The sequence below is a fragment of the Phyllostomus hastatus genome, unplaced genomic scaffold (genome assembly GCF_019186645.2).
Source record: "Phyllostomus hastatus isolate PE091 unplaced genomic scaffold, TTU_PhHast_1.1 phas_contig_137, whole genome shotgun sequence".
NCBI classification, from domain to species: domain Eukaryota; kingdom Metazoa; phylum Chordata; class Mammalia; order Chiroptera; family Phyllostomidae; genus Phyllostomus; species Phyllostomus hastatus.
Window position 1 is genome coordinate 17,303,234 of NW_025333583.1, and position 288,358 is coordinate 17,591,591.

The following is a 288,358-nucleotide window of genomic DNA, read 5'->3' on the forward strand; positions in this document are numbered from 1 at the left end:
CCTCACTCAAGGAGAACCAATCAGATTTTCTCTTGCTCTCTTAAAAAAACTGAGAAAAATGGGTAAGCTGGAGTGTGAGTGATGGTGATGTGAACTGGAGAAGGCCAGCGTTTGGCCTGTGCGGCCCTCGGAGCTGGTCCGGTTCACCACCTCCGTAAGGGCCCGGGGGGCATCGTCTTCCCTTGGGTTTGCCTGGTTTAGTTATCTTTACAATAAGTCACAGTTTCACTTTAGCTTAGGCTGAGTAGGTTTCTGTTTCGTGTCACCAGATGTGGCCTGAATTTTAAAAGAAAAGCCTACTATTTTTACCATACCATTACATGGTTTAAGGGAAAAGTACAGTCTTTTATTAAAGCAGGAGTAGTCAACCCAATATGTTCAATATTTTCAAGCTAATGGGACACTTTACAAATGCCAATTAGGAACTTTTGAAAGCCCTGGAGTTACGTGAAAAACTGCTGATATCTGTGCTTTCCCCGTAGTTTTAAATAGCTCTTAAGACACAACTTACTTTCTGAAAATTCAGTGAAATTTCAAACGCTGCTACATTGCTTCTGACTACCATGACTCAAAACCATGACTAACTTTTGCTTCTTTTCATTTGATGTTATTGTGAAGAAATCTACATGACTGTCTGTGTTGAGAGCTTTGGGTGAGGTTTTAGGCCCTAATCCTACTATTTCCCCTGCCTCGCCCTGCGGGGACCTCAACCAAAGGAGTGTGACCACAAGGACAGGGCAGAAAGACACCTGGTGCTCTGCGCGCAGCTGGGCATGTGGTGGTTGCCCCTCAATCGGCAGGGCTTCTTGGGGGTGTTGTGACATTGAGCTAGACGGGAAAACGTGACTCGGACGGAGAAATCGCAGCAGAGCCCCCTGTTCCGTTCCCCGTGAATCAGGTGTGCCAATCACTTGTCAGCAGGACCCAGGTGGGAAAGCTGGGACAGAGAACACAGCCTGAACTCACATCACCTTTCCAGGCAGTGACTCCCTGCTTAGAGATACTCTTCGCACAGATGTCAAACTCTGACCAATCAGGTCAGCAGCTGCTTCTGTAATAGGCGAACATCCAGGAAGAGAGACACGGGCAGAGTTTCTCCTCTGCAGGGACTGTAGGGGACGTTGAGCCCATCTCCAGCGGGCTGTGCTTTCCTGGATGCACATAAACTGCTGTGTCTTTGAACCTCTATTGGATGATCAGGTTGCTGTAGCAGACACTCCCCGTTGGAGAACAGCGCAAACTGATTTAATCACTATACCTACTAGCACACATTTGTTCCAGGTTAGTATAAAACACAGAATCACACCCGGGGGTGGGGGACAGGGCAGTCGTCCCCCTCATCCGCAGTTTCGTTTCCCAAAGGTTCAGCCACCCGTAGTCCACGCAGTCTGAAAATGTTAAAGGAAAAAACTCCAGAAATACACCATCCCTGAGTTTTAAATTGCATGCTGTTCTGAGAAGTGTGATGAAATCTCAAACCGCCCTGCTCTGTCCCCTGAGGACATGAATTATTCGGTTTTCCATGGTCTTCACCCTGTATGCACGCCGTCCCCCTCCCCCACCCGCCCTTGGTCACTTAGCAGATTCTTGTTTATCAGATCAACTGTGGGGGTGTCACAGTGCTTGTGTTTAAGTAACCCTCATTTTACTTACCAATGGCCCGAATTATTGCAGGAGTAGTGATGCGGATGGGCCACAGAGAAGCTGTACAGTACTTCCTTTAAGTAAAAAAATGAGTAAAGAGTACAGTACAATAAGGTTTTTGGCGGGGGGGACAGAGAGAGAGAGAAAGAGACCACATGCACACAACTATTATTAGAATTGTTCTATTATTTTTAGTATCGAGATTCTTTTTTTTTTTAATTTTTTTAAGATTTTATTTATTTCTAGGGAGGGAAGGGAGGGGGAGAGAGAGAGAGAGAGAGAGAGAGAGAGAGAGAGAGAGAAACATCAATGTGCGGTTGCTGGGGGTTATGGCCTGCAACCCAGGAATGTACCCTGGCTGGGAATGGAACCTGGGACACTTTGGCTCCCAGCCCACGCTCAATCCACTGAGCTACGCCAGCCAGGGCAGTATCGAGATTCTTGATCCAAATCATTAACCAATGCCTGAAATACACTCACCTCTGCACACGGCAGCATTCAGGACAACATTCTGACCGCCCTCTGTTGCCAGTGCCTCCGCTCCGTCTGATGCGGATGTGACGGAACATAGAACTTCTAAACACGGTTTCAATTTTGAGCTGCAGCACTGGGGCGTACATCTCATGTGAGATAGTCTTGCTCTCTTCCTACATGGCCTTATCCGCTCCCAGAAAATCAATAGATTTATAGAGAGAAAAACAATTGATTGTTTTGCCCCGTCCACTTAACCCCATTTTTGCCCCATTACTAATCAATTTTTATTTTTTCTAAAGTCCCAAGTTTCAGTTTCTAAGACACCAATACTGTGATCCTCATACTCTTTAAAAACGAGGAACAAATGGCCCGTGCTTGGATATCGTACTCACTCTTCAAAGCAGGTTTCTGTTACAGGACGTTCTGGAGTGGACCAGTGACCATTCGCAACGACTGTGTTCCTGCCTCCACTGGGACCACAGCCTCCCAGACATCCCAGCTGTCCGGGCACTGCTCACTGAGACACACACCTGGGCTTTGGGCTCTAACTTCTAGCAAAATCTATTCCCTACCTCCTTGGCAGCCTAAACACATTATTGTTAGAGTTCTGATACAGTTGGTTCATGTGACAAGTTTTTATATTTTAACCCTATTAGGATTAGAATGTGTTTATTTTTTAATCCAAGTTTCTTTAAAACATATTATCAAATGATACTTAAAATTTAAGAGGAAGTGTGCCTTTGTAGAAAATTATTATTATCCTCTTGAAGGATAATAATTTTGCATTAGATTTGGTGCTTTTAAAACTATGTGGCCGTACCTCTGTATTTGCAAAAGAATTAATCAAATAAATTCGACGCCAGTCCTAGGGCACTCTTACCTGGGGTGGTCAGGAAGGCGGCTGCTACTGGCATGCAGTGCCCCTCTTACTGTTCGCTCACCTCTGTGCTCACTGCTGCTCTCCAGAGTTCCCAGGAGACCTTCTACTCGCCTCTCCTACGGGTGAAATTAATACGGAAATAGCCCCTTGCAACAGAGAGGTTGGAGTGGCCATAAATTATTCAAGATCTTTGTTACTAATGAATGCACTCTGTGAGCCCTTAAAAGCAGTGCGGCTTCGCATGCAGTTGCTGGGCAGTCAGACAAGATACCCACGCTCCTTAGGAATGCCACATCTGGAAATCTGTTGCTTCTCAGCTCTTCCCTCTTCCCAAACTGCTGCGTCACTTATGCAGGAGGTTTGACTAAATGCTTCTCCAAGGAAACCAAGAAAGGTAAGGCCCCAGGCGGAGGCCGCGGTTCTGTCTCCCGCTGTACTGCTGATGGGGCAAGAGGCTGGACCCTCTGCACTTGCCCAGGGACTTCGGGAGGAGCTGGGGGAGCGGTTCTAGGCCAACAGGAGTTCTCACCTGATTTCACTTAATATGACTTTCGAAGCAAATCTTCAGTTTATTTGAAACCTTCCTAGTGCTGACAGATCTGCAGCCATTATTACTAGCGTAATTTTAAAGAACTAATGTAACCAGTTTCAGCATTAGTTTCCCTTTTTGTAAAATATTACTTATCTGCCCAATAATTTGTCCTTAATTTATTTATTAGAAGAGGGGAGAGTACTATTTAAATTTAATTATCATGTTACTTTTTAAAAACAGTTTTCAACTGCATATGTTAACAAATGTGTTTTTCTAAGAACTATGTCATGTTTTCTTATGGCATAACCCAGTTTTTGTTAAAAACAAACATATATATGTATATATATATTGAATTTGAACAATAGTTGCAATGTGAAACAACAGGTAGCTAATCTACTACTCTTTTAAAAATAAATATTAACTGAATTCTATGCATGGAATTGTGTGTGATGAGGTGTTTAAACGGATAGTATTTGTCAGAAATTTAATACGTAGAATTGTTTAGCATAGTGGTATTAGAAATTTATGCTTTGAAAAAAATTAAAGCATTGAGAGATTCAAATTTTGTCTTTCAAAAGTCAAGCAAAATTACATTTTCTTGAAATGAGAATCCAGTTCACTCTTAAAATTATAATGCCTCAAAAGTTCCAAGCAGTTGCGGTTTTAGTTTCAGGAGATGTTCTCTGTTTCGGAGATACGGATCTAAAGTCCCAGAAGTGTAAAAAGCTTCTACCCCCACACCCTTTCATTTTACCCTCCCGAGAGACTGCAGGGTCTCCCCAAACACCTCTTGTTCTCGCCCCATGGGTGGAATGACACTTAGTTGCCTTTTGGTTCCTTGCCCCCCATCCTTCTACTGCAAAACTTTCTGCCTAAGAGATCGGTTCATTTTCTGCCAGGAGGACCGTCTTGCCACCTACCCTTCCAAGAAATTCCTGAAATGGACCCAGACAAACAAGGTGGGTATTTTCATCAGGTTTCTGAGCACAGTTTGTAAACAAAAACTTCGGCATATATGTTGTATTTTCAGACTTCTGAATTGAAGCAGAGTGGACATTTGGCAAATTTTTGGCTGGAAGAAAAAAAACTACTGGGTGATTTAAAAGAATTTTTCTTATAAACAGAAATTTATGTAAGAGTATTTGGTCCATTATCTCCAAAGCACCAAAATAATTTAGCAAAAGCCTTGGTCTCAATATTAATTACATTTTAATTATAAGAAGGGGCTTACTTTTAAATTATTCTCATAATTTACTGTTAAAATGACATCACTGTGGATAGCTGAATGTCAGGGGTTAAGTTCACAGTAAACGTGGGCCCAAAGTTGGGCGAGAGGTCTCACAGCTGTTGTTCTATGAGTATTTGGTAGACGGGTATGAGGGGGCCCATTTCCCTTTCCTCTGACACATCTGAGTACCAGCTCAGGCCCAGAACCGGTCTGTGACATTTTGATTGCTGGATCTAGTTGCAGCCTTATTCCCCTAGCTAAAATCTAGATGGTTAACTTTACTTGTTCTATATAAAACTTGGTAACAACTCAAGTTATTGATCTAAAACATTATGAGTAATTCATATTACCTTCGGGTTTCCCAAATTTGGACCCTCCTATTAATAACCTTAGCACAAGCCACTAAATAACACAGTCAAAGCCCAATTTTCTCTCCCTGAGGGTATGGTTTTCAAATTTACTGTGAGTCAGAACCGCCTGCAGGCTTTGCTGAAGTGCCAGGCTTCCCCTCCAGAGTTTGTGGCTCTGCTGGCCTAGGTTGGGGCCCAAGAATGTGCATTTCTACCAAGTTCACAACCAACACCGACGCTCTTCCCTTCGGACCACACTCTGACGACCACTGGCTAAAACATCTATTTCTGGGTCATCACCCTAGATGGTGGACAGTTGAAAGACATTTTATTACATTCTTCGTATCTGTAGAAAATGACGCATATGGATTTGGCTGAAACAAAATTAAGAGTCATTTAAAGAGAAACACGTTTCCCAGTCGAAATGCTTCCAGGAGCAAGACCAGATGTCGCATGTGTTATTATTTCTTTACACATCTAAAGCTACTTTGTTCGTAGCTTCGGGCCTGTTGTATCCAGCGATTTCTTCCTTTCTTGCGTTATCTCCCACCAGCAGGAAAAATAAGAAAGGACCTTGAGGAAGTAGGGTTGGGGGTGAATCGCCTGGGGTGCACATTCATTTTGCACGCTGCCCCGCATCACAGCTTGCCGTGTGCTGCCACATAACTGCCTCGGATAACGCCGCAAACACAATCTGACAGGAGGGGAACTGGCCAGATGGTCGAGCGGCATCTGGGAACCTGCTGAATCCCTAGTTTGCTGATTCTCTGTGTTCATTTGGTACATCTGAGAGGAACCAGGGCACAAAAATGGGCTGATTTCCAGAAGAAAAAAAAAAGGTTGGGCATTATACTTTGATAAGTTATTTCCAGACCAGTATCCTTATTCTCAATTTGTTTTGCTCAGGACACAGGGCAGAGGTGTCAATGGCTTCTCCCATATTTTAACTTTGAACTCTTATCTGAAAAGGAAATCTTTTTTTTTTACAAATAAGGAAATAGTCAATCACAAAATATTTAAGACAAATTGTAAGTTTTTGGTATAGGTGTACTTGTTCAAAGAAGAAAAACATGGAGGTTTTAAACAAGGTTGCTTGTTTTGGTGGCATTTGTATGCACAGCCCAGATTCACTTGAGGTGGGGGCTTCGCCTTATAATCACATATTGGTCGTGGAATTGACACTTGTTCAGGGAGAGGCTTCTGCTGGGGTCCGACCCCTCCAGGAGGGGCCCAGCTGGGTTCAGCGCTGCAGTCCGACCTGCGGTTAGCATAGCGCCTGGCACTCAGTACTCATGTGTGCAGTGGTTAGGACTTGACCCCACAACATTCAAGGCCAAGAAACATCCCTTTCCAAACCAAAAATACACATAACGTCACTGCTGGTATGAAATTTACAACTCCAGTCTGTGAAGAAGCCATCCCTTTGAGACAGACAGGAACAAGCTCTACGGGTTTTATCCTGAACATCTGGCCTAAAATGTCATCGTGACCACCACTTGCCAGGCTCTGTATCTTTGGCTGTGGGGGCCACTTGAAGACATGGGACTCCCGGTCAAGCCTGGACATGGAAATCCTTGCCAAGCCTAGTGTCTGGTCTCCAAGGTTACAACGTGCAGTCATTCCCTCCACTCAGGAAACTGCCAGGAAGGGCAGCCCTGGAAACAGCCCAACACCCCAACACCCCAACTCCAGACAGGCCTCTCCTAACTTCCTGTCCTGGTATCAGCCTCTCTCCGCCTCCAGGAAACAGGCAGATCCATAGCTGGAACAACACTGAAATCAAGACAGTTTTCAAAGGCAAGAGAGAGTCCAGCATGTACACACGGGCCAGGAACGAGGAGCCAGGAGATTCGATGAGGCGGAGGACTCAGGAAGTGGGGGATCCAGGTGGTACCTGAGGTGCCACAGACCCTCTCAGCGGGAAGCTGTTCCTCTGGCCTCCCAGCACGACTCACCTTCCTTCTGATGAATCAGTCTCCCTATTTTGCTTCAGAAGAGCAACTTCCCCCTCAATTTAGTCCATGAAATTCTAGCAGTGTTGATTCCAACCTTCCTATTTCCACGGGTGGCATTAATTAGTTGCTGGGCCTTTTATATGGAGGCCTGAGTAGGGTTGGTGACAGGTGGCCCCTCAAACACAAAGAAGCTGCTAAATATCTGTAGGGAGTAAAAGGAGCGTAGACCTTGGAACACACATAGGAATGGGCATCAAAACACTGCCTTTCCATTCTTTCAATTCTCCCACTGCCGCGAGAACAAGGACGTGAGTAACGTGCCATAAATTATCCCACTGCGTATGTTTAAACCAATGAAATCCACAGGGTAGTCCGTTGTTCATTTTTCTCAGGGCCTGCTTAGCAAAGGCTAAAGAGCTGACTGTGTTTCTCGTCACAAACACTTCTTGAGCACACATGCTACTCACTCCCGATGTTTTGAGTTTTATGGCTAATCAGCTGACATTAAACTTGAAAGTAGTTTTATTTCCTCCAAGACATCTTTCCTGCAGCATAACAAATACAAGTTTAAGTCCTGGGCTTAAAACTTGCTCACATGTAAAACCTTGCCTCCTAGTGAGCGTCAGGCGAATACACTCTAATTGAGATTCGCTATCACAAGATATACTGGAGATGCAAAGTTACTGGGCAGCCCTTTCAGAACTTTGTGACTGGTATCCTCTCTCACCTCCTATTGTAGCAATTCCAGATCTTCATCGTTGCTTGAGTATTCTACTCTGCCACCTTCTCACTACTCGCGCCGTGTGAACTTGCCCCCGGCTTCGTGGAGAAAACAGAAGGCCTCAGACAGGCCCTCTTCCCCACACCCAGTATCCCACCCTTTTGTTCTCTCAGGCAGTGAGGGATGGGCCGCTTGCCAAAGCTAATTCCCTCACCGGCGCATCTTCCCCATCCATCGTCTCTACCTCAGGGATTGCATCAGTTAGCAGTTCTTCAGTTGCTTGTGATAGAAAAACCAACTCAAAGGGCCTTTATTATCTCCTATCATTAATTACCCGAGGGAAGGCTAGCTTGCCCTGGGACCAAATCATGTAACTGAGGTGTGGTTTCTTTACATCTCCAAGTTTATCTCTGCTCCCCTTTGCATGCTGCTTTCATTCTTAAGCTACACACCCTGGCTAGACAGTAATTGCTGCTCCCATCTACAGTTCCAAGTTTAAGTCAACAGGAAAAAAAAATAAGTTTTCTCCCCTGATAACTGAACAAAGAGTCTCTGATTCAAGTTTCATCGATGTATTCTTTGCCTGACCTTGGTTCTGTGCCCATGACTAGGGAGGGCGATAATGCTCTCATTGATTGGCTAGGCCTGGGCCACACATCCCCCATGGAAATTGGAGAGATGGAGTTAACACTACTAGAAGTCCACAGACTAAGGTCAGGGAGAGGTGGTTCACCAGAAGAAAGGTTGAGTGGATGCTGGGTGGCTAAGGCAACAGGTTCCCAATGAAAAGGACTTCATTATATCAAATACTACCTTGATCTCCACTTCTTGAATCCTCGGCCTCATTCTTTCTCCTGGCTCTTCCTCCTGGCTCTTCCTCCCTGACCCATACATACATTCTGGAATCTCTCTTTCTTTGAAAAAGAATTTTGATTTTATGTGCTGTTCTATTTACGGCTCTCTTGTCTGCCCTTCAGATTAAAGATCTTGAGTCTCCTCTTCAATGTTTTTCCTTCACCTTACATTTATTGGTTGATCCTGTGTAGTTTGGTTTTGACCTTCATGACCACACTAAAATTGCTTTTGCGAAGCCTTCAATAAACAAGTTAATCATAAAAAAGTAGAGACTATATTTAGCCCATAGTTGATTTCCTTGTGGCTTTCAGATACTGAAGTATTGGCTTGTCTCGACCTTCCTTGGCCTTTTTACCATTTTTATATCTCATTTCTTTCGCTTTCTATTCTTCTTTCTCTTAAGTTTCTCTTTCTCCTCTGTTACTTAAATATTGCGTTCTTTAAGAGTTCTGCTACTTAGCCCAATTTTCTCTTCACTTGCAGCATTCTACTTAGACAATCTAATAGGTGGATATTGTTTGGCCCAAATCCAACACTAATGACCAAATCTCTATCCCAACCCCAGGAGTGACCCTTACCTCCAGATGCATAATCAAAAGTTGGGGCAAGTTGCTTTGTGAACTCAGATCAACTTACCTTCCGTCCTCTCTCCCCAGAGTCTCCTACACCTTCCAGCATACTGACCTCTGTAACCCTCGTACCCTTGTGCCTTTGCACACGCTCTTCCCTGCACGTGTGACCTCCTTTCCCCAAACCTTTTGTTCCACTCAATCCCTGGAAAGTTTCCTGCTTCTCCTTGAAGAGCCAGCACCTACTTCACCTCCCCTGGGAAATCTTCAGCATGCAACCCTCAATGTTTAGCCCAGGGAGCTTGTCTCTCCCTTGACACTGAAAACTCCTAACTTACCTTCATGTCCTTAGGACCCAGCATAGTGCCTGGAACCTAATGTGTGTTCAAGTCTTAGGTGGAGTGTATGCATATGTAATTACTCAATAAATTAAGACATATGAAAAACTATTTTATGATGACTTAACTACAAACCTCTCTAGAAGCAAGGCCTGGCATTGTAGAAACTCAAGAGATATTTCCAAAACCTACAGTTTTGAGAATTTTAAGTCTAGATAATGAAAGTCACGTGAGATCCGTGGTCAATGGCATTCTTTTGAGTTTTACTTTTTCTAGATATGAAGACTAATCATTTCCATCTTAGGCAATAGAAAACTCTTTTGTGAGATTGTTATAAGTCTCTTAAACTAAATTAAAATCAAATTTGGAGGATCAATGAAATAAATTTAAACTGTGGGAAATTCAGGGAAGAGAAATAATTTAGTAAGTATATTGTCTACATTTTCTTTTTTAAATCATGAAAATACCCTTGAAGAATGTATTATAACCCCTATTTATCTGAAGAAGAGACTGAAGATCAAAAAGTAAATTAAGCCCTGGCTGGGTAGCTCCATTGGTTAGAGCATTATCCTGATACACCAAGGTTGTAGGTTCAATCCCCAGCCAGAGCACATGCAAGAATCAACCAATGAGTGCATAAATAAGTGGAGCAACAAATCAACGTTCCTCTCTCTCTCCCTCTGAAACCCATAAAAAGTAAACTAATCTTCCCAAAAGAAAAATGAACGGGGTGTGGCTCCAGAGCTTTCTCTTTTCCTCATGCTGTGAAATGGGCACGTAAACATTCGGTGCCTGGTGCATGCTTGGAAATGTTAGCCATTGTTGCAGTAATGTTGATAGTAGAAGTCCTCAAAAGGAGATCTATTAATAATTCTTTCTGGATTATAAAAATAACATATGCTCTTTGCTGAATATTTAGGTAATATAAACAAGCAGAAAAAATCACTATGAACACTGAGAATGTAAGCACTCGGAACACCCACTCCTACCAGCTCGGCAGACGCCACCAGAAGTCGGGTGTCCCGTGGCAGGGATCTCTGTCTGTTCTGTTAACTGCTGTGTTTCAGGGGCCAGGGAGCATGCCAGGGCCATATTGTGAAAGCTCAGTAAATATCTGCTAAATGAGTGAATAGATGGATAGCTCTTGAGTTGTTTTTTATATACACATAAATATATGTGTTAATATGTGACTAGCATATATTAACAAAATTGAGTTTATATTCTGAGCTTTTTATTTTGTTTTTTCAATAAGGCTGCTTTATTTTTATATAAAAAGTGGACAGATTTGTGGGCAAATCCTCACTTTTTGGTGGGCTCCTTAGTTTGGTGGACCCCGAGGGTGTGTCTAGTGTCCCCTGCAACCTAAGATTCTGCCCGGGGTGTCCCACCTTTTGGCACCTCTAGGCCACACTGGAGGAAGAAGGGTTGTCTTGGGCCACACATTAAAAACGTTGTGACTCGTAATCACAAAAAAAACTCGTAATATTTTAAGTAAATTTCCGATTTTGTGTTGGGCCGCATTCACAGCCACCCTGGGCGGCATGCCGCCTACAGGCCGAAGGTCAGACACCCTTGATTCAGACCATTACTATTTGTTCCCAGGAAGAAAAGAGAGCTCTGTCCAGACACTCATTCCCACACTGCAAAATCAAGTGCAGCTACGCGATCTCCAGGACTCCCTTGCAGTACGCGGGATTTATCCAAGGAGACGGTCATTTATCCCTTACTCCATGTGTTCTTTGCAGATGCTCTCAACAGTACCGAGAATTCCGTTTATAGAACAGCCTTCAAGTTACGGTCTGTGCAAACCATGTGTCAATGTAAGTAGAACTCTCGGAAACCCTTGAAATAGTCTGATCCTGAGTGCTATGGAAAAGCACAAAGAAAACAAAAACTCACGTGAGTGAGTGAGTGTGGGACTCCAGAGCTGGATTTGTGCATTTCCTCCATTTGTAACAGAAGACAGGCGTGGGGTGGAGTGGGGGCAGATGCCATGTGCAGTCAACCTAAGGGGAGCTTCATTGACTGAAATAGGGAATAATTTTTGGATGAAGATTTTTAAAAGGCTTTTCCTATCTGGTTTCTGCAAAAAAAAGTTTCCTTTTCAGGATACAAAGCAAAATAAAATTACAAAATAAGTGAGTTTAGAAGCTGTACTTGCAGATTTCAGTTTAAAGGTTTTAAATTTCCTCTACCAGACAAGATTTTCATTTTTAAGTTGTACTTCTTATCTCTCTGAACATGCAGAAGCAGGTTCAGTTGAATAATCCGTGGGCCATAAATTTTAAAACTATGTTGAGAATTCTCTGCAAACTGCTCTTTTGTGTTAAATTTATATCTAATTGAAAGCTATGGTTTTCTTTTCCTATACTGTTATCTAAGCAAAATAAAGCAAACACCGTAAAAACATTTCCCCTGTAAAAATTTTCCAGCATGAAATAAATTGGGGCCTGGCTGCAGAAAACAACAGGCATTCTGCATATCTACAGTTATTGATTTCTACTAAGTCTGTACTACACTGTTAAAAATCACCTTATGTGACATGATTTATAACATTATCATATCAGACATGAAAAAAAAACCTGTGTTATATACACATGACATTTTTCTTCCAGTTGAATTCTTTTACATTTTGCTTTCTGCCTAGTCAATGAGATAGACCAAGGAATTTCAAACTGTGCATCACGACGTGTATGTGGGTGTGACATGGGGCACAAAACGTGGCAGAGGCAGAAGAGCCACGCCCAGAGACCTCAAAAACCCTCTCCTCAACCAGAACAGCTCCGTGTTTCTCCCTTTTCCACGCTGCCTTGTCTTCTGAAGCAGGGATTCTTGACTTAAAAAAAAACTTCAAAAGACTACTGATATAGACAAATAAACTCACTTGTAACTATTACTGTAACTCACTTGTAACTGTTATTCCAGGGATGAACAAAAGGCCAAGTGGGCGCACTAACCTACATACCCTCGGTTATGCTCTTTTCCTGGAGAATTCCTCCCACTGAAGCGAGCAGCAAATGTTTATAGAAGCCTCTGTCTACAGCCTGGGTACAAACAGTGCCACCTGAGGATGAACCTTTTTGTATTTTTTATTATCCCTGGCAGCAGAAAGCGTGACTATAAATAATATTCATGGGAAACACGAATAAGACATAAAACTAGTAGTTGAAAAGTTCTACCTAGAAAAGGTATCCACATAAAAATTCGAAACCAAGAAATTCCCATACGCAGAGGTAAAGCATACTGTGAGGCCCGGGCTGCGGGAGCTGGTGAGCATCGCTGCAGAAATCTTGTGGCGAGATGAATGGGTACCAGCGTTATCTGTGTTGCTGTAATACAGAACTCTCAGCAGAAGTCACGAGTGCCCTGTGTGCGGCGTGCCAGGCTGAGGTGATAGATTTTGCGGTTGAGGGGCGATAAAAAGCCTGGCAGCCTCCGCCACCTGCAGCCAGGTTTTCATTAAAGTCACATCCCGGAACCTACCCCTCCCTTCTTTAGACCCTCCCCTTAAAAGCAGTATCAGAGAACAAATAAAAAATTTTATTATACTTGCTAGATTTCTTATCTGCGAGATTGATTTACGAAGTAGAGGAAAGCGCAGGGTTTCATCGTCGCCCAGGCTGAAGCGTTTTAAATGCCAGCAGCTCCGGGTGCCGCTGACATCCCATCGTTCACACGATACAATTGGGTGTTTATTAATTTTGTCTGTCATCCTCCGCCTGGAAGAAGCCATAGGGTTAGCTCTATTTCATTCTTCCTTATATTCCTTGCCTTGTAAAATGTTTAGGAGGTGGTAAAAAATATATAGGGAATAAGCCGTTATTTTTTGTAAGCAACTTTGATTTTATTTAGTACCTTCCTCAGATAATAATACTAATGGAACCAAGATCAAAGAAAGAAATATTGCCGAGGCAAGGGTGGGGCCTAAGGAGCCTGATATTAAATTCTGTAACTGCTCTTGTAGAGAGATCACTGGGATTTTTAACTAAGACCGTTGCATTTTGACACACAGTATTGCTTCTGTAGCCAGGCTGCAGACAGGAAAAGCAATATTTGAACATGAACAGTAAATTTGCTCAATCGACTTAAAGAATATAAAAATGTTTTCCCCAACCTTTCACCAGAGTGCCTTAAATTCCTTGCAAGGCTACTTTTCAAGTTTTTCACTTTTTCTCCTTTCAACTTCATTCTATAAAACAACATACTAGAGGTTACACTGAAAATAATGTTACAATTCTGCTTTACTAACAAATGCACTTCTCCAGAATCAAATTGGCTGTCAGAATAGTAGCATCTGAATTATGCACAAGAGATATGTATCCAAACAGAGGTCATATCTAATTTTCTTTAAAGGAAATGGATGCCATGAAAAAAGTCTCATTAAACACGAGGTGACATTTGTTTTATTTGAAGCTTTTTGTTCCCAGCAGAAAACCAGACTCAACTCTTCACTTGCTTTCTACAGTGGACTTGATTGACAGCTCTCAGGTTCAGCACGTCCTGCTACGTCAGAGCCTCTGGGAAGCAAGGGAGAGCCCCCTCTCCGTCAAGCATCTTTTCCAGGCCGTCCAGGAGCTGTTTCAGGGAGTCAGGGTGGAAGAGCCAGGACAGGTGCACCCCAGAGCCTCGGAACTCACTCTGAGCCTTCTCACGACAATGTACGACAGGTGAGGGCGTAGAGGTGACGCTACGACCCCAGGGGCAGTGTTTCGTTGCCACTGGTCATTGACCATTTGGTGTTGTGTAACGACTGCTGATGGTTTGATATCCAAGGTGGCTTCTTTGTTTTCCACAAATGCATTATTCATTCAGGAGGGGAATGAAGAAGGCATGTTTAGTAGCTTCACTAATATAAAGGACCCATGGTTTACAAAAGGGGAAGAAAGTTTCACATTGCTCTTTTCTGCACAAACTCATTTCCACTGTAGAGACCACATACACCCTTAGCTATGGCAATTCTACATCTACGCTGAGAAAATGTATACTTCTCTCTCCAGTCCCTAGCAGCTTATTTCCTTGCTTATTTCTTTGTAACCAGTTATTAGCTTTTGTTTTGTTTTGTTTCATATGTGAAGTTTGAATAACCTGTGTGTGGATGGCTAACCTGTTGTCTTAGTTTGTTTGAGGTATTACAACACAAATACTGTAGACTAGGTGGCTTAAACAACAAACATCTATTTCTCACAGTTTTCGAGGCTGGGAAGTCCAAGGCCAAGGTGCTGGCCAGTGCCTGGTGAGGACCTGCTTCCTGTTTCACAGAGGACCTAATTCTGTGTCCTCAAATGGCAAAAGGGGCTCTGAGGTTTCTTTGATAAGATCCCTCATCTAACTCATGAGGACGCAGTCCTTGCGATCTAATCATTGCCCAATGTCCCTCCTCCAAATTCCATCACATTGGGGGTTAGGATTGCAACATAAGAATTGGAGGGTGGGAAACATTCAGTTCATCACACCTACAAATCAGTTTCAACCATGTCAAAGGCTTGATTGTGTGTGCCCTGGAGTCAGTGGTGTGTGTGTGTGTGTGTGTGTGTGTGTGTGTGCGTGCACATGCCTGCATGTGTGTTTCTCCGTGTCTTGCAGGCTCTGGGACTTACCATTCTTCTGTCTCCTTTCATTCTGTTTACCTCACGTGGCTTCACCCCGCCAGCCTCATCCTTTAGAACGAACTTTTAAAAATTCACAGTGAATATAATACATTGGAAAAGTACAGGAAAGAGTACAGAAGGAATGTTATCCAAAAGCCTGTCTCACAGAGGCAAGCACAGTTTAACTATCTGACAAATTCCTTAGTGTTTCCTTTTCTAGTTTATTGTTGTTTTTTTAATTGCACAAATAACATTTGAACATGTGCCCACATTATCTTGTGATGACGTTAGCCTCCTTAAACATCAAGCTTTTGACGGTCATGCCTGATATCAGTGCCTGCCCCTCTGAAATGCCCTCGCTTGTAGTACATTGTTTTGTAGGCATGACACCTGCACAGCCAGTGTGCAGAGTTTTTTTATATATAAGCATTTGCTCCTTCTGCATGGCATTTGGTCCTTGTCTCTGTTGTTTGGTTTTCAGGCGTGTGAGTCCTAAGGAAGCAAGACCACCTGCTCTGTGAAGCCCGGGTGGACCCCTCTGTCCCCAGTGCCCAGCACAGTGCTTAGCAGAGAGGAGGTGCCCAATAAATATGAGCTGAGCACATACATGAGTGGTGAAATATTTTAATGCAGTTATTAGTCCTGTCAAATTCTAGATGGAGGAAAACAGACCACAAAAAGCTTGAACTTGTAACACCATGTCAGAAACGTCCATCAACAGTTATGTTTTTTATAAGCCATTTCACCAAGAATAACCCTGCCTTTCCCATTCCTGTTTCTGTGCCTGGTTGCCATGCAGCACGGGAACGGGTTTTCTCAAGCTCACACCTGCGGCCGCTGCCCTGATTGCTCTCTCAGGGGACAGCCCTCTTACAAAATACAGAGGTAAGAGATGCAGGAGTTTTGAGTGTCTGAAATGCAATGGCTTCTAAATCTCTACTGCATTATCTTCTTCACTCAGTCCTATATCCTGGCCATGTAGCTCTTATTCAGCATGTACTCAGCACAACTTGGAGTTTTTCAAGATGTTGAGCTATGCTTTCTTCTTATTCACAGTGTGTTTATCCCTGATAGTCACTGATGCAAGGACTGTTCAGACACCAGTGGTGATTATTCCTCTGCAGGCTGGGCCTCTCCTTACATTGCTGTTTACCAACCTCCTGGTCTTCATTATCGGTGTGCTGAATTATCAAGGGATTGAAATGGGAATTAGGTCTTCAGTAGTTATCAAATTATCTATTTTGGAAAGCCTTCACAATAGAAAGCAAAGACTCAAGCGAAGAACTTTCTGTTTTCTTCCCTTCATACCCACAAATACACTGTTTAGAATTCAAAGCATATACTCTTCAAAGGTACATTGCGAGAATTTAATTTAAGGATTTCTTTTCTCCCTTATGTGTCCAGCTCTTTTTCAGCTCTATGCGGAAAATAACAGGGGTGGTTATGATTCTGGGGCACGCATGACTCGAAGGGTTTTGAGAAACCTACTGACAGATCTACAGCAGGTAAATCTCTAATACTTAAGAGTTCTTAATTTGTTCCAGCTATTAGCCACATTTGTTAATAAAGACTCTCATTTTCACAGTGTCAATTATACCTTAATATGATTCTTCATGCAACTCCTCTGCTCCATAGCCACTGCTATTATCTGAATATTGGTCTGATCTATTGCAATCACTTCCTAATTGGTTTTCTCAACTCAAGGCTCTTCCCTCTCCAGCTCTACCTCCACACTGCAGCCAGTGACTCTTCCAAAACACACATGTCACCCTCCTGCCTACAATTCTGCACTGGTCATTCACGTGTGTAGAATAAAGCCTAGATCCTTAGCATCACAAGCAAACTTGCATGATTTGAACCAATCCTTCCCTTTTCACAAAGAGGTAAAATCATGATTCTCATACAAATATCAAATGAACATGTGTCCAAAAATTTAGTTAATTTATTAATTAAGAGGAGGCACTGGTAAAAAATATTATAGCTAGTTGAAAGAAATAACCAAAAAACAGCCACACTGAGGGATTATGAACATTAAAATTAATTTGGAGGCAATAAAAGACAGGCTTTGGGGAGGGGGGAGGTTTGTTTTCACCTATGACAGACTGTATTTGCATGTTTATAGATAGGAATCCTTTGCATTTAGATCCGTTTTCTACAAGTTAACTTGAATCTCTACAGAGTTGTAGAATAGCCTAGACAAACGACGATGATACATAGGTCTGTAAATTCAGACGATCCCCATGAAAAAAATTGCTAGTGGCTTCTTGTGCCTCTGCCAGTGTTTCATTTCTCCTCACACTCCTACCACCCTTCCCATTTCTGCATTTCAAAATCCCCGCTGTGCCGCCACACTCCGCGTTCTCCAGGGCTGACTTCAGGCAGTTCTGTCGATCTGCAACGCCACTGCCTGTTCTTTCACTTGACACATACCGCTCGTCTTTCAAGATCATTAAAGTACGAGTCATCTCCTCACTAAAAGCTTCTTTAACTCCCTGTGTATAGCTTTGTTACGGTCCTTGTCAAATTTTGTTGTGATTTTTACCTAGACATATCCTTTCCACATTAGACTGCTTCTCAAGGGCAAGGATTATAGCTCACTCACATTCATTTAGCCACTGGTTAGAAATGTGCTGGTGCTAAGGCCTTCAACAAATGCTTGATGAAAGCATAAATAAAATGCAATGCAAAATACTCAAATAGCTAAGATTTCCATGATTTCCTTTGCTTTAAGATGTGCAATTTTAATATAGTTGTCTTTGTTAGGCAAGGGAATGTAACCTCCTTAAAGCAAATATGGTACTTAAATGTTAAAATTATGTACAATATTGTAGCCAAACATGCATTTTTGCAAATAGGTTAAGCAGGCTCTGGATTGCCTTGTGTGTAAGTGGGGGCCATCCCACTCTACCCTTTACCCATTCAGAGGATGTCTCTGTTCTTTGTGCAGTTCCTGTAACATCCCCACATGACACTTTCTGCACAGGTGAAGCCATACTAACTTTCTGTCATTTTTCTGCTGGGTGTAGGCTATAGGAGAGGAAAAAATAATCTTTTCTCCTCTATCCATCTTAGGTTATCTGGCTTGCACCCTGTAAGTCAGACTGACAAAAGACAGATTAACAAGAGAAAAACAAACAAGTTTATTCACATGCACATGGTGCCTCACACAGGAGCATCCAGCAATGAGTAACTCAAAGAGCTGGTTAGAATTCTGGCTGTCACACCATCCTATGCTAAACAAAAGAAAGGAGGTTCTGAGCCTCCGCGTGGGGGAGGCAAGTTATGAGAAGGCGACCAGGAAAAGTATGATGAACAAGGGTTGTTTAGTAAGGTTTGTTATTCTGGTTTAAACCTATTTCTTATCCAATAATAAGCATTGTTAAGAGTTCATCTCTTCCTAGTAAGGAGAGGGACATACCTTTGGCACATGGAAATTTCCTTTAAAAATTACACTTTCTTTACAAAAGAAAAACTTGTGCCTTATTTTTAGAGTTTTTCCTGCATCTACTGGTCCTCAAAGGTCTTTAGCTCAAGTAATTCTTATGCCAAAGCGGCACATTTCAGGGTGATATATTCTGGTACCCTGCAGGACCAGGGATCTGAGCTGGGATAGTGGTGATGGGGTTAGGGAGTGAGTGTTGAGGAAGGTTTTCAGAACTCTAGGACAGAGTGCGTGGTTTGGCAAACCTATGCAAAATTACCTCTGCTTTGCCTTGGTCTTAATATAAAATGTTATGTTCTTATTGATCACAGGAATTAATGTTTAATTTATTCTGAAGATTCCAAACAACGTTTAAGATATTCATGCTTCTTAAAAGTGTAATAACTTTTTGTAAATCAATACAGTTAAAACATCAAGTGCCGTTATTTCAGAGCTGCTCTGGTGGTTGTGGAAGCACATGGATCTTACCATCAGTTTTCTGCTGACTCCCAGGCACATCTCAAGGAGCTTCTGCAGCAGAGGCACCACTCCAACAGTCCCACATCTCAGGGGAGGGCCAGAGTGGGAGAACCTGTCCATTCATTCACACACTCAGGCTTGTAAGACATGCATGTGTAGATGCACGTGATGAAAGAAGATGGGCTGAGGGGCATTTTCCTTCTGCAGAAATCCTGTTCTTGCCTCCTGACTGCTGGCCTCAGGCTAACACCCCACCCCGCAGGCCCGAAAAATCTGCCCTTGTTCCAGGCTCAGCTGAGGTCAACGAGCTGCTGAAGTGGCAGCTCCCGCAGAGCACTGCCTTCCCCCAGCACATTATTATGCTCCTGAGAAAGCTGTTAGGAAGGCAGAAATTTGCATAGCAAATTATGATCCCATTGACTTCCATTAAGAACTTAGAGATGGAGTCCTACATAAAATTCCAGGTCTCACTCTGTGATTCAAACCCCTCCCCCAAGAATTCTAATTATCGTTTCAAGTGGCATTCTGACTGTGCCCATGTGTCATCTAGTCATGTTTAATTCTTCCCCAGAACACCTGAAAGAAATTAGTCAAATGGGCAATTAATCCACAAAATCTTTGTGCTCCCACTTAGAGCCAAAAATATAGGTTAAAACCCACTACGGAAGTGGATTTTCTTTTGACTGGGGTCAGAATCACAGAGCTGGCAGGTCCATCCCATCTGGGACACATTCCTTATTTCACAAATTAGGTTAAACCCCTTTCCCAGGGCTCAAGGACAATGTCTAAATAGGTGGTCCAGTTAGTTCACCAGCATTGGGTAATGAGCTATTTTTTCCAGACAAAGGCTAAATAACATACGGAGTCGTTACTCACGTTCAGCTGGTGATGGGGTGATTATCAATTTAAAGTACAAGCCATCTTGTCACTATTACGCAAATGTTTGTTGACTTCTGCCTGGCTAATTGTCAGCAAAGTGGTTCTAAGTGCCACTTTCCTGATTAGACGAATGTTTATTCGAGTTGATGGACTCAGCAGGAGGGTCTTGAAATTACTCCTGAGTTTACAGGCAGTGCCTGCTGACAGCCTGTGCTGTGGAAGACGTCAGACACAAGATTAGGACCTGCAACGGAATGGGCATAAATGGAGGTGACAGGTAAATGTAAATGGGCACATAGATAATGTCAGGTCCAAGCTCCTGGCCACCTTGGCAATCACAAGGGGCTCTTAGTCCCTTGGCTAACTTCCTTATGGGGAATGTGATTGAAAGGGGGAACCCACGAGCGGGTGTACACTGAGCCATCTGAGTACACATAAGGTTGGAGTGTGACAAAGCTTTGTGAGAACCCCTCACCAGAGTGAGGAGTCTTGGAGAGAGATCTCAATTCCGTGACTCTGACTCTCTGTTTAACCTTGAGCAGAACATCAAATCTCAATTACCCCTTGTTGTAAACAAGGACAATGATCCCTGCCCTATCCCAGAAATTGGCACTTGTTAATATGAGACAATGTGAAAAGTGTTTGAAAAGGTTTATCTTAAAGCTACTCCGAACTTTCACACAGTATCGTTATATGTAATGCATAGACAAACAAGAGCAAATAAGAATTAAATAATTTGACTGAGATCATAAGCAACAATGAAAGCTGTCCCTGTCTTCTTCTCACCCTCTTTTCTCCTTCCAGCTCCACATCTTCCTACTACTCATCTATTGGTTCTATTCATACATTGCACAAAACCTACACATTCTCGTTTGCTTGCACTAAGGCAGCACAGCCCATCCCAGGCACCCAATTCTTGTGGCCTCGTGGCTGTGCGCACCACCGATCAGGCATGCTGGCATCAGTGTCCACACATTTCTCCACTTTCTAACGGCTGACGTGGGATTTCTTGCCTCTTGTAGATCCCGGCTGTCGTGGGTGAGAGTCGTGCTCTGGGCTCCGTGGAAAGTGCTATCCGCAGTTGCTTCCAAGGGGTGAGTGCCACGCAAATATCCCTGGGAGGTAGAAGCTGACATATTTGCGGACCAGTTTAATTTACAGACCTAGTACTCCACGCAACATCCCAGGCAACCTGCTTGAAAAGCTAGTCGTGCCTCTGACTTTTCATGACATGGACTTTTTCATCAGAGCTCACAGAAACAGAGCCAGAAGAGGAAAATATATTTCCCACCTATCCCAAAGACCACAGTCATTCCTCGAAACACATCCAAGTGTGCCATTGTGTTTCAGGTGCTGAGCCCAGCAATCAAAGAAGAGAAATTCCTATCTTGGTTACAGTCTGAGCCTCCCATCCTCCTGTGGCTCCCGACCTGCCACCAACTGTCAGCCACTGAAATGGCCACTCATCCTGCCCGGTGTAGAATATGCAGGAACTTCCCCATCACGGGACAGAGGTACAGTCGCTCACCAGTATCACAGGGACAGTCATTCCCAAATGGGTCTAGAGCTGTAGCTGCGTCTCTCCAGATTCTTCCTGTGGTCCTTCTCACACATCTGAAATTCAGTAAATGTGGGGGGCAAATTATTGGGTCACTAATTTCCTCCATGAAGGATCCCAGTTAATAGTAACTGTTTCATCTCTATAATTAATGGAATATTAAGTTCTTCCATTGACTTATCCTCTAACCAGTAGACACTTTTATTCTTCTAAGGGAAAAAATATTTTCTTTCATCACACACACACACACACACACAAAATCCTTTTAAATACCTTGGAGCCATCCATAATATAAACACTACTAATAGTTTGCCTTTATTAAGTGTTGAGTAACTGTTAGGTTGTATGGTTCACATGGATTATTTAATTTACTCTTATTCTAACTCTCTGTAAAAGGTAGTATTGTTATCCCTGACTTCAAAGAAACTAAATAACTTGCTTAGGTTCACAGGGTTAGCCAGCAGCAGAGGCAGGCAGTCTGAATCCGGGATCCTTGCTTTGCAACCACGATGCTCTGCTGCCCCCCTGTGGAGGCAACTGAGGATGTTCCTTGGCCCCAAAGGAATGACCAAGTTTTGTGGGAGCAGCTCACGCCACATCTCTTCTCTGCCTAGAGAGAGGGCATATTTGAAAGCTAGGTTTGGAGGTAGGAGAGTCAGATCTTTGAGAACGACAGCCAAATATCCCATCTTAGAGAAAGGATGTTTTAGGTCTCCTATAAACAAAACAATAAGGAAGTGCAATTAGAGTTATTAATAAGAAAGAAACCAACAGACCCAGGCCAGGCGCGAGGGACGCCATCGTCCTCGTGAGTGAACACAGGTACAGGGGTGGGAGGTGTGGAAGGACAGAAGAGCTGGGGCCACCAGGTAGCTCTGGGAGCAGAAAAAATGATGTTTCTTCTACTTTTCTAAGTTTTCCTGGCTGGGCTAATCCTCAAATTAACACGAGACAGATTAACAGGAGAAAACAACCAAATGTATTACAGAGGCACCTGTGGGGATTCCGTAAGAAAACGAGACCCAAAGACATTGGGCAGTTGCGGCCTACGTGCCGTTCCATTCGGGACCAGGGGGAGGGAGGCAGGGGTCTGAGGTGTCAAGGGGAGAGCGGGCGATTCACAGGCGGATGAGAAAGAACAAACACGTGGAAAGCAAATGCCTGGCCACCCAGAAACAGTGGGACATACGGGGAATCTAACACACGGGCTCGCGGGAGTCCTCCCGGTCTCAACCCACGCACGCGGAGGCGACAATGCTCAGGCTCCCTTCTCGAGGGAGGTTTTTCTATCTGGAATCCTTTAGGCAGGTAACAGGAAAGAAAAAACAAAAACCCTTCTTAAGCTTTCACTTTTTTTTTAGCTCAAAATAGTCTGCATGCCAGATCGGCACATTCTAGGGAGACTTATTCAGGGCCCCGCACAGCCAGGAACAAGTCGAGGAGGGTTCCCTCTGTTTCTCTTCTTCTCGGCCCTTTCAGATTTTCACTAGCCCCAAATCTTAAATGTGCTGGGCCCACGAAGAAACTGGGAATCAGGTTTCAATTTCGCTGAGAAAATAAATTGGGTTTGAAAAGAATTCTGGCGCAGTGAAACTTCACTCATGAACAGCTCTGTGCCCATAACTGAACTGAAAACAATAACACATATAAATGAACACGGCTGTTGAAAAGCAAGCCAGCCAAACCAAAGAAATCTCCACATTACAATGAAAAATAATCTCTTTTTATATAGGATAGTGGAGGGACGTGCATATTATTAACTATGTTCTATGTATATTATAATCATTTAACCAATGAACAAGTATTAATTAAGCAGTTCCTGTGTGTCTCACACTGGACCAGATACAGAATTCACTTTGCAATTATGTAAAGCACAGCTTTTACATTGAATTTTTTTCAAAATCAGTATGTGTAATGTATAGCAGATATAATCATTCCTATATTATGAAAGAGTTTCAAAGAGTTTGAATGATTTGCTCCAGTCACTTAAAACCCAGCAGAGGGAGAGGGCAAGCAGTGCCACATGTTACGTTCTAGATGACGTCCTATCTGTTCAGAACAGAAGGGCTTCCGTGGAAGCCATCTTTCCTCCTGGACACCCAAGGCCATGTTCAGTTCTCATACGTGAGACAGCTGGGTGAGCTGGGCAAGGCCTGCAACCCCTCCGGGCCTCAGTTTCTGTGTAAGTAAAAGAAGGAGGGGTGGGTCAAATGATGTCACCGGCCGCCTGTGGCTGTAGCCTGCATCCGTCAGAATCTGCTTGAATGCATTACTATCCTGACCTTGCTCCTGTGTTTTTGGCTCTGCTGAACTCCAGCAATAGCCTCCAGGCTTTTTGTTTCAGTGAGCTTAACAAAGCCATTTCAGAGAAGTGTTATAGGAGCTGGAGGTAGCAGGAAGAGGGTGCTAGCCTTCTAAAGTAAGAGAAAGTACAAAAATTAAGGATCGTTCCTAAGCCAGCTGTTAAATTTTCACAGTACATGTCACATTTATGCTCTGTAATAGCCATTGAAGGTTGAGATGAGTTTGGGGAAAAAATTTGGTTCTCTGCTGGTAAAGGTATCAATGACAAACTAATCTCATTATGCGCACTACACCCCCTCTCATAAATCTGCAGGTTGTTCCATAGAGGAACTAATGCAAGGTCAGGGTCAACATACTGTCCTAGGTGAGTTGACTGCAACCATACATAATGCTGGATAAAGCAGCCAGTATGGGTGGCTTACCAAATAATCCTTATAAAAATACTTTATTATGTTATACATTTCATGTAAAAAGTGAAAGACTCCCCATTTATGCATGTCAAATGATTTTCAAATCTTTGTCAACACCTTGCAAGGCTGAGAAGGCAGGATTTACCAGCTCCACTTTTCTGGTGAAGAAACTGTCATTCATTTGACTTCATTCAACTAATGGTTATTGAAAACCTCACAGGGACCAGGTAGCCTCCAAAACAGTGAGTTTGCATTTCCACCTCAAGGTCATTGGTACTGGTGGTCTGGAGGGTCTGTTGTCAAGTTTGTAGCACACATTACCCTGCAGTTGTAAATATTTGGGGCAGAGGGATGAATGAAACATCTGTACTATTGTTTGTTGGGTAAAACTATATGACTATAATGCCATATTTTTAAAATACCATCCAAAGCTTTCCTCGATTAGATAAACACATCAGAGCCATTCAGAATCTATCCCTGCAAAATATGGGAGAAACGTCCCACTCCCCTGGCAGCTCAGACATCTCCTGTGTGTTTCTGCTCATTTTCCACCTGACTGTCATTTTCTTTGTTCGCCTACTAGTAGTAATGTCAGCCGCACTTCCATTTGCATCTGCAGATACCGCTGTCTCAAGTGCCTCAACTTTGACATCTGCCAGCTGTGCTTCTTATCTGGTCTGCACAGCAAGTCCCACCAGGAGCCTCATCCTGTGAGTGAGCACCGTGTCCAGGTAACACCTCCCTTCATGCCGCAAACTGTTCTCGAGTCGCATTAGTACCAGCTGTAGCAGTTTCAAACCTTTCCCTCCAGCAAAACCACACATTCTGTTGCTTTCATGCTTGATACATATCTAAGACGAAGGATGCGGCTAGGAAACCTTAGATCTCTCTCGGTATAATTTTTTTTACATTGTAAATTTTAGTTAAACATTTGGGAGACAGGAGAAGGCTGACAGGAGTGGAGTGGGAAGCCGTCGGTCTCGGGCTGTGTGGTGGAAGATGTCTGAGGGGTACGGGGGTGGGGCAGTGGCAGTGGGTGCGGATTTAGGAGGAAAGGCTCTGGCTGGGGAAGGTGAGGCAACCAGGCTTCCATCTGCTAGTGCCGTGGGGCGTTTTCCTTTGTAACAGGACTTTCCTGAGCCCGAGGCATCAAATATTTTTTTTCTGCAGGAAAAATCAGAGAGAAAGATAACTATCACTATCTTGAGTGGAACAGTACAAAACTAAAACTTTTCAAAGGATATTTTTAATATTCAACAAGAGAATTCAGGTCTTTCTAAGAAGAAAGAGAAATGGGATAGTGAATATTAAACAAAGAGTATTTAAGTTTTTTCAGAAAGGACACTTTCTTCACATCACATAGTTTCTGTGGATCAGTCTCTCTGTACAGATGACATCACCCTCAAGGACCACAACAGTGAATGGGGTGTCTTGATGAACTAGCCTTTCAGAGAACAGTTTTCTTTCATTCTCCCCTTTAACAAGAATGGTCCGCAAAAGTCAAGTGCCTACATCTTGCAAGTAATTCCCAGTGGTCATTGCTTTTCTAAACTGTATTTATTAACTGAAATCCTCAGGTTCATTGGCATGTGATCTTCCCGTTTCTAAAAGCCTGGGGAGAAATAGGGCTTGCCGATGTTAGACTGACACCGTGTGGCCACTTGTTGTTACACTTTAGATTTCAAGTGCTGAAAATCTGTACCAACTCATTGTATTCCTGCTTTGATTTTTTGGCGGGGGATGAGGGGCAAAGGTTCTTAATGTGGGGTTGATGGATGGACTTTAGGTGGTCTGGGAATCCACTGAGATTTTATAAAGAATTAAATATATGAGCATTTTCCTGGAGATAAACCCACAGATGATCACTGCATTCTCAAAGGAACCCACAACCCAATTGTTAACAACCATGGACTTTGCCCTCCTTCCTTCCCCTGTTCTAGCTTTGAAATTCCACATTGCTAGGTTGCTCTAAGGAAGAAATGTTATTGTAGAAGTTGAGGGGTGTGTCATTTGGAAATGTATGCTGTGTGGACACCTAGGCAGAGAGGACGTGAAGAAATCCAGGCAGTGAGAAAGTAAAGTGATTTTTCTGAGGACATAAACGTCAGGGAAGGAACTGCGGAACCTTTCGTGGCAGCCAGTCTGCCCGAGTGAGGGAAGAAGAGCACGCCGAGGCTGCTCAGACACCCTTTGCAATGTCGGCCATTGCAGGAGATGTCAGCAAAGGAGAACACGAAGCTCCTCCTCAGGGCCGTCAGAAACAACCTGCTCCAGGCGGGCTTTTGGAGGAAGGAAGCTGAGAGAAGGCAGTGGCTGCTGGATAGGGCGAATCCAAAGGACAAGAGGGACCACGCACAGGCCAGGTGAGTGCTTGGAGCAACAGACAGTCCTGTATAGAGTGGCCGCCTGGGGCCTGGGCACAGAGCAGCTGCTCCCATAATGCTAATGAGCCCGAGGAAGGCAGGAGGCCAGAGAGAAGGAGACCTGCTTTTCCCTTCTAGAAATGAGTTTTCATTTAAAGTAGAACCAGAGGGTAACAGTATGGAACTTCCTCAGAAAACTAAAAATGGATCTGCCTTTTGACCCAGCAATTCCACTGCTGGGACTTATCCTAAGAACACTAAAACACCAATCCAAAAGAACCTATGCATCCCAATGTTCATAGCAGCACAATTTACAATAGCTAGATGCTGGAAGCAACCAAGCTGCCCATCAGTAAATGAATGGATCAAAAAACTATGGTACATTTACAGAATAGAATTCTATGCAGCAGAAAGAAAGAAGGAGCTCCTACCTTTTGCAACAGCATGGATGGAGCTGGAAAGCATCATGCTAAGTGAAATAAGCCAGGCAGTGAAAGACAAATACCATATGATCTCACCTTTAACAGGAACCTAAACAACAAAACAAAGAAACAAGCAAAATATAACCAAAGACACTGAAATAGAGGACAGACTGGCAGTGACCAGAGGGGAGAGAAGAGGGAATTTCAGGGGAAAAGGGGAAGGGTTTACAGGAACAAATTTAAAGGACACCTGGACAAAAACTAGGGAGAGGGTGGTAATGGGAGGGAAGAGGGGAGGATTGGGTGGGTGGGCTGGATTGGGAGTAAAAGGGAGAAAACGGTACTTGAACAGTGATTAAAATAAAATTTAAAAAAAGAACCAGAGGCAAAATCCCTTCAAGGGGTCCATCCAAATATTGAGAGTTATTGCAACTAAAGGCATCAGACACAGAAGATTTTTAATATTAGAGTATTGAATAACTTTGTTTTCTATCCCTACCTTTTTAGTTGGTTTGGTTTCAAAGCTTAATTCAGAATTAATGTAAAAAAGGAAAAGACACTCAGTATCCCACCACTCACAGATGAATGCTACTCACATTTTAGTAGTCCAAAAAGGACTTATCATCTGGATATAATTTTTTTATTCTTCTTTTCACTTACATTTAAATGAAGAGCATTTCCCATGGCATTAGCTTCCAAAATGTCACTTTTAATGGCCTCACTCTCATCCTGATAAGGAGGTGCCATAATTCACAAGCAATCCCTTATCTCATTGAAAATTCTAGTTATTTTCAAGTTTTGTTCCCCCCAAAATTCTGTTTTCAATATCCCTACACGTGTACCTTCCCATATTTTTAACATGTTATTAAGATAAATTTACTCAGGTAAAATCTTGGGTCAAAAGTTGTGAATTTTGTTAACCCTCAAAATTCAGAATGCCACCCTGTGCTCCAGAAGGTGGACCCAAAGCCCACGGCACCTGTGGTGCGTGAGACCCCGTCACACACCTGAGCACCAGTCTGAAGACGACTTCCAAAAAGTCTCTGTGACCTTAACTTTTGAAGTAACCCTTTCTATATAATCTAAAATTTTAGAAGGTAAAGAGAAGAGATAGCATTTCCTACCTCTTATGATCATTAAACTTTTGGGTGGAAAAAAACCAGAATTATTTATTTACTCCCATTGTAAAAGATCAGTTTAAGTTGTATTCATTTCTTCTGGAATTCTCTAATCTTTTCTCAGACATCCCACCGGTATATTTCTAGCTCAATCCCAGGCCTCATTTCAGTGGTAATTTTGTCACTTTATTATCTGGTATAATTTAAAGATATTTTTATAGCTCTTTAAATGAAAAAGTGCATATTGGCTTCACAATTTGACAGCATTCATTATGTCTGTGTCACATTTGCTAGCCTGTTGACATCAATATATCCTTATACAATTTGTGGGTCACTCAGGTGTTTGATACAAAAGCAAAACTATCAGGTTCTAATTTATCCGTCTTCTTCAATCCATTTACTGCACCTTTCCCTAGCAGAATAATAACAACATATGTCAATTAGCTATCAGATTTATTGAATATTTGATATCTTGTCTGAATTCCTACATTCTCAAGGTTAGAACACAAAGACCCATGTTCTGCTTTCCATTTCTTTTGACCACTGAAGCCTGACTCAGGTTTTAGAAACACAAATGTGACTACATTCCTCACGTGCTCATCTCCCCCAAACTCCCACGCCTGAAATTCCTCTGGTGCCTTTCCACTGTTTTTAAGCTAAAGAGTAAAAATCAGAGCACGACTCAGAAACGCCCTGCATATGTGAGCCCCCTGATAACCTGTTCCACCCTGTGCCCCAGCCCCCACCTATATCCCCCCTGCCCCAGCCCTGACTGCTCCTTCTTCCCCCGAGGTTAGCCTGCTCTTAACACTTAAACATGTTCTTTAAAGAATTGATACCCATAAGGCACCTCTCTGAATGGTTTGACGCCTCACTTCCTAAAGACCCACAAAAGATCTTGGCTCAAATGTTACCTTATCCTTAAGGCCTTTCCTGATCACCCACTTAACATTTCAGCCCGTCCCCACTCGGGCACTCTCAATCCTCCTGCTTTGCTTTATTATTATTTTGTAAAGCATTTCACCAGTATCTGACGTCTTATATAATATAGGGTTATCAAACTCATTTTCACCGGGGGCCACATCAGCCTTGCAGTTGCCTTCAAAGGGCTGAATATAACTTTAGGACTGTATAAATGTAACTACTCCTTAACAGTTAAGCGAGAGCTTGGCGCTGTCACCAGGTAGAAACAAGGTGCCAAGCCAGATAAAACAAGGTGGAGGGCTGGATTCGGCCCACAGGCCTTGTGTTTGCCACCTGTGTTATATATGTTACTTTTTTTTTGCTATAATGAAAGCTCCATGTAGGGCAAACTCTTTTATTGTTTTCAGTTGTGTTTCCAGAATCTATAACAATGTCTGAATATGTTGAATGAGCAATGAATATTTGTTGAATGACTGGCTGGCTGACTGAATAATGAAATGAATGGATTCATGATGAACGAATGGAATTATCTGCCTGCGTGGAGTTTTCATTCTAGTGGAGAAACCAGACAATAAAAAATAGTCATATAAATGAATCGCTTACTATATGGGAAGCTATAAGTACTAAAGTAAAAGCAAAAAAGAAGAGCCAGGTGATAGAGAGCAAGACTGAGAAGGAAATGGGCAGCAAATTTAAATAGGGTGGTTATAGTGGGCCCCGGTGGGTGGTGGTACGTCAGCAAAGCCTGGGGGGAGCTGAGGGACCGAGCCACACTGCTCTCTGGGAAAACCGCTCTGCGAGGGGAGGAGACGGCAGCTGGAAGCAGGAGTGAGCTTGGCAGGTGCCAGGAATGGTGAGGAGGCCAGTTCCCCTGAAGGGAATGAAGGAAGAGTTGTTGGAAATAGACTAAAGGGAGCAAAAGTAGATGCAAGGTTATGTAAATATTTTCCCAAGTTTTCCTCTAAAGCTTCTATTTTTAATTTGAATTTTCAGTCCATTTGAAATGTAGTTTTAGCAAGGATCTAGCTTTGCTTTCTTTCAGATAGTCAGTCAATTATGCTATCTTTTCCCACTTAGTTAAAATACCAACTTTGTCACATATTAGGTTTTTTCACACACTTGGATCAGTTAATAGAATTTCTATTCTCATCCTCAGATCCATGGGTCACTTTTTGTATCTATGCTGAACTACGGTCACGGTGATGCTATAGGAAGTAGAAGTACAAAGTCGCTACCATCTGAAATGGGGGAGACTGTAGAGCAGCAGGAGAGTACAGTGTGGGGTGGGAGATGTTTAGATTGTGATGTCTCTTAGACATCCATATGGAGATGTTGAGTAGGCAATTGACTGTTCATGTCTGGAATTTGGGAGAAAGTCTATTGGAGATGCAAAATTGGTTGTTGTTGGCATATGGCTTTGTAAGGTATGAGATCAAATTAGATCACCGAAGAGAGAGTGTAGGTGAAAAGAGGAGAGTTGAGGACTGAGCCCTGTGATAATTCACATTATGGAGTTGGTGAGAAGAAAAGCCAGCAAGGGGTACTGAGAAAGAGTGATGAATGAGGCAGGCAGAAAACCAGGAAAATGAGGAATCCTTGAAGACAAGTGGAGAAAGTGTCCCAAGGAGGAGGGCGTGCGTGGTCTACTGCGTCAAGTGCTGCTGCTGGGTCAAGTGAAAATTGACCTTTGGGTTGAGCAATAAGAAAATGATTGATGACCTCAAAAAGAGCATTGCAGGGCAATGGTAGTACAGAAAAATCAGACTAGAGGCAGTGTAAGAGAGAATGGGAGATCAGGAATTAAAGATACTGCACGATAAACTTTTTTGGAAATTTTTATTGTACAAGAAGCAGAGAGATAATCTAGGTGGTGGAGTGACTCAAGAGAATGTTTTGTTGTGATGGAAAAAGCAAAGCACATTAGTGCACTGAAGGGAATGAGTTTTTGGAGAGAAAACGATGATTTGCTGCAAAAGGGGAGAATTGTTGGAGCAAAGCCCCTCAGCAGCCAGGAGGGAGAGAATCTAGCACTCATATGGAAAGATTGACTGTAGAAGAGTGGTATCTACTCAATAAAAATATACACAAGTTTTAGCCCTTAATCTACTTTTTGAACTCTGTCTTAGAGGAATAAAAGCCACTCTATATAGTAAATAAAGATAAATATTATAACATTTGAGGGCAGGATAACACACCAGAGACAACCTCCTGGTCCACTGGTAGAAAAATAATGGAACACATATGATACGGACATACAACAGAACATAATGAATCTACTTAAGAACAACTTTTAGCACCTACTTATTATACTACAGGGCATTCACCATTATACATTAAGAGAAAAAACACAAGTGGCCAAATATTGTATAAAAACAATACCATTTTTGTTTCAAAAACAAATTCAATAGGTATTTTGATATTTGTGTATATTTGTATGAGTACAGAAAGTGGTGTTGAATAGCTTCCAGATACTAAAATGATCTCAGATGGGGTCATTCATAAGATGTGTGACAAAGAAGTTACAGGTTGTCCTGCTTTTCTACCCCAAAACGTCCGCTCCTTAGCAAAATAATTGAAAGTACTATAGAATAATCGCATCCGTTCCTATATGCTCCTTGCATTCTGCAGAAAGAATCGAATTATATCAAAAGATCATGATTCTATATTTGTCTGGTTATTAGATGTGAAGTCTCTGTGAACAGGGAGTTCCCTGCTTTCTTTAACAATCTTTTTTTTTATCTGCAATAACTCAAGATGGTACGAGACTTTAAATAGTTTTTGAATAACGGAATGAAACTAGATGGAATTACATAAAATGGAACATACCTGACCTTAAACTGGTCTGCTCTATTCTGTGGTCTTTCCAATATGGCACAGTCAACCCACAGCTGCGCTGAGAACCCCTAGTCTCCGGCCAGGACGTGGTGACCTGGGGGTTTCCTGTAGTCATCCCTGACTTCCTTTGTATTCTCATTTTTAGATTGTCCAGAAAGGGGGGATGGAATTTTCATGCCTATTATTGGCCAATTAATATCAGCTGAGTAGTTGGAAAAGCGCCCAGAGAAAAAAAGTTGGCCTATCCTATTGCTATTGTTTGGATATTAATTTTAATAACAGATTTAACATTTTCTAAGACTCCACTCAATGTCTTACCTCATGATGGGAAATTATTACAATCTCTAATAAAACTCTCCATCCAATATGATAGCTCTAAAGTGCCAATGTATGTAAGTCCAGTTGGTCCAGGGGAAGCGGCAGCCATGCAGGCCTCCAAACGAAGACGGCAAATGACACCTCAGGCTCTACCTACCCGCGACAGCAGCCCGCGTCCGCAGGTGAGTCCAAAAGAGAAAGGAACCATTGTTGTCACAACCTGGGCCATTTTGTCATGGTGCAGTCGGAGTTGGTGACTCATTCCTTAGTTTGCAGGATGTTGTCAAGATGTTAATGTGATCAAGGAAAAATCTAGGGACATGTTTTTAAAGCAACTTTTTAACTTCAGTCATAAACTGCTATGTGTTTATTTTAGAAAACTTGGAAAAGTCAGAAAGGAGCAAAGACCAAAATTAAAGGTATAATCAATCCATAATATAACCATTGTTAATATTTTATATACTTTCTTCCTTGTTAATATTTCTAAATATATATAGTTTATATCATCCTGCAAAAGGTATTGATTATATAGTTCTTTATCAATGTAAGTTACATTGTATTTCCATTGCCATTACAATTCTTCAAAAACATCTTAATGGTTGTACAAATTTTATTTAAGTGGACTTAACATTACTGAACCCCTTCTCTATTATTAAATATTTGGATTATTTCTGATTTTTGCTGTTATTTTAAATTTACTGTTGAAATTCCTGTACATTATTCATTGTATGCAGTTGCCGAATTATTTCATTAGAATGTTTCTTAAAGTGAAATCATTAAATAAGAGGAGTGACATTTTTAAAACTATCCTTACTTACTACAAAATTAATGTTTGGAAAAGATATACCAAATTAGACTCCCAGATAACTTAAGCAACTATCTCTTTGATCCTTGCTAATATTGACTATTATTACCATATTTTTAATTTTGTTAATTTTATGAGCAGAATATATTGTATTTGCCTCAATTTCCATCTCTCTGATTAAGAGTGAGATGAAACTTCTTTTCCTCACATAGTTTAGAGGCAGTTGCTTTTTGTCTTCTGTCATTGTCCTCTGCCAATTCTCACTGATGCATCTGTTTGATTTATTAGTATATTTGAACTTCAAAAACTTTAAGGTTAACTATGGGAAGCCTGTCTTCATAATTTTTTCTTTTAGTCTTATTTATGACGTGACTTTCTATCTAGACATTTTCAATTCTTATGAAAATACTATCAGTCTTTTCCTCTCGTCTTGTATAGTTTTACACTTGGAAAAATGTTTGCCATTAAGAAATTAAATGACTCTTTAGCTGTATTTGCTTTCACGTGGTTTAACTGTTTCCAACATCCACCTTTTGTTTTGATGCCTGATAGGAAGTCAGGGTGTTCCCCCTACTTCTACTTTTTACTTAAATAGCCTATTTTCTCTAAGCTTAAGTAAATCAGTTTCTTTTTAAAGTTCTGTGTAGTGGGTCCTTTGGTATATGCTAAAATGTTCATTGTTTTAGAATGTCTTTTACTGCACTGGTCGCTCACCATTTTGGTACCAGGGACCAGGGTTTGGGGAACCCTGTTTTACAGCTATCTATTCGGTTGCTTTTGCTTTTATTCTTACATATGAATATTAGTTTAATTATTCTAGCTTCATGATACCATTAACTTGTTACAGAACAAGTTTTCTCTTTTCTATTTTTCTATTCAAAGTGCATTTCTATGTGATCTTTTATACCACCAAGTAGCTCATAAGGGACTATTTACAAAGTAACACAATGTTGATAGTCTCCTTTATTGTTTGTTTATTTTCTGAGACAGAATTGACATATCACATTATATTAGTTTTGGGTATGAAACATGATTTGATATTTGTATATATTATAAAATGTTCACCATAATATCTCTAGTTAATATCCATTACTGCCCATAGTTTCATTTTTTAAGATTTGCCCTAATAGCAACTTTCAAATACACAGTACAGTATCACGAACAATAGTCACCATCCCCAGGACCCAATTATTTTTTAAACGGAAGTTTGTACCTTTTCACTACCTTCCCCAGTTTCACCTCAAACACCCGCCTCACATCTCTGGCAACCACTGATATGCTCTTTGTTATCTGAGAGCTCGTTTTTTTTTGTTTTATTTGGTTTTGCTCTTTATTCCACATAATGAGATCGTACAGTGTTTGTCTTTCTCTATTTTAAATATTTCATTCAGCAAATGCCCTCAGAGTCCACCCACGTTGTTGCAGATGGTAAGCGTTCCTTCCTTTCCATGGCTGGATAATAGTCCACTGCAAATATGCTTCTACATCTCGGCTATTGTAACAATGCTACAATGAACATAGGGGTGAATATATATTTTTCAAGTTACTGTTTTTGCTTCCTTTGGATAAATGCCCAGAAGTGGGACTGCTGAATCATATGGTAGTTTGATTTTTGATTTTTTGAAGAAACTCCACACTGCCACAGTGGCTGCACCAATTTACATTCCCACCAACAGTGCACAAGGGTTCCCTTTCCTCTACACCCTCACCAGCACTCGTTACTTCCTGCCCTTTTGATCGCGGCCATTCTAGCAAGTGTGAGGTAGTAACTCACTGTGGTTTTGATTGCCTTTCCCTGATGATTAGGGATGTTGAGCATCTTTTCGTGTACCTATTGGCCATTTGGATAAACTGTCTATTCAGACTTTCTGCTTATTTTTAAGACAGATTATTTAGGGATTTTTGCCATTGAGTTGTGGTGTGTGTGGGTGTGTATGTGGGTGTGTGTGTGTTTTCCTGAATGAATTCTCAATCTTCGTGCTAGTTCCAACTGCTGTCTTTGTTCTCAGTGGCCCCCTGGCATCACGAGTGTGGTGGGTCCTTTCAGCATTCCATGATTAGCTCACTCCCTATCATTCTACGTTTCTCACTAGAGCTCCCTGGGCATCTCATGTTTGTTGTTGCTATTGTGAATAAAGGCCTTCTCATTTTTGGCTTTTTCTTAATTATTGTGATGGCATATCAAAAAGTTATAGATCATTGTAGGTTATCTTTTACAGAGAAACCTTTCAGAACTCTCTCAATCATTTTAAATATTGGTTTAGTTTGAATCTCTTGTTTCTAGGTAGACAAATAAGTGGTCTTGGGAAAAAAGGTATTTATGTGTCTTTCTTTACAATACTTAAATCTCTCATTTCTGTTTCACGTCTTCATTCCTGTAAGACTCCAGATTTTTCAGAAACTTCTGAATAGAACTTCCAGGTAAATAATGCAGGAGATGATGGGGCATCTTATTTTATCTTAAATAGGATTATATTTCATGGGGGTATTTCCTTGGTGTTTCTCCATTAAAAGTTATGGTGTTAGTTGTTGGTTTGGGATCTTTTCAATGAGGAAGAAGTCATTTTCTTTTCCTATTTTTAAGTGTTTTGGTATTCAATCAGAAGTCATTGAAGTTATTTATCTTAAATCCCTTTTTTAGCATCAGTTGAAATTATCCCATGTTTTCCTGTGTCGGAAGCATTGCATTAATGAATAGAGTCCCTGATAATAAACTTCCTTGGCATTGCTGGGATTAAAAGCTGTGCTTGTTTGTAGTAGATTATGCTTTAAGTCCACTTTCAATTTGATTTGCTCATTTTTTTGTTTAGGTTTGCATCATGTAGGTCAGAATTGTCTTGTTCTCTCTCTTAACACTATCTTTGTCGGTTTTGAGCACTTGAGTTTTGGTGGTTACATTAAAGCAACTCGTTGTTTTTCATCTTTCTTGTCCTTAAAACAATTTATCTTACACAAGTACTATTTATTTAACAATTTCCAGAATTCAAGAGTAAAATCCTAGGACACTGGACCCTTTATAATATTTAAATAATTTTTTCTATTTTTCAAGCTTAATAATCTCTTCATACTTTCTCCTGTTGACTTGGATAATTTCATTTCCTTGAGAAAATTATCTACTTTAAGATTTTTTTTAATTAGTTAAACCCTGGCTGGCATAGCTCAGTGGATTGAGCTTGGGCTGCAAACCAAAGCATCGCAGGTTCGATTCCCAGTCAGGGGCACATGCCTGGGTTGCAGGCCATGGCCCCCAGCAACTGCACATTGATGTTTCTCTCTCTCTTTCTCCTTCCCTTCCTTCTCTAAAAATAAATAAATAAAATGTAAAAAAAGTTAAAAAGTAAAAATTATTTTATTCATTTAAAAAAAATTTTAGAGCTTCAAATTTCTACTTAATTCAACTCAAATATGGTCACCTTTTATTCCAAAAGAATAAAGTAACATTTGTATCAAAAGAATCAAACCAAATATCTGTTAAGAAAACCTATAATATTCTCAAAATATGTAACTACCTGTCAATTTTGGGCCAACTTTGTATAATCAATTGCATAGTGTTTTCTAAAGAGTAAGGTGGATCAGGTTTACCTGCTGTTTGCAAGGGTGAAGTTTGCTGGAAGTCTTCTGTTCAGCCAAGAACTATGAATTAATGGCAACAGTAATACACATAATTAATTATAATATAATTTGTACTGTTCATTTGAGGCATGTTTTAGAAAACTCAGTAGTGACTTCCTTAAGGAGACACCTAACTTGGCCTCATTTACATGTAACTGAACAACATAAATTTTCTCTTACATGTTGCCCCCAATGAGTGGGCAATTCGAACCCCAACAACATATGCTACCTGTGATCTGCATCCATGAACTATATTGTTCACTGCCTTAGTGGTCGAAGTTGAGCTTTGAGGGGATGGTTCCCAGGTCTATCTCCAAGAGGTAAATTGCACGCAGCTTTGATATTTTCACATCATTCCAGGGTCCATAGACCCTGATATGAAGGATCTACCCAAAACTTCTGAATAGAACTTTCAGGTAAAACACTCTTCTGTCCATGGGGTCTTAAGTTGACAACTGAGTGTCATAGCATCAAGATTTGATGTTACTAAAAAGTAAGGGAAAGGACAAAAATTGGTTTATCTATATATAAGAAAAATGTTGAAGAATTTTAGAAGGGAAGAGATGAGAGAGGAAGGTGAAAGAAAAATAAGAAAGTAAACAAAAAATCCCAAAGAAATGTTTTCATGGAAGGGATGGGAAATGCTTCTTGGTCGTTGGTTTCTTTTTTGTCAGTGTACATTCTACAAATACTTTGTCGTGTTTTCAACCCGTTGTTTTATTGTCCTCCTGTGTACACCTGCCTTTCCCTCTATCACTGTGATAATCCATGCAATCCGATCCTCGGGCAGGTCTTTAAAATGGGGTCGTCCGTAATGCTTTCCAATTATGCCAGAGAAACTTGCGTTGCCACATTGCAGTTGTTCTGGGCAGACGTGGGCGTGGAGAGGAAGTCCTGTGGACCACCCGGTAACCTGCAGCCTGGACCGCAGCCCTGGGGTGTTTCTTCCCATCTGTGCACGTCTGTGCACGCCTCCATCGTCAGCTCCTGTAACTGGAGCCGCTCGGACACCCCTCCTTGCACAGCTACCTCGGCCTCTTAGTGAGGCGCTCGGCAGAAAGGTGCAATTACGTGGGAGGACAGCTGAAAAGCTGCTCTATTCCCTGCCTCAAGGAAAGCCGTTTTCACAATACAGAGTGTTTTCTCCCTTCAACGTGTGTTTGTTCTGAGGGAAGGAATTCAAAAGAGGTTTTGCTGTTTTGGCGTTCTTCCTTTATTTTACTTTCCTTTTACTCCCTCACATCTCTTTTTCATTTTTAAAGTTGCTGCAGACTATCCCGTGTAGGTGGTACATTTCTTTCTTTGATTTAAAAACACACGTCAATAATAATATAAATAAGACCTGCATATATGACAAAGTATTTGTAGGATATACAGTTTAAATAAGCCAAGAAGCATTTCTAATCCCTTTACTGAAAAAAATTTCATTGGGAGAAGGCCAGGGAGTATAGCCACAGTTGCTTAGATGCCTAGAGTAATGAAATGCAATCTCCCATCCAGACGTGTGGAAGCCCAAGGCTGGTACCTGGTGCCCCAGGAGCCGGAGCCAGGCTGGGTCAGTGCAGGATTTGTGCCTGGGTTGCAGAGTGTGCTGTGAGAGACAAGATTTGGTGGGGAAATCCTGAATGAGAGCTGAGAGGACCGTTATTAGTTCAAAGAGACTTGGTGAATGAGTTCAAAGAGACTTTATGACTCTAAGTACACATTTAAGTAAGCATCACTGGAAAAACAAAAAAGTTGAAGAAGATGGAAGGTAGCAGTGAAAGGTATTTTGGGCCAAGAGAAAGAACGTGACCCAGTGCTTTTATAGATGACTGTGGGGAGGGAGATGTTCTGGGCAGCAACTTAACTTGAACAACAGACTACTATAACTTAATTTTAGAATCTAAAGCTCTTTTTTATGTTTAAACATCTCTAAAAAAAACTGTTACATAAAAATAAGATGATGCGACTCTACTTGGAGCATACGAATGAACATTTAGATGCATCGTGCATATGTGGACACAGACCCAAATATTAGTCGCTTTTTTAAACAGGCTGTATCTTTTTAAATATCATAATCATATTCTGATGATGAATTTTTTAAGTGTGGATTAAATTCAAACCCAAACTCATTTTCTCTCTTTCTTGCTTCTTTAGATCATTGGCAGCAGCCTTAGGAGCGAGCTGTGGAGGACCCATGAATGCATTAACGCCCTCCAGAGGGAGAGAAGGTGGGAGCCCTGTGTGTTCCCAACTGCGACAGAAACCAAGCAGTGGCATTTCTTTCTGCTTTTATGGAAAAAATGTCTACAAAGATTTTACCATGTTTTTTTTAATTTAGAAGACATTTTTTAAACTGAGAAATCTTATAATTCCAGTATGCAGGTACTGTCTCTATTTGAAGAGTAAAGCAAAAGAAAAATCATCTGGCTAATTAAATTAAGCTCTGAGTTTTGATTGCATTCCTTGAAAATCAGTTAAACATTTTCAGTGAAGTCTGATCCTGTGTGTGTCTTGTATGTGCGTTCTCCCTACTTCTAAAGAAACCAGTGTACTTTCTCCAAAAGCATCCAACTTCCTACCAGATTTATTAGGTTTGTCGGAACTGCCTACCACCCTAACGTGTCTCAAGGGACTAACTACTCCTTCAGGTCCTGTCTCCTGTGGTCATTCCTTTAAGAAGGCAGAATTTGCCCTGGCTGGCGTAGCTCAGTGGATTTAGCGTGGGCTGCGAACCAAAGCATCGTGGGTTTGATTCCCAGTCAGGGCACATGCCTGGGTTGCAGGCCACGGCCCCCAGCAACCGCACATTGATGTTTCTCTCTCTCTCTCTCTTTCTCCCTCCCTTCCCTCTCTAAAAATAAATAAATAAAATCTTAAAAAAAAAGAAGGCAGAATTTCTAATCCTCAATAAGAAGATCCCCCTGAGGGAATCTTCTTTTTAGGCACAATGCTTGGTCTTTAGTAGATGCCCAATAAATTACTTATTATGTGTATATATACATGATGAGATGTGCTTCATAATATAAATGTAAAAAACATTTTAAAAAATCTGTGATAATTCATGAAAATAAGGTTAACATTTTCAACATAGTTTAACATAGCCTCTGAGGGGAGAACATGCCTAGTGTGGTCAAAGAGTGGCCGAGATCTCTGTGCGGCTGAAGGGCAGTGGGTGAGCTGGAGGAAGCAGAGAGGAGGTCAAAGAGGGAAAGTGGGTCTTGACCAGCTTGTCTGCCTCTGTAAGGTCTGTGGCTTATTCTAAATAAGTAAGGGAACCACTGGAGGGTTTTGAGCAGAGGAGTGACATGGTCTGCCTTACGCATTGCCCTGACTACTCAGTTCCTTCTTAAGCCAACGAACAACTAGACTTGGGAAGAGGAGCCGAAACAGACCCACAGTTCGTGAATTGCATCATTGCTTCTTCCCTGAGGTCTTGGTCAGCTGGTGCGTGTTTGGACATGACATGTATACCGACCCTCTACATGGAGTGTTCCTACACAAAAGGATAATGAATCAAGGCAATAGTCAAATTTGAGTATATGGTGAAGGTATGCATGATGTGTTCTCTAAAACTTCTGAAAGCCAGTGCAATTCTTCGTGGAATCCTGTATGTAATAGACACAAAGGGCAGCTGTGCGTGGTGAACAAAGAGGTTAAAGTAGCAGGATTGGTCCATGTTTGATAACAGTGGATCTTCTATGCACGCATCTTAGTCTGCTCACCTCTGCTCTTGTCTGCTGGCTTCTTGTCTGTTCAACTCACTCAGACCCGTCCTCTTTCCAGGCTCCTTAAAAAACAACTAAACCGACACAAAGACAAGTTGCAAGCTATATATGCCTTCCAAGAAGAAAAAAGTTGCAGGCTTGAAACAAAGATTCACGAACTCACAGCCCACCAGCACAGTCTGTGGACCAAGCTACAGCAAATGGGGCAGAATTTACAGGTATTAAATGTGGGAGACCCTGATCCTTGGGACCCTCTGGAAGCCTGACCTCGAATCCTCTGGCCAAGGGAGGGCTGCAGCCTGAAACTTCGCATCTCACCTTGACCAGCCTGTTCCCTTTCCCTCTCCTCTTCGTGTACCCCAGTCAACTCCCACTTTTATTCTCCACGCACTACGTCCTCCCACTTTGTGAAGGTAGTGCCATTGGGAGAAAATGGTATTGGTACCATTTAGAAACAGTAGACCTGGGGCAAAGGGGTTCTTCACAACTTTCATTCTTAAAACTTTAGGTCCCAGTATCCCTTTTACATTATTTAAAAAATTTGAGAATCCCATGGAGCTTTTGTGGGTTATAACTCTTGCTATTCACTATAATCAAAATTAAAATTGAGGCATGGTTTTAAAATAAATGGGTTAACTAATTTAAAAATAAAAATAATAATCTATTATATATGTAACATTTTTAAACAGTGACTACATTTTTTTTTAACTTAGAAGAGTATCATTTCACAAATTTTAGGAATCTGTTTAAGATTTGCCTTAAGAGCTGAATTTTCATGACTGCTTCAGCATTCAATCTGTTGCAAGATGTTTTGGTTGAAATATAAGAAGAAATCAACCTCACGCTGATTTGCAGTTGAAAAGAGAGTACTTTGATAGATTTTCAGATAACTGGAGATCTTCTCTGATACTACACCAAAGCCTGATAAAGGATTGTTTCTTAAATGATAGTTGCAATATTGAATTTGAAACCATATGTCTATTTTACACTCTGTTTTATTAAAAACACAATGTTCTGTTCCCTTTGAATGAATCTTCTGCCCATGCCAGATTCTGCAACGTTAGGCATTGGTCATTTGGAAGTTCACGGAGCTATGTTGAACTTCCTAATGTTTACCTATTTCATTAGACAAAACAAACAAACAAAAAGCCTCATTCATTAATATCACCACTAATTTCATCAGAAATGTCTCTAATAGCCCTGGCTGGCATAGCTCAGTGGATTGAGCGTGGGCTGTGAATCAAAGTGTTGCAGGTTTGATTCCCAGTCAGGGTACATGCCTGGGTTGCAGGCCATGACCCTCAGCAACCGCACATTGATGTTTCTCTCTCTCTCTCTTTCCCTTCCTTCCATCTCTAAAAAATAAATAAATAAAGTCTTTAAAAATAATAATAATCAATAAATATGTTTAAAAAATGTCTCTAAGAATTGGAAAGTCTGCAAGCTTATGGTGGTGAATGCAAGTTTTCCAAAATTCTAATTTTGCTAAAATCTCAATAGCTAAAATTGACAACACATATTATTAACTGTTTTTCTTACTGTGACAGTCACATTCCATTTATTTTTGAGTTGTTTGCCAAATACCCAAGTCTGAATAACACAGCATGTAAGTAATTCTTCTGCACAGAGCCAGTTTTTGTGTTTCAGTAAGCATCAGAAGTGTTTTACACATACTTCCCATTTCATCACAGACAATATTAAAAAGACATGTTTTATTATAAAGAAAATTCAAAATTTTTTCCTACACTATCGAGGATATTCTTAAGTGGAACTTGCTGGGGGTTTTTTTAAGGGCAAGTGCATGATGACAGATACCATGATGACTAGCACTGTTCATCGATGCTGCCTGGATTTCTGTCAAGGCACCCACAGCTTTAGCTTCACTTACTCTTGATTTTGCACCTTCAATGCAAATATCTACACAATGATCAGACAAGTAACATCTAGGTATCACTGTGAAAGTAAGTTCAATCTCATGGAACTCTTAAAGGGTCTCAGGATCCTCCAGGAATCTGTGGACCACACTCTGTAGGGAGCACACCCCCATATTTTATACCCGTGGATTATCGTGAAACCACAATATACCTACCTAGCATATCATTATGAACATGTTTTTAACAAGACTTTTTGATCTATTAATTCAGTATAGGCTGATGTTTTCGGACATTCCTTATGATGTTTTTAGAACCTGAGCTTCTAGAACCTAGAATTTTTCAAACTTCTTGTAATTAATCCCTGTGATATTTTAATATCACAGCTGTTTTAACTTTTGTAGACAGTTTTAGGTTAACATTGAATTAACAGCATAAAATAAAATTGTGATGAATTTAGAGAGCAGGAAAAAAATCTTGCATTAAAATGTCTTATTGGAACACTAAAATTTAATGCATTTATGAAAAATAGGGTAAATGTTAATTTGTCCATAAATAAAACTTTCTTTCTCCAGGCAATGTTACAGCCAGTCCATTCATCTCCTTCTTGTCAAAATATGGTTTCCAAGGGTGACCATGGAATGGGTGAGCAGTTTGGGAAGAAAGAAGATTCTTCCCGGATCAAGAATGGCATTGAGGATGGTTTGGAATGGGAACCTCTTCCCAACCCCACTGTGGCTGACAGAAGTGAACAAAGTGAAACAAAAGTAGAGGATGCTTTACCGAAGTCAGAACCACCACAGGCCATTTTGCAGCCCTCTTCAATGCAAAGCACCAGGGCACAAAGCCCAACACAAGAGACCACCAGGGAAATCTTTAGCCCCTCCCCCAGTTCCCAGGAGAGACCACTGCAGGACACCCTCCAGATTGATTCTGCTGAAATAAACAGTCCTACTCTGGCACCCATGGAAAGGAGAGAGATGGTTAACATCCAGGAGGAAAAGGATGAGCTGGAGGAGGAGGAGCTGCAAGAATTGTTATCAAAACTTATGGATGCCTTCACTCTAGAAATGCCATCAGGTAAGATTTACACAATCAATGGAAATAGTGATGGCCTTTTATGCTGCCTTTTAAAACACTTGATTTTATAACATTAGCTCAGCAGCTACAATTCATCTAGTAAGTACAATTCATCAACAGAGTCGTGAATCTTTTGGATACCAGTAGCATCTCTGAACTTGATTTCCAGTATTGCCTAATTCATAGGATTGTTGTGGGTGTAAAATCCATGAGATTTTAGTATAGCACTGGCACTCACCACGAATTTAGTAAGTGCTCATTATCTTCTTCATAAGCTATGACTCAGTGCTAAATTCTGAAGCATCTCTATCTAATCCTTTTAGTTATAGTTATTTCTGTTTTGTCATAACATTGTCTTACTTATAGAGTGTTTTGTTATCTTAATATATTGATATTTATATCTACCCCTATTTCTGTTTGAGAAAGGCTCAGATCTTTTATGTTGGCGTAATCATCTAGAGACTGGTAATAAAACAGAGGATAACGTCCTTGTGTGTTCCTGAACCAAAAGAGGCCTCAAAATATTTCTGACTTCATATATTTGTTTGCTAGGGCTGCCATAACAAAGTACCACAGACTGTGTGGCCTGTATTATACACATAAATAAATTTTTTTCTAAGAGTCCTGAAGCCTAAAGTCTGAGATCAAGGTGTCAGCAATGTTGGTGTTTTCTGAGGTCTCTCTCTAGCTTGTAGATGGCTGTCCTCTCCTTGTGTTTTCATGCCATTTTCCCTTGGTGCTTGTCCCTACTCAAATTTCCTTTTCTCATAAGAACACTACACATATTGGGTTAGGACCTGCCCATATAACTTCATTTTACTTTAATGAACTCTTTAAAAACTCGATCTCCAAATAGAACCACATTCTGAGGTACTGTGGTTTAGGACTTCAGTATATGAATTTGGAGAGGGAGACACAATACAGACCATACAGTTGGTAAACTGTAAAATGCGTGCATAATGTCAATTGAACATTGAACTTGGTAGAGCCAAGTCAATGAATTCAGTATTTGGTGACTCTAAAAATCTCTACTGTGAAGGGAGTTGGAGTTAAAATCCTTGTATTAGAGAAAACAAGATCACAAAGATCCCAGAAGCATGCTCAGACTGCCTGAGGCCAAGATGGGATGGGAACTCCTTGTGCCTGATTCTTAGGCTCACACAAGATTCCGCCCACTGTATTTCCATCTAAATAAACATCAGCGGGATCATGATAAGCATTCACAGCAAAGTCAATATCCACTTGACCTTTTAATAAAACCTCACATAAAAATTTGGCTTTATTCTAGAAATATATTTAGTATTTTATATCTTTATCTCATTTTTATTTTTTGTTTTTGTTTCTCCAATTGAGCTTATGAAAGCTGCTGATTTCCAAACTGTTGTGTTGGGTTACCCATCAGAAATGTGGTTGGCTATCTTGCACAGTTCAGATTCTTAATAGACGAGGTTTCCTACACATATTTGAAAGACAATATTCCAACACTGTGTGCAGTTTGACACCTAAAGATGAAAGACTTATGCATATGTTAAGTGATTTTATCAAGGTTTACTATTAGAGGAAAATCATGAAAAAGTAAAGTTTGTTTCCCAATCAGATAATGTAATAATGTATAAAGATTCAATTAGCATTATTCAATATTATAGAAAATATAAAAATATGTCTGAAAAAATTTCAGGGTAAAAATTATGCATACCAAACTTTTGGTTAGTAACTGCCAAATTGTAGATCTTTCTATAGCACAATCCTTACAACAAATTATAAAGGGCCACTCAAACTATGAATTAATAATTATAGAGCCAGGGTTCTCAAAGTGCGGTCCCTAGACCAGCAGGATAACCTGGGAACTTACTAGAAATGCAATTTTTTGTGCTCCATTCTTGATATACTATAGGATATAATAGATAGATTGTTAGATAGATGTATAGATGGATGGATGGATAGATATAGTTTTTGTTTCTTCAGTTGAGCTTAAGAAAGCTGCTGGTTTCTAAAATGTATTGTATCAGCATATATATATATGTATACCTACACACACACACACATATAGAGAGAGAGAAAGAGAGAAAGATATTTATTTTAAAGAAGTGGCTCACATGATTATGGAGGCTGACAAGTCTCAACACCTGCCGCAGCAAGCTAGAGACCCAGAAGAGCCTTTGCCCTGAGTAGTTTCAGGGCAAAGCTGGCAGACTCAAGACTTAGGAGAAGCTGGTGCTTCATTTTGAGTTTGAAGGCAGATGAAAACCGATGTCACAGCTGGAAGACAGTCACACAGAAAAAACTCTCTCACTCAGACTTTGTTCTATTCAGGCCTTCAGCTGACTGGATGAGATCCATCCACATTAGGGAGGGCAATCTGCTTCATTCAGTCTACTCATTCATTGTTAACCTCATTCAGAAACACCTGCACAGACACACCTGGAGTAACATTTGATCAAATATCTGGGCACCTTAGTGCCATCAAGCTGACACATTAAATTGACCATCATGTATACCAGGGGTGTCCAATCTTTTGGTGTCTCTGGGCCACACTGGAAGGAAAAGAGTTGTTTTGGCCCATACATTAAATACATTGAGACATGTAATCACTAAAAAATCTCATAATGTTTTAAGTAAATTTACAATTTTGTGTTGGGCCACATTTATAGCCATCCTGGGCCACATGTATACATTGTATATTGAATCAGAACTCTCAGTGGGAACTAGCAGTCTTTTTTTAACACTGCCCAGGTGATACTCATGTACACCAGGGTTTGGAAAGCACTGCTCTAGAGTGAATGGGCTTTCTGACTTCTGAGATTTCTGCTTGGAGTCATGGGAAAATGCCTTTTAAGAACTCATGATCTGGTTGGATCCTAGTAAACAAAAGCCATCTCATTTGCTAGCTGGTTTAGAGAAAGGGCATTGTCATCTGGAACTGAGGACAGGTGGATTCTGTTCTCCCCTGCCCTAGAGCTTTATCATGATCAGCTTAAGAACCTACAGGTACCTACCTTCTCTGAAGGACTCTCCCGTTTGTCGATTTCAGACCCACAGTCTTCAGTAAACATGGACCTGTATTGTGGAGCCGAGCGAGTAGGCAGGGCCTTCTCCGCCCTCATTGATCGAATCACCTTGGCGAACTTTAAGTGAAAAGGAGTCCAGTCGCAGCCCCTTGGGGTGATGACAACACGTATTTTCAAAATCTGTACTGAAAGAACTAAGCCTTCTACCCTCTGTCTCAATAGTCTGGTGTGAAGCTGAAGAAAAGTTTAATTTTCAATCTCCTTACTCATGTGTCTCAGTTCTTCAGAGGAAAGCCTTTGGGAGTGAAGGGTGGTTGAGGGAAATGGAAAGAAGAAGCCAGATCAAATCCAGATGTGCTGAGTTTTCAGTAGAGAGCCATTCTTACTTTGGAAACCATGGAGGTAATACTCAATTGTGTGATCTATATGAATTTGTGCGACTACCTTCTTCAGTATTATTTAAATGACTTAATTAATGACCTAATTTTCTATCTGGTTGGTCTTGCTAGAGAATAAACTTACAAATACACACACATACACACACACACACACACGATAGAGTGCATGCAGAACTCATGAACTCTGAATAAACTGTGGATTGTACCAATTTTCTCATTGTTTATTATACTGTAGCTCTGCAAGAGGTTGTCATTGACGGAGACTGATTGCAGTATAGGATGTTTCTGTGTTGTTCCTCACAAGTGTCTACAAATCCACAATTATCTCAAATTTATTTTTAAAAACATGAGTGTTTCTCATTAAGACCCCACATCCAATGAGTTTGGTCAAGGAACCTGTGTGCTTCCTTTCTCTCTATGTATATAATTAGGGTGGGTAATTAGGGTCTCTCTATATATGTAATTAGTTGCTTGACTTTACAATGTGCACAGTAATAGCTAATATTTCTGATGGTTAGAGCACTTTGTTTCTAAGCACCTTGTATGTAATAACTCATTTAATCCTCACAACAAATCTAACAGGTAGATATTTTATAAGACAACTGAAGCACAAAGAGGCTCAGCAACTTGTCTAAAGTCATTTGGTTGGCACTTAAAGAAGTCGAGATTCAAACCCAGCTCCCTTGCCTGTGCCCTAAGCACTGCTCTGCACTTTCAGTAAATACTGTTATGATTCCATTGTCTTACCTATTATCTTAATGTGCAGTCCATGTTATATTTAGAGAGGCTTTAGATTTTATTTATATGATATACTGTTTCTAGTACTATTTCCAAAGTGAAATGATGTCCACTTGGGTAATATTAGGACTAGGTTTTCTTTGTTCAGTCTCATCCTAATAATTTTGAACTTGCTTTCCAATTTATCACAGATTTTTTATTTTGATTTTGCTGCTCAGTGCATTCCCTCTCCTTATGTCATCCTAGTTTGTTCCTTACAAGTTTGATAAGCATGCCCCAGAGCACCGGTCAGCAAGCTGCAGCCCACGGGCTACATCTTGCCCACTGCTGGTTATATATAAGCTATGAGCTAAGAGTGGTTATTATATATCTAATAATCAAAAAAATTTCAAAGAATAATTATTTTGTGGCACTTGACAATGATATGAATTCAAATTTCAGGGTCTGTAAACAAAGTTTTATCTGAATACAGTCACGCTCATATGTTTATGTAGTGTCTACATCATCTTTCATTCTACAAAGGCAGAATTACTGGATGGCCCACAAGCATAGAATATTTACTATCTGACCCTTTGCAGAAAAAATTGGGCAGCCTTTTTGTCATGTGGACCAAGGTGAGACAGGAGCAAGGGGCCGGCATTGTGCAAGCATTGTAGAAAAGAGTAGCATCTTTTTTGATGATTTATAAGAGATAATGAGTTTGTGTGATTTTTTAAAAGAATATCATAAAAGACACCAGAACAAGCAGCTTGAAAGCAAAAGCACAAGCCCACGTAGAAACAGTAGCTGAAGAGTGGCAGCCTCTGAGGTGTTCATTCTCCTAACCAAGGGAAGCTGAGGCTGGGCCCCTCCCCAGTTCCTCCCCCAGACTTGCTTCCTTTATTGTACGGCTTGACCAATCTTCAGAAGCAGCTGAGTCTTCTAATAATAACCCTTTAGATAATAATTTTAGTTTATGGAGGGCCCTAAACCTTCAGTGAAAACATTTACCTAGGCTTCCTTTGGACCTGGAAAAAGAGACTGAATTGCTACCACATCTGAAATTCAAACTGGTGGTCAATCATTGATTCTATTGGAATGATTGGACAGATGAGAGTAACTATATAAGATAAAAAGAGCAATACGCCTGGAACCCGAATACATTTGCTAACTGGACTTCTCTGCTATGAACCTCATTCAGGCCTGGCCATCTTAAGGGAAAAAAATTTATGGGTAATTTTCTTATAAAGCTGTTCATTTGACTTTTGGCTTGCTTTTCAATGCAAAGTGTAACCAATTACAGAGTTTTAATAGTTAATCAGACAGAAAATATGCTAATTTGGAAGGAACACACAATGCTATTTTATTCAAGTTTTGATTATCATTAATGGTAACATTAAATATTGAAATAAAGAAACTTTAATAATATTACCTCGGGTCCAGAGCTTTTTATTCATTTTGTTTCCATTAGAACTCTTTATTTGTCAATGTTTTTTTATTTTTCGCTTCATTCAGTTCAAAATATTCAAAAATATTCTTTCAAACAAGATCTGGGTATCACAGGTCATCAGTAACTTGTAATTAATATAGTCGCTTATATGCCCGTGCATAAGCTGTCTAGCGGGTAATGGCCTGGAAGGCATGCAGTGTCTTCACGTTGAATGTATGACGCTCTAGTTCAGCAACAACGTCACATGCATCTCAGAGCACATGGTCAAAATGAATGCAAAGCAGCTGAGCATCCCCCAACCGCCACTGGTCTTTGAGAGCTCTCTGAACTTTTTCAGGCTGTGGGAGGATCTGGCGGTAACGCCACTTGTGAAGGAGCGTGCTCGCAGCCTCAGAGAATGAACCTAAGCACTCTGAATGCGGCTTAACATTTATCTCTGGACATTCCCACCAAGTAAATGAATGATCAATAGTCAAGACAAAATAGACACTTTTTAAATTCCAAGATTTGAGTTAACTCTGAAGTTATTTTCTCTTTATTTCTGGGCCTCTGCTTGCTTTTCCAGCGAGCGTAGCCCCACTGCTGCGCATGCGCACACTTAGCAAATCTTCAATCACCTTTTTCTTCTTCAGGGAAAGGATTCTGAGTTGCTGAGAATATGCACCTAGTAGAAAAAAGGAACAAATCATTAAGTCACTAAATTTGTTTCAGGTTAATGAATATCAATGTGTTGGTTTTAAAAGGAAGACCTGCAATAACTGCCCTTCTACTATTAAAATTCTGTATAAATTTATTGAGAGATGTGTATGTAAGTTTGTGTTGATGAAAAGTTTTGTATCCTATGATGTTTAGCTATATAATATAAATTAAGTAAATTGAAATAAATACATTTCTTATTAACACATATTAAGATACCTTTCTAATTAAAAAATAGAAATGGTCATTATATAATTTTTAATATAAAAATATAAAGAAAAAACTTGAAACTACCCTAAATAGAATCTTCCAGAAACAACCATAGTTATATGCATACACACTTTATACCATAATGTAGTTTACCATTACTCTGTTATGGACATTTAAACTATTTTCAAATTTTCTGTTACTATAAATACTACTGTGGTGAATAGCCTCATACCTCATCACTAGTTACATCTCTGAATGTCTCCTGAGAATAGATTTCTAAATGAGTAATTTCTGAATGGGTTTCTTAGGAAATTTCTTGAAGTAGAAAATCAATAATTTATGCATCTTAATTATTTATATCTCTGAAGCATTGTTTTGTCTTCTGTTTAGTGTTTTAAAAATTTGCCAGCTAGTCAGACACCAACTGCAAATATCATCCAATTACAAGTCTAAATTTTAATTTTTTTGCCATGGAGGAAAGCAAAGACTCACAATTTTTAAAAAACATACAAACTCCCCAGGCAGGCAGGTTTTTCTGTCCTTCTTAGTGGCAGAGCAAGATTTTTTCAAGGAAAATGCTGTCATTTTTGACACAAATGAGGATATAGTTTAAAAGTCCCTTCAGTTGCATTGAAGTGTTTACTAATTCATAAATTAACCTCAACTCTGTTATTTTCTACTGGGGAGTTATCATCAGGATATTCTTTTCCTAAATCAATTCATTGAATTTCTGTCTCTGTTTCTCTCTCCCCGCCACGCCCTGCCCCGGCCCCCACCTCCCTCTCCTTTCCTGCCTTCATGTAACCCATTATAATTTAGTGGTTAGGCCTTGGTACACCATCCTCACACCTTCCAGATATTTCAACATTCAATTATTAGCTCATATCATTCCAGACTAAATAACAATGATCACTGGAGTTGTGTTTTTTTCTCAAGTGATATCCCCAGCCCTCAGGTTTTTGAGAATTCTCCTTTCATTTTTGAGCCTCCTCTATTCCTGCTTATTGTTGTCATAAACAACCATGGTGTCCAGGTCATCCATCCCCCAGGTTGGGAAGGTGTCCTTGGGGTAAAGCTCTTCAAGATTCTCTTCAGAGTTAAATACATGCCTTTTGTACATTTATTTTTATAGACTCAGAACATTAGAACAGAGAACCTGCAGAGACTTCATGGGTCATCTAATTCTTTCCATACACCTCTTTCTCAGATGAAGAAACTGAGGGATAAATAAATTAATAGACTTGCCCAGGTACATAGCTATTTGATAGTTACTATTTTTATATTTGTTGAGCTATATTAACAAGTGTGATATATTAACATATAAAATTACATGGGAGCTTTATGTTTTTAAAAAAACATGATTTATAGCAACATTTCTCAACTGTATTTGAACTATTTCATTCAAAGCCATCACAGTAAGAAGAACTTTTGCACATTATGCAAGCACTTAATTTACCGTGTTTTTCAGACCATAAGATGCACTTAATTTACTGTATTTTTGAGGTAAATTAGGTTTCAGAGGAGGAAAATAGGGAAAAATTTTTGAAGCAAAAATGTGGTAAAATATTTAATAACATAATATTTCACCAATGTAAATATAAACAGAACTCAACAGCAGCATTAACAGCCATTATTCCTCCCAAATTTGGTGGGGGGGAGGGTGTGTCTTATAGTCCAAAAAATATAGTAGTTCTTTCCTTCCATTCTGATTATGTGATTTCTCTGAGAACAATAGAGGCTAACACTTCTTCACCTTTACCCAATCCCAACCTGGTGGCATGTTAATCCTCCAAAGACAAAAGAAAAATTTGTGCAGAATTTGTGCAAGTACACCCAGGACCAGTTGAGCCACTAGAGATTTAATCAAGCCTCTTGAGATGAAATCTCAGTGTTCCTGCCATGATTGAACTTTCAGACACAGTGTCTTCTTGACCCAAGACCCTCTTTGACTATAATTATACCAACCAAATGGAAATTCTTGTTTCTCGGTCTGCAAATGATTGTTTATGTCAAATGTTAAAATAATTTCAGTAAAGTGAAATATTTGCTCTTGCCACTCGCATAGCTAAAGTTTGCAGAACAGCTGGGTCAATAGCGACTCTGTACAAGGTGAGGGAAGTGGCTTCCACAGCTGAAATTAAATGAAGATAGAAATGCCAAGTTGAAGTATGCTCCGAAAAATACTCTCTCTGTTGCAAGCAAGCAGGCAAACTGAAAGCTGTTTCAGATAAAGAATACTTCAGCTGAACACAAATATTATTTTCATTTATTTTGTAGAAACTTGAATAATTCAAAGTGAATGCAAAATAAAAAAAATGAGTATAACAGCTAAATGTGGTAAGAATGGAAGAAAGGGCTCTACAGTGCAGAGGAAGAAAATATCCAGTCCTTAATGATGCTGATGTCTTGTCAGCCTCTGCTTACAGTATTGTGTACATTTTGGTTACCAACATTTAAAGACACTCAATTTGTGTTTCTACTTTAGTAGCTTAACTGACGAAAGAACATTTCTTCTAAAAAAGAAACTTGGTTTAAGTGACAATAACACTTGCTAAAATAATAAATTTATCTATAAACAATATTAGTGGATTATCTGGTGTTATGGATCAGGAAACCATGAGGATTTGTAGTTACTAAGGTTAAAACAAATTAGGTACATAAAGGCTCTACAATATCTTGGGAAAGGGTTGGTCTAACACTAGTATTGTTAATTGCTATTTTAATAGATTATGGAAATATATAAGGATGCTCACAATAAAACATGCATGTGCAAGAATTAATTATGCTTTAGTTTTCCACATAAATAATTCTCAGAGTCACCACCACTGAAACAGCCCTTGCTGCAAGCATTGGAAACTTATTAGTTGAAATGCCACCAGAAAAAGAACAAAAGCAATATGTATAGAGCTAAGGGATCTCTCAACTTATGGGCTAATTCTCCCACATACTAATTCTGTAAAGGATATTTCTTCTAGTGTCCCTAGAGAAGACTTTATTTTAATATAATCTTTACTTAAGTAAAAACCTCTAAATTTGTAGGAAATTCCAAATTATTACATTTTAATTATTCAGCTTGCTGGAAGTTAATTCCTTAAGATTTATTTAAAAAACAATGATGAGTCAACTTGCAAGCCAGACAATTGTTCTGCCCTTTACTTCATCAATTAAGTACATCTCAAGGAGCCCTTTCATTAATATGAAAGCAATGTACTTGGTTTTTTTTAATTTAAAAAGAGCAAGAGTTTATGCATGGTGAATGTTCCCCAGGTTTATGTTCGAATCTTCCCAATGCCATAGTAGCAAGTAAACACAGACTATGCCCTAATATTCAGGCTAATGGTAAAAAAAAATAGTGTTAATTTTGGGGCATCCCTTTATAACTTCATGTTGTATTTTGGGACTCATGCTTTTCCCCTTCCTTTTCTTCTTGACTTTTCCTGGCTGCTGTTCACATGAAGTACAAGAATGAGAACAATATATTAACATAAAAAGCTACTATGAAATACAACAGGAAGTACTATCTATCTTCCTATCAGTGTGTGCTTTTGGGGTTCACCCCTGGGAGGCATATATGTGGCAGTGGATTTTTCTAAAGACATTTCCCTCTTCCACACAATTCAGCACATTCATATTTGATTGACCCTTCCAAGATTTGGGACCTGGGGTTGACCACCTTGTTTTTCCCTCATGTGCTGTGGATGCCCTGCTGAGATCTTCTCTTCTTCTCCAGCCAATTGCCTCCTTCCTAAGCCATGGTTCCTGGATAGCACACAGTCCACATAGATGTCCCAGAAGAGTTGGGCCAGATCCCAAAACAGTGCCCCATGCTTCAAGTTCCCAGATGACTTCAGGTAGATCATGAAATCCCAGAAACCTGACACAGTGTTGGAAATTCGAGGCTTCCGCATTTCCAGGAGGATAATTGAGGAAGACTCCCAGCACTGAGGATCAGCTTGGTTAAGAGCCAGCAGGTCTATCTGGCTGTGGCAGGAGAAAGGAGACACACAGCACATTCCAACAATGAGCAGGGAGCAGGTGAGGCTCAAGGGGCGGTAGATCCCTCCTCTGTTTCCAGGATCAGCCATGGCCCTGAAAATGCACATGATGGAAATATCTCATATGAATCCCTGCTTGTGCTACACTCAGGAAAGAAAATAATTATGCCTTTAAGAACCTTGGTGACCCCACTGTCTCTAGGAAAAGTCTTATCCTTCCTCTCATATTACAAGCCCAATTCTATCTTAAATGATTTGTTGTCCAGTTACATAGTATAAAACCAAGATATATAGCCTATGAAATATGTATTCCTAAGAAGTGTTCCTTCTGAGATGAATGAGTGAATGTGTTTTTCCTTAGCACAGAAGAATGTGGTTTAAGAGTATAAAGCGAAAATTTAAGATCTTGTTGCACAGTTTTCATCATTCTACAATACTGTAATTTAGCTTATCTATCTTAATCAAGGACTTCCATGCAATTAAGAATTTTAATATAATCTTACCTTTGGATCTTTTCCTATTCAAGGTGATTTTAATTTTTTTAAAAAAGAGCATAATATTTGCACACTGTTCTAAATAAAAAACAAACACAAGATAGGGTGATAAAAAACATGTGAACCAAAGGGCACATATTTACCCAATTAGAGTAGACTCAATAGACCTTTTATCAGCACCAGAAATGTTCTCCAATTCTAATCTAAATTTCATAAAGATGATATTTTCTCATTTCTATGTTCTTGTTATAAGTGTCAAGAATTTCAATAAAAATAATTTGCCTCTCATTTAACTTTTCTGGCTATCAAAGCCTGTTGCAATAATATCAAGGCATATATATTGCACCTTGAAATTGTTACACTTCAGACAAGTGCAATGAGAAATGACATCCTTAAAATGGTAATAACCTAAGTTTCTCTCTAAGAAAAAAATTTATTATCTGGCTCTTCATAGACTATATGAAATTTATATCATTCTATAACTCTAATGGAAAGGAAAAAGCAAGAGGACTTATACAGCTCACTTTCAGCTTTATCTTACATTTCCAAATGTTTCAGATGCTAGTATGAAGGCAACTGGGCTCAGCTCATGGGAATATATCTACTTTGAAATATTTAATAATAATACTACGATGTGGAATCTTTTTCTTCTGGACAGCACAAGAACATACTGAGACACTCTGAAACTGATATTTCATAAACCATCTTAGAACATGTCTGTTCCTCTTTTGAAGATGTATGTTGAGATACAAGATTATTCAAAAATACTCACTCTGTGTTTCAGATTACTGACACAAGTCTCTACCTGAACAAAATTATACTCAATATGTCCTCTTCTGAACTAAACTATCAGAGTCAAGGGGCCCAAAGGGGTCCTTTTTCTTAAGGGACAAGCCCAAGATAGTGTTAAGTTTAAGAGGTTGAGCGGGACGCTGTCCAGCGTGCTGAAGTTGGCGTTGTCCGGGTCTCCCTGCCTGCTTGCGCCACCGCGGCGCACTAGGGCTCCTTCAGGTTCCATGAGGAGGATCCTCCTCGAGCTTGGAAGTTCCTCAGCCCTGGGGTCCTCCGTACATCCCGCTACGAGTCCTGCGCTGGGTTCGGCGAGTCTGTTCCATGGCACCTGTTCCATGGCCTCACCCACCTCCGAGAAAATCTGCCAGGGACCCTCTGTATGTCCTTTGTGCCCCACTCGCCTCCTTACTCCACACCTTCCCTCCCAGGTGGCAGAAGGGCACCCTCTGCGCTTACCTGCTCAGTTCTGCCTGGGTTCCCGCAAGTGTGTGGAGAGAAAACGCTCAGGTTGCTCCCGGATCCAGTGAAGGTCCCCAGCTTCAGCGTCCTGAAGTCTAAGGTGCTTGTTCTTAAGTAGTGGGAGTGTTCCGCGCCTCTTCAAGTCTACGTCAAAGCGCCGGGAAACTGCCACCACCTCTAGCCCCCACGTCCATCTCCCACACCCTCTTCCCTCCCTCCCTTGAAAACCTCACTTCAGGAAATAAGCAGGCTTAGCCATACACACCCTCATTGACCGTAACCTGCATCACCCCCACCCCAGCTCAACAGAAATGAGCCTTTGTGTGGTTTGGCTTTTCTGTCCTAACTCGGGAGTTGTGGCGCTGCAGGCAGGACCTGGAAAGTTGGCACCCAGCTCCGCGCCAAGGGGGATTCTCCAGACTCACAGTCTCCAGGCGTGTCTTGCTTGAGAATAAAGAGAGGCGAGAGAACACCCGTGATTAAAGTAGGGCAAGGCACGTGGGCTCCCGCTCCACCGTCAGTAAGGTGCTTCCCGGATTCACCCTTGGTGTGAATTTCTCCTGCTTGCCTGCGGTCTTGGGCTGGAAGGAGAAAAAACACCCCTGGGGCAAGGATGCGTGCTGGTAGGAAGCTCCCCCCGACTGAGGACAGGAGATGCCTTTATCTCCAGGACCTGTGGCCTGGATAACCTCAGGAGCTCGGGTTGTTGCTGGCGTCATTTGAGTCAGCCCACCACTCCAAATTCACAGCGGGGTCCCTGTTTTCCAAGAAGAGGAACCGGTTGGGATTGCCTGTGATTCTGAACTCACAGCTAGTGAACATCCTAGCTCCTGGCTAGAGTCCTGTCACCCCTTCAAGGTTCTGCTGACTATTAGCGTTCACCCTACCTGAAATTTTCCCAGACCAGACACCTGTGGCAAAAGTCATACCTTTGCAAATGTTTCCAGGTTTTGCCCCTTGCCTCAAAATCTTCTAAGCATCCTGAAAACCACTTGCAGTATCCATTTAACTAAAGGCTTTTATGCCAGCTCTATTGTATCCATGGTTACCTTCCAGAGGGGGCACAGGGAGGAATCAGACTTTTAACAGTGTTTACCAAAGCATGGAGACCCCCACCCCTACTCAAGTAATAGGAAGACAGCTCTGGAGATAATTCCTTAAGGTTCTGGGCTTATTCTCCTGCCTTGAAACTAAAACAGGATGAAATGTACTTCTGTTTCTCCATCTGTGATTTGGGCATACTAAGTCCTGCATTTGATTACATACCAAGGGTGTGGGAAAAGGTCATAGGGTGAGGTTTTGGACTTGCTTCCTAAACTTCAAGAAGGTCATTAGAGAAACACAGTGCATGTGCACAGGGACAGAGTTTGGCATGGGGGAACCCCAAGAAAGAGAGAGGGAAAGGAGGGGACAATGAAACAATCCTTGAGAATGTGACTGTCACAGCAAACCTCTTGAAGAAGGAGTTGCACAAGTCTCCCAAGGCCAAAAGGGAGGAGATGGTGTCCTCCAGACAGAGAATTCAGTATGGGGAAAGGCACGGAGGGAGCACTCAAAAGAAAGGAGTGTAGAGAGAGAAGGGAGGATGGAGGTAAGGATGTGGGGATTTAATTCTGGTTTGGGGCATGTCAATGGTTAACATTGTCCTTGAAAACATGGGTATACAAATATGCAGTGCTTACTTTATTTTTAAGTGCCTCTGTGCCAGCCACTATTCTAGATGTTGTGTATACAGAAGGAATGAAACTAAGTACCTGTACTCATGGAGCTTATATTCTACTGGGGGGTGGAGAAATAAAATTTACATTTTAATGTTAAAATTATACATGTATAATGATTTGTGTCTCTAGTTTCTATGTTGAATAGTGAGTTTACACCTATGCATCAAAAATGAACACATAACTAACTAATTATATAAGTAAATAGTGACCTACATGAGTCAATAATGAAAGTATATGTGTCATTCTGAAACTCGAAGAAAAATGTATGTGTAATGTGGCAGGTATAATAAGAAAAAGCACAGGGTCATCAACAAAAAGTAAAGCAGGTTTAGAAAAGGATGATGGAGAAGAGTTATTTTATATGGAATAATGAGAAGCCTTTCCTGATGAGGCAATATTTGAGTAAAGACCTATTAAAGTGGAAGAGTCATACATATACATGTGAAAAATGCTCCAGATAGGGCTGAGGGAAGCATGCAGCAAGCATTTCATAATGGTAAGAGGTGAGGTCAGAAAGGTGGTAAAAAAAATCCATCCTGGCTGCTCAGTCGAGAACAGACTGGGGAGCAAGGGCAGAGGTGGGGAGTCTGGTTAGGAGCTGGTACAACAATCTCGATAAGATATGATGGTAAATTAGATAAAGGTGTTAGCTGTGGAGTCAGGGAAAGTGATCAGATTCTGGGTATATTTTTATGGTAGGAAGGACAGGATTTATGGATGGGCTGGATGTAAGGTTCAAGAAAAAGAGAAATTGGAGATGACTCCATGTTTGGGAGGCTAAGCAACTGGAAGTTTGGAATTACCACCAGCTAAGAGAGGAAACATGTTTTGAGGAAGGGTTTTGGGAGAGGCAAATCAACAGGTTTTTTTGAAAGATGTTAATTAAGTTTGAGATGACTGACATCCTCATGGAAACGTTGTATAGGCAGAGAAAAAAAATGGGAACTAAAGATAAACTCTTGGGATACAGTGCACAGGAATGAAGTCTAGATTTGGGGGTTAGATTTCCCTGTAGGCAATAGTTCAAACCATCATGGAAAGCATGTAGAGTGGGTACAACAGTAGCCCAAGGGTAGAAACTGAGAAATGTCAACATTTACACAATCAAGAAACAGAGCGTTAAACGGAATCAGGAGAGCTTGGTGCCTTGGAAACCAATAAGATAGTTTCACAAAGAGGCAAGATATTAACCATACTACATAGATTCAGGAAAGGAGGTCAATAAAATAAAGACAAAATTTTCCCATTGTTTCTTAAAAATAGAAGTAAGCCAAATTGCTTATTAAGATCAATTTCAACTGAGCGTTAGGGGAGATATGGTGGACTGAGGCAGAAATGGAAAGTGAGAAAATTCACACAGCCACTGTAAAGCACTTTCTATGGAGTTTAGAACAGGTTAGTGGTTGGGTCTTTGTCACATTTACAGGCTGAGGGAAAGAAACCCTTAGAGAGAGATGAGTTGAAATTCAGGAAAGAAGGACAACTAATAATCTCAGATGAAACCAGAAGTAATAGGGATAAGAGAATAAGGACAGGTCAGCATTTAGCAGAAGGGGACTCACTTTCTCTCTGAACAAGAAAGAAAGGAGGCAGTCACTGGATATTGATATGTCAGCAAGCAGTATGGTGGGTTGGGGAGCAGGAATTCAGGGAGATGGTGACCAATGGTCTCAATTTTCTTAAGGAACAAAGATGCATAGCCATCCACAAAAAGCAAATGAGGCAGAGGTGTTAAGTAAGGAACTTAAGAATAGTGAAAACGTTTTGGAAAAATTATTAAAGAAAACAAGCAAGAAAAAAGGAGATAAGAGAGGAGAGAGAGGCTAAAGAAAGTCTTAAAAGCCCACTCGAAGTTTGAGACCATAACTTGGTAACAAACCATTCACATGCTTCTGTGGTTTTTACGAGGCAGAATAGCATAATGATGAAGACTGCTTGGGTTTGTACCATCTCTCTGTCACTTGTCATATATCACTTTGTTTTCACATCTGATGTCACTAAAATCAGAATGTATCTATCAACTGATGGCACCTTACAATTAGAATTGCAGCATTTTCTTTTACTTTGTTAAAATAATGGGATGTCTACAATCAGCTTTGTCTTTGATTTAATATAATGCTTTGGGCAGGTTACTCAACCTCACAAAACAGTTTTCTTGTCCATAAATGGCAGAAACCTTCCTTAGGGCTAGTGAGGATAAAATGAGATCATATACATGGAAAACACTTAGAATGGTGGTGCATTTCACAGGTACTTGATAAATGCTTGCTGTTATTTTTCTCAGAATTGCTCATCTGCCTAAGTGTAAGAGAAAAGAATGGCCATTATTACATTGATTCAGTATGATCAGAGCTTTGTTGGGTGAATGTTGATGAAGAAGGATGCAAGGAATCAAGGGTATGTGCAGGTTAGACAAAGAGAGAAGAGGGGGAGGTGGTAGAGAGATGAAAGACTGGGAAGAAATGGAGGAAACTGGAGGTCTCATTAAAGGAAAAAAAGCTCCTTGGCTGGTGTAGCTCAGTGGCTGAGTGCCAGCCTGTAAATCAAAGGGTCACTGATTTGACTCCCAGTCTAGGGCACATGCCTGGGTTGCAAGCCGGGTCCCCAGGGAGGAGCATGAGAGGCAACAATGCATTGATGTTTCTCTCCTCTTTCTCCCTTCCTCCCCCTCCCTAAAAGATAAATAAATAAAGTCTTTTTAAAAAAGGGGGGAGGTATTTAAGAGTAAAGAAAGAAGGTATCACAGGCAGAGAGGTTCAAGTCAGGGAGACAGATGTTTAAGTTTCAGATTTCAGAGCTGGAAAAGCTCTGAATTCTGAGCACTGCTGATGTAGAGAGGAGGTAAAGGCCATGGCAGTTGTGCCCTATATTTCCCCTGAGTCTGAAGACAATGAATTGAGTTTGCCCTGCTTTATAGAAGCTGAAGGTGTGTGATGCTGCTCTCCCAACCAGATGGCCTAGAACAACTTTTGCCAATGGCAGTAAAGGCTTTACATTTTTTTCAGTGTAATTCCTTGGGACTAGAAGTTTTGACCTTCAGTAAAACTTCTGTAGTGCCACCCGGGAAAACAATGCCCTCAGTAGACATTTGATGTAAGTACAGTTTACCAACTTGCACATGAAAATTAAGCTATCGTCTTATTGAATATCTTTATTTGGAAGATCCTAGTGACTACATACTCTATTATAACATATATTTAGGATTCCTTGGTTATTAAGACAATTTGAGAGTTTCTTGGGAAGAATTGTGTGTGTTTTATCTGGACATTACTATCAGTTTGGTAATCGCAAGAAGAAAGTGACGTGCTAATTCTTGCATTTAGATAAAAAGGAAGCTACTATAAAATTATTTGAATGTAATATTTTACATACTACTGAATATATAAGAATCCTTAGTTTGATAGCCTATCCTGTGGTTTTATTTCCACAGACTAGACTCTCTGTAATGGTGATAAACATTTGGCCAGCACCTACATTTTACAAAACATCATTTTCATATACATGGTCTCATGTGATCCTAAGGAAATGCATTTTATCCTCCCTTTTCCTCCATTTTGCTCTTAAGGGATTTCACTTAGCTGGTAAGAATTAGAACATGGTTCTGTTTCCAGAACTTATTTTCACTTCATGTCACATATCTGTTCTAAATAGTGTGCTTACACAAACACACTACTCTCTTCACTATGTAATCTATCCTTATACCCCCACCTGGCTCCTCCCAACATCTCAGAGGGAGCATATGTCAGGTTCAACTTACAGAGAGAATAGTTTTACCACGTTACATCTGGAATCAGTCTATCATATTATTCTGATTTGTTAAAAAATATTCAGGACACCAATGGGTCATTTAAAGTTACAGGATACTAAGTAACTGGTTTGACTGGCATTCGTCATCCAAAGAGTTGTTTCAGTTTTATGCAGTTGCAGCCTATGGCGAAAGAATGACTAGTTGAGAAGGAAATTGCAATTAGCTGAATGTGCCCCATGAATAGCTTTTCTGATTTTTACCACTTGAAGCAATTCTCAAAGACATTAAAAAAGGACTTCCGATTAATTTTAATGAAATTTAAGAGCAGTTATATAGATAGTTTGCATCTTTAGCAGTGCATTAATTTGCAAATGGTTGGGACAGTCTTTAAGAATAGGGTGCTTCTTTAACATTTAGGATCAGATAGCCAAAATAATTACTTTCTCTCATTCTATTATGCTTTTCCATCATTTGAAGATGGCAATAAACAAGGGCAATTTCCTGGAATGCTCATTGGGGTAAGTGGATGAGTCATTAAATGTGATTAAATTCATAAGGACAAGTTGTAGTGAAGTAGTCAGATGATATTAGGCATTGACTCCAAAATGTTCAAAAAAGGAAAGTTACTCAGGGATACAAGAATAGTTCATTCATATTTTTCCTGCTTGTACAACTGAAGATACTGTAGGTGGTGGTTCCTTTCCAGGGTACTTCTCAAGATACATCCATCCTTGGCCATTCTTTCCAGTAGGTAGCAAAATCCCTACAAGTTTTTATGGTTTTGTCGGGAGTTGAGTTTATCTCTTGCAATAACCCCAACATTTCAGAAGTGACCATTATAACTGTTGGGTTCCAGAATTGTCCTGTTTGGGGGTGGCTACTAATTTCCAAAGGATATACAGTGTAGTGATGTGTTTTCAATTTGGTCTACAAACCAAAGCAACAATGACAAAAGTCTAAGGTTTCAGCAGCAGTAAATTTCTTTTCCTAAGCCTTCAATGATGATGGAGTAGCAAAAAAACAACATAAAATCTCTACTTTGACCCACATGAAAAGAGTAGAGGAATTCACAGCTCAGAAAATCAGAGGTCCAGTGACAACCATGGACTTTTGCCAAAAAGAAAACACCTGTGAAAGAACAAATAAGGACATAGGCTTCTGTGTTAAAGGCACGAAATACCTTATAGTATAAGCACAGCTCCTGGGAAGAGAGTTTTCCTTGACTTACATATGACTAAAGGACTTAGCTCTGCTTTTCTCTAGATTCCTATATAACTTTGTTTGTTCTCTTATCATGCACTTACTGTATTCTAATTGCTGTCTTGCTAATCCATCTCTCCCCACCTTCCCACTCCCACCACATTCACATCCAGCTCCTTCAGAGTAGGTATCATGTCTGACTACCACTACCTCTGACTTTAAAGCCCAACACATATATAATGAATTCTTAATCAATGTTGTTTGGATTTATGCATGAGAATAGTCTCATTTCAAACCTGAAATGGAGTAGTGAGTGCATTAATCAACTTTGTATTAATAAAATTTCTTGTCATGTCTGGACAAAAAAAATTAAAATGTAGGTGAGACAATTTAGGTTTTTATTTTTCATCATCCAGTGCCCAAACTTTTTGTCATACTGTTACTGAATGGACTTGTGTGCAGGGAACAATATACTATTACCAAATGGACCCCTCTTCTTCTGGGTTCCCCTTGTACTAGGTTCACCTTGCCTGCCACCAGGGAATTATAGCTCTCAATGTCAGAGATTGGTGAAAAGGAAAGAGATTATTTATTCAAAAACTTGTACAGACTTAGAGTAATGACTTAATGTCTTCATGAAAATTCTAAAGTCCTTTAAAACACCCACAAATGCACCAGTTCTTCCTTCCCCCCTTTACCCAGTCTGGGGTACCATATCTCAGGAAAAGAAATAGAAGCCCATGGCTCAGGTAGCCCCTGATTCTCTGATTCTTCCCAGTAATCTGCACTCGGCTGGCAGGCCTCCAGTGGTTCCCAGCAGTATCAGCTATGTCACTGAGATCTCTAGTCCTTAATCCAAAACCACGTGGCACCTTCTCATAGACCACCAGCAAGAGTCCTTTCACCCCTTTTCTTCCCAAAGCATCTCCCCTGCATTCTTCCAAATTGTTGAGAGAGAGCACTGCCTTTCTGCTACATCTTGCTTTCTGGCTTCCTAAGCTGTGTGGCAAAGGGAGCCCCAAAGCTGCGTGGTACCCTCCTTCTCACCAAAGCTGCATGGGTCCCCCTTCACATGGCTACTGCAGTACCTGGGTTTAAATCCCAGTGCCAATCTTCCTCTGCAGCCCCATTTCCAACTCCTCCCACAATTGGCTATACCTGCCAGCCTTCCCATATTTTTTCCAGCTTTTCTGGGCTGACACAGTAGCTCTGGGACATGGAGCAAATCATCTCCAAGCTCTCACGCAGGCACTGTAACCAGGGGGAGTTGCTCCCCAGTTACATCCTGGGTCAAAGTCACTCAAATACCCCTGACTCAAAGCATAGCCACGGCCATCTAACATATCTATGATATCAGTTAAAAGTTACAGATATGTTAAATGACCATTCCTGAAGTTATTTGCAAAACTGTTGCTGTGCAAAATAACTCAATGTCCCTGCTCCATGTGGGCCATCCCCCAAGTCAGACTTGTTGGGGTGAGGACATTCTATATTTTTAATACTTCCTGGACACCCTGAGTTATGGGCCCCATTATAAATCTTTCTTTGGGGGTCCCCTGGCTGCACCCTGTTACAATGCTTTTGCTAAATGGAGATACTACTTTAATGTGAGCATGAGCACATCATCTGAAATGGAGTTTTGGTTAAAAGACTATAATCTAAAAGTAAATGCTAAGCATAAAAGTATAAAATTATTTTTCTCTGAGGAAAAAAGTATTCCCCTTCCATGACACAATTCTAATTTTCAGTCATTGGAGAAAAAAATTCTAAATCTAGTTTGAGATCATTTTTGTAAATGATATACTAGTTAGGAATGCAGTGAGGTGCAAGTAACAGGAAACCTGACCTGTTAAAAATCAAAAGGAGTTTACTTTTCTAACCTACTAAGAGGTCTGGAGACAAGTGACTGCTGATGTTAGTTCAGTGGCCCAATGATATCAAGCCCTATGTTTCTATGATTCCCTTAACCTTGCCTTAGGCTCACAGGGTAGCTGCCACAGTTCCAAACATCACATCTACATTCAACACTGGAAATAGATGGGAGGATTGTTCCAGCCCAGACATATCTGTTACTTTTTAATCAAGAAAGTAAAATCATTTCTATAAGACTCACTAGTGGATTTAGGCATAAATGCAAGGTCAACAAGTAGATCACATGGTCATTTATAGATGAAAGTAAGTCTGGGAAACAAGAGTTTAAGTGAGAGGCAGTAAAGTACTTTGTCCAGGAATTGGGAATGGTTTTTAGGGAAACAATAAAAAAAGTCAACCCCACAGGGCGATGTGAACTGACAGAAAAAAAATATGCACTGAATAAATTCAACTTTAACCCTAAATTGGGATAACTGCCTTGCTGCTAGTTGTTTGTTTGTTTGTTTGTTTGTTTGTTTCACTTTTCTTAGGTGTCAATGTCTTTATCTTAACAATGGAAGTTTTATTGCCGTTCACCAAACACTGCATGTTTGAGAAACAGAAGATATTACTTGGGGATGCATCTGAAAACCCCTTGTTTCTAGGACTTCAAGCAAATAATTTTATTTCTCCTGTGCACCAATGTTCTCTGCAAATTAAATGGGTTCAACTAGATCATCTCACAATTCTTTTCTGCTTTACAATTTATTATTCTGTGATTTGTGGCAATAATCCATTAACTAAATGAATGTCTAGAAATCCTGGAGTTAAGCAAACTATGGAAATAAAGAATTACAAGTGGTTGAATCACTGTAGAAAAGACTTAAACATTGGTCTGCCCATGAGTAAACAATTGCACTCCTCTGTATAAACACCAAAGAAATTCTTGCATTTGTACACTAATAAATATGGGAAAGAATGCTTACAGAGACACTGTACATATAACAAATACCCAGAAACAACTCAAATGCACAGAGTAGGACATAAGTAAGTAAACTGTGGTAAAGTTTACTTATAAAACACAACATAGACTATTTCACAGCAGTCAAAATTTTGGGATGCCATGGATGGGTTTATGAATATAACATTGAGAAAGAAAACATGAGTCCCAAAAGTTATATACAAAATGTCAATGCCATTTTTATAAGGTTAAAACAACTAAAACCAAATCATGCATTTATTAGAAATATATAAAAAATAACTATGTATGTTTCCAAATGGCAATGAAGTGATTATTATAACAATCCAGGTAGTAATTACATTAGGAGGGGGGATCCCAGGAGACAACACGTGGAGGGGTTTCACATAGACAATGTCAGTTGCTGTCAATGTTCTAATCATCACAGTGCTACAAAATTTATACATATTATAGGATTTTAAATAAGTAGGTAAGTAAATAAACACATACATGCATACAAAAGGCCAATGGTCTGATAATACAGTAATACCAAGAATGATGGATTATGATTAATCCCATTCTGTTTACTTAAACTGTAAGTGAAAAATGTAAAAGTCCAACAGCATAGGGAATCTAGTTAAAAATATTACAATAGCTATGGTGCCGGGTGGGTACTGGAAACATCAGGGAGAGCACTTTGTGGAGCTTGTATGATTGTCTAATCACAATGCTGTACACCTGAAACCATACAAAATAATACTTAAAGTAAACTGTAATTGAAAAATTAAAAATAAAATGTTGAAAGTTCATATATGATCTATCGAAGAAGGTGTTTAAAAATAAAGATCTTAAGCTAATGTTCTTCATTCTTCATGTTAAACAAATAATGCAAAACTTCATTCACTTAACATAGTAGCACTTCTTGGTTATTTGGGATGTCTTCTATAAGAGCACCTAGTCATTTAACTAGTGCCAATAAAACAAGGCAGTGGACCAGAAATGTATCACATCCTGCCCTGAACTTCAGTCCCTCTTGGGATGACAGTCACTATCGACTCTCCTTGACCACCAGTCTCATCCCTGTGCTCCCTTTCTGGAGCGGGGTCAGGACAGTGAAGCAAAGGGAGTGGGGTCAGGACAGTGAGGCGTGAGGGCCCACCCACAGCATCTTCCTGAGCAGAAAGGAGATTGTTCAGATGACCGAATACTTGCTTTGCAAAACAGGTCCTCTACTGGGTGCAGTGAGAGATCATGCAGATGTCTTTTAAACCACAGATGAATCTACAAGCTAATGGGGAACACAGTAGATGGAGACAAGCAAAGATAAGTTATTGAAATATAATGACACATATACCCAAATTGAAGCAACTTATTTGTTCATTATTATGCACACACACAAACACTCACTGTTACCATCATGGGGGATGGATATATATATATATGGGAATATATATAAATGAACAAAATAAGCAGTCTTTGCTCTTATGGAATTTACATTCAACTAAAGAAGACTAGCGATATTTAAGGAAACAAAAAAATAAATAATTTAAAAATGCAAAAGTGAAATAAAGAAAATAAATATCATGTATTATAATGGAGATTGCGAAGAGAAACATTGCTGTAAAGCCAAATGACTTTAGTCCTCTCTTTAAGACCTTCAAACCCGGCAAGCTTTGCAATTGCATCAGCGCTCATTAGAACAAGCTCACAGCCGCTTATGCTTATCAGGTTGACCCGTACCAGACAATTTCAAGTGTCATTAGGCTTACACATCTGAGACTACTGAAACCTGACCAGTGTGTGGAGCGCTCATGCCTCTTCACCATTCAGCTGCTCTGTAACCAGGTTCCTTTTTAACCCTTCCCCCACTTCCTCCTTGGAACCCTTCAGAAAGATAGGGGAGTCACCCCCCCACCCCGACTTATAATGACCAGCAACTCCTGAAGAAGAGTACATTTCCTTTAACAGGCTCCATGCTTCTGACCTGTCTGAGGGTTGTGTCTTAAGGGAATTTATTTATTTATTTTTCATATCTAATTTTTATTCTGAAAGGTAAAGCTCTTCTGAATTAAAGTACAGTTGACATACAATATTATATTAGTTTCAAGTAAGAACATAGTGAGAGTTCGCATTTTTATACCTTACAAAGTGATCAGCACAAAAAGTCCACTATTCCTGTGACTGCGCAAAGTTATTGGGATATTAGTAAAATTCCCTACATTGTACTTTATATCCCTGTGGCTCCTAAATTTGACCTCTTAATCCCTTTAACTTTTTTACCTATACCCCCACCACCCAACTCTCTGGCAATTGTCGGTTTTTCTGTATCCACGGGTCAGTTTGTTTTGTTTGTTCATTTTTAGTTTTTCAGAATCCACACCTAAGTGAAATGATATACTATTTGTCTTTCTCTGACTTAATTTCACCTAGCAAAGACCCTGTAGATCTATATATAATTTGCATAAGGACATATTTGGAAGAGCATGTTACATATTCAAATATATGTTTGTATGTTTGTGTGTATATGTATGTGTATGTGTATGTGTATATCCATCCCGTTTGGGACCCCATATTCAGATAAGGTTTCATACCTAACACACTTCTTAGGGGCACCCATTCATACATGGCTTTGAATTAATAACCATGCAGAAAACTTCTAAACTCTGACAAAGTTGTAACATTAGCCAGTGCACTGATTAAATCTTAGTGCAAAATTTACAAATTTCTATATATAACTCTGTGATTTTTTTCAACTTGTACATGTGATCTAGAGTTACTGTTGGAAAGCTGACCACCTCTAACCTGCAACATGACATCTGCCAATCTCCCACATAGTTTGTCGTCCCTAGCTGTGAAAGAAGTTTTATTTTGGAATAAATTTCTTGAGTTTCCTGTTCAACACCTCTTTCTTACTAGGCAACAGGGATAAGTGAGAGAATTGTCCAGGAGATCTATCATACAAACATTGTATGGGTCTATTTCAAGACCGAAAGGTGTCGGGGAAGAACCTGCCCACCAGAAGCACTTATGTTAAACCTTTCATCCCACGCCTGGCAGCTTATAAGACACTGGTGAGCCGCTGGGTGTACAGACTGTCAAACCCCTTCCTCAGCTTCCCCAGGCACAAGTGTTCCAGACAGAACACTGTAGAATAGGGGAGAAATCAAGACAACAAACACAATAAAGTTAAAGCCATGCTCATTTGCTGATAGACCCAAGCCCTGTCTTCCTCACCATTTATAAAAAGCTGGATTTACAATTATGACACACATCATTTCTAAGTCACTGCAGTTTCGCCACACTCTGCCCAGAACCATGATCCCGGTAGCTCTGTGACATCACACTCCTCCCTTTCTCTAAAGTGGTTCCCACAACACAGTCTACAGAAGGGCTTCTCCCACACTGGACAGGAAGGTGGAGGCACCCTCCAGCCCTCGTAAAATGCATGTGTGTTGGGGGCTACGATGAGGGGCTGGAGTTATGCTGTTGGGGATGCTTCCAGGGTTAATTTTTCTTTTTTATTTATCTTTTTAAACTATTTTTTAATTGGTGTTCAAATACAGTTGTCTCCATTTCTCTCCCAACCCAGCCAAATCAAGATGCTAGCATAATTTTTGGCTGTCAATCGCTTATGCAAGGAGTTCAATTTTAGATCACAACCATTGTTTGTGTGAGGAATTCAAAATTTATCTTTCACTCTAATAAAAGTAAATATATACAAAGCTTTCCAAACCAAACTAATTGCAAATCTATGTAGCTACCTGTCAAGATATTGCAGGAAAGTCAGACTTAGAGGTGATCTCTAAGATATTTTTAATAGCACGCTAATATCAGTGACGTGTGATTTGTTGCTTTACGAATTGTTTGCTTTTCCGGGTAACTAACTGGGAATTTGTACAAATTTTTACAGCCAGAGGACTTTTTCTGAGACATTAATCTGTAATTCATTCATCTGTAAAAAGCCAAAGGCCTTTTATTTCATATGTACAGCTATTTCCTTGGGGTATATCCTGAGAACAAAGCAAAAGCTGACTGCATTGACTGTATTTTCTGCCTTTCATCTGAGTGTTTGGTCTCATAAGTATTTGAGTACAAACATTTTCAGAGTTTTTTAACTTTAATAAAGAAAAATGCATTTCTCCATTTTGAACCATAGCTAATGAAATGTGGCTCTGGGCCAAGAAAGGAGTGGTTAACAATTTCCTGAGAACTTAATGAAACACGAAGTCATTTGTACGAACTACAGAGTCACCTATAAACATGACTTTCTACTTAGATTGGTTCCTTTTATTTCTACGTTAAACTTGTATTTCTTAAGATGTTTTACATTTCTTACCCCTTCTTTGTGTGGCATTGAGAATGTAATTTTGAAACCCAAGAGTCATCACCAAATTTCTTGTGTTCTACCTTACACCAGTCATCTACACTGATAGCATAGTGGTCCGGGAATAATATTTTTCCATGGAAAATCTATCCATGGAAAGCTAACGGCTATCATGATGCTATTAATAAACAACGACTCTGCTGATAAATCAACATGTGGCTTCTAATAAGTGTGGGAGCGTCGCCCTCATCGCTTGTTCCTGGAATGCCAAATGCTTGTAATTTCAGGTTCAGACTAAAGAAAGTGCCATTATCGTTATAGTAATGGAAATGCAAAGTTAAAAAAAATTGTTTTTTCTTGTTCTGCTACACAGAAATATTGTGAAGAGTTTCAGGTGTGGAAAACCCCGTTTCTCTGAAAAAATTCTTCAGCTTTCCTAGTGAAGATCCTGGGTTTTTGGTCATTGAGTTGTATGTTGCCTCTTATGGAAAGCTGTTATTGATTCCGTATCAGTTGGAATCTTGGCTACAGCAGGAAGATCAGATTCCCCCTTCCTTGCTAAATTCTGTTCTTGGGACCAACAGAATTCATTCCTGCTGTTGGTAACCTTTCAAATATAGTCCCAGTTTCATGGAGGTAATCTTTATCCATTGCATTCATTCCACAGTTTCTCTCAATACTTTCAGCCCTTTCTCTCCCTCCTTGTTTTCTTCTGATTCCTCGAGAAATTGCCTCTAATTTTACGTCTTAAATTATTACACCTATAAATGGTTCTCAAGTAGATATTTCTATCTCTAAGGAGTCTTACATCTTCATTTCAATAGCCTGCTGGACGTTTTTAAGCTAGATTTTCTCTAAGCCCCTCAAATCCAATAGATCCAAAATGCAATACATCTGTGCCCTCAAAATCAGGGTCTCTTCCAGACTGCCCCCATTGTCCCAGTCACTGCATATCAAACCTGGCCTTTATCTTTTACCCTCCCTTCTTTCTGGATTTCCTCAACCAGCTGCCCAGTTCTGTTGATTCTGCCTGTGTGATCTGTGCCTTCCACTCCCTTGTTCACGGCCAGGGCCTGTTTAAGTTCTTCATTTTCCCGGATCCGAGCTATGGCGCTGTATCCTAAATGGTTTGCCTTCCTCCTGCCTCTTTTACCTACAACCATCGTATACTCCTCTGCCAGACAGCTTCTGAGGATCCTTCCTCTGAGTCTCAGGATCCAGCTCACAACCGCCTGCAGAAGCAAGACCGCCCACGACAGTTCAGGGTCCCTACAACTTGACCCGGGGCTTTACAGGTCGTTCCTCAGTTCCCTCCTCTCCTCCGTGTACACTCGAAGCTCTGACAAAACAAGCTGCTCGACAGTGGCTCCAGTTGGGGTTTCTGGGGAAGCAAGCTGCGAGCCAGAGGTGCATGGGCAGGATGGGTATTAGGGAGCGCTTTCCTCCAGCTGTGGAACGGATGGGACCGAGGCAGGACAGGGCGGGCTCCAAGAGGTGAGTTTCAGAGCTTGGAGCTGGTCTGGTCCAGAGAGTGGTGGTGAGTCGGGTGGGGCGGGGAAGAGGGCTGGGCCTCTCTAACCTGCATGGACCCGTCTCAGGGTGTAGGCTACTCTAAGCAGGGCAGTCCTGTTCCCTGGAGGCACTCCCCCGCCCCCCCCCACCCCCACCGCCACAGGGCCCACAGCTGACGCTCCTCCTCTGACTGTACTCACACAGAGAGAAATAAACCCTTTATAATTCCTGTGTTCCTCCAAGTGTCTCTGGGCAGTACGTCCTGCCCTCTCCCACCCTCACAATCCCCTATGGGCACTTTATACAAGGTCAGTGGCAGATCGCTGTCTCTAAATACCCCATCTAACTTTTCTCTTTAGTAATTACATGCCCCTCCAGGCCCCTTTGCAAACAGGTGTGGCTATATTCTAATGAATACCTGTGGCAAGTGATATGTGCAATTTCTAGACTGGTATCCAAAGGAACTGGTAGACCCTCCACGTCTCCTCCTTTACCCCTGCTTCCTAAAAGCTGGCGCCGAGAATTCGTCCCATGAGACAGGAGTTGTGTGCTAAGGTTGGCACAGCAAAAGGCAATAGGAGAAGCCACCATACTGGATCGGAGGGCTCATGCAGGAGGGGAAAAACTTTGACTTTGTTGAAGCCCCTGGAATTTTGGTCTGTTATTTCAGTTCAAGCTGCAGTACTTCTGTTCCCATTCCCATATGTCCATAGTTCACCAGTTCCAATGCTCCTCATCCAGAGAATTTTGTTGATCTCCTTCCTACACCCCAAATGCAGGGAAGAGTGTTTTCCTCTGCTGCTCTTCCATAGTAGTTTATCTGTATTTTTTTTTACCTAATATGACACTCTCATCTTTTTAAAATTTATTTTTATTTTTAAATTTATTTTAATTGTTGCACAATTTTCTTTTACTCCCATCCTAACCTAACCACCCACCCCTTCCCTCCTCCCTCCCATTTCCACCCACCCTTAGTTTTTATCCATGCATCCTTTATACTTATTCTTGTAAACCCTTCCCCTTTTTCCCTGAAATTCCCCTGAAATTCCCTCACCCCTCTGAACTGTCATATGACACTTTCATCTTAAATGGCCGTGCTTTCTCTATTTCTCAGTCTCTCAACTGAACTCTAAACACCCCACAGAGCAGCATCCAGGCACCATATTTTATCACCCACCATGTCTAAATAAAAGACCTTTATTTAGTAGATGTTCGTATTACTCGTTGACTCAGTCAAGTTCTTTGTAATACGGGATTGAAAATGGCATTTCTATATTTTTCGCTCATCAGTTTTGTAAGACGAAACTGTTTCACTCATCAAAGCAACCAGAAAAATCCCATTTTTTCTCTCACTTAATGTCTTGCAGATATTTCCAATCCGTTAACATACTCTTAACATACTTTCTCACAGGAGGGGTGCTGTAGGAATAAGTTTTCAGCCTTTTCCTTCAGTTTTGCTGTCCTCTCTCTAGCTAGTTCTAATAAAAGCTTAGGAAGTACACTCAGGGAGTAAAGTTTTCATAATGCAGGCCCTCTAAACCTGGACACCTCCCCACCCCGGTCTCCGTGTGCTGCTGGCCAAGGCCTAGCAGGAGCAGCCCACAAAGAGAAGCAAGTGGTTCTCCACGAGGAGCTACAGCTTTCACCCTCCTGCTCATCTTTGCGTGTCAAATATCCTGTTTCATGTTCTCCTGGCTTCAGAAAAGGATCCTGAATTGCCCTAGCTGGGTCCTGAATCTGGCCCTGGCACTTACCAGAAAGGTGATCTCAAGGAAGGTGTCAGACCTCTTCAAATTTGATTGTTCTCAACTGTAAAGTGGGACCAGAAGCGGGGCGATCAAGTGCCGTGGTTATTACAGCCTGGACTCTGGAGCCCCAAACACCTGGCGTTTCACCCCAGCACCACCACTGATGGAGCTCCCACTCTCCCTGTACCCACCTAGAAAGCTGTGGAAGGATCAGGACTCTGTGAAGGAGGTAACATCTGAGGTGACATTTAGGGATGCATAGGAATTCGGGGCTCTGGGAGAGAGAAGACGTCTTCCCAGCAGAGGGAACAGGCTGAGCCAGGACTGAGAGGCTAGACAGTATTTGTTTGCCTTAAGGATTTGAGTGTGCCCCCCATTTCCACATTCCTGGAGCCAGGAGAACATAGAGCCTGGTGCACAGGAGACGCACACATGGAAATAAGCAGGGAGATGAAAACAGATCCCCGGGAAACCCGCTCGCTGCCTGCCTTTGTGGGCTGATTCGGTGGTGGCGGGAAGAAACAAAATAAAGGTTCAAGAAATGAAAAAAGTATTAATGAAAGTTCTATCTTGATGATTGGATTATAGTCATTTTATTGTTTAGTTTTTGTTTGTTTTCCAAATTCTCTGCAATAAACATGTAGATTTTCATGATTAATCAGAAAAAAACAAAAATTAAAATTTAACTTTTCTTCTTGCTTGACTTTTCAGCTTCTGCATTCCTTTGCTTCAGGATCTCTTCCATTTTTCTCTGGATCCAGAACATTACATAGGGACCTCTGGATTGGCCAGATTGGCTGGTTCATCCCTACATCCAACTGGCGAGAATCAAAGACTAAAAGAACGACCATGTTAAGATTTGTGTGGATCTAGTCAGATACCGTGGTTGCTAGGTAGCAGACATCCATAATCAATCTCAGCATCCTTTCTAACCAATGGCATGTATGGCTTGGGGTCCAGGCAGCCACTAAACTGCCTTAGTGAGCACTGCGACAAAGCCTCAGTGAGCATTGAGGAATGTGCATGGAGACAAAGCCTACTTGCCAATACAGGCTTTGTTCTCCCACAGTGCAGCACATCTGAATAAGCTTAGCACACAAAACACCACTGAAAGGAAAAATCTTCACACAGGCGGCCTTCAATACTGTGGCTTTCAGTGCCCGCTCCACATCCAAGCAAAATAACAGCAAGTCAACACTGTAAGTGGCAACTCACAAGAAGGCCCTTTTCCACTGCAGCTGGACTGGAGCAGGGCTATGTCCCTGTACTCACTGGAGCTATCGGACAATTCCAGGGGCCACACATGAAGGTGTCTCAGTAATGTATGCAGGAATTACATATCAGGGGCCAACAGGCTTAATCCTACGCTAAGACAGGTTCTGTCTGCGCCTCCTTGATCCACAGTGTCCTCAAAATGTGAATTGGCTGCATAATTTAAAAAAATGGAAAACATATATACAAATATGGATTTCTGGCTTCTCTAGAAAAATAAAGGGAAGGGGCAACGAAGGACCCAGTTCTCCACATGGAGACAGTTGGCCAGAGATGAGTGGAGACGGCACATGCTCTCCAGCTCAGCTCCGTCTCCCTTACCCGTCTTGTCCCCTATACCGGGTTCTTCTGCTCATTTTGGTAATTGGCTTCTGCAGACCTTAGGGTTTGTCATTGAGCTTTATAGCTATTTTGCCTACACAAAAAAAAGCAGGTTAAACCTCCTGCCTACAATCCATTCACTATTTCTACAGGAGTTACAATGACTCTGCAAAGCTGTATCTGTTGCTGCAGGACAAAGGGCCCCTGATGTCATTTACCATCCAAGTTACCTTTTTCTGTCTTCACCCTGAGACCTGACACAGCCAGGAACTCTGCTGCAAGCTCATTTACCCCCTGAGGCTGGAAGCTATTTCGAGCTCCAAAGAGATCTGAAGAACTCTTGATACACTCCTTGATACACTACATTCAGGAGGAAGACTTTCTTGTTGTGCTTTGTTTTGCCTTGTTTTTTGCAGGCCCAATCGATTCACTTGGCTTATTTGGCTTTCATCACATCAAATCAATGTTCTCACAGGGTGGACTCTGTGGGGTCCCAAGTGCAACCTTTGCAGCCACACCACGATGAGTGCAGCACACACAGGCAATCAGCTGGCAAAGGAGCATCACTGGTTCCCAGCAGGACCACTATTTTCAGGTAATGAGGAACCATGGCATTTCCCTTCTCTCTGGAGGTTATATATGCAGCTTAGAATTTGTAGTCAAAGGGCTGGACCTGTTGATAGGTTTCTGAAAAGACTGAGGAAAGGTAGGTAAACTTCTCTCCAAGTCCTTAGACAGAGAAACATTAACTTTAGTGGACTAGAAGTGAAGCTACACTTGGAAAAATGATTTTGACCCTTCATTAATTGAAGGACTTATTAAATGATGCTTTAAAAGCATTTATGGCTCTTCTCCACCCCCCTCACTCCAGATTGAAATTAGCCAGGGGTCTTTGTGTTAAGAAAATATCACAGTTCACAGGTCAGGTCAAAAGGCCCTCTTTGTCATCACTGACAGCACCAGACATTTAAGACTGATCCATGAGGAGTGCACAATATCTAGAAATATAAGCCTCTGATGGACAACCTGGTAATCATCTTCACACAAGCGAAAGGAATCCAGATATCTGAAGTAGAAAGTTAGACTGAACATCACAGGTTGTTCTTCCCCCAAGGCACCTACGGACTTCCACCAACCTTCCAGCCCAGGTGACACATAACAATGAGTGATCATGGTATTGGGTCCAATTGCACAGCTTTCTGCTCACATTCCCCGTCCTCTGCCAAACCCTCCTTGAGCTCAAGGGCAGGGTTAGAGTCTCCCTCCTCTCTCCTCCTGAAGCACCTAATACTTCTTGTGTGGGCACTTATCACATTGTATTGACATGCTGCATATTGCTTACAAGATTTGAGAGCTCATCACTGTGTCCTTGAGACCCAGCAGAGCAGTGAAGGAGTTTTAAAGACTGAGTGTTTGTGAAAGGCAGGGAGGAAAGAAAGGAGGGAGTGTAGGAAGGAGGGTGGAAGGAAACACAGGCCAGATGGATGAGCTGCACAGCCTTACTTACCCCAAGGGTCTGAGCTCCTCCTCCTGGCTGTTGACACATGTTGCTTTCTGAGCCTTGGGTGTGTTTCCCGCTTTGTTAGACTGGTGATCTCTTGTCATCCTTCAAGACATTTCAAAACTCACTTCTTTCAGGAAGCCTTTCTGCATCCTTCCCCACTTGCACCTCGGAAGTTTTTACTCTCGATCACAATTTAATTTGTCAGGTGTTATCTCCCAGCTAAATGGTCAGCACCTTGGGCCAAGAACTGGTTTTTGTCCCTTTAATTCCTAGGAGGAGTTCCTGGCATACAGGTTTAATAAATATTGGTTGAATTAATAAATCATTGAGTAGCCGTCCCTAATCCCTGCACAGTAACCTAACGGATGCCTATCTTAAATTTTAGGTTACCTAGGAATTCCACGGTGAGCATATGGATTTTCTACTTAATTATTTGCATCAAAGACTTAACTCTAGGGCTCTTGTTCTATTCTCTAGGGAGTTCTGGTTTCTGGGTCCCTTTTCTCAGTCAGTCACCAAGGGGTCATGGAGTAGAACTCATTTCAGTGTCAACCTCCAAAACAGAATGACTGGAAGGAAAACCTATCAAAAACCAGGTAATTCTTCTTTAAAATCAAACATACACGACACTCTAATATACTTTTCTTATTTAAAGTATAATATTCATGTTTTTTTAAGTATTTCTATATTTTTATTACATGAACTGACAAATGGACTGTGGTGAGTGGACATAAAATTTACGTACGATTATTCAGCCCTGGGTGGAAGAGGCTCTTCAAGGGGATCTTTAAGTAGGGTGCCTATTGGAGAATAAGAGCCAATGAAGGCTAAATAAAGAAGGCCGACATCCCAAAAAGCAGGCAGAAGTTTGTCCCATTGTTAGGTTTGGACTTGGGAGGCCCCTACAAACGTTCCTCAGAGGAGCAGTGTGGTCAGATTAGCCTCTGTCTGTGCCAGGGCAGGAGATCCACAAGGCACCGGGGCTCCTGGTGCCAAACCAAGGGATGGCGGTGGAGGTGGCGAGGAGGCAGGCAAAAAGACATTCATGAATACTGTCTGATGAACAACTGCACGGGAGGAAACACCCTCCTTCCAATGTTTCCGGGAATGCAGTTTGTATAACCGACACTTCTAATTTCTTCACAGCTTGACTGTCAATTTGGTATCAGGTCAAAAGTGTGGACGTCATTAACAGCCACCCTCTTTAAACTCAGAAGAGAGGCACTAAACAAATAAAAATTGGTCATGATGATTCTATAGTGGTTTTTTTCCTCTGATTGATGAGAAGCAAAGCATTTCCATTAAACCCAATGAAACTGAGTCCTAAACAGGAAGAATATATTTATCATTAATCAGAGATTTTATTTTGCTCCATTGACTGCTTAAATTTTCAGGGAGTCTTCGATTAAGAGACCTGTGCTAAAACTCTTGATGGTATCAGGCACATGGCTGTTTATTCAACAATACAAGAAAACACAGAAAAGGGGGTATGAAAAATGACCAAAGTATAAAGCTACAGCATTTACATTAACCAAGGTTTTAATACAGACTTGACTGAAAGATGCATACAGTGAGTACTGAATCTCCATTCAAGGGCAGCCAACAAGATTATGAATGAATTTATTCAAACAAAACTTCAGGTGATGCACTTAAAAAATTACAAACCGTGTAAAAAATGAAAATCAACCATGGAAGCCACAGCTACCAAATAGGATGGGATGACTTGAAAGAAAGGGTTCAAGTATTGTTTGTAAAGTTCTCCAGACACTAGTCTTTGAAAAGTTGTGCATTTCCCATCTTTGCATAGTAAAACAAAAAACAAAAACCAAAACCACACATACCACTTGGTAGAACTCCACGGCTCTATGTGATTCGTGTTTCAGAACATGCACCTATGTGTACTGCTCACTTATCTAATAGGAGTAGCTCTAGGTCAGGGGGCTCATGCAGTGTCCCAGGTGAGCGATGAAGTCAGCGTGCATCTCCTCGTCCGTGTGTCGTTGGTTAATGCAGCAGGAGTGTAGTGGGTGAAATGGGAACTTGTCATTACTGAACACTAACTCTCGTTGGGTAACATTAAACAGTGATATGCTTGTGCTTTGAGCTCAAATTAATAAGCAATTATTCACACCACAAAAATCAGCAAATGAATGGCATGGGCAAGAGAAAACACAGCAGAGTTTGAAACTACATAACCTAATACCACCAAAAATAATTATAATCCATTGTTCACGATTGGTATGGTTGCATACTCTTTCATATTCATACACACACAGCTTAAAGCTTGTGCATTTTACATATACACACAAACAATTGGACATTGGAGCATAGGTTTGGTTACCTATGAAACTGCCGGTGTAACGAAAAGTTACACTGACATTTGCCATATGTACATAATATTTGGGGACCACTGTGGTCTGATTTAAAACATAACATCGCACATTTACAATGTTGTTTGTGAAATGCTCAAAAGTTGATAATAAAGATTGAACTGGTTTTGTAACCACCATGGTTTTGTTTCTATTAAGTCACCTGGTGCATCTGGAAGAGCAGTGAAATGTACATGGTGCGCTCAGCAGTGGTTTCGCATCCACTAGTGAGCAGGATCCAGCAACAGAGAGACACACACGATGCAGTGATGGGAAGAGATGCTGAGTAATCTGAGTTTCCTCGGAGGTGAAAGAGCCACTGCCACTAGGGAGGGGGGACATACAACCTGTGTCTGGTGAAGCCAAGAGTAAGGCTGGTACACCTTGCAGAGAACCCTGTTATTGCAATATAAACATGTAGCTATTTCTAGAGAAAGGCTGCATACTGGTGTAGCACCTAGTACTCAGGAAGCAACAACAGGATTAAGATGTTAGCTTATGGTCTATTGTAGCATACAGAAATCAAGGTTTCTTGCTCTATAACTGTGATACTTCCACAATTGAAAATACATGGGGGAAAAAAACCCACACTGTTTCAAGCAGTACATTTTTAGGCCATAATCCTTTCCGAAGTCAAAGCCAAAGTGGTGAGACTAGTGTCATGAATCCTGCTGAAAAGGGATTGAAAGCTATCTGACTTGGCTGTCACGAAGTGAACAGTATAATTGATGTCCTGTTCTTAAAAAGAGGACATTAGAGAACTATGGGTGCTTGGGGGTCTTTCAGGAGAGCTCATGTCTAGAAGGACACTCACTGAAGGGATCAGAGACAAGTTTTACATTTAAAACAAAGCCGGGGCCAAATTTCTTTACTAACTTGACTAGAAGCGATGATGACCCTATTTATGGAAGAAGAAACCTCAGTGAAAGTGACCTAAACTCAGAGGGACTCAGGAACCCAGATTACACCTGCAAATCTGCCTGGAAGGAAGAGGGGAAGGTGTGTGTGGTCGAACCCCGCTGTAACCCGGCGCAGCGATGCACAGATCAGCAGCGCCCCGTGGGCGTTCCAACGGCACTCACCAGAAGGTCAGTGCTGTCTGCCTCCATGTCCGGTTTGACAGTGGGCTTCTACCATATGTATTTCAAGGCAGTATGATGAAGCATGAAAGAAATATTGACAGTAATAGAGATGAATAAGATGGAAAGCTTAACTTTTTCCCAAGCTTTCAACATTGAATTTTTTTTAAATTTAAGGCTTTAAGTTTATCCTCCTTTCACATTAAAGACAGGGGGAAAAATTGTCAGAACCAAAAACTAAAATTGTGAGCTTGGCACTTTTGTGATTAATTTGAGAGGGTGTCTACTTTCTTACATTATATACATAGGTTTATAATGACATCAAAAACTTTTAGAGACTTATCCGTACATATACTTCCACTTACATAATTTTTGTGTTTTTAATATGGGTTGTTTGTTTTGTGTCCCCCCACCTTCTGTTTATTTTTGGTTTCAAAGCATTTCATGCCATTCGAGCATTTCATTCCTAAATCGCACCCGGTTTGTGCCCAAACTCCCTGCATCGGTGACTACACCTGTCTTTTTTAAGAGAGCCCAACAGTCACTGTACAACATGTTACAAGAGAGAAGGACAGAGACGTCTATACAGAGAAAAGGAACCAAAAAGATGGGGAGCAAACAACAGACTCAAATTTACAGAGAACCTTTACAAGGAAAATATTTCAATACAGACAAGTGAACGTTGATATGTCAAAATCTTTTTCCATATTTACATTTATAAAAGAACTATACAATAGCATCAACGCTCAAACTCCGACTCCCACTTCCAAAGGCTGCTCAGCCCAGGAGAAAAGACAATGGGAAGGTGAATCACAAGAGCAGGGGTCTCTGGAGTTCACGGTCTGGTTTAGACTAGGGGGAGGGGGCCAGGCCACTTCCTCATGTTCCTCTGTCATCTCCACCTTAGGAATTCAGGTGCAAGTTTTGCTGCGGATTGGCTTGCTAGCTGCTTGTTGTAGATATGCCATGCAGATTTTACCCTTTCCAGAATGAGATCTTCATGCCACTGGAGTGTGTCATTGGTAGGAAAAGAAAAAATCATGCCAGATCATTTATAAGATACTAAGTGCCGGCAGGCTGAGGAAGGAAAAAAAAATCATTTGTTATTTTTAATGGTTCTTTTTATTGCACTTAATTTTTGTTGTTCCTTCTTCAGACCTTTAGTTGGGAAAAGAAATCCTCAAATAGTTCTTTTTATAACATTGTCTTTTGTCTCCCTTTTATTGACAGGTGGTGGGAGGAGTTCTTTGAAATGATTTCCAAAAAAGGACAGTTTTCTTTTACCTCATCCTTGTCACCCCAACTTGAGTTCTGTAGTCATGACCACCCAATGTTCTTGTTTACAGGCTTAAGAGTTCTGGCAATGTCATTGAAAGTATGTCATACCCAGAATCCAACAGTGCGAGGCACTGTTGTTCACCCAGCACAGCTGATTCAGATGGGGCCTTGCTGAGTAGGATCGAACCTCCTCTTCTTGACATTTCTTCCCGAATGCGCCAGAGATGCAAGCAGAGGGGGGAAAAATCCACAATATTAATCAGATCATGATGAGGGAAGGGTGGTGATAATGACAATGCTAGTTCCAGAGCAAAGTAATCAGCCCAAACCAAGGCAGATTTTCCGAAACGAGCTTGCAATGGAAACACAGAATACCTCACACTTTTGAATGTCTTCACATCCCCACTAGAATATACCCATTTGTGAAGACCAAAAGAAGCTTCAAGTTGTTCCTTTTAAATCATTGGAAGTCTCAGCAGCCCAATGTGTCTCTTATTTCAGAAGTAATTGGCATGACTAATTGTGACTAGATGAAAACGATGATATGGAGGGCTCTTTCACTTAGGAGACTTGAGAACTAAGATAAACTCTGAAGGTCTTGCAGCTGATCCCCTCCAGGACCTGAGAGTTCAGGATCAGTGCATCAGCCTTTGCCAAGAGGGCAAAAAGCCTCATTCTACTTAGTTATCTTGCTGCCTTGGCTGAGTGAGCAATTACCACGCCATGGAACAAGCACGTCTAGAAAGTCGAAAACCAGAGTGCACAGGAAGACAGTACACTCAGAGGAGAATGGACACAGGCTCAGGTTAGTTAAGCAAATGCAGCAGATTAGCTTAGTTGGAGGAAGCAAGTTAAAATTAGCTTAGTTGAAGGAAGCAAGGTAAAGCCTTGCTCACAGTGTCCAGTCTCCTGACAAGTGGTTCCTATGTTTAAAAAGAGAAGAGAACCAGCAAGACACTTGTACAAGGCAACAACAAAAGTTGGCTGCAACCTCCCCTTGGTCTGGTTTCATGTGGGGCATCAAGCAAGGGGGCTCATGCATTTAATCTGCGCACTGGGCGGGTGCAACACCGCTGCCACCAAGGCATCATGCAAAACTGGAGACCTAGGAGTCCCCAGGAGCCCTCACTCCCCTGCCCACTCTCTCGGGGCCAGCTGGATGCCCTTCCAGCCCTACATACCGAAAAGATTATAGTATATTCCTCCTCCCCACTAGGTAATTCAAACTAAAAACAATAGCAAAGCTCAAAATAGGTATAAAGGCGTCCTGTAAAGTTCTTAGATTTTCCCCAAAATGACCACTTTGATGCTTCTCTTTTGAGATATCAAATATAAAAGTCTTTAAAGAAAATCTCCTTTTTCTTTTTGAAAGTTTTTATTAAAACATCTTCATTAATGGCCCAAGCACATGGTTCATTGATCTAGCAGGTAATTCACTGCAGTGAACACTATTAAAACAGTGCACTTCCTTTTCTTTCCCACCCCCCACCACTCCCAACCCTCTTTTGAGTCAATATTTGTGAAAGGAGGCATTGCTGATACTGCTAAGAGATAGAGCTGAAACCAAAGGGAAGTCTCCCATAATGCATCTGTCACTAAGTGCTTTAGAGCACAGGTGAGCGTCTTCTATCCGTGCTCACAGCCCGTGAAGGTTGATATATAATGAACTACACTTCCAGAGAGTCAGGTGGGGAAAAACAGGGACTGCTAGACCTTGTAAAATAACCCTGCACTACTACTAGTTAGCTATGCATTACTGGAACTAAAGAGAAATGTTAAACTAATGTTTCAATTAAAATGAATGTAGAGGAGACATGAAGCCAGCCAGTGCTATGCATATAAGTGACTGTATTGCTCACATCTAAGTTCCTTTATTCAAATGCAGGGAGTGCCAGGTAAATAGCCATGTCCAAGGTCATAACTGCAATCCAGTTCATTTTTAAATGGAGATATGAAATCCTATTTCAGCCTGGCATCGAGGCAACTCCAGTGTCCACAAGTTTGTGCTCCTTCTGAGAGCCAGTTTTGGAAGCTTAGACTGCACTTAAAAAAATAAATAGAAACAATGTTCAACAGGGTGGCTGGGTTCCGAGGGTTAACCAAGAGCCCAAACCATGCTTTAGAACCACGTATTTCTGAGACGATGGAATCTGAATGCCAATGGGGGATTCCAGGATGGAATCCTGGAATACATTTCCTTCCCAGATGAGGACAAGGGGGACACTCGTAAGGCAGACTCACTGTGAGGGTCCCTCACGTATAAACTGTGACCCCTGTGGGCCACTGTATGTTGACAACCGCCTGCCCTGAATTGTCTATATGAACAAAATCTTTTTGTTCAATTGTAATGTGAAAGCACAACTACTATGGGTATGTGCTTACTGTCTGCCTTCCACAGTTTCGTCTGAATACTCTGCTCACTAGGGTAGTGACCGCAATTTACTTCCTCATCATAACCTGTATGGTAGTTCTGCATCATTATAAAATAGTATCATAACAAATAAACCTTGCATTGAGCCAGTTAACTTTTACTACTTCTGAAAAACCTGGACTTTCTTCCACAATATATATTATACACACATATGTCTATACAAAATTAAAACAAATCTTTTCAGGTAACAACAACCATCTCAGATTGTAAAGCCTTTAGGTCTTTCAAAGGTACATTTACCCACCACTATCACCTTCTCATCTCTCCACAGTGAGTCCTTGCTGGCCACCAGTAACGCCTCACCCAACCCTTTCTAGGCGACCTTAGACTGAGCTCCGTCCCTGGGAAGTTGAGCCAGGGGGCTGAACTGGGTCTTCCTGGCCAACCGGCCCCCCCACCACCTGCTAGATCTGAGTGAGCAAGTGCCTGACCCAGGAGTGGCAGGCGCCAGGGGAATGATGCACTGGGATATGGTCGTGGAGTTCTGATAAGCAGCAGTCTGGTTATCCTCCCTTGTGGAAAGACTAGGTAACACTGATCCAATTTCCTAACTCTCTAAAATCCAAAATTTAAAAAAAGATATTGATTCTTTCCAGAAAATATCCTTACCCATATTAACTTCCTTTGAAATTTCATCCAACTTTGACATCCCAACAATTCAGTTAACTCTCCTTGTGAGAACGCAGCTAGGGTCTTTTACATCTTCAGGAGGTGAGTGCCTAACCAGTCTTTTCTGTAGCGTGGCCAGCGAACAGAACACGGGCCAAACAGAACTGCTCACAAACTCAGGCTCAGTAAGAATCTGTAACCCAAGAAACTTCTCACAGAGGAGAAACTACATATGGTAATGCCACTCTTATTGCACTGACTCTTCTAATGTCAGGAGCAGCTCTGCCAGGCCACTACGGCCACCACGGCCATGAACCCCATGGGGAGAGCAAGCCGTGGGAGAGGGGACAGGGTGCTGGGGTTCCACCGGCCGAGATGCTACAATACAGTTGGGAGAGTGCAATACTCATCTTAAAACCTTGTGGTTTGAATTGCCCACAGCCTATGTCACTGCTGCCTTCAAGTAATTTTCCTACCGTCACCTAGAATTTCCCTTTCGTATTACCATGAACTAGGATGATGTTCATATACTTTATGCGCATGTGAACGACCAGATCACTCACGTCAACTTTCTTGTATTCGAATTTAGAGAATGTCAAATGAAAAGCCACCGCCAAGGTCATGACATTCTGTTCACTTAAATTGAGGTTATGAAATTCTCTTTTCACTTTTTGGTCCTGTTTTCTCAGTTTTAGAGAAGATACTACTAGAATGGCCCCTCATCTACATGATTTTCTCCAAAGTCGAGTACAAGCAACTCTAACGATCTAACCGTGTAGGTTATTTTTCAATATCAGATAGAGGCTATGAGTCCCCACGAGTCCCCCAGGATGGAGGGCTGCACCCCTCTGCGCCACAGCTCTAGTCTGTTGGTGACAGACAGGAAGAGAGCACGAGGTGAGGGTGAATGAATGTGGATACGGGGGCATGCTGGACACTGTGACGCGCCAAGACCCTATGTGCCTTTTTCACAGGATTTCTCAGAGAAAAAATCTGAGACCCTAAAGGCTGGGAATCCACAGACTAAATCATCCCTTAGAAACGTCGTACTTTTGGAGTACGAAATTAACTCAAGTTACTAAGGTGTATCTACCACATTACTCAATACATCAGAATATGTTAAATACAATAACCTACCAAATAAAGCATTTTTTCCTGTAGGATTTCCTCAGGAATTCTAAAGCCTTGCTTGTGGGAGTCTTGTTTTCATTAAGCAAAGACTCTACTATTCTGCCAAGAAGGAACCTAAATTTATATTATTTTTTATCACAATAATCTGGACAAACCATCATTATCACCTTGTACACCCACGCTACATTCATTCACACACACTTGCACACTCACATACACTCTTGCTTTTTACCACCTATTTCACAGGAAATATGATTGAAGAGGAAAAACTATGAAGAGTGGCAGATAGTGTCAGGGTTGAAGCACAGCTGTACTTCTCATTTATACTCGGACAGGTCAGGTATGGCGTGACCCTGCTTCCACATCTCCCCTGCTCACAGTGGCACACCTGAGGAAACACACCTGAGGAAAAAGCAACACCCACCCCCTCAGCCTCACCCCGAGTGCTTCTACATCGCCCTTTAACCTGAAAATTTACGTGCCCAAAAACCCCTCAAGTTTCTTTGTTAATGTCTCTCCTAGTCATAAAAACCTGAAGGCAAGAGGGATTTCTCACAAAGGTATTTAGAGCAATCTTCAAAACTAGTTTTGAACTTTGGATTCTGAAGGGAACTCTTCTGTATCCACATTGAGCTCAATGAAAAACTCAAAGGCTTTCCGTTCTGCTAGCAAATATACATCCAAAGCATATTGAAACTAATCATCTCCCTGACTGCCCAAGGGGTGAGGAAACCTAAACTTTATCATTCGTCACCCAAAGTCCTTTATTGCAAAGTTGAAGTAGTTCTTTAATGCTGAGCATAAACCACGTAGCTGCTATGAAAGTTGAAAGCAAATTCAGAGCCTCATTGTTGCAACCCATAGCACAAAAAGCAGCAGTTCCTCCACATTTAAACTCCTGAAGTTATTTCACTTCTTCATTTTCTTTCAGAGCACAAAAATTTTTACTTCACACTGTTCTGGCCCTTTCTGCAATTTTTTTTCTTTATTAGGGTCATAGGGTGTGGGAAGGGGCACTGACCTAGCCCGCCAGTATGCGCCTGCACAGCATTCCCATGCCTCGCTGAGGGTCCCTCCCCACCACCCTTTTGCTGCTCATCTGATGGCTGAGACACCTCTTCCTGATATAAACAATCTGGACAGGGCTTAATCCACTTATATACACAGTGATAAAAGGCTTTTCTAGTTTTCCCCAAAGAAACATGCAATTCAAGCTGTGAGCTAGGCCAGGCCGCTGTTTTGAGGTCCTGCTACAGAAGAGAGGTTTTATCTCCAAATGCTGAAATGGGAAATTTGGTGTTGCCTAGGGCTGGATGACAGAGATACACAAAGATGCACAGCAGCACGTTTTCCAGGCCTTTGAAACTGAGATTTCCCAGTGCCTGAGCATAAGCCAAATTTATCTTTCTTGGAGCATATTTATGAAAAACTTCAAGGGGGCATTATAAAATAACAGATCATGGAAAAACTGGAATGTACAGTGACCTGTTTACAGCAGGAAGACACGAAGAACATTTTTGCCTGAATTAGGCCAGTTCAAATAAAAATATGTTGTTTTATTATGTGCCACATGAGTGATTCAATATCTGGGCAATGTCTTGTTAATACAATGATGAGACATTCCAACATGAGTTGCCCATTTGGAGTGCGCTTTTGAAAAAATGTGGATGCCCAAACTACTGTTCCATCAAACAAGTTCAAGTTTATAAATATCTCTGTAGAAAAGAGGTACTATTTGATAATAGCTCTCAAGTTGAAATCACTCAAAGACTTGTAGGTTTGAATTTATTTAAATCATCTTTTGGTTTGTGTTTTTTTTCATAATCATTTTCTAATAATAACACTTTAGCTGCTGTAAATATACTGAATTCAGAATTCCAAATACAAAACGAACTAAACTTCCTAATTAAGGCAATTGTTCAGACAGTTCAGGTCAGAAACTTCCTCTATTGAGTAACCAGACGAAGGCAAAGTGAGTTTTGAATTTGGGTAACGGTCTTATTTCCTACTTAAATTTGTTTCTATAGATCTGGTTGAAATTTAATTTATCACAAGGAACATTTGGCACAGAAGGTCTTATGTACAAATCGTAAGTCATTGAAGCATGAAAAGCTAAAAAAAAGAAAGAAAGAAAAAGCAATTACCCAATGAATCTGCAGTATGGAAACATCCAAGCTCAATAAAGGTTTGAAAATTTTAATCGTACTTGAGGGTTATTTGTGATTACCTGGCATGTCTGTTGAAACGAACTTAGCTCAGGGATCAATGTACAATCCAAACTAAGGGGTACTATGAAAACACCCCAGGCCCACCAGTCATGCCGATATTAGCAGCTAATTAGAAACTTAAGTATGACACACCCACAGATTTTAAATTCCACCGTGAAGCTAATTCAGTTGGTTAGGGAATTAAGGAAAATCTGTTTGAAAATCTGTTTTATAAAATACTGAAGCTTTTCAAATCATAAAGCTACATATGTTACAGGTAAAAAATAATGAACAAATGGTTACTTAGGTTGTGAAAATTTCAAAACGTCAATGGACTCTAAACCAGTTTTAAACAGACACAAGAGGTTTCTATCCACCATTTCCAACTACATCGTCTCCTCGATTAACTGTGTATAAGCAAATGTGTCTCAGAATGTTGCTCCAAAAGGCTGGCACGTCTTCTGTTAAAGAGCTTCCACTTCCTTCTCCTTAATCCAGTGCATGGGAATTCCTTCTACATTTCCTGTTTTCCTACTTGCCAGATGATGAAATTTGAGTTTTCAAGTTTCTTCTTTTCTGACTCATTTGGGAATAAAGAAAATACTTCTTTTAATCAGTTTTACTGTTAAGACTTGTAGCAGGAACTCAAAACGTGGTTATGTAAGCAGAAAAGAGAAGTGCCAGAGCCACTGAGAAGAAGGCATGCGGCGTTGCTTACTTAAATCCCCATCCTGTGCCCCCAAGGACAATAGCTGCTACCAGGATGGCACCAGCGATGGAGCCTATTATGAGATTGGTGGCACTAGGACCTGTGACAAAGGATCATGGGAAGAAAGTCATATGAGCCAACCACTTTCATGACCACAAGGGAAAGGCAGTTGAGCGGTTTCAGGAAGTCAACACCCTGCATAAAAGACTGCTGGACACACAAACCACCTTTATTTACTCAGCTTCATTTCACTCGATGCTGTGGAGAGCTACCGCTTGGATTCGAATGCCTGTCGTCTAAGGTTTCTGCACCACCAACAATTAAATCCCATTGAAGTCACCTTTCACAGAATTTGAAGCAAATATGCCCCAGTCACTGTCATTGCACGTCTCTCTCCTCCTCCCCTTCCCCCGTGTCATGAATCAAACAAGTAAAAGAACCCATCAAGATCCCGACTGGGTTAGAATCAGCTCAACCTGCTGGCAAATGAGTGCATGAAAAGAAGGAAAAATATTCTACTGAAATGTTCTTTCAAGCAGCACATAGAGTCATCTGAGTGCTAAATTTCTTATCCCCCACTGGGAGACAGTTAAAATTCAGAAGTCAGAAGGAGGTTACCAACAAAGGTCTGACTCTGAAGCCTTGTTCTCAAAGATACACTTCTTCATGGCACAGACTCGGGCAGTGTTTAAACAGTAACATGGGGATCCAAAGGCAAGAGGAAGGAAGCATAAAACTCAGGTAATTTGAATGAAATAAAAAAAAGAAAGTGGAATTCCTATCAACTGTTTGAGGAGGAGATGATATATATATTCCAGTACACCCTCTCCACTCACATGGAAAACACCTTGGCTCATGTTTCTTAAATGTAAGCAACATTAACTCTAGTCAAAGAATTATTTGAAATAGCCCAGGTTACAGGACGCTGATATGCAGGCACAGTGCACCTTAACAGCAAAATACTTTCTTTCCTCACCGTAGGTCCCTGTTCCCAAAGTCACAAGGCCAATTTTGGTAGTTCCCCTAAAATCCTTGGGTTCGTGTACACATCCGCTGCTGTGTAAAAAATTCTCTTTTCTGCTCACATCAGTGCCGTCGACTGTGTACATAAATGGATGCCACTTTCAGCAGCACTAAAACTGTGTGCGGTGTTATGCTTGTACTCAGAGACTACCCCGTGCTTGTGGGCGCGACGGGAAGGTGGAGGAGGATGCTTAAAATGGGAGTCTCAGGGATGCAGTCCCTTCAGGCTCCTGAGTTTGGACACACTCGTAAGACTAAGCACTGAGGTCCTGCAGAACATAGGTCTCAGTGGCCTTTAGAGATACCAGTGATAATAAACAATAACGAGAGCAGTAAAAGCAGGTAACTACTATACACTGTATCTTTACTAAGTGAGAGCACTTCTAAGGACTTGACATTATCTCATTTGATCTCACGATACCAGAAGAGACAGGGACTATGCCTCTCCCTGATTCATAGAGGGAAAAATAGAGGCTTCTAGAAGTCAATGCATGATGGAGGCAAGATCTGAACCCTGATTTGTATAGCTCCGAAGCTTACAGTATACCTCAAGGGTCAGCAAATTACACCCCACGGACCAACTGTGGCCCTCCTATTTTTTCAAAGAGACTTTACTGGCACACAGCCACACTCACTCACGGGGCTTACAGCTGCATTTATGCTAAGACAGCAGAGCTGCACGGTTGTGAGAGACACCCTGTCACCTGGAAAGCCACCACTATTTGCCACCAGGCCTTTCACAGAAATGTCACTAACCCCTGCGTTAATGAAAGATTATTCCATTTTCCTGTGCAAAGTTTAACAGGGAATCGCATTTTCAAACAAACATTTATAATAACTATTTATATTATCATGTTTTAGACATGATTTGCACATTACTAGCTCAGAAAACAGGCTGGAATTAGAATCAGTACATAGCCCATGAGAAACAATTCCTGATTTACAATTATAAACACAGGGGTAGAAATAAAGCAAGACAAAACAAAACCCCTGTCCATGGAATCCTTAGTGACTAAATACACATCACACTACCCGTTAAATTAGTCAGTGTTAAAACTACACTGCACTATGTGGATTTTATTTTTTTATACTGTATTTACTTTTTCAGAAATTATGGCAAAATTTAGAATTTGAAGGAAAAAATCAGTAAACTAATACCTAAAACACTGTATAAGCCAAGAACAATATCTATTTTTAGAAAAAATATATACACGTACACAGACTTACCTGTCGCGACCAGGAAGAGTCACAAACCAGCAACACTGGGAGGGGAGGGTGACAAGGACTACGCTTTGCAACAAAGGTCCAGCTCTACGACCCAAAGGGAGAATTACTAAAATTCATCCCTTCCATTAGTAAAGCCAATAAATTACATAAAAATGGAGTTGGAGAAGATTTTTTTAAAAACCACCTTTCTTTTAAGGAGGATTTTCACATAAATGTATGTGGAGAATTTTTTCCCTGGAAGAGGAATGTTACTTCTGTATGTAATCCAGTCAACAGACCCAAGGTGAAATTTTATAGGACAAAGTTTGTTTTGTCTACATATTTTACTTCATATATACTTTATTTTTTAACAGGTATGGAGACACCAAATCTCTTTTCCAGTATTTCTAGCTTCCCTGGGGTTAACTAGCCTCACAGTCCACACTGATGGGATGTGACTTAGAAAATCCAGGTCTAATCAAAGCCCTTCCTTGACCCAGGAGAGAAGGCTTGGGTAGACCACACAACATGGAGCCCGTGGAGCTGCTCCCTCGTACTGCTGTTCAGGTCCCTGGGTCTCCCAGACCCAGCTCGGCAGGAGAGCATCTGTGTGCTGCAGATCAGCGACACTAAGGAGGACCACGTGTGATGCTCTCAACATGCCTATGGTCTGGGCTGGCTGATTGGAGGACATCTGGTGATTCCTTGAGAGACTAGTAATTTTGTCCCTGGGCCGCTGTCAAGTGTTATCACCACCACAGTGAGTAGAAAAGACGGCATGGGAAGGACTATTTTTCTTTCTTGTAAATGATATCCCTGAAATTAGAAATAATCGTGATCATCTGTTAGTCTACAGAGCAGCCATCTCACGACAGCGCTGTGCCCCCGGGAACTGATGGCTCTTCGGAGGATACAGCTCAAGGACAGAGCAGCCGCAGTAAAGGCACCGGGAGAGCTGTACTTCCGTGAGGGCTCGACGGGCACGTGGCGTGCAGGACACTGATGCAGACACTGGCTACTTGTAAGACAAACCCACCAGGTAGTTCCAACTTTAGATTTTGCTGGTGTGGATTAAGTATCTTTTCATTCTTAAAATGCCTGCTCCCAAATATATATGTAAACTTCAAATTTCAATTATTAACCCTTTTTATAATAAAATGGGCAATATCCTGAAAATCTTCTTTTCAAAAACAAATTAAGATAAAGACTGCTATATCACTCTCAATCAATGGAGAAAATATTAGAGTCTGTCATTCAGATCGTCTTTAAAAAGAGCTACAATTGTTGATAATTCCTCATTGTTTTTGTGAACCTATTTGACTGGTGATGATTCAATTTGTTATAAGAATCCTAATAAAACACTCATACGAAAGCATTTTTGCCAATAAATAGTAAGGGGAAAAAAGTCTGTATTTTAAAATGGCTTTTACAAGTGGAGGAGCAATGGAAGCTTTGGGACCATCGCTTCAATTAGGAAAACACCCTAAGCACCCCGATATTTTTTTGTGCCCCACATTGTCCCAGACAGGAGAAGGTTCTCCACTGCACGAGGAGACAGCACGACACGAACACATCCAAGTCACACCACAAGTGGCACGACCACGGGAAACACATCAACGAGACGACACAGGGGTCAGCTCACACACCGGGAACCACACGGAAACACTCGGAAACGCATAAAGATGCTTACTCTATTCCCCACCCTGTGCCTCCAAAAATCACCCCCAGGGCCAGAATGGTGCCGGCCACGGCACCTATTAGCCTGCTTGTGGCCATGTTCACTGTGTGGAGGGAAAAACGGAGATGTTTTTTAACAGAGGAAATTAATTACACACTGATTTCACTCACATACCGAATAACTTCTTCAGGAAATGCTTGTTATATATTAAAATCAGTTATATATTAAAATCTTTGCTTGGTGACTTGACATTAAACTGCATACACACTGAAAATATTCAAGGATAATTTTGAATTTATCTTCACACACCAAAAACCCTAATTAAAAACATAATCTCTTATATTCTTGGACACATAAATAATCCAACTGGAGTTATAGTTCCTATAAGGAGTGAGGTGAAATTAAAATGTAATTTAAACTGTGTAACAGCAAATCTATATTTTAGTCAGAAAAGTCATAAGCCATTAGTATATTTTTAAACAAATTCTTGAACTATAAAATATGTCTAAGAAGCTAAATCTTTTGAAAATCCAGAACTTACTCAATTCCGTGAAAATCTTACAAATTTAAAAAAGAGTATCTTTAAAATTAAATGAATCGTTAACTGGGAAAACTGTTTTACCGGGAAAAGGATATTTCAAATAACCCTGCAACGTTTGTGTTTCTGCCACAGCATTCGACGTTTCGTTTTTTGTTTAGAGTCTTCAGTGTGTGGACTTTGCCCTGAGAAAAGGAAGGGTCTCTGGGAAACTGTATTAATTGCTTTGGACCAGCGAGTGGCAGGTTACTGAGGAAATAATACCTGTGCACCACGGCTTCTGCCTACCGCTTTCGGTGCAAATGGGACCGGAATGAGCCCGGTCTCCAAGGCAAGATGCACCGGCAAGATGAAGTTTAGGGTTAAAGTAGGAAGGCAGAATATTTATGGTTGAGTGTGTCTGTGTATCCACATGTGTGCGTGCAAACGTGTGGACATATAAGCACTCTGTCCCATATTTCAAGTGAATCGAAAGTACTGGCTCCCTGTCCCTTTCCCAATGAAAGCGGAAGTCAGCTGTCACAAGGCTGCAGTCACACAGACTGCGCCGTGAGACACAGTGAAACAAAACACAGAGCCACAACGGGAAGCTGCAATGTCTTAAGGCTTAATATGGGGATCATTAACCCCTTTAGCTAAATATTCTCCTAAAGGAGAGTGAACCTTAGATCTCTGACCCAGGTGAGCAAGTGTACAATTACTTTATTTTACCGCAGGGCAAATCATAGGAGTGAGATTCTAGTTTCATTATTAACTAAGCACGGCCTGAGTTGTTCCTAAAAACAAAAAAAAAGATGGCACACGACAGAAAACAGAGCAGCTCCCGGGAGTGCTGAAGGGAAAGGAAAAAAGAGCAACATAGAAGGTGTTGGTAATGTTTTCCAAATACGACAATACCTGATAATACTAAACCTAGACGATAGCTCAGATTTCCGAACTGTAGAGGCAAATACTGGGATGAAAGCTATGCTAGATATAATGCCTCATATTTTTTAGACCTTAGGAAATCCTTGCTTTCAGAATACTAAATTTACTGGGATACATCATGTTAAATATATATATATATATTTTTTTTTTGCCTAAGTTTTAGGCATTGGCTCTTAGAGCCAAAGTACACACGAGTCCTAGTACCTCTTCAATTTTTATATAAGCCACATATGCTAAATTACAGGAAATACCCTCCTGTAAAATGTGATGCTGAATGAAAATGTGTTCACATGTTAAAAATTATAGTGACTGTATGAATGATGAATAAAAATAACTGTTTAACAAGGCTTTTGTAGTTGCCGAGGATGTCATTTATTACTGCAGAATCAAGAGGATTAGGCAATCTGCAGTGTAGATGTTAGAAGCACAACCGGAGGGAACAAGACATTTCTACAGATGCTTCAAATTCAAGAAAAACAGGTATAGTCTATAATCTCTGCTGATAAGTAGGCACTCTTAACAGCAAAGCGAGATAAAAGTGGGAAGATAGCTTTTTCAAAAGTATCCTCTCTCATCCTCGTCCTTCCCTCCTTCCTCCCTGCGGTAACTTTAAATTCTGGCATACTGAAAATATGTGTAAAATCCATTTGATTCTTTATCAGGATGCTTAGCAGGCTTATCTCTTTCAGTTCGTAGTTTCTCAATCTGTTTTCAGATGGAAGTGAATTAACAGGCGGGTGGATTTGGACAGGGGCCGTACTTGGAAACGGAGATCTCAGCTGTTCTTCACGGCTACAAAAAATGTATCATCTCAGTAAAAAGACATTCCTTGGACCTTTGGGGGCCTATGCTCTGGTTGTACTTCTGTGCTAATTTATTTATTATATAACTGTGTTTGTTCACTCACTCACTCATTATCTACTAAATGCCTTTTTCTTCCAGGAACTATGCTGAGCATGTGATGGGATATCTTTTTTTCTTTTTTCACCCCACCAAACCTGAAGATGAAGTTCTTAAAGATTCTAGCTAATAACACAATCACTGTATTGTGAACTTAACTTTGCTCCCTAACTCTTTGGCATGCCTATCTTTCATTGTAACTTGATTTAATTTAATTGTGGAAATTATTTATTGCCTGGCAGCATGTTTTGATTTTTGTTTCCTTATTTCTGTTGTTTGTTGGTATACTAGTATTACTTTTAGTCTTAGCCTCTGCTATCCAGTTCATATGTGCTAAAAGGTAGAATTTTTTTAAAGTATATAATATCAAGAGGAAAACTATGAATTTTCTCCTTTTCTAAAGAATTTCTACTTAATATGTAGAATTCTTTTACAGACATCATACTTCAGACATTTTGAAATTGCATTTCAGAAACTAAGTGGTTGGTTTTTTCCCTTTTCTTTTCCTTCTGACTCTCAGAGAGTTTCTGAAACACTAAGGTGCACGATTCAGCCCATGTAATTACAATGAACCAAAACGGGCTGTGGGGCCATGCCCCTCAGTACCCACACTTCAAACACAGGAGGCCCCGAAGCTGTCCCTTGTACTCTGTGACCCAAAGTTCTTTCTGTGGGGATTTATTATTTTTGCTAAAATTTCAGATTAGGATAAATACTAGATATCCTCCTTATGCTTTAGATTACCCCACTGGCATGACAGATGTTCTGTGTAGCTCCATACTTCATGTCAGAAACACACTCAGATCTCCTCCTTCTTTTCCATGAAATAATAATTTTTAAAAAGTTCACTTGGGGATACAGAGGGACAACTATCTAAAGAAATGAAAAACACATATTTTACACGAGAATATTAACTCAGCCAGTTTAGCAGTCAATAAAAATGTCATGGCATTTTTCTGAACCCAAACAAAAGAAACACACAGTTGTTGAAAAACTTTCAAATTTGGTAAATCCTTACATTACTGATGAGGCTATGATCAGTGAGAAAGGTAACAGAGATGCAAGCATATGTGAGCATGACCATATCTGACCTACCCACCGCAGGTGTGTGCACTCACACAGGGGGCCATCTTTTACAAAGATACATGCGAAAGGTAAATGCTAACACTCCTCAAGGTGTTAAGACTTAGAAATTACTGTTTTCAAAATACTAAATGCTAAAAATAGAATACTCCCTTCGATAAGCAATGGATCAGCTAAGCTTAATCATTACCTAACTATTGTTTCACCTTTTCTAACTTAATGCATACTCAGCTTTAAATGAGGTAGTGTGCAATGTCAGAAAAAGCCCTGGGCTCCAGATCAGGTAATCTATGTTTTATTCTTGGCTCTGTCCCTAACTATCCGTTAACCCTGTTGATTAAATTGGTTTTTGCATTTGTAAAATGCAAATTGCCACTAAGGCCTTTCTGTCTGGTTTGATGACTACGGTCAGGATGAAACGGTGTGAGCAGAGCTTTCTGGAGACGTTCTATGTCCTTCCATACCAATGAAAACATTTGTTAGGGTCCAGTATCTTCTCTCCTCTCTTATAACGGTGATGTAAACCACCCAATGAGAGAAGTTCCACTTTTGTACTCCACAATAAGCACCACAATGCAAAGATGCCTACAAGTTGATAAAAATTATGGGTACTTGACATGATTCTACCCACAGTAGGGGGGGGTGGATCCTAGGTCCTTTAAAAAAAAGTTCAATGTACTCTATTCTTACAAAACAAACTAAAGTAATTTCTTCCAATGAGTTCAGTGAAAATGAGTTGGGAGAAGAGAGATCACAAGAGTCTTTGGAGATAAAATAAATGACAATGAGAAAAAATAAAGCATATGTAATGGAAAATGTTTTTTTCAAAACCTTACATTGCTTTTGCTTCAAGATCCTATTGCTTGCTTTTTAATACTTTTGATTTGAGAAACTGGAACTAATAATCTAGCGTGGTGCAAGCAGTGGACAAAGGTGGACAACTTCAGCTAGTGCAGCGGCTACAACGGCAATTCTTTCACGCACATTTTCAGTCCCCACCCAGATGAAGAGGTGAGACTTTTAATTCGTCCAGAAGTTTATAATTAAAATGAGGGAAATACCCAAAATACATCAGTTCATTTCTGACATCCTCGACTCAATGGAAACAGAGTCACGGGATTCACCTTTACTTTTACTAACTTGGTCTCAACCCGAAGGGCTGTAGTGGAGTATGATCTATCTTTTATGCCATGCGGTTCATGATTTTAAAAAAGAAGCAATAGTTTCATTGTGCTTCTTGAATTTTTTCTCTATAACAAGGAAATATAATAAAATTAAATAAAACTAAGTATTTTTAATACCTTCTCATTGTATGTATACAGAAAAACCTTCATCGAATGGACATGACAGGCCCAATGACTGTGGGCGCTGCTCACTACGTGAGGCGAGCACCTGCAGAGGGCCCAGACACCGGGTTCCGGAAGGCCAGTGCCAGTCAAATCAGCTCCACCACGAGAAAGGATACACAGCATTCAGCTATGGAGAAAACCATAGCTCCTCACACAGCTGCTGAACCCACTGATCGGGGGGATCATTGGAGAACTTGTTCCCTGGCATATGTCGTCAGTTTGGCTAAAATAAATTCTTATAAAATTTTTTTTAAAAAAGAAAGTACTGCTTGTTGAAATATCCTGAGTTTATTACCTATTATGCTTCCTGAAGGCAATACAAATGGATAATGCTAAAAAGAAAATCAGCACACTAATATGCAGCATTTCTTCTCCTTTACATATTCCCAAAGGGAAGGGATATAATATTTATTGAGTGCCTACCATGTGCTAAGGATGTGCTGTCTTTTAAATAGTAGACAGTCAATAAATATTTACTATCTGGATAAAAATAGAAATATATAGTTTCTCTCTCATCTTCTCTTAACCAGTATATCAAAAATAAAATCATAAAATCTACAACAAAGTATTGTAGTTTTGATCTCTGTTATTCCGTTTTTACTAGCATATTAACCGATTTTTCTACAGAAGCTAAAAAAGATATAAATAAAGGTAAAAACTATTATTTAGTTGAACTATAACTACTTGATTTTTCTGGAAATCTAATAATTTATAATAATAACTATTCTTCATGTATATTAATTAATAGCTTTTTTCAGTTTAACCAAGATTATTAGAAATTAAGAGGACTTCAACAATTTGAGAACCAATGGTTACATTACTCTTACCCCAATGGCTCCTCTGTTTCATTAAGAGACAATGGAAAAAAATACAACAGGAACAAAATATACCGAATACTTATATTGACCACTTCTGAGTTGTGGAATAAAAGGGTGGTTTTTCTTTTCTTTTTATTTTATTTTTTCACATTTTATTTGAATGTCCAACATGGGGCATATATTATTAATTCAACAGGAAAAAACATTATCAAAATGAATTTTGATACCAAAGAGACAAAATTTAGATTTGAATGTGATTTTCTTTTTAATCTTTCCTGTATTTTCAAAATTTCCTCTAATAAACATGTGTTATTTGAAAGACCAAAAAGGTTATCTTTACAGGTAATGTGGAATAGCACCATATTAAATAGCAAGAAAACAAAACAAACCATAAAAAGACTGCTGTGAATATAGCCTTCTCTAGAATGTAGCTGTTTGCATTATGCCTCCAATTAAGTTTTCTAGGCCTGGGTGGGTGCAGGAATAAGGAACAGACAGAGCCAGGCAATTAATAACCCCCTACCTAAGGAAAAAAGGCAGAGTCTAAGCCACCTGAACTCTGTTCATTTATTCAGGTATCCGTATACATTCCTGGAGGAAACAGCTTTTAGGTCTTTAAGAGAATCACAGACGTGCTATGCAAAGAAAATTTGGAAACAATGAACCTCTGTATGTCCTGTCAGAGTCTAGATACTCTCTAATTCTAACTTCTGTGGTGAAATCCACAAATTTTTTATTCTAGTTTTAAAGTAACAAAGGGCTACATGTACAAGTGGAATTGGTTCCTTTTTAGTAATAGAAGAACAGAAACAGACTGTGAGGGTGTGATTGTGATTCTTATAGAATTTTAATATAACAGGCACGTTAAGCAAATGTATGAAAAGTGTTTCAACACACCCACTATTACTGAACATTACTCACGTACCTGAATAGCCTAAATCTCTTCCGGAATTAAGGGCTTTAGACTTTCATATGCTTTTGAAATCATATTTTCCCACATGAAATAACACTGAACTTCAGAGAGTTTAAATAAGCTTTTATCCAAAACTAGGCAGATCAAAATGACACTATTTCTATACATGTTTTTCCTAACTGCAGGGAAAAAACATGGCGATTATTTATAAGATACTGTCAGCAGTACCGAGAGAGAGAACCTGATGGACAATGTCACTGGGACACACCATTCATTCCAGTAACTCCTTGGTTTCTCAGGTCTGTGCAGTGCAGCTGACAACTTTTCTTGATCTTTGAAAACCACATGATGGGTTGCCATGAGGGAGAATGATGACAAAGTGAATACCCTATTCAGGATGACACACGCTACAATACAGCAATATGTTAACAGAGGAGAACGGGCCTGACATTGGGCACTTGGGGCCTCGTCCCAGCCCTGCCTCGGGCTACCTGGATGAGCTCAGCAAGTCACCTGACCTCAGGGCCTGGGGGTTCTCATCTCTAGAATGAGGACGGTGTAGTTAGCTAGCCACTGAGACTCCTTTTAATTTTAAAATTCTAATTTCTCTCCTTTTAATGGTTGATTAAAACAAGTTTCAGATCTTTCATGTTGTCTTTGAAGAATTCAAGTCCCATGAAAAATTCCAACTGCTTCTTAAATCAAAAGTGTCTTTAACACAGAGCATAAAAGATGACAACCTCCATGTTCACCTTTCAAGTATTGAAGAATGTTATCCACAAAGATTCCCAGCTATGAGAAAACTGACATAGCTTAGACAAACTATGAAATGATTGACATCTGTGGTTATGAAAAAAGAATGAAGTTGAAAGAAAAGAAAGTGGAAGAAAAGAAACTGTATATTTACTTCTTCCTAATCTCAGTTCTAGAAGAAGGGATAATGCAAATATTTTTTCAATACTAGAATCCTTAATTCTGCAGTAGCATGAACTATACACTTTAATGGCTAAAGAGATATTCTTATGTGCCTCCTTTCAAATCTATTAAGTTGTTCTATTGGCACCATCAGAAGAGTACCAATGAATTTATTAGCATGCTGGGAAATGAAACTGAAATCACACAAACCCTTGGGTCCTTCATCCTTGGAGGGGTGAAGGTTCCTGACTGGATCCCGGATACTGCAGTCCGTTCCTGCCCAGGTGAAATCACAGATGCAAGTGGCTTCGTTACTACACACCTGCAAAAAGGAAAGACCAGAGATGGAACATTTTCCTGTCCTTGACAGAATGCTGATGATAAACATAAAAGAGACATGGGACCAGGCAGACACTTTAGAAACCATTTCGAATTTTTTAAAGTCTGCCACAGTGTTAGATATCAGACAAGGGGAAACCATGAGTGGGTCAGAGAGTTGAATGGTGGTTTTTCAGTTAACTAACAACAACCCAAAAGATGAAAAGGAAGGCATTTTATATTAAATGTTAATCATTCACGTTGATATTATCTAAGTACACATATGTCTGACAATGTATTGATAGTTTTTTCATAAGTAGTTGCTAGAAACATATTTTAGAAACTATATTTTAGAAACATATACACTTAATTCAAGGAATTAATAGAGACTGGTCTCAAGAGGCACGGCCAGAGATAAAGACCAGGAGACATAAATCACCAATGCATTGTATTACCTCACCACATTCAACACCAAATTTCATTGGGTGGCCCTGTCCAGCCAAACGACCACCCCTCCCACCTTCCCTGCCTGCCCAGAGTAGCTCTTCTCTCAGTCGTCCGGGCCAAGGCCCTCCTAAAGTAGTGTTTGCCTCCTCTCCAGTCCTCTGGGGACCAAGCAGCAGCTGGAAGGGACTTGGAATTTAGATGAAACATATAGCCATCTGCAAACTACAGACAGAGGAGGTTAAACCCTTATCTGCCTGGGAAAAACATTCAGAAACAGACTATCAGAGCTGACATAATCAACCTTAAGCCTATTGGTATAAGAAGTGTTTTAATCTGAAATGTTATAACACTGTGATTATGATTAACGAGATCAAATTTGACCTTTTTTTTTAACAAGATGAAAAAGTGGGAAGTATAGTTGAGAGTCAAAGGCTCTTTTAATGTATTAAGTTTTATAATGCTTACAAAGCAATGACTTGAGTAATGAAAGGTTCTGCCCACTGCTTTTATTTTAATGCAGCAAGTATTGAGAATTTACTATGTGTCAGGTACCTACGCTAAGTGATTTATGCACAGCACCTCATTTATCCTCACACTAGCACCCTGATGAATGAGAGAGCTTAAGTGACTTGCCCAAGGTCATTGGGATAGCAAGAAGCAGAGTCAGGATTCAAACTCAGGATTCTTTCTAGCCCTTGATCCATGCTCTTGATCACTAGGCTACACAGCTTCCCTTGTGAGCCTCTGAGCCAACCAAACCTGAAACTATAGTTGCTGGGCATATGCTTTTTAGGTCTTTCCACCTTGTTTATCCAATAGCACTTGCTTAGCTCTCTATATTTTGGGTCCTTTTTACCTTCATCCCAGCATCTTCCTTTTCTGTTAAAGTTCTCAGTTTCTTCATGTTCCTTTTATCCATTTCTGAGGTCTGTATAAATTTTGAAACATCTTTCTTTCACTAAGCCAAGTTTAAATAATTATTAAGATTTGTTTTTAGACATTAAGCCTAGGTATGCCAGGTGTGTCTGCCCAAACACTTTGTTCACAGAATCAAGGATGTGCGCGGGTAGAGGGAGCATCTCTTTGACTGGCAATGATACAGATATAGTCACAGGACCTTAAACGTGTGAATTATATCAGCGAGCCAACCTTCAGTGTGGTGTGACCTTGTACACATAGATACCCCACATGCATGCTGAGTAGCCAAAAGGGAATCACTGAGAGGGTTCAGTTTATTTCAAATGGTATAAGTAATCCCATTGGGTTTTCACAGTTCCTTTAAAAATCATATCAATTTTCTTCCAACTCTTTAGATGTCAAGCTGTATGTAGAAAATGTGGTGAATACAAATAGCCAGTGACAAAAGAGAACATGAAAATACAGCATCTCAATACATATGTGTGTTACCGTTAGCAGATAAGGGTACTAAGAAAAGAAAATCATAGTCAATGCACAGACACTGGCAACAGCCACAGAAGGAGAGCTGCTGAACTGGAAGTCCAAGCACCGTGAACTCTGAGGATGCCAGATAATAAAGGTCTGAACTGGAACGCTGATGCCTACTTACCCCATGGCCTGAACAGACTTTACCCTTGGAATCGAGTGGGCAGCTACTCATATTTAGGGCCTGAATCTGTAGGCACTTCCGATCTAAACACATCATGGACGGGCCGCACGGCGTTCCGTCTTCCACATAGCCCACGTCTGTATCATCATCTAAAACCACGTGAGCACCACTAAAAGGAGAAAGATATTCACACAGTCATTAGCGCTGCACTTACAAATGCAATGTCAACATGACTGAGCCTTGCTGTTAGGACACTGAAGAGGCTGCCATTGGACATGGACTTCTCCTAGCATTTCTCGACTCTTCCCTTTCCCTTTCCCCACCGCCTCTTAATAAAAGGGCATGATAAAAGAAACTACCTATCTTTAGCATTACTATAGCACCTGTCTTCAGGAAAAAAACGTCACTTGTACCAAGTGTATTCTAAATCTTCACTTGCAAGACCAACATTAAGACGATAAAGGAACCAATCTTATCATTTGCTCTCCATGGCTTTCCGATGTGTCATGGCACAAAAAGGCAGATGTTGAGCAAAAAGAGCAAATAAAAATATGTTGAAAATTATCATTAGATGATTCGATTATTCATGATAGAAAAAATAAAGTGGTTCTTCTCTACTGATACTGACTCCTACAATGTCAAAGTTCGAAACAACTTAAATTTGAATAATAGTCAATATCCTACAATTACTGACAGAGTACCTTGCTGACCAGTTTACGAATACACCAGTTCAGAATACAACAACATGATTTAATAAGGCCAGCGTGTCTAGAGACATGTGAAAACCTGCATATTCACAGGAAGCTTACGCGCTTCAAACTGCACTTGAAGACAACAGCGTTTTCCAGGGAGGATCTCCCTGTCGGAGACGCTGTGAGAACCGCCTTCGGGCCATGTGAAACACGGAAAAACAGCAATCATTTGACCAAGACAGCATTATCCAGTCTGGTTGGCCAGTCAACTCACTAAATTTTGGTCAAAATTACTTTTGGATGGCTCCAGATCTTACATTCACTCCCATAAGATGAAGGCTTGCTACTCTGAGGAGACGGGATGAGAGTCTGCAGATGCAGAAGGCAATTCTGTAGGGGGATGCCAAAAGCGTTTGGATCGACAGTACCATTTGACTGAAAGCACAGCGTCTTAGAATTATGACTACTTGGAATATAAGATGAGTCCCTGGCTTAAAAAATAAGCCTCATATTTTCTGTGCCTTGTACCCATAGGTAATTGGGTATCAAATGTTTGCCTACAGCTATAAGTAGTATTTTAGTAAATCGTTTCTATATGTGATGAAGTATTTATTAAACCACCTTCTAAACCAGACACATCTCCATGAAACAAAGCTTAAACTCTTTTTTTTTGGTAATAAATAATAAAACACAGTGTTCAAACAATGACATATTCCAATGCTTAAAGCTTTAATCATGGGTCTAAAGAGATAGCATAATTGTACTTTTAAGATTGTATAATTACAAAGAATGCCTCATTACTAATAACTGGCACAATTTTTGAACAAATGTAATTTGCAAGTCTAGACACGACTTTGTCTTGCAGATGACGCTTAGCATGAAAAGTGATGATAAAGCCTCAGTCAACATTCCTCTCCTGAGAAGTAGGAAATTTCCTTTGATTTTTCTAACTCTGTGATTCTCATGATTCATTCATTAGGTTCCCCAATATTTAACGTTACCTGCAGTCAATGACCCGGCCCTGATGATAGAAGGAAGTGGGGATGATCTCTCCCTGAAGTTGGCCAATACGTGGAGCTCGTGTGAGATTGGTGCAGAGTAAAAATCCACAGAACACATCACTAAACATGTTTTAAAAAGAAGAGTAAGACAGGAGGAATTATGCTAAAAAAATCAAAGCTATTCAGTCCATAAAATTCAAAATGTGAAAACATTTTCTTTCTTTCCAAACAAAAACATCAGGTCAGATACTGCTGGTTGGCTATGCCCCCCCTGCTCCCTGGCGGACAGGGTCACACTGTTGTTTGGAGGTAGCAAAGGGCTCAGCCCTGAGAGACACCAGGACTGGTGCCTGAGCTAGTCACGCCCTTCCATTCCCATATCCTCTTTCGCAGCCATCCTTCCTTCTTATCCATCTAGAGCTACAAGTGGCTTGTGGGTGTTGAGAAACGAGAAGAAGCTGGCTAAGAAGTTGCTTGGGAGAATTTTGCTTTCTAGATAGAAGCTCAGAGCCTGACAGGAAGATCTTTGGTTCCTGCCTTGGCTTCCTGCCTTTGAACGTGAATTCTTTCCATCTAACCTGTAATCGTTAAGTTCATAAGCATGAAGATACAAACTCTGTATGCAACAACATGCAGAGTGAAGGGGCAAAAATGATCTGGGTGCTAAGAGAGGAAAGAAGGGGAAGGGCCTGGTTACAGAAAAAGTGTGAATGACCCACGGGCATGGACAACAGGGTGGGGAGTGACTGTGGAAGCCGGGGCAGGAGGTGGGCAGGGAGAGCAACAAGGGGAAAAATGGGACACCTGCAATAGAACAACAACAAAAAAAATGGTAAAAAAAATAAGATGTCCTTAACATTTTTAAATGTACTAAAATTTCCACAAAAAGGCAAAAAAGAAAAGTAGAAGAAATCACCTGGGTGTTTAGTGACATTATTCAATGACTCATCCACCACGAGGGCTCCTACCTCCAGCCCATTTAAGTAAACCATGACTTTCTTTTAAAAAATGGGCAAAGGATTAAAGTCGTACATCACACACACAAAAGGAAATCCACTGTCCAAAAATGCATGAAAATGTACTACATTCCAACTGTAATTAGGGAAGTGAAAATTAAAACCACAATCACATAGCAGTTCACACTCACCGGAACAGAGAAAAGTAAAAAGTCGGGTAATACCAAGCACTGGTGAGAATGCAGCCCCAAACTCTCATACACATATTACTGCCAGTAGGGTTTACTGCAGTACACCCGTTTTAACAAGAAAACAGTACGGCATTACTTTGGTGGCACTGAAAACATACATCCCTATTTTATGGATAATCACAGTTATTTTTCTTGTGGGCACAGGCCTTAGAAAAATGTGTCCGTATGTGCACTAAGCTGTGTGTAAAGAACACTCACAGCAGCATGGCTCCTAATACCCCAAACACAGAAACAATCGAAATGTCTACCAATGCAGAATGGGGAAATAAATTGTGGTGTATGGCAACAAATGTGAATGAAGGTGAAACAAGTGGACAAAAAAAATGAACATTTAAAACACTGAACTTGAGAAGCAAAATACAAAATAATACAGAAAGTATGATTCCTTTTATATAAAGTTATCAAAACTTTTAGCAAAACACTTAGCCAAATGTTCATGAAATGAACAAAAATGGTATTTTACTTTGAGTGCCCCCCAAATGTACACAGTCTACATGTGTTGCTTTGGAGCTCTGCATATACTAGACCATGCATAGGACCTATCTTGTAGCAACAGTGTCCAATTAAAACCTAATATTAATTTGTAATACTGTGGCAAAGCATCTCTTCAAAACAAGCATCAGGTAAAACACAGCATGTGAGAAATTTCCTGAGTTTTACAGAAATGGTGAGTCCATGCCATAGAAACAGTGTAGTCTGTGGCCATATCCCCACATATTTTTTAAATGTATACTTTAAAATTTAAAATACTTGACACTGACTTACAAATCAGTCACATTTACTCTGGGTCCAGTTCACACTGGGAGCGGGGCTTCCCCGCCCACTGCTCGGGCCCCAAGGCCGGTCACTCACTGTTTGCTGCACTGGATCCATCGGTCTCCGTCCTTCCCACAGTTCCCCTTCTCCGTGCCTTCTGTGTTCAGCTTCTCGTAACAGAACTTGTCAGACCCTGAAGCCTCTTTTGGAGATGAGCGAGAGAAGGAAATTTACTTTAGCTATCTTCATTATTGATAAACAAACAAATAAATAAAGAGAACTATATTATAGTTCTCTAAATAAAGTAGTTCTCTTTATTACACCAGTGGCACGCCAGTAAATGTTTGACAACTGATTCTCCAGAAAAACAAATCTTAATTTGTAGCACTGACCAATTTTTCCATGGTATAAATACCATTACGTAACGTTCCATGGTGCAATACATGGTGAATTTCAAAGTATCAGTGTGATGTTGACTGGCTTCTAAAATTCCTGAAATTTTAACAGATGGCTCTCCCAAGCGAATACAAGATCGCTTCAACACACCACTGCTTTTAACTTGAGAGACAATGCACTCCCAATGCTTGCTGGTGAGTTGAGGGTAGGAAGTAGCAATGATCATCAGCAGAAATTAGTAAAGTGACACATAGAAGACTACTAAACATTCTTATTGTTGTTTTATATTAATATTAGGAGATACCATAAAGTCTTAGCCAATTGACATTTTACGTTGGCACCTGGGTGTCTATATTTAAACCTTTTGAAAGAAGTATGTCTCTACTGTCTTTTGTCTGTCAAAACTGAAGCACCAAGAGTAAATCTTTTAGTTAAATGGCACTGGCCAAGCACTTATGCATGGGCTCCATTCTCCTTTTGTGTACTTTCTGTTTCTTTGGAGGTGACCCAGCCTCAACCACATAGCACGCCCATTTCTCTTTCTTCTGGTCTGGCCCTCGTGAACTGGAGTTCACTGGAGAGGCACTGCCAATGTCAGGAAGATGGTGCGCGTTAACATTCCTAGAACGTCCTGAGAATCATGGCACGCACCCAAATCTCTGTCTGCCTGCACTTGAGGCAGCACCTGCATTTCTTCACTTGACACTGAGGCTAACAGATTGCAGAATTTAAAAAATAAGGGCTAGAACTTTCCTGGGGTAAAATAACAGAAAACTACCTTTTGGAGGTAACTGTTAAATCCAGGATACAAAATAAATTATGCAAAGGGCTGGGTAATGAATGTGACCATTGCACTCAACCTAGTCTTTCCAAGTGGATGTACTATCCCTTCTCTGACAGACACAAGCACTGACCGACACTGTTCAGTTCTGATGACCAGTCACCAACTTCAGCAATTGTTATTGGTGGTTCTGTGACTAAGATTCACAGTTCTCTTTATTTCATCCTTTTGCAGATTTTTAAAAAGAACACATCACTCCAAACTACACATCTCTTTCAGCAAGACTGGTGGAGAAGAACAATATGAAGAGAAGATTGTGTGTGACCGTCAACAGGAAAACGCAACCTACTCGTTCCCCAGATGTACTGACACTGGTTGTCCCGGGTCTTGCACTCCCCACTGTAGCAGCGGCCCTGGGGACAGGGACACATGCATTAGCAGGCACAAGGAGCCAGTTCTGTTTCCTCCCCCCACAATTTTCACAGTGAAAATGAGAATCACAAACATCTTAGGACAAGCGCAAGCCTAACAGGCCATTAAAATCTAAAACTCCGAATGGACCTCATAGTACAGCTCTTTAAATCTAACCTGATCACCTAAAATTTTAAATTTTATGGTAAACAAAAATTGGTATACTTCTTTGGATAAGACCAAAATGATGCTGAGCTTCTTCTGTTTGTGAATAGTTAGGTTATCACATGGCTTTAGGGAGAAAAAACACATTATAACAGATTGTCATATTTTTTCATAATAAACAGACTGGAGTTACTGAAAGATAGTCACAACTCAATAAATTAGATTCCTAATTTTTGCCCTTAATCTGGACAATTTATCATCAGAGTTAAATATAATACAATTAGTATTTGGTATGATACAAAGCAACTCTGTATTAGAAGACCACTCGAATAATTTACTATTGTTTGAGTTATAATTTCCTTTTAAAAATTACATTTATTTAAAAAAACCCTTGTAAGCAAATTCATTTAAAATTATTTTTAAAATGAACATGCCAGCATACCTGATTTTGATTGCATGCGTATCCATCTTGCTTATGAAGGTTTGGTGGGCACTGAAAAATACAATCTTTTTAGTTAATGTTCATCATGTTAAATACCTTCAGGTTACATGCACAATATATAAAATAAGCAAAGAAATTCAAGCATTGTGAATATATAATTAGAAGTGTTTAGGAAAAATGTGAGTAATTCCTTAAGTAGATTATACAAATTAATTCTCCCATTATAGGTAAAAATTAATAAATTAGGTCCACACAGTTGGTGTTTTTTTATGTTTCTCTGTTTTCCATGACGTAGACTGGAATAATAACTTATATTTACTTGCCTACAGAGTTAAAAGCAGAGGGATTAAAATGGACAATGAAGAGATATGAATCAGCTTGTTATGCAGGAGCAGACACATTCAGGAACTAATTTATAGACTCGCTCAGCTCTGTGAAAGATGTCAAATCTATATTTGACACCCACAACGTGTGCGTATAGGCAATATTATTGAAAGAGAGAGAGAGAGAGAGAAAGAGAAGGAAGGAAGGAAGGAAGGAAGGAAGGAAGGGAGAGAGAGAGAGAGAGAGAGAGAGAGAGAGAGAGAGAGAGAAAGAAAGAAAGAAAGAAAGAAAGAAAGAAAGAAAGAAAGAGAGAAGGAAAGAAAGGAGGGAGGGAGGGAGGGGGAGGAAGAAGGGAAGAAAGAAAAAAAGAGAGAAAGAAAAGAAGGAAGGAAGAAAGATCCTCCCTTCAAGTCCATGTAAGTGCTGTATCTCCATTACATTTCTGACCTCTCAAACCACAGACCTGTTACTAGAACAATCCTGATGTGATGGATATTTCTTTTGCCAGGTCTATTTATCAAATAATTATTTAAAAGTACACTTCATTTTCGCCCCAAATGATCCTGAATACATTAAGTTAAAGTGTTTATTCTCTGTGCATTTCATTTACCACATTTAAGTCAGCTAAAAAAAAAGTTCAATCCAAAGTCTCTGGTACAGTGTTCAAAGCAAATGTGAAAAGGGAAACACACACACACACACACACACACACATGTGGCAAGTAAGAAACACAGCAATATGCACTGAGGTCCTGCCTTAGTTTTCTGTCACCTCCTCAGGAAAGGACAGTTGCACTCTTTCAATTATCCAGGCCCCAAATAATTGGAACCATCTTCTATTTCTCTCTTTCTAGACATCACAGAAAGCTAACACTTTACTAAGGAACACTTTGGGATAAAGTGCTTGGGTTCTACCTCTTTCTACAGAATATCTGACTCTATTATAAGCCGTCATTCACTACAGCTTTTCATTCAACCTGATGGTGACTATTCAAAGGATATAATTATCAGCACTAAACCCTGGCATACCGAGCCAACTACACAAAAACAGAGATCCCTGTGGTCTCTTTCATCCATCCAAATCCACTCAAAACACAGTCATTATCTTATTAATCACTAACATTAATTATTCACCGACTCCAAGACAAATACAACCGCATGGAACAAAAGTGAACAAGAAATGCTGCTACCACAATAGGCACGTCAGGGTCTAAAATTAATTTGTCGTATTTGCTCTTTTGTGATGGTTCAGTAAGAAAGAACTCATAGAATTCCTTACCAATGAAAAACTTCTTCACCTTATTACAAGCTGTCACAGCTACATGCAAGATTTCTCATCAATTGAGTTTTAGTTTAGGCTAATAAAAGCCAGTGGCTTATCGCTGGAACGTTTAACAAGGGAAATTATGGAATGTTTTATGGTCCTGGGAGACACTGAAAACAGGAGAACCATCAATCTGTGCACTTCCTTCTGCCTGCGTGGTAACAGGCCTGTGAGCACAGCTCAGGACACCGTCTCCAAACGCTACCCCAGCCCCACTTCCGCGCTGTGCACGAGGGTTCCCATGAGGGAGGCTTCAGTGCGGTAGCAGTTAAATGGGCTTGATTTTAAGTCATGTCCTACTACCCATTGAGAGGACATATTTCACAGCACCAACAAAAAAAACATTTCCCACATCTTTCTAAAATATCTTTACTGTGTCACCCAGTGTTGTGTGACAAGGAGTTCTCTCGGTTGCACAAGTATAGCTGATTCCATTGTAAACTGGGAAGTTTCAAAGAACCTCAAAGCCATTAGTTGATGCTAACACCAAAATTAAGCAAAAACATACCATGAGATAAAAGAGATAAAGTCATGATGTCGCCAGTCATACTGATTCTCAGCAATGCAGAAATTCTCAAAGATCACATTTTCTTCATCATTATTAGTATGGATTAAGTTCAAAGTTCACTGCCCCTCACAAAGCCAAAGACCTGGAAGGTGCCTCAATCCCTCTCTGCCAATTACCTGTTTCAGGCTCCGTCTTGTCGTTTAAGGAAATCACTAAGAGAACATGCTATCCTAATAGGCCTCTGAGAAATTAATAATATGGTTTTTACTTTAGACATATGAGATAAAAAGAACATTTTTAAAAATTTAGACAATAGAATATTTGATTGAACACAGAGCTCTCATAATAAAAGTCCTGTTTCCAGGAAATGCTATGGCAACTCAGGAGTTAAAGGTGGAAATGGAAATATTATACTTCTAAAAGAGCTGAATAGACAGAACCAAAACAATGTATGATGGGTACAAAAATAGTATTATTCTGTAAAACTAAAAATATAACTCAGGGACATGTGTATCAGGAATGTCAGAATACTTGACATAAAACACAAAATCCACATGATTCTTACACTTTGCCACTATGTTGTAACACATTTTACAAAGAAACCTATTTACATATTTAAATATAAGAAATAGATACACATAAAAATCACAAAAGAACAGCCTGAACACATTTCAACTGTACCATATCCTCACAAGGGCCTGTGAGGACTGAGTCCCAGATGATATCTATCGAGAACTTTCAAAAAGGTCACCTGGAACCTTTCTTTCCCTCTGCTCTTGTCCTTCCAGGGAAGGAAGCTCAGTGTAACTCCAGCTCCTCTCAGGTCCCTCACTCACTCCTTCCCCAGGCAGATAGAGCAGCTGACTGGTTGATAAACTTGGGAAGAAGAACGGCATTCCGGCTCTGGTCCACTACTCCTCTCTTGCTTAGTCCCACAAATCATTCTCTCTAGCTCCTCCATGACATACAAGTGAAGGGCCAGGTGTTGCAGAAAGAAGTCAGCCCAGACCACTTCTGTCAATAACCTGTTGCTATAGCCTGAATCTGGGATCTAGAAAGAGGGCCATTTAGCCCTCACACTAAGCCATGGCTTTTAACTTGGACATTTTCAAGAATAAAAATGATATGCTGGCCTCCATCTCTACTCTATTTATTGGTAGCTCCCTGGAAACAATACACTCTGGCCATAGGTAACTCCACTCCTAGGAACCTATCCTAATTAGCTAACCTTAAACAAGAAACACTCTTAAAAAGCCATAAAGGTGTCTCTGCCATATTAATTATAATAAAAAAAAGTTGCCAACAATCTAAATATCCATCACTGGATACAGAAGTCAACTAATACATATGAGAAATTCATGCAATCATAAAAATGATATTTTTATGTAATAAATGGTAATAGTATAGGAAATACTTTTTAAGTAACATCAGAATGAATAGGAAGGTAGAATAAAATCCAGAATTCTTGCCAAGTTCCGACCTATCCTGATTCCTGACTTCCCCCTGAACTGCTCTTGCTATTCTACAGCTAGCTCTGCTTTCATTCCATTTCTGGAAGAAGTCAAGCTTCCGTACCTGCTCTTTTCTGCCAAGGTCCTTCTCATCTGTGTTTCTACTTAAATGCCAGCTCCTCCAAAACGATATACCTGACCACCCCACCAAAAGCTCCTGCTCCACCATTGTTTTCATATCACCTCATTCTATGCTTAGCTTTTAGCCCCATCTGATATCGTGTTCATTTTTTTTCCTCCACCCAGCAGAATGGAAGAGCCAGAAAAGCAAGGATTTGTCCATTTTGATCCCTACCACATCCCAATATTTACAGCAGTGCGTGACATACAGTAGGTGCTCAAGCAATGTTCATCTGAATGACAAATGAAGACTTTAAATAACATGACATTAACTTTTAAAGCCATAAAAAGCACATAAATAAGGAAGGTTAGAAGTCGACATGAATTATAACGTTACAATAACTTTGACGTGAGGAAGACCACACCACAGCCTGTGAACCGCGAAGCTGGGCTTCGTAAGCAGGAGCTGAGGAAGGAGGCTCCGCTCCCAGCCCCGCTCCACCCAGAGCAGCGCGGCTTGTCTCCTGCCTTCTGCACTGGGCTTCCATCCAAACTCTTGTTTTTAAAAAGGGTTTTGTGGCTTAAGAATGTTTGGAAACAGTACATTAGTGCTTCATTAGTGTTTTAGATGTGGGGATCAGGAAAGAAAAATCAATTAGTTGGGTATAAACCATATAAAGGGAACTAATTATGAAAAGGAAACTTGGAAGAAAAAGAGATTTAGATCCAAAAATCACAACAAATGTTCTTAAAATAAAGGCAGGGTGGAGAACTAGAAATTACTAGAAAACAAAGCAAAACAAAGCAAACAGCCAAAGCATATTCGCACATGTAATCCACATGGAAAGCTCTAAGATGTGCATTTACACATAACATGTGGTACCGAGAACTCAGACCGCCGTACCTGGCCGGAGTCCCCAGTACAGTACTCGGTGATGTCACACCCATTCACAGCATCCCGACATTCATATCCTCTTGGCTGAAACTGCAAATCAAAATTCAGCGTTAGGAACTAGTACTCATTACTATTTCATAGAGTTAGCATTCTGAGGTTCACCTATAATTTTGATATTCTCTCACAACTATCACCAAACTCTTAGCATGAATTAGCGAGATGGTTGCAGCACAGAGGCAAGGCCCAGTTACCACTCACTGTAGGAAATACGAATCATTAGCCAAGGCAGTGAATGTTCGGATTTCACAACCCACTGTCTCGGAGTATCAGTTGTAAAACACAATGTGATGGCAATTATGCAAAGATGCAACACTGGTGTGCCGTAAGACAGAACAATACTAAGATATAAACATTTAGGATTTTTCTGAAGATTTGTGTACATGCCCAATGTCCACTAACAAACAATAATCTTGGATATTAATCTTGCTTTAGCTAAATATAACACAATCAAATTTCAGTGGTTTCCTTTGGTAACACCAGTGAATGCCTTCTGTATACAAGGGACTTTGTTTGTCTGAGAGGGAGTAAGTAAAAGATGCAGGAAAAAGCCCATGACCTTCAAGCAACTTATAATCTGGACATAAGGTGAGTATAAACTAAGCTGGAATCTTCTGGAATACCGTAATGTTTAATACCCATTAATACTGAATAAAATAATCAACACTGTGTACTTTTATGGGTAAAAGTAATATTAGAGGTTTTTACAGATGAGAAATGGGAAGATTTTAAAAAATGACTTTTCAAAATTAACTGACCTCCATGCATGGAAGGAACTATGTGCCCATACACACATAAACACACATTCATACAGTGCTTCCTTATGCAGCTTTTTTGCCTTTATAGGGGATTTAAAGAGTTAAATGTATGAAATGTGAGCACTAGCTTTTATGCTCAGGGTCTAAAATGAAAAGACCACAGGAACTGTCCCTCTTCTATTCAACCACTTAACCTGCTTTTCACCTGTGTTAATAGGGCAACACTCAATGTCTATTTTGGAAGAAGTATGGATATAATTTTGAAGGAGACATTGGAGGATAGGATGGTTGACAGTGAATCACAGTAAGGGTAAATGTTGTTGCCCACAGAATTTGGGTAGATTTATTGATTTTACAAAATTGCCACGCACCCTGTCAACCAACCAATTTGCGACAAACCATACACATGCTCAATGTGTATACTGGGATATTCGGCTAATGTGCCAATGAAAAGAAAGGTGAAACTGTCCGGAAACTCACCAGACATGAGGTGTTGTTGCAGCAGGGACCGTCGCTGCAGTGGGCCCCATTGGAGAGAGAGCATTTCTTACAGCACACTCCATAGCATTCCTAGAAAAAATACTTCACGTAAGTAAGGGAGGAAGCTTACCCACTGGTCACTCAGCAGTCTCTCCACATTTGACTCATGCATAATTCAGACAAGGAGATTATACTACAGTAAAAAAAGTACTTTAGGAAAGAAATAATCACTTAAACAATGATAGATTTCCTTCCTGCCATATTCTCAACAAAGCATGATCTTCTGGGAAAGGGCTTCTCTACCAAAAAGGCAGCTTATTTCATAGTAGGTACCCCACCTTTGCACAGCTCTATTACATTCTTAGTGCTCAATCTAGTGTTATAAAGAAAAAAACACACAACACAGAAATAGAAGTGTGAGCTATGAATTTTTAAGAGGTAGGGAATTTGATTAGAAGGCTCTATTAGGTTTTTTTCTGATAGGGCCATAAGGACATGATTAACTCTAAAGCGCCCGAACTGGGATGGAGCACTGAGGAGCAAGATCAGAAAGAAAGGCAACAAGACCACAGTGGACGACAGTGCGGGCTTCTCACTAATGTTACCCATCTTTGCTCTGGGTGGGAGCTGCGCTGCAGGTAGAAACGAACCCTGATACCTACCACATGGAAACCACAGTCACACTCCTCCCCAGCTTCTACATATCCATTGCCACACTCTGTGGGCTCAAATAGCTGGAAGACATTAGGGAGAGAAAAGGAAAACATTTTAATTTATCACAGAAAATCAGCACACCAATAGGGCCCTTCAATCAGCTGTCACGTGATATTCTGTGATCTGTTGTAACGGCATCTTATAAATGTGTCTGTGTGGGAAGTGCTGTTCACTTATTAATAACATTCTAAAAACCATGTTTTAAATGGGGTAATATCTCTTGGAGACTCTCTGGTGGTGGGCTCCTGAGATGACCTCCACCATTACTGCTACTTTTATGAAAATAAGCTGTCAAGAAGAATGGATCACTTCTCATATTTGCTAATGGAGCTAAGATGCATTGCTAATAAGACTCACATATCTAATTTGCTGACTTATCTCAAGGCTGCTGAGAAGTCATCAAAATTGTCAAAAAGATAAAAATGCTTCAGGTACAGCCAAATGTAATATATACTATCAAGTAAATGCAAATAAGCTTAGAAAAAGGTGTGGCTGGAAATCCACATCCATCATTGTCATTGAAAATGAATCCATAGTACCTGAAGCATATTAAATATACATGCAGACATATGCATGAATGTATAGAAATCTCTCAGTCATTCCTGGAACAATGGAAGAGTCTAATGTCTAGAATAATTCACCCCCGGGTCCTATGAATTTGCTTGCCAGATAAAGTTTATTTCAACCAAATGTGGAAGCAGCTGATTGTTTATGGGAAACATTCGTATTTCCCTTAACCTGGGGCATGATATCTCTGAGCATGTCCACCACACACCTTGGTGAAGACTGGAATAGCACATCCCAACCCAAAGTCTTAGAGGCATGAGTATGAGAGGGAGCAAGAGACTCCTTCCCCAGCAACATCGCACACCCAAGGAAGAGGTGAGTTCCACTGAGGACCTGAGAAAGATCTGACCCTCCTTCCACTTCCAGGAAGGAGACCTATTATAAGAAACAAGGGAAAATAGAGGCATAGGTAAACACAGCTCACCTTCTTGCACAACCACAGCAAAGATTACAATTAAACAACAAATCAACTATCACCCAGAATCATCAGAAAATCGAGCTGTATGGCAGTCCAACAACCAAGACATTAAAGAAGTCACATTCATGCCGATGAGCAGGGAGTTAGGCGGGGTGGAGATTCATAGAAACACATGAAGACATAGAGATGTGGAGATGCAGAACAGGAGGTCCCACACCCATGTGTGATGGATAAAAATCAGGAGGGATACCTCGGGAGGGAGGGATCCAAGCCCCACATCAGACCACCCAACCTACGGTTCCAGTGCCAGAAAGATAAGTTCCCACAACTTCTGGCAGTAAAAACCACTGGGGCTTGGGGTGGTGGAGAAAACTGAAGGATTCTCAGGCATCTACTCTTAAATGGCCTGCAGCAGACTTAGGACTTAGGCAGACTCACTCCCTCTGGACTCCAGCATCAGGGCAACACCTGGAAGAGCACCAGTGGCATACAGGGAGAAACTGAAGTGTCTGGCATCAGGGCAAGTGCTGGGAGACAGCTTCCTATTGGACAAAACTCCAGAAACCAGGCAGAGGCTTTGTCTCCATTCCGAGCTCTTCCCCACACAGAGCCCCAGCGGGGCGACACCATATCGGAGATTCCACCAACCTGGTTCACAGGGGTTGCCTCGCCATGGCGATTACCTAAGGGTCTACCCCATCCACAGTACTGATGTGCTTTTCTACAACAGGCCACACCACTAAGACAAGGAGTCAAAGCAGCTCTACCTAATACATGGAAACAAAAACAGGGAGGCTGCCAAAATGAAGTGACAAAGAAATAGGATCCAAGTGAAAAGAACAGAACAAAACTCCAGAAAAGGAACTAAACAAAATAGAGATAAGCAACCTATCAGATGCAAAGTTCAAAACACTGGTTATCAGGATGCTCAAGGAATTCATTAGGTACTTCAACAGCATAAAAAAAAAACCCCAGGTAGAAATGAAAGTTACACTAAGTGAAATAAAGAAACATTTACAGAGAACCAACAGTGGAAGGGATGAAGCTGAGAATCAAATCAATGATTTGGAACATAAAGAAGCAGAAAACACTCAATCAGAACAGAGAGAAGAAAAAAGGATCCAGAAAAACAAAGATAGAGGAGCTGCTGGGACAACTTCAAAAGTGCCAACATTCGAATCATAGGGATGCCAGAAGGAGAAGAGAAAGAGCAAAAATTGAAAACTTAGTTGAAAAAATAATAAGAAAACTTCCTTAATTTGGTAAAAGAAATAGACATATAAGTCCAGAAAGCACAGAGAATCCCAAACAAGATGGATGCAAAGAGGACCACACCAAGACACATCATGATTAAAATGCCAAAGGTTAAAGATAAAGAGAGAATCTTAAAAGCAGCAAGAGAAAAGCAGAGAGTTACCTACAAAGGAGTTCCCATAAAGCTATTAGCTGGTTTTTCAAAAGAAATTTTGAGGCTACAAGGGACTGGCAAAAAGTATTCAAAGTGATGAAAAGCAAGGACCTACAGCCTAGATGACTCCAGTAAAGCTATCATTTAGAATGGAAGGGCAGATAAAGTGCATCCCAGACAAGGTAGAACTAAAGCAGTTCATCATTACCAAGCCATTAGTATATGAAATGTTAAAGGGACTTATTTAAGAAAAAGAAGGTCAAAACTATGAACATTAAAATGACAATAAATTCACAACTATCAATAACTGAATCCAAAAAACAAACTAAGCAAAAAAAGCAGAACAGAAACAGAATCATAGATATGGAGATCATTTGGAGGGTTATCAGTTGGGAGGGGGAGGAGGGAGAATGGGGGGAAAGGTGCAGGGATTAAGAAGTACAGATTGCTAGGGACAGAATAGGCAGGGGGATGCTAAGAACAGAGTTGGAAACGAGTAGCTAAAGAACCTATATGCACCACCCATGGACATGAACTAAGGGTGGAGGGGATTGCCAGAGGGAAAAGAGGGTCCTGGGTGGAGGGAGGCAAAAAGGGAAAAACTGGGACAAATGTAATAGCATAATCAATAAAATATATTTAAAAAAAGAAACAAAGAAGGTTTCCAGGAAAGTTGGGTGGGACTCCCCTGTGGGAAAGTCCAACAGTCCTGTATCCCGTGTTTTGATCGGCGGGCAGGAGAAAATGGAAAAGGGAAGGGCAAACCAGAACAGGACCGGGGCTTTATGTCAGGCAACCCACATGGAAAACATGGTCGTTGGGAAGGTTCCCACTGCACAGAAAAGATGCACGTAAGTAATGTAAAAACACATAAAACACGCATACCTGCAACCTAACTAACAACACTCGAAAAAAATCTGTTCTTCATTACACACACATAAATTCTTTCACTGGAATCCAAAGGGGCTTTTTAAAAAGCATTCTAATATGCAGTTTTATATTTACTAACTTTTAAAAGTGAAGGGGTATAGTTATTTTCATTAGTTTCTGAGTTACTGGAATCATTTTCTTTCCACACACAGGCAATGTCAGGAACCTAATCATGAACCCTTATTCACACACCCAAAATCTTAACCTTTGCAAACAACTCAGTGTTGTTTCCTTACATGTGATGCTTATAATTAGTTGGTAAGCTCCAAGGCAGATACAATTAGCCATGTACACTGCAACTCAAAAGTACCAGTCGCTGACATTAATTCATCATTATTCATTTCATCCACTTTGAATACTCCGGAGTTTTCAGATTTCTGTCATATTGAAATGAATGCCATAAAAGGCAGGCAGCCAAGTTTAATGATGCAAGTTCACTTTCAAATTCCTGTTTGTTTTTCTGCAGCCCCACTGAGAATTTATACGAATGTCAGGCATCAAACTACCATCCCCCGACTACAGTAGAATCACTCAGTTATGGGATGGGAACAAATTATTCCGTCAGTTATCCCCATCAGTCACTGATTTTTTAAAAAGGCTAACATGATTGCACTGCTCTCTCAAGTTGCAGAGTATTAAAACATATTGTATAGCGACAACTATTTTTGACTTATGAGGTAGTATTTTGAAAGGAAACATGAAATGTGCAATGCTAGAATCTCAATACCATCTGCTAACTAGCATCGACCCTGCCTGTTTGCCTGTTGGGCGATGTCCTCCAAACATCTCACTATAGGCCCACAGGCCCTTATCCAAAGCTGTACAGCAGGAGAATTTCAGAATTCTGGCTTATCTGAATTTTAGAGAAGTATGATGCATTTACCGCGTTCCATGTTATAGCCCCAAGTGGACTGGCGCATGCCCTACAATCAAACATATTAACACATTTCCAATGTGTCTTCTATAAACTCATAAAAAACACTTCTAACTTTCAGAGCTTTTTGAATGAAAGGATTCTTGGATAAGGCACTGTGTGACATTGTGCATGTGAACTCTAATGAAATGTCAACTGACAACGTGGACCTTCCCAAGTAGAAACTGTGTAGTATAAATATATACATGTACTTATGGGATCCGAAAACACTTCAGGCCATTTTCTGGCTCACTGATATTAGAAATGCTTTCTTTCTGGGAGAATAGACCACTGAAAAAGGAAGAAGAAGGGAGGAAGGAAGGGGAAAGGAAGGGAGGGGAGGGGAGGGGAAGGAGGGGAGGGGAGGGGAGGGTTGGGGAGGAAGGAAGGTAGATAGATAGATACATGCAGGCTAACACCTTAGTTATACTCCTAGAGAGAATGGTAAGGGCAAATGGAATTTCTGTCAGATAAGTAAGTTGAAGTAATCTATCTTAACCCAACCCACTATTTCTTAGCAGCAGCATGAAAACCCTAACATGAAAATTTCAAAGATATTTTAGAAGATTATTTATTTTGGTCGGGGGAGGGTTCGGTGGAGGTGTAGCTGGCACCGAAAAACCAGCGATGCAGAGCCGTGAAGCTATAGTTTTGTCACTTATTTCAACAGGTCTCAGTCTTCAACATGATAAAGCCTTTGGTAACTAAATATTGATCTGCCTGACCACAAACCTGCTTTCCAAGACAGGTATCTGATATTTGGCACTCTTCTGTTGTAAAAAAAAAAATAGAGAAGTAATTAGACATTCTAAGTTACTAACCTTTGTTGGCCTATTGAAAAGACAGGCTCCACCCCCTCTCTGTAAGAAGTCTCTATACTCCAAAATGCTGCACTTGGAGAACTTTCGGGAATGGGAAACCCTGAGGAAATAAAGGATCAATTATGTAAAAAAAAAAAACTTCCCCAAAACAGTCACTAAAGAAGAAAACTAAAACCCTAAAATTAGAACAAAATATTCACTTTGGACCCAGATGATTTTACACAAACTCTGACAAGGCACTTTACATTCAAACAGCCAAATAATAAGTGTGATAAGAGTTTATAAAAACAGAAATTCAAAGAAAATCGCAGATTTGGGAGCAAGGTTCCAACCTGCTCAGCATTCAAGCCCTTTGTTGCCTGGGCTTGAAAGAGTTTTTGAAAAGCTCATCACATAACCTGTTCGTCTAGGCGGTATTTTGAGATGAGGTCATTTTCATTTGCTCTGTCTCAGTAAAGGCAAGTACTTTTTTGCCTCCATCCTGAGTAAAAAGAGCTTGGGAACCCACTAGATTTTATTTTGAGGAGGGAGTTGAAATGGTCAATTTATTAAAGATTATATAATACAAGCTTCAGGAAAACAATTTGGGTTAATGAGGAAACCCTAAAAAGATGTTAGAACACACACATGTATGTTTTTAGTGTGTATACACGCAACAGAATTAGGGCAAACTCCTATGAATAACAGCTTCTTATTCTCAACCACAAATACTACTATGGAGTGGCATTCACGATTTAGTAGGACTGCAACATGAACCTCTCTAAGATTTAAGTAATCAAATTACTATCTCTATGTCAGTCAGTGCCTGCGGGAATGTTATACGCGTAGTCAAGGTTAAATGAAATCATAGAACTTGATTCCTTGAGCATATTTGCAATCGTACTTAATCCGAGATTTGCAAGGCCACTTACGCTAGGATATGGTCTAATATTTACGTATCCTGGTATGTGAGGGCGGTGTATGGAAGGAGGCAAAATCTGCCACTGCTGGCAGTGATCTGTCTCTCAGGAGAACTACACAGAAACATATACTTGAGAAAATACATATTAACTTGAAGTCATTTTATCATACCCTGATTTTAGTCAGCCCAAAAACTCATTGAAAGGGGGTCAAATATACGGTGAGGGAAAATCATTTGACTTTAGATGGTGGGCGTACAATGCAATATGAAGGTCATGTGTAATAAAAATTTACACTTGAACCCTATATAATCTTATCAACCAATATCACCCCAATACATTTAATAAAAATTTCACTTAGAAATTAGGAGTTTAGAAGACATCCCTCTATGGAACCAATGTTGAAAATGGCATTACCTTCCTATAACAGCTCTCACAAAAGCCTTTGTAAGCCATCGTGTTACTGAACTATGGTGCAAACGCAAGGGGGCCATGGAATCTAACAGTTTCAAATTTAAACCACATTTCTAAAATGGTGTGTTCTCAAGTAGCAGGCCACATGGTCGACTCTCTGCAAACCCTCATGCTCACACTCCCGATGTCCTGTGAGCTGGCCTCCTGGTGGAAGAATAAGGGAGGGACTCTGTACAGCAGGTTAGGGTTTCTGGCCCCCCGGGCTCTAGCACTAGCAAAGGCTGATGGGTTGAGCAGATGTGAGGCATGGGCAAAGGAATTAGGAGAGGCACAAGGGTAAGAAACTTCTCCCACCTACGAGGAGAGGGCTCTGGCTTAGGCAGCCTTGGGGCAGTGGTTCCCCAGGGCAAAGAGGATGGTGTTTCCAGGCCTTGGTTCATAGAAGCGATGGCAGCTCCAGGGCAGCCTCTCTAGTGCCCAAAGTATCCGCAAGAGGAGAGAGGGGAGAGGTGAGGAAATGTTCAATGTCTATCAGTAGAAGACTCCCTAACTTAGACACAATAAATCTGTCTTAAAAAAGTGTATTGATTATATAAGCAGTATAGTACAATTTTTATTACAGCAACATGTCTATTTGTGAGTTCCTTAAAAAAATAAATTGACGACAAAATTGATTTTCACTGACTGCTTTAGGTAGACAACCAGCTTTCACTCTAAGTGTACTAAAAAATTAATGCCTCTAATAAACTTAGAAGCATTTAATACTGTGCTGTCTTTAAGGGTTCATAGAAGTAGAAGCGGTTACTATATTTTACACATACCATCGACTTTAAATAAAAAATTAAAATATAAAGTAAATTAGTCCTTTCGTTTTTAAAATATCAGATAATTAATTATTGAATTTATACTAAGTGCTCAACCTAAAAAACCAGTACCTGAGAGGTGGTGTAGCTAATTACATGCAGCACTTTCAGTGGAAGACATTTATCAAACGCATGTATAACGAAAACTTACCCTGTTTCTTCCATTATGCAGCCACCCCAGGACTCTGTGCAGTCACATTCTAGTCCAAGGACACCATTAAAGCAACAGAAGAAAAGAGAAACAACGGAAGTCACATCTTTCATTTTCATTACAGCTCTTAAATAATTTCTTATTACTAATTCCACGTCATAGCTACAGAGGGTGAAGTCTCACTGGACAAAATCGACTTCCTTTAAATCAATATTTCTTTATTCTTTGCAGAAGTGTAGGTTGCTTCCTTAGACAACAGCTGGCAAGAAATACTATTGTGCCTCTCCTCATTTCTGTAAGTCAGAGCTCAATCAAGAACAGGGTCGGAGACTGCCTGTCCAGGAGGCTTCTTCTCTGTGCTTCTAGCAGGACTAGCAGACGAGTTTAATGGAGGTAGGGAGGTGGGTAAGTTGTGTTTGATGTCCTCTTTGACTCTAGATCTAAGCTCCCTCCTCATACAATTGCACTCTCATTAAACTTGCGGAAGAGCCTCGCCGGCATCGTGTGTCCACACTCGGGTGATTGGAACCCAGACTGTGAGTGCTCCCACCCCACCACTGTGCAGTATGAGAAGGCTGGTCACACTCTGAGAAAGTATGACGTCAGGGATTTTGAAAAAAGGAACAACCCAAACATACTAAGAGTTACCTTAAGTTGCTCATCTTAGAATTTTTTTAGAGGAAAGAGAGATACTGCAATTAAACTACAATGACTTAGAAATGAAAAACTATGTTTTAGTATTTATTTTTAATTTTTTATTGTTGTTCAAGTACAGTCATCTCCATTTTCCCGCCACCACTTTCCCCTGCCCCTCCTATGTGTTCACTGGCTGGACATGCATCACACAGACAGAATGGCATGTGAAAGTGAGTAAGAAGGTCAGTGTACATACTTGGCTTTCTGCTAGAAGGTTCCCATTGGATTCCAAGGTTTTGAGCCAGGCTCTGCGATAATACTTGTGCCACTGCCATTGGAAGACCATACTGTTTTTCAGAGTTGAAAGTGTGTGGGAAACATTTGAGAGAGTGCACAAAGCTAGTTATTATTTCTTAATCATTACCTCCTCACATCTCAGTTCCCTCAGTAGAGCCTCATAGCATCAAAACGCAGTACATGCTCCTTCCTCATTTCTTCCTTACAACGGGGCCCAAGAAGCAGAAAGCCTCTGTTACCGTATGGCATCTTTCAGAACTGATGCTCTCACATGGAATCATAATACACAAGTCCTAAAAGGCTGTGCCCCCAACACAACTCATAGCAAACCAGGAACACATTCAACTTACTACGAGTATGGCAAGAGAGGTCTCCACTGAAGGATGGCTATAGGGATAACCTGGTGCATTCTGGTAGTGACCAGGGTTTGCAAATAGTTGGGTTTGGCTTTTTGAGTGTTGTTGCCAACTGTTCTAAGAATTTTCTTTATATAAACAAAGGTATTGAAATCTAAACAATGAGATTAAGGAAATAATTGTTCAATTAATTCTACAGTTAGGTAAGTAGAAGGCATAAAGGTAAAAAAATTTACATAGGGAGAAAACACAGATACTGACTAGATACTATCACAAACTCTTTGATAGAAATGAGTTAAACCTAATGTGGGCAAAGGAGCATTATAACTTTCAAAAAATGTGATAAGGGAAAGATTAATAAGCTTGTACAAATTTATCCATAGACGCCAAAGAATTCTCTTTGGCTTCCATTTGCCCGATACATATGAAAACTATTCTTATGAAATGAAACAATACCTCTTTTCTAACAACAGAGACCAGTTTGGGTTCTATTTACCATTTATTATAAAGCACTCATATTATATTCTTGATGTCATTATCACTCTAAACAAGTCTGAGAAAGGATGTAAGCTGGACCACGGAGGGGGTGGGGGGAGGGATCAGATCAGGTGCAAAGACGAAGCTCTACTTTAAGAAAATGAACAAAATTTACCTCATTCACACCAACTCCCCTTGTGCGAGAGCAGACACCTCCAAAGTAACTCAGACTGCTTCTCTTATAGTGGAATGTCACGCGCCTTAAGGAAAAAAAATCAGCATTAGGAAACCAATGTAGCGACCATCACATACGGTCTCCTAAGACATGTCCAATCCCTTACACTGAATACCCAAAACCATTCCCCTTCAAAAAAATCAAAAATTGCATTTCAAATACATTTAAATTTATGTTGTCCTAAAAACCTTTACATTTGCATTATGTTAATAATCTCAGCTGGGTGAATATTAATTGAGCCCCTACAAAGCATCACGTATTGGCTCAGGAATTGAGGACACAACTTGTGACTTTTTTCTACTAGAGAAGATCTGGTAGTTATACAAAATATTGCTGATTATTATACAATGTTGACTGAAGACTGAAAGTAAAGAAAGGAAATAGTACAGGTGAGAGGAAAGGGAGGAACCTTTGACTGGTTTGAGTCCAGCAAGAACCTTAGAGAACTATCTGAAAACAGCTTCACTGTCAGTGGGGAAGGGAACACGTATTACACACAAGAAAACATGGTACCTCTTTTCCTTAGTGATAGAAGTTCAATTTTAGTCAGTAAATCACCTCAAAGGTCTATATTTCCTAGCCTCTCTCGCAGCTCAATGTGGCCACATGAGTAAGATTTAGCAAATGATTTCTTCGTGAAATTGATGTGTGCAAGCTTTCGGGCTCTAACTCGGCTGGAAGGCATGCCCCCTTGCCGTCCTCCTGGACTGTCATTCCTGCTTCCTGTAATGAAGGCTGGAGCACCAGCAGCCACCCTGAATCCCGAGCTGACCTTGTGGATGGAAGGTCTGAAGGTAGGAGGTTTTCTAAAAGTGGGTCTAACCACGGCAGAACCACCCTCCCAGCACCACACAGCCAACCTCCATGCTTCTCACATCACAGAGGAATCAACATTACCCTTGCTCAAAACCGATGCATTGACCCAGAACTTCACTGATAAAGTAAAGGGATACAGATAAATGTGAAGCCAAAGACTACAGGTACATACGAGATGAGATGCACAGCATCAGCATGTTGCTTGATACGCTGCCGGTATTTGGAGAATTCATGAAGCATCTGCACAGGGTTGGTGGTGATGTCGATGTGATCCTTCTCAGTCCAGGTCTCTACAGCCACCAGGACAACCCTGGTATTGAGCTGTTCCTTGTAAATCTGGGGGTGTAAAACAGGACAGGTGCAGGAGGAAAACGCTGGGTCAAACATGCACAGTCAGTGATTCAGAGTCAGCGGAGAGACGGGAGGGGAGGTGAGAGGGGAACACGAAGTCATCATTAGCTCATCAGAGAGAATCTTCTTTTCCTTTCTCACTTCCAAGAGTGAAAATAAAGACAGAATGAACAATCCCACAATCAGCCTCTCCTACAAGGTTATGTCAATCTCAAATTAGCACATGTGATGGCCAGGCATCTCACTTCAGGAGAGAACGTAGGGACGTCAGGATTCTAAAGTCTGGACATAAACTGAAAACAGACTTTAGAAAGGACACCCTCTCCAACCTCAGAGGAGGTAACAAGTTGAAGCCAAATATACCAGCTCTGGGTGGTGCATTATGGCCAGTAACTCCTGCAGGATTGGAACGGATCACTAAGTCCTTGGACAAACACCAACACCGTGGCTGGCTTGCCCTTGGAAGCTTTGTTACACAGAAAGTAAAATAACACCAGGAGAGAACCACAGGTCTGAAGCCAAAAGAGAAAAGAACAGATTTGTATCACCAGTTCACCTTCACCACAGGGTGGCATCACTCACAGCATTTCAATTGTGTCTTTCCGCTCTCTTCCTCTACTTTTGGCCCGGTAGCTAAATAATTCACATAATTAAGCAATTTCAATGAATGTTGTCATTTTGTCCTCTTTTCAAGCTAATTAAGAAAATAATGGATGACCTTTGAACACGCTGAAGAAAGGGAATATCAGCATGCCTAAATCAATGAAGCGAAAATGATTTTTACAAGAAGCAAGTTAAATGTAATGTCTTTTAAAAATCAATTGTTCAGCTTCAGAACCTTGTATGGTAACGCAAAATAAAAATTACACTTTTCAAGATGTAATTCTGTTCAATCATGCTGAAATGACTAACACAGGGATGCTGCCAAGTAAACAGCTTTGGCAGGGGGAAAGGTGTGTTTAATATTCTCATTTCCATATTCACTTATAATTTTCCTCTCAGAAGACTGACAGGAGCTAAAATTAAAGAAAACCAGGTATAAATTGGCTTTCAGAATTTCAATCCTAACTCCATACGACACTCTATGCCCATCCAGCTGTGCCTACCAAGCATTGTATGAGTCTTTATATGATTGGAGGTTTTGAACTGCTCGAAAGGCAGAAAAGAAGGCAGTTCTTTGGAGAAAATAAGTATCATTTAAGTATTTAGCAATTTATAAAAGGTTTTTATTCACTAGTTAAGAAGAAACATACAATAAATATCAGATAAAAATATATTTAGCTGAACAAAATAGCACTTTATGTTAGAATAGACAAGGTACAATGCTATATTTAATTTATGACTAGCCTAATGAACAAGTTATTGGCACATAATGAATAATATTCACATCTATGGATTTCCTCCCTAAAACAGGAAAAATCAAGAAAATCTTAACCATCATTCCCTGTAAATCACAAAATAAGGCAAAAATTATCAGTAGAAAGGATTTTTAGAGTTAGAGGTCTTTGTAAGGAGATAAGCATTTTGCTGCTTTGAATTAGTTTTATTTGGGGACTCACTTAATTCTGTCACCTGGAAATGAAGTCTGAAGCATTCTTCCAAGAAGAACAGTAAGAAGATAAATTTGGGGTTAAATTTTTTTTGTATTTCCTATACCCTTCAAACATAATCTACCTCAATGTATTAGTTCTTCTGCCATATATTTAAGCCAATAAGTTCAACTGATTTAACAAAGTCTCCTTTGTCCAATTTAATTTACACTCTTCTTGGTAGCTAATTTTCTCCAGTGTTTTTGCCCTCCTTGGGCGCTGGAGGGTCAGACATCCCTCAGAAGCAACTCGAATGTGTTTTTGGAGTTCTGTGAATAACTGGACAGTCCCCCGACACTCTGGTGACACTACTCTTTGTGACACAGGCCACTGCATAATCCCTTAGCCAGATGAGTTTAAAGGTGGCATTTTTACTTTTTCCCAGGAAAGAACTAAAGTAAGCACATAGAAATATAAACCGTTCCATCTTGAGAAAATAGATTTGAGAAACCTGGATACTTACAGAGTCCACGAGGTTGACCACAGATTTTGCAAAGTTGTTGGTATGTGCGTGAGAAGAGCGATACTTCTTGTACTGGGGAGGAAAAAAGAGGTATCAGCCACTGCCAAATCATAATGGTAAATCTCAAAATTCGGCAAAAGCAGAAACCCCATAGCAACAGTAGAAATTGGGGATTAAATATACAGGACTTAGTGTACGCCATGTTGGATACGGTGGTGTTCTCATATTATTTCTGTGTTGGGCAGCAAAATGCTGACAATCTAAAACACCCACAACATTCCAGGTAACAGAGAGGGCCTACAGAAATCCGTAATGAGGAGCCTCACTCCACAGAAGTAAGTTTATTTCTGTCTCCAGGTCTATAAATGCAATCCTTTTACTGTCAATGAAACAAACTTCCCAGCTTATAAGGGCCGACACCAGGACGTTTAGTTCCCACTGGACACCTTCCTCACTTTAAACTCAAGGCCACACACACATCAAGAAAATCGCTTAGGCAGCACGTTAAATACGGTCCATGACATGGAATGTATTTGCCATACATTCCAGTACATTCTTTCAGAAGAATGCCTCCTCCAAAGGAAGACTTTTGCTTTTGACTGTTCAAAGTTAGAAGAAAGAAGAGACATAAAGTAAAAGTGAAATGTGCCCATAGTTCATGATTATTTAAGAAAATAAGGAAAAATAAATCAATGGAATAGTTAGGAAGCAACAGCGGAAGGGCTACCGTTTTAGCTAGGCGCGCGGTGCTGACTCTATCTTTGAGAGGACATTTGACAACCGAAGTCTACCACAGGGCTTGTGCCCGCTACTGAGTAAAAAGTAAAACATTCCCAAACTGCCAAATCGGACTTGCACCTTACATTTTTACAATGTGTCTTCAATTATGACTATTAAAACAATGCATCTTTCATAAAGATTCAAAATATCTCTACATTAAAAATCATGATATTCTTTGTTTCTCCCTTTCCACTTTCACACTATAAATTTATCACACTCTCCCCATTTCATTCTCTCTCTAACCCCCTGACTATGTTTTTTAAACAAAGACTATATCTTAATGCTTACTTATCTGATATTTATTTTTGATAATACTGAGCACACTTTCTCAGCCCATGATAAATGTCCAACAAATGAATAGTGTTATTAGTAGCACTCACTAATTATAACTAGTTATACTTATAGCATTTGCTATGGTACAAACGTTTGTATCTGCCCCCAAATTCATGTGTTGAAATCCTAACCCTCTAAATGTTCGTATCAGGAGGTGAGGCCTTTGTGGGGTGCTTAGGCAAGGAGGGTGGAACCCTCGTGAATTACTGTTCATATAAAAGAGGCTGCACAGAGATCCCTAGCCTCTTCCACCATGGGAGGACACAGAAGGACATTTTAACTGTCTTTTTTTAACTGAGAATAAAGAAGTTGCTATAAATAGTGCAGCATTTTATGTTGCCTATCTTTAAAAGTAAATGTGAAAGTCTCTCTGGGGTGATGAAAATGTTTTGGAACTAGGGAGAGACAATAGTTTACCACATAGTAAAGGTACCAAATACCACTGACTTATACACTTAAAAAAAGTCTTGACATTAAGAAGCACACATCACAAATAGTGTGTAAACAGATAGGAAGGGTACCAGTTGACACTTTCTTTGTGCAGTGGTGTTATACATCTATTAAAATAAATTGATTTTCCTTCTGAATATTAATTGGCCTTTTTTGGAAACCTCTTTCTATAGTATAATGGGCAGGAAAAATATGACATGCAAGTTTCAAAAACTGAGGTCTTTTGAAAGCCTATCAAAATGTGATGAGATTTTCACTTATTCATGTTTGTAATTTCCAAGTCTCTGATCTTCTTTAAGGAAGATTCCTCTGCCCGTTGTGAGGTGAGTGAATTAGAGAGATTCAGAAATGGAAACAGAGACCTGTTGGGGAATTACTACAGTAGTCCAGGTAAAAAATAACAAAGGTTGGACATCTGTATGGGCTGTGGAAGGTGAGAAAAGAGAAGAATGAAAGAAGTCTCCCAGGCTTTGAGCTTGAATCGCTGGAGGAGTGGTGGTGCCATCTAAAATACAATCATGAGAAGGACTAGGGGGGAAGAAGTTTAGGGCCCAGGAACCAAGAGTTCTGATTTGGAAATGTCCAGTGGGAGATGCCTATTTAATATGCAAGTATGCATGTCAAATAAGCGGTTGAATATGGAACTATGGAACTCAGGGGGCTAGAAGCAGGCAGAGTGATGAATCTGAAGCCATGTTATTACTTGAAGGCTTCAGCCTGGAAGGGATCACTCTGGAGGTGAGTGACAGAAAGAAAAGAAAGCCCCAAGCCAGGCTTCAGGGCACTCCTGAAATTCTGGAATTCAGATGTGAAAGACTAAGAAATGGCCAGTGAGGTGGGAGAGCTATTGTGTCACAGAAGCTGAGGGACGAAAAAAATGTTTCAAACAGGAGAGAATAATCAACTGTGTCCAATGTGGCCGAATGAGTAGGCGAGTAAGATAAGGATGAACAGAGACCCCTAGCTTTGTTCACTTGAACTTCCATTTAATTGAGCACCTAGGATTCACTAGGATCTACGGTAAGTCCCCTACAAGAAATACTTGTTCCATACAACTCTATGAGGTAGGTTTTATTATCCCCATTTTATAAATGTGGAAAGTGAGGCTCAGAGAAGACAAATAAAAATAGTTGGAATTCAATGTCCACTCTGAGTTGAGATAGGAGATAAACTCATTCAGTTAACAATTCTTATAAAAGAGCTTATGTATATTCCTACTCATGATTATTAATGAGAGAGAACTCAATCTGGTAGGTACCTATAAATTAGGGGTTTTTAGTATGCTGAACATCTGAAACTAATAGAGAATAATATTGAATGTAAACTATAATTGAAAAATAAAAATAAATAACAGTGGTTTTAAAATAAGAAAAACCAAATGAGGTTTAAATTGAAAAATATTTGAGCTACTACATTTTCATTTGCTGACTTACACATAAGAATTCAGCAAAAATGTAAGCAAAACATTTGTATTTCATGCACTTTAAAACATTTCCATCATTTCTCTATTAGAATAAGGTTTTTAATATTTATATTTAGATTAATGGCTCAAAGAAATATTTGCAGACCCTTTTCAAGGCTATAATTGGCTCACAAATTAGGCTCCACCAGCCAGCTACTAAAATGCTTTCTACAAAATTAAGGGATTGTGTGTGTGTGTGCCTAATGAAATCCACTGATGATATGATGCTTGTTCAAAATAAGGTATCTGCATTTTCTCCAGAAGGCCAATATGAGGTTACTCTGAATTAAAGAGGTAAGCTTGAATGTAAATGCAGGGAAACATTTCTATTTCCTGCCTGAATGAGAACTAATTGTGTATACAAAGAAAAATGTCCAATCTCCATTTATGATAAAACTTACTTTCACATGTTCTGAATACTGAAAATAATTTACATTTAAAGTGCCAAATTTGCCTTTTCTTCCTAAACAAATACAATCTTTAAGAAATTTGTTTTCTGAAAAAAATAAGATAAAATTAGAGCTTGATTTTCAATCCAAGGATAACAGTTATCAAAATAACTATGCTGCCTCATCTAGCACAAAGATTGTAAGATGAATACTCTAAGTAGGATGATTATTTTAAAACCCAACGGCAAATCTCTTGATACTGAAAAACAGATGTAAATTATTCTAGTTTAGTTTTTTAAATCAAGACTTTTTTTCCCCCAAAGCGCCAGGAGTTAAACATTTCCCAGCATGCCAAAAGTATTGAATATACTAACAAATAACCTACCAACCAAAACTCTTTAGAATGCTCTAGGCTTCAGTCAAGATATTTTATAAGAGAAATGGTTAAGTGGAACATAGTTAAGAAGGTTTCTTACTTTATCTTAAGGAGAAGCCAATGGAGGGGGCAATAACTATTTTTCATACATTGTTTAAGTGTTACTGAAATGACACATTGAATCACATTTTACTCTGACAAAAGTAACAAAAGAGTATTCATCTTTCCAATATTTTAATCGTCAGTTAAAGATGGTCTCTTTGGCCATACCTTTACTAAAATACATATGCTTATTTCCTATAATTATATCTGCCACAAATCATAATAATTAGTAAGGAAAATAACATGCTAGCAAAGGAAAGACATGAAATGAAATTAGAAAGCAGTGACCAAATACACAGGTGGAGGAAAGCAGAGAGTAGGAATTTTACACGAAGACAAGTGAAAGTGACCACACAAAGTTAACGTGAAAGGGGGTGGGCAGGGCAGGGGAGAGTGCGGGGTGGGGGGAAATGGGGACAACTGTAATTGAACAACAATAAAAATATATTTTTAAAGATTTTATGTATTTATTTTTAGAGAGGGAAGGGAGGGAGAAAGAGAGAGAGAGAAACATCAATATGTCGTTGCTGGGGGCTGTGGCCTGCAGCCCAGGCATGTGTCCTGACTGGGAATCAAACCTGTGATGCTTTGGTTCACAGCCCGCACTCAATCCACTGAGCTGTGCCAGCCAGGGCACAATAAAAATATTTTTAAAAATAAATAACAATTTCATTTAAAAAACAATGTTAAATCCACCAATTACAATCATTATTAAATAGAGGGAAAGTTTAGAGTCCTGAAATTTCTATACAATTCAGTGTTCCAAGACACCATAAAATAAATGAAGTCATTTAATACTACCAAAAAATAAAGTATCTAAGTTTCTTGGCTTTAATAAGTAATAAATGATAACCAAATAAAAAATGAAGTGTATTCTTTCTCAAGTAAGCTGTTGGGTCCACAACACATTGATTCTATACTCTTACCATTTTGTGATCATTAACAATCATAAGTTCCAAATATTTCATTTCTTCAAACACACCACGAGATGGCTGTAGAAAATAAAAATACATGGTCAGAGGGAATGGCACCATCTCTGATGAGGACTGGTCAATTATAGATGGACTTTGAATTTCAGAAGAACTCTTTGCTGCCTGTTTAATAAACACCCTGGAAGAAACCTGCTCGGAGAAATAGAAAAAAGAGACCATAATGTGTGAACAAACATTCAAGTATTCAGAAAAGAACTATATTTAAGTGTTATTAAAGTACTCATCAAGATAGAGAACCACCTATGTTGATTTTATATGATTTTTACATATAAAAATATTCCAGTGAAAAAGGTACAGCATAATTCTGTTAAAACAAATAATCTCATTTTCTTTGGCTCTGAGATGTGATAAAATATTCATCTCTATTTAAAACTTCAAGGAAAACCTATGTAAAACACATTTAACAGGAATAGCAGAGTACATCTAAAAAAGTACCAACTGTAGTAAAATAGAAATTTTAACTCAATGGAGTGAAATCTTAATAATAGTATACTAATTCTTCAACACATGACTTCTCCCGGGAATAAACATTAACAATGACAATATTCTAAGTTCTTCCAAGTTTATATTATTATTAGATAATCTGTAAGAGCAAGGGCTAAGTATCTTAGCCATTATTTGGACTTCTATTTCTTTTTCGTAATTAGAAGACTGCAAGATCAGTTTATATTTCATAGGGGTGGGCTTTAGTAAAATGTCATTAGCTTAGATACAACTTATTACCAACTACAGAACTAAAGAGTAACTAAAGATATCTCTTTCAAGAGGAACTAAAAAGAGATCTCTAATTTAAAAAAGAACAAGAAAAAGAAACGTGTATCAATTATCACCGTCATACAAAGACAGGGTCATAAAAGCAGGAAGATTTGACCTGCAACTAAGTTTTTCATGACTAGAGGTCTAATTTTTTCAGAAAAATACATTCACCAAAACATTATCTAAAATGTGCAATTTCCAGTATAATTACTCATTAAGTTATCTAGCAAATTACCATGTAATCTATATGCTATGGAATTAATTCTCAGTTACATAGTATTCACCATGTAATTATTAGACAGTCCCTGTCATCACGGCTTTCTAATCTATTATGAAAAAGACTAGCAACATAATTTCAGTTACAAAGCCCCTATACTTTTATCAATATATGGGAGCCAAAAGACAATTGCTGATTACATAATTATATGATTCTTATTTAGTAACTATTATGATACTAACGGTCAAATAGATTCATTCTGTTCAGAAAAATACATGCAGCTTCAAAGTTTGGTATAACAGAGGTTTTCATTAAAAAGAAATAAAAAAGTGTGATTAGTCAATGTCTAAAAACCTAATTCTCCTATTTCTCTTGTTAACAGAAATGTTTTATATGATGTTCTATAAGACATATTTTTACTTTTATAACTTTTTCTGGTATAGAGTCTAGATAGAGAGGAAGGAAGGGAGAAAGGGAGAGAGAGAAACATCTGTGTGAGAAAGGGACACTCATCAGTTGCCCCGTGCACACACTAAGAACAGCAGACCAAACCCACACCCCAGGCGTGTATCCCAACTGGTGATCGAACTGGCACCCTTTCAGGTGGTGGGAGAACCCAGCCCACTGAGCCACACCAGCCAGGGCAAGCCATATTTTTCAAAATTCTGCTATATTTTCCATAGAAAAAAATGTACTGCAATTTTCATAAAAAAACACTTTGAAAATAGAGCTAAACCAATACATTCCTTCTACGACATCAGGGTTCAGAGAACACCTTAATCCGTTTCTCATAGGGAAAGTTGAGCAAAAACTAATATGCCTATGAGACTCAAATTTTAGGGGTTTCTGGTTTGTTGTTCTTGTGTGTAAGAAGAAGTTGCCCACATTTTAATAATTTTAGGTGCACTTAGGCACTGTGTGATGACCAGCAACAACTTAACGGCGGAGTGAAATGGCCCCACCTGTGGCTCAAGTTCACACTCACATTCACTGCTCTCTTCCTTCTCCTTTTCAACCACTGTAACTCAGATAGGAAGGGCCACTCGTGACTGCTTTCCGTACCTGAGGAGAGGAAGAAGGCATACCAAAATGTATGTTCGGCTGCATTTCAATGGGAGTATGTTTTTCAAATATTACATGAAGGAATATTACATTTCTGGGTAAAGAAATATTTTATCTTCTGGATAAAATATTTCATCTCAAGTCAAAATTAAGGTGAAAAATGAACACTGATCATTAAACATTTCACATTCTCATAGTCACACATATAATTCAATTTGTAATTCATAAATTATAATGTAATTCAAATATAATCTTCTTCCAAACATCATCAAAAACATGAGTCATTCAAGACTCATCAGAATATGTATATTTCACCTACAATCACCTGACCTTCAATATCTGAAAATTCAAGAGAATTCTACTATGCTTACTTCATTTTAGAATTAAAAATAACGTATGCCATAAGCTTTTACATATATTATTAAAGACTTTTTTTGCATCGATATACAAAAGCAGTAACAGCACATATAGCAATATCCAAAGGAAAGCTTCTGCCAGTCAGCATGCTTGAGATGTCTCAGGACCAGAGCATATGAGAGAGAGTACAAGGTGGCTGCAGAGCAGTAAATCTGCCCACACTCTGGTTCCTCACGCACCTTTTTATTCCTGACTGCACATTTCAGTCTCTCCATCCGAAACAACTATCCATACCTCATCACACGCGAAAGCTGCCGTTCACGCCACCGCCCATCCACACTGTTCACTCCAGATCTCAAGTCAATTCTGCTTCCCACAAGCCTGCATGTCTACCAAGTTCCACCAAATCATAGCTCCTATTACATAAAATAGAATGGCTATTTGAATTAAAACTTACTGAGATTCTTCATTTGTTTAGAATATTGTCCTGCCAAGGCTTTCTGGATTATATGTGGTCGACCTGTGCTTTTCTGAAACAAAAAACAATTGTAGACAATTGAAAAGCAAGATGTAATTATGCCTCTATGGAACAGTGTTAGAACTTTCTCTAATATCTTTCCTAAAATGGGAACATTTATATGCTAATGTTTTAGCTATCAAAAATGAAAAGTGCATGTTTTATTGAAATTTCAACTTTAAATAAATAGAGCATCATCCAATTGTTTCAATTTAGATAAAAGCAACAGTCTTATTAGCTACTCTTAAGCCTTAGCTTTCTCCAAAGCCACAAATAGGGAATTCACAGGAAAAAAACACAAATGGTCGATACATATTTAAAAAATGATGAATACTTTAATATTCTTTCAAAGTAAAAAGTGGAAATATACGAATTTGTGCCTTCAAGTTGGCAAAGGTTTAAAAATTGATAACCAAAGTTAATTAAAAAGAGGTGAAAAGTACTCTTATACACTGCCGGCAGGAGAAAATTGGTAGCATAGTTCAAAGAGAAATTTAGCAGTTCTATTAACAGCCCTGAAAACATCAATACCCTTTGCCCTAGAAATTACACTTCTAGAAATGTCTGATTTCCATTACTATTATTACTATTAGCTCCCATTACTGACTGCATCGTATGTGCCAGGCACTCTTAATGAACACATTATGCAACTTAATCCTCACAAGAACTCCATACGGTGCATATTTCATCCCCATTTTACAAATAAAAATATAGGAGCTCAGAGAGATACATTACTGAAATTACATTACAAACTAATGATCCAATTTATTTTTAAATATATAGGAACATATCATCAGAAAACTGGAAGAACGCACACTGAAAATTGAAGAGAAGTTATTTCTGGGGGATGGGATGATGTGTAACTACTCTTTAGTTAAGTTTATGTTTATTTTGCTTTTCCAAATTTCTTAGAATATATCAGTTTTATAATCAGAAAAACAGTTTTAAGAAGAAGTGTTCTTAATAGATTACGTAGCCCTGGCCCCCTAGCTCAGTTGGTCAGAGCATCATCCGGATGTACCAAGGTGAGGGTTTGATCGCTGGTCAGAGCACATACCAGAATCAACCAATGAATGCATAAATAAGTGGAACAACAAATTGATGTTCCTCTCCCTCTCTTTCTTTTTCCTTACCTCTTGCTCTCTAAGATCAATAAATAAAAATTTTAAAAATAGGTTACATAAAAGACTTACAATAATTAAGAATTTTACTATTCATGTACTACTTAAGAGTAATGAATTCTCATTAGAAACTTCTCATCCTTATTACCTGACTTACTGTAAAGCACACTAAAAACAATAATAATAATAAACAAAATATCAAAAAAAATCTAAGTTCAAGTGCATTAAACTCTTAATTCTGTTAACAGGTGAAAGGTATCTAGAGTTATGAGACTCACAATTTTAAACTCGGACTAATTTAACATTTCAAGTCCTGTTCCTTTCCCTCTACTGGCAGTAAAGATGAGGACAAATTGTTCAATGAAGTGAAATAAACCAGACAGAGAAAGACAAATACCACATGATTTCACTTAGATGTGGAAAGTAAAAAAAAAAAAACAATACAAAATAAACAAACAAACAAAACAGAAACAGACTCATAGACATGGAGAAGAGACTGATCATCGCCAGACTGGAGAGGGGCTGGGAAGATGGGTAAAAAAGGTGAAGGGATTAAGGAGCACAAATTGGTAGTTACAGAATAGTTACGGGAAGTACAGCACAGGGAACAACGTCAATAATATTACAGTGACTATATATGTGGTGCCAGGCAGGCACTGAACTTATCAAGGGCACCAATCCTAAGTTATAGAAATGTCTATGCACCTGCAAGTAATACAATGTTGAATGCCAACCATAACTGAAAAAATAATAAAAGTTGAAAAATAAAAGGAAGACAGTAAGAAAGAAGATAAAAAAGAAAAGGCATTAAGCATGAAGCAATCCACTCCGGAAGAATATGATCATGGGTATAACAATGCAAAACCACTACTTTCAACCCTAGGATAATAGCAGCCTATATTTATAAATCTCTTCAACAGTTTATTAGACCCAGTCACATACATTTATTAATTCATTAAAGCTAGAAAATCACCCTATTAGGGATGTAATGAAAAATTACCTCATTTTACATAGTTAAATACTCTAAGGCTTAAGGAGCTGTTACTTTTTATTTCATTTTGTTCTTTAAATTTTACTTTATTTTGTTCTTTAGGGTAACAGGGCTATTAATTCATGCCAGAAATCAAAGTAAATTTTTAGCTGAGTGAGTCAAATACTTTTGCTCTATATCTACCACTGGAGTACGGGAAAAACATTTTACTTAATCAAAATGTCTTTATCTAGGTGGGGTTGTCTCATTACCTGTTAATTTTTATATTTACTAGCTAAAAAATGATACAGGATTACTCAAACATTTACCATTTAAAATTTAATGACGTTTCTGTCTCAAGTTTGAAATTGACCTCATATTCAAGCATATATTGCCACAATAAAGTAAATGTTTGTTCAACTGTTATTATCAATAGCCTGCATGACCATTACCTGTTTCAAAATTTTATACCTACATTTGAAATCTCTAAAGATAAAAAAAAAAAACATTTTTTTGCTCCCTATCAAATGACTGCAATATTCTGACTCTATCACTTTCAGACTATCTTCCCAGTAGCCACTCTCCTCACTGACACAACTTCCCTACGTTATGTCCTGGTGCCTTCACCTCCTACCATCCATCCCCCCTTCCACCCTTTTCCAGCCCGGCTTCCTCCACGTTCCTACAAGGCTCTGGGAAGGTTCCTGCCTCAGGGCCTTTGCGTTGGCTCTTCTCCTGAATTGTTCTTCCAGCTGCCTAATTTCTTGAAGGACTTCATTCAAAACTACTCTCTCATCGTGCCCCTTCCCTGGATAGTTAATATGAAGGGTGAACTCCACCTGGCTGTACGTAATTACTCATTCATCCTGTGCATTCCTGTTGGCCCCTGCAGCCTGTGAGATCCATGAGGCTCGGGCTCTATGTCTGTTTTGTTCACCCTTTCATCCCCAGCACCTAGAATGGTACCCAGCATGTAGTGAACTCTCATGTCAGTATCCGATGAACACTGGTCAAATTTCAAATTTGGTTACATTCTATTAGTGAGCAACACCATCAGAGTGTACTGAGATGTAACGGATGTACAGCATAGTATATGTTTGTGTGCAACATGATTTGATATATATGCATGTTACAGAATGATCCCCACAATGAGTTCAGTGAATACCCATCACCTCACATGATACGGATTTTTTTCTTGTGATGAGAACTTTTAAGATCTACTTTCTTACCAACTTTCAAGTAGACAATACAATATTACAGTCCCAGAATTTCATTACCTTGTAACTGGAAGAATGTACCTTTTGATCAACTCCACCCATTTCAGTTCCCCCATTGGCTTCTGCTAACTGCTAATCTGTTTTCTATTTCTATGTATTAAACATTGTTTGAGATCCTACAAATAAGTGAGATCATATAGCATTTCTTTGTCTATCTGACTTACTTCACTTAGCATAACGCCCTCATCGTTTCTGGTCTAGGTAGCTGGCCTGTACATGATTCTTAACATTACTTTCGTCCCTACCGCTAAAGAAACTGAAATATTACATAAGCATAGTGCAGCCACAATTTCCCCACTGAGGGTTCTTAGACTCATAAAAGTTAATACATGCTTACAGTTGTACAATTATCTAAAGAAGTGGTGACAATAAAAGCTAGCTGAAAGAAAAAGAAGTTGGTCTGTACAAAATATAATGTCCTCTCTGCTCTTCCTATAGACTGGAAAGAACTTTCACTTCAGAAAACCTCATTCTGCTGCATCTTATCATCCGTTACCCGTAGCCTGGGATGTTCAATTTAAGCTTCAAAATTCATGGTGTTATTCTAAGTCTGAAATAGGTACAATACATAAAGGCACATTGAAATCTACATTATATTCTCTTCCTTGCTCAAAGGCAAAGATGTTGAAAGAATAGAACACTGTAAGGGAACTGATGTTACAGTCAGACTTACCTCATCATGAACCAGCTCCATTGGTTCGATCATGTACATGAAGGTATTGTCTTCAAACATTCCACTGCAACACAAGAAATCACGCAAGGAGAGAATGAATATTCAGAGCAAACAGCAAGGAATAGCAAGTGAGCTTCATATTGTGTCTTTAAATATAAAGAGTATGCATGAATAAATACCTTTGTATTGCCCCAAATCTAATTCACATGTCTGTATGGAATCCTGCTGTGGTCCCCACACTGTAGTCAGACAGAGTATAGTCTACCCAGGGTATAAAAAGTGTACACTGCCCCAGTTGGTGTGGCTCAGTGTATTAAGGTCAGGCCTGCAAACCACAGGGTCACCACCGCTTTAATTCCCAGCCAGGGCACATGCCTGGATTGCAGGCCAGGTCCCCAGTAGGGGGCATGCAGAGGCAACCACATTGATGTTCCTCTCCCTCTCTTTCTCCCTCCTTTCCCCCTCTCTAAAAATAAATTTAAAATATCTGTTTTTTTTAAGTATACACTAAGAGCAAACAAATTATACCTGATATAATTAATTTTTGAAATTAAATGGGCATATTAGAAGATTAATCTGGGATTGGACTATTTGTGCAGTTACAGTATTGTGAGTTATTATTCCAGAATAATGCACAACTAGCCCCAACCTCTTGTTATGCAAATTCAATATCATCTATTAGAAAAATGGGTTCTTCATGTATAACAATAATCTAAAATTATCTGACTCTGAAGAGGCAAACAGAAGCATCTTTACGCTTGCAAATTGTGAATTTCCATTAAGCAGTAATAACCATGCTGAAATCACATTTAATTTATAGAGATACAGGATATTTTATTACATGTAAAGGTAAGATTTTCAAGACCTTTTTTCCCCACATGAGTACAAATACATCTTTACACGGTGTGCTCTGGGTCTGGGTCTGCAGGTGCCCGCAGATGGTTTTTGAAGCCTGCCTCAAAGTCGATGCATAAGCTCCTCTCGTTCACACCCACTCTCACCTGGCTGACTCCTAGTTATCCTTAAGTCTAAACCAACTGATAAGTGCTCTGGCATCCACCTCTGGGAAACCTTGCTGGATCTAAGTTAGGTTACTCTATGTCCTCTCCCTTCACAGTACCTGCCAAAGAGGCAAATTCAGTATTAATCTGTGTAATCATTTGTTTCATCTCAGAATCTCCTGCAATCTCTAGGTGTTAAGAGAGCAGAGACTGTGCCCTTCCTGTTCATCACTCCAGATCCAGCCCCTAACATGGGACTGGCACGGAAGAGTCACTACAATACAGATCTGTGACAGATGAGATGGAAAGGATGGAGGGAGGGAGGCAAGTTCATTCTCCCAACGAGAGGCCCACGTACTGAAGTCCGTTGCAGGTCGACAGAGCCACCCTGGAGTCCTTGACACCTCGGATGCGTCCGTGGTAGTAACAGTGCTCTCCGCCCTACAACGCAGAAGAAGGCTGGCTTGAGAAATTATGCACCAGGATTCACTACTGGGACACTGCTGTGCAGCAGAAAGAACTGGGAGGATGGTCTTAGAAACTCCTCCTGGTTAATATGAAATTCCAAAGAGCACTAGGCAATTTTTCAACTTCCCTGTAATGAGCATGTGTGTATAAAATTTAATGAAGGATGAGAGGCTTTATGGAAATAAGACACCAACATGACTGGTACAACTTACACACCTTTCTTAAGCACGTAAGGGAGTAGATACTTAACAGACATTGTTTTGAAACACTCTTCTGCCTAAATGAGGAGAGACCACAATGTTGCTGCTTATAATCATTTGTTACAGAAAATTACATAAAATCTTATTATTTCCTTTCCTATTATTTAAAATTACTTCTTTTAAAAAAGTTTTGTTAGTAGCCCTGGCTGGCGTAGTTCAGGGGATTGGGTGTGGGCTGTGAACCAAAGTGTTGTAGGTTCGATTCCCAGTCAGGGTACATGCCTGGGTTGCAGGCCACGGCCCCCAGCAACCGCACATTGATGTTTCTCTCTCTCTCTCTCTCCCCCACCCCCTTCCCTCTCTAAAAATAAATAAATAAAATCTTAAAAAAAATTTGTTAGTAATATACAACTTAGTTTTCAAAGTCAAATAATAACTACAAAGCCTATGTTTTAAAATATAACAAATCCTTTCTCCCTCTCTTCCCACCTCCACAGCAACCATTTTTAACTCCTAACTGCTTCTGTCATTTACCTATGTATTTCTGAATGGAATATTCATACTTTTACATCCTGATTTCTGGCACTTTATAAATTATCTTCCTAATAAAGAATCTTCACACCCCTTTTTGCCCCCCAATACATTCCAATACACATCATCAATTTGACTTACATTAATATTTAATGTTTACATTACAACTATGCAAAGATTGTGCATAGCTGTGCCACCATGAGTACATTTTCTTTCTTGCTCCATTTTAATGTTTTGAGAAGTTTTGCTTCATCTTCTTGTTTGCTGATTTTCCCATGTATTTATTTAATAGCCCCATTATCTAAAATATTATCTACAACTCTTCTCCTACGGCCAAACGCATCAGATAACTAACTTATCACATCCATTTTTTTTTCCAGGAGACACCCTTATGGTTTCCCTTCGGCCTCCAACGAGGCCTGATGCACACCCACCGACCAAAACTGCTCTGTAGCATCGCCCTGGGAACTCCCTCCACCCACCTTCTACTTTGATTCCTAGACCCCACCCATGTCTTCTCCATTCAGTCTCTCCCTCCTCTTTTCTGGAGGCACACATCCTCTGGTACTTGCTTGAAAAAATGTTCATGGGAGATCAATTTGGCGATAATGTGCACAAATGAACATTACTTTTCCTATCTTTCCACCTGAGTGATCATTTGGGTGGGTAGAGAATCCTAGATTGGAAAGTATTTTCTCTTGGCATTCTGATAGCATTTTGCATAGTCCTACAGCTTCTAATGTTGATGTCATGAATTGGATGTGATTCTAATGTTAGATATTTTCTATTAAATGTATTTTTCCCTTTCATGAAGACTTTAGGAAATTTAGTTTATCCCCATTTTTGTAAAATCCCAGGACACGTGTTGTTGTGGGTAGGTCTTTGCTTATTCATTGCACTGGGCACTCTGTTACACCTTTTAATCAAGAAAATGCATACACTCTAGCTCTGGGAAACTATTATTATTTCTCTGATAATTCCCTCCTTTCCATTTTTCTCTAAAAACTGAGCTTTTTCACCAGAGCACAGAAGATATGGTCGCCTGGCTACATAAGGTCTGGAGTAGAACAGGGATTTAACTGGGCTCCATGTAGACTTCCAATCAACCTTTCTGTTTGCACGTGCCTTCAATTTCTGAGCCTCTCTGGGTGAAGTGACGTGAGCTGGCTGGCTGCTTCTGGGTTTGCCCAGAAGAACGGAGCAGAGCAGGAAAAGCTCAAACCTCAGTCACTCCTCATCCATCTGCTCTCTGTCACCTACAGCTTCACGGACACCTCTCCTTCTGTTGTCTTTTCTCCCCTTGTCTTGTCCTTTTTTTTAATTTCTTAACCACTATTTGAGTGGGTTATGGAAGGGAACAGATGAATAGAAGCCTTGAATCCACATTGTTTAACCAGAAGCTTCCTATTTTGTTTTCTTAAATAGAGTGTATTGGACATACTTTGGCTTCTTATTGATGATTGACAGTCATCCTGATCACTGATTATTACACTGCATCACAATCGCCTCAGAGGCCATTCAAAGTAACTAATGGTGTCCACCCACATGCCGAACGACCACTTCCCAACCAACACAATTTGTTTCCTCTTAGTAAGTGTAATACAAATTTTCAATGTCGGTTGTCTAAATTCGGTATTATAACCTTGTTAATATTTTATAAAGGGTTGCTTTTAGGGTCTTGTAAAACAACCTTGTATATAAATATTGAGTTGTATATAATATGTCAAGTTCTGTTTGCACAATCAACTCTGGAACTTATAAGGACAAATGATATCACACAGTAATCTGAGGACCCAACTCAATGCCATGTAATTAGACTTCAGACTCTTCACATGGTTCTAAAAGCAGTCATAGGCAGCTGCAAATTCCATCAAGCTGGTTATGTAGGACTTGGTATCACACCAAAAGGCTGCCTTCAATCAGGTGGTTATTGCAAGTGCACAGCAAACACTGCCGTATTTACTTGACCTTTCTAAGAAAAACTGTACTTTTGCAGGTACTCCTAAAAATATTCGTTTTTCCCCAGAAAATATTTCCAAGTCCTTTCTTAGATTTAGTTTCATTCGCCAGCATTGGAAACTGAAGGCTGACGCTCGCTCTCTCAGTGTAAAGGTCGTTGCCATCTGTGTTAATTAAGGCAGGACACTACCCGGAGGGAACTGTTTTGGTTCCCCGTACATCCGAATGCAGAGCACCAGACTTTCTGGACCTCAAGTGAGACTTGCGGTAGCATCCAATCCTTGATGTTTATCATCATTAAAAAGTGTTCATCTCTAACTGTGTAGTTATATTAAGCGCTGTAAGTAATTTGGTGGGTTCTAATTCAGTATTAGTATTAGTAGTATTAGAGGATTTTCTGAGCTACTAATTATTAAATCTACAGCAAGTTTTTAAGAAAGCATTACCAGAAAAGTACTATTTAGCAACTCTCCAGATCTATGCGGCATTTTATAAACACCACTGAGAAGTAACATACTGAGGTGTTTCACATTAAATAAATCCCAACTGAAAAGAGGCATTCCCTCTTGGGTAAAAGGGATAACAATAGTGGACCAGAGCAAAGAGGCTTCTTCATTAACAGTGACACTGCGCAGCCAGCCCCAGGGGTGCCATCCACACAGAACCAGCCATTGTGAACACTCACTATCTTGCAGTGACTACTCTCTCCAGGTACAGATGGGGAGACAGTCACAAAGTGTTAAAAGGCTCTGCCAACGACAGCAAAAGCCGAAATGAAATCTCACATCTTCAGACTCTCAAACTGGTGTTTCTCCGGTCAGAAGGGCCCAGAGAGTTCGAGAGTGCTGGCCAGTGAATTTGAGATCACCAGCCAGGCCTGGGCCACGGATCTGTGACTGTGCACATGGCAGGCAGGGGGGCCAATGGGGACTCATCTGGTCGGTGCACAGCACCGGTCTGTGTGGGCCTCCAGGGGCACTTCGGGATTCAGAGCTGCCGGTCAGTTAATTAAATTGAACATGATGGAGCATCTGATAAGTGAAAGTTATTGACTAGACAAAGGAACTTATAAATGCTAGTGAGTATGCTCCCCAACTTTCTCAGCCTCCCACTTTCACAGAGCTGAACACCCCACAGGCAGGGGATGCTCCAGTAACTGCGACCTGGCTCCACGCGGCTGCCATGCGAAGAAGCCCACTGGAAACCACCAGCCCACTCCTGCGGGTAACAACACGCTGAAGCCACGTGCATCCGTTAAAACACTTTCTCATCAGAAGTGGCTAGGGATAGCAGTGGTGTGAGCCTAGTGATCACAATGCAGAGGGGAAAAGAGATTTGGTTCCCTGGTATTTATTGATCAACCGACAGCAGTGGTTTTTGATTCAACTTACTTTAAATACAACCCAATGGAAAACAGAACCCATTGGAAATAGAACCTATTATTTTAATTTACTTTAAAGTTGCTCCACCTTGTGTCTGTTCAATGATCTCATCTGTTTTCGTCAAGTTCTATCACCTGGTTCTTATCATCTTCATCACTTAAGGGACTCTCATAAACTTTGCTGTTCGCGGCGACCATCCTCCGATTTTTACAACTGACTCCTGAACCTGTGGATAAACGTTTGAAAAGAAACTACAATACATAGGACTTAGCTCACAATTGTGTGTATTTTGATATTCCTGGATGTATAGGAAAATATGACTATGTATTCACTATTCTCTATTCATATCTTTAAATACCTTAAACTTATCAACTAGTATCAATTTATTTAATAAATCAATGGTCTGGTAGCAAAAGAGAAAAACATGTCTGTAACTGGACACATATACCTTAATTTGAATACTGTAGAATAAGGAAATTTTAAAAATAATTTAGAGAATCAGAGAACTTGTGACCTCAACAACACCAGTTTAATTATTTACCTTTGTTAAACTCAATGGGGGAAAATGTGCAGATGTTAGAACAAGTTGGCTGCACCAATACTATATAAACTTTTAATAGTTCACATAAAATTATACTATTAAAACTTAAAATAGCTTTGTGAGAACAAATACTGTCTGCTCTCTTGACTTCATGGGGATTTTTTAAACTTCCGACCAGGAGCCACGCCCACCAAGGTGCATTCCCTCTGACAATAACCCCTGCCAAGAAGTCTTCTTGGAAGAAGGGAGCTTAAGCTGAGCCACAGAGATGACTCGATAAGGAAGGAGCACACACACACGGACGCTGTGGGGGCACCGCAGAGGGTGATGTGATTACAGCGATACAGAAAAGAACAAAGGCAGGGATTTTTATCTATCTGGCTCACTGATACATATCCAACACTTAGAACAGTGACTACCTCACAGCAAGCAGAATCAATACTATTTAATCAATGAGCAACAATGGCTTAGTCAGGAGCCTAAGTGGCAAGGCCTGCCTTAAAGGAACAGAGGATCCTTGTTTGTTGGGAAGGTGGGTAAATAAACCTCATTCCTCACCTGAGAATTTTTTTCCTTTCAGATATAACTGACAAACCATAAAATTCACTCTTTTAAAGAGTACAATTCAGTGGGTTTCAGTATATTCAGAGAGGTGTGAAGCCATCACCACTAATTCCAGAATATTCTGATTCCAGAATATCTTCATCACTGTACAAGGAAATCCTGTACCAGTAGTCATTCCCCATTCCTCCCTTCTACCAGCCTCCCCAAGCTCCTGGCACCCACTGATCTGCTTTTGGTCCCTGTGGATGTGCCTCTACTTGCCTATTTTGGACATTTCAAATAAGTGCAATTATATAATATGTGGTCCCTGATGATTGGCTCCTTTCACATGGCATGATGTCTACAAGATTGATCCAAGGTGTAGCACGAATCAGGACTTCATCCTTTTCTATGGCTGAATAATATTTATTTATGTGAATATACCACATGTAGTTTATTTATCTGTCAATGAATGAACATTTAGGCTGTTTCCAATGTTCTATTATAAATAATTCTGTTATATACATCCATGTACAAGTTTTTGCTTGGGCATATATTTCCAATTCACCTGGATATATATCTAAGTTTAGAATTGCTGAGTCATATGCTTAACATTTTCAGGAACTGCCAAACTATTTTCTAAAGCGGCTCTACCGTTTCACGTTCCTACCAGCAGTGTACAAGGATTCCAGTTCTCCATATTCTTGCCAATCTGTGTTTTATCCATCTTTTTTATTATAGCCATCCTAGACGGTGTGAAGTGGGACCCATTTAAATGTAAAACCAAATGAGAGAGTGATCAGAAAATATCACCTTCAGTTTTGATAGCACTATACTAGAGGAGAGGATTAACTGAGGATCCAATAGGCGTGCTAAGGCTACATCCCCGAGTTAGCCAGACTCGCCGACCCAGACCCAGACCAAGACATCATGAGATGACCAACCTTCACCCACCACCCCATGCACACACAGGCTACCACTTACAGCCAAGACTGTGGGAAAGTAGAGAGAATGTGCTCTTCCTGCAGGGAGGTGGATCTCACAAAATACAGAGAGGAAAGGACTACACAGACATGCCCAACCCCCTTCCCACCAGTTAGGGTGCTCTTCTGTCCTGGGTAGGAGCGAGCAAGGCAACAGGAAGAAGTCCAGGTGAGAAAACAGAGCTAGGAAAGGACAGACTCCCTATCCCAAAGTGATAAAGAAGAGTGAAGTAGAGGGAAGCAGGGCTGGGAGCACTGCATCTCTCTATTCAACCCTCCACTGCCGTGTGGGTGGCAGTTCTTTTTATAAGCAGAAGAGAAACCAAAGAATTAGCAAGCACTTAAAGTTAATGGTTCACCTAAAAGGGATTTAATAGAAATACATTAAATTTGAAAAGTACTTTTAAACTGTCATATAGGTGCCTCATTCTTTTATAAGATATGAAAGATTAAAAATTAACTTATTTTTAACAGGTTCATCAACAAAGTTAATCAGCAAATCAAGAAAGAGGTTACTGCATATCACATGCAAAGCATTTGTGCTAGAAGCTCTAACAATAGCTACTTCTCAGTCGGCTACAGAACAAAGGTCTTCCCTATGTGTGCACTGAGTACCTAGCAGGCAGGCTATTTACCTGCTTAAGTGGTTGCCCTCTCCAGCTCCTTTATTTATTTCACAAGGAAAGAAGAAGCCCTTGTAACCCACTTTCTTCCAATAAAAGTAAAACCTAAGACAAGAGCCTCTTCTCAGCTAGAAGTGGGAACTAGGTAGGAGCAAGGTAGTGATGAAGCAGGAAAACCTAGACAAGCTTCTTCAAAGTGTGGACTCAACATTTTGTTTGAAAATTATTCCCAGAATATTTTAAATGTTCACACTCACATTTAACATCAATGCCGAACAGGCTATTAGTGAGTCTGTTCCTCTCTGGTCATGTGAACACTAGTGCATGCGTGTGTGTGTTTGAGATATTTGGAAGAAAGTGTGCACAGAGCAGGCTTTTTTAACCTAGCCATTTTTAGACATTAATTTCTGGTACTCTGTACAGAGATTTTTCTCAACACAACATGGAATGCAATGTGTAGTTATAGTAGTGGAGTAGTGGAGTTAAAAATGTGTATGTAATAGCAGTGGAGATGTGAATTTACACAAACCTTCAGAAAGAAAAACTCAGTGTCTAACAAAAACCTTAAAACAATATGCCATTCTTGACCCACAAAATCCCGTGACCAGAATTCATCCTTAAGCAATTATCAAAGGTGTGTTCAAATGCATGTGGAAAGCCTTTCTCTAGAGTTCTTCCTATAGTGAAAAACTGGAAACAATCTGTTTATTGCTATGCAGCCTTCAAACAAATTATAGCAAATAAACAGGAAAAATTATATATTTTTTAAAATAAAAGTTTAGATTATTTAAAATACACTAAAATGTTTGTAATATTGTTAGGTTACAACATCCTGCTACAAGACACTGTCCACATTAACATCTCAGCTTTGGATAGTGTTATACACAGACACAGACAAAACAGACTGTTCCCATTAATTCCTTATACATAAAGCAAGTTTGGGCACAGGACCTGTTTGGAGAAAATGGGCTATAAATAGGAGAAGTGCAATGAACACAACAACAAACTGCAAGGGACATTTCTTTTGCCAGAGTTGAACCTTTTGTTTTAAATTTTAGTTTCAACTGACACAAGACTTGATGTGTCTTGTTATTTGATGTGTCTTGTTATTAATGCCCTCCTTTGGGCACCTCGAATGACCTCTGGAAGCAAATTAGCTATTCTGCTTCTAAAATTATATATATGTGTATATATATATATATATATACACACACTTCTTAGTGAGAAGTTTGGATCCAGTTACTGCGGCCTGCAAAGGTGGCTCGTTTGCTGAGTCTATAAAGTTCTCGCACAATCTCCTCTCCTCCAGACTCATGACTCAGCATCCGCAGTGCTCCCGGCACTGGCACAGGGACAGAAGCTGTGGCTTGTACCAATGCCAGGAAGCACCATTCCCATACTTGATTTAGCTTTTCTGCTCACTTTCCGCGGCATTAAATTTTAGGGAGATTCAAACCCCTCCCCACCCCCCACCATGCAGCCTAAGGCAAGAACAGACACCAGTGACAACAATATATGGAAGTTCTTAATCTGGTGCAGAAAATTCAAAGGTTTGGAACATATCAAATCACAGTTGTGCCCACCGTTAACTGGACAGTTACAAATCCTGAGTGATGCCATGTCCCCCATGTCCCCCAGGCAGTACTGACCATGAAATATTTGTCACGAGGCTGTCGGGCTGTTCCCCACTGTGGTTGGCTTCCCTCCCGTGCCTGGGATATCCATGGTCACAGCTTCAGCTCCACCACACTCTGTGGATTTCTCCTATAGAGTCTGCACGCAGCTATTCCAAGGACTTTTACCCTGACTGGTAGAGACCACTGTGTTCCTTACAGACAAATAATCTTCTTGCTTCAACCTAAACCCACTTGCTCCTTATAGATCCTCCCCAATGGGGACAAAAGTGAATCTCCAACTGAAGGAAATCAAGTGCCCAACCACCTTTATGTTCCAACGCTCGCTGGCAGGTTTATGTTGCCCTCCCTGTGCCTTCATTTCCTCCTTTGCACGACAGGAGTAATAACACCCACCTCACAGAACTGTTGTGAAGGTTGAGAGGGAAGGCACTCCCTAAATTTTCCTTCCCTCACCTTCCTGGGCACAGAAGTCACTCGGATCCAATACTCATCCTAATAACCCATCCGCTCTTATTATTCACTTTCTATGACCACAGCCTGGTAATCTACTAATTTAAGATGCTGATATGAAACTGTATAGCTTGTTCTCCCATTCACTTACATAAGTTACTGCATGTAAAACAAAACAATAAACATTTCTTTATTGACCTAAATACACAGAATCTGAAGTGTTATCTTAAACATTGAAAATTTTCATAAAGTTCTCCTAAATAGATTTTAAAATTAAAAATACAAAAATTTTGCACCATTGTATAAGAGGATAGGTGATTTTATTGAGATAGACATCAAAACAATGCAGTGTACACTGAACAGTTTATGGTTAAGTATATTTATACTGCAGGATTTCCATACACTGTCAACCATACCTTAGAGTACTGTGGCTTCCCGTTTTCATAGTGAATCTCCACATAATCCGAAGACAGCAAATCACTACAAAGGAAAGAAAATAGAGTGATTTCTGCATCTAAGATACTTGGAGGTTTAAAAATGATCAGTTCAATAAATGAGTGTGAGGGGCATATGCACCACAAATAGCTACAGTCCCAAGTGAAAGAAAGTTTCATCAAGTTTTAGATGTTATCCAGCAGCAACTCATGCCTCAGTCTGTTCAAAAACACAAGACATCGGTAACTGAAGGGTGCATGTCTTTATGCCCACTATTCACCACTTGATGGATATGTCAATTAACACAGAACAAACAAAAAAGGCAGGTTAGCAGGAGGAGATAGGCCCTATAAAATCCCACTATAATGATCTAAATAATTAGAATCTCATAAAACACAATCACCAAGAAAGAGTACAGAATAAAGGCCAGCCCCCCAGCACGACTACTCGACCCCACTGTTGTGTCACAGACCAGCCACAGGCAACACAGAAACACAAGCGAGCTGCGATGTTTCAGGAAGATTTCACTTATGGCCACTGAAATTTGAATTTCACATAATTTCACACATCATGCAAGAGTATTTTTCTTTGTTTTTGTTCAGCTAGGTAAAAATGTAAAAAACAACATTCTTAGCTCAAGGACTACACAAAAACAGGTACGGCGGGACTTGGCCCAAGGACGATAATTTGCCAACTGCTGAAATAAAATATCAGTTAAGTATGTAGCTTTTGGTGTCAGACAAAGTAGGATTCAGAGCCTACCCAGCCCCTCAACAGTGGTGAGACCATGGGCAGGTCACCTGACTCAGCCTTCCTGCGAGTCAAATGGAAACCAGAAAGAGTGTGAAGATTAAATGACAACACGTGCGCAGTGCTTAGCCTGAACTCAGCACAGAGCGCATGCGCAGTGACGGCACTGAAGCTGTCCCTCTTGATTTTTACTCAACTTCTTCACATACATTCCTCCCTGCAGAATGTGGGGCATACAAAATATGGGTGTCCAAAAGAACACTGGACTGTTTTAGGGTAATTGGATTGTCATTTAAACTCTGCTCCTAGAAATAATAACAAGTAGCAACTCACATTTACTATGTCCTAGGCACTGTTCTAAGGACTATAAGGGTATTAACGCATGTAATCACAAGGGTAACTGAAGGACAACAGAAGGTTCTAGTATGAGCCAGATGTGCACCCTAAATGTAGGCTCCATTTCCTCTTCTGCACGAGGAAGGGCTGGAGCAGATGATTCCTCAGGTCCCTTCTTGCTCTGAAAGTCTGTTTTCTATCATTCTACCTAATTGTAGGTTTTCTTGTTAGGAACTCCTGACACTACTTCTTTAACCGACATCTCAGAGGACTCAATGATTCTGCAGCATTTTGAGAGCTGCACTTGATGGAGTTCTAAAATGAGCCGATGAGGAGGGCAGGAGGAGGAGGCCCAGAGCCTGGCAGCAGAGAACCTGGGAGTGGCACCTGCAAGGGCCTGGTTCCCTGGATGAGCCGAAGGCCAAGCTGTGCAGCACAGAAATGAAGCACGTGCCTGTGCCTTGGACAGGTGTTTATAGTGAAGTTAATCATCAAATGTGCCTCTACTGATGATTCTATATTCGAAATAAAATTATGGTACATATTCATTCCCTGTTGAAGAATCTAAATAATAGCAAAAGATAACAACAATTCTTAATTCTGTATCCTTGGGAATACCTGACAAGGTGCAGAAACTTCCTTCATACCTAGTTAATGAAGTCTGCGACCGGCACTGTGAATATACACAAACGGGGCCGCTGACAGTAACATTTCTCGGAGGAACACTTCCGTGACACCAAGAGACAGAGAGTCTTCACTAACTGCATGCTAATTACCTCTCTCTACAGGTAATTCATTACTTTCAAAATTCTCAACCACACAATCACTGGAGCATGTCTAAGAGTTGCAAATATAAGTTATTTTAGTCTACTACTTTTGCTTGTAATTACAAAGGCAGATAGTTTTCTAACCATTAATTGCCAGATCTGATAAAGGTCACTTTAATTATCCTACTTCTCCTTTCTGAAGAGCCACTCCCCACCCCCCCAATTTACATAGCTGTTTCTAAAACCGACTGCATTGGGGAATACTAAAGAAGAAAAACAGCTCCTTTTCCAGAGCCTGTGACAGACACTGAGAGACATAAAATCACACCATATTCTCTGCATCACCACATCCCCCCACCTCCTATAAAGAGCACACATCCCCACTGGTGCCATCCTTTCCTCCTGGCTGACCACAGTAACCCCTCCCTTAAAATTGCTCCTGTCACTCGTCGCAGCGTCTCGAGCACTCGCACGATGCCCAGCGTACAGTAAGCCTAGCCAACACTTGCTGTGTGAGCAAACACCTAGCAGCATCTACTGGATGCCAGGCCCCACCACGAGGGGTGAGTGGCTTCTAGTGTTTTGGAAAATAGCTGGAATCCCCTACTTTAAAGAAAGAACCAGAGGCTCCTTCTACGGAACCTTGCCGTGAAAGGTGGTAAGTGGCATACCCAAACATGATGCTCAGAATGAGACAGCACAGGGAACAGGGCCTGGGGTCATCAAGAAGACTGCTAGGAAAGCCACACCCTGGACCACAAGGAAACTGTCTGTTCTACGTAAGTGAGAGATCATTTACTTCCCTGTAAAAAATAGTGCAATACCAGTCTCCAGAACTTCCAGTTCTGAAATGAACTGTTGAGCCCTCAGGCTGTATCTCTGATTCGGACGCGGACTGGATCGCTGGAAGCAGAACACGCTGTTCTGAAGGGACCTAGAGGCCAACAGGGCATTCCTTCACCAGCAGAGCTAGGGAAAAATCTAGAAGAGTAGCAAGCACCAAGGTTTAACAACTAGGTGACCATATAATTTATCATCCAAATCAGGTCATTTATGGGAGATGAAAGGAGCACATTAATGATTCTGCCAGGACAACAGACACCAATCAGGAAGGACTGTCCTGGGGAAAGTAGGACACGTGTTTACCCTACCTAAAGCTCAAATTTAAGGTACTCACATCAAGTTCTACATGGAAGATCAGGCTAGTCCATGGGTGAAGAAGACCCCAAAGCTGAGATGCTACTAAATAAGCAATCTGTGAGTATGTCTCCTTTACCAGTTGTTTTGGGGTTCTGTCGTTGCTTACATGGCCGCTGTTTTAAGACAACCGTGAGTGGGCACCTTAGGTTCTCTCTCTCAGCGCATAATATCAGGACGTAGACACTGGCAGAGGAGACAACAGCCCAATATTGAAAGTGAGGAAGCTGTGAGTCCACGATCGCTCTAATACCTTGGTCTTCTCAGGTCTAGACCAGCCATTCCCCTCGCCACACAACGCCTTTGTTCTTAAGTAAACAGTGCCACAAATACCCTAATTCAATTCTCAGTGGTAAAACACATAGTTTCCATATGTATTCAAACTGGAATTGGAACAGAAGTCAATATCTATGTGAACAAAGACTGAAAAATGATGTGTAGAGAGAAAGGAGGGCCACTAATATCCATTTTCATAATTCACGCATGTGATTATCTTTTGACAGTGTTTAACTTCTCAATATTGGGAACCCTGATTGTCTCAAATGGTCCCTAACAGATGCACCCAGGAAGTCTCCTGCCACCCTCCCCACTAGGTCTCACACTCATTCATTTAATAACAACAAGAGCTGCCCACTGTGGATACTCTCAGCTTCACGGGGCAGCCAGCATACCAGCATTGTACAATGCAGCACCACAGGCCCACTCCCTCTTTACACTGTAAGTTCCTTTTTCCCTTTGTTAATACAAATATTTTTACTTTATTAAATGCTCTAAGTTGTAATGAAGAGAGACACAGAATTTAAGCTCAGTATATTCATACACGCAGAAGAAGCCTGTAACCTTACAATAATCCTTCTGCCCTTACATTGCTTTCCTTTTGAAAACAATAGACTTAAAAAGAAAAAGGATGTTCAATCACCACTTTTCTCAAGGTTAAAGAAAAAGTTAGGCCCTGGCTAGCATAGTTCAGTGGATTGAGAGCGGGCTGCAAACCAAAGCATCGCAGATTCGATTCCCAGTCAGGGCATGTGCCTGGATTGCAGGCCACGGCCCCCAGCAACCGCCCATTGATGTTTCTCTCTCTCTCTCTCTCTCTCTTTCTCCCTCCCTTCCCTCTCTAAAAATAAATAAATAAAATTTAAAAAAGAAAAAGTTAGACTCATCCCACCTAAAAACATTTTTATACCAAAAGTTATTTCAACTCAAAAATATATACTCCTTTGGATGTAAACAATACAGTAAGAATTTAAGCTGTGTTAAAATATTGTAGACATTGAGAGGTTGAGATTTAAGAGTGTAGAAACAATATGTTCGGTGGGTACAAGCAATTATAGGTTGAATTGAGGCTTTGTGTTAGATCAAGCAAACATGGCGTGCTAGGCAAGGGCTGGGGAATGTGGGCATATGTCCTAGGAGGTGGGGAGCACTCCTAGCATGAGCAGGATGTAGGGGTGTAAGCTTCTTTAAGGGTCACAATGGGAATTTCATGAGTTCCTAAACCATCTAAGAGGTTGCAGCAGAAATTTTAATGTGCAGGCACTCCTGCATCTCATAGGTGATGGTCCCATGCCCCATAATACAGTTAAGAACACTGCAGTATAATAAGAACAGGAAAGATAGGCAGGCCACAAATGAACAGATAGAGAAGTAGAGAACGGCAAAGTTAGGAGAGAAATAAGGGATAAACTTGAGGTGATATAAAAGCTGAGTGTCCACACTCAAGCTGGCTTGATTAGCCAACAAGAAGAGCCGGTTAGGAGTTCCTTTCTGATACAGAGAACAGATGGACAGCTGTCAGAGGGGAGGGGCTGGGGGCTGGGTGAAAAGGGTGAAGGGATTAAGAAAAAAATACTTAGATAAACAACAGTATGGTGATTACCAGAGGGAAAGAAGGTTGGGAGAGGTAGGAGATAGTGAAGGGGAGATAAGTGGTGATAGAGGGGAACTTGACTTGGGATGATGAATACACAATACAATATACAGATGATGTGTTATGCAATGGTACACCTGAAACTTATATAATTTTATTAACCACTGCCACCCCGATAAAGTCAATAAATAAGTAAACACACAAATAAATATGACCTCCCTTCAGAGAAAATGGCATCAATAGAAACACCTTTAATTAAATAAAACTGAAAGCTGTTTAATTTCTCCTCTCCAACTTTTAAACCAGACCATATGCAGCAACTGAAACAATCCTAGAGTGGCTGCCAGTATCTCTACAAGCATACTAGTCATTCTGAAACTCCTCTGTGATAGAATTATAGTTACTCTCACATTTGTGGTTTTACCTCCATATGTCATGAAACAAAAAAAAATTTAGACAGAAAGAAAACTGCACCCAAATAAAGATGGCCCATTTTTTTCGACTCAGTCACACATAACTAAAATGCTCTGATGCACAATTTTCAAATAATGAATATTATAGTTTGTCAAATACTGCTAATCCAGATTATTTTCTGATCTGCCCAACATTTACTTATACAATTGCTAAACCAGGCATGGCATGTAGTAAAATTGTAGGGAATGGACATGTCTCCATTAATACCAACCTTGCCCCCAGGTAACCTTATACAGAAGAAACGACTGTCCTCCAAATCCAGTTCTTGCTACTTCCCAGAACAAGAACTCCCAACCTCTTTCATTTTCAGCATGTATAGAAAGATTGCACATATTTGTACAGTGTCTGTTCTTCCAAGGCATGCATGAGATGGTGAGAAGGATATAAAGGAAAGCAATGGGGAAATTCTCAAAAATAATAAGAGTTAAGGAAGGTGGCCGGTTATGAGATAAATAGGCAAAGATAAAATACATTTCTCTGTGCAACAGCAAAACAGCCTTGAAATCATCTGGAGGAAAGTCTCTGCTAACAATGACAACAATGGCAAAGAATTTTATATATTTATGATGTATGTGAATATTTATACATATATGTACATATGTATAGATATACGTATATTCTACAATTTTAATGTAATCCAAATGAAATCTCAGAAGGTTTTTAACTTGACAAAATTATTCTAAGTTCATGTTAAAGAATAAATGTTTATAACTACCCAAACATTTCTTTAAAAAGAAAAACAACATGTTACTATGTTCTATATGTTACTATAGTAACGACAATACAGCGAGCCCTGGCCTGATGAGACAGACACCTCAAAGGGCAGAACAGAAAGTTGAGAAGAGATTCAAGTTCACGTCAAAAATGTAAAATGTGAAAATAATGGCACTTTAAATTGGTAGAGAAGAAAATACCATGTTTTTCAGACCATAAGATGCACCTAGGTTTTAGAGGAAAATAGGGAAAAAAACTTTGAAGCAAAAAATGTGGTAAAATATTTAATAACATAAATAGCATATTTCACCAATGTAAATGTAAATGTAAACAGAACTCAACAGCAGCATTAACAACCATTATTCCTCCCAAATTGGTGTGTGGAGGTGTGTTTTATAGTTCAAAAATACAGTAAATAAAGAATAAATATGTTTGGAACAAGTGACTAAACATTTTGGGAAAATTAGACCCCTACATCAAATGTTATACCAAACTAATAATATACTCATTAAAGATATATAGGTTTAAAAATAAAGCTATAAATTTACTATAAAAATATAGCTGAATGTTAAGGAGACACTGTTTTAAACATCCAGAAATCACTTTTTTTTAAAGATGACTTTAAAAATTTCTTAAATTTTCATAAGTTATAAAGATACCACAAATAAAATTTCAAGGCAAACTGAGACAGAACATTCACAAAATATATGAACAACAAAGCATTGCTATCTTTCACATAAGGAGCCAAAAACACGCAAAAACAAATAACCCAACAGAAAGCGGGCAAAAGACATGGGCAGGCAATTCACAAAATATAATGTGCAAAATGCTATTCACCAAAAAAGAAAACAAGAAATACTAAAAGTAATCAATCATCTACGAATCTACAGTTGTATTAGCGGTAAAAGACCTGCACATTCAAATAGCCACAAGGGACCACTTTCCCCCATCACTTCAGAGAATGAAAATGAATGATAGTAGCCAGAGCTGGCAAGAATGGAGGAAAACTGGCACTGCGCACATTACTATTGGGAGCAGGAGTTAATACGTCTTTGTGGAGGGCAATTTAGCAATAGCCATCAAAAGCCCTGAAAGCATGTTCCCATGTTAAATACATAAGTTTTTATCTTCTTATAAGTGCTACCCATAAAGGTTTCCTAAGGAAATAATTAGACAAGAGTAAATATATGCACACACATGGCTATTCTCTACAAATGATATAGTAGCTTTCGTGAGTAGGTTTATCTGTTTTTACAGACACTTAGAAAGACGGGAAAGAAGTTCACATCATTCAGTGAGAAAAATAAGAAAATGTTATGATACTTTGTTAACTTTTGAAAAATATGTTTATATGTTTATATTCACACATAGAAAAACATCTGCAGAGATACACACACAAATATAATAGTGGGCTATTGCTTCCTGTAATACTTTCCATGGTTTTTACTTTTTTTGTTTACCCATAATTACTAAAATGTTTACAATGAATATATAGCACCTATTAAAATAAGAAACTACTGTATAATACAAGGTATGCTTTTTAAAGGAAGAGAAACCTAGCTCCTTTAGGAAGGGAATGGATTCATGATTAATTTCAGGCCCAGGAAAGGAAAGGAGCCACAGATATTGACAATCCCACCACCAACCACACAGGGAGCAGTGGCAGCCCCGCTGCCTCTCCCTGCAACTCAATGCGACCAACACTCCCTGCATACCCAAAGGAGGTTGGGGTGAGGACAGAAACGGAAACAGAAAAAGAGTCCTTAGCCTCAAGGTGATTATAATCTCATAATTAAAATAAGACAAGGCCAAGTGCTAGAAGCAACCTAAGTGCCCATCAGTAAACGAACGGATCAAAAAACTACAGTACATTTACACGGTGGAATGCTACACAGCAGACAGAAAGGAGCTCCTACCATTCACAACAGCATGGATGGATCTGGAGAGCATTATGCTAAGTGAAATAAGCCAGGCAGTGAAAGACAAATACCATATGATCTCACCTATAAGTGCAACCTAATCAACAAAACAAATAACCAAGCAAAATACAATCAGAGACATTGAAGTTAAGAACAAACTGATGGTAACCAGAAGGAAGGTGGGAGGGGATAATGGAGGGAAAAGGGGGAACAGTTTTCAGGAACAATTATAAAGGACACATGGACAAAACGAAGGGTGAGGATGGAAGCACTCTGGAAGGAAAATGGAGACAACCGTACTTGAACAAAAATAAAAAAATGTGGGGAAAAAAAGACAAGGCAGCATATACCCTACTATCATAACAAAGCATCAAGCTGCTCCAAAGGGGAAGGTAATTTCCACTAAGGTGATTAGGAATTTGTCAAAAAGAAAAGCAGGACCAGGGCAAATTCATGACAAAATACAGACCAGAAAATACAGGCAGGAAAGAGCAGGCCACACAGACAGGGACCAGGCTGTGTAAACACATGAGACAGGAAAAGGTGGAGCCATATTCAAGGCACAATGAACGTCTTGAATTTAGACTACAGCATCAGTCGCAGGGGTGATGGTATTAAAGAGGCACTTTTGGACCGGTCAATACACAGGTTTGAGCAAGGAGTTGGAACTTTGAAAGCCAAGTGCCCTCTAGGACCAGGGCTCAGAACTTGGAAGGCCAGACACAGCTCTTCTCTTTATAAGGGCTCAGAGCAAGTACTGCATTTCTGTCCTCAGAAACTACAGAGACTTTAGGCCTGGGAAGGGCTGAACACAGACAAGCTTCCTTTAGTGGGTCTATTAGAGCCATCTGCAAAGTAATTAATGCTAGCAGCAGGAGAGAATGGCAAGAGACCAAAGACACTAAGAAAAGGTCTCTCCACATGTAAAAACCTGTAGCTTTAACCTTCCTTCACTCATTCCATTAATGGCTGAAGACTGAATGAGAGAAAAAAATGAAGCAGATGAAGGTCAAAGAAAAGATTAAAGATTGCTTAGTTTTGACTTCAGTGTTTCCATTTCTTTAGATATTTTTGTTGTAAACTAGAGATATTTGTTGTAAAACTTGCTATGCAAATGCTAGTACGAACTTTGCAACTGTATGCTGTTATAATAAAGAGTAAGACTTTTATAAATCAACCACAACTGACTGTGTGTGCTCTTTCCCTGCTTTTTGCCATGCCAAAGTACCTAACCCCTTCTTTCTCCTGTGCTGCTACAATCTGAGCACGCGTGGTATCTGCTGGCTGACCTTAGACCCAAATCTTCTGCAGAGCAAGTCCCCCCAGACAGACTAGAGGCAAGCCTGCACAGCCCTATAAAAGAAGAGGCGTTTGAAGTTGTCACCCTAGAGTTCTCTGTACCAAGCAAAAACAACACTCTGCAATTATGGCATCCTTCATACATATAACACAGGGACTTTTAGAGATGATAACCACAGTCCTTCCTCAGTGTTAGATGTTTAAGAAATTATCCCAGTGTAGCGATTAGAAACATGGTACTGCAGTAATATCAAACCAAGATGGCAGCTAAGAGCACAACATACCAAAAAAAAGAAAAGGAGGAGGAAGAAAAAGGAGAACTTTTAAATGATTCCTTCAAGCAAGTACAAAATGATTATAATATAAAAATAGCACCCACTTTTTAATTACCATTTAGAAAAATGATCTTCAAACTTTTCTCACCTTCTGAGCACATTTCATAGCATCAGAAAATTACTCACTGAGCCTTTGATTTTCTGATCAAAAGTCAAAATTTGCCTAATGGCCAACTAACCTCTCAACTGAAGAGAATTCTTCATTCTTCCAAATTATGTACTATTTCAAAATAATAACAAGATAACAGACTTCTGAATATTATAGAATTTATTGGAGAAATTACCATTTGCTTGTAGCTTCTCTAGAAGGGGGATTTCTCCCAACTCATGTGCACTTTTCAGACTCAATGTAGTTTATCAGAGCGCTAACTGATAAACATTTTGTTTTGCTCACTGTTACAGCCTCAGTCATGGAAGAATACCTGGACTAAACAGGCACCCAGAGCTATCTGTTTGTTGAATGAATTAACATAAATTAATACATAAGTAGGCAAACAAGAATCAGAGATCCTATTCCTAGCCTGACTCTGACACATCATCTCTGAGATCCTGGAGAAGTCCTCAATATTGCGGAGCAAGAGTTCTCCCTTACAAAAATAAGAATGTCGAATTATAGGATCTCTAAAGAAATTTCCAACTCTAAAATAGTGAATGTGCATATGACTGCCCTCATCTCCTACCCTAAAAATACACCTGTGGTAAGGTGGAACTTGGGGTGTGTTAATGCACACATCTGATCCTCTTGGTACATGCTTTGCCAGACAATTAACTGTCCGCACACTGGGCCAGGACACTGGGATTTCCAGAATGGTGCTGAAAGAACAGTTCCATCTGAGCTCCTTATATACTGTAAAGAGCTGTTTATAATTTTTTTCTAATTCTACATGTTTCTCTGTACCTCAACCTCAAAAAATAACACCTCAAGTTTCTGAGGTGTAAAGTGGTAAACTCTTTCTACCCATGAGATTCATAATGAACAGCAATCTTTGTCACAGAAACTGATCTGAGAGCTAACGATCTAGGTCTGCTAAAGCCACCTTTGTGCTAACACTGACCCATTTAAGTGGTGTGTTGAAAATCAGACAACACAGGTACAAAACCACTAGATTGTAACTAAAAATATATCAAAAAATTAAAGTCATACTAACATGCTTTTTCATGAAGATACTAAAAACCAATAATAAGTAACGTATGATAAGCAAATTTCATGAAATTTGGTATCACTTTGAAAAATGCATATTGATTATAGGTGATCAATTTAATCTATTCTAGTCTAATGATACAATCTGGACATTTTGCGTTAATACAACAACTGAATTTATATCTTTTAAAAGCTAATCAGATCATTAAGCTTTTGCACTTGATTTCTAAATATATCTCAAAAGTCACTTAAAGTAATTTATAGGCAGCTACCTTCCTTCTATTTGAACGTACATAATGTGCCAGTAATAAAATCAAATCAGTGGTGGCCGAAAAAAGAAGAAAAACAGATCTATAAATCAGAGTTTTAAGACAATTTCTATAATGGGTTTTTCCTCCAGCCAGACCACTTTCATTTAATTGATTTAAAATTTTAAGTCCATGTAGACAATCTTACCCACTCACCACTAAAATGCCTCTCAATGTTTGGACCAAAAGCAAAACTTTTCTAAGATTCTAGAAGCAGCCAAATCCCAGGGAGACTGACACAGAAAAAAAAGGAGAAACTATTCTATTTAGGTCCTTTCAGAGAAACTATTTTTAGTTCAATCTTAAAACCAGACATTTTTGGAACCCAGGTGGAAAGTCTAACAACTACATGTGATCCATTCCGGCAAATTCACTGAGTATTGATAGTAAAGTGGGTAGGACTGGAGATGATGGAGAAGGAGAATGACCCTTCATATGTGAATTACTTCATATCCAAGAAAGTCATATATACCAAGGTTGGTAACTTGCAACAAAGGTAGAAAATGGAGTGGATTATATTCAGAGAAAAAGCCAGAACCTAGTAGTCTGGTAGAGTTAAAACTCTAGATCAAGAGCATTATCAGGAGTTGAAATACATAAGGAGGCTAGAGATCACACCAGCATGTGAACATCCCATACGCAAATGAGATTCTGCACACTAACATCACACAGAAAGGGCAGGTACTATGTTGTATCCACAGTTCTCGATATTGTTGCCTACACAGAAGGGGCATTCTAATACAGTCTTGTTGATGATGACTCAACAATCCAGGCAAGTCAGGAGAAACAAAAGACAAGACACAATGGCACGTCACACTCCAGTGCGGGGAATCCACAGGAAGCTGAATGTCCCACAAGCGGAGCTTAGCCCCTAGATGAGTAAGGCGGGGCCTGAGACAGGGCGTGGCAGAGGTGGGAAGAAATCTTTGAGACTCAGACCCCTTTCTGTCTCTGTCTTACAGATAAGTATCCATGAAGGCAAAAGCCAATCCCAAAAAGTCAGCCTGTGGACAGTGGGAATGTGGGGCTGAAAGAAGAATGATGGATGAAGGATGGAGACCACTCTAAGGGCAGGCCTCGTTATAATTTCAATACCTACCTAGAACTTTAAGATAGGAGTGTGTGTGCGCGCATGTGTGTAATGCCTTATACTACTTATAACAAACACTAAGACATGGAAATGCTGCTGGTCTATATCCTCAAGGACCAGGGGTCAATGAGGCAAAGAGAAACTGTGTGCTCTCAAAGTGGCAGACCAAAACAGGACATTTCTAATTGCTCCTTATAACATCGACAAGGGTAGACTGGGTGACAGTGCACTTAATGCTTTCATTATATGTGTTTGAACATTTCATCTCACCCTAATTCTGACCCCAGTAAGACAGCACGAACAGCAGAACCCTTTCATGGACGGTTGATTCCACTTACAACCCTAAACAAACTTTTCTTCTATAGAATGCAAGGAATAAACATGCTTCCACATCTATATTTTCTTCTGATAATTATTTTATTATTTGGTATTACTATTTTTCTTTGTTCTTTCCATTTTTATTTTTATTTTTGAAAAAATCCTCAATCTCCTTCCCACACAAAGTTTAGGATGAGTTGTTACCGGCGGGGGGGGGGGGAATATGTCTGTGGAGGACACGTGGAGAGCACCCGAGACAACGGTAATGCCCTAGTTCTCACACTGCATGGTGGGTATGTATGAACGCCCATTTAATATTCTTTAAACTACAAAGATATCTTTCCAACTCCTTTATGTGTATATTTCATCATTTTACTAGAGGAAAAGGAATACAAAATATCTGGAAGTAACAGAAACAGAAGGGCCCAGTACAATTCTGACATTAAAAATTTTGACACAAATTGAGCCAGAAATGGACAGAGGAAAAAGCATCTAGGATGCGAAAGCTAACACTACTAACCGGAGGGGGCGAATCTCCGAAGGATCCGTGGGAGGTGAAAGGCACAGAGAGAACAAAAGGCGAAGAAGAACTTTCTCCTCCTCTAAAAATAGCAGGCTTATTAGGCCATTTTTAGACTACAGTGTTCATGCAGGAGTCCGTTTCTATTAAAAGAATAAAACTTAGAAAGGGAAAAGTTCTTGGAAGATACCAAAGTATGAAAAAGAAAGTACAGAAATGCAACAAAATGTAATAGACCTGACAGGAGTTGAACTATATGTGATTTTATTATCCAAATATTTAACTTCCAAACTAGAGAGCTAACGGTCAAAAGATTCCAGGGGTGAGACAAAATCCTTTGACACAGATTTTCCAAGGAATTCTGTGAAAACAGGAAGAACACATGTGGTGCAAGGTTACCTAACCCACACAGAGAGCACGGCTGTGGCAGGTGATACATCCCATACTCATCGTTGGAAGGGTCTACAAACTTCAATTTCATTATTTTAAAGAAATCCTGGTTTTCAACAACCAAAACTGCCATGACTAGGAAATATCTGTCCCAGTGGTTTTGATCGTCACTTGCAAACACTGACGAATTCATGCTCCACACAAATGTCTTCCCTGTCTCCCTCCCCCATTCTCCCATTGTTTAAAAGATGCATTTGCACAGGGGAAGGTGGAATTCGTGGATGACACCACCAACAGTGGGTTTAAGGACAAGTAAGACTGTGTCACAACTATACTGAGGGATACTCATAGTAGACAACACAAGCCACTTCTAGACGTTTTATATTCAGCAAGATAAAACCTTTTCAGAGTTCCCATTTTTCATCAAAGACAATGTATTACATTGTTAGATATTTAGAACATCCAATAATTCTGAAAAGAAATTGTCCTAGGTGTGCTTTCACATGCGTGCTCAGTGCATCAGATCCGTATTGTAAATTGCTCTATCTCTATACACAATTTTTGAAATCCTAGGGCCATGGAATGGCACTTAATGGCCTAGTCGGATGACTAATAATATCTAAAACTGGCGGGTAATTTTGAGATGACTAATAATTTAAATATCCACACTAAACTGCAATCTGAAGTCGGAAAGGACTGAGTCAAGTAACGGCACAATGAGACTGTGCCTCATGCCCGAGCATTCTTACAATTCTTAAGTATAAGTGAATTTTAATTAGTTTAGCCTTTTAAAGAATACTGAACAGGCTGTTTTAAAAAACTGAAAGATAATTCTAACTTTTTATCCTGTAACCTTAGAAAACAAGCATGTGGATATCAGCTCGCTTTGGCTCTTTCATCTGGATTCTAGGCACTGCTTCATTCTCCAGAGTTGCCTAAATTTCATCACCGGTGTCACTGAAAGAACGATCTAAATACCCCAAATCCCTGCACCCTCTACCTCGTGCTGGATAGCTCAGTGAAAGTTCTCAGTTCCCCCTCATTATTACCAAGTCGTCTCTTTTATAAGTCCAAGGTGACCATCACTACAGCATCCCTAGGAAAAATCATGCATAATGGTCAAAATATTTCCAGTAACTGGAAATGTCTGCCTCCCTCTCATTTTCCATCTTTGACCATCACTGAGTTTTTCATGCTCAGATTATAAATTCCTCAAACATAACAACAGGAGGACAAAAAGTTGATTAATAAACAAAACTACTACACATTCCCTATGAAAAGAAATGGTCCCAATTTCAAGCTACTGAAGACTACGAAGCTGAAGACTGGGAGATCTGCGCCAACACCTATCTCCCCAGGATGTGACCAGGACAGAGGACCTTTCCGAGGTGATGTGGCGGAGAGGAAGGAGGAAGGTGCAAGTGCCGACACCTGCTCACCACACAGAGGCCGAAGGAGGCTCTGCGATCTTCCCCACACGCCGTGCCCTCTTCTCCCCACACTGTGCTTCGGCACACAGCTATCCCCTGGCATGCAGCCATCGTAACTAAAAAGAAACGAACAGGGACTTGATCACAGACACTGAGGAGGGAAAGAAGGAAGTACCAAAGCCAGGGAGATGGAGGATATATATATATCACATCACAAGGAACAGAGGAAATGTTCAGATAAATACTTCTCGGTGGCCTTAAAAAATTTATAGAATGACCTCTTTTTTAAAAAGGAGCTCAAAGTAATATCAAAATAGAACAGAATAAGATGAAAAGGAAGCTGGCAGAGCTCCAGAGGAAAAGGAAAAAATAAACATTACAAGGATCCAAATACAGTTGGAAACAAGGTGAAAAACAGGAAGCAATGATAAAGGGACAGAGACGACAGACACAGAGGACAGCACATACACAACGCTGATATTCCTGAAGAACAGAATGGAACACACGGAAGAGAACAGGCACAAACAGAACATAAATTTTCTAAAATGAAATTTAAAAAGCCTGAATTTGCAGCTCAAAAGGACAAACCACATTCCTGGAAAACTTTATAAAGCACCATTAGCACTAAATAGTGTTACTAACCCTGGGGAAGTTACTGATAAGGAAAAATCAGATAATCATGTAAGGAGAAAAAAAGAGAACTAAAAAGGGGGAAAAAAGAGAACTAAAGAGGGAAAACTAGATTGCCTCAGAGTCATTCACAGCAGTTCCCCACGCGCAGAGATGGGGAGCGTCGCCATGAAGTCCTGGGCAAAGTAAGACTCAAAAATGTCATATCCAGCCAACGACATACTCTCCGAGTATGAGTAATAAACACACTTTTTCAAGCATTCAAAAATTACATACAATACCCTAAAACCTATCTTGAACAATATACTTTTCAATTAGTTCCAGTCAAGCAAAATAGAAATAATCCAGGAAGAAGGAAGAGGCCATGGTAAAAGGGCTAAGGGTGGGTGCCTAATCCCTTAAGTACGGAACTCATATTCACTGTGAGATTTGTGGTTACTGAACAAAAAATGCAGATGCTATATAAACCTTGACAAAGTAAAAAGAGTGTTGTAATACAGGTGAGGGAGAAGGTGGAAGAAGTGCAAGTGTGTTCATTTTTCTTCACTCCAATATACAACCTCAGTTAATTATTCCGAGCAATGTTCTCCACTTTATTGGGACTTTTTTAGCAAGTAATATCTCTTGTTATGAAGAAACATTCATCTGACCTTCATCAATTCCTTTAATTTCACTTGATTCTTTCTTTTGTTAAATTTAGTATTTGTTCAATTTAATCATTTATACTTAAAATATGATTGCAGATTACTCCTATTTTTGTAAACCAGCTATCATACCTTTCATCTGTATGCACAGAGCTCTCTGAACTAATTTTTATAAATAATAGTAATGGTTACTTCTGAACTGTAGTTAACTTTTTCTTTCCACTTTTGTTGGAATTGACTTTGAATTTCATAATGAAATGAATGCACTATCATTTTCATAAAAACAAATATTTCTTTGGGAAAACTGCTTTTGATTTATCTCTTCTGTGTCAGAAGCTCCAAGAGTTCTGACAATGAAAAGGACACTCATCTAAACATCCACCATTTGCTACTTTTTATAAAACGGTCCAGTAACAACAGGTCTGCAGCACGGGTGCTGAGGATGACGTAACTCGGGAACTCCATTACTTTGTCCTGGCAAGCTGCCATTGTAATGAAATCCTGCTTCTGGATGGAAATCAATACAACTGATGTTTACCAGCGTTCTCGGAGAGAAAAGGTGAGAGAATTGTCCATAGCTACTAAGGTGCTCTTGTTACAAGTCTTAGGTTGTTGCTGACTTCTCAAAAACAACACCAAGTCTTCATCACTCCAACACAAAATGCCCATTTCAGCACGGAGACCTAGGTCAGGCTGGGTCAGTGCATGCTAACATCTACTTTAACGAAGCGATATCTGAAAAGCAGAGGGCTTTACTAAGTCCTTTACTTTCCTAAGGACTTTCCCATTGGGAAGGAAATGTAAAGTGAACTAGGCAATTTAAAAAAAGGAGAAAAGCTCCCTTCATGTCTCTTCTTCCCCATTCCCTTCTTCCCCTTACCTCCCCTGGAAAACAGACCTAGAACTAAAGGAAATCCAAGCAGGCTGCACGGTGCTCACTGCCCTGTAGATCTGTCGGTTCCTAGCTTATAAATATATGGACTGGCATAAAGTCTACTAGGAAGAAAGGACCCTCCTACAAAGCTGAAAGACACTGACACACTAAAAAACATGTTTGCATATTTTTATGCCAGTGATACTAAACACAAGTATAAAACTATGACTTAAAAATACGTGACACTGAACATTCAGGCAAAAATCTCATTAACAGTAAGCCAAAAAAAGAGGGTGGGGAGGTAGGAGAGGGTACAGGGGGAATAAATGCTAGTGAAAAGGGACTTGATTTAGGGTGGCAAACACATAATACAATATACAGATGATGTATTATAGAACTGTACGCTTAGCCCTGGCTGGCGTAGCTCAGTGGATTGAGCGCGGGCTGCGAACCAAAGTGTTGCAGGTTCAATTCCCAGTCAGGGTACGTGCCTGGGTTGCAGGCCATGACCCCCAGCAACCACACATTGATATTTCTCTCTCTCTCTCTATCTCCCTCCCTTCCCTCTCTAAAAATAAATAAATAAACTCTTAAAAAAAAGAACTGTACACCTGAAACCTGTTAATTTTATTAACCAATGTCACCCCAATAAATTCAATTAAAAAGGGGAAAAAAAGAACAGTAAACTCTCCAAGGAACCACCTGGGAAAACTCTATTCAGTAACCGCTCCTAGGCAAGGCTCTGATTGCAACCTGTTGTCTGGAATGCCACGGCTTTGTCAACTGTCAAAGCCTGAACTCTCCTTTCTTCTTGAGAAAAAACAAAAGGCCTGCATGTATTTCTAACTATGTCAATGTTGAAAAGAACCTCCTCTTACTGCAAGGTAGCGTACCATCCCATAATGTCTTTCTGAGCCTCTGAACACCTTACATTTAAAAAAATTTAGCCATCCCATCCTCTTCCACTTATACTTCTAGGTTTAGACCATCATTAATGTTAACAAATACCTACTGTTCAGTGTGAAAACACAAGTACAGTTAACTAGAAAACAAAACTTTTCTCTTTCCTCTCAGACAAGGCTAAGGAGCCTAACTACACAGCTGTTAAGGAGTTAGACTGCTTTGTCAGCAACAGAGAAATGAAAAACAATTTTTCTAATTGATATAAAGCATGGGAGCCCTTATCCTTCAGGGAGCAAACAGCCATGAAAACAAAAAGACTAGATCTGCAGCAGCAAAAAGTAAAATTCGGTGAAGGTAGCCTGTTCACCTCAACATGAAAACAGAGACTTCAAGCTGTAACTGAGAAAAAGTTTGAACGAGTAAAGGCCAGAGAGGGGGCGCATATGAACATGGAGGTGCTTGATAGCTTATATGGTCAGGAGGTCGAGTGGCCCGGGGGAAAGACTCCGACTGAGGTTCTCCTCTGCCTAGCAAACACACCGACCGCATGGTGAACCTGGGAACAGAGGCTTCCCATTTCACCTTTCAGCTGAAGTCACTACTGTTTGTGTCCCCACCCTGCTCCCTGTTTACTCCTTCTCCAGGGCCAGCATATATATGGTAACCAACCCCTCCCATAAGCCCTTTCTCTGGCAACATTTGCTCAAATAGGTCAAAGAATGACCATCCAGATAAAGACTGCCTTCAGTCTGGGGAGACTGGAGTGGTGAAATAGAACGCTTGGCGTGTCCAGAGTCTTGGGAAGAAATTCCAAGGAACTTCTTGGTGGTCTGTGAGGCCTATATTAATTTATGGGAAAGAAACAATGCTGGGTTGTAAGAGAACTCTGAGTTTTAAATCTAACCCTTCTTAACAGGATGATCCGTTTTATAAAATGTCAACATACAACTGTATCGAGGCCAGGCATTCCCATGAATGCATGTGAATCAGAGTTGTCCCAAAGGCCACCCAACTCTCTCAAGCCTGGATTCTCTGTACACTCACCGCTGTGTGAGGCTGCCTCTTCAGAGAAGCAATGGGACTCTAGGGCCAGAATGCTGATTTAAATCCCAGGACTACTGCTAAATAGAAGTGCAATCTTCATGTGCAAGACCTGACTTCTCTGTGTCTCGGCTGCATCCTCTCTAAAGAGTGGGTCCAATACGCAGGCATTGTTGTGAGGATTCAATGAGTCAGTTCACAAAAGGCACTGTGCACTGCAGCACACACCAGAAGTGATCGATAAGTCACTTATTACTATCGGTTTTTTTGCCTGGATTCCAAGTCCTGCTAATTTTGAGTCAATATTTGTATCCTTTTGCTGATAATTCTGCAAGTGAAAATCAGATCTAAACCATCACTGTTAGAAGCCTTGGTTTGCACATATACACCACTTGCAAATTAGGTAACTGGAAAGTTTGATAGTCCCTTCTTCCACTGCAAGCGCCTCAGCTCTACCAATGCCTGGAAATGAAGCCTTAAAGAAATCAGATTTGGCCCTGGCTGGTGTGGCTCAATGGATTGAGTGCGGACTTGCAAACCAGAGGGTCACTGGTTCGATTCCCAGTCAGGGCACATGCCTGGGTTGCAGGCCAGGTCCCCATTTGGGGGTGCACAAGAGGCAACCACACATTGATGTTTCTCTCCCTCTCTTTCTCCTTCCCTTCCTCTCTCTCTAAACAAGAATAAATAAAATGTTTTCAAAAAGTCAGATTTGGTATTTAATTCCTCAAAACCTACATTCTCAGTCTCAGAATACTCATCAAATTTCTGATATACTCATTCTTCTTTCTACTTACTCTTTACTATCTAAATAATCTGAAATATTTGGATACAAAATGCACAGCTTAATAATCCCATGTATATAATCTACAGTCACATACATAAAAGCCCAATAGGCAATATGCCCCACACTGGGAAAGAGAATGACAATGGCAGTAGACTGGAAATTCTAAATCCTGGGGCCCAGGATTCAGTGTAAACCAGGCCACCTTGGGCAAAAGAATCTATGACTCAATTTTAGGGTCTTCATCTGTCAGTGTGGAATTTGGTGAAAACTCAAAAGGCTCTACAAATTACAAAGCATGTATCAAATTGATAGCTACCTTTCTGAAGTTATTCTGTTATAAAGTAAAATAATACCTCTTTTTCCCCAGGCCTCAGATTCCTGAGACTCTTAACCACCTGGATCATGGCCAGCACCAAGGACACAAAGCAAATCAATACTTTAAAGGTAGGACATCTTTTACACTTGGCTAGAGAAGACCTTTATTTCAAGGTCACTAAATCTTGATTTGCATAAAATGCTAATGATTTTGCTTATCTATTTTTCCGGCTGTAACATTAAGAAGCAACAAATTAGTAAGAGCTGGGCTGAAAGAACAGGTTCACCGATAGTAAAATTATAGCCTACAGCAAGAAAACAGGTGTGATATATATTATACAGCTGGTTAACCAGCTGTATAATATATACAGTTTGCATATTTTTAAAAAGTTAAATTATATCTAATATATATTCTATCAAAGAAACAGGAAAATATTTAACCCATTTTAGAACAATTCTTTCAAAAATGACTCTTTTAAGTTTACTACACCAAGGAGTAAGCTTTAGTTATCTGGAAAACTCACTTAACATAAAACAGTCCATTCCCCAGCAACCTTATATAAATGAAGATTCACGATGTAAAACCTTTAAAAATAGCCCTTATAGGTTTTAGGTGATGGGGGAAAATAGGCCAAAATTTACATAGTTTCAGCAAACATAAATGTGTAAGTGGAGTTGTGATTATTTCCAGTGGTTTTTAAATAGAAACCTTACTATAGTTTCAATCAAGTGCTGCCATGAACAGAAAAACAGAAAATGAGCCTGCTCAGACACCGATACCCTCGCCATCGGTAAGACTGCGGCCAGAACCGATTCGTGACAAGATATTTGCAAAAGATAATTAACAGGCAGGAGAGAGAAAGTGCACTCTGCTGCAGGAACTAAACACCTGTTAAGTGTCTATGATACACACCAGTCTCTTTCACATACTGCACCCTGGTTAGGCCTCCCATCCATCTCAGTCCACAGTTTAATAAACTGAGGCTCAGAGTAGTTCCAGCATTTCCCCCAGTGGTGGAATTGGAATGCTACAAACCTAAGTCACATTTCCACCACACCCCAAGAGTAATTATTCCCTGCACAAATAATGACTCCCCTCTACCTAGCATCAGGCACGGTTCTGGGTGCTGATGGGTCATGTATTCCTTCATTTCTCATCCTTTTCCCACCCGTGTCTCCTCTCAACCAACCTTCAGACAATGCCTTTTTATCTCTTCTACTATGAGAAAGCATCCATGGAAACTTTTCTTCTTATCCCACAGGCATCAGTCTCTCTCTTGGATATGGTATGACCCCCTGGCTTAAAATAAATATAAATACAATTCTGCAAAGTGAATGCGCTTCTCCTTTTTAATTACGTTAACTGTTCAAATTAGCACCATGACCACATCAGACAACACAACGCACTGGAAAAGTCAAACTCCATTTCCCCGAGGATCACAGTGGCTTGGCCAAATTAATGCAATCTCCAGGGAACTAATTTATACTGCTTCACCTCATAAGGTTTACTCTTATATTTCTGAAGCCATTATCCAATAAAAATAAGCAATTAGCTTCCCAACATACAGAGAATAAGTATGCCTGGAGGAAAAATAGTCACTTAGTCCACCCCACAAATGAATGGGCTCTGAACCCTCTACTGAGCATCGTGCTTTGTTCAAAAGGAGATGAGGGCAGCCTTTCCGCGGGGCAAGCCTGCAGTGCTTCAAGTCAAGCACACATCTGTCCTACCAGCCAGCTCTTACTAATCTGCTGCTTTTTAATGTTACAGCCAGAAAAGAGAAATAACCAAAATTAATAGCATTCTATATAAATCAGCATTTAGTAATCTATTCAAAAGACTCAAAGTCTTCTCTAGCCAAATGTGAGAGATGTCCTGCCTTTAAAACTGATTTCACAGACTCCATGCACCTTTCTGCCTTGTGTCCTGGACGCCGCTCCTGAAGACATGCCCCAGAGAATTTCTTACACAGGCTCATGGGCAACAGGTCCACAGGTCCACCATAGTATGGACTGTGGTTGCAAAGAGCTGAAAGGAATCTAGATTTCTCTCCCTGGGGAAAGAGAAGAGGGCTAGATACACTCCACCGGGTCCTCTCCACAGTTAGATAGTGGACTAGATGTATACAGTTGAAGGCAAAGAACTTTAAATGTTGTGTTGAGTAGAGATTTGTAGCATAAGACTTATTACCAAAATTAAAAGTATATGCCCCAAACTATAATATATATGTATTTATAAGAACACATACAAATAAAAGATCATGTAAGACCCTTGGGACTGTTGCCTCAATTAGGCAGGGGTGGGGAAAATAATAAGGGGAATGCACAATATTGGGGCTCCATCCAGACCAGTGATATCGCGTGCCATGAATGAGGAAGATGATTAATGGCCTGGATGTTTATGTTACAGCAACCTCCTGAAGTGCATGGAAAAATTAAAGCGATATCCATCATCATCGCCAAAATACAATATATTTACAAATGCTTGACTTCTTTCCTACTATTCTTCAAAGTCAATGGAAAATACTGATTTTTACCATATTTGTTTTACATAGTAGTGATTCAGTAAATAACATGTTATTGAGAAAAATATATGTGTTCCTTTTTTTAAAAATTTTAAATCTGGAAAACACAGAGGAAATATTTTTGCTGGCTCATAGGTAATACAGAAGAAAATACCTACAGCTATTCATGAAATGGTTTTAAATAAACTCATCAGACGGTGGCCCATTTTGAACAAAGACAATGGCCAAACAACTTAGCTAGCTTAAAGGGCGCAGCCTTACGCACAGGTGCCTGCTGTGTGTACACAAAAAAGAGAATTTTCAACTGGATTTAAATGGCCGACATGTTAAAAATAATAAATATAATAAATAATAAATAATAAATAAAAAGGCATGGTATTTAATGCGGATGGTTTTTAGATTATTTTTCTTTTTTTAAGATTTTATTTATTTATTTTTAGAGAGGGAAGAGAGGGAGAAAGAGAGAAAGAAAGAAAGAAACAGTGTGCAGTTGCTGGGGGCTGTGGCCTGCAACCCAGGCATGTGCCCTGACTGGGAATCGAACCTGTGATGCTTGGGTTCGCAGCCTGAGCTCAATCCATTGAGCTACACCAGCCAGGGCTAGATTATTTTTCTATATACCACCATCCCTCTCCAAATTAAGGAAAGTTAGTGTGTGCTTTTCTACAATTCTTCTCAAAATCATCAGATCAGATAGAGATTAATTTTTGACATCAATTTTCATTTTTAAATAGTTTAATGTTTTCTCCAAAGAAGACAATGAGAACATATTTAAGTTACTGCATATCAAGCCAAAATGTTAAAACATTTTTTATATTTCAATGCAGTTTTAGAAATAAAACTAAATTATATTTAACACATTGGTTTTACATCTCTTAATTGTTATTAACTGTTGTCTTAATAGACTGTATTCAGTTCATCTATAAAGATGTATATTATAAGACCGTGTAAGGCCATCTATAAAACACGAGACAGCAAAAATCTGGCAGAATTCAACCTGAGATTGCTCTCACCTCACAAACAGTTCTTACAGACTTCAAAACACCATTTTTTAGACTGCAAAAACCTCCTACTGTTTAATACTACTGAACACTGACAGAGAAAACTATAAATAACTTCTTATGTGCTTAAAAAATAGTACTTTTCAAGTACTAAAAAAATTCTTTTTGTACCTTTCCAGTCTTTTCTACTTAGAAAATAATCAATAATCTGATTTTGTATTGTAGGTGAACATGTATGAACAGAACCTTGGCTATTTAAGGCGGGGGTGGGGGGGGGACAACAGCAATCTCAGGATAGGAAGTGCTGATAACTGAATGAAGCAGACTAATATTCAGTCTCCAAAAGTGAGTGACTTTTAAGTACAAAACTGGCACTGGGAGGTACAAAAAAAATTACAGAAAGAGAGAAAAAAGGCAGTTGATAAGTCAGTTCAGTCTCAGAAGCAGTCGCCTCGGCCTGAAGGTGCTCTGAAACACAGAAGAAAACCACTCAGTGGGGATAAGGAGAGAGTTAAGAGTCAGCTAGGAAGTTGCACTGCGTGGTGTTGAAGAATTTACCCAGCCCCACCTCTCCTGATTCAAAGGAAGCTCCTGAAAGACGCTGCAAGTTGTTCTTGGAGACAGAAAACAAATACACAAACATAAATGTAACAGTTTTCATTCCGGTGTCAAAATTAAAGCTCTTTTTTTAAAAATTAAAGCTCTCTTAATCAAATCAGCAGCCTTTATAAACTCTTCCAAATTCAAAGTGGAGGTTCAAAAGTTACATAGTTTAACCAAGTTAAGAAAGGTGGGAAGCACACCTAACACAGTGACTTTCAATACAAGAATCAAGTGCTTTATGAAAGAAATTGATACCTTGACTTGTAACTCAGAAAAGCACCAGAGTAACTGTGATTGCATCCAACTCTCAAAGATGATTTGGATCACGCTTTCTTCAAATAGTAAGAAAACATCCTTTAGTCAAAAAAAAAATTAAAAAGTGCAAAGTTGCTACATTCAAAGCCCTAAATCAACCACGGAAGATGACAGAGGGGCTCAGGTGGAAGGAAAAGTGTGCCAGGAATGTGTCCCCCAGCTAGTCATGAACTCCCCTCACAGGTGGAGGCGCAGGCCGTGACAGCAGACCTGGCGCAGGCCCACCCTCTCTCAGGCTCTCGGACTTCCCCTGATGCCAAGAGGAGACAAAAAACAAGATGGACCCTCTGGATTTCGCCCAAAGGACAGCACAGGGACATCTGTGCTGCTCTGACAAAAGCACTGCTACAGGGCCGTTTGTTCATCAAACTAGACCGAGAAAAACATTCTGATTTGATTCCAGAGTCTCTATCATCCACTGCTGTGGCAAGAGAAGTCAGTCACATTAAAGGTTTTATTTCCTTCTTCAAGCCCATTTTTCACAAATGTGGTAATATCATCGACTGTCATGGATAACCACCCACACACCTGTGCCACACACATGCTGAGTTCCGCCGAAGGATTTGTGGGTTTTGTCCGTTGAGTGCCATGAAATTTAATGATTACTTAGCAGGAAGTGGGCTTCAGAGGAAGAGCCAAAGAGACTGGTTTTCTTTTGGCTTCTGATACAGCTTTGCTACAGGGCAGTGAGGATGGTGCTACGAGACCACTCTACACTGACATTAGAATCTGATCAAGGTACCGAGCAAGTCTTATACACTGGCTTTTACAAGGAGAAGGAAGAATTCCTTTCATCTATCACAGAAAAACATAATTTTCCAAACAAGTCACGTAATATTTTAATTATCGAAAGTATCTCCAAATAGCCTATCTTGAGGAGCACTGTGAAGTCAAAATAAGAAAATGCAGGAATGGGTGTTTTGTTGATGGGACTGGGAACAGGAATAGCTTTACTGTTCTCTGAATCTACAGACTTGGAAACCTTGCCTCGAACTGCTCTTATGAAAAAGGATATTGAATAGTGTCTTTCAGTTTGCTCATTTTTCTATAGTTCACCAAATCAAAAGCACAAAAGAACCGAGGTATTCAAAGCTGGATGGAAAGGTAGACGTATTATTGACTTCTGAAAGCACTCACCGCTGCCACTCGATGTTAACACATTCCGTGGCGAGTACACTAATGATTTCATAGAAGTAGAATTAACTAGACCTTCCAAAGGAAAAAGGGCACATATTCATTTTTAACCTGAGGAAAATCAGCACTGCATTTTTTCAGTTCATAAAATGACTCCTAGTTATTAGTTATCAGTGAGAAACCCAATGCAAAATAACTATCCTGCTTCAACCATCACTCATATATACCCAGTGAATATTCTGTATGAGATATTGACTCATCAGTAAAAATAAATGAGTGCTCAAGAGTTATTGTTCCCCCCACCCCATCTAAAAGTATTAAAAGTAATTCATCCTAAAATTATTCATCCTTCAAAATGCAGCTCAACCATCCCCTCCTCTGTGTAGCTTTCCCTGATCCCACACTAAATTGTGGGCTCCTTAAAGAGACTGACTACACCTCACCCTGGCTGGTGTGACTAAGTGGATTGAGCACCAGCCTGGAACCAAAAGGTCCCTGGTTCAATTTTAGTCAGGGCACACGCCTGGGTTGCAGGACAGGTCCCCAGCTGGGGACATGTGAGAGGTAACTAATTTGTTTCTCTCCCACATGGATGTTTCTTCCTCCCTCTTTTTTTCCCTCCCTTTCCTTCTCTCTGAAAATAAATATTTTTTTTTAAAAAAGAGAGAGACTACATCTCATTCTTCTTTGTTTCCCAATAATTGAGTATAGTGTAGAGGATGAAGGAAGGGAGGATGGGCAAGTGCCACTAGTCACATAAAGAAACCCTTTACCATTGTCTGAATAGCTTTAAAGAGTAAATCATCTCCTTGGGGTCAAGTACCAGTTCATCAGTGCTTAATGAATAAATGCTACCAGTAATAAGAGCCTCAGATGTAACTAAGTGTCTAAGAAATTCTAGGGATTTATAAGAGACATAGTCTTGTCCGTATGCTGTGAGATCCTTCTTGTCCCATAGTTTAATCTGTTATTTATTACATACATGAAGTCATTTAGGCAAAAAATAAAGGCAGAAGCAATGAAGTGTACATTCTGCATTGTGTTAGAGACTTTTAGCCTCTTATTTGAAAAAATATTCCTGTAAGAAAGATAAATATATTTTTAATTTTAAAATTACTTTAATTGCAATGAGGAACTGAAACTTTTGGCAGCAATGGTCTTATAGAACAGCCTGTGTGAACTGTTTTGTTTTTTAAACACAAGTGAAACACTAAAGCACATGGATATCATGGAAGATAAATTAGAACTAATTCCTTAAAGAGAGGACTTTTGAAAATACATCACAGTAAAAAATAGTTAAGATTCTAACATTATAATTAATTTGTAAAATTAGGGGAAATGACTCTATGAATCTTATCTATAAATCATCAAAAAATGATTCTAGAAATAGCACAGTTCCTATTGGCAGCAGAATTTAATGCATTATTGTTTGGGCTAGATTTATGCAAGGAATAGGAGTACTGAAAGTTTAGCAAAATATAAAAAAGCAAATGATATAAAATTTATTTCTCTAAGATCCATCTTCGTAGAGCGTTCCAAACATAAGTTCAGTGGAATTACTTTATCACTGAAAAACACCTCAACTTGCAAAGGCTTTAACGGTGAGCAATCCTGAGTTCTGATCCCAGCTCTGTCACTTACTAGCTGTGCAATCATATTCATTTCTCCAAGCTCTCATTTTCTGTCACTCCATGCCTCACCTATCTTGCTTACCTTCAGTCCTTCACAATCTCTAACGCTCCAACCTTTGGCCAAATCTTAAGCTTTAGGTCCGAGCTCAGACATTTAGCTCCCCATAAACATTTAGTTCCCTATCCACTCCCACCTTCCCGTGAAGGATAAGAGCCCACCGCACACTTCTCACACTATGATTTAAATGCCTATAGGCCTTTCTCCTCCCTTGTTCTGTAAGCTTCATGAGGGAAGCGTTTCTCTCTGGCAGCTTCAAGAGTGTCTGGCACTTAGCAGGTCTCAATAAACATCTCTGAAATAAAAAAGTGCTTGGAATGGTTCATTAAAGGCTTCAATCAATGGAAATCTATCGATCAATCCGCTGAGGTTAGAAAGAACTTTATGCATTTGGCTTTCACAGAAGGTCAATATGAGAAGTCCATTTAAGCAACATTTCTGGGTCATTCACAAAACCATGGTTGCAGACATTAACCATGCTACTGAATGCCCTGCTACATCAAACTAAAGAGATAAATTTCTCCTGGACAGGAAAACATTTACATCTCAAAGCAGACAGATAAACTTTTATTAGGTAATGGGAATTATATGTGGCTTTTCTCACTTAACTATCAGAAAAATAAAATCTAAATTCAGTTAACTACTGTAAGTTTAGTAAGTACTAGATGCCTAGTAACACCAAATCCTATGTCATGATAAACTTCTGCTGCAATTTTTATACATTAATTTGTCGTCAAAAGACCAAGAGTTTTGAAGAATGAATCAAGTTCAAGTTTTGTTTGCCTACATTCTGCAAAGGGTCTTCATTTAACCCACCAGCCAAGAAATAGTCTTTTAATCCACTAGATATGTGAATTAGACTATTTTTTATATCCTAAATTAAATAAACAGTGCAATGTGATCCCATTGACAATTAGAAAGCTTTGACTTCACTAGAAATTCTTAGATGCTGTATTTTTTTCTCCTTGGTGATAGAGGCTATAGCCACAGATTCACCCTTTCTGGGCAATCACAGTATCCTCATCTCTTGAAACTTAGAGAGTCTAAACCCAGGTCTTAGGGCCCTCCTGATTTCTCAGGCCTGGTGTTTAATCTCTCTGGGTCCTATTCACCCACAACAATGATTATCAACAGGCAAGAGGGCATAGGGGTAAGGAAGTCACTTACTGCAGACTGAGATAACACCCACTGCCCTTCACCACCCAAGAGTTATATTAGGTCTTGTCCACCTATGGAAACCAAGACTCAATGCATAAATACCAATGGTTTAAATATGATTTTATTTTTACTGCTTCTGCTATTATTGTTTTATAATTATATAATTACACATAATTGTTTTTTGTTTTAGAATTATGAAGGTCACTTGCAAAACACTTCGAAAGTAGGTCAGATACGCCATGCTTTAAAAAATAGAACTAGAACCTACTTAGGAAATGCTTAATTTGTTATAAATTTTTTCAAGAGTTTCTCAACCTGATCTACCCAGAATAAGATGGGCCGTCATCAAAAGCAAATGATAATGACAACACCCAAAGCAGTTGATAGAAGGTTAACTCTTTAACCAGAAATGTCCAAGGGGGACCTGATAGGTACACATTGGATCAGAGAAAAAGCAACCGAACGTTTAGAATTAGACAGGAAAGGATGCCTTAAGAGGTGAAAACCCCACAGCAACTCATCCCTGAGAGCACAGGAAACCATAGACCACTAACTACTGGACCTGCAGGAGAAATAAAAAGCAATGTTCATACACATCATATTGCATGTCACAGTGGCAATCAGTATTTATGGCAATTTGGGGGGTCTTTACCTCTTAAGACTCCTTGTTACCACAGATAATACCAAAACTATGAAGACAGTTTCACTCTTCCTAATGTGCATAAAGATAAAAAAGACCATAATCTCTCAAAATGCACTAGTGTTAATTACGGGAGACAAACAGATTTACCCATTACCAAGGAGCAGCTTAATGCTAAATGTCTCATGGCAATAAGTAAGCAAATAAATGAAAATTGGGATGTGTGTAAATTTGCTAGGGCTGCCTTTACGAAGTGCCGCTGGTGGCTTAGATGACAGAAACTCACTTCCTCACAGTTGCAGGGGCTAGAAATCCCAGACCAAGGTGTGGGCGGGGCCGGTTTCCTCCCCAGGCCTCTCTCTTCCGCCCGCGGTTGGCCACCTTCCCCTTGTTGTCCTGTGGCATTTCCTCCGTGCACACTCATCTGTGTCCAAATTTCCTACTCTTGTATGGTCACTAGTCATATTGGATTAGGGCACACCCCAAAGACTTCATTTTAACTGAATGACCTCTTCAAAGTCCTTATTTCCAAATACAGCTACTCTCTGAGGTACTGGGTGTTAGGACCTCGACACAGGAATTTGGCGGGGTTGGGGGGAACACAACATGTAACAGATGGTCTGCTCAAAAAACAGGATTTTTCAAAATCCTGTTGGGGCCTTATTTTCTTTACACTGTTCAAAATGGGCTAAAATTGTTCAATTCTTCTTTTCTCCCTTCATCTGAGCAGATAAGCAATCATTAGAATTATGCCCAGCTCACTTGTAAATTGCTAGTCCAGAGCTGTGATCAAAGCAGCCACATAAGAAGACTCCAGATGGACAGCCCGTGCTGGGGCCCAGCACGTGACCGACTCTCCCCAGGCCCTAGGTTACTCAGCTGTGAACAGAGATTATCCCGTCCTCCTCATGGGGTATTAAAGGAACTCAAATTGGAGAACACGGGTAAAGGGCTTACTTAGCACATGGCCTATCACCCTCATTATTATTGTACTAGACAGCCTTCCTTACACAGATCCCTGAAATTAGGAAATAAAGCATTTAGGCTGTGAATTAGCAGCATCTTAAAGACACAGGATCCTGCAAGGGAGAGCAATGTCACACATCATCCCCAACTCCTTTATACTAAAACCCAGAGAGCGTGCCTTTGCTGGCTGCTGCAGCAGCAAGACGGAGAGTGAAACCTGGGCCCGGAAAGGACGGCACCTTCCCTGCTTCCCTGGCCCGGGTGTGTAAGAGGAATTTCCGCAGCAGAACTGATAGGCAGCAGATAGTAAGGGAGAAGCGTGGGGGCAGCAGTGACACGCACGGGCAGCGAGTCTTGGTTCAGGGGTCACGCAAACTCAGGAGCCAAGACGGAAGACAGCGATGCCACAGCGTCGGGCCGGAGGGCAGGTCCATGCTTCTCACTCATGTCCAGCCACAGCTCCTAACTCCTGGCCCTAGTCACTCACAAAAGGCAGCAGGGCTGTTTCTTCTCCACGTGTTCCTTCTTCCAGACCAAATTTACGTTTAAATCTCTAAATTTCTAAGACCTGAAATAACATTCCACTGAGTGAGACTGAAATTCCCTCTTCAAATCTGGTGCAACACCGAACAGGCAGTTTTGCCTTCCAGTTGCTGCTTGAATGTTCGAGCTGATTTGAGTGAAGCGGTCACCTCCTGCCCCCTCTTCTCCACTCTGCCACTTCCTCTCTCCCTCCCATATCTTCCCAAACGGACGGCATCAGAGGCAAACTCTGGCATGCCCTGCCCACATGCCCTCAGCACTCACCGCAATACACGGAAGGCAGCAGACTGCAGTGACCCCAAGCTGCTGGCCTCAGGGCCTCTGTTCTACCCAGGGGGCAGCACGGGGGAGGCACGGAAGAATTATTGCTCTGAGAAGCAGCCCTCCACCAACAACCGACTGGCAGTTGGTGGACAAACTTCCATCCTTTTGGCCCCCCAGCTGAAAAACATTCTGGCATGTTCTAGAGAATGAACCCACAGACTCCCAGAGGTCCTCAGTGGGCTGAGGCCCAAGATGGGCACATGGGAACTCATGCCTTTTCAGTTCCCTCCTCTTCCACATCTCACTTCCCCACTCCCTACAGGTATTTCCTAGACTCGGCACTGCAGGATTTGCTACCAGGGATATCAAAACCGCTACAGCATCCTTGAAAAGGAACTTCAAATCCCACCTCACCCATGAAAGCTTCCCTCGGACCCAAGGCCTCCCAAGTCACTTGCTACCACGTTTGAATTCTGTTTGCATATGTTTTCATCCCATTGGTCTACTGAGGGCTCCTGGAGGGAGGGATCCTTTCACGCAGCTCCAAAGTCCCTGGGTTGCTCAGCACAGTATCTCACACCCACTGGACACTCGGTAAACGCTTGTGGACTGAGTAAAGAATGAATCAATCATGCTAATCAGCACCGAAAATCAGCTTCTCTGTTTAACCTAACCAAAACTACATCAGTGTAGCTCTTGTCTTCCTTCCAAAGCACCGCATGAACTGCTTTTAATGAGCAGATTACTGTGAGTGTATTTCTTTAAATCAGCATTTTCTTGATTAGTATTCATCTTAAATCAAACACCCCTGATTCCCAAAAAATCAGAACAAAGGTCCTTTTCGAAGTCTGGAACTACCTTACTGGATGCATCACTACACGCCTTTTCATCCTGCCTCTCTTCTTACTTAACACTTCTTCAAGGCCATCCTTCCCCGGTGAAGCTGTTGAATCACCTGAATCCCGCACGACCCCACCTTTTCCTGCACACACTCCACAGGACACACCTCGAACACCATCCCTGGGGGAAGGGAAACATCACTGCAGGTCAGCATACACATGTCTGCATACAAGAGCTTTGTACTTGAGGTCTGTGTACTTCCCTGAACTAAGGATGCTCCATCAATTTTCTTTTTCTGAGATTCCTGGCAGCCCACCATTCAGTCCCCACCAGCTACATATGTGCACCGAAGCCAAATCTAGTCTCCCCCGACAGGGTCTGTCAGAGGTCACGGAAGGTGTAATATTTGTCGGGATGCCAGTCATCCCTCTCTGTTCTAGCCAGAAGAGCATGGACACAAAATGATGGTGCTGAGTAGGACAAGGGTTAGCCCCCCAGTACAACTTTCCCAGCAAGTGAGACTGGAGAAGGCGGCTGGCACCTTGGACTAAGGAGGCTTTCCGGGGAGCCCTCGAAGGCGGACGCAGTCAGCCGCGCTACCCAGTAGCCAGCAGAAGAGCTAGAATGACGGCAGGGAGTACCTGAGTATTTGTTCAGATTGCCGAGGAGACTCTAGGGGCACCAAGGGATTCCCACCTCACCCAGGAGCAGATGTTGTAGTGTGAGAAGCTACCAAAGCCTAATTCCATCATTTTAGATATAAAGTAAGCCTTTCAATTCCTCCCCCTTTGGAGGAACAAGCAGTGGTATAGAAAAGGGGGGGAGTCCTTCACTAGAACTTTCCTAAGAAAACAGAAAGGTTCCCAGGGGTCCTCTTCTCCGGGGTGGTGAGATGAGAATGCAGGGAGAGGGGCAGAGAGTATCTCCATGATATGGTCACACATCACCAGGGGTGCCCCCGTATCCAAAGCGTTGCTTGGGCATTATTCCTCAGCCATTACCCTCTCAGGGAAATGGACAGAGAAGAGCATCCTCCAAAGACACCCTTGTTCACCCAAAACCTTCTCTGCATTTCCCCCAGAGCAGCCCATTCACGACAGAACCCCTGCTCACACTGTGGCATGCAGACCATATACACTTGATAACTACACATGCACGATTATTTCAGCTTGGCACAGGCCTGATGATAATAATGAAACAACTTTTAGCATTTCCTCCAGCCCCTCGTCCAATGTCAGAATTGCTTCTCTCCACTCAGTCCTCGATGAAGCACAGCCCTTGCTCTCCAGGTTTCACGTCCAGTCCTCAGTTTTAGTCTATCGCCCTCCACTACTGACGTCTTGCCCTGATTTCACCCTGCCAGGGCTCTCCTGTACACTGTTCAAGACAAATGCCCAGGAGACGATGGTAAGACCCCGCATCCTCTCACTAGAGTGCTGCTCTCTCAGGAGCATGCTGCCGCGTTATTAGCCCAGGCTTTACATCGGATGCATCCTCGGTCTGCTCCCCACTCCGCACCGGGCAGAGGTCAGAGGAATTACAGGGATTCATTTCACAATAAACAGGAGAGCATGCGGAGGGCCTGAACAATCACATCAGATACGGCCAGAAGGCCCGCAAAGTTGAAGAGCCAAATATTCAATGACTTCTTTAATGGATGTCTAGTACAGAGCTCGTAGGACAAGTGGAGGAGTACCAGAAGTATTACAAATGTGTTGTGTGTCTTTAACTCAACAGTATATTTGTCTAAACTCTTAGTGCTCATGCACTTGCGCCACGGGCCTGTCAAACCGTCTCTGATTTTTTCTTCAGTCCACTTTCAGTAGGGGGAAGATCACATAGCACACTACCTTCTTCTCATTTACAAAAAGAAAAAAAAAAAAACAGAAAAAAATACTGACTGAAACCAAAACAGAATCGCTATGCGGCTTTTCTTAGATCGTGAGCTCCATGAGGTGAGAGACTCCCCAATGCCAAGAACCCCAACATCCAGCCCAGTGGGGGCCTTGCGATGGTAATAATAATGAATCATAAATACCAATATTTGTTGAATGTATTCACCAGCTCCAGCTGCCCTAACAAAATATCATAGGCTGTGTGGCTTGAACAACAGAAATGTATTTCTCACACTGCTGGAGGCTGGTTGCAAGAACAAGATGCTGGCCGATTCAATCCCGGGTGAGGACCTTCCTCCCGGCTTGCAGGCGCCTGCCTTCCTGCTGCGTTCTCACACAGGGTGCAGCAAGGGAGCACCAAGCCCACCGTGCCTCTTCTAATAACACGAATCCTATCAGATCATGGCTCTGCCCTGTGACCTCACTGAATCTTCATTGTCTCCTTGTTGGCTTTATCTCCAAATACAGTTATGTTGGGGGTTAAGGTTTCAACATAGGAATTTTAGGGCACATTCAGTCCACAGCATTGAACATGCCCTTCCAATGAGAAGACGCATAAACACAACATATTATCTCATTTAATCCTTACAACACCTCCAGCTTAGGAAGGAAAGTAAAGTTGAAGAAGAATGCAGTGTGGGGTAAAAGTAGGTTTACAGCTGTGAGTACACGAAATACAGAGTTTATTCTTATTATTATTTATTAATTATTGTATTATTTTCCATATGAACAACGGTAAACCTACTTTTGTCCCACCCTGTATATCCATACAATGGCATACTATTCAGCCACAACATAGGCGAACCTTGAAAACGTTACGCTAATAAAAGAAGTCAGTCACAAAAGAACACAAGTTGTACAAATCCATTTAGACAAAATGTCTGGAATAGACAAATGCTTAGAGACAAAAAAAGTAGATGAGTGGTTGCCAGAGGCATGGGGGAGAGGAGAATGGGCAGTGACTGCTACGGATAGGGACGAGTTTTCTTTCTGGGGCAACAAAAATGTTCTGGAATTACTGTATTTGGCCGTGTATAATGTGCACCCACGGTTTTTGTGCATACTACACATGATTATTATACCTCATGGTATGTAATCATTATACCCACACATAATGCGTAGACGATAGGAATTTTAGGGCATGTGAATTATATCTCATGCTGTTATTAAGAAAGAAGTTGAGAAACTGCCCAAGTTCACACAATTAGTAAATGGCAGCCCCAGGTTCAAACTTAGGTCTGACTCCAGAACCTGAGCTTTCAACTATTACATAGCTCTGATCACGGTTATTCCCAATAAACATCTGCTGAGACACACAAACAAATTTAATTACAGGCTTTGGCATAATTCCAATCACACACGTGGGGAAGAAAATCCTCAGAGCCCCACCCCCCACCCACCAGGCACTTCAAAGGATCAATACACATTAAGAATTATTAATCTACTAATCCTTTTTAACCTTCTGTAACTTGGAACAATGGTTGTTCTAGAGGAAAAACAAAACAAAATGTAAAAGGAGGGTACCCTGAAAGGAATATGAGTAAAGGTCCTCTGCGGCCACAATTAGGATGTTCTGAGCCAAATTAAATGTAAATCTGCTGGTGAGCGCCTGTGCTCCCTGCCCTCCCGTGTCTCCCCACCCCAACGCCTCGCTGTGGGCAACGCTCCGGCTGCGCTGTTCCTCTCCGATCTCGCCTCCTCAGTCTCCCGCCACCCCCAGCTCCCCACTGCACTGCAGTCACACCTGCCTCTGTCCTTCTTGAACATTCCAGGCTCTCCTCAACACCAGCTGTCTTACTGCCCTAGCTGTGATATATCCTCAGCCTCCCAGCCTCCTGGGGTGGCTCATCTTTGAAAATCATGTCTCAGCTCAACGTCCCTCCACAGACAGACCTTCTGGCTTCTGTGACATCTCAACAACACTGGCCACCCCCACCTGCAGTCCCCCTCCATCACACAGCTGAGTTATGTGTCCTTCAATGCACTCGTCTTTATTTAGTGGCTCACCGTCTGCCTCCTCCCCGGGAATGAAGCTCCATTGGGGAGGCAGAGACCTGCCTATCGTATTCCCAGCAGCATCAACAGTCATTGGCATATAGCAGATGTTCGCTCGACATTTGCTGAACAAATAAATGAAACACAACCTCTGCCATGAGATGCTTCAGCGAGCCAAGGGCTCACTTGTTCGATCTAGGACAGCACAGATTCCAAAAGGCTCTTCTCGAGGGAACTCGCATCAGAGTCATCTTCACAAGCTGGCAGCCCAGGCCTGGTAGGGTCATTAACCATCTAGATTCTACGGCCACCCCTTCAATTAGTTTATGTTAACATCTTGATGCTTTCACTCCTCCACTGAGCCCATATACCTATTATATACCTTTTGCCTTTTCCCTCCTCTAACAATTTTAAATTGTTGTAAATAGTGTGGCAATGACCACCCTATAATGGGAATGAGGTTTCTCTTTCCTCAGAAGCCCTTTCGGTTCCTCTGCGACTGATTTAGAAATTCTCTTGACTCATTAAGTTTATTCTAACGTGGATCAGACTTTTCTGTTAATCCCAGCCATTGAGAGTTATTTAAACTAGAGACCCACGCTGGCCAACTCATGTCACGTATGCTTACAAAGTATAATTCCCCTGGCTCCAGGCCATCACCGCACACTCACGTCGTCTGCAGATGGTTCGGGGAGACACCGCACGATTAGAGCTCCCACGGCCTCCCTCCCATTGCATGCACTCTCCCCTGCAAACCTCCACTTTCTCCCAGCCCATCAGCCTCCTCTTGACCATTTCCTTTCTTACCCAGACTGCATCCTGGTGCTTATCTACCCAAGTTATTCACCAGGATTCAGAGAGGTCTGCTTCCACTGTTTTCCACTGAACCCTGATCTATACTATAATTTCCCCCCTTCCCTCATACACCGCAGTAATAAATAATAATAAATACATTTTAAAAATCCTCCATTGGGAATAATGATGCCAGACTAATGCATACCACGTGACTCCTAATGAAGGCTGCTCATAAATTTAGCATGACCCTGGCGAGCTTCCCCACCCATTCCTCTCAGCAATTAACCTAGACTTTCATGACTTCCCTCAAGCCCCAACACACCCTCCCTCTCCATCCCAATCCCTATGGCAGATAATGCCATTTCCAAGCAGAAGGAAATCTTCTGAGATGCATTTCCTGAACTCCATCCCTTCACCTGCAAAGCAATCTTTACCTGCACACGCAATAATAGCTTCTCACAAGCTGAGAATGACCTGTCTCTTCTGGCTCAAAACTATCAATAAATTCTGCCTGATCTCACTCCCTTCTGTCTTCATCCACACCTTGCTCCCTCAATGATCTCCTCTCTCTCTGTACCTTCACCTCTCACTCTTTTCAGCTCCATCTCTCAGCCCATCGTCTTGTGCCATTACATCCGTAAAAGACCCCTCCCTCAACCCCAGGTCCTTCTTCTAGCCACTGCTCTGGCTCTCTCTTCCTCTCCAACCTCCCCGATCAGCACTTGCTGCCTGCACCTCACCTTCTCTCATTCACTCCCAGCCCACTGTCACCTGGCTTCTGCCCCCAGAGCGTCACTGAAGCTGCTGCCTTCAGACCAGCAGTGGTTGCTCAATTGGCAAAACCAAAGGGAAGTCTTCACTCCTTGTCTCCCTGGATTATTCTACTGCAGGTGATGCTGTAGATCCCACTCATCCTCTGTCCCTTCGTGGGCTCCTCTTCCTCTCCTCAGTTCATAACTATCTTCCCAGCTTATGTTCTCCTTATCCTACCCACCCTCCCTGGACACTCTCTCGCATCCATGTTTGCCATTAACACTTACATGGAAATGACTCTCAGCTGTTCTCTCCAGCTCCAGGTCTTCTTGAGTTCCAGACTGTTATAGCCAGCCACCTCCTAGACACGGGTGTCCCCAAACCCCTCAAATCAATTATGTCCTGATTTCACATTCTTTTCTTTTCACCATTTAACCTGTCTGTGCCCTATGCTACCCATTTCAGCTGGATCCCACCTTCCACCCAGCTATCCAACCAAAGCCTCTAAAACTTGAACTCTTCCTTCTGCCTCGTCATCCACATCCAGGTAATCTTGATGATTTTTATCACCTGAAGATGTCTTGAAAGCATGCCCTCTCTGTGCCTCTCTACACTTCCTGAGAATTGAACTTCTGTTTATTCCCCTTACTTCACTTTTCACGGTCTAGGAAATAATAGGCAAGCACTTGAGCATGACATACAAGATCTTCCATGACTCAAGCTGTCTCTGGGCCTACCTCTCCTGACTCATCTCCCTCTGCCTCAACCCTGTAATTTACCATGATGTTCAGCAAAAGTCACATGCTCCCTTAGCAGCCACACTGCTGCCTGGCCCTGTCTCCTTGGCACACACTATCTCCTCGAGAACATAATTCTCCATATTCATCCATCCTCACTCCCTCTCTTTCTCTGCTCCCCCCTCACCCAGTCCCAAGACTTCCCTTCCTCACTGACACTTGTCCTCTAAGACTGAGCTCAAGCATCACCTTTCCAAGATGCCTTTTCATACTCGTCCAGCCTGGAGAGCTGCCTCTATTTGGTGCATGTTTATCTCTAACACAACAAATTTCACTCATTAAAAACTACATATTGATCTGATCTGGCCTCTCCTGACTAAACTATAAGCTCCTAAAGGCAAAGACTGCTCACAGCAGGTGCTTAAGTTGATTCCTTTTCGCATTGAATATCAGCGGTGAATAACTTTCTGATGTGTTTTCAGACCTCTGACTACCCTGGACACCCCACATGACCCTTTTTCAGGGTCATTTGGTTGGGAGGCTCTGCTGTGGCCATCAGCCTCAACCAACACATAGCCATGTTGATTGCTGTCACACTACAGTCTGGAATGACAGTCTCTACTGCAGTAAGAGTTAAAGGAACAGAGGACCTAAACACTCAATTTAGCCATAGCTAACTTCTCAACATAGTCTAAGATTTGGCAAGACAAATCTCTTAGATGGGCACAGTGCTGACACAGCCTGGCGCAAAGGAATTCAACCAACGCTCAGCAGACTCGGGGAGAAAAACCTGCAGCACCTCTGACAAAGGAAGTTCTGAGTTCTGCTGATTCATGCCGACTTGAAGCTGCAGTAACACTTGAGTAAGGAGCACCCAAGCTGACTCTGCATTTTTTTCCTGCAGAGTTCACAGAATTTGGCATACAGGAAATTTAATAGTTCTTCTTTAGAATCCTTCGCGATTTCTCAGATTATTGATTGTAGTCCATCTACATTATGGTGTCTGATGGCATTACCTGGTACTTTTCTGGCAAAGATGAAGTCCTGGTCAAAATGCTGATGAGAGTTTAAAATGCTGACAGGAGCCCCTTGAACTAAAGAAAACCACACAGGAAACCCTTTCACCAAATAAAGCTCCCTGCTAACTCCGTTAGAGGTTGGTGAGCGCGGCTTTCATCAGCAGCTCTCACCCACGCTTTGTGCAGAGACATCTGCACAATGGGTTCCAACTTAGAAAACTGCATTTGAATATCCGCATAAACACACGCTCCGAGAAAAATCAGGTAGACTTATATCAGGGCCAAAATTTCTAAAAGACCTGTATGACAGCACAGCAAGGAACCTTTTCAAAATATTTACAGGCCATCATTTTCTTTCTTCATTTAGAATTGCGACACAGTGTGAGAACCACCTAAAGCAAGGTAAAAAGGAAGAAATTCTGAGACTGAAGTCTCATCATACTGGAGCTGGTAATTGATCCTGCCTCCTATATACAAGATAGTAATGATTTTATAGTTAACATTTAAGTAACTATAAATATTACTTAAAACATTTATTTCACTTAAATCATAATATCTAAGTACTGTATTTGAGATATTTCACAAGCTAAATATTTGTTTTTTCTTTCCAGAAAAGGAAAAAAACAGTTAACTTCAGACTTGCATGTTCTTCTTTAGGTGCTATACAGCACAAAATCAACCTCAACAACAGACATTATTTTGACTAAATCCTTTTCATGAAGTGAAGTTTTATTACACGTGCTTAACGGGATTATGACTAAATACTTACTTGTTCAGTGTGAGGTCAAGAATAAATCTGGAGCCAAAAGCTTCAATCTGGAAGCTTGCCTGGGCCAGATGGACAGCCTAGGGATCCAAAAAGACAGAACAAGTCCTTAGCTTACTTTCCTGTCTTCAAAGCTGATGTATCAATATCAAGAATAATATGTAGTAAGAACTTTTTTATGGATTGATTTACTTCTTTACTGACCCTTATGCAACAATTCATTCTTCTGTTTGTTTTTATTAAAGACTTTATACATTTACTTTTAGACAGAGGGGAAAGGAGGGAGAAAGGGAGGGAGAGGAACATCAGTGTGTGGTTGTCTCTCACACGCCCCTACTGGGGACCTGGCCTGCAACCCAGGCATGTGCCCTGACTGGGAATCAAACTGGCGACCCTTTGGTTCACAAGCCGGCGCTCATTCCACTGAGCCACACCAGCCAGGGCTCACTCTTCTTTAAAAGAAGTCTGGTGCATTGTCACAGTTGAACTTGGAAGACCTGAATATCTGTGCAGCAAGAAACTCATAGAGAGTCCTTTAAAATGAACACATCGTGATGGAAATCAAGAGTATATTCAGCTGGACTTACAAAGTGACCATGATGAACTGTGCAAAAGTCTGACTAATTAAAGCTCGGCTTCAGCTTATTTTGTGGACAAAGCTAACCAATTCTTTCTGCACACCTAAGTGAAAAATCATGTCAGCTCTCTGCTCTTCATCAGGAATTGGAACTTTCCTTAAATGATGTATCAGCAGAACATTACAGTAAAATGGGATAGCACAACCTTTTCACTTCAGGAGCACGTAGAACCAGAACCTTTGTGGCAACTGAGAGTTTATGTCCCCCTTTAAAAGACACCCATTTACATCCCACTGCTTCTCAGCCTTTTGGCTAAGATCAGGTAAAATGTGTGTAAAAGTCACACATTTACAAACATTATCATTATTGTGCCTTAATTCAAAATACAAAGATGATCTCATCCACACACAAACCACGTGTACTAGGCGTTACACGTTAGTATTATGTGTACACATTAAAGATTAGTATAGTTCACAGAATCATTTTGAATAATGTAAATTAACAAATCAATAGATTTTTAAAATCATCACCCAAGGTCATGTTTATTGATTCTAGAGGGAGGGGAAAGGAGGTGGAGAGAGAGAGAAATATCAATGTGAGAGAGCAGCACCAATGTGCCCTGCCCGGGAATCACCTCTGTGACCTCCAGGTTCATGGGCAACACTCCAACCAACCGGCAACCATCCAGGGCAAATCAGTGAAGTTCTGTCCGAGTAATATCCTATACAAAACTCTCCTTTGTTCTCCTATGGGGGGGCGGGGCAGGATAAATGCAACATTCACACCCTTCTCCCCCTCCCTTGCTCACAAATATCCTTCCTCCAGGCTTCCTTCCTAACGCACAGCAGGTGTCACAACCATTGGGGAAATCACACATGCGCATAGCAAGCAGGCTCTTTCCACTCCCACCTTCTCCCCAACTGAAACCCTACTCATCCTTCAAGGGCAAGCCCACGGCATTACTTCAAGGAAACTCTCCTTCACAAGCTTAAATGAAAATGAACTCTTCATCCTCAGGGCTTGGGGCAAACTTTATTGGCTCCTCCCTCCACCGGCAGGAATGCTTCCCATACACGGTGGACAGTGAGCTCCACAGGTCACATCACAAGCATCTGGCAAGTAATTGTAAACCCCAAAACATATGAACTTCCAATTAATTAAGCAAATACTTAGTGTCAGGACTTCTGTCGTGCCAAACCTATAACATACTATAACCATGACTTCTTGTCAAGCACAAGTGCTGGTGAGAGTTACGCCATAATAGTCAATAAATAAAATTAATTTGTATTACTCTTAAAGAAATTCTGAATTTTAAACACAAAGCAATGACCGGGTACCGCAATCCCTAACACCAGGTGACAGCACGCCAAACCTCAAACAGCCACGTCGAACAGGGCCATCGTTCTTGACCCGGGTGTCCCACACCCAGAAAGCTACATGGGGAAGACGTTTCTGTCTTGTCAAGTGTGGTCTCCACCATCTGCAGAAGAACCTCCCTCTTTCTAATACAGGTGCCACACACAGTCTTTAATCTGAATTGATTCTGTGTCTTGAAACACTAATTTTTGCATGAGTATTTTTATATTGATGAATTATTTGTACAAGGGGAAATTTTTCAGCTCTGGGTCCCAAAAGCTTTAAAAAAACCATAAACCTGACTTCCTGAGAATAAAACAGGTCCACAGACATATTTTCTGTTAGGAATATTAAATAATATAGAAGAGTTCATTAATAAGAGCCCAGCCTAAAAGTGCTGACAAATGTACCTCCTTGAGCATCTTTACAAATACTAAGAACAGCCAGACAGTGACCCAGCAAGTCTCATTTTACAGTAAATACGCAATGAGACAAGTGCACACCCCAACAAAACCCTGTTGCAAAATGAAACGACCCAGTATTGACTGCTTATCCCACTCCGTAGGATTGCAGAGAGTTGGACAGTTTGGTCACCATTGAGTAAGTTTATACGGAGTCAATGTGACAAGGTTCACTTTGACAGAATTCATGGAGGAGCAAGAAAATAATATGAACACTGGGATTTTCCTTTGTGTTTTTCAGTCACTCATGCCACACACAGGTTAAGTCCCACTCTTCATGTAAAGATGGTTAGGACGTGGCCTCTTGCTCAAGGAAGCGTCAGGCTCCAGGAAAGCTGGGGACGCTGCCAGCCTCAGAGTTGTGTGTCTAAGCGGTCACAGGGACTAAGGGTCACTGAAAGATGCGATTTGAACAAAATTCCAAAAGATGCATAAGAACCCGCCTGCCAGGAGAAGAAAAGACATCCAGGGCACGGTGGGGGTAGGAGGAACATTCACAAAAACTGAGTAAAAAATAAATATAGAAGAAAACTTTTAATGTTTAAAAATAGCATATAGCCTGTAGGGAAATGGCTTTTGGAGGTAATGTGAAGCGATGAATCTGAAAAAGGTGGGCTGGAGACCGCGGGGCTCTGTGTGACATGCTCAGTGACAGGGCTGCTCACAGATACATGCCTGTGGCCAGGGTGGCAAGCTTTCCTCTACATGTCCCCCCAGGTCCTCAGCACAGTGCCGGGCACATGCCATTATCATCACTGCCACCATCACCATCCATGACAACAACATTATGACTCAAAGCTACTGACAGATTACTCCCCACAACTGGAACAATTACCTTATCTACCACCTTTTGGTTTCTCCACGAGGGAAAAAAATCTGATTTTATCACATGTATCAGTACGAATGTAGTGACTTTTTAATTTAATGCTAAGAGGCAGCACATTTCCCTATAAAGTGACTTCATATTTCCTCAAGCATTCATTTGCCTTGCAAGAACATCAAATGGAATGAATATATTCATCTAACATATTTGTACCCATTTTAAGTAATTTCAGTACAGTGGTTTAGGTTATTTTCCCTACATTCTGTTTCTCTTTCCATTGCCGTATGTTCTGCATTTGTATGCAGAGTACGGATTCCTCTCTATACCAAAATAAAGACCTGACAAATGTGACTTTTCCTTGTTATTCTGTGCTGTCAACTCTGTCACATCCTGAAATAGCTTTTAACTTCTCGAATCTCGATTATTCCACATCAATTGACCACTTTTTCTTTAACAAAATATTATACAGTTTTGGTCACTGTCACTTTTAAATATGTTTCCAAATCAGGTAAAATGAGTCCTCATCACTGTTGTTTTACAAATTACATTTCTGGATATTATTCGTTTTTACTTCTTATTAACCCACTGCTTCCAAATGATAGAAAAATTAGAAGGATGGCCACAAAGAGCAGGAAATTGTGTAACACACAGCCACAACATTTACGGTTCGTTAAATATCGCAGAGTTGACTCAATGACCAGCATCACTGATACTCAACAAAATACAAAGCCCACCTTGAGTCTTGCTTTTCTTTTACAAAGAAGGAACTCTGCATCAAGGTTTGGAAGTGTGCTCAGTAATACAAGGTCAGACCATAGGAATACTTGAGAGATGAGTTCATGAACACACATAAGGTCATAATGAGTTATTTTCTCTTTCGAGATACCTGTTAGGCACCCTTGATGACTAACACTCGCTTCTACAAGGACAGTCACTGGAACAGCACTGGGGGAGAATGCAGAGTTTTATCGTCAAAGAGTCATTTCACGGTAAGAATAAGCACAGCCCTGGGCTCCGAATTACCACCCCGAAGGACTGAGAACAGCTGTTGCCTAAGCACTCTGATATTTTTCCTTTGACTCAGAATCTGGCACAGGGAAATTACAGGAGCTCTATAAACAAAAACAACTAAACTCAATTATATACACAAACCTCCTTCCCTGGAAGAACAATTTACACATCTTAACAATGTGCTTTTGTTACTGTATTTTCCTTCGAATAGAAGGCACCTAATGGTATCTTATTAAACAAGTTTAAGAGACAGGATCCTCAGCTAAGACTGGTTTTGCATTTTACGAACCAATGCTACAATATGAAGCAATCATTGTGCTCGGCTTTGCGTAAGATACATTATATAAGCTGAACAGACACAGTTATGTTTTCTTGAGACTTACATTCTAGAATAGTTAACACTAATATAGTGATGAAAACAGGAGAAAAACATGACTACATATAAAAATAAAAAGCAGGCACTTCCAGGGTATATACATTTTCATGCAAAAACGTTTCGCACATAACGAGTGCTCAATCAGTCTTCTTTACTACTTGGCAAGGGTTTGTTAGTTCTGTGAAGTGGGCATACAACTGGAACTAAACATGGGAGATGAAAAGTTTACCTTCCCAGATTTCAGAAAATGTTATGAGATTGAATTTCTTTTTTTTTTAAGTTTATTTATTTAGTTTTAGAGAGAGGGGAAGGGAAGGAGAGGGAGAGAAACATCAATGTATGGTTGCTTCTCACATGCCCCCTGCTGGGGACCTGGCCTGCAACCCAGGCATGTGCCCTGACTGGGAATCGAACCTTGACCCTTTGGTTCACAAGCCCACACTCAATCCACTGAGCTACACCAGCCAGGGCGAGACTGAATTTCATAATTCAGCAGAAAGTGAGCAACCGGACTTGAGGTGTCCTTATTCTCAATCACAACATCCTCTGAGCACATATTTTAGTTTAGTATGCTCTGTAATGTACATGGTGTGGGAACCAGAGGAAAATGTGGAAGGAGTTTCCCTGCTCTTCAGGAGAAACTAATGAAGTAACAAAGGAAATGTATCCAGAGTGGCATATGAGTAAGAAGAGAAAATGCTTTCAAGTGGAGGCAGAAGCCCTGGAGGCTACCAAGCAGGCCTGCGCAGACACCAGTGGGAAGCTGCAAGCTCGGCTTCCTAAGGAAGAGGCCTGTGGACTTCTAGGAAGGGAGGTGCTACAGACAGCAAACATGCTGCAAGGTTAGAAGCCAGGATTAATAACACTGTCTCCCCCACTAAAAAAAATCGTGGAAAAAGCAAGACACTAAATAGCTGATTACTAGAGTGAGAGTATAGGTGATTTTTTCTGTTTTTAATTCCCTTATTGCTTTAATAATATTGCTTATTCTATGTTCAGGTAAGTATCAAACATATAGATCGTGGCTATTGTAAATGGCATAAGTGCTCATCAGTAGATGAGTGGATAAAAACCCTGTGGTATGTTTACACAATGGAATACTATGCAGTGGTAAAAAAGGAACTCTTACCTTTTGCAACAGCATGGATGGACCTGACGACTATTGCGCTAAATGAAATAAGCCAGTCAGAAAAGGCAAATACCATATGACTCACTTATATATATTGAATCTAATGAGCAAAATAAACTACTGAGAAAAACAGAATCAGAGACATAGAAACATGGAACATACGGACAGCTGCCGGGGGAGGAGGATGGGGAGAAGGGATGAAAAAAGGTAAAGGGATTAACCAAAGAATATATATGCATGACCCCTGGACATGGACAACAGTGTGGGGATTGCCTGAGGGAGTGGAGTGAGTGGAGGGGGGCAAATAGGGAAAATCAGGATGACTGTAATAGCATCAACAATAAAGTGTAATTAAAAATATATCAAATACATATGTTGTGATTGTGTGTGCACGTGTGTATGTGTATATATACCATAACATTCTCAGGAAGTATTTCTCCCTCCCTTTTCCTGTTTCTTTATGTTTTTTTCTCCTACTCTTCATGATTTTTCAGTAGATGTTTCAAGAGTTTCTACTCCTGTTTCTCCAAACACAGTGGGGAAAGTTTCTAGAATCTCAAACATCACCTTCTTTTGAGATTCAGGACATGTTATGGTGTTTCAGAGAAGACAGGTTTGGAAATCCAGTGACTAAGAAGGAAGAGAACCAGCTAATCAGACACCAGGAGGAACCTGCCTTGTTTCCAAGGGAGGGCTGCGGAAGAAAGAAGCCTGATCGGAGAGGCCCGCGTCCCTTTGGTGGCACAGTATGTTTTCCTCTTCATACGAAAACAGGAGACATAGAACCCGGTGACCCAAGTAGTCCCATTCCAACAGGAAACATGCTGTCGAGTTTAAACTGAAGTAAGTTTGTGGAACATATGCACTTTCTTTAGATCACATAGACTTTTCTGTAAATGATGAATTTGGGTCTATCCCAATGAGCTGGAAAAACATCAAAGTTCAACCTGTGAGTCTTTTTTCTGTATAATGCAAACCTCAAATACGCAAATATATCTTAGGAGTTTTAAAGTCCAAAAGAAAACATCGATAGACTATTTTTCATTACAATCTGGTTGTAATCCCTTATTCTAAATTTGCACGTTGGTAATCACCAATGCGATCAAGATTCCCATATGATAAAAATCATAATGTGCTATATTTCTTGTGTTTTAACTATCTCAGTTATCCAGAATAATATATCACCCCATGAAGGTAAGTTGGATAAACACTGTTATTCCCCTTTGACTTTTAAAAGAATTTTTCCAGGGCTCAGAGAGGTTAAATGATGTTTTTGTCCAAGGTCACACATCAAAGGAAGAAAGATGAGGTGTTTGCTTCAGTTCAGTGAGAAAAGAATGTCAAGTTCATGCCAGAAATCCTAAAACCTCAATGTTTCCTGGTCATTGAATATATATAATAGCAGCTTACCAACAGGATACGTGTGAGGATTAAATTATAGAATAATGAAACAGGAAGTTCTGGAAAATGTTGGCCCCATAGAAAGAGCTCAATAATTTAGGAGGGGGTTGGGGGTAAAGTAGAAGCAAAAAGGGAAAAAAGAAAAAAAACTCTGTTAATGTTTGGAAAGGTTATTGGCCAGCTCCACCTCAAAAATTCTTTTCCAATATAGCTGATCACCTTCTAGAAAATCCAATGTGCATTTATCCTCTGTAAAATTTGCAAATTTTATATTTTTATTGCTAATTACCATCAGGTATTATGCTTTGACCTTGTTCAAGTCATCATGTCTTTAAAATAATATGAATCATTTTCCTGAGAAGTGGAACAGCTGCAAATGTTAGATGAAGGCGATTTTGCAAATTAAGGTAATTTGCTGAACGTGTTAGATGAAGGCGATTTTGCAAATTAAGGTAATTTGCTGAACATTCTTCCCAAGATGTATTTAAATAGGTAGTTTGTGGGAGACAATGCCATCATCACCATTTCCTTCTGGCATGACAGGATTATTGGTTAACCCAGTAACAAACTGGCACTGAATCCCTAACCTGTGTGAAATTTGGGGGCAAATGGGAAGAGACAGAAGAATAAGTATTGATATCAAAAAGTGTATAATCTGGTTAGGGAAAGGAGATGAGAAATGACAGAGAGTAGGAAATACAATACCTCAATTTAATAATAATAACAAATATTATTTGTGCCCTGGTCAATGTCACTCGGTGGCTTGAGCATCATCCTGTAAACCAAAAGGTCATGAGTTCCATTCCTGGTCTGGGCACATGCCTGGGTTGCATGTTCGGTCCCCAGTCGCAGTGCGTGTCAGAGGCAACTGACCGACATTTCTCTCACATCAATGTTTTTCTCCCTCTCTCTTCCTCCCTTCCCCTTTCCCTAAAATCAATGAGCATGTCCTCCAATGAAGATTAAAAAAATAAAATATAAAATAAAATAATAAACAGTATTTGTAAAGATGCCACATACAACTTAAGCACAATTAATTATTCAATGTTAGCAAGTGCATGGTCTGGGTAACAAGTGCATTTAAATTAGAGGAGCAAGAATGCTGAGGGCTGGAGAGAGCAAGGGAAAGCTTACTGGAGAAGTCTTAGCATTTAAGGAGAAAATTCAGATAGCTCCAGAACCGAACAAGATGAAATTTCAAAATGTTTCTAAGTGTTTGCTAATAAATACAGACTTAAGAAACTTGCTTTTAAAGTAAAACACCGGATGCCTTCAATTCTGGACCATTAACTATGTTTCGGATTGTGGTGAGAATTAACACATGGCAGTTTAAATTATAAAGTGAAGCATTTCACCAGATCAAGGAGTCCTGTAAATAAAAGCCCCCCAAATACTAATGTACTTTGTCAATCCATTTTTTAGCCTTACACCAGGAAGCTGAAATTGTCGCCTTGATGGGTATTACAGACACGACACCAAAACATCAGCGGAGCACGCTCTTTTCCCAACCCGGACAGCTCAGCATCTCCGTGGACGAAGCAGGTCGCTGTTCGACCTTGTTCTCTGAGCCAACCTAGCCCAAGAAGGCAGAACGTCTACTCTGAAAGAAATCTGGCCAGCATTCAAATATCTAATCTGATGACACAGAAAAAAAGGACAGCATGTTGAATTTTAGCTTCTGACCAAATCTTTTACAGGAGCTCTTTTCTAAAAAATAAAAAATAAAAAAAATAAAAAGACAGTTTAAAAGAGAAACCAGTTTCATCTTCCTCTTTTTTCTTCACTACCCTCAGTTTGAGGTGCTCTCAAAGTTTGATACAGACAAAAGATGGACTCCGCGGGGACAAAACAATGACACTGATCATCCAAGCAGACATTCCAATGAATAAATCATAAGTTCGATATACTAAAAATTCGTTTTTTAAATTCCTCGTCGTCAGCCAAAGGAGAGAAGCTGTGTCTAATATTATAGGGGGAGGTCTTCTGAGCCCTAGAGGGTCACATTAATACCTTCCGGAGTGATCACTGCAACCCAGGAGAACTCGGCAACACGACGCTTCCACTGACAAAGCACCTTCAGACACTGGCATGAGCCATCTTCTATGAATTTCCCCCTGGTGATTAGTGGTTGCTGGATATTAAACTGACTGTGCCGCCTCCAAAGAGAGCTGAAATCATAAGCCTTCAGAGCTCCTGCCATTTGAAAACGGGCAAAGTACTACAAGTATCACTACAGCTCTATTATTTCGCTTTCCTATATTTTCCGAAGGACGAATAAAAATACAACTATGACAACAGTTACCATGGAAGCGGTTCCTTTCTGCTGCCTTTCTGAATAGTAACATTTAATTTGATGCATTAATCTAGTGGCTGAGGTGTGATTCACTTTGTTCCTTTTCCTCATCAATTCCCACATCGCCAAACTGCACAACTGCAAGCAGTGCCTCTCTCTCCACTGACACTTGTGTCATAAAGCAAGAACCGGTTTTTCTTTGCAGCCAGAATTATTGAAGGTCCACTAAATAATTTAAGTCAGAGAAATAGGGTATATGTTTTAGAACGCGCAAGACACCCGGCTCCATGCATAATGTCTGTGACTCATTACAAGACCGTTTTTTCTAACGTGCTTATATAATGGTAGTACTAGCTGGGAAGCAGAAAGCGTCGGTAAGGCAGCGCTCCCGCAGGCTTTCCTGGGCTGCGCGCTCCGGTCTCTGGAATGCCAGCCACCACAGCCCAGTGGATACAACTCAAATGTCTGTCTATCTAGGGCAAAAGAAGGTTCTTTCCCTTGGATCTTTACGATGGCCACATAAGGAGTAGTCGAGAAGGAATGAGTCTGAAAGACGAACTGAGATTTATGATGCAGAAATTACACCAGTCAGTCAAGCCTTGTTATATCCAGCAAACCGTATATGCGATAGAGTCCATTCTGATATTAATTTCCAGTTCTCCCTCACTGAGAAACTATTTAAAATGGACAACCAAGGGAAGCTAAGCAGACCTGTTTATGCCAGATTGCTCTTCTCTTGAGACATCTTTTTTTCATTTTAATCTTATTTATTTATTTTAATTGTTGTTCGAGTACAGTTTTCTGCCTTTTACCCCATCCCAGCCCACCCCCTACAGCCCTCCCCACCTCCCTCCCATTTCCACCCCCCTAGTTTTTGTCCATGTGTCCCTTATACTTGTTCCTGCAAACCCTTCCCCTTTCCCCCTGAAATTCCCTCCCCTCTCCCCTCTGGTCACTCAGCCTGTTCTCAATTTCAGTGTCTTTGGTTATATTCTGCTTGTTGGAAAACAGTGTGGAATTTCCTCAAAAAACCAAGAATGGATCTGCCTTTTGACCCAGCAATTCCACTGCTAGGATTATATCCTAAGAACCCTGAAACACCAATCCAAAAGAACCTATGCACCGCAATCTTCTTGAGACATCTTGATACTACTCATCCTGAGGGTGGACCTTACACTACTCTTGTCCAGAACTGGTTTGTGTTGGGATCTCTATAGCAGTGCTGTTATTTCCATTTGAAGAAAATTTTCAGGCTCTGCTTATCTGTCCCTAGCCAAAACACAGCCATTCGACAACGGTAATCCTAAGAGGTCTCTGCTTCCCTTAATTACCCTTCGCAAGCTGTGTGCCACAAGGTGCGTGTCACTGCAGTGGAGCTTCCTTTTGTCTACAGAGACCCGGCTCGTCTGCAGCGATGGGGTAGAGACTTCTGGGTATTCTGGTTCTCAGCTGTGTCTGGATCGGTCCTTTGCTCTGAATTCTTACCTTAGCTATGACCATGGATGGGTTGCATTCTGCCTTTTTCGATGGAAAAAGTAACTTTCAAATTGGGGGCCAAGACAAAAATGGATTTCCCCACTGTACACACACGCAGTAGCTGATAGACATCCTAAGGAATGCTGTTAAGCCGGCCCCTGGACATAGAGGTTCACAGTTGTCGTGTACCATAATTTCACTCAAAACAAATATCACGTGTGCGGTACATGCTGTACTCAAAGCTAGATGTGGAAGAGATAATACTGATGTGACCTCATTTTCTCCAACATTCATCTTCCACAGAATTCTGCAAAATGCCAACCATTCAGCCTATAGTCACCAATTTTAAAACTAACATTTAGAATATTGACCATTACATAGAATATCCTGCCTATTTTGGTAAGCAAATGATGGACTCTCCATGTCCACAGAATGTTTAAGGCTCATTAGAACTCCATTTTTATCTACAAATGAGAACCCAAAATTGCATGGAACATTGAAGGCATATAAAAATCAATACAGTACTTCAGAATACATCTATTTTATATGCTACCTCATTGTTTGCTATATCAGATATGAAATCATTTATTCAGTCAACAAATTATTCTTCTCTCTACCATGTTTCAAGCAGCAGAGGGGAGTAACACAATCAACAAGTAAATTTAAAGCCAGTTAGATGGTGATAAATGCTATCGGTGGAAAAGAATAAAGTAGGTAAGAGGCAAAGGTAGGCAGGGAGTATTGTATAGAGAAATGACAGTACCAAATAGAGTAGACAGAGAAAAACTCTGAAAAGGTGACATTTGAGCAAAGATCAGGAGGCTAAGGAATAAGCCACGTGGATATCCAGAGGAAGAGAACTCTAGGCAAAAGGAACAGCTTGTGCAAAACCCCTGAAGCAGAAGCATACTTGTATGCTAAAGAATAGTAGCTAAGGCCAGTTTGGATCAAGTGAGTGACTCCCGGGAGTGTCCAAGGCAAGGGAGTTAGAGAAGCAATGAGGGGTCAGTTGTGTAGGACCCTTGTAGGCCCCTGTAAAGAAATGTTAATCCTTGTTACTCTTAAAGAGATAAAAAGTTGCTGAGGACTTTGAGCCAAGAAGTGATGTGATCTGCCTTCCATTTATCAAAGTTCACTCAGGCTATTGTGTTGAAACAGAGTAAAGGTCGGGGGTGGCCAATAGAGAAAACACAGCGTCCCGTTAAGATGCTGCTGCAGTCATCCAGGTAGGAGTTGGTGGGCTGGACTTTGGTTACAACAGTGGAGCTGATGAGAAGTGGTCAGATTCTGGGCAGATAACAACAGCCGAGTCAACAGGAGTTACTCACAGATCAGATATGGATGATGAATAAAACAGAGGAGACAAGGAAAAGTCCAGAATGTGGGGCCTGAATTAACCAGAAGATGCAAGCAATGGGATGAGGAACACTGGAGGTCGACAAGGTGGTGGTAGGAACACAGGACTCCTATTTGCAATCTATTAAGCTTGATATGCACATTACATATCCAACTGGAGATGCAGAACAGGCAGCTAGACACAAAACATATATACATATATCTTTTAATTAACATTTACTGAGTAAGTGAATTAACAAATAATGAACAAGTAAGTGATTGATTAAGTATATGAATGAATGAGTGAATAAATGAATGACTATTGAAGATACAAAAAAATTCTAGTAAAAGAAGAGGAGAATATAATTCAAATTCGGCAGACAACTTACTGTCTGAAATAGCTATAGCTTAAAAGAGAAAACAAAGATAATTGGGGAGGCAAAACTGTAAAGTCAGTATAAAATAACCCACTCACTGGGTTCTAAAATAACATTTTCAATTAAAACTGTCGCTTTGGAACCAAAGAGGTATATTATGCACTACAAATTCCCCCCAGAGAATTCAAGTCCAAAAGCATCATTTTCACATGTCTTGTGTATGTGTTAAAATTACAAAGGAATGCGCAGTAAATGAAGATGTCAGTTCTCCAACAAACCACGTAGGAAATATGCATGGAGATATACACACACACAGCACAATGCAATATTGTCTTTGATTTCCCTAAAGTCTATATCCATATTCTGGAAGTCATACCATCTTAACTGCTTTTAATATTTCAAACTTGTCACTGCTTTTAGGCATACATTATCGTATACCTCATTTTAGGAATCTTTAAAAGTATACACTTACTGATTTTAATTTACTAATCATCTATCATCTTAGAGGCCTGATTTCAAGACACGGAAACTAAGGCATATCTCACATGCAATTAAAGAGTGTGGATTTCTCAAAATCTCTAACCAATATAGCAATTAAAGTTTATAATGTGAAATCTATGAATGAAAATATTTGGGAGAATTCTACAAATCCCTTCATTCCTACAGTTGTTCCCTGGGCTCCTACTGCAACCAGCAAATGACAAGAAAGGAGACTTCTCTTCAATTATTTTTTTAAATCACAATGCTATTGCAACAGTGCCAAAAAGTAAGAATTTTAGTCATGACTAGAGAGGGCATGATGTTAGTAACACTTGATAAATAATCCAAAATAAAAACTGCCTATGGAATATAAAATTAGCCCCCAAAATATACAACTATAATACATTTAACATTGTTTTATCTTAGCCCCCATAAAGAAAAAGCCATTTAAATTAAGACCTCAGCAAATTCTCTCTGCCCTCCATTCCAGTTAACAGTAAATTAGCCAGTGCATCGCAAAATAAAATGTGCGGAATCTGCCAGCAAACTGTAGTATTTAAGTCAGGGCCACAAAAGACCAAGTCCGCTGGCTCCGTGCTCAGTCAGGTTTAGGTGGGAGATAGAGTACATGTTACAGGACAGAAAGATAATAGTTCCCATTTTCCTGACCTCTAGGTTTATAAGCTTTATTAACAGGCTTCCTCACCCTCAGCACTGCTCACATTTCAGGCTGCATTCACCCCGAGTGGCAGAGGCAGTCATGCGCACTGGGGGATGGTGGCAGCATCCCCGGCCTCTACCCACTAGATGCCAGGAGCATCCAGTCTCCAGCGTGACAACCAAAAATATCTCCAGACATTGTCGAATGTCCCCTGGGGAGGGCAAAACCACCCCTGCTTTAGAACCCTTGACCTACATGTTTGGGAGATACATAAATTCCTACAGATGCCTCTAGATGTGTTGCCTTTACAAAAAATTTAACCTTCATTTCACAGCTCACTTTCAGGTGTTGCCAAAGCCCTTGAAACAAAACAGCAGGAAGTCCCTGACACTCACAGAAAAGGGAGTTTGGTTCTTTCAAAAGTTAAATGTTTTTACCTGTTTAAAAAGCAAATTCTTAAAAATGTATACCCATAGAAATCTCCCCAAATTAGACTATCAGGTTAAATCCATTGACTCACATGTATTCTTCAAAAACTAATAAAGAAATGTTGCACCTATCTACACAATCCAGAAATTTGTGTTTTTTTAAGGGTGCTAATGTTGCCTTTTTTTTCACTCCCCATAGTGGCAGCTTCTTACCTTTTGAAATGTCATTTGGTGACTCAAAAGAGAATAACTGTAATTTAAACAGCAAGAAATGAGGGTGAGTAACTGCATGTGGCCTCAGTTTGGAAGTTAATAAGCTGTCCTTCCGTGATGAATGTAACATGATTTCTCTGTGGGTCTAAGCACCGAGTCTCTACATACTGTTTACATGCAGGTGGCTCCCCCACTTCCATCTCATTCCATCCAGCCTGCCCCTGTGACCACATCCAAGTCGCTTGTCACCGTATCCACGCAGATGAGCAACTGTCTGCCTGAAGAGCACAGTCCTGTCTTCTCCCAGCCTTCTTCTGAACCCCCCTCCCAGCCTTCCTCACGCTGGGAGACAGTAGCACCACTGCCCAGGAAAAAGCCTTATAGTCATTCTTGACTTCTGTGTTAATTTCCCATTACTACTGTTAACAAATTTCAATAATTTTGTGACTTAAAACAACATGAATAATTATCTGACATGTCTGGAGTTCAAAAGCCCAACATTGAAATCTAATGGCTAATATTAAGGTGTCAGGAAGGCCATTTCTCCTAGATGCTCCGGGGGAAATAAGTCGTCTTATCTTTTCCAGCTCCCAGAGGCTGCCTGCATTGTGTGGCCTGTGGGTCCTTCCTCGCACGACTGCGACCTCTGCTTCCATCGTATCTCCTTCTCTGACCCTGCCTCTTCCTTGGACTCTTGTGATTATGCAGGGCCCACCCAGATATTCCAGCATAGCCTCCCCATCTTGAGATACTTAACTTAATCACATCTCCCAAGTCTCTTCTGCCATGTGTAATATTGTGATTTATAAGAAATATTTCTATTTGTTCATTCAGATGACCAAAGTATATGTCTTATATATATTTGGTCTTTATCCAAGATTCCTGGCTTACAGCAACCAAAATCTTTGGAAGGTTCTGAGCAATAAGAGCATCTTTTGTCATATTTGGTTCCTTGGGTATCTTATTATTCATAAGAAGCCCCTTCCCACCACAGCTGGGTCTATGCTAACAAGATGACTTTCGGAAAGCACTTAGGGATGGAAGCTGGTTGCCAGAAGAACCAACAGTGAATAAGAGGTTGGAATGTTCAGTCCCACCCCCTGGCCTCTCTGGAGAAGAGAGAGGCCCAAGGTTCAATCAACTACCAATGGCCAGTGATTTTACCAACCATGCCGATGTGATGAAGCCTCCACAAAAATGCAAAAGGAGGAGGCTCAGAGAGCTTCCGGGTTGGTGAGCACGTGGAGAGGTGTGGAGAGAGATGCATCTGAGTAGGGCATCACAGCTCCGGGTCCTTTCCCCACTCCTTGACCTATTCATCTTTTCTATCTGGTTGTTCCTGCGTTATATATCATTATACAATAAACCTGTAAATTAGTACATAAATGTTCCTCTGAGTTCTGTGAACCATTTTGGCAAATGAGTCAAACATGAGGAGTGGGTCCAGGGACCCTCTTATTTACAGCCGGTCAGTCACATGTACAGGTAAAAAACTGGACCTGCAACCAGCTTCTGAAGGGTGGGGTGGGTGGTCTTGTAGGACTGACCCCTTAATCTGTGGGTTCTGACACTACCTCTAGGTAAATAGTGTCAGAATTGAGCTAAATTTTGGACACCCTGCTAGTGTCCCAAGAATTGCTTATTGGTGCGGGGAACCCCCTCAACACAATAATATTTGGTCATGAGAACCACCTTTTACCACATAAGGTAACATACTCATAGGTTTTGAGTATTAGGATGTGAACACCTGTGGGAGGGGCATTAGTCTGTCAACCATAACTCCAAACCTTTGCTAGCCTACCCACCCCCTCAAATCATCCACAATTTGGAGGCTCTACCTCTGAAATATATCCCAAATCAACAACTTCCCTGTAATTTCTCTGCCACCACCCCACTAAGGCCATGCAGACTCAGCTGGACACCTGGGAGTGCCTCCTAACCAGTCTCCTTGCTGCCACTCCTGCCCCTCTGCAGCCCGTGGTCTGCACAGCTGCCAGAACTCTGATCTTCATGAAATGTACATCAAGTCATGCTATTTCTTCCTTTAAAACCCATGAGTGACTTCCCATTAGAAGAACAAAATCCTAATAGGCCCTTCGTCCTCTGGCCCCTTCCTACCTTTAAAAAATAATGGAGAAGGACACTCGCAATGTCTTCCTCCACAGAATTTCTCTCCATCCCTCCTCACCAGCCCTCCAAGGTCTTGCACACTGAGCGGGAGCTCTTAGCTACTTGTCCAAGGGAGGCACTTATGTTTCAGCCGCCCTTCCCGAGTCTCCAGTTTTACTTCTCTCTCCCAAGGCAGAAGACAGCTACTTACCACATAATTTTAAGTCCATTTTGAGTGCAAAATTCTTACTGAAACTACCAGAAATGTTTAAATGTTCAAGAAAAAAATCAGGAGGTGGGGCAAAAAAGGAAAGAACACCACATAGTGTGATATGTACTTTGTAATTCTTTGCAGGCAGACAAGATAATATCTTAGGTTGATGGATCTAAAAATGAGGTAGAGATAAAATATTTAATGTTGAAAGAACTAAAAATAAAAATGTAACAGAGTTTTGGGAGTGATGAGAGAGAGAGCCTTTTACTTTTCATTTGATTCCTTTATGAACTCTGAATGCTTAGACCATGTAAATACAGTAAAGTAACTACTAATTCTATACAATTAGTAGTATAAAACAAATTACTCATCTGTTTTTTTCAACTATTGTAACATTGCTTCCCTCTGATTCTCAACACTGCTCTTTGGAATTCCCCCTCCAGAAACTGTCCAGCCAAGGATTTTTCGGGAGTAAAGGGCACTCTATTCCCACCAGCAGCTTCTCTGTGGAAAAGTGTTCCTTAGGCCCCTCTGTGTCTCTATTTTTCAAAAACTCTTTTTCCCTAAATCACCTCACACCAAACAGCTGTTTTGGAAACCGCTACTCTTCTCATTTGTAAATAACAAGATCTACACTTTATAATTTCTCTTCTTCCCACTTGACAGAATCTCAGGGAAGTAGCTACTCCACAGGTATAGCCATCACATGGAATAATGAACAACCCCTAATCCAACCACGTATATCTGCATTTCTTTGCCTCTGAGGAACACCCATCAACTCTTATTGGAGGATATTTCACAGGATTTTAAGGCCATAAGGAATTCTAGAGGACAAACTCACCCACATCAAAGTTGTCTGAGATAAAAATGCAAACCACCAGACCTCATACAGATGTACACACTCAAACTGTGTAGGTTTCGACAACCTCCCAAGGTGGTTCCAGTGCACACAAAAATGTGAGATTACCCAAATCAAACCCAATGTCTTTACTTTTAAAATGAGGAAACGTCAAATCTAGAGAGGTAAGTGATTTACCAAAAGTTGCCCACCATATTAATACACCAATATTAATACAGCCAATTAATTCTCCTGCTTGTATATATTTCCAGTATCCCTTTTAAAGAAACTTGTGTGGTAAAACATGCAAAAAGTATTAGAAGGGAATTGTGTCAACATAATAAAGACCATATATAAAAACCCACATCTAACATGCTCAATGAAAAAAAAACAGAAAGCTTTTTCTATAAGATCAGGAAGAAGACAAATATGCCCAATTTTGCTACTTCTAGTGGACACAGTGCTGGAAGTCCTAGACAAGAAAAGAAAAAGCATGCAAACTGGAAAGAAAGACATAAATTATTACTGTTTATAGATGACATAATCATATACACAGAAACCCAAAAGATTCCACCAAAAGAAAAAAACCTATTAGAATAAATGAAGTTATCAAAGTTGCAGGATACAAAATCAACACACAAAACTCAGTAACATTTTTATACACTAACAATGACAAATCCTAAAAAAGAAATAAGGAAAACAATTCCATTTACAAAAGCATCGAAATGGAATATACTTAGGAATAAACTCAGCCAGGGAGGTGAAACACTTGGACACTGAAAACTATAAAACACAGATGAAAGAAGTTAAATCAAACACAAATAAGTGGAAAGACATCCTGTGCTCATGGACTGGAAAATTTAGTATTGTTAAGACGTCAATACTACCCAAAGCAATCTACAGGTTCAGTGTAATCCCTATCAAAATCCCAATGACATTTTTTTTTGCCGAAATTTGTCTATCCTAATTTTTTTATTTTAATTTTCCAGAAATTTAAAAAATCCACTTAAGAGGACCCTGAATAGCAAGAACAATCTTAAAAAAGAACAAAGCTGAAGGTCTCACACTTCCTGATTTCAAAACTTACTACCAAGTTCCTATAATCAAAACAGATGTAAAAATAGACATACAGATCAATGGGCTAAGGGGCTCAGAAATAAACCTTCACATACAGAGTCAATGAATTTCGAGGAGAATGCCAAGACCATTCAGCAGAGAAAGGACCGTCTTCTTAACAAATGGTGATAGGAAAACTGGAAATCTACAAGCAAAAAATGAAGCCGAAGCTTTAACTTACACTGCATATAAAAGTTAACTGAAATAAATCAAGGACCTAAACATAAGCGCTAACACTAAAACTCTTGGGGAAAAGCTTAATGACATTAGATTTTTCGATGGCTTCTTGGATATAACACCAAAAACACAGGAACAAAAGAAAAATGGATAAGTTGGGCTTCATCAAAATTAAAAACTTTTGTGCAAAGTGCACTCTCAGCACAGTAAAAAAAAATCAAACAACTCAATTAAAAATGATCAAAGGATTGAACTGACATTTCTCCTAAGAAGATATATAATTGGCCAATAAGTAAATGAAAAAAAAAATGTTCCATAAGACTAATCATCAGAAAAAGGCAAGTCAAAACCACAATGAGATACCACTTCATATCCATTAGGATGGCTGTTATTAAAGAAAAGAAAGGAAAAGAAAAGAAAAGAAAAGAAAGTGAAACAAAAGAAAAAAGGGCAGAGAGAAAGGGAGGAAGAAAGGAAGAAAAAACAGAAAACGGTGTTGACTTGAACATAGAGAAACCGGAAACTCTGTGCACTGACTGCTGGTGGGAAGGTAAAAAATAATGCAACCCCCATGGAAAAGGTTTTGGTGCTTCCTCAAAAAATTAAAAATAGAATTACCACATGACCCAGCAATTCCATTTCTGGGTATACACCAAAAAGAACTGTAAGTAGAGCCTCAAACAGATACCTTTGTACATTCGTGTTCATAGCAGCATCACTGACAACAGCCAAAACGTGGGACAGCCCAAGTATCCGTCAGTGGATGCCTGGGTAAACAGTGCGATGCATACATACATGGAATATCATTCAGCCTTAAAAAGGAGAAAAATTTTGACACATCCTACAACATAGATTAACCTTGAAGACATTGTGCCTATGAAGATTAAACTATGAAGACAGTAAAATAAGTCAGTCACAAAAGGCCAATATTATGGAAGTCTACTGATATGAGGTACCTAGACCGTCAAATTCACACAGACAAAATGTCGAATGGTAGCTGCCAGGGCTGCAGAGAAGGGGGCTGGGGAATTAGCATTTAATGAGAACAGTTTCAGTTGGAGAAGATGAAAACATTCTGGAGATGGATGGTGGCGATGGTTACACAATAATGTGAAGGTACCTAATGCCACGGAAATGTATAGTAAAATGGTTAAAATGGTAAATTTTATGATACGTATATATATAAAAACACAGAAAAATTTAAACATGTGAAAATTGAACTGTTCATCTCTTCTCTTTAACATTATTCTGTTTGTCTTGTTCATCTAACCATTAGCAAATCTCAGCTTCCAAAACATACCTCCAAATACTCCTTTTGAGCAATTTTCATTTCCGAACCCCAGGTTACACCCAGCTTTCTGTGATCATCCTTGCCCCGTGAGGCCCAATGGGCGCAGCACAATCTGCTTCCTTCAGCTCTGACATAAGAGCCCCCTTTTAAAAATCCCGTGAAGACACCTGTCACCACTACGAAGCTTCTCTTCTTCGGCCTCAAGCAACATGCCCAGCTTCCAAGGAGTAAGAAAGCACTGCTCTTCATGGAAATAAAAACTGTGATACTCACAGTTTCACTTTCATCAGTGACCGTGTGGTGATTGAGAGGGGAAAAAGGTCACTGAGCATGGTATGGGTCGTGGAGCTGAGGAGTGACATGATCCAAACTAGTACAGAAGTAGATCACTCTGCCTGGTGTGTGTAAAAAGGACTGGAGCCAGAGCGACGGGGGCAGGACAAACATAGGGACAAGAATTAGGAAGATATTTAACTAATACCAGGGAGAAGTGATGGTGGATTACACCAGCTTGGACAGCAATGGAGACAGTGAGAAACAATCCGATTTCAGACAGCACTGAAGCAAAATCCACCAAGATTTGAAGGGGTGCTTAAAAGACAAAGGGTAAAGGTTCTCGGCCAGGGTGACTGGGAGGAAGATCTTCTACGTACTCAGATGGGGGAGAATGTGGGAGGGGCAGGTCGGGATAAGAGCTGTTAGAGAAAAGAGCTCTGTGTTGGACGTGATAGGTTTGGGTTGCCTGTTACCTATCCAAGAGGAGAGGCAAGAGAAATAGTTGGATATGAAGTCTGGGTACCAAGGGAGAGATTATGCTCTCTGTGAAGAAACAGAGATCCTCCAGTGTTACATCACAAACAAGTGTCCTTAAAAATAATAAGATCATAAACTGTAACACGTTAGGGTGTTAAAACAGGTCAGGCACAGCCAAGAACTCTAGGAAGCTGACATGGAAAAGCAATTTAAAATCTGGCAGGTAACCAGGATAGTTTATAAATTTTCTATTTGGGTAGTAATCCTAAAACGAGTCAGTAGGTCTTAAAAGGATTAATGTCCCAAATAAAAGAATAAAAGAAAAATATGGGTCTAGTTCATTAGAAGAAAGTAATAGTCATTTTCAAGAAAATGTTTTACTCACCACTGCAAAGCCAAAAGCAGCAGGACAGCAGCATCCCAGTGTCCCACTGGTTCCGAAGGGAACAAGCGATCGAGTTCACGCCGCCCAACAGTGATAAACGCCTCCACTACAGTCCTAACACTCTGCAGAAATGGAAGTTCACTGCATTTCGCAGGGCAGACCACAGTAATTAACACGGTAATGAACTAACTGTGTTCACTAATAGAGTTCACTAACTGTGTTCAGCCATAATTTACAAGAGGAAGGGAATCAGTGTACATATTAACTCTTCTTGGTTAGGGCGGTTAAAATGCAATGCCCCAAATTTTCCTTTCTGGTCATGGCACGTTCAGTAATATCCCAGTGTATAAATAAAAACAGAATTTTATTTCTGGTATTTTTACCCTCCCAGATCAGAAGTTCTACATACTATTCTACTTGTCATGGTTTCATAACTGTTACATTACATTCTACAGCCAAAAAACTATCAACTGCAGAAGGAAGTGTGTCTTGGGTTTTGTTTTTAGGGGGGGAATTGTCCTGGAAAAGGAAGAGTGGTGGGACATTTCTTAGGGAAATTATCATACGAATATGTGCTATTGATAGTGTTTGGTGACACACTGTGCCCACCTTAGCAGTCAGCTCCAGGAAGAAAGCAGTTCACCTTACAACTCCCCAAAACGCCCAGTCCGAGTCTGCCCTGGAGAGCCCCGGGTACTAGCACCAGCGAAGGTTTAGGGAAGACTCCAGCGCTTCCCTGCAGTGCAAACAGCAGGCTTACGGACGACTGCCTCCACTCCGCTGGGAGGGCTGCAGCCTCTAACACATCTCACCACATCCTCAAGCATTTACTCCACTCTCATCTGAGGTGAGGCGATCAATTCATCTGCAGCCATAAAACCAGGAAGACCCCTGAGAGTCCCCCCTCCCCACAAACATCCTCACAATTCCTTCTAAACCCACCTTTTTTATATACAAGTTTCCCTTTTATTCTCCCCCCACACCTTCCTTTTCAATAAAACGATCTTTTATTCATAAAAGAGCAATCCACAACTTGGATTCCCTAGGCTTTGAGTCAGTAATAAGTAGGTAATATCCCTGAGTACTTCCTATATGCCAAGTACCAGGCAAACCACTTTCCAAGGGAGAGGCCATGTCAGTCAGCCCCAGCCACTGGGCTGGGCACTATTATTCCGTCCACGCTATCAGTGAGGAAGCTGGAGCTTAGAAAGGCTCGGTAGCTTACCCACATCTAAATAGCTGGTCACACCCCCGATCCAACTGCTCCCACACTTCCCCCCACTATGTGGCAAAGGAGTTAGTAAGAGAAGTCAAAGAATGTCTGACATTCAAAAGAGCGTAGTATAAATCATATTTATCCCACAAGTGAATGCTTATACGGCATCATTAAAGTGCCAACTTCCCTCCTTTGCACTGAAATAATAGCATATCTGTATAGGAGCACTGGTTATTGCATGCTGACAACAAGTTTAAATTGGGTGTTAGTAAAAAACAGAGGGTAAATTAACCAGTTCCTTCTTATTAAATTCAGCTTGTTTTGAAGACCTATTTCTTCAGGCTGCAGAAGCCTATATTAGAAAATATTTTTCCAAAAACAAAAGGAAGGAAGGGAGGGAGGGAGGGGGAAAAAATCTTTTCTAGACTAGTGAAGGGTCTGACTGAGAATTTGGAAACCAAGTGTGAACTCCCTTCTTCAGTAAATAAGGACGATGGGGAATCTGATAGAGGAAATAGGAAGTTAAGGAAGATTAACAAGATAAGGTAAGTAGGTAAGTAAAGTATTGTAAAAATGTCAGCATTTTAAACTCGATTCTGTATCTGGAGTACTCCCTTAGGAACAACAACAACAAAAAAGACAAAACCAAAGGTACAGAGGAAGGCCAGGGTGGCATGTGCACTGGTGTAATAGTTCACAGGCCCTTATCATCGAGAGAAAAGGTGTCCACGAGGGAGCTCTCCTCCCTACCTGTGATGTGTTAAAAGAACAAGGAACTGGAAGTCTACAGACCAGAGGTCTGGTCATTCTGGTCATGCCAGTAATTCCCAGGACCCAGACCAATGGACCTGACCGCTTTGGACTTAGTTGCCTCATCTAGAAAACATAAATAATAATCATCTAATAATTAAATTTGTTTTATCGCTGTGAGGATGCTGTATGATTATAGATATGAAAATGCCTTGATAAAACAGTTTAGGGTCACTGCAAAAGCAATATATTATATTTGTAATTACCAGCATATTGCAGAGTGAGTTGCAAGTTGATGTAAGACATTCAACTTCGCTGAAAGTCAAGAACAAGGAGACAGGAGGGTGGGCACACTCCTAAGTGGTGATTCATTCACATCATTAATGGAGCCCATCTGCAATACAACTATTAACTTTGACAGTACATGGTATTAGCAGGCCTGTTTACAATTAAAAGACAGTACAAAGCATCCAATTAAGTGTCCCAGAGTACAACCAGATACAGAAAACTCTTGAATGTCAACACTAAAGAAAAGGAAGCACTGGAACAGTTACTGGAATTAAAAATCAGTTTCTTCGTGGCTCTGGAATATTTCCTATGATGTGTTTTTAGGCATGTTTAGGTTTGACTACTAAAATTAATCTCCAGGCCCCCTGAGGGCAGAAAAATGATCATCTTGTTCCCACTTCCTTCCTAGAATTAAAAATGTGCTGGGATGGTCCTGACCAATGTAGTTCAGTTTGTTGGGTGTAAAAGTCACAGGTTCAATTCCCGGTCAGGGAACATGCCTGGGTTGCAACCCAGGTCCCTGGTCGTAAGGGTGTGTAAAAGAGGCAACCAATCAATGTTTCTCTCTCACATTGATGTTGCCATCCCTCTTTTCCTCCCTCCCTTCCCATCTCTCTAAAAATAAATAAATAAAATATTTTTGGGGATGTGCCAGGATGACTCCCGCACGTGGACAGTGCCATGCAGGTAAAAAAAAAAAGGTGAAAGTCCCCAACTATATGATAGATCAAAGCTAAAGATCAATACAGTCACTGATTATGGGGGCCTGTTTATAATTCTGTTCACTGGTTTTTTTTAACTTAACTCTCTGTGATGGATGTCTAGCAACAGAGGAGATTATTTTAATTTCCATCCTTTTCATTTCTAAATAGAAAGCTTAGAGTGCACTTGGCATTAAGACAGACTTTGTTAATAAACAAATATATCTCATAATATAATTGGAAGTAGTTCTCTAATTAATTAGTTTGTAATTTTGCAGATGCAGAAAGTAGCCTCTGTCTACTCTTCAGCCAGAGAAGACCCCTGCATCACAAATTCTGGTTCGGAGCATCACGCCAGTTCACAGGTTTTGCTCCACCCCAGATGGCGGCCCAGGGACAGAGAAGGCATCTCTCACATGCCTCTATAAAAAGCAAACACTTCACTCTAATTTGCTAAGAATGAACGTGATTGCTTTAATATCTCATTATTCTGAGTAAAATATGATAACTGGATCTATTCTTTTCTGATAGAAGTCCTAGCATTAGATTTGATTAAAATTATTCTGAATTTATATAAATTCTAAATACAAAGACTCCTTTGAAAAACTGCAAAAATCACATGCTTGGTGGATTCTGAATGAGTGAATTATGTGAATGAATGAGTCTTTCATAAGGTTAAAGGGTACCCACGTCACTTGTGAATTGAATACTTTCTGTGAATAAAGCCTTATGATTATGTACAGTTTTGAGAGGAATAAAACCTTTTCATTCAGCAAACATATATTAGGAGCAATTAATTACTCAGGTCTTAAAGACGGAGATGACAGGATCTTCTGAAGCAGGGATTTACCAGTATTTGAACCTAAAACAAAAGCCTGAGCACATATTACTGACAGATTAGGTTGTTACCACTGATCACAAGGGACTTCATAACTAGTCCCAGAGCTTGGACAGAAAGGAATGGAATCACCCAGACAAAATTACCTCCTGCCATGGACTGACCTTTGGGTAAACAGGCCTGGAAAAATGCTGAAAGGAGAACAAAACAGCAAATGTGTTATACCGAGGGGAGTGGCCGCTCTTCCCCAGCGTTTCACAGTCTCTCCTTCACCCCACGAATAAAAGCCATCCAGCTGAAACTAGGCTTGTTGCAGGAGGATAGCAGCAGTCACGTGAGAAGTAAGTGTTCCGTGAAGATGAATCTGTCAGCAGCGGGACTGGTGGATTGACAGAGAGAGACAGGAAAGAGGCGATGACAAGAACACAATACAGAGAGAAAGAGGGATGGATTCAAGGGAGAAACGTCGAGACTTCATAAGTGACTATTTATAGACAGAAGATGAAGGAGAGAAGAGAGTCAGAGAAGAGACTCTGAAGGTTCGCTCTTCGATGGCCAGAGAAACAACGGTGCACTAATTACAAGGAGCAGGGCAGAAGGGACAGCTCTCTCCCTGCCTGACTGCCCTCAGAGGACTGCCACCACCCACCCTGGGCCACGCCGTCAGGCAAGTAAATGCTCTTGGGTCATTATTTTTTTTACCGGATGCTGAGAGGACAGTGGCCTAATCTGCTGACAAAACCTGAGAATAAGTGAACACAAACTGACACCAGTCATATAATTGGCAGGAAGGAATCGACCCATGAGCAGAAAGTAAACATTATGAAGGAATATACACTGAAGCAAGACATTTTCTCTAATCTTCACCTGAGGATATGCTTTATTGATATTAGAGAGAGAAAGAGAGAGAGAGGGAAACAGAAACATCAACCAGTTTCCTCCCAATCGAACCCTCAACCTAGGAGTGTGAGCTGACCAGGGATTGAACCCACAATCTTTTGGTGTAGAGGACAACACTCCAACCAACTGAGCCACCTGGCCAAGGCTGAAGGTAAACTTTGAATAGCACAGCTCAGCTTGGGACTGCTGGAAAGCATAATGGCAGTCAAATCAGTCCAGAGTGAGATGGCCAAAAACGGCCGGGACTCTAGGGAGAGAAGGATCAAGGACTAGGACCCACACTCAAATGCCTGCAGGGACCAGGCAAGTAACAAAAATGAAGAAGGGTGAGTGCTAGGCAACAAGGAGTGGAGGGGACTGAAGTAAACCACTTGTGCCCACTCCACCTACAGAGGAGGGACAACAGCCGGGTTACTTCTGCCCAAGATCATCTTCAAGAAAAATCATCCCACCCACCACTCTCGACCATATATGCTCTTTTATCTTCTTTCAGCACTTGTCAAAACCTCAAATCTTTGTGGTATTGTTCTTGTTCTGTTTATGGTCTGTCTCCTCCCACGAGAAGATAAATTCCCCGAGGAGCCACAGGACTGGCAATCCATCAACGCTCCGTCAGCAACGTGCTCACCTCCCAGCATCACAGGACCGGGACGTTGGGTAGGGGATAAACCCCAACCCCGTATCTCTTCACAGCCTTCACAGCCCTTCACATTCACGACGCACCACTCTCAACACACCCCATCTCTCTGTAGCATGAGCTTTTGCCAAGATAAGGCCTGGGTTCAAATCCTGACTCTGTCTGCCACTGATCAGCTTATGTCCTTTTAGAAGACACTAACTATGAATCTCAACTGCTACATCTATAAATATGTACATTATTGGGTTTCCGGAGGAATTAAGTGAGTTTTTTTAATTGACTACAAGTGTAACACTAATGCCCATTTCTTTTAAATTTCCCATACTTGAGTTTCTCGTTTTCACACTCACCGTACCAAACTACCTACTGCCTCCCTGCAGGCCAGAGCCTTTGCCTCTGGATCTGTGGGTCCCTCTCCCCAAAACTTCCCTCCGAATTGCTCATCAGAGCCAGCTCAATTGTTTCCTCCTCTAAGAGGTTTTCCTCCACTTCCCTGGGTGCCCACAGGCTTTTACTTACAACTAGCAACTGCACCACCATGAAGTGCATGCAGCCAGCTGCCTTATTGCTAACGCCCATCGGGTTATGAGCAAAACTAGGGGCTGAGTGTTACTTTTCATCAGGTTTACCAGAGTCCAGCACAGTGCCTGATTCAAAACAGGTATTCCATAAACGTCTAGTGAGCCAAACAGAACCTAACAATTAACATATAAATCTGATTTACTAGATACTATGGGAGCGGACACCTCTTGCTCTAACACTGAGAATTAACCCACAGCGATGACAAAAACTACGACCTGATCATCTCTTGATTAGCCATATTTATGGTTAGTGCCAGTGATAGGAAATTGTTAATAAAGGTGTTTTCACTAGGTGTGATACATGCAGTGCAGAAACTCAACCAAAATGATATCTCCTACTGATTGATCACAGTGCCAAAATGTGTTTAAGAGTAACTTGAAGCTCTTTTGGATGCCAATTGATTATAACATAAAATTTCACAGAAAGCGATGCACTCTAATGTATGAGTGTTTAGTCATCGATTCATTCAACAACTACTTAGTGATAGCCTATATATGGCAGACATTACAAGCAAAACCAATACAAGCTCGAATTCTGTATACTGCAATTTTAAAGTGAATGCTTAGGAGACCTAAAAAATTTGGTAAGGTGATTGAAGCCAATACAAACACCTGTCCTGTCACATAACCTAATAGTAGCCACCCTGCCAATCCTCAGAAAGGATGCTGTATCTCTTTCTGCTTTCCCACACTGAGAACAACAAGAACAACGGAGCAGCTGGCCTCGGGATGCTCAGGAAACGTGGAACTGGCTTTGACCTGAGGAGGGGCAGGAAGCAATAATAATCGTCATGATCTAAATTCACCCACACATCTCTCTTCTCCCTCTCTCCAATCTGGGGCTCTGGGGGTTTGGGGTGATGAGAAAAACAACTTTGTTGTCCAGAGTTGTTGCATAGACATTTTACAGCGTGATAACCCTGCTCACACCCACGGTCTGAACATTTAGATAAGGACTTGGGTTTAGGATTCCTGCCATAAATTCCCACTTTGCTTTTACATCTTTTAAAAGAGTCACGCAGAATTAAGCCTGAGAACAGTTAGTGACCTTGGTCCAACCACCTTATGAGTAACAGGTGCTTGGTCCCCTGCCCTCTGCCTTCTGATGGCTGGGGACTGGGGACGGAGGACTGCCCTTCCCCTACCCCCACTTTGGGGATCTGTAATACATCTTCCACTCTTCCACTACTTCCTTTGTGTGAGTGCACTAAAACTGAAGGTTTATAACCAAAAAGTCTCTTCCCCAAAGTGGGAGTGCAGATGCTGAGGGAACTACCTGCCTACCAATGGATGGCTTGTGCCCCCTCATTCAGTTGGGCACGGTCTGCATAATCTTAACTCAAAACGCCTGCTCCACCTCTGACAGGTGACACAAGGCTGAGCGTAAGCAGGCTGACTAAAGTCAAGGAGATGACTTCCACCTTCCCCAGACGCTGTGCTATGCACAGTGTGCCTCCTCTGTCTCTTCTCACCTGGAAAAGCAAAGAACCCTAAGGCAGTAGGATACAGAGAAAGTAATTTTTGACTAAAGGGAAGTTTCAGGAAAAGGTCTGAACGGGAACAGACTATAGTACCCCAAACCTTGCCTCTTTGGCATGATGATTATTTTTGGCCAATTATTCTTAAGAACCAGCAAACACAAGAGAAGCTTGGAAAAACCAAGTAGAAGTTACCCTTTTGTAAGAGGCATTTACATTTCTAAGAAATCTCCATTGGTAAGGGTATCTCAAAAGGGGAAAAGGACTAAAATTTCTAGAAACTTTTATCAAAGGAGAAGGCAGAAACGTAAGTCCGCATAACAGCCTCCATCTTGTTTACCACGCTCTCCCCGCACCCTCCCAGAACCGGCGCGCCACCGCCAGCATCTTGTGTCTTTAGCAGAAGATGTTATGGAAGGCGATGGCATGGACCGTTTTGAAGAGTCACTCAGTTTTCTTGGGCCTCTCTTATGTACACAGGAGGTCTACATGTCATTAAATTTATGTTGGTTTTTCTCCTATTTACCTGTTTTTTAACACAGAGTGTGTCTCAGCCAAGAACCTAGTAGGAGAGAGAAAAAGTTATTTTTTTCTCACCCACAGATTCATTAACTTTCTTAGGAACAGACCTCAAAAAATTATCTCAGATTGATTGAATGAATGAATGAATCTAAATAGTTTCTCCCTCTTTTTAAATGTATGGTCCACTTTATTCATATAATGCATTACTGGTTAATAAAATGCTTATGTTTAGTAATCATAAAATTCCATTTATGCTTGTAAAAGTATCTACAAATGAAGAAGATATGTCTTGGTAGCAAAGCAAAACTAAATTTTTCCGTTTCAGACTCTAATATTTCTACATGATGGCAAACTGATATTCTAGCTAGTAAAAAACTTATAATAAGTCATCAGAAAAAAATAACCTGAAACACCAATCCAAAAGAATCTATGCACCCCAATGTTCATAGCAGCACAATGTACAATAGCCAAATGCTGGAAGCAACCTAAGGGCCCATCAGTAAATGAATGGATCAAAACACTATGGTACATTTACACAATGGAATTCTACACAGCAGAGAGAAAGAAGAAGATCCTACCCTTTTTATCAGTATGAATGGAACTGGAGAGCATTATGCTAAATGAAATAAGCCAGGCAGTGAGGGACAAATACCATATGATCTGACCTTTAACTGGAACATAATCAACAAAAGAAAAGAGCAAACAAAAAATAACCAGAGACACTGAAATGAAGAACAATCTAACAATAGCCAGAGGGGCGAGGGTAGGGGACAGTGGAGAGAAGGGTTTCCAGAAACTACTATAAAGGACACATGGACAAAACCAAGGTCGAGGGTGGAAGCAAGGGAGGGAGGTGGGTTGGGTTAGGGGGAGAAACTGCAGACAACAGTAATTGAACAACAATAAAGTAATTTTTTTTAAAGAAAAGAAACTATGAAGAAACCCAAATTCGAATAAGCTAATAACTGTTTAGACTGAGGTGACCATATTCCTCATCTGCTCTGAACCATCTTGGTTTATGAGTATTGTCTCAGCACAAAACTATTAAGTGTGCCCTCTTTCACTCTTAAACGATGGCAGAGTTTGGGCAATACTTGTCCATCACCCTATATGGAGATAAAAAGATTCTGACAGACGTGAGCAGAGCAGGAACAACAGGCCAGGTACAGACTGTCTCAGGGTCAGGAAGTCCTAGATGACTATCAATGGGCAGAACCAGAGCAAACCACTATTACAGGCCAGAACTTTGGCTCCGCAGGTGACCACTCCTCCCCTAGCATATCAACAGTCCTGCCGTTTAGACCCCCTTAGAGGAGGAACCAGGGACTAAGGGACCAGAGAATAACCTCATACAATTACTATGCGAGTCCCTGCATGACCACTCCCTTAAGCCTAAACCCTCAGGACAATGAGGTACTAATCAAAATCAGATAATCTTAAGAACAAAACCTCGGGCCTAGAGACCACAGTGACAGATTTTTGGTCAAAAGAGATAACACCTAGGTTTCAACTGTGTTTCAGCTCCAGGCCCAGAAGAGCAGCAAAACCAGATGAACCAAGGCTGGCACCAGGACCAGCTGTGATAACTAAACACCCCATGGCGGGGGGGTGGGGGGGGTGCGCTGACCAATCAGTAGAGACCACAACCCTTAAAAAACAAACCTGAAAAGCTGATGCATATTCTAATGAATCCTACCCTAAAATCCCCACCTTTGGAAAACAGATAAAAAACCTTAAGACAATGGGCCCAGACGGTGCGTGATATCTCTCTCTCTCTTTCCCTCCCTCCTCCCCCTCTCTCGAGCACACCCATGCTTTCTTTCTCAGGCGCGTACCTTTGCTTTCTTTCTCCTAAGCTCCAAGGGCCCTACTTTTGCCTCTGTAACTTGTTTTCTGAGCCCACACGGCCCAGCTGGCTCACTTCCTCAACCTCTGTGACTTTCTAAGTCAACTTTCTCTTGCATTAGATTTCTTGGTACTGAGTGCTTTCTTAGCCAATTCAAGAACCGAGGTCTAACTCTAACATTAACAATTAACAATTCCACAAGAAAAACTTTAAGGTTTTCAACACTGCTATTATAGAGGTGCTTTGTACCACTTGCTCTTGAATGCACCAAATTTGAAAGAGTTAAAAACATTTTAACTTTCATGTCTGTAAAGTAGTAAGTCCTGATCAACACTGAATACCTTATGAAATAAATACAAAAATCTGCCTTGCAATCCATATCTGGGACTTTCCCTCTCCACATCTACCCACAACTTGGAGAATCCAGGAGAGCAGCACAGTGATTCAGCATTTCTCAGGCATTCATGAAAATGTGCTTGGGAGCAGTGAAATCAGGGAGAAAAGAAGATACCTACTACAGACATCAGAATCAGAAGTCATAAGGCAAAAATCAGGGCATTCTACACTGCCTCTCTTACTGAAGTATTTATAAAGCAGCTCAACTCACAAGTATCTCTCATCACCATTATTAGGCAAGTCATCCGAAGATACAAGCAGAAACCACTGGGAACTCTTTTTGTCAACTAGTTCAAGAGGTGCTTAACAACAGAAGTAAAAGTGAAATCCCAGAACACGAAGGGAAATTTCCGGGGACACACCATTTAGGAAGAACACCGTTTATACCTGCATGGTAGCACTTTTTAGAATCTTGGTTATGCCATGTTTGTGTCTCCTGGAAAACAGACATGCCTTGTTCCTCCCGGTACCCTTTATCTCTTGTCTGAATCTGGAGCACACTACTTTGCACATAGAAATGTGCAACAAATGTGTGTTGGATTTAATAAGAAAAGAAGAAAAGTGCCTTCAAATATAATTACTTCGTAAATATTTTTTTAAGATAAAAGAAGCCCCACCCCCCTAGGGAGTGAGAAGTGGAGAGGCAGAATCATTCCAACAGCAGGTATGAGTTCCATAGAGAGTACTCTGTTCCTCTGCGTGAGAGGGGAATGAGGTTTTAACAAACCTGTTATCATAGCAACTCAGCGATGTTGTAGTCACACCGTGTCCCAGCAACAAAGCAACCATACGTGGTTAAACCATACTACCGGTGTTAGTCCTAGCCTCCAATACCCGAGCTACAAAGGAGTTCCACTGAAATTCCTTTCCACTCTCAGCTCAGGAGGGCTTGAACATTCTTTAATACAGACTTTGAGGCAGTTTTTATTTCTTCCTCCAGTACCTTATGCAAAGGCACTGGAGTTTGAGAACTTGCCACTTAACCACAGACAGTCTCATTAGTTAAGAAAGTCATAAAATGGGCCTCAAAGCATCCATGAGAGGGGCTTGGACTCTTCTTCCTTAAAAACACCACTGACTCCTCCTACCAAGACAAAGGAGTAGACGTGATCCAGGAGTCAACCTGTTATGTTACACAGGAGCAGATGGGAAAAGGGCTGCAAAAACGGAGACCCACTCATCTCAGCCAAGGTGGGGAGCCACCACTTCATAACACTATGAAACCGAACCAACTTCCCCAATAATAATAATCAGTACAAAGGAAGCATGTTCTCAGAAGCCTGCCTCGTATAAAAAATAGTAAAAATTAATATTCAGGTCTTTTGAATGTTATAATAGCTGTTTCACAATTAGTTGTTTTAAAGTTCCCTAAAAGCCTTAACTTTCTAACTCCATATTTGTAAAATGGAAATATATAGTTACCACTTACCTTTATTTTAGAAAACTAAGAAAACAGTAACGTAAACCACAGGTACTTTTCTAAAGTTCCAGATGTTTAGACAGTTACTGTTCTTCTCAATTAAACAAAGATAGTCCCAAGTAAAATATTTGACATATTTTAGTGTTAATCTGTGTTAATCTGCTTGGGTCCAAAGTATTATTAACTCCACTAAAGAATAGTAAGCAAGCCCTGGCTGGCGTAGCTCAGTGGATTGAGCGTGGGCTGCGAACCAAAATGTCGCAGGTTCGATTCCCAGTCAGGGTACATGCCTGGGTTGCAGGCCATGACCCCCAGCAACTGCACATTGATGTTTCTCTTTCTCTCTCTCTCTTTCTCCCTCCCTTCCCTTTCTAAAAGATAAATAAATAAAATCTTAAAAAAAAAGAATAGTAAGCAAGAAAAAAAAGACCCCATAAACTTTTTGGATATTAAGCACCTTCACCCGCCACTGAATGCCTTTTCAAAATCAGCGCCTCTTTCTGAACCAGCCTAAAAGTAAAGTAGCCACTTACAATGAATGCAGACAGTCTGAAGCCTTATGCTGACCAAAATTGGTCTCCATATTATATAAATGGTTTGCAACTTGCAAATATTCACCGTAATCTTTTAAAATGTCAAATTGTTTACCTACTGAAAATGTAACAGAAAGTATTTTTTTTCCATTGATCAATTAAAGAAAGAAAGTTGTTTAAATTGAAACATTCAATTTCTAAGTGAAAAGTGATGGGGGAATCTGCAGCCGAACCGCCTCACTAACAATTCTCTGTGTCCAGACTGAAAGCAGTTTTCATCATGGCAGGGGGAATACTGCACCCTTACATAAAGCCTCATAGGTATCAGCCAGGACGGTAGACATAGTCACTTAACTATTGTTCAGTGTCCAATGGCCTGGAAGATACAGGGACCAGATTGCAGCTGTCAAACTTATAAAGCCAGTAAAGAAAATTCCAACTTCAGTTTAAAGTCAGAGAAGAGAAAGAGCAATCCTATTCCCAGGTTGATTCCCTCCAGTTTCTCCCGGATCATGATATTGATTTCCTAATAAAACGTTGCAGTCAAATTTGTGAAATCAGATTCTGGCAGAAAATCAAATCAAAAGTAACTCTGTGTGGCAGCTACTTTTGCATATCCCGCCCCCTGCCTACCTTGTTATGTTTTTGCTGGTGCCTTGCCTTTGTGTCAAGAACATGGTAAGAGCTTTCAGAGTCTTGGTTGATGTAATATACGAGTCTTGAAGGCAGTGTGATTTCTTTCTGCATCGCATTGCTGTAACTGGTATTACTGCTGCTATTCTGTTGCAATGTGTTGTCTTCTTCTGCCAGGACTCCCAATTTTTTTTCTGCAGTTTCATTCCAATGCGGAGCTGGTTGGGGAGAAAAGGGCAGGGGGCAGAAACATATACAAACACACACATATATATACACCCCATAAATACGTAAGTACCAAAATGCATCTTTTCCATGAATGGCAAAAACAAGTTTCTTATTTGTAAGCAGGTAAGAAGTGCACACACAGGGAAGCAAGTTACTGCAACAATGAAATGGCCTGGATAAGTTAACACCCAATAAGGCTTATACAATAATGTACTGTGAATTTTGACTTATGTTTTGTATGTACATTTCCAACCAGTCTCAAATCTATACTTCTAAGTATGGGTTGGGGCAGAATGGACTTGAAGGAAGAGTCATTAAATGAACATGCTCAGGGGTCGTGACCCTCATCTGAGTCCAAAGAGGCTAGTACCCCATTGGAGAGCTCAGAATGCTCCTACCATAACTTCAGTGCTGAGTTCAGATTAACTAATCCTTTTAACAAAATGGACAATTCCCTTTTCGTCTAACTTTGAGATGAGCAAAACTCCTTTGCCATAGAGGGATGCAGATGCTGGCAGCTTTCCAATCCCTTTCTGTGTTCCTGCCCAAGCCAGCTCTCTGTGTTCGTCGATTTCCAATGGTATTGAACATTATATTATATGAATTGTTCATTATAATGACAGGCATTTTGAGAAATTACAAACCAAAGGTTTATATCCCGGAAGTTTCTCTTCCCCACTTTAATTCCAACAGCAGGGAATAAACCCTGAAGGTAATTTGAGGAAACAACACATTACCACTATTATCATTACATCCTTCCGCATTCACATTCAGGCTCCACCACCCAAGAAGCAACTTGCTCCCTCGCTGCATTTCCCGTCCACCGGGTTCCCCTCAGCCAAGTTGCACAGAGGGACCCCGCATCCACTAAATACCTTCCAGTGGAACCGACAGTAATTAGAATGGTTTCTTAGTGAATGCAACAGAAATGGACTTCAAAAAAGTGAACTGGAATAAATGGGGGTTTGGGAATGAGCAAGGTGGAGAGGCAGGCAGGGAGGCGCGGAAAGGCCGAGCTCGGGACGTGTCCGGAGCGCACGGACCCGCGTGCCCTTCGTTTTCCTTTGCAGGGCCCAGCAGGCAAGGCAATGCAAAGAGCACCGGGGCCATACCCACCGCTGGGTGCAGCAGCCCCCCGGGCGCGGGGCCAGGACGAGGCGGAGAGAGGAGGCAGCAGGAGAAGGACGAGGAGCAGGCGGCAGGGAGGCGCGCGGGCCAGGGTGCGGGCAGGCGCCGGGCCGGCGGGGCCGCCGCGGGGGTCGCTGAAGGCTCGCGGATGGCTGCAACCCGCCACGGGCGGCCGCCGGGAGCTGCTGCCTGGCGGCTTCATGGCTCATAGCTCCCGAGCGCCGCTCGGTGTGGCCGGGGAGAGCGCTGGACTAGGCTGCGGGGAGGCTGCGGGCGGAGCCGGTCACGCCGGCTCGGCGCGCATGGTGCTGCCGCGGGCAGGGGGTCAGGACTCGGAACTAGGGACTGGGCGGTGCCCCCTCCCCTGCTTGCGTCTCAGGCCCTCCGGGGGCGGATGTTGAGAGTCCGGGGGTCCCAGTCGCTCCGCCAACTTGGAACCTCCCCAGATGCTCCTCCCTCCCTGCGGCGGGCGCGGCCGCTCCAACGACTGCGGGGGCTGCTGCTGGGACTAAGGATGCTGAGCCGGCGCGCGGGAGCGAGCGGCGCAGGGGCGCGCGGCGCGGGTATGCTCCCTGCCCTCGAGAGCGCGCCTGAGCGCGGCTTCGGGTCCTGAAGCTGATGCTGATGCTGATGGGGATGCTGATGCTGCTCCCTGGCATGGGACGCACTGCGCATGCTTTATTGGGGTTGGTGGTGGGGCGGGGAGAGGGAAAAAAAGCCTCAGAGTGATGCAGCAACCCAGGCAGCTTTAGAGGTGATGGTGGCACCTCCAGAGCTGGGGGAAGGGGAAGCTGTCAGAGGGATTAGCCTGAAGGGAAGGCGTGCTGGGGCTTCCAGGCCAAGGATGATGTGCGCACAGAGAAATCGACCTGCCCTCTCCACTACCCCATACCTCACATGGCCTTTTCTATCCCAACCCTCTCCTCGTTCGGGGGAAAAAATTGAGGCCAGGCGTTTTCTTCTTAATACTTTATTTCCTTCCTGCAAATAAATATGTAAAGTATAGCTGCGGGGGAGGTAAAAATAGCGCGGCTCCTCATTTAGCTCGTGGGCAGCGGGTGGAACCAGGGCTGGGAAGCACGTTCTCGCGCCGCAGGCTGGCGGGCGCAGACGCTGAGCCGCCTCGCAGCCAACCAGACCCGCTCGCGGGGATCCCCGGCGCGGGGGCGCTCGGCGCGGGCCTCTCTGTTCCTGGGCCTGTGCCTGGGGGCTTTACGGAAAACAGAAGCCGAAGACGTTTACTCAGAAGTTCAAAAAGTGTGGCTGGGCGTACTCGGGAAAGATTTAGAAATTCTGGCGGGGAAGAAAGACAAGACGGAGATTAGAAACCGAGTGTGTAGCACCTCTCTTAGGAAATGCATCGTTTTTTAACCACGTGGGCGTGCATGGGGGAGGACGCATTTCCAATTCTGAGATCCAGTCTTGACTTCTGAAAAGAGATTTTTCTCTCGATGCTTTAAAAAAAAAAAAGAAAGAAATCCAGAGTCCCTGATTTAGGTAGGTTAGCGACCATTAAATCTGATGGCTTCAAATTAGGGACTGGGACCCCCAACTCCCACAGTGCCAGCATTCGTTTATTCCGCCTTCCGATGACAGCGTGAGTAACAACAGTGTTGTCGTACTCCGTTATTGGTATTTAAAATGGAGATAATAACGTCTACTTTGAGGGATCAAGAATCTCACAATGAAGAAAAAGAATGTGGATACAGAGCACTATAGCAACGACAGGACTCCGGCGTGGCGTCGTTAGCCGTGTTCTCCATCACCACCACCCCCCCCCCCTTAACAAAGAGGGGGGAGCCGGAGGGAGGAGACCGGGAGAGAAACACGGCCAGACAGGGATCAGGGATCACGGAGCTGCCAGGGAGTTAGAAACTAATATCAGCTCTTCTCTTCTGTACCAGAGCTAGGATGTTCCTTTATTACACACTTGTTCATGTAAACTTGTAATTGATGCTCCCTCCCCCCAGTGAAGGCAGCAACGATTTCCTTTTGGCGCACTGTTGTTTCCCTAGGACCGAGCACGGTGTTTGCGGCACAGAGAAGGGCGTCGCTAAGAATGTCCTGAATGAGTAAACTAGTGGTGCCCGTGGCAGAGTCGCGGTGGGCCAGGCTGGTGAGCCCTCCACCTCCCTGGAGCTCCTTCTCGTAGGTCGGTGTTCACCGGGTGCCTGCCTCAGGGCAAGTGTGTCCCGCTTGGGTTTTCCTAATGGATACGTGACACAGTGATATCATTTTGAAAAGGGGCTTGGGGGAAAGGTGTTTGGGGAGTGAGAAGGGAGAGGGAAATGAAAGGCAGAAGATGCCCAGACACAAAGTTGTTTGAAGGGCATCTATTGCAGTTGAGAGACAACCTCTCAAAGCCAGTTCCAAAAATTAAAGCTATGGGTCAGCCTGGACCAGCTGACCCCCTCACCAGTTATAAGCTACAGTTCCTATGCAGGAGCGTTTACAAAGAAGGATGTTGTCTTCTGCATTATAGTAAAAAGACTGCATTTATTTACAGGATTTTAATGGTTGAAAGCAAGATAATGTGTCAGTAAATGAGATATGAGTCAGAAAAGGAGTAATCACTCGGAAAAATTTACCAGAAGTCTGGTCCTCACACCATATATTTACTGGAAGGTTAAAAGCAGAATTAAATATCCATTAAGTGGTATATTTGTTAGATTTAGTGATATTCTCATTAAGTCGTTTGGAATGGACTCACCATTGGGTTGAGTGTGTGCTGAGTAGGGGGAACACTCGCAGGCAAGAGGAGCGACTCGGCAAGCTGGATTGGAATGAAAAAAGGAAAGGTACCAGAAGTCAGAGTGCTATCTAGCTCTGGTTAAATACGTGTGCCGGACCCAAAGGGCATTGGGGACCTCTGGTGTGGCCTGGCCAGAGTGGTGGACGTGGAAAACTTCTGTAGCAACAGATGAAGGCCAGAGGCCAGAAGGTTCATGGAAAGGACACTACACCAAGTGACTGGACACTAAGTAAACACAATAAAGGATGTGTGTTTCATGACCCAACAATTCCACTTCTGGGTATATATCTGAAGAAACCCAAAACACTAATTTGGAAGAATGTATGCACACCTGTGTTTATTGCAGCATTGTTTACAATACCAAGCTAATGGAAGCAACCCCAAGTGTCCATCAATAGTGGATAAAAAAGCTGTGGTTCATATACACAAGTGAAATGACTGGGTCATAAAAAAGAATGAAATCTTACTATTTGCAACAGCATGGATGTACCTAGAGGGTATTATGCTAAGTGGAATAAGTCAGTCACAGAAACACAAATACCATATAGTTTCACTTATACGTGGACTCTAAAGAACAGTAGAAATGAAAAAACAAAACTGAACCAGAATCATAGACACAGAGAACAGACCGATGGTTGCCAGCGGGGAGGGGGGTTGAGGACTGGGTGAAAAAGGTGAAGGGATCGAGAGATACAGATTGACAGTCACAAAATAGTCACGGGGGTGTCGAGTACAGCATGGAAATACAGTCAATAATATTGTAACAACCACGAATGGTGTCAGACAGGAACTGGAAGTATCGGGGAGCACTTTGTAAAGTATATGATTGTCTAACCACCGTGTTGTACACCTGAAACTAATACAAAATAAGAATGAATGTAAACTGTAATTTGAAAACTTTAAAATAAAACTAAATAAAACAAAGGGTGTGTGCAAGCAGTGACCCAAGTGTCTATACTGCTTACAAGAATACTTCAATTGGTCTGGTGAGGGAGGCCACCGGAAATCCTTCTTTGCTGTAATCTGTTGCAGGGGACAGAAGTGGACTCACTTGAAACCAACAAGAAAACTGGGCCTAGACAGGAGCAAGTGAAGGGTAAGGGTGGGAATATTAGATTTAGAAGGATCTGCTTCAACAGAGCTGAGATTCTGGGAGAGGAGGCAGAGGAAGGAACGCAGAAGAGGCCCTAAAAGGAGAAAGCAAGTGAAAATTAGGGCGAGGTAGCAAAGGAGGTTCACAAGGGCAACTGGAATGGAATCATCATTTGGCCTGAAAGCTCAGATCAAAGAAGGGGTGCAGCAAACTGGTGGCTGGCCATGATGCGGGGGAGTGGTCTGGGAGAGTGAGAGCCACAGCACCGGCAGAGGCCAAGGGCTGCAGCTCTGATTCCAGAGCAGCTACAGCAGACCTGGCTGAGAGCAGAGGAACCTGCTGTTGCAGGTTCAGCTCTTTGCAGCTCTTTGCAGGGGTTTGTTTGCTGGTTGGTTGGTTGGTTTCTTTTTAGAGTGGCTGGGAAGACTGATTTTACAAGTAGAGGATTAATACCTCCAAGGAAAGAAGACAACGCACTGTTCTTGGTGAAAGTAAAAACTGAGTGAGATCTATTACAGGGACTTTCCGCACTGTTCAGGGGTCAGCAGACATTTTCCACAAAGGGCCCGATGGTAGATATTTTCGGCCTTGTGTGCCCTATGGTCTCTGACACACATTCTTTTTTCAGCTTTTAAAAAAATGTTAAAATCAGGCTCTCATTTGTGAACTTAGCATTTTAACAGCATATGTGCATATAAATGTGACTATATACGTGTTATGTGTATAAATATTTTTAAAATCTTTCATCAGCTGCACTATCTCCTGTGCTCGTGAGCAGAAAAGCATGTGCAACAGCCTGATTCCAAAACAACTGGCTCTTCATTGACATTTAACTGTTTGGGTAATGAATAAGTAGTTGCTTAATTCTTCATAGATGTTCATCGCCTGAAGGGGTTTCTCAGGAAAGAAGCAGTTTTTCATTTGGAGATCATTCCCAGACTTTGACAATGGAGAGAAATGTCAGATATCATTTGCCAAAAAAAAAAATACAGATACTGAAAAGATCCCGGAGTCTTCTTTTGCTAAGATGTGTTTTCTAGTGAGTTTGGGGATGCTGAATGGATGCTACAGGCACGAGAGCTCAGAGGATGGAGTAGCACCCGCAGTGACAGCCCTTTCTGGAGCCGGTCAGCATCCGTGATCCGCCCGTGGTCCTCTAACTCAACACGGGAGAGCAGCTTCGAGGCAGCAAGTTCCCTCTCCAGACACAGAGATGTCTCAGGCAACCTGATTCAAGCTCACAAAAAATAAGTCTGCACGTCTATGTTAAATGCACCTGCTCATTCTGAAGGATAGACCACAGTGGGTCAGTTTCAGCAGTCAAGATGTGACTCATTCCATCCCTACTAGGAAAATAAATAAGTATTTATTACCCAAACTGCAATGGTCACAGACATTTCCAGTGGAATAGCTGAACAAATAAAAATGTATCAAAGTGTCAAATTGTGAAAATATCTAAAGAAAGATAACCACTGGAGGAAGGTAAACTTAAGTTCTTTTTTAACTTTTTTTTATTTTTAAGTTACAGTTGATATTCAATATTGTATTAGTTTCATGTGTACAGCATAGTGGTTAGACATTTATGTAACTTACAAAGTCATCTTCCATATAAGTCTAGTACCTACCTGAAACCATGCAGTTATTATAATATTATTGACTATATTCTCTGTATTGTACTTCACAACCCATGACTATTTTGGAACCGCAATTTGTACTTCTTAATCCTTCCACCTTTTTCACCCAGCCCCAACCCACCTCCCATCTGGCAACCATCAGATTTTTCTCTGTATCTATGAGTCTGTTTCTGTTTTGTTTATTCATTTATTTATTTTTTAGATTCTACATATAAGTAAAACCATATGACCCACGAATCTCACTTCTGGGTATTTATCCAAAGAAATCCAAAACACTACTTCAAAAAGATATATGCAACCTCATGTCCATTGCATCATTATTTACAATAGCTAAGATGTGGAAACAACCTAAGTGTCCATTGGTAGAAGATTGGATAAAGAAAATGAGGTACATGTATACAATGGAATATTACCCAGCCAAAAGAAAGAATGAACTCTTACCATTCGTGACAATATGGATGGACCTAGCGGGTATTATGCTAAGTGAAATAAGTCAGACAGAGAAAGATAAATTACGTTCTTAAAAGATATTACATTAGATGAAGGTTAACTAGGAATTCCTGGTGGAACAGGATAAATCTGAGAAGCAGTTGATTTTTTCCCCCACTAAGTAAACTTTAGGGTAGTTTATCCCACAGTTTGATGCGTTTACAAGCTGTGGCACAAGGGATAAACAGGTATGTCATGATGATTTGTGGTGATGATATGTGCTACAAAAAACTTGAAAGGACTGTGTTTATTAAGAATAATCACTGAGTCAACATGCTATGATTAAGCCCTCACTAGGTCACAGAGCAGCACCAGGAGTTTCCGCAGAAGTAAGTGACCATGTACTAACTGAGGGGGGATTACCTCAGTGCCTCAACTGCTTTTCAAGACGGCAAGTGAATTTCATCTGAAAAGGTTAGGGCTCCAGCAACAGAATTAATATACTAATGTTAATCCCTACCATTTTTAGGATAACAATAGCTAAGCCCTTCAGGAATGTTTACTTTAAAAATTACTGTGCATTTTACAGACTGTAGAGTAATTGTACCTATTTTCTTTTGTTTAATCCTCAATTCAGTGACATAAAGAGGGCAGTTATTACTGTTCTTTTAGGGGCTACCTCCTGGATGCAAGGACACTAAAGCTCACTGGTTTTGGTTTTGGTTTTATTTATTGATATTTTTTTAACCTTGACCCAAGGATATGTTCATTGATGAAGGGAAAAGAGAAAAAAAAACACCCACCATTGATGTGAGAAAGAAACACTGATCCATTGTCTCCCATATGCACCTCGACTGGGGATTGAACCCACAACCTAGACACGTGCCTTGACCAGGCCCGAACCCCGCAACACTTTGTTGTATGGGACGATACTCCAACCAACTAAACCACCTGACTGTGGCTATTTATTGATTTTTTTTTTTTGAGAAAGAAACCTCAAGTTGTTGTTCCACTTATTTATGTATTCACTATTTGATCCTCGTATGTGTCCTGACCCAGTATCAAACCTACAGCCTTGGCGTATTGGGACAATGCTCTAACCAACTGAACGACCTGGCCAGGGCCTCACTGGTGCTTGTACATTCCTGGCTGCACATTCAAGTCACCTGGAGAACATTAGCAACCCACTGATGTATTTAGAATCTTCGAGAATGGGATCCAACACCAGTGTTTTAAAAATCCTCCAGATTAATTGAAATGTGCGGCCAGGGTTAAGATACGTCGGGTAAAGGAAGCTTCCAAGATCACACAGCTGCTCAGCATCAGAACTTGAATTGGAACCCTAAATTCGAGTCCAAGGCTGTCCCCAAGGTTTTCTTCTTTATTTCTGTTCTCATAACAAGTCAACCTTGACCTAGGAAAGAATTAAAAATTAGTTTAGTATAATTGTTTTGGGATCTAAGAAAATACAGAATCAGAAAACATTTGAGCCAGAAGTTACGTACCTTTGAGATCATCTGCGCCAAAGCCCATTGTTGTACAAGTGTAGAAACGAAGATGCAGCACTTCAGCTTGTTGCCCAAGGTCACAGGAAACTGTGACAGAACTTGGACTGGATTCAGGTTTCTCTTTTCCAGCTTTCCAGTACTTTCCATTGTTCTTTGCATATGGTCTGGTTTTTTTTTTAATTGACTTGCAAAAATTCTGTTTAGTCTACAATTCCATTTCTGGTCTCACATATGACATTGACTCGTAAAGATAAAGAAGGGTAGCCCTGGGTGGTGTGGCTCAATGAATTGAGTGCCAGCTTATGCACTGAAAGGTCGCTGGTTCAATTCCCAGTCAGTGTACACGTCTGGGTTGTGGGCCAGGCCCCCAGTTGGAGGCATGCAAGAGGCAACCACACACTAATGTTTCTTTCCCTCTCTTTTTCCCTCCCTTCCCTTCTGTCTAAAAATAAATAAAATCTTTTTTTAAAAAAAAAGCTTTTAAGAAATAATAGTAGCAATAATGACAAGGAGGGGGAAGAGGAATTATTTATGCAGCACTTACTTTGTACCATATACTGTGTTCGACACATTATCTGCATGATCTCATTTAATCCTCACACAACTCTGTGAAAGTAATAATTCTGTCACTATGCCCATCTCGAGGGAACAGAGGCTTGGAGAAGTTAAATGACTTGTGTAAGGTCTGGAAGCAGGGCTGGACCAGGAGCCGTGTCTGCCTGACTTCGTAGTATAAACTCCCAACCACACCGTGATGACTCACAAACACCATTAACCTAGCAAGTGTAATAATAAACCTCACCAAAAAATTTTCTGAAATTTAATCCTCTGCCCATTCCACATTTAAATAGCAATTAATTTTCTTTATAACCAGAGACGAAAATCACTGATGCCATATAATCTATTTGACCACTGTCCCAAAGCAACTCATCCGATACAGTCTCTTCAGAGGGCCTGTAATACTCTGGTGTCCGGTACTCAGCTACAAATACAATTTTGCAGTCCATTTTTGTCTGTTTAAAACCACTGACACATCAATCCACACACAGGACTGTTCTGAAATATGTTTCCAACTCCGCATTAGAGATTTTATACAATTATTTTATAATTTCCAAAACAAAACCTAATTACCATCCAGGCATTCATTCTTTTCATTGAAGTCTACTCCACAGGAGGGGCCAAGGTCCCTACTTACCAGATAATTGAATTTTTTCTAAATGTTAAATTAACCAACATAGCCACCCATTAAATTTACTTTCATTGTGATTGTGATTAACATTTATTAATCTACCCCATCAAATACTGTAATATTAGCTTTTGCCCCATATTGACACGTTCAGATTTCTAAAGATATAACTATGAAAGCTTAAACCTTGATCATGAATTTTTTTTATTCTCTTGTCCTACGGCAAAAAGAAGAGTTGGCATTTATATAGTCCCTTGGATCGTGTGACATGCTTTTGCACACCTTTTATCATTTCCTCTACATATCGAATCAAGTAAGTTAAAGCTGAACTAGCTGCATCATTTCTGTTAGGTTGTCAAGGGACCAGGCTCTACATGTCATGGACATAGACACCGCTTAGAGATAGAAAACAAATAATAGCAACAGACAATCACCTCTCCAGAAGGAAAAGATAAACTCTAGGATTCTATGGAGTCCAGTTCTAAGGTTTATTTGCTATTCTGATAAATTATCTCAGGGATAAACTGCATGCTGAAATGCACTGTCTTGCAGAAAACATTAAGTTCTGCATGTAATAAAATGTTTGGGTCAACTGAGATAAACTATAAACAAATTTGGTGGGGGGAGCTATATGACATGGCCTGAAAACTAATAAAAGAATTTCAATGTCAAAAGTAAGTTTTGGCAGAAGCAATCTAAACTGTTTATATACAGAAATAGCTATACATCCTGCCACCTTCAAACATCACTGTACACATAGATTATCATCCAAATTACAGCTGGCAATCACACACACAGTCCTTCCACACCAATACGGGGAACAGACTATGGAGTTGGACTGTTCCTTGAACAACCTCGTCTAAAAATGCCAACAAAACAACATGTATGACCAAAATTACAACCAAACTAAAATCTACAAGCCCTATAAAGGAATCAGAAGTGGCCCAGGAAAACTGTCTTTTAAATGACCAAGCAGCTGCCCAATGAGAACAACCTAAAAAGATAAAGCACAATGCCAGCTGTTAAGATGCAAGAGGGGTATTTTCTAAGACTTTAAAATCATGAACAGTGTAGATAAGATGAACATAATCATCCAAATCCTAAAGTATTTTAATGAAGTAGTAGCATCTGAAATTTGAGAGATGCATCTTGGGCAGATAACAAGTAACACCACGTATCGTGTTACATTCATTTGTAGTAGACCCTTCTTGGGGAAACATCCCTGCTCAGAGATTTCTCAGCTTTTGAAAACATTCTGAGCCAGAGGTCCTCGAGACTACGTCTGTACTTCACAGTCTTCCTCCCCCGGAAGGCTCAGCGTGGTCGATCAAGTCTCTACTAGAGACTGTTTCTGAAGACAATTTTTTAGAGAAGTCTAAGGTTCACATCAAAATTGAGGGGAAGGTGCAGAGCTTTTCCCTGCACCCCACTCCCACACATGCGCAGCCTCCCCCATGATCAATTCCCCCACCGGAGGGGCACTGTTTGTTACAACTGAAGAAACCCATATTGACACATAATCACCCAAAGTGCATAGTTTACATAACAATCACTCTTGGTGTTATGCATTCTAGGGGTTTGGACAAACGGATGATGACACATACCCAGCATTATAGTATTTTACAGAGTATTCATCCTAGAAGTCTGTGCGCCACCCGTGCGCCGCCTTCCCCAGCGTTTGGCAGCCACTGAACTCTTTACTGCCTTCACAGTTCTGCCTCTTCCGGAACGTCATATAGTTGGAGTCATGTACTATGTATCCTTATCGGATGGGCTTCTCTCACTTAGTGATGTGCATTCCACGGTCCCTTCATGTTTTCTTACGGCTTGATAGCTCATTTCCTTTGCGTGTCGTACACTAGACCGCCGTCTGGCAGTGCCACAGCCTATTTATTCATTCACCTATGAAAAGACATTTTGGTTATTTCCAAGTTGTGGCACTTATGAAGAAAGCTGCCATAAACGTCTGTTTGCAGGTTTTGTGTGAACATAAGTTTTTCACACGTTTGGGTAAATACCAAGGAGCACAACTACTGGATATTTAGCTTTGCAAGAAACCATCCCACTGTCTTCCGCAGCGGCAGTTCCACCCAGCGTTCCCACGAGCAATGCAATGCATTAGAGCTCTTGTCGCTCCACACCCTCGCCGGCGTCTGCGCTGCGGGTCTGACGGTTCTACCAGGAGCGCTGTGCTGTCTCCTTGCTGTTTGAATTTGCACTTTTCTGATGACATACGACGGGGAGCATCTTTTCACATGCTTATTTGTCAGCTATATATCTTCTTCGGTGAGTGCTTAGTTAGGTTTTTTGCCCCATCTTTCAATTGCACTTTTTGTTTTCTTATGGTTGAGTTTTGAGGGTTCTTTGTGTATTTTGGGCCACAGTCCTTTCTCAGATGTACCTTTTACACACATTTTCTCCAAATCTGTACTTGTCTTTTCATTCTCTTGACATTGTCTTTTGCAGAGAATCAGTTTATAATTTTATTGTAATACAGTCCGGCTTATCAATTATTTCTCTCATGAACTATACATTTGTTTTTGTATCTAAAAAGTCACCTCCAAACAGCAGGCCGCCTAGGTTTTCTCCTGTGTTATCTTCTAGGAGTTGTGTAATTTTGCACTTCACAATCAGGTCTGTGATTTATTTTGAGTTAATTTCTGTGAAGAGTGTTAGGCCTGTGTCTAGATTCACTTTTTTGAATGTCAATGTCCAGGTTTTCCACCACTCTTCGTTGAAAAGACTATTGCCTTTTCTCCATTGCCAAAAATCAGTCGATTATATTTATGTGGGTCTTTTTCTGGGCTTTCTGTTTTGTTCCGTTGATCTCTCTGTCTGTCCATTCATTAATACCACACCGTCTTGCTTTATATACAGCTTTATAGTAAGTCTTAAAGTCAAGTAGTATCTGGCCTCCAACTTTGTTCATCTTCTTCAATATTGTGTTGCCTCTCTATATATGAGTCAGTTTATTGACATTAACAAAATAGCTCACTAAAGTTTTGATAGGGATAGCATTATACCCATAGATCAAGTTGGAAAGAACTGACATCTTGACAATATTGAGTCTTCCTATCCATGAACACAGAATATCCTTCTTTTTATTTTATCCAGAGTTTTATAGTTTTCTTCATATAGATTAGATATATATTTTGTCACATTTATACCTAATTATTCTTTGGAGGTTGCTAACATAAATGCTACTCCTTCTACAGAAACCAAAAAGAAGAGTTGAATGGAAATGTGGTGGAAACCAACACACTTGCATCTTTTTAGTCCTTGCTGGTGTCACTAATTCCCTTCAGAAATGGAATATTGCTTCTGGTTTACAATGTTCCTATGTAAAGCAGTTCTAGTGACTTCCACTTAGCCTTTCCCACCATAACAGGCCACAGCTGAACACATGAGAATGGAGTTCAACAAGAAAGATAAGACTGGGGGCCATAGTGTAGGTGATGCTCAAAGCCATGAAACTGCCTTACTGTACGAAAGTACCATCTTTCATACATAGAGGAAATGAATAGACATAGAGGAACTGAGGACTGACCCCTTGGGCGCACCAACTGTAACAGGAGGGAGATGGGCAAAGGCACTGAAAAGGATCAACCTGCGAGATACAAGAGAACCCAGAGCAGTGCGGTGCCTAGAAGCAAAGAAAAGGATGTATTTCAAGAAAGAAGGATCGCTCCACACCAGGAAGACAAACAATCCAATTAAAAAATGGGCAAAGGACCTGAACAGACACTTCTCCAAGGAGGACATACAGAGGGCCCAGATACATAGGAAAGGATGCTCAGCATCACTAGCTATGGGAGAGATGCAAATTAGAACCACAATGAGATACACTTCGAATCGGCCAGAGTGGCTATCATAAACAAATCAACAAACAAGTGCTGATGAGGTTCTGGAGAAAAGGGAACCCCAGTGTACACTGTTGGTGGGAATGCAGGCTGGTGAAGGCTTCTACTATGGAAAACAGTATGGAATTCCCTCGGAAAACTAAAAATGAAACTGCCTTTTGACCCGGCAATTCCACTGCTGGGATTATATCCTAAGAATCCTGAAACACCAATTCAAAAGAACCTATGCACCCCAATGTTCATAGCAGCACAATTTACAATAGCCAAGTGCTGGAAACAGCCTAAGTGCCCATCAGTAAATTAGTGGGGAAAGTAATGGGAAGGGGGGAATGGAGACAACTGTAACTGAACCACAATTAAAAAAAAAAAAAGAAAGATTAAAAAAAGACGAAGGAAGGAGTGATCCACTGAGCCAGAGCACAATAGGAAAAGGGAAATGAGGACTGAGAACTTCCCATTGACTTTTGCAATGTTGAAGCCTCAAAACGAAACTGTACATATTTTTTTTCTCTGAAGGATATTGAGACAAGTTACACATACAAGTCCAGGACAGAGGATAGGGCGTATAAACAAGTCTCTGGAAGGAAGCACAAGGACTCAGGGTGGAACCCAAAAGAGAAATAAATAGAGGGAAGGAGCAGAGGACCAGGAGAAGAGACTGACAGGCTATCATGTAGGGATAACGACATTGTGGGGGTGGGGGGCCCTCCATTAAAATCCCATTTATTTATAAAGATATACAGGGAGTTATGGAGGACCCTGGGGACCCCATGCCACCTTCCACGCCCCAGGGAGGGGCAAGAGAAGGCCATCTTTCCCCATGGTTGATGCTGTGGTGGGTGGGGGGCTGCCCTTGGAGGAGTGTTGGGGGAGGTAGGGGTGGGCACAACCCCAGAGGACATCGCCTGCTCCCCAGGCAGTTACCGGCCCTGGAGGCACTGGGTAGTGCCTGGAAGGCTGTGTTGAGGGAATCAGAGGGGAGGATGGTGGACTGAGTGTGCTTCTGGGTGGTCGAGGCCCAGCATTCCCACTGAGGACATCCTAGCTCCAGCTGGCTCCATGGCTCCGGGGGTACCCAGAGAAGGGGCGTCTGGGATTCCTCCCAGCACAGCTCCCACCCCCATCTGAAAGGATGGAGAGGAGAAATAAGGGTTCAAAGAAAAAACCTGGTACCTTCTGGTGTCTTGGAAAAGCTGAGCCCCAGGAGCACCCAGCCCGGGTTGTGCTGCCCCAGAAGACAGTTAGAAGGCCCGGAGTGGGTGTCAGGGCAGAGCTGAAACTACCAGAGGCCATCTCGGAGGGTGAGTACTGAAGGAGGCAACTCCCCAGGCTGGATGCTGGGGGAAGGACAGGCCACGGGGGAGGGCCTCCTGGGGCGAGAGCCTTTAGCACCACCAGGCTGAGGCTGGCAGAAAGATACAGGGCCTCTGGCCTCCAGACTGAGGCTGAGTCATCTCTGTCCAAGCTGCCCAGCTCTGCTCCCCCACCAAAGCAGGGCCAAGTGGGCATCATACAAAGACCTTGGCCAAGGCTTTGGCCCTGGCACTGGCAATGAGGGCCTTACTGGGGTGGCAGGCAACAGCATGGATGGCCTCCTGGTGCTTCTCACAGTGGGTCGTGATCTCCTGCACTCACATTTTGTTGTCCAGGCTCCACAGACGCAAGGAGCTGTGGTGGTTCTCCAACATCAGGAATACACCATTGGAGTTTATGGCCAGGCAGGTGGCCATGTCCAGGTGAGCAATGCATTTCCCTGTCTGGTTGCCCAGGAAGTGAATGCCTCTGCCATCATGGGTGGTGATGGTGAGGGGTTGGTTTGGATGACTCACCACCTGGTTCATCTGGGTTAGGCCACTGCTCCCCTGGGACTCCAAAGTGAGGGGCACACTGCCAACCTCCAGGTCCTACAGAAGGTGTCCCCAGAGTGGAAGGAGGCCACAATGTGGGCAGGCTTGGTGCTGGTGAAGGCTGTTGAGGTGGAGATATCATGATTGCTGGCTGTGGAGAAGGTACAGAGGCAGGTCTGGCTGCTCCTACTGGGGTCCCAGATTCCAAAAGAGGCCAGGAGCCGGGAGGTGGGACTGAAGGACAGGCCCCCAGCTCTCCAGGAAGTGGCTCAGCCTGCTCAGTCATAACCATGTTGGGGGTCCATGTTGAGGTGTGGAATCTTCCAGCTGTGGATGCAAGCATCTGCCCCCATCACTGTAACAGCATTCACTGTCCATGCCCATGGCTGCTGCCAATACGGGCCCCTGTGAGTCTGGAAGACGTGGGTAGGTTCCCCGTGTAGCACAGCATTCTTGTCTGTGACAGCCTTCTGAGGTTCCAGAGCATGCATGGGCCACCAGAAGCGGTGAGCAAAACCGAATGGCTGTAGTAGAAAGCCAGGGAGCAAAAGCCATCCTAGCATGAGTAGAAAATGAATTTGGGGTTCCACATCTTCCCAAAGGCATCTTTGCCATCAGACAGGTCACAGCTGAGGTCGTTGTCACTGGTGATGGTCAGATCTATCAAGGTCTCCAGGCTCACCACCCTGCCCCCAGTAGTGTCCATGATGAAAACATAGGAGGAGAAGCCAAAGAAACCCTTGTGGGGCAAGGGTTGGAATGTGCCAAGAGGTGTGACAGTCACTTTGGGGATCAGCCCATCCACATCCCGTAGGTCAGCTAAAATTCCCTGTTGTCTGATGCCCTCACACCTCCCGGCTTTCCAGCTCATGGTGAGTCCCTTCTTCAGAGCATCACCAAGGACCTGAGGGTCTGGAGACCCCTCCCTGTCCTCTCCCCAGCCCAGGAAGTCGAACTCACGGATGGCATCCTCTGAGTCACCCTCCTGGTTCTCACCCTCCATTTTGGTCACCGAGCTTTGGCTGGCAGCCTCACATACTGCTTCTCGTGCGGCACGCCGTCCTGTCCAGCTGGCTCTCCTCGTCGCCATCCTCGCCGCTGTCTTGGTCCTCGGTTCTGCAGGAGGCAGATCTGCTGCAGCACCCTCTGCCCTCTCGGCCTGCTGCATTCCTCTTGATCTGCTCCTCCATCTATTTCACTGCTACCGACTCCCCACCACTGAGCCCACCCCCTCTCCTGGGCCCACTGTGCCTCTGGGGTTTCCTTTGCTGGGCTTCGTGGCCCCATTGAACCCCAATGAGCATCCCAGTAGGGACTGCATGCCTTTGGACTGCACATCCTGGGTGGTGTCCATGTAGCCCACCTCTTCCAGGTACTGTCGGAGGAGCTACTGCCCCTCCTTCCACACCAGTGGGCTCTTCTTCAAGGTGACCGACTCCATAGGGCTATTGGAGACCTGTTCTGACAGTTCTGGTCTCTTCTCCCTCTGGTTTGAGTCTGTCCCAAACTTCAATATATGATATTTGGCCCTCTCCTGCTGTGACGCATATTCTAACATCTTGATCCACCGCACCTGCCTTGAGATGCTCTTCAGCCTGCAACTCGGCACATTCGGCCTATAAGCGGGTCCTCTCCACTTGGAAGCCCGCCCACTGAGGCTGGATAAAGTGCAGAATCCCATAGGTTCAGAGTTTTGATCCTGCTGTGGGCCAGGAGCTGCCCCTGCCACCACCTCCCTTAGCAGCTGGAGGGCCCTGGGACGGGGCAGAGACTGGGACCCTCCAGTTCAGCTGGTGCCATGCCCAAGCACAGGGAGCTGCGGGAGGAGGCCCCCAGCGCCACCTCCCCCTTCCAGAGGCCCCCTAAACTGCATATACCTTGAGGACAACTGTTTGCTTCCTTGTGCTGTCCTGTTCCTGTTAAACTCAAGAGCACCTGAGGACTATGAAGCTGCTTCTGCCCAGATGCTTTCTTTGTCTACAAGTTGTAGTGATTTATTCGAACGTAGTTAGTGCTACTGCACTCCTTTGTCAGAACAACGTGTAATTAAAAAAGAGTTTTTATCTCTGAAAGGGTGATTTTCTCCATTGTAATGCAGTGTCTTGCTTGAACACTTCTTAACCTTTGAGGAAAGAGATTTTGTTTGTCCGAGGTAGTCCTGCAGCCTTGCAAAGAGCTTGCTTTGGCCTGCAATAGGAAATAATGTTTTGCCCAGTTATGTGCTAGATCACAGAGAATGGGAGTGTGCCAGCCCCCAGCAGCGCAGCATGCAGTGTGGGTCTGATGGGAGTAATGCAGGGAGACTGCTTGACCCACGACATATTTGTTCTTTTCCCACAAGGCTACTTCTGAGGAAGACGGAGACCGAGAGGAACATCAAGATGACCCGAAGGCAGCATTCCCCACCCTTGGTCACATCAGGGCCTAAAACAAAAAGGACAGTGTTTAATAACACCTGTTTGACACACTGGGGCAAACGGAGAGGTCTTTCATCAGCCAGAGGGGACAATCCCCATGGTTTCGGTCACCTCAGATGCCATCTTGGTACCCCAAAGACCAGGAGGCTCAGTATCTTAGTGCATGATATGCCTGGGGATACCAGCTGGAAAATCCTGCCTTCAGTTCAGAAAATATGGATTCAGAAAATGGATTATTTATCTCTACATTCTGAGAATCTAGCAGAGGGCTGCAGCCCTCCCAAACGTTACTGAGTGACAGACGTGAATGTGCAGTTTCCTTCTGACCCCGGGGAATGGGGTGTGCAGGATTCAAACGGCCGAAGTCCCAGATACTGGACCAACCGTTGGGAATCAGTGTCATCAGAGGGTCCTGAGCGTTGTCCTCATCTACCACTTACACAGGTTTTAAATACATGTAATATAAAAATGCAACCAGCTGTGTGAAGCAAACACAACTTCATTGCTGGTACAAATACCAGCAGGTGCCACCATTCTGGAAATGCAAACAATATGCCTTAACATTTTCAAACCCTTGGACTTTTAGGAATCTCTCCTAATTAAAATTTCAAAAATACAGACAACATTTATACACAAAGATATTTGCATAGTATTGTTTTGCACAACACAGGGCCTTGGTTAAGTACCATTACCGTATGATAGGGTTTTATAAAGCTTTTAAAATTTCATTTACAAAGAGTTTTGATGACACAGTAAAATGCTTATATCGCAGTACTAGGCAATAGAAACAAAATACAAAATGACATAAGGATTACAATTTCAACCATTTATGTATTCAATCAAAATGTGTATGTCATATATACACACAAGACCTACCAAGAAATGACCAAATGACCACTGGGGATGAGATTTTGGGGAATTTTTGTTTTCTTCTCTTTGTCATGCCATACTTTCTAAATTTGTTACAGTGATACTGATGTATTTTTATAAGCTATTTTACTAAAATTATGTTTTTAGAATCTATAGTGAGATGTAAAGTGTTTGTAGTAGTAAGTAAAAAAATCAAGATGCATAGTATAATTATAACTATTTAACTTCTGTAAAAAGTATATTATTGTAAAAGGTATATTTTTAGAAACGAAAGCTTCAAAATAGTAGAGGTGGTTGTTTCTGGGTAATTAGATTGGGCAAATCATCGTTCTCCTTTCTAGTTTTCTTCATTTTTCAGTTTCACACAATAAAAATATACTAATTTTATATGGATACCAACAAAAAAATTCCTGACTTTTTATTCTAAATTCAAACATTAAACAGTGCTTGGTAGAAATTTCTCCAAGTAGAAGACTAAGTAACGTTAAGTTGGAAGAAGATCTAACAGGCATGCAAGGAACAAAATCTTTTGCAAAAACATCAGTGAGACTAAAACAGACCCATTGTAAGCGTGAAGACTTCGTCCAACCCCATTTTCATAATTGAGTCTGCAGTCACTGCGAGACTTGGAAACAGCAGTTCAACTCTGACATTTTCTGTGCTGCCACAGATAGTGACTTCTCTCTCCATCCCAAACAACTCCAGCTAGGGCCATTTCTTTGTTTAAAGCGTTTCTAGAAACGAGATACTGTTGAACAGACATAAGGACAATAAAGATACAGTGTCTCTTTGTTGTCTTTTTTATCTCTTTGTTTTATTAAGATCAAGAGATGCCTGAATGACCATGGTGCCCAGATAGAGGGAGGTAACGGACCCAGATTGCAGAAGGCCAGAGGGCTGGTGGGGGCAGATTTTTGTCCAGAAGATGAATGGATAAAAAGACCTAATATGTCTGAATATACTAAAAAGAGACTTAGCTGGAGGAATTTAGCCTTGAATTAGCAAACATGAAGAGTGAGATTATTATTAAGTCCTAGAAAAGCAACAGGCAAGAAAGGAAAAGTCATCATATAATATCAGCTACCAATAGTATTTTACAGTGATAATAAACCACAAATATGAATCTAATCAAAATTATGATATGACTACATTGGGAGGTTGGCTATATACATGGGTGTGGTCTCATCTAAGTACCACAGCAGGGAATCAATAGACTACATGTAACACCCACTAAAAAGAAGTAGTAATATAGGCATGTTATTTAGGTATGCGAAGGTAAGTACCAAAAAAAAATTAGCTAATAGTGGTCACAGAAATGGTGAGGCTTGCTGCTGGGATATGGGCACATCTAAGATGGAAAGACACACTAGGAAGGGCTGATACAACTAACGCCCTTTCTCTCACCAAACCTGTAACAAGTTCCCTTAGGGGCTTTCTTTGTAAGGAGATGCTTAATTACCCCCTGCTCCCTACTTCACTTCAGTGTTTGCTTTTTACTGCAAAAAAAGTAGAAACATCTGCTCTACAGTCATTTCTGTTTATTTGGAAGAGTGAAAAGTTATTTAAATAAATGAGCATTTCATTCTTCTGCACGGTTTTTGTTTTGCAGAAACCATCTTTTCATAAGCAGAGGGTAGCTGAGTATTTCAGTGGTTCTTTGCTCCCTCCTCCCCTCCCCTTCCCCATGGGGCTGAACACATTTGAAAGACAGCTTGATGCATTTAGCCACACGCAAGTGCCATTAACCACACGTGGCTAATGAGTCTAAATTTAGACCTACTACCTTTGAAAAGCCCATTGTCTCTTTCATTGATAATACCTTTTATTCTCTGTAATAGGGAGAGGTCCAGTTTTTCTGTGTGTAAAGCAAGGAGCTTTATCTTTTTTCCTTAGTAGTACTTACCTTTTTTGTTTTACCTTTTTTTCAAACTGATATGATTGATTATTTTAGTCAAAGATTTTAGTAGGATTTCTGTGTATTCTAACTGTTTATAGAGTCTATATGTTTCTCTGCATTTCTTTTTTTGTTGTTTTTGTTTGTTTGTTTTGTTTTATTGAGGCGTACACCCATAGTTACACTTCATGGAGCTGCATCCAGCCAAGTAATCATGTTCTGGTGAGGATGCAGGGAAAATCACCTCTCCCTAGATTTCTACCTCTGACCAAGGGAAATGTGTCTTGACGAGTTGGATGCAGATTGGATGCAACTTGTTTGTCTGTTCTGCTGCTAGAACATTAACTTAATTAGAAGACAGGCTGTGGGCTGTCCTGTGCGAACAAAGAAACACCAGACAGAGCCCAGTTAGCCTGGGACAGCAGAAGTCACACTCTCTTTTAAAGCACATTTTTGAATACTGATACTGCGTCTCGTCTTTGGTACTAAAGGTACACTGTTCTTTGTCTAAGACCCTAGAGATTAAACTTGCTCCCTAGCACAAAGTACCTGCTCAATGGAAAAGCAGTGATTTTTTTTCCTTTTAATTTTTTTACAATGATGAGAAAGCTGAATCAATGACTGAATTCTACATTAACTTTACACTGCATTAAAACTGCTCTGTATTAGTTTTTGACGAAGTCAAAACACCTAAATACAGTGCATGTTCCAGTTTACTGTGTAATGATGACAACAGGAAAAACTTTTCACCCTTCTTGAGCCATTCCTCAGTGACCTGTGTGGACCTGATCAGATGATGTGCTCGCCATGCCCGAATCCTGTAGAGGGTCCAAGTCCAGACGTAGCACTTCTTGAGGAGCATGTAGTTTTGCATATGAGCCTGCATTTAGCTCTAGGAGTTGTTACTGTCTGAGAACGTATTTCATTTTGGAATTCAGTTTTGAGCTACTTAAAGCTACATTTGGTCACTTGGTAAATTTGATGGTAATCCTATATTTTGGCTACGTGGGACAAACCTAGGCTTTTGGATTGAGTGTAAAATGTCTTCTTTTCCTGTTTTAATAGAGATACTAGATTTATTAGCCCTTGGATTTATAGTGTTGTGACCATTAAGTGAGTGTGTGTGTGTGTGTGTGTGTGTGTGTGTGTGTCTATATAATTTGGGGCATCAATTTTATAATCTAATGTCTACTGGGTTTTATTTGTTTGTTTGTTTCTTTGTTTGCTTTTTGTAACAGAGGAGCTAGGTTAAGATTTTCCTGTGTTCAGGAAAATGATAGGCTGATATTTTCAAGGTCAATCTAAAAGATTGCCTTTGGTTTTAAGTTTTTGTCCATCTCTCATACCCAGGCCTTCATTCAGAAACTGGAAAGAAGTGAGAAAGAAAATTAAGTCACATAATTTTTACGAATCCCATCAAGATCATACCGTAAACCCTGTTTCAAAACGGAACAAAACGTGACTTCGTGTTTCTCATTCATTCTCTCTACCACCTCATTTGTATGTGGGTATCAGGCTTTACCTACTAAGTGTTAGAATAATGAAGGATTGCATATCACTATAACAGAGCAAACAGCTTCAGATTGGATCCTAGTCATCCCATGTGACAAGAGTTCTTTGGCCATTCCCAGTGCCAGGGAACTTTTACTGGCAGTCCTTCTCGCTGGTCCAGACTCCTGCGTGGTGCACACACTTCCTGACTGTGCCCAACCTGCATGTCTGCGACACAGGGCATTGGCGTCTCGATGCTTATTAGGTTTCTCAGAAAGCTCAGAGTGAGGAACTTACTTATATTTTCCTTTTTTGGAGTACATGCAGATGTGAACATTTTAAAATGGATTGGTTTCACAGATCTAGAACAAATATTCCAAAAATGTACATGGAACCAAAAAAGACCCCAAATAGCCTCAGCAATCCTGACAAAGAAGAACAAAGTTGGAGGGATCACAATACCTGATATCAAACTATACTACGAGGCCGCTGTAATCAAGACAGCCTGGCTCTGGCATGAGAACAGGCACATGGACCAATGGAACAGACTGGAGAGCCCAGAACTAAACCCATGCCTCTGTGGTCAGTTAATATTCAACAAAGGGGGCACGAGCATATGCTGGAGTAAAAACAGTCTCTTCAATAAGTGATGTTGCAAGAACTGGACTGGTACGTGCAAAAAAATGAAACTAGACCACCGACTTACACCAGAATAAATTCAAAATGGATAAAGGAATTAAAAATAAGTTGTGATACCATAAAAGGCCTAGCAGAAAACATAGGCAATAAAATTTCAGACATCCCATGTAGCAATATTTTTGCTGATACATCTCCAGGGCAAGGGTAATACAAAAAATAAACAAAAGGGCCTACATCAAATTAAGAAGCTCTGCATGGCTGAAGAATCCATCATTAAAACGAAGAGGGAACTGACTGTATGGGACAGCATATTTGCCGATGATACATCAGACAAGGGTTTCATCTCCAAAATATATAAAGAACTCACATGACGCCTCTCCAGGAAGACAAACAACCCAATTAAAAAATGGGCAAAGGACCTAAATAGACATATAGATGGTCCATAGACCTATGAAAAATTGCTCAACATCACTAGCCATCAGAGAGATGCAAATTAAAACCCCAATGAAATACCACCTCACACCAGTCAGAACAGCCATCATAACCAAATCAACAAACAACAAGTGCTGACAAGGAAATAGAGAAAAAGGAACCTTAGCACATTCTTGGTGGGAATGCAGACTGGTGCAGTCACTGTGAGAAACAGTATGGAATTTCCTCAAAAAATTAAACATGGAACTGCCTTATGACCCAGTGATTCCACTGCTGGGAATATACCCTAAGAATCCTGAAACACCAATCCAAAAGAACTTAGCACCTCTGTGTTCAGAGTAGCACAATTTATAATAGCCAAGTTTTGGAAACAGCCCAAGTGCCCATCAGTCAATGAGTGGATTAAAAAATTGTGATACATTTACATAATGGAATACTACACAGCAGAAATAAAGAACTCATACCTTTTCCAATAGCATAGATGGAACTGGAGACTATTATGCTAAGCAAAATAAGCATATGACATCACTTATAACTGAAATCTAATGAACAAAATAAACTAATGAGAAAAATAGAAACAGAGATATGGAAACATGGAACAGACTGATAGTTGTAGAAGGGCAAGGGGTGGGGGAAATGGTGGAAGGAAGGCGAAGGGACTAGTCAAAGAACATGTGTGCATGACCCATGGCGTGGGCAATGGAGAAGGGACTGACTGTGGGAGTGGGGGTGGGCTAGGTGGAGGGAGTCAAAAGAGAAAAAATTGGGGACAATTGTAATAGAATAAACAACAAAAAATAAAGTAGAAAAAGATGAATTGTGTTGGAACTCTTGTTTTTCATTGTTAAATCCTGTCATTTTATTTTATTTTTACTGTTGTTCAAGTACAGTTGTCTCCATTTTCCCTCCACCATTCCCTCCACCCCAGCCATCCCCACCTCCCACCCTCGATCCTGCCCCTTCTGGCTTAAGAGAATTATAAGTTACTACTTATAAGTTAGTATTCCTCCCCTCTCCTCCCCATTTATGATCATGTCGTCACCTCACATTTGATAAACGGATGGTTGAAGTTATTGGAAGTGCATGGTCTGTTAGGGGTGGGTTCTTTTGAGTGATGTTTCTATATTATTGCTGACATGGTTGGAAGATGTAATTACGTAGGTGGAAGGGAAGTGTAAGTGGACACCAAACTGGGCTTTACTGGAGGAGCAGCTGCATCTGTCTTCTTGACTGCAGTTCATGTGGAAAGGACAGTTTCAGGTACTGTGTGTGCTAACCTCTTCCTGGAAATTATAAAGAATCCAACTAAAACAAAGTTTTAAACTATTTCATATGTGCAAGTCTACTGAAGCCAATATTTTATTTTAGAGATTTATGTAAGTCTTTGTGCTGCGATTCTGTGCCTTCTAATTTAAAAAACATGAAAACAAACTACTATGACATTATTTTTCTGCTTAACTCTTTATATGTTTATTTGCAAATTAGGAAGATTAATCGAAAAAAGGAAAGGACAGATGTGCAGTGCTTTTTTATTGAAAAATTTTAATAATAAATTAGAAAAAATAGGTTCCATTTGTTGACAGACTACTGCACACCAGATCAACAAATGCTCTTCTGAACAAATATCAACATTTGCAGCATTTATTCTGACATTTCCAGAACAGCTTGGATGATTCGAGAAGATCATAAAAGTCTTAGTTCCTAATACATATGCTGTTGTGTGTGAGAGGTTTTTTTTTTAACATAAAATATGTTGTCTTCTGTGTGATGGAACCGTTAAAAAATGAACTGTCACAGGTACTAAAGCTGGGCATTCAACATACTATATTTGACTCAAGGGTTCACACAATGTGATGCAGACAAATGTTCTCTCAACGTACATCCAAGATAGCTAAAATATTACTTTAACACATGTGAAAAGTAGAGCACTGTAACTATTTGGCTAGCTACAATTCCAGGCTGTCTAAGTTGAGTAATTTCCTCAGGCATTCCAACTTTGATCGACCACAGCAAGAAATCGTAGCATGTCTGTAAAGCAGCCAATGCATCTGTACGTATGTCCTGAGGTAGAGAGAAAAGAGAGAATGCCAAGAAAGAAAGAACACTCTCTGTCGTTAAGGAGCAGTAACAGAAAGAAATGGAAAATTTTTTTGTTTCCCTAGGAACTCTTCTTAGATAATTGGGCCTCAGATGTGTAACTATGCCTGGTGGTTCTGTATTAATAAATGAAAGATACTTCATCTGGCCTAGTAAAAATGTTTTCTTGCTAATTCTGCTGCAACATATTGGGTACACTCCATTAATTCTTAAATGTTTCATTCTTTTTTAAAATATTTATTTTTAGAGAGAGGGCAAGGGAAGGAGGAAGAGAGGGAGAGAAATATTGATGTGAGAGAGAAACCTCAGTTGGTTACCAAGGACCAAGACTGCAAAACTCTTCTAGCAACAGTCCCAGGGGGACTGCCTCCTGCTCTCTTTCCTGTGAGCATATGTCATTCTCCAGTGAGGATCAGTTACCATGGGCTTCTTTCATTCCAGCCTCCAACCGATCTAGTCACTTTAATCTTTCAAAATACAGATTAAAAAGCCAACTATTTTATTTCCATACTGTATCAGTTAGAACTGTGTACAGTTAACAGTATGTTGATAAAAGCCTGTTTTTCTCGCTTAGCAAGGTGGCAAGTGGTAAGCTTGTGCCGGCATTTGCCCAGCTCAGTGATGTCGGGGCTGGTATTTCTATGATTCTCTTGGTCTTGCCACATGGTTGCAAGATGGCTGCCACATTTTTAAACGTCAAATCCAAGGCAAGAGGAAATAGTTAGGATCAGCACTAACCACATCTGTCCTTTTCTTAGCAGACTTCTGTTTACATGCTATTCACTACAACTGTGTTACATAGTCATCCCTAAGGAAGAGCAAGGGAAGCTGGGAAAGCAGAGAATGGGATTGTCACCATTGGCTTCTTAGGTCATGGGTCTGACTTGGGAATCCTTCTTGCTTAAGACTGAGCACATAGTCACCCTGAACAAAATCAGGGTTCTGTTGGAAAAGGGGGAGGGAGTAGAATTATTGGAAAGATGCCAGAAGCACCTTCCACAGATTCCCAGTTCTAGTCATCAGACTTGGGTACAGTCCAGGAAACAGCTATTCATTCGATATGAAACTCTACTTGATAACCAAATTTCTCCTTATTGATCAGCTCCAAGCGAATACGTGGTCCAGTGAATTGTTACGGCCTGTTCTACTGGCACTTGATGTTGTTTTCTGAGTCATTCAACAACTTTAACTCTTTGAAGTTGGGTCTGTCTTCTTAACTAAACTCCAAGGATGAAGTGTCATCAAAGTAGGTATGTGTGAGTTAAAGTCAGAGTTTTGTAAGCAATTTTCAAAATTCACAATCAATTTTATTAAGGGAATACATTGGTAAAAAGAAATGAGTTTGTCAGAATAATTCTGTAAGTACAATTTATGTCATACAAACATCTGGGGCCTCTTCAGCTTATCCAGTGGTTGTTGCAGAAAGTCAGGAGAGACTTTGGAAGCCAATTTTTACCAAGTGTAATGCACTGTATTGGTGGAAAACAGCTTTACTATTCTAGCAAACTATCCAATAATAAAAGCTATTGTGGCCAATGTACCATCTACCGTGGTGCCATTATATATAATTGCACAATTATTCTTGTGACTAATATTTTCATGCCTTAGTCTATAGGAAGAAGCTGAAGCATAAAAATCAAGTTGTATAGGAAGAACACAGAGTAACAAAGGGAAAGAGGTGAGAAACAGGGATTGGTCTAAAGAACACCTTCATGTTCAAGACCGCCAGAAGAAGAGGAAAAATGTAATGCTATTTAGTTGCAGTTCACTAGTGGTTTTTATTGGGTCCAATATAGTATTTATGCTATGAAGTTTTTTATTTCATTTACTTTATTTAAATTCTCATGATGTCTTTTTTTTCATAGCCTATCATTTCTGCCTATTTCTATTTTGTAACTTTTGGTTCTCTATCTCTTTGAAGATCTGGAACATAACATTTTAAAATCACTTGATATGTTTCTATTTTTTTGCATTTCATTATGCATGAACCCATCTGATTGATAAATTTTTAGGGGTAGTTTAATTTTTTTAGCATAGTTATTTTTTTAAAGATTTTATTTATTTTTAGAAAGAGGGGAAGGGAGAGAAAAAGAGATGGGGAGAAACATCAATGTGTAGTTGACTATTGCACACCCCCCATTAGGGACCTGGCCTGCAACCCAGCCATGTGCCCTGACCAGGAATCAAACCAATGACCCTTCAGTTCATAGGCCTGCATTCAATCCACTGAGCCATACCAGCCAGGGCTATGGGTAGTTTCCTTAATTGTAAGTTTATATTTGGGTTGATAGACTCATCTTGGGTGGCATTAGCCTTTGTTGTTTTATCTTAGCTTGTTTTCTTTCCCTGTCATCACTCTTCTCTGTGTCTAAGTTTTGCAGTTGTCTCCACTGAGCCTCGAGGGAGACCCACTACCCAAGACCATAACTTAGTCCTACCATGCAGGGAGAGCTCCAGGCACAGAGTGATGGGCCTATTTTAGATGTAGTTACTGAGCCTAACAGGCCCTGTTGCTGGGCTTGCTCTACTTCTTCCAGTCCTTGCAGGGACTCAGCTGTATAAAGTCATGGCTTCAAGCAAAGATCAGAGCTGTTTCCACTTGTTTCATGGTCAGGGCAGGCCCACCTAGCCTTTGGTCTTACAGTGTGAGGCTGGCCCTGCTGCCCCACCGCATGTGGGTGTCATTCCCTTGAAGGAGTCGCACTCTTAACTCTGCCTATTTCTGTACCTTTAGCCCAGCAGGCCTATGCTGCGGTCCCAGCTTACTGCTGAATGTTTCCATTTCTGGCCCATAAAAATGTTTAGCTATTATTTGTTAGGGGATTTTTTTTCCTCTAACTGTCTTTTAAGTTTGGAGCAGAGGGAAAATTTCAAAGGGTACACTCACAGTACCATTGGATGGGGAAGTCTGGAAAGAAAATAGAGTGTGACTACAGATGAGTCTGTAGATCAGGAGTCAGAAGCTGAAGGACATTAGAGTTTGACTGAAGCATGGCCTTGCTTCCAAAGACACAGAAATTATCTAACCAACGGCAGCAGGAGTATCGGCTGAGAAATGAATAATGCTCACATGCATATTTACTGTAAGACACACAGCCATATTCTAAAGAGGAAGAAGGAAAGGAGGAAAAAAACATTGCCAGAAAAATCCAGATGGTTTTACAGAGCCCATCCATCCCATCAACCCCCATGACCTCAAATTCGGAAGAAGTTAAATCAATGTCTTCTCCCATGTGTTTTTTAGCTTTCTTTAGGCCGACAGAAACACTGCTCTCTCTACCTCTTTTTCTGCAACATCACAACCTAATGCCTGACTGCTGTGTTCAATTTCCATGTCGCCCTAAAGCATCCCCATTTCTTGCAGGAAGAGTCAGATGTTTCTCTCCAAACTTCCACCTGCTCCTAAGCTAGTTCCATTCCTCCTCTACAATATGTAGGCTCACACTGGTTGTCGGACTGGTGCCATCCCTCCCAGTATGCTCGCTGTCCACTTGATCTCCAGACAAAAAGTGATTTGAAAGCTAGCCCTGTTCCTCTCCATGTTCCAGACTTGCCACTTTCAAAGCCCAAGCAATACTTTTCCGATCCTATAAAGGATTTTGAATGCCTCTTCTTCTTACAGTTTTCCTCTGCCCCTCAGCAAACAAGTGTGATGAGAAAAACAACTTTTGTTTTCTGAGTTGCTGCTAGGCGTTTTACAGTGTGATAGCCCTGCTCATACTCAGAGACTGGGCATCTAGATAAAGACTTGAGTTGAGGATTCCCGCCATAAGTCCCTGCTTTGTTTCTTCTCAGGCACTTTCTGAAACAACCACTTAGAGTGAAGGCCCTGAGAACTTAGCGACCACCACCCTGACCACTGTGTAGGTAAGAGCTGCTGGCCCCTGCTATCTCTCCCCTAGGATAGAGGACCGCCCTTCCCAGCTCACTGCACAGGGTTGGGGCACCCTGTTTCTAAAAGTCTATAAGTAACAAATCTTATGACTATCTCCTTTGTGGGGTAGATTGAAACTGTGCCTTCAATCAAAATGACCCATAGTTTCAGTGCCCCAAAGCAGGAGCTCTGAGGAGCTGAAGGAGCTACCTGCCAGCCCTGTGTAGGTGCCTTGTGCCCCCTGCCTCCACAGTTCATAATCTGCATGTTCTTAATTCAACACACCAGCTCCAGCTTCTCAACACAACATGGAATCTAGAATCTGAGTGTTCTGGCACCATAGACCTTTATATTTGCCAAGAAGACGACACACCCCTGTATAAAAAGGGTCCACTAGGAAAAAATAGTTATAGATATAGATGTATGTACATGTGCATCCTTACATTTATGGATAGGTTAACAACTGGTGGGGAAGAGGCTTTCTTAAAAAAGATGCTAAAAGCAAAATGGCAAACAAACAAAAAGCATGGAAAAATGTTGGTCAACTGAGTTTGGGCTACATTCAAACTTAGGCCCGTGTTATCCAAGACTCCAGGGACAAAGCAAAAAGAGAAGCAAAACTGATAAAGAGAAATTATTTGCCACATATTTGACAAAAGATTATTTTACAGAGTTGTAAGAAAATGACTAACAGTATAATCAAAATGGAAACAGAGGCTATGAACAGATGATTTCCAGAAGAGAAAATGCAAATAGCTAATAAACATATGAAAAGATACTCAGTCTCACGAGAAACCATGGCAATTCAAATTAAACAATCATGACATAATATTTCTCTCCATTTGACTGAAAAAACTGTTTAATTTTATTAATGAGCTTTTGCGAGGTTTTGAGAAAGTGAGTCCTCTCAGACATTGTGGGTGGAAGTGTGAGTTGGCTCCAGCAACGTGCACATCCCCTACCACCCAGCAGCTGCGTGTACAGATTCATGTGAAGCCCTGGTACGTGTGCACACTGTGGCACAGACACAAATGGGGAGGTTCCGTGCAGCGCTGTTCACAGCAGACAAAAATTAGTAACATTTTACCTGTCCATCAGTAAGGAAGTAGCTAAAGAAATTACAGATACCCATTGTGTATTTTATAGCAGTTAAAAGGAATATGTTAGATCCATTCATGTCCACACGGGTAAATCTCAAAACATCATCGCTAATTAAAATTGGCAAGATGAAGAATAGTATGCATAACATTACAGCATTTTGTCAGACACATGCCCAAACTTACACACAAACAATACTAAAATGACATTCTGAAAACTCACAATAGTGGTTAGCTCTGGGAATTGGGGAGAAGTACACATGAGAAGTGAGAGGTGGAATAATAGGATTGTGTTGGCCAAAAAGTTCAGTTGGTTTTTTTTCATGAGATCCCTGTGGTAATGCTCAGTTCTCATTAGTGTCATTCACAACAATTTTGTTAGATTGTATTGTGACAGCTGTCATATTAGTGTGCATTTTTTTTAAAAAAGCTTATCAAAATTGGTGAATTTTTGTACAGCCATTTACATATTGAAGATGGAAGAAAATACGCAATATTTTTGGCATGTTACGCTTTATTATGTCAAGAAAGGTAAACACTCAACTGAAATGTAAAAAAAAAAAGATTTTGCCATGTATGAAGAAGGTTCTGTGATTGATCGAATGTGTCAGAAGGGGTTTGCAAAGTTTCTTGGTATTATTGAGATTTTGGCCAAGTAATTCTTTACTGTGGGGCTGTCTTATGCACTGGAAGATGTTTAGCAGCACCCCTGGCCTCTACCCACTAGAAGCCAATAGCAGGAGATAGCTGACATACTCAGAATACCCAAGTCAATAAAATTATTGGTGAAAATGAAAAATGTGTCTTTTTATTTTACGGAAAAAACTAAATGGACTTTTTGGCCAACCCAACAGCTAATATTCATCCAATACTCACTCAAGTGTGATCTAATTTTAAGTGTTTTACATATATCATTACATTTAATCCTTAAAGCTGCCCTTTGAGGTGGGTATTAATAACATTTTCATTTTCCAGATACGGACATTTAGGTACAGACAGGTTAAGTAACTTACCTAAAGTTGCACAGGCAGTTAAGTGGTAGACTTAAATTTGAGCCTAGGCAATCTGGCTGCAGCTCCTCCTTTAATTGCCCTGTGACGATGCCTGGAATATGGCACTGGGGTTGGGGGTAGTGGGACAATGCCCGGAGAGGACTTGATGGCAGCTTTAGCTGTAAGTGTCCGGTGTTTTGGCAGAAGAATGTATTCAGGGATCACTTTCATAGTTAAAAATTAATTTAAAATAGAAAAGCAGTTATTGGTATATCCTACAAGGAACCACCTCCAAAGAAAAAGAAGAATGAATGAATAAAAGGAGGGAAGGAAGGACAGAACAATGGAAGGAAAAAAGGAACAGAGGGAAGAAGGAGGGAGGGAGGAAGGAAGGGAGTCTTCTCCCATGCATTTTCTAGCTTGAAGGAAGGAAGGAAGAGAGAGAGGGAGGTAACAAGAAGAGAGGACTTCCACCCTTCTTCATCTATATAGTGATGGATTTGACAGCTCTGGTGTACTGGACACTTCTGCTCCAAAATCCATACCATTATCAGAATTGATCTCCGCCAGGTGGAGAAACAGGAGCAAAAGAGAAAAACAAATCCCTTGGATTGTGAATATACTCTCCAGTCCACAAATGCTGGCAACACCAGTCCAAAATTCTCAACGGAGATGCTCTGTTTTGAGATGAGCCTTTCTTTGCCCTTGGAACTAATTCCTAACCCATTACAATCAGTTCTGTCTCATTACCCAGAGGATGTTGCCTGGCCTGCAGTTATCCTCATTGTTTGGCTCTGATGGAGAGAAGAGACAATTCCAATCAAATTGTAGTTAAAGCAAGGAAGGAAAGAAAAGCTTTTCTCAGTTTCTACAAACCATCCATCGCCTCCCTTCTGAGGGGCAAGACCTTCTGGGGGGTGGCAGCAAGACCTGGGGGGCGGCAGGCACCTCCATCTCAGCAGAAGCCTTTTTGTCAGTCCAACTATATGGGAAACCAATGTTCCTAAAGAAAAACCCCTACAAAATGGTGAGCCAAAAATAAATTTTGCCTCCAGGTTTAACCTTTCCTTCAACACAGAAAAAGTTCCAGGCCCTAGCACGGTGCCCTAAACTGTGTTCTTGAACTTGACCAATCCCAAGGTCTGTGGCTAACCCCCTTGGGGGTGGAGTAACAGCTAAGGGAAGTGAGATTTGAGCTCCCCCACGTGGCTGAAGTCTCCTACTGACCTGGATGGGGCGAACAGGTTTCTGCAGGCTAGCCCAGATTTTTCAGGTCTGTGAGCAATCCTGATCTTCTTCGTGTGTGTTTCCATAGCATTTTCTGAAATACTGTTATTTGGTGGGTTCTTGTCCTGAGACACCCAACACTGTGGCCATTACGACTGGAGCTAGCCCAGCATATCCTTCTCAATAACAGACAGTACAATCTGCTTATTCCTGTGTTTTTGCCAACCCACACGGCACTTCTTATGCGAATTCGCTTTTTGAGTAAGTTTTTTATTTTCAGGACCATGTTACAATTTAGTATCTTGTTTTTCAACTATTCTATGACCGAGGAGAAAAATAGCTCTAGCCTGTGTCATTTACTCTACTATAGTCCTCAAAACAGGGCTAATCCAGTCCCATGATTAAGAACAAAGTAAACCAGACTGGGGTTTGATACACGCTCCTCGCCCCCAAAATAACCTCAAGAACACAAAACACAGGGCCCCTTAGTTCAAGCTTGCAGTATTTTCTTCCTCTTCTGTCTTAGGAACTCCTCCCAGATATAGAGCAAGCCTTGAATTTGGCAATTATTCTTGCTGCAACAGCATATTTTCTGACTCCTGAGAAAATGTTCTTTCTCTTAAAAGAGTAAAATGACCAAAATTGAAAGGCAAACCACAAGCTGGGGAAATACTGCAACTAAAATGATAAAGCACTTATATAAAACTACCGGGGAAAGACTGTCACTCCAGTAGCTAAGGATATAAAGATTGTTTTCCAAAGAGGAAACACTAATGGGCAACAAAAATTGGCAATAGTTCTAAAAATCAAAGAAATAAAAATCAAGCCTCTAAAAATCAAAGAAATAAAAATCAAAGCAAGGTCACATCTTTTATATATCATGTTAACAAAGATGTGTAAAAGGTTAAAAGGGTGTGTTTGCATACAGTCAAAGAGACACTGGACAATTTGCTTTTGAAAACAATTTGAAAAAATATTAGTAGGAACCTTAAAAATACTCATATCCTTTGACTTCTGTGACTGATGCTAAGAGCATGCTACAAAATAAGGGGAAAGTTTTATGTACAAAATTCTTATTAAAATATTATGGGTAGAAACAACTTAAATCGTCAATATTAAGGGACTGTTTACTGCCACAGATTTCTTAGCCAACTGTTTCTCATTCCTGATTCTATATTAGAATCACTCGGGAATTTCATTTTTATAATAATGATGTCTTGGCCTCATTTAGAATTGCTGAGACAAAACCTCTGGGAGTGGGATCTGGGCATGTATATGTTTTTTAAACTCCAAGTGATTCTCATATTACTGATTGAGAACCACTAGCTAAGGAAACTATGGAAGACTCATTAATTTGAATATCATGCAGCCAATACAAATATGTTTTCAGAATTTTTTTAATAATATTTTATTTCGAAACAGTTCTAAACTTCACAAAAAGTGATAAGGTTGACACAAAGAACTCCTTTAAGACCCATCACGCAGAAGCCCCATCTGAGTTTGGCCAACTATGGATATATGAGTCCATAACACACGTGAAGTCGCGTCTGCCAGGGAAGCTTATTACAGACTCAAAGCTTTCATTAGAGGTTGGTCACAGAGAGCAACTTCGCCTAGCAGGGATCAAAATTTTAGAATCCAAGAAGAAAAGCAGGGATTCAGCATGAACCACATCCCGGTACAAAGAGTTTAGGCACAGTGAACCTCTCTTATCAGTTCGAGTAGTGGGAACTCTCCAAAACCCAACAAAATCCAAGTTTCCAGATGCCGACCAGGGCCAGTCTTGCAAACAGGGCTTTCTAAGGACAGGTCTTTTTTTTTCCCCCTGAGGCCTGCTATGCTAACTCTTTTCTATGCAGTAGATTTAAGTCATGTTTCTAATGGTTAGGCCCAGGCAATGTATTTTGGGCTTGAATATCACAGACACATACTTCTCTCTGCACTTATGGTATAGAACACGGCATCAATTGGCAGTGGAATAAAGAATGAGATTCCATTTTGATGTTTGACTGCTGACAACTTTCAAGTCATTTCTCTCTCTTCTCCTGCCCCACATCTGGGCAAGCTAATAAGAAAGCCCAGATGGTCACTCCTTTGGTGCAGGTGAGAAGTTCAAAACTCACGAGCCCTGGCCTTGGCCTGCGAGCCATCGCCAGAGGCCCCAGCCCCTGAACAAAATAGAAACCCAAACCAGTCATTCTCCCTGCACTCCCAAGCCATGCTTGTGAGCCTGCCCTACTCGACCCCAAACTGTGAGTAATGAACCTTTTCCTGTCCTCTTTGTGTGTGTGATCATCAGTCTCAGCGCCTGAACCAACTTTCATAGGTGATCCATCTCATCACTTGAAAAGTCCTGTTACCAGCGGGACTAACTTGACATGGTTAAGACCATGCTTGCCAGGTCACTAAAAGTGTAAAGTAAGTTTTTGCCCCTTCTGTAATCAGTAAACATTTTGTGGAAAGATCATTTCACTGTGTACAATCTCATTCTTCACCTCGCTTTTACCCACTAGCTGTGACACCCATTAATGCTAATTATTACTCTGATTTTTGCCAAATGGAGATTTTTCTAACATCATCAGTTCTACATTTAATAACTGACGTTCTACTCTAAGGAAGACTTCTCTAGTTTTCTTATTTATTTATTTATTACATATTTTTTCAACTTTACTGGGATTTAATTGACATATAACGATACAGATTTAGGATATGCAAAGTGATGACTTGATCCATATACATATTATGAAATTATTACCACAATAAGATTAGTTAACACCTTCATCACCTCACATAATTACAACTTTTTGTGTATGTGGGTGGTTAAGAACACTTAAGATCTACTATCTTAGCAACTTTCAGGTATATACTACGGTATTAACAATAGCCACCATGCTGAATGTTGTATCCCCACATCTTTTTTATCTTGTAACTGGAAGTTTACACCCTTTAACCAGCATGCCTCCATCTCTCCATGAACCCCCACTGCAGAGCCTCCTGGGATGTCATCTCCTCATAGGCTATCGGGAAAGTCCAGTCCCTGTTCTGTCTTGTCCAAAAACAAACTTCTCCTTAATGGCCTTTTGAAAAGAAAGAAAAAAGAAAAAAAGTAACATCAAATACTTTTTAAAGAAGAGAATGGAAAGAAAGAGAAGGAGTAAAAGAGAAAGAGGTAGAATTGCTCACAGAATTTTTACTAACATTGAAGAAGGCTTGTGACTTAATTTTTTTTAAGAATACAAAACTATGCATACAATATGGTCGAGTTTACAAAACCAAACACACACACTGACCTGGGCCAGGACTCATAGAGATACTAGCAATGCTTGCCCTTCAGAATAGGATTTTTCTTATTTTCTGTATTTTCCAAAGTTTTAAAAACAATAATTAAGTAGCATTTTCATAATAAAGAAAAAATCACAAGTGAAACCAACTGGATTCACCTTAAAATAAGAAGGAAAATAAGAGACAAAAAGAGAGCAAAAATGAGCCCTGGCTGGTGTGGCTCAGTGGATTGAGTGCAGGCTGCAAATCAGGGGGTCGCCGGTTCAATTCCCAGTCAGGGCACATGCCTGGGTTGTGGGCCAGATCCCCAGTGGGGGCCACCTCAGAGGCAACCACACATTGCTATTTCTCTCCCTCTGTTTTTGCCTCCCTTCTACTCTCTCTAAAAATAAATAAATAAAATCTTTAAAAAGAGAAAGAGAGAGCAAAAATGACCCAAATGTGTGACAATTTTTTTAGGTAGAAGAATTCTATGAGTTTTCATATTAAGATTAGAAGTCTCAACTGACATCCCAGAATGTCACCACCATCACCATCACTAAAAATGTAGTGGTGGATCCAAGAGCCTTGTAGCTCCAAATACGATGCTGCACATACTGAATAAGGCTGCCTTCTCGTTTACACTGACCTGAAGACGCTCTGGCACTGGCTGTCCAAATTCTTGACTTAATGCTGTGATGCTACAACTAACTTTTCAGAGTGGATACTGAACTTTATGGTAATATTTAAACTCCATAGAATTTTTTAAAAGGTAAAGTTATTTTAAACAGCCCAAAGAACAATCAAAGCTGTAGGGGTTGCTGCCCATAAAAACCTGACTCTCTTTGCTAGACTTATATGTAGCATGTCCTCCACTACGCTTCCTCTGCCACCTTATATTGATAAAGTCAGTATTTGTAAGATTTAAAGAGATCTTGTCTAAAGATAATTTATCTAAATGAACATAAGCAAAGTAAAAATAGTCTTTTGCCCCCAAAATCAAATGTTTTGCCTCTTTTGTTCGCTGATTCCCCAGTAAAATTCAGTGTTTTTTCTTCTATGTAAACCTTGTATTTGCCATAGCTAACTTAGTTTTCTGCTATTTTGTTCATACATACTGAAGAACTCAATGACATAATTGGCTTTGCTTTTCACTCAGTTGCTTAGGGCTTATAAAAATAAAACACAAATACCCACAGCTGTTCTAGGCAATCACTCAGCTCTTTGAGAAAAAAAAAATTCAAATATAGGGACAGGTGGCCTTACTCTCAGCACAATATTAAGAATCAAGGGTTCAGGGACTGCAGCTGTGTTTCCAGGCAAAAACTAGCAGACTCCCAGGTTTGCTAGGTTAACTATGGTTACCTGTGGATACACAGGGTCAAGGGAGTGGTCTTTCTTGAGTCTTGCTTTTCCTGGAAGTTGACCAACTGTTATCGAAGGTCTTTCTCTATAGGAATACTTCAGGATTTCTGATTACCCAGTGGAGATAGTTCAGCAGTCCAGAAAATGTGGAGTCAGACAGCAAACTGTCAGGTAGTGAAGTTGGTAAAGGATACACCAGGTGCTCTACCTGTCCTTTGTATGGCTAGCCTGATTGCACAACTTGGCTTTCTAAATACAATTGAGCAGAGGCATGAAGACAGAGCAAAAGAATGTGATAGCTCAAATGGTTTTGAAGGAGATTAACTGGGTGATACTGTCTAATTCTACTCTTAATATACTCACAACACCCAGCTTAGTCAAAGATTTTGACTGCTACCTAGAAGAAGTGAAATCGCAGAAGTCATGCCCCCAGCTCTTTTCAGCTGTGGCTGTCCCCAGATCCTGCCTTATGACCCCTCAAATCTCAGAGTGGCACTACTGTTTCCAGCTTTATTTACATCTCTGCCTATAAACTCATCACAGATTTAAGTTGGGAGTCTCCACTCCGTCTCTCAGCCTTATGGGCCAAAGCCCTGGCCAGTTCTCCTGAGTGGTGAATGAATCAAATAGCAGCTTAAGTCTCTACACCATTTTCTACCCTAAATAACCATAGATCTTTTCCAAACCAATTCAACCATTGATTCATGAGCTGTACTGGTGCATCCCAAACATCTTTTATGGCAGCCCATTTACTCCATTTATTTTTAATTTCCAGTGGAAAAAGAATTTGAGAAGACGAATCAATATGATGATACAAGAAAAAAATCTAACAAAAAAAAAACATAATGGTAATGTTTCATGTATCTTAATAAATATTTATTAAATGAATGAACATAGCAATAGAAAGCCATTGCCAACTGAAGTAAACATTGATGATGCACTCTTAAGGATCAGTCCTTCCACATGTGATGCCATTCCAATCATCTCCTTTTGTGAGCCCCAAGTTTGAGTAACTCTTAAGAGGGCAGAGGATTCTGGGAATATGACAGAGCAAGAAGCATCAGGAATCAGTTTCCTCACCTAGACAACAATCACACTGGCCAGACCTGTCTGATGTAATATTTTTGGAACTCTGGAGTCTAGTAAAGGTTTACAACTTCCAGGGGAAAACTTGGACAGTAAATTGTGGTCAGTTTCAGTCAATTTCATCCCTTGGTACAGTAGCAGCCACCCATCCCCCATGGCAGGAAACTGTACTTGCATGCAGGACTTGGGAACCAGGATGAGTAAAAAGGACCCCCTACACCAAATATTGGGGATCTGTGCTCTGATAACTGATTGACCAGGGATAAAAGCTAAAGAGTTAATGATCAGAAAGACTACTTAAATCATAAAATTGGGCTAAATTTGTTTGTTCTTCTTTCTCCTACCTTGTAGGAATTTATAAAGGAGACCACTTCAGTTTTGAAGAACTAAGGAATCTACATCGGCTTGACACATTCAGGTGATAAGGTAAGAGAACTGGATGATTTCACTGCAAATGAATGAAAGAACTCTGAGTGGAAACACGAGTCTATATGGCATATTTGAGTACTACCTATTACTGCCTCTTGTCTGGTCGTAGAATGGTGGACTTATAGACCACCAGAGCTGAGAAAGACTTCAATGCTTGTGTTGCAACCTTCCTCACATTATAAATGAGGAAACATTATTAGTTCTTCATTATCAGTTTGTTTCCTTTAAGACCCATTTCTGTCTCAGCAAGGCATGCCAGAACTCATGTGAGAGAAGTCCTCCACTAGGTTACATGATTCCCACACCTTCACTTGCCCTGTGCCCCAGTCCTTGCCCCAGGCTCTCTGTCTCTGTTAATGCTTCATCCAGACTCTCCAGTTGATGCATAACTCAGTGCAGTATCTTCCCCTTCAGTGGTTCTCACTGCAGAGCCAGCTTCATTGACAAGCAGTAGCTCATGCTTTGACTCTATGGTAAAATGATCTTAAGAGCAACTTTCTAGGTAATCTTCCTCCTGGTTTACCTAGGACCTAACCCTGAAGACCTCATATATTGACCAGTAGGCAACATTCTCAGGTCTAGTTTGACCTTAGCAATGAGAATAACTCTCTTTTTCATTTTTCTACATCTTGATCTCTTCAACTAGATTATAAATTTCATCTTTCTATTCTTGCCCACATTACCTAATATAGTTCCTGGCATGTAACAAGTGACAAGAATATTGGTTAATTGATTTAAATCACTCCCTGATCACCAATACAACCTCCACACCATATTCTGAGTGAGCAGTGTAGGCAGCTGCTGGCTTGATATAAATTTAGAGTTTAGGAGAGCTCTCCCAGCTCAAGGACCGTTTCTTTGCCAGGATACCTAAAATAACCACATTACTCACTCCTTTGAGTCAAGGCCTTGAAAATTCTTGTTAAAATGCAAATGTCATCTGAGAAGGATGACATGAAGTTATCAATGCCTATTAATAACATATAATATGATTAGTTTAGCAGGGAATAAGAAAGATCCAGAATATGGAAGGGCAGACTTAAATAAGCCCCAAATTTTAGAACCTGGTGAAATCAGGAAAAGCATCTCAGCAATTGGTGGATGCATACTGAAAGGAAAAGGATCTTAGAAAATGCAAATGAGATTATAGAAAGAAAAAAAAATTCACCTGGTATGGTGCAAAAAAGATGAACAATAATAGCTAATATTTTTAGGTACATATTCTGTGCCAGGTAATGTTCCAAATGCTTTACATACATTGGCTCACTCTTCTTTTCCTCATCTATAAAATAAGCAGAATTATTATTGCACACTTTCAGTTGAAGAAACCAAGGCAGACAGGTGTTGAGTGATTGATTAGTTAGGGAGTAGAGCTGGAATTTGGAGCAAGTGTAGTTCTAGAGTCTCCTGGTTGACTATCCATGCCACATCAGTGTTTGTTATTTTCATTAACATACTCATGATTTAAATCTACAGAAAGGAGCCATTCATTCCTCCCAATCTTGTTTGCCTTCATTCTACAAGTCTCTTGATGTCTGTAGTCTCTTCATTCCTTTCCTTTTTTCCTACAACCTGAAACAAGTTCTCTTTATTTCTTTTCTAGGAAGCGCTGACTCTATACCAGGCACCATTCCAGTACCTTATCTCATTTAAACCTCAGATAAAATATTGATAATTTCTACATGAAGAAACTGAGGCACAAAATGTTCTGTTTTCTGCCCCCAAATATTAATCCTGGGACTTGAACTCTCAAAGCCTGATTCCAGAGCCCTTATTCATATTTCCTGTGTGACCTAACCATCTGGCTATCCTAAGAGTTTCCTAACTTGCCTCCCCCTGCTAGTCTTTTCCATATCCTAGTCTTTCACATCATAAACCCTAAAATCTCCTCTCCGCACTTTAGCTTGTCATCTGTCATTCAAAGAAGTGGGTGCAGAGGCTACTACCTTCCTCATTCTGCTCCAGGTATAAGTACCTACAGAAAAGCAATGGATTTGACTATACTTTTTATTTTTATTAAATTATCTCTTACTGATTATGCTATTACAGTTGTCCCAATTTTCCCCCTTTTGCCCCCCTAATTCCTCAGGCAATCCCCACACCATTGTCCATGTCCATGGAGAATGTCCATTATCCATTGTCCATTGTCCATGTCCATGGATGATGTACATACGTTCTTTGGCTACTCTATTTCCTATGCTGTACTTTACATCCCCATGACTGGAAGTACCCATGTGTACTCATGGGTACTCATGGGTACTTCCTTATCCCTTCACCTTTTTCATCCATCCCACTCACCCCTCTCCATTCTGGCAACCATCAGAATGTCCCCTGTATCTATGAGTCTGTTTCTGTTCTGCTTGTTTGCTTATTTTGTTTTTTAGATTCAATGATTGATATATACATATTTATTGCCATTTTATTGTTCATATTTTTATCTTCTTTTTCTTAAATAAGCCCCTTTAACATTTCATATATTAATAATTTGGTGACGATGACCTCCTTTAGTTTTTTCTTATCTGGGAAGCTCTTTATCTGCCCTTTGATTCTAAATGATACCTTTGCTGGGTAGAGTAGTCTTGTCTATAGTTCCCTGCTTTTTACCACTTTGAATATTTCTTGCCAATCTCTTCTAGCCTGCAAAGTTTCTTTTGAGAAATCAGCTAACAGTCTTATGGGAGTTCCCTTGTAGGTACCTAACTGCTTTTCTGTTGATGCTTTTAAGATTCTCACTTTGTCTTTAGCCTTTGGCATTTTAAATATGATGTGCCTTGGAATGGGCCTCTTTGGGTTCACCTTATTTGGGACTTTCTGTGCTTCCTGGACTTGTATGTCTATTTCCTTCACCAAGGTAGGGAAGTTTTCTGTCATTATTTTTTCAAACCTGTTTCCAATTTCTTGCTCTCTCTCTTTCTCTCTTCTCTTTTCTTGTACCCCCATGATGATAATGTTGGTATGCTTGATGTTGTCCCAGAGGCTCCTTACACTATCCTCATTTTTCAGACTCTTTTTTCTTTTTGTAGTTTTCATTGGGTGTCCTTTGCTTCCTTATGTTCCAAATTGCTGATTTGATTCTCAGCTTCATTCACTCTGTCATTGATTCCTTGTAAAGTGTTCTTCATTTCAGTTAGTGTATCCTTCATTTCTGACTAGTTCCTTTTTATGGTTTCCATGTCCTTTTTAATGCTGTTGAAATTCTCTCTGAGTTTATCTGCTCTTCCCATAAGTTCATTGAACATTCCTATAAGCAGTGTTTTGAACTCTGAATCTAGTAGACTGCTTATCTCCATTTTGCTTAGTTCTTTTTCTGGAGTTTTTTCTGTTCTTTCATTTGGGCCATGTTTGTTTGTTTCCTCATTTTGGTAGCCTCCTTATGTTTGTTTCTATGTCTCCCAGGTAGAGCTGCTATGTCTCCCAGACTTGGTAAAGTGGCCTAACATAGTAGGTATCCTTTTGGTCCAGTGACATAGCATCCCCTGTCACCTAAGCTGGGTACTCAAGGTGTGCCCATGATATGAGCTATATATACCTTCCTCTTGTAGTTGAGCCTTGATTGCTCTTAACAGGTCAATGGGAAGGATTTTCCCAGGCTGATCAGCTTCAAGAACTGGCTGTGGTCTCTGCCCACCAACCTCCAATCTCTGTGGAGGATCAGCTATGCAGGAGCCCACTCCATAGAGCAGAACTTACTTCAGCAAGACTCTGGTGCCCACTGAGTTTGCCCCTTGGGTGTGTCTCCTGTGGAGGTGGTTGGGTAGTGGTGCTCTGACATGGTCTGTAGCTGTCCACTTGGTATATAGGCTCTGGAGCTTCCCAGAAGGTACAGCCCAGGTCAGCCACTGCCTGTAGTCTGTTTGAGGCCATCTGGCATAAGCAATCTTCTTGGGCTGCTACTTGGGCTGGGCTTGTAAGTGCCCAAGTGAGTCCAAGCTGTGGACCAAGGCCAGCTACTGCTTGTGGGCCTGGGGCCACTTAGCAAGAGGTAGGAGGCTTACTGAGGCTAGATGCTGCTTGTTTGAGATGGAAAATCTGAAGCATGAGCCAAGACAAGCCATTTGTTTGGAAAACTGACTAGGAAAAGCTTGGGTGGGCCTGAAAATTGTGTGGGACATGGCCTCGGAGAATCACCAGGGTGGGGCAAACAGTGTAAGCCAGGTTAGTGGAGTCTCAGATATTGCACCTGCCTGCCAGTTCTTTTGGGATGGGTTCAGAAAAGAAACAATGGCCTCTGCCAGAACTTCTGTCTGGAAAAAAGCTGTCCCCTGCTCTTGCCCTGATGCCAGACACTTCAGTTTCTCCTTGTATGCATCTGGTGCCCTTCAAACTGTTGCCCCAGTGCTGTAGCTGAGAGAAAGTGAGTCTGAGTAAGTCTGTGGGCCCTTTAAGGGAAACTTCCTGGGAATCCATCAGTTTCCATCTTCCACAGCCTCAACCCCTGCTGGTTTTTACAGCCAAGAATTATGGGGACTTAATCTTCCTGCACTGGATCCCTGGGGTGGCGAATGTGTTGTGTAGCTGGGACCCCTTTCTCCCAAGATATCCCTCCCAATTTTTATCCACCACACATGGGTGAGGGACAGGCCTCCTCTACCTCCCTGCCCATCCTACCAGTTTTGATGTGGTTTCTTCTTTAATTCCATAGTTGTAACCCTTCCATTCAGCTTGATTTCTGGTGGTTCTGAATAATGGTTGTTCTGTAGTTTAGATGTAATTTTGATGTGGTTGTGTGAGGAGGCAAGCCATGTTTGCCTAGGCCACCATCTTAGCTTTCTCCACTTCATATAATTCAATTATACTTTTTTAAAGTTAATACTGAATGGCCACAAACAATTCAACAAACAAAGGGCAACCCAAGAATATTTGATAAAGGCTAATTTTCTTAATTGACACAAAACTTTTAGATATATGTCCCCAAAAAGCAGGAAAAATTGGTATGGGATATAAATTGGATTTAAGCAATTCAGAGGCTTAAATCTAATTTACAATGTTTGACCTCAATTATAATTAAAGAAATGCTCTCTGATACTACAATATATTATTTCTCACCATTAGCTTGGACAAAATTTTAAAGACTGATATCTAGTTTTGCAGGAAGTTTGGTGAAAGAGACTTTTATAGACTATCATTTGAAATGGGAATTGGTGCAGCTCTTTTTGTAAGGCAGTTTGAGAATATTCACCAAAATGTGAAATGCACATACAGTTTGACTCAACATCACTACCACAAACATAGTCAAACAATTCAGCAAGGATATCTGCCCAAGGATGTTCACTGGAACATTTCAGTTTGGTAAGTAGATCAGAGAAAATAAATTATGATGTCATGAATACACTTCCAGGGATATCAGTGCTAAATCCCAATGGTCTTCCAATTGAGTTCTATGCACCAGGGGTCCATTAAAAATTTTTGTGCAATATAGGAAAAAAGTAAGAAAATATAGAATTAATATTGAATATATATTTATATAGTTTATCTCATTCTTCTTAAGTCATTCTCATGTATGTTTTAAAATGAATCTAATAAATGGATATAGTGGTTGAAGGGGTTCAGAGTATGGCACCCAAAAATGCACCACTCCAGCATAAGGATTATTTGAACTGAAAACAACTGAGAAGAAACAGACACAAGAAAGACTCTCTACCCTCTATCTCTCTACCAAAAAGGGCAGGGTGATTCTTAATCACTGGGGACAACTCGAGATTCTTCCCAGCCCAGAAATGGCACCAGAGAAACCTGCATAACAAACCTTGCTGAAACCACCTTTATGTTCCATTAGTTTCCCCATATATTTACATTTTCACAATTTGCCACCACCTAGAAGTTCAAAGTCCCTTTCCTTTGTCTTGTCCCTTCTCTAAAAATATATTGTTCTTTATTAAGATGTTATATAAACCCTGCTGGCATCTTTATCTTGGACTTCCCAGCCTTCAGAACTGTGAGAAATAAATGTTTCAGCCACTCAATCTATTGTAATGTAGTTATAACATCCCCAATAGCCATACAAGGTCCTTAGCAATGGGGCTTTAAATTACTTCTCCCTGCTCCTTCCCTACTCCCTTTCCTCCTCCCCAAACCAATGCACTCACAGACTCTCACTGATGTGTTTTGGGAGATACTCCTCCGACAGTCTCCTGTGCTCCTACATATAGTGCTGGATGTGCCAAGAATGCAAGGCCCTGACTGATATTTACTGAGACTATTTCTTAGAGTTATGTCTTCAGCAAGCAACTGTTGGGAAAAAAGGCAATTTCTCTCTCATTGGGACAAACTGAAGGCTTGCTTAGTGCTTGCTATAAAGCAACACTTCCCAAGCTAGTGTTCCTTTCCTGTAACACAACTCACTGCAGTTGCAAACATCCATCTCAACTCTTTGTGTCACTGTCATGGGTTTCAGAAAACAAGGAAACTGATACAAATAGGCTGATTGATATTTATGCTACTTACCAGGCTGTGAGTATTACAGTCCTTTGTGTCTTACATAGGAATCTTGTGTCTTCTGCCAACAGCCATGAAACCATAACAGACTAAGTTATTAGCATGTAAGTAGAGTAAACTCAGACTTCAGAGCTGACAATGGAGCTTCTTTTCCACTTCTGTCCTATGGCCCCCATTTTCACTTTGCTTGATCTATTTTTTCTTCCTATTTTTGTTTGTTTCTTCTCTTTTTCTTTCTTTTATGGTTATCTCAGGTTCAATTCCCTTTTTCTTACTGATTTCAAAATTATACTTTATATTTTTATTCACTTAGTAGCTATCCTTAAGTCATGCTCATGTCCTCTCCCTGAAAGTTTAACCACAATCTCCTTTCTTCTCCCAAACTCTACAAAGATTTCAGAATGCTTCAGCACTAATCACACATCTTTCTCCACGCTATGGTTGTCCTTTATGTTAATTTAATTCCACTTTATTTTAACTTCCTTTCCCTTTGTTTTGTTTACTATAGGCAATTAGTGAGCAGATTTACCATATGCTTACTAATTGTTTTGCTCACCATTGCATCTTGTATCCCAGTGGTTTCTTCTAGGTTTAATTCCTTACAGTGAAATAGATCCTTCTGTAGTTTTTTCAGCAATGGTTTATGAGTGGTAAGTTCTTTCAGCCACTTTATCTGAAATACCTTTATTTCATCTTAATTCTTTAGAGACTGCAAGAGCAAATGTTTTTTCAAAAATTTTTATGCACTTAGCGTGCATAAGAACAATCTGGGGAAATTTGTCAATTGCACATTTTTGGGTTCCTTAGGGACCCTTTTTTAGTAGTTTTGGAAGGGGTAAAACAGGAACATATCTTTCCGATTATCACTTAAACTGATTCTGATGTAAGTTTGTCAAGGTCACGCTTGGAGAAGAAGCAGGGCTATAGATAGAGGGATGCCATGGAAAAGATTTTTAGTTTGTTTTCACATTTTTTCCTTATAAAAGTAACATATACTTATTAAAGGAATTTTAGAAGAATAGAGAAATGGGGAAGAATAGGTCACTTAATTCTATCCAAATACAACTCCTGTCAATTATATACAGTTGATCATTATTAGTGGATCCCATATTTAATTCACTTACTCCCTAAAATTTCTTTGTAACACCAAAATGAATGCTTGCGGACATGCGCATGGCGGTGAATAATTTGGAGTGGCCCGTCAGACCTGTGCTTGTGTCTGGCTCTCCGGTTTCAGCTCTCACCGCAGATGGCCAGGGGATGGAGCCAGTAGGGGGCAGTGCGGTGCAGTGCGAGAAGTACCAGCTGGGCGTCAGCTGGGTGGGGTTTCAAACTCCACCCTGGCCCCTGTTCTTGGGATAGTCTCAGGAAAATCACTTAACACCATTGACCTTCATTTCTTCTCATTTGTAAAATAAAGAAAAGATAGAATCTATCAAGATGGCGTGTTTTTAGGATTAAAGATTATAATCTATGTGAGGTACATATATATAGTACACATTTCCCTTGGGAGCAATGTATCAATATTAGCGAATTCAGTGGTTCCCAGACTGTATGGGAACATGACTACCATTATGAGAACTGACTGTGTTTCCTTACAGACTTTTTAATATGAAGGAATTTTTTGCAATGCTTCTGTTGAGATTTATATGCTGTATTTACTGCCCAAGGCCAGCTTCTCCCACTCCCCATAACCTTCCCTAAGGCAGTGGTTTCAGGCTGGCTGCACAGCAGAGTTATCTGGGAGATGCATAAAACTGACGCCAGACCCCACCCCCATGGACCTGATTCAATTGTTATGCAGTGGGAACCCAGTACTAGTAACTTTTGAGAGCCTCCTGGTGGTTCCTGTGAGCAACCTGGGGTGGAACCTCTGTTTAACCTATCTGGAGGAGAAGCTAATGGTCTCAGAGCCCTTTGGAGCCACCCATTTGGCAGCCCCTCTCTCTATGGAGGATTACTCCCCATTCATTCCCAGCTCTGCACTGGCCATGGCTCATTCCTCTGCCCGCCAGTGCCTGGAGCTCAGTCCTCATGTCCTTCCTAATGCTGCTCTTCATGCCGCTGACCTCAGGGAAGGAATGAGGTGAAAAGGGTCCCATTGTGCCCTTACTGACCAGCCCCTTAGTCTCCCCTCAACAGCACCACACAGACTAGAAAGAGAAAATGAGCTTTCTGAAAGATTGGAGGTAATGAAAGGGAATTGCAAAGCAAAAAAAAAAAAAACAAAAAAAAAAACAAATGTAAACCGTGCACCAGATGTGACTGCTCTAACATCCATTAAAAGAGCCATTGCCACCATAGGATTCTGACTGCATACACAGAACCCTGCCTTCCCCCTCCTTCCTCCCTCAGGCAGCTCCTAGGACACAGCCTCAGGGAGGATTTCCCCAAGTGTGTCCAGTCTAGAATAATGTCCCATGAAAGATGGAGAGGGGTCTATCTCTCCATCTTTCATGGGACATTAAAATGTCCCATGACACTTTAGGTAAAAATATGCCTCTTCTAGGTAAAAATATGCCTCTTCTTTCTTCCTTGTAGATTCAGCAGGTAACCACTGAATCAAATGCACACACACACACACACGCTGAGAGTAAACTCTTCAATAGTGAACAGTCTCAGTTCATACCAAGGGTTCAGAGAAACATTTTCCTAAATACAAATTAACATGGTCCCCACATAAACTGAAGGTAACACTTGATCCTTGTTAGGCAAAGCAACACCAGCCTCAACACCCTACAACTATTTCTGATACACCTGCTTGCAAACCTTTCTCAGAGGTCTGCTGGTGCTAACTGGACTATCTCTGTGCATTTGTCCAGCATCACAGCCACCTGTCTCTGACAGCCATGCATTGGTTCCACAGAGAATTAGCAAAGCTTGGAAATCCCTCTTGCTTTCCTATTATATTAAATCATTTTCCCAGGCAGGGCATTGTCAAGACTAACTTTTGTCTGTGGTGGAAGGCAATAAAAAGCTTATTATCCTCCTTGGAGACCACTTCCCTACCTCACCCTCAGGGTGTGGTGATGGAGCTGAGGGGAGGAAAGGAAATTTGTGTATTTTATGTTTTGGGATATTTTAATATAGTTCTATATTTTAATATGCTTACTGAACATTATTGCATAAGTACTTTTCATACTAGAAAATAGTGTAATTAAGTATTTTAGTTGCTGAAAAATATTTCTTTGGGTGTACCAGGGGCTACTTAACTACTCCCCTATGTGTACGTTCATTAATTTTGTTTTCAGTTCTTTATTGTGCGAAATAACGCTGCATTAAACATCTCCGTATGTAAAGTACCTTGCTTGGGACTATTCGCTGAGGATGGATGCTGAGAAATACAACTGCTGAGCCGCAAGACAGATACGGTTTTTCAATTCTTGATAAATATTGGCAAACCCTTTTCAAAGGACACGTGCGAACTGGCACCTTCAGCAGGAGACGGGATGTGAGTGGTTTTTAGACGAGGAAGTGACACAATCAAGTCTGCAGTTTAGAAAGGTAAGTCTGGCTTGATAGCTGGGCCAGGTTACAGGGGATTACGGCAGTGCAGGTGAAGCTGGTAGGGGCCTGGTGCAAACTAGAGAGAAGGCTTTGTTAATTGACCTGGCCACCAGACAACCAGGAGAGAAGCAAGGCCCCCACTGGCCTGAAACTCGCCACGCATAAATGACAAGGTGGAAGGGAACCCAGAGCCACGGCTCGCTCTCCACCACGGTGGAGCGCGACGTCGCGCAGTGTCTGCTGTCACTGGGTGGAGGCGACTGAAGCGCCCGAGGACTCCGGGGTGTTTTCTGTCCACGTGAAGTCACGTCATGCGGAAGTGCGCTGGAGATGGATACTAGAGTAGCAAGAAGCGCGTGCACACGCTCAGCTGTATTTTATAGTCAGGCTTTTGTTTGTTTTACAAAACAAAACAATTTCTTCACTTTGTTTCTGATTGTGAAAATAAGCCACGCTCACTCTCCTATTTCTAATTGGCGTGCTGATTGTCCCACATTTTAAAAGAGCTTTAATGTCTTTTTGATAGTCCATACAACCTCAGGATAAATTTCCCTCAAGACCATTTTAGAGTCTAAAAGTAGTAGTGAAAGCACTAGAGTTCCCTTTCGCTTGAGTAAGAAATGCAATTTTTATCAATCGCTTTAAATTGTTCATTTACAACTAACTGGAACTTATTTCTCTATTTAAAGTCATTAAAACTTGCTTTTTAAATTCAAATACACAAAGTATACTGATCCTAACCCTGAATCTTAGATATATTACTTCTACAGCAATAATTTCAATAAAAAAGGATAGTAAACATCATCAAAAAAAATCATCGAAATTACAATAATCCACGCTGCCTGGTGTGGCTCAATTGGTAGAGTGTCGTCCCACAAAGCAAAAGGTCACAGGTCCAATTCCCGGTCAGGGCACATGCCTGGGTTGTGGGTTCCGTCCCCAGTGGGAGAGAGGCAACTGGTCAATGTGTCTCTCACGTGGATGCTTCTCTCCATCTCTTTCTCCCTCCCTCCCCCTTTCTCTAAAAAGAAATAAGTACTTTTAAAAAATGATAATAATCCTCCAAAAAAGAAGAATGCTTATTTTATGTAGTTTTACCTAATTTGGTTTATCACTTACATCTACGGAAATCTGATTAAAGATTTTTTTTACAAATCGAAGATGTCTATGGGGGAAAGCATGCAACAACATTTCTTCGGTATAAACCTCGGGTATTATTATATCTAATCAGTCTCTTATGTATCTATACTGATTCCCCTTCTTAATGTTTATTTACTGGTTTTTAGAGAGAGAGGAAGGAAGAGAGAAACATCGGGTTGTTGGCCCACTTATTATAGGTATTCTTTGGTCGGTTCTCCCGAGTGCCCTGACCAGAGACCAAACCCACAAGCCTGGTATATCGGAACAATGTTGCAGCCAGCTGAGTCACCCAGCCACGGCTGTCTCTACTGATGCTTGCTCATGGGATACTTTTTGTTAAAACGGGAAATAATTATTTTTACAACTGTCTCCCTCATGTTTACTTTGCTCCCACTGCTACAGAGTCTACCCCACACTCTTGAAATGTTCAGTCTCATTTCAGGGTACGCCAACAGCTCTGGAGTGCTGGGCACCTTTAAGAACACAAACAACTTCCTCAGCTAATTTTCCACAGACTTAACTGGCTTTCCTCTAAAACCAACTCTAGTATTTATTACATTGAAAAGCACAGTTTTTTTAACCATTCTCCTGACAATCAAGTAGCAAGGAGGCAATGACCAAATTAGTGTCAAAATTGTGAAATGCAAAAATTGCTTTTCTTGCCAAATATACTAAGGGTTATACTTCATCAGATAACAGTGAGTAACTGCCCAGCAGATTGTGGGGGGGAATTTTACTTAAAAAAAAGTTTTTCCCAAGATAGGAATAGAAGTAGAAATGGTCAGCCACTAGTGAAAACTCTACACAGTTCTAAAACCATGTTTAGTCCACTTCCTTTTTCATGGACCTCGTCTAACCCTGCTGTTCTATGGAAAACCACTGATGCATACACCACGTGTCGAACAAGCTGTAAGTGCCCAGCACTTTTCCATCATCCTAGCTACTTCCCACTGGGACCCAGGAGTGCCATTTCCACATGAAAATCACTTCCTAATTTAGAACAAAAAGAGAATAATTGAGCAAAAAATATATTTTTCTTAGCAATTTTCAACATTGAGAGGAAAGAGTAGATTCAGAGGATTGCTCCCCAAGAGGGAGCTCCACTCCCCAACTGTCCTCACTGCCCTTCCAGCCTGGAGAGGCAGGAATTGGCCAATAGGTGCCCTTAGTGGGGTGAGAGGAAGAGAGGGTGGTAGTGGGGATAAGTTAATATATACGTGAAGCCCTTAGAACAGTGACTGCACACAGTAAGCCGAGTGTGTTAGCTACTCTCACCATCATGATTAGTATTGCTGGCTTTCTTCTTATTAGAAAAATCTATTCCTTCTCAATACTCTGAGATTTTGTGGATATTCTGGGCTAGTGGAGGAGACCCCAGAGTGTCTCAGCTCAAATAGGTGGACAGGGTTTGTATGCGCCCTTTATCTTCTCTATAGACGAAGCAGAGTCGCTGGTTGTTTTCTCATGAGAGGTCATTACCACTGCCTTCCTGCTCCTGTAGCACCAGCACCACCGGCTCTCTGCTCTACCACAGCGCAGTCACAACTAGCGGGTGCCACTTCCACAGCGGCTGCCACTCTCCTCCACGGCTGCCGATACTGCCTTTGCCATTTCTATCGAGATGGCTGAAGGTGATCTCATTGCCAAGATTACAACCTTTCTACATGGCTTACAGTAGTCTCTTTTTTTATAGGTTATTTTCTCAGAGATATAGAGAGACACATGTCCTTCATGTTGGATCAGAAGATTTGTATATGACATCAAATGTTAATCATCTCAAAACCTCTAATGAGTCTTCATGAGAATAGAAAGAAATGCTGGGGGCTTTTTATGGGGTGATGGCGTTTCTTTCATCATTATGCAGATTGCATTTCTCCCCTTCATCCTCAAGGTTATCTTCACTGTATTCACAACCTGCTTATAGTCAAAATGTCAAAAATGACCAAGAAGAACACTCAATGGTTGTCCTAAGTTGTGAGCAGGGAAAATGTGACACGGGGTGACAAATGAAAGAATAGTTTTGAGATGGGCAGCTGAGGTCCTTGTTGGCATTTTTAAAAATAACAGCCTTGTGGAGACAAATGTGAAAGAAATGTAAAACAACCAGAAATGATACATATGTTTTAAAGATTCCAGGAACATTCTGGAAGTCAATAATATACAGAGAAATCCTTGGGATGGAGAGGTAGTCGATAAAAGTCTTGTAATTGTGACCCGACTTCTTTGATTATGGCTCTCTACTAGGAAACTCCTCATTCTTCCACTCCCACTTTGAACTCTCTATAAGCATTCAGTGATGGGAAAGTGAGACCCTTTGACTGGCTTTTTATTTCCAAACAATGGAAATTCTAGAGTATTCAGAAACATGATAGAGGCAACCCTGATGAGGATGTGGGCGGTGGGGGGATGAAACAATATTTTCATTTAAGGTTTCATAGTTGTATATCTTAAAACCCATTTAGAAATATCAGGGGGAAGATTTTGTAAAGTATATGATTGTCTAACCACTATGATGTGCACCTTAAACTAATATAAAATAATATTGAGTGTAAACTATAATTGAAAAAAAGAAGATTAAGATCCAATGACTGACTTATCCAATAAAACTAAAATCCACCCAGAAAACCCATTTAAATTATCTCAAGAAAATCATAGTCTGATATATTGGATGTTTTATGAGAAAGTATGCCTCACAGTTTTTACCTCTCTGATCAGATATCAGAAGCCAGTGGGAGGCTTCTTCTCAAAGCCTGTGAATCTCCCTTTTCTGCTTCCTCAATCCACCTTATGAAATCTCAAATAAAATCCCTTATCTATATGGAGTAGATATTTCTTGGGGAAATATGAAGAATAACTAATTTGTGCTTCAAGGTTGATGGAGGTCATACTAAAGGCAGAGACAACCACCATCTAGTTAAATGTGCAATGTGTTATGGAAGTTTTGAGGAAGGAGATATGAAAGGTTGGAATGGGTAAAGTGAGAGTAATATCAGGGACCACGTCAAATTGGAATGTCAAAAATTTGGAGGCAAATGAACTTTTCAGTATTTCTCTTTTTTTCAGATTTTATTTATTTATTTTTAGAGAGGGAAAGGGAGGGAGAAAGAAATGGAGAGACACATCAATGTGCGGTTACCTCTCAGGTTGCCCACACTGGGGACCTGGCCCACAACCCAGGCATGTGCCCTGACTGGAAATAGAATTGGCTACCCTTTGGTTCACAGACAGGTACTCAATCCACTGAGCCACACAAGCCAGGACAACTTTTCAGCACTCTTAAATCACACAATGTACACAGATGACTGATAAGTGAAGGGAGATAAATAAGGGAAACTGCTTTAGATCAAGATATTTAGTGAATACTTACATACCTCAGAAATGAATGAACAGCCCTGGCTGGCATGGCTCAGTGGATTGAGTGCCAGCCTGTGAACCTAGAGGTCACCAAGTCGATTCCCAGTCATGGCACACACCTGAGTTGCAGGCCTGGTCTCTAGTTGGGGGCATGCAAGAGACAACCATACAATGATGATTCTCTCCCTCTCTTCCTCCCTCCCTTCCACTCTCTCAAAAAATAAATAAATAAAATATTTTTTAAAAAATGAACAAACATAGATTCCAGTTTCAAGAATGTCATATTAGACCTCTCATCAAGATGGAGGCATAGGTACACATGCTTCCCCTCCTTGCACAACCATAGAGAGAGTTACCACCAGATCTCAAAACTAATAACACCCTGCACTGTCAGAAAATCGAGCTGTATGGAAGTCTGACAACCAAGGATTTAAAGAAGACACATTCATACAGATGGGTAGGAGGGGCAGAGTCATGGAGACAGGCAGAAAGGTGGTGTGACACAGAAAGGATGAGAGGGATGCCTTCTGAGCGAGTAATCCCAGCCCCAGGCCAGATCACACAGCCCAGGGTTCCAGCACCAAGAAGACAGATTCCCAATAACTCTGGCTGCAAAAACTAGTGTGTGTGTGGTGGGGGGAGGGGCAGCAGAAGACACTGTTGAATTTTCACTGCTTAAAGGGGCAGCACAATCTTAGAACCTATGCAAACCTATCCACTCCAGGATTCACCACCAGGGCAACTGGAAGGGCACCAGTTGCTCACAGGAAGTGGGTAAAGTCACTGGAAATGGCATGAGCACTGGGCAAACTGCCAGAAGCCAGGTAGTATCATGGTCCCCTTTATGAGCCCTCCCCACACAGCCACAAAGTGGTGAAGTGGGTGTCCCAGCCTGGCAATTACTTAAGGCTCCACCCCACACAATTTACAGGTGCCTTTTCAACATAGGCCATGCTACTGAGGGAGTAAAAGCAGCTACCTCATACACAGAAATAAACACAGGGAGGCTGCTAGATTGAGGAGACAAAGAAATATGCCCCAAATGAAAGAATAAAACAAAACTCCAGAAAAAAATCTGAGCAAAATGGAGATAGCTAACCTATCAGATGCAAAGTTCAAAACCTTGGTTATCAGGATGCTCAGAGAACTCCTTGAGTACAGCAAAAAAATAAAGGAAGAAATGAAGATTACACTAAGTGAAATAAAGAATAATCCACAGGAAACCAACAGAGAAAGGAAGGAAGTTGGGATTCATACCAATGATTTGGAACATAAGGAAGAGATAAACATTTAACCAGAACAGAAAGAAGAAAGAAGAATTCAAAAACAAACAAACAAACAAAAAAAAAAAACAAAGATAGGCTTAGGAACCTCTGGGATATCCCCAAACATGCCAGCATCTGAATCATAAGGATGCCAGAAGGATATGAGGAAGAGCAAGAAATTGAAAACTTATTTGAAAAAATAATGAAAGAAAACTTCACAAATTTAGTGAAGGAAATAGACATACAAGTCCAGGGAACACAGAGAGTCCCAAACAAGTTGGACCCAAAGAGGAACACACAAGGACACACCATAAGTAAAATGCCAAAGGTTAAAGATAAGGAGAGGATCTTAAAAGTAGCAAGAGAAAAGCAGAGAGTTCCCTACAAAAGAGTTCCCATAAGACTGTCAGCTGATTTCTCAAAAGAAATTTGCAGAATCAAAGGGACTGGCAAGAAGTATTCAAAATGATTAAAAGCAAGGACTTACAACCAATATTACTCTATCCAACAAAGCTATCATTTGGAATGGAAAGTCAGGTAAAGTGCTTCCCAGGCAAGGTAAAGCTAAAAGAGTTCATGACCACCTAGCCATTATTACAAGAAATGTTAAAGGGACTTGCTTAAGAAAAAAAAAAGGACCAAAACCATGAACATTAAAAAGGCAACAAATTCACAACTATCAACAGATGAATCTAAAAATAATAATAATAAACTAAGCAAATGAGCAGAACAGGAACAGAATCACAGATATGGAGATCACTTGGAGGGTCATCAGCTGGGAAGACAAGGGTAAAAATGGGAAAATGGTGCAGGAATTAAGAAGTACAATTGGAGTTCTGGCTGGCATAGCTCAGTGGATTGAACATGAGCCACAAACCAAAAGGTCGCGGGTTCGATTCCCAGTCAGGGCAGGACCAGTCTGGGTTGCAGGCCAGGTCCCCATTGAGGGCATGTGAGAGGCAACCACACATTGATGCTTCTTCCCCTCTCTTTCTCCTTCCCTTCCCCTCTCTCTAAAGATAAATAAATAAAATCTTTAAAAAACATAAAACAAGTTTACTTTCTAAAAAAATTAAAAGTATAATTGGAAAAAAAGGAGTTCCAGCCCAGATGGAGGCGTAGGTAAAACGCTTCATTTCCTCACACAACCAAAAGAAGGATAACAACCAATTTAAAAAGAATAAACAACCAGAAGTTCCAGAAAAGCAAACTGCATGGAACTATGACCACCAAGTAGTTAAAGAAACATTCATCCAGACTGGTAGGTGGGGTGGAGACTGGCAGCCAAGTGGAAAGGATGCTTATCGAGGCAGTGGACCATGCAGGTGAGGCAGGGCTGGCTGACCAGGAAATGAAGAATCAAAACCTCCAGTTGTAAAATACTGTGGGGTTGTGATGGTGGTAGAAAACCTCAGTCTCACAGGATTCCTTGGAAATCCTTGGAGGGTTTCTTGGAAAGTGGGGCTAGAGCAGAGCAAGCAGCGTTGTTCCCTCTCTGACCACAGGCAGCCCTGCAACACAGCAAAGAAGGTTGCCCCACCCTGAGGAATACCTAAAGCTCTGCCCCCTTACCATATAACAGATGTGCCGAGACAAAGAAATATGGCCCAAATGAAAAGAACAGATCAAAACCCCCCAAAAAAGAGCTAAACAACAGGGAGATAGACAACATACCTGATGCAGAGTTCAAAACACTGGTAATCAGGATGCTCACAGAACTGATTGAGTTCAGTCACAAAATGAAGGAAGAAACGAAGGCTATACCAAATGAAATAAAGCAAAACATACAGGGAACCAACAGTAAAGGGGAGGAAACTAGGACTCAAATCAACAATTTGGAACAAAAGGAAGAAATAAACATCCAACCAGAACAGAATTCAAACAGAAAAGAAACAAGAATTCAAAAAAATGAGAAGAGGTTTTGGAACATATAGCACAACTTTAAACATTCCAACATCCAAATCATAAGGGTGCCAGAAGGAGAAGAGGAAAAGCAAGAAACTGAGAATTTATTTGAACAAATAATGAAGGATAACTTCCCCAACCTGGCCAAGAAAATATACTTCCAGGAAGTCCAGGAAGCCTAGAGAGTTCCAAAGAAATCGGACCCAAGGAGGAACACACCAAGGCACATCATAATTAAATTACCCAAGATTAAAGATAAGGAGAGAATTTTAAAAGCAGCAAGAAAAAAGGAGACAGTTACCTACAAAGGAGTACCCATAAGACCATCAGCTAATTTCTCAAGAGAAACCTTACAGAGCCCTGGCTGGCGTAGCTCAGCAGATTGAGCACGGCTGCAAACCAAAGTGTCGCAGGTTCGATTCCCAGTCAGGGCACATGCCTTGGTTACAGGCCACAGCCCCCAGCAACCGCACATTGATGTTTCTCTCTCTCTCTCTTTCTCCCTCCCTTCCCTTTCTAAAAAGAAATAAATAAAATCTTTAAAAAGAGAGAAAGAAACCTTACAGGCAAGAAGGGGCTGGAAAGAAGTATTTGAAGTCATGAAAAGCAAGGACCTACATCCAAGATTACTCTATCCAGGAAAGCTTTCATTTAGAGTGGAAGGGCAGATAAAGTGCTTCCCAGATAAGGTCAAATTGAAGGAGTTCATCATCACCCAGCCCTTATTATATGAAACGTTAAAGGAACTTATCTAAGAAAAAGGAGATAAAAAATATGAACAGTAAAATGACAACAAACTCATAACTATCAACAACTGAACCTAAAAAACAAGAACTAAAACTAAGCAAACAGCTAGAACAGGAATAGAATCAGAGACATGGAGATCACATGGAGGGTTATAAGAGGGGAGAAAGAAGGGGGAGAATTGGGGGGGAAGGTACAGGGAATAAGAAGCATAATTGATAGGCATAAAATAGATGGGGAGAGGTTAAGAATAGTATAGGAAACAGAAAAGCCAAAGAACTTATATGTACAACCCATGGACATGAACTAAGGGGTGAGGCAAATGCTGGAGGGTAGCGGGTGCAGGGCAGGAGGGAGAAAAGGGAGAAAAAATTGGTACAACTGTAATAGCATAATCAATAAAATATACTTAAAAACATAATTGGTGAACAAAATAGACAGGCAGAGTTAAGAATAATATAGGAAATGGGGAAGCCAAAGAACTTACTTGCACTACCCATGGATATGGACTAAGTGGGGAGATTGCTAGAGGGAAGGGAGATATTGGGCAGAAGGGCAAAGGGGGGGAGTGGGACAACTATAATAACATAATCAATAAAATACAATAAAATATTACTAATAAAAAGACTGTCCAATTATATATCCATCATATTTTCATTGTATTTTATTTCCATTGCTGAGTATATCTGCTAAATAGCTATTAAAAAGCTCTCTAATGTGACCAAATTACTATGCTCTAGAACAGGCTGGTCTCTTAACTAAATTATAGTTGAGCTCCTTTGAGCTCCCAAGACCTATGACCCAGCCATGATGTGAACAGTTTACATGCTCAAAAGATAATTATGATAATTGTGTTTACGGTAAAATAGGTACATCTGCAGAAACTATATTATTTCATTTTAAATCCTGTTCCAACCATTTTCTATCTCTTCCAAAATAGAGGAAATAACATTCCAACTCCAATTAGCTCAGCAATGAAGATACTGAATTAAGCCAGAATGGTGAGCAAGACAGAAAAGACAGTTTCAGGAACCTCTCATTAAAATGGAAATGAGATGTTAAGCTGAAGACAAGGGGAAGAAAATTTGTTCAAAAGACATTTGAGTTATGATAGTTTTAATGTGGTACTATAATGACAGACTTCTAACCAGTGATTAACTTAACTAGTCACATGAATCATCAACCTGCCAGTTATGTCAAAATGAGTTGGCCTGAACAATGAATTCTGAAAATAGTTCCAGCAGATGTGAAAGCAAGTGGGAAGGCAGGTAAGAGAAAGAGGAGGGGAGGGGAGATTAGTTGGGGACAAGGTGGGTCCTGGATGTGAAGCAGCATTCTGTTCACATGCCAATTCACTGTCTTTACTTCAGCACAATGAACTCTTCAGCATAGACGGGCTCGATTCAATGCTCCTCATCAAGTTAGAAGTATTCTAACTCCCAGTAACACGTTCCTTTTCGAGATTCAAAACCAGTTACTTATAAATTCAAAACTAGCAGTCACCTATCTGTATTGTATGATTTGGGAGATACAGAGAGGTCTGTTTGCCCCTAAATCTTTGCACTTCCAGTTTGACATAGGACACCAAACCCTCACTATTATAACCCTCCCATTCAATTACACCACTCTCTGGAAGGTCTCCGGGAAAATGCTAATATTAGTCTTTATGCCTGGTACCTACTGCCACACCACCTTGTTGCATCCTGCCTAGATATCCTTCTGTTGAACATGGCTGAGGCTTCTCCAGTTGTCTAGGATAGTTCTGTGAGTATATCAGGCCTACAGATTCTGGCTGAAGTACAAGTGACTAAGCCAAGAGAGCACACATATTGACAAACATGAGGCTCTTTAAGAGATATAAGTAAAACATATTCTCAACTGTTTTAAAAATTAGATGAAATACTTCTCGTGAGTAATTAAGTCTTGCTGCAATGAAAATAAAGGAACTACAACTACATGGAAAAACATGGGTGACTGCCACAGACAAAGGTTGAGCAAAAGAAGTCGGACATAAAAAAGAGTACACACTATATAATCCCATGAATAAAACAGAGGAAAAGCTTCATGATGTTGGACTTGGAAATGATTTCTTGGTTATGACACTAAAAGCAGAGGCAACAAAAGAAAAAGTAGACAAGGTGGACTTGGTTGAAATTTAAAAATTTTGTGCATCAAGGGACATTATCAAAAGAGTAAAAAGTCCAGAGAAGAACAACAACAAAAGGCAAACTGGACAAGAGGTGCTTAATAAATTAATAAATTAATCTTTATGAAAAAATTAAGTGGGAGATACATGCCTGGTCCTTTAAAGGAAGAGAAGTTTTTCCCAGCCTCAATTATATATTATCTCCTTTATCTGTAACAGAGAAATCACTAGTATTACGTAAAATGTCCAATTTAGCTGATTAAAAAAATCTCTTACAAAAAAGTAAAAAGGTAACTCACAGAGTGAGACTATATTTGGAAATCATGTATCTGATAAGGAATTGACATCCAGAATGTATATGGAACTCCTACAGCTCAACGACAACAAAACCCCAAACAACTTCATTTTTCAAATGGGCAAAGGATCAAGTGACATCAACGAGATGATAGAATAAAAGCTTTCTACCATCATTCCCCCACAGAATGTTGACTTTGATAACCACCCACAGAAGTATTTTTGTAAGAGTTTAGGAGTCCAGCGAGGAAATTCCAGCACACCACTGAAGCAAAAAATAAAAAATAAGTTCATTGAAGAGTTAAGTAAGAGGAATAGTTCCACTTTACCACTGTCACCTCTCCCCCCAGGCAGCTCAACTCAGTGCCAAGAGAGACCCCCTCAGTCTGCAATTTCTTCCAAGGGGAGAAAGTGGGAGGGTACTGTATGAGCACCCAGGTTCCCTAGCTGTTTAGGTAACTGCCCAAGATGCCCACTTATTTTCTGTACCACCCAGAATACTGAGATGATTGGCACAACCGAGAAGTTGGAAGAAGCTGGGAGCACAGCAAGCAGGGCTCATAATTCATCAGAGGGGCCCATAATTCATGGTTCTACTAACTGCTTCATAGATTCCACCAAGAAGCCTGTCCATAAGGCACTTGGGACACTTTGCTTGTAGACACCCTAAAATGGCCCATGAGTATCCCCAGTACTCCAAGTGCCCCACCCAAACACCCTGCCGTGGTCGGCTCCCCATGTGCGCCATGGGGATGGCAAGAGTGAGCCCTTACAGATGGCGTGCAAGCCTGTGCGGAGAGCCAGCCCGAATCTGAGGGTTTAGGAGGCACACAAACTTGAGCAACTGAGTGCACTGTCCTAGGAAAAACTAATGAGAGGCTCTCAGCACCCAGCCCAGCTTTGTGGGGTCGAGAAAAAGCATATCATCTTAGAAATCTCTCATCGCCCCCTCTCCTAAGAAGAAATGAGATGTGTGGAGTGGACATATTCATAGAAAAGGTCTGAAGAGCCTCAGAATCCCTGACAGGGCTGACTAATGAAGGAATTTCTCTCTCAACACCAGTGAGTAATACTGGAGGAGCTGATTGCCTCTTCAAACACGAAGACAGCCATGCACAGTCTCAGCGAACATGAAATGTCAAGGACGCATGACACCACCAAAGGAATATAATAGTTTTCCAGGAACCAGTTTCAGAAAAATGGAGATCTGCAAATTGCCTGTCAAGTAATTCCAAATAATTCTTTTTTTTTTATTTTAATCATTGTTCAAGTACAGTTTTCTGTCCTTTACTCCCATTCCAGCCCACTCACCCATCCCTCCCTACCTACCTCCCATTTCCACCCCCCCCGCCAGTTTTTGTCCATGTGTCCTTTATACTTGTTCCTGTAAACCCTTCCCAAATAATTCTTTTAAGGAAGCTCAGTGAGCTACAAGAAAGCGCAGATAGACAACTCAATGGCATCAGGAAACAATACTTGAACAAAAAAGAAGTTCAACCGAGACAGAAATCATTTTTAAAAGTACCAAATAAAAATTCTGGAGCTAAAGAATGCAATAAATTAAACAAAAAAAAATGCACTCATAAAGATGGTGACATAGGTCATTCCCGACTTCAGTCTTCCTTACAAGAAAACCAACTAACAACTATCCACAGACAGGACACCACTGTGAAAATCCCAGGGGTGAGGCTTAAGCACCCGCTGGATCACACACTGAGAGGGGCCATATTGGAAACACAAGAGGAGGAGCTCCACTCTGACCACATTGCCCCTCGACTGGGCTGGCACAGCACCACACCAAGAGGGCCCCCAGGCTTACAGTTTCCCCAGTGGGAAAAAGAGACCCCCAAGTGGTCATCTAGCTCCCCCAGCATTGTGGGTCACTTCCTGGGAGGCCCACTGGGTTTGGTTTCACAGGGATATCAAAGGGAATTTGTGGGGCTTGAGTCCAGGGATGAGACTGTGACAGAGAAGGGAGCAGGGCTTAAAGCAAAGAGCACACTGCGGGCCTTTGAAGACTGAGTTTCTACTTGCAGCTGCACCCACATGGAAATCCCTACTGGAGACAAAGACCAGACAATGGCCCTGTCTGGCTGGGGCACTTGGTGGACATTTCTGCCTGATTCAAGGCCCCTAACAAGAAGTGTGGCCTTGAAGCATGTTCTTCTGTACCACGCAGGAAAAGGAAGCTAATCCATAGCCCTGCCTACTGCTGAAGGTCCAGCACCCCTCCTCCAACTAATCAGTAAACATGACCTGGAAATCCAGGCCACGGCAGAGCCTCTTTTATAGCTGTGCTTGGACAGGAAACCAAGCCAGCAGTCCCATCCAACTCTTCCCAGCCAGAGACACCTCAGAACATGGGCAGTGGCCTTGCCCCTAAATACAGCCTGTGGCAAGTCCCATTTGGCCAAGGATGATACCAGCTGAACAATCCAGAACCTCAGAATGAAAAGGAAAGGATATTTCCGCCAAAGCAAACCTATAAAGTCTCAAAGAGGGGGCTGCTTACTCAATGCATAGATAGGGAATCAAGGATCATAATGAATTAGGCAAACATGGCACCACCAAAGGAAACTAATGGACAAAGAATTTGGAATTATCCTCTTAAAGAAATTTAGTGAATCTCTTCAACAGCGACTCGACCAAGCAGAAGAAAGAATTCTGATGTTTGCTACACAGGAGCGAACCTGAAGGCCATGATGCTAAGTGAAATAAGCCAGACACAGGAAGACAAAATACTGCAGGATCTTGCTTACATGTGAAATCTAAAAAAAATCAAACTCAAAGCAACAGAAAGTAGAATGGCGGTTGCAGGGGTTGAGGGGTGAGAGAGACAGGGAGAAGTTGGTCAGAGGGCTCAAAGTTTTAATTAGAAGATGAACGGGTTCTGGGAATCTAACATACAGCCTCGTGACAGCAGTGAGCAGTAATGTGTTATATGATTAAAATTTGTTCAGAGATTACTCTCAAGTGTTCTCATTGCACACAAAAGATAACTACCACTTCATGAAGTGATGGGTATGTTAATTAGATTGATTGATTTCATAATGTATACATAAGTCAAAACATCATACTTCAATAAAGCTGGTAAAAACTGACAAAGGGCTTGAATAGACATTTCTCCAAAGGAGACAGGACAAATGGCTAATAAGTGCATGAAAAGATGCTCTCCATCACTAGTCATCAGGGAAATGCAAATCAAAACCACAGTGAGATACCACCTCACACCATTTATATGGCTATTCTTTTTTCGTAGAGCCCAGAAAATAGCAAGTATTAGTGAGAATGTGGAAAAGTTTGAACCCTTGCCCATTGATGATGTGAATGTAAAATAATGCAACTGCTCTGGAAAATGTTATGGTTATTCCTCAAAAAATTAAAAATGGAATCACCGTATGATCAAGCAATTCCACTTCTGGGTATATAACCAAAAGAATGAAAAGCAGGGACTCAAATGGATATTCACCCATTCATTTTCCGGCAGCATTATTCACAAAGCCAAAGGGTGGAAGCAACCCCAAGTGTCCATCTATGAGGTGGTACATACATTCAATGGAGTATTCTTTAGTCTTAAAAAGAAAGGAAACTCTGACACTGGGCTACAACATGGGTGAACCTTGAAGGCATTATGCGAAGTGAAATAAGCCAGCCATAAAAGGACAGAGACTGTATGATTCCAATTACATGCAGGACCTAGACCAGTCACACTCACAGAGACAGAAAACAGAACGGTTGCCAGTGGCCGGGGGTAGGAGAGATCGGAAAGTTACTGTTTAACGAGTGCACAGTTTCACTGGGGAGGATGAAAACGTTCTGGGGATGGATGGTGTTGATGTCTCTGCAACAATGCAACTGTAGTTAAGGCTTCTGAGCTGCACATCTAGCATTGGTTCAAATAGTACATTGGATGTTACATATTTTACCCTAGTAAAAAAAAGTCACCTACAACAAAACAGGGCCTGCAGCTGAAGCTGTCTCTGCCCGCACCTCCCCAAAGTCAGTCAGGACACTAGACTGGTGCCTAGCTAGTTGCAGAGGAGTTATTACTGGAACAGTTCGGATCAAGTACAAACTATAGGACCCACACCAAGACCCTAATTTGTAATGCGCAGGGTGGGGCCTGAACATTTTTTATATCCCCAAGCGATGCTAAGGTGCAGCCATGTGTGAAGGGAGCTATTTCTGCCACTTCACCTTATCGTAGGTAGAGGCAGAAAATGTGCTTCTTTTGTTTATAAAAACTCGACTCTAAATACACTACTTTTATGCAACAAAAGATAGATTTTCATTTGTTTTGTTACCTGATGTTATATTGCTATTCAGGAAAAACCCAAATTGAATAAATCAAAGTCTGAAACCTTGATTTCACAGACATTTATTACTCAAAAAAAATTGACTGATGTTAATCTTTTAAAATCAAGTTTTTAGACACATTTTCTCAACTTCCTGTTAACTTTGTATTGAAATTTCTTAAAAGATCACAGAACACTTCCCAAGCAGCAGGGAAATGTCATCTCATATTGTGTCTTGGCAAATGCTGGCATTATAAAATGTCTGATTCTTTGCTCATAGGCACATCACAGTTTATATTTAAAATGTCAGCTTCCACCTGAAATAATCAGGGGATTTTTCAGCGAAAGCACTACACAGTAATTATACCCCATTTGCGCCTACAGATTCATTCATTATTAACAACTTTATGATTTTACATCACTGATCAGCATCTTTCTGGAGGCTGAAAATTTATTTAATTACATGCTAAATCAAAAGCCTAAAGATGTCTACAGGCGGTGCTTGATAAGTGGTGACACACGGTGTCATGGAAACACTGAACTGACACCCGAGGACCTGATATTCTAGGCCGTGTGCCCCCCTGACCCCCCTTCAGAACTCGGCTCTCATTGCCTCAGCTGAGTGAAAGGAAGGGCCCTCGGCCAAAAGATTATGCTTCCTCCCAGAGTCCGGCTAGGTAGAATGGCCAGTGGACCCAGACCTCTCGCCTCAATCCACACATCTCTGCAGGTTCACCCCCTCCTTAGTTTCCTGGTGAAGGCCTGCCGGTGATACAGCTGCATCACGGTTCCAGCCCTCCGCCCAACCCTGCATCCCTCGCTCCAAAGAGCTAGCTCTAATAAATCCTCGGCAACAGGATCTTCATTGCAGAGTCTGTTTCCATGGAAACCAGACCTGCATCAGCTATTCTCTCAACTAGCTCTGTAACCATAGCAAAGTCACTTAATCATACCACTGCCTGTAATTGAAGAAGTCTTACTGAGCTTGGGGCCACTGAAAACCCCCAGTGTCACACCGAACAATGTTCTGTGGCGGCAGAGACCTGCTCTCAGGTCTGCTGTGACAGAGTTCATTCATTTTACAACCCATCCCTTTGTATTCCACCCCCTTTCGATGGCAAGGAAGAGAAATTCTGTATCACTACCAGGTGTCTGTTTGAGGTTCACCAATTCCGAAGGAGCCAATGGCCTTTTTCTGGAGGAAAAAATGTCCTGGGATGGGGGTTGCTTAGCATGATCAGCTCATCTGCATTTACTGAGGACTTCCCCAGCTTTAGGACAAAGAGTCCCATATCCCAGGAAGCCCCTTAGCCCCAGGCAAGCCTCAATAGTTGGTTGCCCTAATGTGGTTTCCTCTGCCCCCTGGTCCTTGGGCTTACACAATTAGTCATCCTCCTGGTGACTCCGGCCGCCTGACTTGTACACAAGGCAGAACCTAAGTCCCAACCTACACAGCCCTTTTACTTTTCCTGTGTAAGATTTACCAGAGTTGTGATTAGCTGTGCAATGATTTGTCCCCTCAGCTAGACTGCAAGAGTCAAATGGACCTGTGTGCCTAGTTCATGACTGTATTCTTAGTGCCTAGCAGACAGTCTGGCACACAGGCAACCACCAATCAGTATTTTCAGGATGAAGGAGCAAGGTGGGAAGGAAGTAGACGGGTAAGAGCGGGGGAAAGACTAAGAGGAAAGGCAGTTGCAGGTGAGTCCGAGTGAAAGTAAACGTGGGGAGTGGAGGACTATGCGCACCTCCAGCCTCGGTCTGCGTGTCCGTGCCCTGGATCACGTCACTATATTGCTGAGCAGTTGGTCAGTATTTGGTAAGTGCCAATACACCGATTTGACACATATTCATAATTTTAAAAAAATTTTTATTGAGCCCTGGCTGGCGTAGCTCAGTGGATTGAGCGCAGGCTGCAAACCAAAGTGTCGCAGGTTC

The 288,358-nt window shown here is 40.9% G+C and overlaps 3 protein-coding genes and 1 pseudogene across 3 annotated transcripts; 1 reads left to right on the forward strand and 3 right to left on the reverse strand.

Annotated features, from left to right (window-relative positions):
• Window positions 1-4,364: 4,364 nt before the first annotated feature.
• DYTN (dystrotelin) lies at window positions 4,365-46,379 on the forward strand. Its single transcript, XM_045851256.1, has 12 exons — window positions 4,365-4,489; window positions 11,292-11,366; window positions 14,012-14,213; window positions 15,934-16,019; window positions 16,539-16,639; window positions 20,937-21,008; window positions 21,265-21,428; window positions 24,806-24,917; window positions 26,401-26,549; window positions 40,352-40,511; window positions 42,740-43,244; window positions 46,276-46,379. Exons 1-12 carry the CDS (start codon window positions 4,471-4,473, stop codon window positions 46,377-46,379), a joined length of 1,749 nt encoding a protein of 582 aa, XP_045707212.1. The 5' UTR covers window positions 4,365-4,470.
• Window positions 46,380-49,341: 2,962 nt separating this feature from the next.
• FAM237A (family with sequence similarity 237 member A) lies at window positions 49,342-53,808 on the reverse strand. Its single transcript, XM_045852426.1, has 2 exons — window positions 53,397-53,808; window positions 49,342-49,481 (listed from the first exon to the last, which is right to left on the reverse strand). The coding sequence occupies exons 1-2, from the start codon at window positions 53,806-53,808 to the stop codon at window positions 49,342-49,344; spliced, it is 552 nt and encodes a 183-aa protein (XP_045708382.1).
• Window positions 53,809-77,057: 23,249 nt separating this feature from the next.
• On the reverse strand, window positions 77,058-224,270 carry ADAM23 (ADAM metallopeptidase domain 23). Its single transcript, XM_045855941.1, has 26 exons — window positions 223,844-224,270; window positions 222,500-222,717; window positions 188,483-188,559; window positions 148,771-148,834; window positions 139,396-139,478; window positions 138,037-138,100; window positions 133,936-134,008; window positions 133,045-133,121; window positions 131,021-131,086; window positions 126,203-126,274; window positions 123,972-124,135; window positions 122,924-123,008; window positions 121,875-121,965; window positions 120,983-121,031; window positions 118,656-118,755; window positions 113,547-113,618; window positions 112,885-112,974; window positions 111,599-111,679; window positions 106,969-107,019; window positions 106,300-106,363; window positions 104,870-104,975; window positions 102,811-102,930; window positions 101,118-101,286; window positions 98,996-99,107; window positions 87,445-87,535; window positions 77,058-80,553 (listed from the first exon to the last, which is right to left on the reverse strand). The coding sequence occupies exons 1-26, from the start codon at window positions 224,055-224,057 to the stop codon at window positions 80,505-80,507; spliced, it is 2,502 nt and encodes an 833-aa protein (XP_045711897.1). The 5' UTR covers window positions 224,058-224,270; the 3' UTR covers window positions 77,058-80,504.
• Window positions 224,271-237,825: 13,555 nt separating this feature from the next.
• Window positions 237,826-251,338, reverse strand: LOC123827947 (annotated as a pseudogene).
• Window positions 251,339-288,358: the final 37,020 nt, after the last annotated feature.

Bases quoted from the DNA above. Each gene is read 5' to 3' on its own strand.
- ADAM23 (XM_045855941.1), bottom strand. From the start codon at position 224,057: ATGAAGCCGCCAGGCAGCAGCTCCCGGCGGCCGCCCGTGGCGGGTTGC. The intron at 124,136-126,202 runs GTAAGTATCCAG...TTACACCCCCAG, and splicing joins TGGTCAACCTCGTGGACTCT to ATTTACAAGGAACAGCTCAA. The intron at 102,931-104,869 runs GTGAGTGACCGG...AAACATGTTTAG, and splicing joins TGGATCCAGTGCAGCAAACA to TGATGTGTTCTGTGGATTTT.
- FAM237A (XM_045852426.1), bottom strand. From the start codon at position 53,808: ATGGCTGATCCTGGAAACAGAGGAGGGATCTACCGCCCCTTGAGCCTC. The intron at 49,482-53,396 runs GTGGTCAACCCC...TTTTTCTACTAG, and splicing joins GCACATGAGGGAAAAACAAG to GTGCATATTCTCAGCAACTC.
- DYTN (XM_045851256.1), top strand. The intron at 21,429-24,805 runs GTACAGTCGCTC...TTGCATCTGCAG, and splicing joins TTCCCCATCACGGGACAGAG to ATACCGCTGTCTCAAGTGCC. The intron at 43,245-46,275 runs GTAAGATTTACA...TGTCGATTTCAG, and splicing joins CACTCTAGAAATGCCATCAG to ACCCACAGTCTTCAGTAAAC.